At 34.0% G+C, this 288,358-nt stretch overlaps 1 protein-coding gene and 1 pseudogene across 1 annotated transcript in view; both read left to right on the forward strand.

The window, feature by feature from the left end:
* Positions 1-43,510: 43,510 nt before the first annotated feature.
* On the forward strand, positions 43,511-177,834 carry LOC149559171 (protein CNGC15b-like; annotated as a pseudogene).
* A 39,535-nt stretch (positions 177,835-217,369) lies between these two features.
* LOC149559172 (protein CNGC15b-like) overlaps positions 217,370-288,358 on the forward strand; it is a 201,371-nt gene continuing 130,382 nt past the window's right edge. The window contains exons 1-2 of the mRNA XM_089831278.1: positions 217,370-217,480; positions 277,605-277,876. Coding sequence (XP_089687404.1) covers positions 217,370-217,480; positions 277,605-277,876 — 383 coding nt within the window. The remainder of the gene's footprint in view (positions 217,481-277,604; positions 277,877-288,358) is intronic.

Raw genomic sequence — 288,358 nt, forward strand, 5'->3', positions numbered from 1 at the left:
AGAAGAAAGTGAAGTATTCTGTTAGTAAAAGACTTGATTTCAAATTTCATTCTGCTATGACATGTTGTGTTGCCATCAATGCCAAAGAGGGAGATTGTTGGATACAATTGTTCAACTGTGTGTTGTCTTTGATGTCACACAAATGTCATATCAGTCATCAGATAGAGTCTACTGAGCTCAAAAGGTTAGCAAGGCAAATGATAGTTTTTATCGAGCTTAGAAGGTCAGCAAGGCAAAGGACAATGTCTACCGAGCTCAGAAGGTCAGCAAGGCAAAGGACAAAGTCTACCGAGCTCATATGGTTAGTGAGGCAAAAAGGATAGAATCTACCAAGCCCAGGATGATATAACTCAGTCATCAAAGGAAATGTGGCAGAAGCAGTTCTTACTGAACTCTCATGAAGGAATTCAATTCTTACCAAGTAAACTCGGTAGCCAAAGGATTTTATGGATATTGCAATGTTAACCGAGTCAAGAAGGTTAATTTAGAAAAATTTTGGAAGCAGTATTTACCGAGTAGGGTCAGCTAGTAAAGGATTTCATTATTTTATGAAATAACATTTATTTTTTAAGAATAATATTTGTAGTTGATTGATGTATGGTTTATTGGTAAATGTAACATGTAAATGGGCTGAATTGACAATCTAAATGGTATAATTAAGAGGTCAAGTTGCGAATTCTAAGTGTGAAGTGGAAGTGTGTGTGGAATTAATGTGATATGAAGATTGATTATTGTGGACGCAAATTTGAAGGATGATTAGAGATCATTGAGGAGCAGCAAAGCTATACTTGATCAAGGAGGATCTAATGATGCTGAACAAAGACCTATTGTCAGCAAATTTAGTTGCATCTTGTTCAGGTCAATTCATTGTTGCTTTCTAACCATTGTAGCAGTGATTTCAAATCTCTTAACAGAGTTGGTTTAATAGCCATTTTGTAAATTCTCTAACAAGGTGACAGTTTAGTTGAATTGTTCTAAAGACCTCTAACAAGGCCACTCCTAATAGGGTGATTAAATCCTTTAATAGGGTCACACCTAACAATGTGTATTGTAACCTTTAATAGGGTTGGCTCCTAACATGGCTCACTTCAGAAGAGTGAAAAATTGGTGACTAGTTACTTGGTGATTTTTCCCATATTGGGTTTCCATGTTAAATCTGGTGTCTATTGTGTTTATTTTGTTTTCAATTGCATGAATGTTTTCTTGAAGATAAGTAACAGTTTAATTTACTGAGTTACAACATTTTTTGTTATGTTTAATGAGTATCACCAGTAACTAGATCTTTAAGACATCTAAGGGATCTATGGATTAATTTTTGTAAGTGACTGATTCCCCCCCACCCCCCCTCTCAGTTACTCAACCTTTAATTCCATCAATAACTTAGAACTTATCTTACACATTACAAATCTTTTTTAGTGCTCAAATCTTGGTCTTCATACTTTGTAGCTCTAATAGCATGTTCACCCTTCAAGTATTCATCTCCTTAAGCCTTCTTTCTTAACATGCCATTGCAAATTCTTCTCTTAGGTCACTTGATGAAGAAAAACCCTTGACTCCTTGTCTCCCTTAGGTTCTCACACATGAAAAATTTACTTCATGGTCAAACATTCCTATAAATAGGAAATTAAGATACTATTTTTCTCATTTTTCATTGTCCAATTTTAGGGTTCACATGGATTCGGTAGGATACAATGTATATACGCCATATCTCATATCTCTTCTAGAAACTTCTCCTAGAATCCACTTTGAATTCACCTTAAAATGGTTTACTTCAAATCTTGTACCACCGACTCATCAACCTTATCTTCCACTTGGTTCACAAAATTGAAGAAAATAAACTTGTTGGCTTAGATTCATCAAATCTTCGATTTTTTAAATAATGCAACAACACAACATTATCAACCTTGTAATGCTCAACACATACCATGTTTCTTGGCATCCACTGTGAAATTACTCGGCACCTACTAAATTTTACTGGTTCTTGACATCATTTATTTTTCTTGGTATACACTAGAATGAACTTTTACTCAGCTCCAACTAATTTTCTACTTGGCTTGCACTGACTTTGCTTAACACCTATTATCCACTCGATCAAGCTTGACAGACAAACTTTGTGTAACTTGTTTTTCTAAACTTTCTAAGTGTAACTAGCCTTTGTAACCTTAAGTACATTATCAATACATCATATCATCATTGTCTTAACTAATCCTTGTACTTCATTACATAATCATAACTCAACCTTTCCTCTAGTTGCTATTGTTACATCTTTTGATCAAATTATCTTCATCAATCAACTAAGTGATAGTACTTGAATCTTATAAGCAGTTATCTTACCAACAAATAGAAGGTTTAATATCAATGACAAAATAATGATTGAAACACATAATCTTCTTTGACAATCTCCCTCTTTCAATAATCTCTCTCAACAATGATCTTTTCAATCAGATCTTAGTAGAAATTATGGCATTTTCTTCTCTAATTTATTTTTTAGGATTTTCTTCTTTTATAGACACAAATCCTAATTCATCATCACTTTCACTTTGAACTCTTCCCTTATATTCATCATCTGTATTTGCATTTAAACAATCTCTAGGTCTTCTAGACTTGAAATTGTTGAAAATAGATTGATATAAGTATGAGAATGTGTTTCAATCAATGTTTTTTCACTGATGTCAAAATTTCTATTTGTTGGTAAGGAAATTTCTTAGTTAATTTGAGTGCTATCATTTGTTTAATTGATAAAGAGGTTTTGATCAAATGAGATAACAATAGAGCCTAGAGGAAATGATGAGTTATGATATAGAAAAAGAGTACATGTACCATTTAAGACAATGATTATATAGTGCATTGACTATCTACTTAAGGTTACAAAGGATGAATATATTGATTAAGTTTAGAAGAATAAGTTAAAAAAAATAACTCTGCCAAGCTTAACATTCTGCACATGAGGTGTCAAGAAAAGTTAGTTCAAGCCAAGAAAAAAACTAGTTGGAGCCAAGCAAAGTCAAAGCTTAGTGTATGCTGATTAATACAATGTAAGCCAAGTAAAGCTTAGTTGATGAGAAGTAACAGTAAAATTTAGTTCATACTAAGTGATTTGATAATGGATTCCAAGCAATGTAGTTTGCATTGAGCATCAGAAGCAAGTTAATATTGAGTGATAATATTATGAGAAAGATCATGATTTCATTGAATCTAAGTTGACAAGTTTGATTTCTTGGATTGTGTGAACTGTGTGGAAGATAACTATGATGAGTTGGTGGCATAGAATTCATCATAAACCATTTTGAGGTGAATTCAAAAAGGATTGAAGGAGAACTTTATAGAAGGGAATAAAATGAAAAGATGGGTAATTTCATTTAGTCCTTCCTAATCCTACCTAACCCTAAAATAGATTATAGAGGTTGAACAAAAAAAATCCTAATTTTCTATTTATAGATATGGATGGTCAGAAGAAAAGGTTTTCATGTGTGATAACCTAAAGAAGACAAGGAGTCTAAGGTATTTCTTCATTTAGTGACGAATGAGAATAGATTGGTATTGGCAAGAAAACAAAGAAATATTAGAGCTGAAGTGTGTGGAAGCCAAGCATAATGGAGGACTAAACAAAGATCTATAATTTGCAAGTGTGTTGTACGTATCAAGACTTACTATTACTTTCTAATCATTATAGTAGTCTAGGGTAAATCCTTTGGATTAAAGTTGACCTAACAATCATTTTTAAATCTTTTAAGTGGTTGAAATTCCAAGTGAATGATCTAAAGTCCTCTAACAAGGCCCACTCCTAATAGGATGATTGAAATCCTCTAACCAGGTCACATTTAATAGTGTGCACTATAACCTTTAACAGGGTTGGCCTTTCATAGGGCATCACTTTAGAAGAGTGAGAATGAGTAGCATATTATTAGTTTTTTTTTCCAAATTAGGTTTCTACATAAAATCATTGTGTCAAATGTGTTATTAAATTTTTTATGTTTCATGCTTACATTTTCACAAAGTTGATTTGATAGTAACCTACATGTATGACTTTAGACCTTGCACACTCATTGAGATCACCATCAAAATTTTGATTATGACTATCTAACTACATGTATCATGATTCTATCTCTATGAGGAGATATAATCCAACCATCAAAAATTGCTTCTCAAGTACCCTATTTGTAAATTATCCTATATAAATCAAGTATATCTTCTACATGACTTTGAATCTCTATATGCACACTTAACCACTTCATCAAGATACAGTATAGGATACATCCTAAACTATTCTTGACTTGATCATCAATACATATTCCATACCACCTTGTTCTCTATTTGCTACTCTACTAGTCTTCACAAAAACAATGATATGTTGACATCAATGACAAACATAGTCATGAATGCAACATGTCAATCATAAAAAATCTCTCCAAGTGTTTTAGAAATTCTTAGGATACTCCCCCAAAGAAATACCATTAGCATTCATGCTAATAATAAAGTAGGTTAAAATTAACCTCTGAGTTTGATTAGGCTCCACATCACAATAATCTCCCACTTGGAGACTAATCATAACACTACTAAACCACATAAACTCTATCATTCTTTTTTTTAAAGTCTAGAAAACCAACCAAAGATGAAGAGAAGTTAAATTTATCCCTTATCACTTTCTTTATAAATATATATGTTGGATCATCATCTATATGCATTCTTTCCATCTTTAAGTCTCCATCATCCAAAACTGACTATATGAAATGTTACCACAACTATATGTGTTTTGTCTTTGAATCTAGAGAATTGTTTTTTGCAAGATGAATAACACTTGGGATATTTATAAACAAATAATTTTCCATCTTAGGCTGCCCAAAATTTTCCATGAATAATTCAATCTATATCATTTCTTTGGCTTCCTTTGTAGAAATAACATACTCTTCCTTTGTAGTGGATAAATCATTAACCTTCTCCAAGCAAGATGTCCAACTTGCTATTATCCTACCAATAGTAAATACATATCTTGTAGTACTCTACCTAGTATGTCAACCCCCTACCAAATCTAAGTCAACATAGCCTTATAAATTAGTAGTAGAGCCATAAAAATGTAAACATTTATTATATTTTCCTCTCAAATATCTGAGAATTCATTTGAGAAAATTCTAGTGCTCAATCCCAAAATGATGCATATACCTTCTAGGAACTCCCACTACATGTGCAATATATACCCTAATTCATATCATAGCATACAATAAACTACCTATAGTTGAAGCATAAGATACCTTGGATATTTTTTTAGCCTCCTCTTCTTATGTCTTTAGACATATCTCATTCATTAATTTTAAATTACTAGGAAAAAGTGTGCTGTCAACTTTGGCATTCTCCATTGAGAAATGTTGTAAGACCTTCTCAATATAATCAACTTGAGATAATATCAATTTTCCATTCTTCCTATATTTGCAATTTTTTATAGCAAGGATTTTTTTTCTACCCCCAAATCCCTCTTAGAAAATGAATGTACTAACTGTTGTTTTAACTCCTTAATGTGATCCATGTTAGACCTAGCTGCAAGCATATCATCAATATATAAATATAAAATAATGTTGCTCATATCATCTAACCTCTTAAAATAAACAAAATGATCTAAATGAAACCTAGTGTATCCATGCTCATACATGAAACTATCAATTTTAAGATATCATTGTTGAGGTGATTGCTTCAAGCCATATTAACTTTTCTTCAATCTGCACATTAAATTATCCTTAACTTTGATCACAAATCCCTATATCATTTCCATATATATTTCTTCACCATTAATAATTTTTTTTAAAGATCAAGTTACTCCAAATGCAAATTTTCAATAGCTACAATACTTAAAACAATGCAAATAGAAGTCATTTTAACAATAGGAGAAAATATCTCATCAAAATCAATGCCCTTTTTAAGTGCAAATCCGTTTACAGCTAACATGGCTTTAAATTTTTTCTTCACTCCATTATCTTCCTTCAACCTATGAACCTATTTATTCTATAAAGACCTTTTACTTTCAAGAAACTTACATAAATCCCAAGTCTAGTTTTTTAGCAAGGAGTCCATTTCTTCTATCATTCCAGACTCCCACTGAATCTTTGTATCCACTTGCATAGCTTCATCATAACTTTTAGGTTCACCAGTATCTATTAATAAAATATAATACAAAGAGGGAGAAAATATTTTTGGAGGTCTACTTATTCTTATTGAATACCTAACTTTAACTAGGATGTGTGGTATGCTTTGTTACAGAGCCTAATGAACTACTGGAACATCATCTTTTTCAATTTCATCTAGTACTACATAATTATTTTCTTTCTTCTCATGCTTTTACAAGAGATCTTTGTACAACACTTTCTCATTGAATACAAAATCCCTACTTCTTGTAATTTTATGATTTTTTAAATTCCAAAGCCTATAACCAAATTCATCAAATGTCATATCATTAATTTATCTTCCATCTTGGTTCTATTTATAGAACCTATATGTGAAAATGGTTCACAAGAAAAGGTTATGAGAAATGAATAAGCTATCTTCTTACTATTCCATACTTCCTTTAGAATACCACAACAAAAAGGAGTAGAGGGACCTCTATTGATCAAACATCTAGCCGTATTGAGACCTTCCACCCACATATTTAAGAGCCGGCCAACATGCAACCTTATGCTCCTTGCACACTTCATTATCGTATTTTTCATGTGTTCAACCACTCCATTTTACTATGTGGAGTCCTTAAAACATTTTTATACCTTTGAATACCATTGGTGGAACAATAATTTTCAAACTCATTTTTGCAATACTCACCATCATTATTAGATATAAGACATTTTAATCTTTTTCCAATCTCATTTTCAACCAAGCATTTCCATTTCTTAAAAGTTACAAATCCATGAAATTTTTGTCTAAGGAAATGAACCCATAATTTTCTAGTTTCATCATTAATAAACATAACATAATAATGAGAGCCACCAAGGGAAGATATCTGAGCCAGTCCCCTTACATATGTATACACAAGCTCTAATTTATCATTTTCTTTTCCTTCTCACTTTTCACAATAGTAACTCTCTTTTGTCTTCCATACACACAACTTTTATTAAAATCCATATTGACACATTTTAGACCTAGTTCCTACCTTTATCACTTAGTTCCTAAGTATCTTATTTCAGAGCGTTGTTCCAAAATCTATAGAAAATATTTTTCCTTCCTACTCAACTGCAACAATTATTCCTAAACATTCATTTTTCTCTAAAATAATTAAAGTAGAACGAACAATACATGACCTATACAAATATATAAGGTGCCTATTTTCAAACCATTTTCTACTACAAGGGAACCTTTTTAAAGCTTCTAAATTTTATTATTAAATTGCAACCCTCATCACCCAGTTGCCCTATAAAAACAAAATTCCTACTCAATCTTGAAACATGTCTTACCTCTTGTAATAGCCAATGATTCTAATTTTGCAACTTAATCTTAATTTTTCACTTTCCAAAAATATTATAGGGTTCATTATCCCACAAATAAATAAATCTCCTTAGACATAATCACGAAAATTAGCTCTATAGGGAGTAGCATGAAATTAAGCCCCTGAATATAAAACCCATGAATCATCAACACTTTTTAAAGAATGAAGAAAAGCATCCTATTTATATTTTTTACTTCCCACATTTGCTTCCTTGATCCCATCTTTTTTTTCTCCTTCTTTCTTCTTTCAATTCTAGCAATATTTATTTTTATGCCCTAGTTTCCCATAGTACTAGAAATCTCTTGGTCCTCTTTATTGAGACCTCTTCCCCTTTGATTTCCCACAATTTATAGAATTGTTTACTCCCTCATTCATTCTTCCACTTCTTTGTGCATTCAAAACACTTCCTAATGTAGATACACTTGAGATTTTCCTATGAATTTCATCACTTAGAATAACACCAATTACATCATGAAATTATAGGGTATTATATCCAAAAATAGAATTACTCACAACCATTACCAAGACATTCTGACTTTTAGGAAAAAATAAATAAATAAAGAGAGTGCTAATTTATTCATCATACTTAACATTTTTAGAAAAAAATTGATTGATAACTATATTAAACTCATTTAAATGATCTGCAAAATATCCACTTTCTTCCTTCTTCATATTAAATAAATGCTTCCTGAGAAATACCTTATTTGAAGTAGATGGTTTTTCTTAAAGCTTTACTAGGTTTTGCATCACCTCTTCAGTTGTCTTAACTTTTGTAATATTAAATACCATAGGTTATTCCAAACATAAATGAATACTTCCAAGTGCTTTGATATCTAAAATATCCTATTCCTTGTCTATCATAGTGGCCAATTTTTTGGATTTTCCTTGGAATGGCTTCCATAAATATTTTTGATAAAGATAGTCCTCCATTTGCATTTTCTATAAAATTTTAGAAGTTCTACCCATTAAATTTCTCAACCTCTAGCTTACTTGCATCTTCCATCACTCCCGCTCAACTGTGAGACCTTCTTGTAGAGGATAACTAAATAAAACCAAATATAATAGAGAAATATAGAGAAATAAAAAAATTCATGAAAATATAACCAAAATCAAAAAATAATAAATTGCACAGAAGATAACACTAGAGAAAAAGATTTAGTATGGTTCACCAAATCCCTAGGCTACATCCACCAAACAAAAAGTCCAATATTTTTGTTATCCAATGATTACAAGTTGATTACAATTTGTAAACCCCTTGCATCTCAATACCACCACAAGAAGCTAAAATCTCACCATATACTACGAAATCCCTAACCCAAAGCCATTTTATAAAAAAATAGGGCTAGAATATGTCTTCCAATAGAAAAATAGTTGTTGAAGCCTTTTACAATAATAAATTCAGTTGAGCTTTCAGGAGCACTGCCCTAGAAACCCTCACAAGGGTATTTCCCCTCAAGCCCACCATGTACTATGATAGGGAACACTTCTAAGGCTCTATCTTAGGACCCCAGAAGGGATACTACCCCTTGACCCCATCTTGGTGGTACTACCTTTAAACCCCATATTAAAATCTAGGGGAAACCACACTGAATAAAGTGGGGAAAAATTAACCTATGAGTCTAATCAAGCTCTAGATCACAATAGGGGATAGATTACTAGATGATTAAAAGGCTCAAAAGACTATAGTGGAGTAAAAATATCTTTCTACTTGCACTGCTAAAGAGAAGGAGTTTTTCATGTACAACATGTATGCTAGAGAATTATTGACCTTTGCACTTCTAGAATTAGATTTTTTTGAGGTAAAAGGTCCACATCTTGATTATAATATTTGGAAAAAGTTAGAAGCACTTTATGAAGAATATAAATATGCAAATAAGTCTAGGCTAAAAAATTAGTAAAGTATGTTTGAGAAAGTAAGAATGCATGAAGATGAATCATTTAGATCATATTCTTAAAGAGTCACTGAGATCGTTGTAGGCATGAAAACATTGTGGCAGAACTATATGAGAATATGAGGTAAGTTACAAAATACTACAATCACTTACTCTTTCTTATGAAACTAAGGAGTTAGCTATAGAAAATGTCATGCCAGTTATGCCATATATTAATAGAGAAACTCTGATTAGAAAGTTAAAAGATTTTGAATCTAGATTAAAGGATAATGTACCTAGATACGAGTCTTCTTTTAGTGCCAGTGTACATAAGGATAAAATAAAACTAACCAAAAGTGTGAGTAGTAGTGGTGATTGTGTGTGTCTCTATTCCAAAGATTTTATATAGAGCCTTTTGTCCTTCTAAAATTTTTCCTAAAATAAGTTTAACAATGGACACATTTTTCTTTATTTTAGAGATAGTATGAAGAACCTTGTGTCCATTAAAATTTTGATCGAAAATTGCATTTAAGATATTCATGCATGATCATCCAACAATTACAAAAAAATAGGTTACCATATGTTTGACAATATAAAATTAAATAAGATACCTTACTAAAATATTAAAATTTGTTTGAGTTGGGCTATTCCTTGACCTTGTTTTGAGGGTGTTTCCCCCAATCCCCCATTCAATATTTGGAGGGAAATTACAATAATAAAAGTTGGAAAAATTGAATTATCAAGTTTGATAATTAATTAGTCTCGAAAATGAAATAGTCATCAATTTTTTATAGAACTTTCATATAATTGAAAAAAATTGTGAGTACAAATAACATTTTTTCCTTTAAAATTTAAAAAAAATTCTAGTACAAATTTATTATTTTTGCCCCAAATAATTAGGATTCATTAGAATTTTACACATTTTCTAGGAAAGGGATTTCTTAAAGGTTTTCCTGATGTCATTCAAATAATAAAATATTTGGGTCCTCCATTACTAAACCATAAAACTAATAAAGGATTAAAATATGTTTCTCCTAAGGTAACACTTCATTCTAGTTAGTGATAGGAAATGGATATATTGAATAATAAGGTAGTTTCTAGGAAACCATTCTTACTTGGTAATCTATATGAGATAGAAGTTTCTCTATAAGTGGGTAAGGAAAAGAATCTTCATAGGATGATGAGCTAGTTTGAGGGGGGGAAATGTTTGTGAAAGGATTTATCTTAGCTTCATCAAGTAATTTAGGGGGTTGGTTTTTCAAGTTTGGTTCATTAAGAAGGAATTTTCCAAAAGAATCATTTTTTCTTCCCCTACACATACAATTTTTTTAAATCAAATTCCAATATGCTTATCCAAAGACCTAAAACTATTATTGGAACATATGATTCTAAAAGGCTTATAGTGGATTAAAAACATAAGATAAATACAATTAGTCAATCTCAATGACTTTAATAAGTTCTTAGTTTGACACCACCCCAAAAATGATGCCAAAATGTTAGAGTTATCTAATGGTTTAATAACCATGTTTATGAAACCATAACATAGGGACTAGAAATCCACCTTAAGTAGCCAATTATCCATCTATATAGTGTTTCAATCCTTGTTAGAAGCCTCAACCCTATTAGAATTTTCTATATACAAATTTAAAAAGTATGAAAGATGAACCCACTGCCCAAACATGTAATGTACAATAAAGTTCTTATATACAAATGATAAATACAAAAAACCTTTGCACTAATGTTGATATCTTCAATATCTAATATTTCTTTTCTGCTCTTTACAAAATTTTATCATAGATAACATTCCTCTTATCATATGTCAAAATTTAAATCATACACAATGTCATTCAATCACAAAAACATTACCTTTAACTTTGCATTTGAAATCTTTCCTTTACACTTTGTTATTTCATATATATCTACTCTATTAGCCTTCATACCTTTATTAAAATTATCAAAATAAAAAAATACACTCTAGCTAACTTAGGTTTAACATATAGGATGTAGTCTCTGTTGGAATCATGAATGCTTATGATACTTCTATGGGGGGGTATTGTAGAAACATGATTAGATCATTATCATGATGATATGTTACACTCATGAATATGTTTGTCATTGATATCAACATAGTAGTTTTCTGTGGTAACTGATAGAAGAATAGCAGTAAAGATCAAGTTGGTATGGACATATTGTTGAGAATTTTCACTAAGAGAGGTTAAAGGGAGATAATATTAAGTGTCTAGTATATGTAGCTAACCTCAGAAGCACATGAATTTAAGTTTGGAAGAAGTTATGCAAGTTTTGTTGATGATTGTTCTAAGATAAAGTTTACAAAAACATGTTCTAGTAAACTTGTTATATCTCTTAGCAGAGTTGTTATTTTGAGAAGAAAGGTTAAAGATCTATAGAAGAAATGCTAGAGATGATGTGGATAATCTTTCTTTTCATAATATTACATGTACAAAAATTTATTCAAGTTACTAGGTGACTAATTAATGTTATCAATAAGTGTAACATGTTCTTAATGAGGTCCTATAATAATTATTTGAGAAGGTGTAATAGGAAACTTAGGGAACTATTTTATCAATTTGGTATAAAGGAAAGAAATTTTAATTTTTTTATGTATGGATGAAGAAATGATTTCAAAAAGCATGAAGAGTGGATGCAAAGATAAGCATAGCAGAGTGAAGTTGGAGAAAAGTTCTTTGCCAAGGTTTTATTCTGAGATCCTAGGTTCTTTATTTGGACATCATAAAAGTTTTTGTGCACATCATTCCAACCACGGTTTTCCCTCTGATCAAGGGTTTCCCTAGTTAACAAATTTTGTGTAATTGTGAATGTGCATCTTGTTATGGTTGTTGTTTACTTTGATTGAATAGTTAAGATTAATTAAAGTTTATAATTTTTTTAATTGGATAAGTGATTCATGCTCCCGCCACCCCCCCCCTCCTAGTTATCTTGGTGGACTATTATTTCTAACAATTGCTATCAGAGCATCAAGTCCTTGAAGATAAAGTTTAACAAATTTGGGAGATCCATGGCAAACATATTCAGAAAGGATAGTCCAAAGTTCAATGGAAAAAATTATTATAGCTAGAAGGAAAAGATGAAGACACATCTATTGTGTACGGGTCCAGGATATTGGATCTTGACAAAATCAACTAGACAATTATTGTTGAAAGTGCTTTGAAAACTTGTACCAAGGATGAGAGAGAACTCTTCATTTGTGACATAAGAGCTAGAGAAGCACTTTTGTCTACACTTCCTAAAATTGAGTACAACCAGGCAAAATCACTTAATACTTATTATAAGATTTGGAAAGATTTGGAAAATAGTTTTGAAGGTGATGAACATTCTAAGAAATTGAGGCTACAAAGATAGATTTGTGTAGTTCAAGATTCTAAAATGATGGAAGATGAATCTATAAGAACATATGTAGGAAGAATATCAGAAATTACTAAAGGTATCAAATCTCAAGGAGGAACCAAGGAAGATGATGAGGTGATCTAGAAGATATTGAAGTGCTTAACACCACCATTTAAGCAAGCAATTCAAATGATACAATTATTGATCTCGTGTACCAAATATTTCACAAAATAAACATTACTTGGGAGATTAGAAGTAGTTGAGAATGTGCTTAGACAGTCCAAAGAATTTTCTAGAAAAAAAATAACTTTTAGTGCTCTAAACATTCAACCTAGTTTATCAAGGAGCACAAGTGTTAGAGGAGATTTTGCTAGTGATAGTAGATCTAATGAGGATAGAAAGATAAAAGGAGTAGCCCTTATAGTAAGAAGAGAAAAAGATGGTAAGAAAGTCTTTAAATGTTGGATTGTAATGAGTTTGGTCATTATGCATCTAAGTGTCCTAAAAGAGAGAAAAAGTATAAAGGAAAGTTCAAACCTAAAAGAGATAGAGATTTTTTGTATGAAAATGAAGAAGATGATTTTGATGAGCAATTAGTAAGTGCTAGTGATGATGAAATATGATTTGTAGATATTAAAGAAGAAATTCTAGAGAATTTGGCTTTCTTATTATAGGTTGAAAAGAAATCTAATTGGATAATTGACAATGGTTATTCAAATCATATGATTGGTGATATGAACAAGTTTGTTGACTTCAAAAGTTATGATGGAGGTGTTGTTAGAGTTGGAAATAATGCAACTTACCATGTGAAAGGTATTAGATCTATAACTTTTGATGGTAAGAATAACACTAAGGATGTATATTTTGTTGATGGTTTGAAACACAATCTTTTGAGTGTTGGACAACTAGTGGATAAAGATTATCAGTTACAAGTCATATAGAAGACATGCATGATCAGAGACAAAGATGGGAAGGTAATTATAATAGGAACTAGACCTAGGGGTAATGTATTTTAGCTAAATCTCACTAAAATGACATGTTTGGTTGCAATGGTAGATGATAGTTGGTTATGGAATAAGAGATTTTGTCATATAAACTTTGACAACATTGTGAAAACTAGTAGTATGTTTGTAGTTAGAGATTTTTCTATGATTGTAAAGCCTACTAACACAATTTGCAAGGAGTATGTATTGCTAAAGCATAATACAACTTCTTTTCACAATAATAGGTTCACTACTACAACAAAGTTGGAGATTGTACACATAGATCTTAGTAGTCTTATGAAGACTAAATGATTCTATGGTGAAAGGTATTTCATGATTATTGTTGATGAATTTTCTAGAATGATGTGGGTTGCATTTCTTAAACTAAAAATCTGAGGCATTTGATAAGTTCAAGATATTCAAGAATAGAGTTGAGAATGAATTAGGTATCAAGATTAAATGTTTAAGATCAGATAGAGGAGGATATTTTACTTCAAATTATTTTAATATCCTTTGTGAAGCTAATGGAATCAAAAGATAGTTATTAGCTATGAGACCCTTGGAGAAAATGGCATTGCAAAGAGAAGAAACAAGTTAGTAATAGAATTAACAAGAGCTATGTTAGCTAAGAATGATGTATCCAAGATGTTTTGGAGAGAAGCTATGAATACAATAGTCTACAATATGAACAAAGTGCAAGTTAGGAAAGACATAAACAAGACCCCTTATGAACTTTGGTTTGGTCACTCACCTATAGTTAAGTATTTTAGGATTTTTGGTAGTACATGTTATATCAAAAGAGATGATGATATTGGTAAATTTGATGCTAGATGTGATGAAGGTATGTTTCTTGGTTATTCGTTAAAAATCAAAGCTTATAGATGTTATAATCTAAGAATTAAGAATATCAATGAAAGTGTAAATGTTAGAGTTGACGAGAAACTCAAGATACAAGAAAGAATAGTTGACTATAATTTTGATGATGAGAATGTTGTTACTAAACGAAGGAATGATGTAGTATTCTTTGAGACTAACAATGATTTGTAGAATGAATGAGAGCTAAGGTGGGAACAAAGTTTGGAACCTAGAATATAGTTAAGAGTTGAGATCATAACTCCTACTTTCAGTAAGAATATGACAAAGAATCATCCACCAAAGCAATCATTGGTAGTAAAGACAAAAGTGTGATGACAAGAAGAAGAATAAATGAAGAATTATGTCTAGTATCTCAAGTAGAACCAAATAATGTAAATGAGGCATGTAAAGATGAATATTGGAAGAAAGCTATGAAAGAAGAATTGGATCAGATAGTGAAGAATGAGACATGGGAATTGGCCCCCAAACTAGTAGACAAGAATGTGATAGGAACAAAATGGGTATTCAGGAACAAGATGAATGAACAAGGTGCATTTGTAAGGAATAAAGCAACATTGGTATGTAAAGGTTACTCATAGCAAGGAGAAATAGACTTTGATGAAACCTATGCTCCCGTGGCAAGAATAGAAGTAATAAGGTTATTCTTAGCCTATGCAGCAGATACAAAATTTAAAGTGTATCAAGTGGATGTCAAGTCGACAATTTTGAATAGATAACTTGAAGAAGAGGTATACATAGAATATCCTGAAGGTTTTCCCTTAACAGATGACAAGGACATGATATGCAAATTGAAGGAAGTATTGTATAGCTTAAAACAAGCACCTAGAACTTGGTATGCAAGGTTGAATAAGAATTTGAAAAAGATTAGATTTAGCAACAAAATACTTCCTAAGATTATAGATTATGCAGGATAAAGAAGGAATCTTTATTTCTTAGACTAAGTATTTGAAAGATCTATTGAAAAGTTTTGGTTTAGAAACATGTAAACTATTTGGAACACCTATGGTAACTAGACACAAGTTATCTTCAAAAGATGATACACCTATTGTTGAGTAGAAAAAGTACAAATCTATGATTGGAGGATTGTAATATCTGACTCACACAAGGCCGAATATAGAAAATGTAGTTGGAATTTTTGCAATATTTCAAGTTAATCCTAGACAAGTGTATTATGTAGCAATTAAAAGGATATTTACATATCTAAAGGGAACACAAAAATTTAGATTGTGGTATGACAGATCTAAGGATTTCACTTTGTATGCTTATATTGATGTCAATTAGGTAGGCAATATGGATGATAGAAAGAGCGCCAATGCTAGAGCTTTCTTTCTTTGAGGAATATTGGTTTCTTCTTTAAGAAAGAAGTAGGATTGTACCTCACAAAGTACAGCAAAGGCTGAAAATACTCAATAACCATAGACTTGCTTGGCTCCTATAGAGCTCAATATATACATGTTTTTATATATGTCTATCTCATGACTTAGCCTATATAGAGTAGCTTGGTTGTAGTGATGACCATCTAACTCTGCCTAGTGTATGACTAATTGTTTGACACTAATACACAAAAATAGTTAGGGATATCAACAATCTGCCCCTATGATATTAGTGGAAAAAACACTTTTTCATTATTACATCATCATAATGCTAATATGAGTACACCCCCTAAGACTATGACTTAGTTCTAATAGAAATATAATACTTTGAATCATGTCAAATATACAATAAATAATATATCAATACATATATACACATGACTCTAAGTAGTCTGATTGTTTCAATGTCATACCCTATTCTCCATCTGAATTCTAATTTCTCATTCAGGCTCTTCTGATCATCATTTCATTCCCTTCTTTCTTCTATCATTATATCCATTCAAAATATGTAATCAATCATTACAATTCCCCCTTGTTTTTGTCAGTTATGTCTACTGCTAGGGTTGAATAGGTGGAATCAAAACATATTTTTCAATAAGAGGTTTGTGAACTTGGTTGATCATAGAATGTTCATGATCCCAAGTGGTTCTTTTTTATTCCAAAATGTGATTTTGCAATTGTAACCTAGCTACCAAATCATTTGAACTATTAGCCATCAAAAGATTGTGATCTTTATTGATAAGATCATGTGTTGATTTGATTTATTTTTTCATAAGGTCTGCAAATGAGGTATCCACATTGATTTCATGGAGATCAACTTCAATCTCATGTTGCTATCAATTGGCAAAAGCTCAACCAAATTGCCTCGAGAATTCAATAATTTATTACAGTGTTGGGAGCTAAATTTGACTGACAGTAAAATAATGGTTTTTTTTTTTCTTCATGTCGAGTAGTTTGAGCATATTGAAGTTGAGTTACATAGAAGGTATCAAGCATAGTAAAGATTGAGAATTAGCAACATATATAGTGAATGCCAACTATCAGAGATAGTTAGAACTGAGAAATGCATAATTTATGTTCAATTTGGGAATGATACAAAATTTGAGGTAAACAATTTTAGGACATGGATAAGATATTTAATACTTGTAGATGTTCTTACAGAGAGTTTTATGTGATTTATAATGTGGATCACAGAACCCTATGATTCTATGATGAACTAATTAGATGAAGAGGTGAAACAAGGAAGCTTCTAGAAAACTATTTATCAAATCTTTAAATAGAGAAGATCTAGACCTATGTCAAGATATAGATATATGGTGAAGTGTATGGTGATGAGAAGGAGAAAAAAAGCTATTTATGCAATTCAAGTGTGAATGTGTGAATATTGCAAAAGAGGCAAAGAGTTCTATTTTTTGAAAACACAACAAGCGACCTAGTCAAAGTAGTGAAGGAAAATAAAGCTAAATCATATTAGAGATTAAACTAGATAAAAAAGAGGGGACCCAAAAACAACTTATTAAGAGAAGGCTGAGGATTAGGTACTAAACAAATTTTAATAGATTGAGTCAAGGTAAATCTCTTAATGGAATGGTCTAAATAGATCTTTGTAAATCTCCTAATAGAGTCCTTACATTTTTGTAAGTGTAAAATCCTCTAACAGGGTGACATTTAACAATCTCAAAACCTTTTAATAGGGAAGATCCCTCATGGTGTAGATGATTGGATATGGTCAAGCATTTTAACCCTAAAAGGTTAACTTTATTATTGCAATAGTGAAGATTTATTGGTGTCATCTCCACCCCAAATTTACCTTCACTTTGTAGGGTTTCCTGGTAACTAAAATCTTTGTGTCATGTGATTACTTTTCATGCTTGTGATTGATAGATTATATCTATGTGTTACTACATTTTGATTATGTAAGTTATGCATGCATAAGAAATTGGATATGAGATGTTGAATGTGTTAAACGCACTATAGTCTTGTGAAAAGGTGAAAAGTGTTATAGATCATGTTTCACCCCCCTCACAATATCTTGGGTTCCAATTAAGACTTCCAAAAACAATATCAAGAAGTTATAACACTTTAGAGGAATAGTTGAGTATTATTTGTAGAAGGAAATCCAAAATAGATTTAACCACTTGGTTGATTCCACTCCCAATAAACTTAGAGGATTGACTTTATTTGAAGCATGAAAAAAGGAAGGAGGTTGTGCATGGGTTTAGAATAATTGGGGAGGGGGGCGGCGGGGGGGGGTTGGGGTGAATTAGTTATCCAAGGTCTAGATGTACCATTAATACTTTTCATATATTAGTGAATCCATATCCATCAAACATTTTCATCATGTACATGCACCCGTTAGATTATGCAATCACTTAAACTTGCAGGTTACTGTCAAATCAACTTTGTAGAAATGTAAACATTAAACATAACATATTCAATAACACATTTGACACAATGATTTAATGTAGAAACCCAATTTGGGAAAAACTACTAGTAACATGGTACTCATTCTCTGGTTAAAGGATTTCAATCACTCTATTAGGAGTGAGCCTTATTAGAGGACTTTAGATTATTCACTTGAAATGTCACTTGGTTAAAGGATTTACAAATGACTATTAGGTCAACCTTAATCCAAAGGATTTATCCTAGACTAGAACAATGATTAGAAAGTAATAGTAAGTCTAGATTTGATAACAACTTACAACTCCATTTGTAGATGGAAGATCTCTATTTTGGTCATCCATTCTTCTTAGCTTTCACATTTAAGCTCTAATAGCTTGTTCACCCTAAAAGCATTCATACCCTTAAGCCTTCTTGCTTTATTTTCCAATGCAGTCTCTTTTCTTAGGTCATTGAATGAAGCAATACACTAGACTCCTTATCTTCCATAGGTTCTCACACATGAAAACCTTTGCTTCTGACTAGCCATCTCTATAAATAGAGAATTAAGATCTTTTGTCATTCATCCTCCATCATCCATTTTAGGGTTAGGTTAGATTAGGTAGGATTCAATGAATCTACCTATTATTTCATTTCATTCCCTTCTAGAAATTTCTCCTTCAATTCTCTTTGATATCACCTCAAAATAGTTCACCGTGAATTTTGTGCCACCAGCTCATCAAACTTATCTTCTAGATGGTTCACACAGTATGAAAAATTAAACTTGTTAGCTTAGATTCATTGAATTCTCAGTCTTTCTCATAATGCTGACACTTGGCATTAACTAGCTTCTGGTGCTCGACACATACTATGTTTCTCAACATCCATTAAACACTTGGCATGACCTAAAGTTTACTAGTGCTCAACATCAACTAAAATTTACTTGGCATAGACTATAATTTACTCGGCATAGACTATAATTTACTCAACTTACACTGAATTCGACATTTCTTGGCTCTAACTAATTTTTAGCTCAGCTTACACTAACTTTTCTTAGCACCTACTATGGAAAATGTTAAGCTTGGCAAACAAACTTCATTTAACTTGTTCTTCTAGAATCAATCAGTGTAACCATCCTTTGCAACCTTAAGTAGACTATCAGTTCACTATTATACCATTGTATTAATGAATCCTTGTACTCCTTTTCTATAACATAACTCAACCTTTCATCTAGGTGCTATTATTATCTCAGTTGATCAAATCCTCTTCATCAATTAAAAAAATGATAGTACTCAAATCATATAAGTAGTTGTCTTATCATCAACTAGCAAGTTTGACATCAGTGAAAAAAATTGATTGAAACACATTATCATACTTGTATCAATCTATTTTTAACAACATCCCTCTTTGGAATTGATCGAAAACCAAAATGACCAAACTTAATTAGTACAACCAACAAAATACCAAAAAGAAAATAATTCTTTGTATTGAAATCTCTCCCTCTACCAACAACTTTCATCTTCTGAATACATTACAAAAATTCTATTGTGATCAATAGACAATTAATCAACCACTTCTTATGACTCCCTCTGGAGCACTTCTGATATCTCCTTTGACATTAACTCCCTCTTACTAGGTATTCCATGTTTCTTCTATTTTTTCTTTCATCTCCCTCGGCAGTCAGGATTTCTTCCTTAGATTTCTCCAGATTTCTTTGTCTTTCTCCCTTTGTAGGATCAAAATTTCTCCCTTAGTTTTTCTTTCTCCCTCTTTGACAATAATTCCAAAGACTTGTCATCTTTATATGTAGATATGAATATTTTTAGTTTCTCCCTTGGTCACCTAGTGTGTGATTGATTTACAACCCTAACTCTTTGATTACTTTAGGTAGCCCCTAAAGTAAGATTCACTACATCAATGTATAGCATATGTCAACCAACTTGTTTGATGCAAGAGACTCCTCATACTTCTTAAATAGCCTTTGATAGGGGTATCACCCCTAGTTTACCTCTTAGATACTCATGAGCATCCTTAGATAATGTTTTTGTGAAGATATAAGCTATTTCCTCTTTTGTATTAACATATTCCATCTTCACTTCTATATCTTGAACTATCTCTTTCAAGTAATGATACTTGATTGCAATGTTCTTAGTCTTTGTATGCATCATAGTATTATTTGATATATTTATAACACTTGTGTTATCACAATAAAGTATCACGGGTTCAATGATTTCTTCCTTCATACCTTTGTGTGGTTATTTAATCCATACAATGTTTGTACAATTTACTATAGTAGCAAGATATTCAGCTTCAGTAGTAGATTGAGAGATGTAGTTTTACCAAGTTTCTTCTTAGTCCATGTAACTAGCCTTTTACCTAAGAAAAATGATTCTCCACTAGTGCTCTTTCTATCATCAGTGTTTCTAGCCCAATAAGCATCAATGTAGACTCTCAATTCAAATTTCTCATTTTTTCTTGTAGTGTAGTCCATAGTCCTCTTTTCATTTTAGATATCTCATTATTCTCTTAACTTCCATCAAATGATTCTCCCTAGGATTAGTAAAGAATCTTGCAACTATCCCTATAGACAATGTAATATCAGGTCTACTATGTACTACATATTATAATTTTTCAATGATAAACCTATATAATGTTTGATTCACCTTAGCTAAATCATCATTCCTTGACAATTTATGTCCTTTTATCATAGGTGTTCTTACTAGCTTGGAATCTTCTAATCCAAAAGTTTTTAGTATGTCCTTTACATACTTTGACTAAGTGATGTATATACCATATTTCATCTAATGTACTTGCAAAACCACAAAGAACTTGATCTCTCCAAACATAAACATCTCAAATTCTTTCTTCATTTCATTTGCAAAATCCTTACATAAAATATCTTGACCTCCAAATATGATATCATCAACAAAAAATTTTAGATAATAAAATACTTTTACCTTTCTCTATCTTCAAGTACAAATTGTTGCTATCATCAGTCCTCTCAAATCTAATCTTCACAAGATAATTATGAGCCTTTCATACCATGCTCTTGGTGCTTTCTTCAAAACATATAAATCTTTGTATAGTCTACATACCATGTCTTTTTTGTTAGCATCAAAAAATCCTTATGGTTGTTCTATATAAACCTCGTCCTCTAATATACCATTTATAAATGTAGACTTAACATCTATTTGATAAACTTTGAAACCTTTGTATGTAGAGTAAGCAAGTAGAGTTCTTACTCCTTTCGACCTTGCAATAGGGGTGAATGTTTCTCCATAGTCTATCCCTTCTTCTTGTGGACATCCTTTACAAATAAATCTTTCCTTGCTCCTTGCAACTTCACCATTTTCATCTAACTTGTTTTTGTATACCCACTTGGTGCCAATCACATTTTTATCTTCTGGTCTTAGAGTCCATGTTTTATTCTTCTCAATTTGTTCAATCTCTTCTTCCATGGCTTTACTCTAGTCCACATTCTCTAAGGCATCTTTCACTATTTTAGGTTCTTTCATGCTCAAAAAACATGTATCATTTCTCAACTAGTTTCTTTTCATTGGTCTAGCATCTTTATCTCCAATGATTTGTGTAGCAAGGTGATGTCTCTTGACATACTTAGACAATCTTGGTTTTGCCCTATTTTCTTCATTTGGTCTCTCAATTTCTAAATCACTATGTATATCTCTATTAGGTAGTTCAACATCTCTATCATGTACACTAATCTCAAAATCAGAATGTGCCTCAAGTTCATTCTATAACTTGGCACTTGAATGTAACTCAGTTCCTGAATGCCACTCGACATTCATAGTATGTGACATGATAGTCACTAAAACTTGTTGTTGGTCTACAACTTTATTTAAAACATCTTCACCAGTTGGCATACCTTCATAAAAGTATACAAATGATTTGTATTTTTCTGGTTCCTTCATAGGTTTAGCTTCATATACTTCTATATATTCATCAAATTTCACAATTGCACTTTCCACAACTTTGTTAGTGTTAATATTTAAACACTTATAAGGTTTACTTCTTGTGGAATAACCAAGGAATATACGTTCTTCACTTTTTGCATCTAATTTACTATTCCTAAAATCTTTGAGAATATAACACTTGCTTCCAAATACCTTAAAATATTTTACATTGGGTGAGTATCAATATCATAGTTTAAAAGGTGTTGAATGAGTACATTTCTTGACTTGCACATAGTTCAAGGTATAGATAGTTGTACTTATTATTGGATAGTGTTGTCCTTGATGTCACACAAAATGTCATATCAGTCTTTAATCTCAGTTAACTGAGTTCAAACAATGATAACCGAGCTCACTCGATCATCGAAGGAAAGATGGAGAAGTCAATTTTCACTGAGCTCACTCGGTCATAAAAGGAAAGATGGAGAAGTCAGTTCTCACCGAGCTCACTTGGTCATCAAAGGAAAGATGGAGAAGTCAGTTTTCACTGAGCTCACTCAGTCATCAAAGAAAAGATGGAGAAGTCAGTTTTCACTGAGCTCACTTGGTCATCAAAGTGGAGTCAGTTTCACCGAGCTCACTCGGTCATCACAGGGAACTCAATGCTTACCGAGTTCACTCAGCGACTGAAGGATTTCACGAAATTCTTTGTATTAACTAGGCTCAGTCGGTTAACACAGGAATTATTTTTTAACAGAGTTTACCATGCTGGGTTGGCTAGTAAAGGGATTTGTTAAATCTTGCAATTCAACCGACTGTTGGAATAATTGTTTTCCAAGTTATTTAAGCCGACTTGATAATCTGAAATATATATATATATATATATATATATATATAGAGTTATTCAAGTTGTAAAAGTGTGTGAGAAAAAAAGGTGTAAAAAAAAGTGAAGAACAAGAGAAGCAAGGATGCGAAAGCAAATACTTGGATAAGAGGAAACTGAGCGAATCTTGATGAAGGATTAAAGGAGCTGTAAAGTTGTATTTGATCAGTAAGGATCCAATCAAGCCGAACAGAGATATGTAATCAGCAAAAGATAAGTTGCATATTATTCAGGTCACTTCATTGTTGCTTTATAACCTTTGCAGCAGTGAATCCAAATCTCTTAACAGAGTTAGTTTAACAGCCATTTTGTAAATCCTCTAATAAGGTGACAATTCAGTTGAATTGTTCTAAAGACCTCTAGCAAGGCCACTTCTAACAGAGTGTTTAAATCCTTTAACGGGGTCACACCTAACAGTGTGTTTTTGTAACCTTTAACAGGGTTGGCTCCTAACAGGGCTCACTTCAGAAGAGTGAAAAATAGTAACTAGTTACATTGGTAGTTTTTCCCATATTGGGTTTCCACGTTAAATCTGGTGTCTCTAGTGTTTGAGTTTGCTGAATTGTTTTGATATCAGTTCTTAATGATTGTTATTATTTGCTGCAATATCAAGTTTTAGTAATCTATAAAATAGATCAAACTTTTAGACATCTAAGGGACTATGAAATGTTTTTGTAGTAACTGATTCACTTAGTTACTTCATTCTCATTTCCAACAATTGGTATAAGAGCATTTGGTACTTTTAGGAGAAGATTTCAAGGATCTAAGCAAAAGATCAGGATGTCTTACAAAAGAGAAATTCCAAAACTTAATAGAGATAACTTCTCAGCATGGCAAGAACTGATGAAACTTCATCTGGCTACTGTTGGTGATACTAGACTGAAATACATTGAAGAAAAATATGAAGAACCTTCTGGCACACTATCAGTCAATGATATTGCTGAAAAGAAAACTCACAACAACATGATGATAGACATAGCATCTGCTCTCAACTATGAAGAATTTGATGACATTAAGGACTGCAAAATTGCCTTTGATATGTGGAACAAGCTATAAGAAATCTATGGAGGGGATGACAATGTGAGAAGAGAAAAAGCAGAAAGTCTAAGAGGACAATTTGATCAAATGAGGATGAGAGAGGACGAAAACATTGCAAAGTATGTTGAAAGAGTTAAATCATGTGTAAGTGCAATCAGGGTAGCTGGTGGTGACATCAAAGGAGAAACAGTTGTAAGCAAAGTTCTCAGAACCTTGCTTCCCATTTATGCAATCAGATTGTTTGCAATTCAGGAAAGAAGATGTGAAGCAAATCATCAGATAAATCTTGAGGCCATAGTTGGGAGATTAACTGCATTTGAACTAGATAACTTTGACAACTATGTTCCATCTTCCAAGAACATGGAATCAGCATTTGAGGCAAAACTTTCACTCAAGGAGAAAAGCAAAAAGAAACTTCAGTTAGAAAGTGAAGATGAATCAGATCTAAGCTCAAACAGTGATCTTGAAGTAATTGAAGCTCTTCTAGCAAGAAAATACTCCAGAGGCAGAGGAAAATATAAAGGTAAAGTTCCTCTAATATGTTTTTCATGTGAAGAAATTGGTCATATTGTAGCTAGGTGCCCGAACAAGCAGACCAATGATGAAAAGAAGGATCATAAATGGAATGGCAAAAAAGATTTCAAATCATTCAAGAACAAAGGTAAAAAATCATGTTTCATGGCTGAAAATTCTAAAGATTCTGATAATAGTGAGGATGAAATTGTTTATATTGCTGTTAAAGATGATTCTAACAATGATGAGGAAGATAAAATTTCTCTTATCTCTCATATAAGTAAGAATGATACATGTATTATAGACATTGGTTGCTCACATCATATGACTGATGATAAAACTAAGTTTGATCAATTTGAAGATTATGATGGTGGCAGTGTAAGGTTTGGTAATAATGAACCTTGTTTCATAAAAGGAAGAGGAAGAATCTGTCTAACCAAAGAACTTGTTTGTAATAATGCCTATTGGGTTGAAGGTCTCAAACATAATTTGATAAGTGTGGCACAGTTACTCAATACTGGATTCAAGGTGGAATTCATGCATGGAAAGGCAAGATTGTTGAATGAGCAAGGAAAGCTGATAGGATCTGGCACCCAAACTAAAGGTAACTTATTCTATCTAGAACTTGGTGAATGCTCATGTTTTATTGCTCAAATTGAAGAGAGTTGGTTATGGCATAAAAGGTTGTGTCATGTCAATTTTGATAATTTGATAAAAATAAGAAAATTCAAGAAAGTAAGAGGCATTTCTAACATTAAGAAACTTGAGGTTGGTCTATGCAAGAATTGTCAGATTGGTAAAATGGGAAGGACTAGTTTTAAAGGTAAAAACTATCAATCTGAAGATATATTAGAAATTGTGCATACTGATTTATGTGGACCTATTGGAATAGAAAGCTATACTGGAGAGAAATTTTTCATTCTCTTTGTTGATGATTACTCAAGAATGATGACTTTCATGTATCTAAGAAATAAATCATAAGCATTTGAGAAATTCAAATGGTATTTGGCAAGAGTAGAAAAAGAAACAGGGAAAAGACTGAAATGTTTAAGGTCACACAGAGGTGGTGAATTCATTTCACATGAATTCAATAACTTCTGCATTGAAAGAGGTATTAAAAGATAGGTTTCAGCACCAGGAACTCCAGAACAAAATGGAATAGCTGAAAGAAGAAATAGATCCATTATGGATTGTGCAAGAACCCTGATGATAGAAAAGAACATTGCTATCAAATACTGGAACGAAGCCATCAACACTGTAGTTCATACATTAAACCGAGTACAGCTGAAAAAGGACTCATTCAAGACTCCCTATGAATTATGGTATGGCCACAAACCCAATGTAAGTTATCTGAAAGTATTTGGAAGCAAATGTTATATTTTGAAAGAATCTAGAAAAGGAAAATTTGATGTAAAAGGTGATGAAGGAATATTTTTGGGATATTCTTGCAAAAGCAAAGCATATAGATGTTTAAATCTATCCACTCAAAAGGTCATAGAAAGTGCACATGTGAAAATTGATGAGTTTGCAGACAAATCAGAAGAAGAAAGCAAAAAGGTACTTGAAGACTACAAGAGATTTGTTTACATTGAACCAGATACTATACCAAGTATACCGTTCACTCAAGAATCCTCAACTCCTGAGTCTTCAGTAACTGAGTTGCAAATAGTTCAAACCGAGCCTCAATAACTTTCAGACACTACCGAGCAAGTGTCTACCGAGTCTGAATCAACCGAGCCAATATCTACCGAGCCAGAATAGCAAGAATCTGAAGTACAGAAGGATAACAATGAAATTCATTCAAGAGGCAAGGAATTTGTATTAGCAAAATATGTCAGAAGACATCATGCACCAGATCAGATCATTGGAGACAAATCTGAAGGAACCCTGACAAGAAGTAAGTTGAAAAATACTTGATTACTTGCTGATTTTGAACCTAGAAGTATTAAGGATGCACTGGCAAATGATAGTTGGATCGAGGCAATGAATGAGGAAATAGAACAGATAGAGAAAAACAAGACATGGACTCTTGTACCCAGGCCTAAAGACAAGAATATAATTGGAACCAAGTGGGTATTCAGAAACAAGTTGACTGAAGATGGTAAGGTATCCAGAAACAAAGCTAGATTGGTATGCAAAGGATACTCACAAGAAGAAGGTATAGATTATGGAGAAACTTTTGCTCCTGTTGCAAGATTGGAAGGAGTCAGAACCTTACTTGCATATGCTACTCACAAAGGATTCAAAGTTTATCAGATGGATGTCAAGTCAGCATTCCTCAATGGAATACTAGATGAAGAAGTTTACATTGAACAACCTGAAGGTTTTGTTGATCCAGATAAAAGGAACATGGTCTGCAAATTACACAAGGCACTGTATGGTCTGAAACAAGCTCCTAGAGCATGGTATGAAAGATTGCATAATTATCTTATTCAGATTGGTTTTCAAAGAGCTAATGATAATAGTAGCTTGTATATAAAGGAAGGTCCAGATAATAAGATTGTCTTGGCAGAAATATTTGTAGATGATATTGTTTTCACAGGGCATGATGATCTTTGCAAAGAATTTTTAGAACAAATGAACAAGGAGTTTGAAATGTCTATGTTTGGTGAGATAAAATTCTTTGTTGGTCTTCAAATCCAACAAAATAAGAATGGCATCTTCATCACTCAGTCAAAATACATCAAGGAGATATTGAAAAAGTTTGGTATGGAGGACTGTAAACCTGTTGGAACTCCTATGTGTACTAGATTGAAACTTACAAAAGATGATGAATCCAAAGAGATAGATCAAACATTGTATAGATCTATGATTGGAAAATTGTAGTATGTAGTTCATACCAGGCCAGATATTGCTCTCGCAGTTGGTATTGTTGCAAGATTTTCAGCAAAACCAAGAGAAACTCACCTGATGGCAATCAAGAGAATAATGAGATATTTGAAAGAAACTGAAGATTATGGGCTATGGTACAAATTTGGAGGTAATTTGGATTTGAAAGTTTTTACTGATGCTGATTGGGTAGGGAACCTTGATGACAGAAAAAGCACAAGTGGAGGAGCATTCTTTCTTGGAAAGAGATTGGTTTCTTGGACAAGCAAAAAGAAAAATTGTACATCCCAATCTACAGCAGAGGTAGAGTATGTTGCTGCAGCAGTAAATTGTTCTAATATTGTTTGGTTTAAGAAACTATTGCAAGGAATGAAGATGGAAATCAAAGAACCAGATGTTATGTTCTGTGATAATACAAGTGCAATCAATATATCCAAGAATCCAGTGATGCATTCCAAGACCAAGCATATTGCAATCAAATATCATTTTGTTAGAGAATTGGTGCAAGACAAGGAGATCAGATTGGAATATGTCCACACAAAGGAAAAAATTGCTGATATATTCACAAAGCCCTTGTCTAAGGATGCATTTTTATATCTTAGAGGTAAGTTAGGGGTCATTCCCCTATCTGAAGTTCACTAAAGGAAGCTTTAGTGATGCATCAACGCATACCAGATTGAAGATCTATCTGTTGATGCAGTTTAATCAGAAATCATTGCATATGAATCAGTACTATAGGTACATTGCAATTCACTTTACTTCTATTGTCTTTGGCATGTGTTGTCAAAGAGGGAGAGATTTACTGTCATATCCTTCTAAAATTTATGAGACTTAAAAAATTTGCTATGAAGCTCCTTAAAAGAAGGAGACTAGTGAAAGAGGGAGAAGTCTGTTATCTTGTTTTCAAAATTTCATTCTATTATGACATGTTGTGTTGCCATCAATGCCAAAGAGGGAGATTGTTGGATAGTGTTGTCCTTGATGTCACACAAAATGTCATATTAGTCTTTAATCTTAGTTAACCGAGTTCAGACAATGATAACCGAGCTCACTTCATCATCGAAGGAAAGATGGAGAAGTCAGTTTTCACCGAGCTCACTCGGTCATAATAGGAAAGATGGAGAAGCCAGTTTTCACCGAGCTCACTCGGTCATTGAAGGAAAGATGGAGAAGTCAGTTTTCACCGAGCTCACTCGATCATCGAAGAAAAGATGGAGAAGTCAGTTTTCACCGAGCTCACTAGGTCATCAAAGTGGAGTCGATTTCATCGAGCTCACTTGGTCATCACAGGGAACTCAGTGCTTACCGAGTTCACTCGGTGACTGAAGGATTTCACAAAATTCTCTGTATTAACCAGGCTCAGTCAGTTAACACAAGAATTATTTTTGAACAGAGTTTACCGTGCTGGGTCGCCCAGTAAAGGGATTTGTTAAATCTTGCAATTCAGCTGACTGTTGGAATAATTGTTTTCCAAGTTATTTAAGCCAACTTGATAATCTAAAATATATATATATATATATATAGAGTTATTCAAGTTGTAAAAGTGTGTGAGAAAAAAAGGTGTAAAAACAAGTGAAGAACAAGAGAAGCAAGGATGTGAAAGCAAATACTTGGATAAGAGGAGACTGAGCAAATCCTGATGAAGGATTAAAGGAGCTGTAAAGTTGTATTTGATTAGTAAGGATCCAATCAAGCCGAACAGAGATCTGTAATCAGCAAAAGATAAGTTGCATATTATTCAGGTCACTTCATTGTTGCTTTATAACCTTTGCAGCAGTGAATCCAAATCTCTTAATAGAGTTGGTTTAACAACCATTTTGTAAATCCTCTAACAAGTTGACAATTCAGTTGAATTGTTCTAAAGACCTCTAGCAAGGCCACTTCTAACAGAGTGTTTAAATCCTCTAACAGGGTCACACCTAACAGTGTGTTTTTGTAACCTTTAACAGGGTTGGCTCCTAACAGGGCTCACTTCAGAAGAGTGAAAAATAGTAACTAGTTACATTGGTGGTTTTTCCCATATTGGATTTCCATGTTAAATCTGGTGTCTCTAGCGTTTGAGTTTCCTGAATTGTTTTGATATCAGTTCTTAATGATTGTTATTATTTGCTGCAATATCAAGTTTCAATAATCTGTAAAATAGATCAAACTTTTAGACATCTAAGGGACTGTGAAATGTTTTTTGTAGTAACTGATTCACCCTCTCCCCCTCTCAGTTACTTCATTCTCATTTCCAGCAATTATAGCTTCTCTCTAGTATTTTAACGTAATATTATTCTTGATCATAAGTGTCCTAACATAATCCATTGTAGACCCCTTCCTTCTTTCAACAATTCCATTTTGTGGAGGGGTCCTAGGAGCAGATGTTTGTCTTTTGATTCCTCTGTCATTACAAAACATCTCAAATTCATTTGATGTAAATTTTCTTCCTCTATCAAATCTTAGACATTTTAGATTTTTACTTTTTTTCCTTCTAAACTCTTGCTTATTACCACTAAAACATTTGTAAAGCATCATATTTCTATTTTAGAAACATAATCATCATCAGTCTAGAATAATCATCAACAAGTAGTATAATGTACTTATCTCCTTTGTAGCTTTTCATTTAAATTGGTCCACACAAGTTAGTATGAACAGCCTCTAATATTCCTTTAGAGGTATGAGTGTTACTCTTAAAACTTGACTTTGTCATTTTTCCTAGCTGACATTGTTTGCAAATTATATTATCAGGTTTCTTCAACTTAGGAAAACCTCTAACTCTTTTCATGTTACTGATACTAACCAGGTTATCAAAATTAACATGACATAACCTCTTGTGTCATAGCCACACATCATCAAATTCTATAGTTAAACAAGTAGCATCCTTTATATCAAGGTAGTAGAATATATTACATCTAGTTTGACCACCATTTCCAATTAGTTTTCCATCAATATCATATATCTTAGTAATCTTGTTCTCAAACTCAACCTTACAACCCAAATTATTCAATTGTGAAACACTCAACAAATTACAGTTAAGTCCTTCAACATAATAAGCACTGTTACATAAAATCTTTTCTATGAGCTTGATAGAACTTTATCTTTTTATCAGACATGTGCATTATTACCAAACCTTACACTATTTCCATCATAATTATTCAAGGTAATGAACTTACTTTTATCTCCAGTCATGCGATTTAAACACCCACTCTCAATCATCCATCTATCATTCTTGTTCATACAATATACTAGTGTAGTTTCCTCATCCTCATCAGATTCATCCTTCATTGCAATATGCACCACTTCATCATCATGATAATTAGATCCATCTTTTGTTTCCTCTTTAGCAATGTAACAAGACTGCTTTCCTTTGTCTTTGTAATCTTTGTTATCTTCATCTCTTCTACCTCTATAATTCTTCTTCTTTGGACATCTAGAAGCAATATGACCAACCTCATTACAATTGAAACACATGATAGGTAACTTACCTTTGAACTTGTCTTTACCTCTATGAAATTTCCTTGCTAGTAGTGCTTCAAGTTGATCTACATATTCCTCATCTATATCATTGTCATTGGACACATATTTTTCCTCCTTCTTCTTCTTATTAGGTTCCTTCAATGAAAGCTTAGCTTTGAAAGTAGATTCAACATTGTTAAGTTTGTAGTTATCAAAATTAGATAGCTGAAAAGAAGTGAGCCTACCTAACAAACCTTCAAGAGTCAAATCATTCCCTAGCATACATCTCAGTTCTTGTATTATAGAAACTCTAATAGCATATATGGGTAGCAGTGTTCTCAAAAAATTTCTTAGAACAATATCATCATCTATTTTTCTAGTAACTCATCTTATTGCATTAATAACATCTTTTATCCTAGAGAAATATTGAGCAATGTTCTCACCTTCTTGCATTCTCATGTCATTGAACTTACCTCTAAGATTTTCAGCTTTGGCTCTTAAAAAAAATTTGTCACCTCCATAGATGGTGTGTAGAGCATCCCACATTTTCTTTGCACTATCACAACCCTTGATATCATCAAGCTTAGCATAACTTAGAAAAAAGGCAATTTCCAACATTACTTGGTTTTGTCATTTCTTCCTTTTTAGATCTTCAATAGGTAGGGCTCTAGCAAGATCAAAATGCTCATTTGCAATGGTAGATTGTGCATGATCTTTGAGACCTCCTAGGTGTAGCTTCATCAAACTTTTCCATGCAAGAAATTTATCTTGATTAAGCTTGGGTACCTCTCTTTTTGACATCTTGATCTTTTTGCTTCTAGTACCTTTGAACTAGTCCTCTTACGCAGATGGTTGTGATAACAATTATTGGAAATCTTTAGAATAACTAAGAAGAGAGATGAATCAGTTACCCAAGGTCTAGATGTACAATTAAAATTTTTAATAGTTTAGTGAACCCATATCCATAAAACATTTTCATTGTGCATGTATCCATTAGATTATGTAATCAATTAAACTTGTAGGTTACTGTCAAATCAACTTTACAAAAATGCAAACATGAAACATGACAAATTCAGTAACACATTTGACAAAATGATTTAACATGGAAACCTAATTGGGAAAAACTACCAGTAACATGCTACTCATTCTCAATCTTCTGAAGTGATTACCTATGAAAGACCAACCCTATTGAAGGTTACAATGCATAGAATTAAATGTGACCTGGTTAAAGGATTTCAATAACCCTATTAGGAGTGAGCCTTGTTAGAGGATTTTAGATCATTCACTTGGAATGTCACCCAATTAAAGGATTTACAAATGATTGTTAGGTCAACCTGAATCTAAAGGATTTACCCTAGACTAGTACAATGATTAGAAAGTAACAATAAGGTTTGATTTAATAACTACTTACAACTCCATTAGAAAATTATAGATCTCTATTTTATTCCTCCATTATGCTTGGCTTTCACATTTTAGCTTTGATATCTTGTTCACCCTTCAAGAATCTATACCCTTAAGCCTTCTTGCTTTGTTTTCCAATGTAGTCTCTTTTCTTAGGTCACTGAATGAAGCAATACCCTAGACTTCTTGTCTTCCTTAAGTTCTCGCACATGACAACCTTTGCTTCTAACCAACCATCTCTATAAATAGAGAATTAAGATTTTTCTAATTCATCATCCATCGTCCATTTTAGGGTTAGGTTAGATTAGGTAAGATTCAATGAATCTACCCATTATTTCATTTCATTCCCTTCTAGAAACTTCTCATTCAATTCTCTTTGAATTTGCCTCAAAAAAATTCACCACGAATTTTGTGCCACTAGCTCATCAAGCTATCTTCCACATGGTTCACACAATCCAAGAAATTAAACTTGTCATCTTAGATTCATTGAATTCTTGATCTTTGTCATAGTGTTGACACTTGGCATTAACTAGCCTATCATTCTTGATGCATACTACATTGCTCGGTATCCACAATCAAAACACTCAACATGAACTAAAGTTTACTGGTGCTTGGTATCAGCTAAACTTTACTAAGGTTACTTTATAATTGACTTGGCTTATACTGAATTCAACTTTTCTTGTCTCCAACTAATTTTCTACTTGGTTTACACTAACTTTTCTTGGCACCTACTATGCAAAATGTTAAGCTTGATAGAGAAATTTCATTTAATTTCTTCTCCTAAACTTAATCAGCGTAGCCATCCTTTTCAACCTTAAGTAGACTATCAATGCACTATAATACAACTATCTTAACTAATCCTTGCACTCCTTTTCCATAACATAACTCATACTTCTCTCTAGGTGCTATTGTTATCTCACTTGATCAAATCCTCTTCATCAATGAAACAAATGATACTACTTAAATCATATAAGTAATTATCGTACTAGAAAGTAGTAGGTTTGACATCAATGAGAAAACACTGATTGAAACACATTATCATACTTGTATCAATCTGTTTTCAAAAAAGTCTATCTCACCTTGGAAAAATTATATCACAATAGACCCCCTATACTTATTCAACTTTTAGTCATGAATGTTGAATAAAGAGTTATTACTTCCACAAGAAATAAAAGTATATAATTCTTTGACTCCTTCAATACATTGTCCTATTCGACATCATTAATAATTGAGCATCATGCTAAAGATTCTTCCATTTTATAAGACTTTGTCTTAACTACATAAATATGATAGTGTGCAAAAAATAATTTTCACATTTATAACTAATTCAAAATAATAGTCATTCAACTGCATGAAATATTTAACATAGATATATCACATGGCATATTAATATTATTAAAAAGGGTTTATTAAAGTAAAAAGGACAATTCATGTCCTAACCTTAACAAGTGAATGAAATAAGAAAAAAGGGATGATAAACACATGTTCCAAGCTATTATTGCAACAAAAAAATGTATAAAAAAGTCTTAAGGAAAAGAATCCATTATTTGAGCTCATAAACATCCAAATCTAGAATTCATAGATAATTGTTATTACTTGCATATGGGTTTTAAATGTTTGATTTTTCATAAAAGGTTAATAATTGAAAGATAGAATGTTGATTCACTAAAATACAATAGATTGATTCTTAATTTTTTTAATGACATTGAGAGGTGGGAGGGAAGTATGAACTAGGGTTTCAATGAATGAGTTGTCTAAGCCAAAGGATGAAGATGAGATAGATGGTAAAAAGGATGGTAGAGTATTATCTCTTCCCTTAGCTATTTATGTCTTTGTCCCATTTATGCAAGGTATCGAGTCCCTATTTGCAAACTTGCCAGTCCCTAGACATCATTTTGTTTTCAGATTTTTCTAGTGTAAATGCAACCTCTATGTATGGATAGGGATATTTTGCATGTGTATTATGAGGGCTTTTCAAGTTTGTGTGCATTGGATCTTTTTCTAGGTCTTTGATAGGGTTTGAAGCCCCTTTTGTTGAAACCCTCTTTACTTGAGGATTTGATATTTTGGCACAAGGAATTCACTTAGTGAACCTAAATCATAGCTTGTGTGTTTATGGAAAACTAAAGAATCCCTCTATTTTCAAAGAATATTTCCCCAAACTCCCTTTTTATTACCTCCCAATACCCACCTAGTACCCCTTTTCTTATATAAAATTCCACCCTCCCCCTATTTAAGTAATATATTACCCCTTTTTTCCATTTTAAACCCCCTAATATGAATGCATGTAGTATTGTATTGCCTTTTTAGAGAAGACAATGTGTCTTTTAGAAATAATTTGTACTCCCTCTTTGGTTCTTTTTTGTGTTTGCATACTTCTACTACAAGTGTCTCTATTTATTTTGTAGGTGTCATGAATCTATTGTGCATGAATTCTATTCTCCTTAGTTGGTGGAATAAAATCCTAGTGTTTGTGTTCTTGTTTCCTCACATAATCCTCTAGTTTCTTTGGGGGGATTCTTTCTTTCTTTTTGGGATTTTCTCTAACTATTTTGACTTATTGAACTATTTTTTTCTATAGACCTAATAGTTGTATCGGAGGTTGGTATTGATGTTATCTTTGTAGGATTATTGGATGTTGGGGGTTATATGAATTCCCAAAGTCTTTCTAGGAGTAATTATCATGGGGTCTATATTTTTTTCCTTTCTATAAAATTTTTATTGAGCTTCTATGTTCATATTTTGTATTCTTATAATATTTTTTATAGTTGTAAGTACTTTATCTCTTTCCCCTTTAATGTGGTTAGAAACTCTTTGGTTCCTATGTGTTGAAGCTCTTGGCATTGAAATTTTGGTTAGGGTATTTTGATGCCCCATTCTTTATATTTTTATGACTTCTAGATATTTTAGGCTAGCAAAATTTATTTTATTTTGGTAAACAAACACATGCTAGGATATGGTGGTGGAATGCTTTACATAGGACTTTCTTAGCCTAGTTGGGGGCTATTAGTGCATACTTTTATGGGGATAGATGTTTGGTGGGCTATTATATGGTCTATGAAAATGTGATGCTCCATCTCTTAGAGGGGCTTGGAGAATATCTTATTCATCTTCACCACTTCTTCTTATCACAAGATTGAAGAAGGTACTCATCCCATTATCCAGTATGTTGTCCTTTCACTTTGTAGGATGTGTTTTTGGCTTACTTTATTGATTCATAGTGGAATTTTTATTTTTGAATGATGACATATTTCAAATTGGTCTATCCTACATGGAATCTATAGAAGAGGAGTTCACCCCTATAAAGGTGATGTTGTATAATTAGTATGTCTTGGTTATGGGCTCAACACAAGGTTCTCTTATTGCCATTGTTCTTGTTCCTTATCAAGGTGAAAACATCTCCTGTAGAGATGGTTTTTTTCTTGTGTATGGAGGATGATTGTTGTTGTATGTAGTATTATTTTGGTTGTGGTTTCTCAGATGTTGGGTTATTGTTAATTGAATTCATGAATGGAACTGTTATTCTTTGGCTTCTTTCTTCTAAGAGACAAGGATGTAGGACCCTATGGGCAAGCTTAGAACCTACTAAGGTAGGAAAATACTTTCTTCCTCTTTAGCTATCTTTTTGTGGATGGCTCCTATTTTGATCTCTAGTATTAGGTTTTTCCTTCTTTGGTCTAGTCTGTGATAATTATTACAAACTCTACTAGTTTTTTTTTCCCTTTTTGTTAGACTATCTATTTTTGTTTGCAAACTTAGTATTGGTTCTCAAAATTGTTAGTTGAATTCCTACAAGCCTTTCCCACTTGATGCTAGGAATCTCAACCCATTCTTCACCAATGAAGAAGACTAAAATAGTTGTTCAATATCCACACTTTAGGCTCTACAAAACCTATGTGGTTGTACCTATATCTATGTTTCTTAAGATAAGTTTAAAGATCAATAATACAAACTTTATATCTGATAATCTTGAGTTGGAATGTATCTTCTAAAGGAGAAATCAAATGTGTGAATTCTTTGAATGTAAATAAAAATGTTGGAAATGAACTCATGCAATATTTTTGGATAGAACTTCATTGATCTACAACTATATATATCAACTTACATGAAGTATGCAAAGATCAATCCTTAATCCAATTGGGTAGTATAGAGTCAACCCCAATATAATCTTATCATCAAACCTCAAGAGATGGTATGCACCCCATCAACCATTGGACATAAAAGATATAAATGCAATCCCTAGTCAAAATGCATTTAACCCCAATCAAAGGAGACCAATTAGACAGATACCATAACTTAGTATAAATATTTGATAATCAAGTTCATGCATTACTCTAATCCATCATAAAAATAGCATAATCCAAAGGGACAATGAAAAACATTAGCAGTTAGAAAACTATACACCATAATAGATGTAAATAAAGAATCATTGTATTAACTTCATTCATAAGGAAATACATCATACTAGTTTAACTTTGCACATCTAAACAAGTAATTGCATTGAAATTTAAATTATTTCATAAAGTCTTTTCTATAAGGAAAAATCTTGTGTTGTATTAAAAAATGTATCTTATCATATCATGTCATGTCTTAAAACTTTTGATTGTTAAATAGGGATCTTGGTACCCTTTCTCATAAAAATGAAAAGGTCCAACATGACTTTATACCCCTTCATAAATACAACTAACTAATAACTAAAAGGATAACAAAAAAATGACTAAAAATATGAATGTTATTTCAAACTTCTTCTTTACCAATGGCCACAACCTCTTTAGGAGCACCTTTGGGGACTTTCAGATAAACCTCGATCCACTTGGAAGTTTGAGCATGTGTAGGCCATACACATTTTGAAACTATTGGAGAAAAGGCTTACAAATCAACCCACTTCTTCCCTCAAAATTTTTTAAAATATGTAAAAAACTTTGCAAATTTTGTTTCTATAATAATTATTGTATTTAATAGCCTATGGAATAAATTCATTTGGAAATTTTGTTCCTCCTCAAACCTTGTTATCAATACATGGGGTAACACTGCAAATTCATGCCTCTAGTCCTCCAACTATTTGATTTTACCCTCTTCATTTCTAATGGAAGGAAAACATGGATGATTAGTAGAGGTAATCACTTTTAATTTTTCTTCCAACTTTTGATGCTCTGGAAAATAAATAAAATTATTTGTAGCAGCATCAATAAAATAAATGGTTGCCTTTATATATGAAGGGGTATATGGATATCTTATTGTCACCTCAAATCATTTATTTAATTCGTATCTAGAGGGGGTCCATTTCCTCTCTATCTCAGAAAGTATATTTTTCCCTTTAGCAAAGAAATATAACATATTGAAAACATTATTAAACCCTTCACATGCCTCATCACATTTGGCCCAAAAAAGATTTATCCTGCAGATAAGAATTTCCTCTAATGTCTTAAAAATAAAGTATTTATGATCAAAATCTAGGGTCATTTCCTTATTTTGCAATTCTTCAATATCAACAACTAGAGTTTTATGAACCACTATGAACTAAATATTTTCAACAAGTTTTAACTCATTTAACTCCTCCAATCTTCTTATATTTACATACATTTTATTTATTATTGAATTCATTTTAATTTCTCTTCTTTGTAATTCTTTGATCAGTGCATGTATATGTTTAATCTAAGGTTGATTAAACATGGCTTCATGTGCCAGTCATGTTGTAACAAGTATAGGGTCTCTTCTATCTATAATTTTTACCAAGGCCATCCCATCTTCTCCCTTACATATATCAATAATCCTAGGCTTATTTTCTTTGAATATAAACTAAATAGCAAGGGTTTCTATCTTGGGATCATATCCTATACCTTCAACTTTGTTCAGTGATTCAAACTCTAATACAAAGGTTGAGTCCTCTTTCTTCCTAACTTGATCTAATAGAAATAACTCCTTCAATGTTAAAGTCTACAAAGTATCAAGATGTCACTCTTCCTTACCATTTCCCTTGCCTCTTCCTTAATACATTAAATATCATCCAAATGTAGTTTGTCCATCATTTGTTGATCAATTGAGGTAGGTTGAGACTCATCAAAAACTTCAAGTCTTTTGTTTTGTCTCTCCTCAAAATCCCTCATCTTATATATTATCCAAAAGTCCTTAAACTCTTGTGTTTGAGAAAATATCTCTTGTTTAATGAACCTAGGAGAAATGGCCTCTCTCTCATCCTCTATATCAATTGGATCATCATTCACCATAGTTTGAGCACAACAACCATGTTTTCATTAGAAAACTAGGGAGGTGGCTCTAATGATTCAAATTTTTTGTATTTCTTCATGCTTTTTAGAATAATAACAATTTTTGTTGACCCTTCATCATATGAATCTTCATAGGATGCTAAAGTTGTATTAGTCCCTTCTTCCTACTAATGTATGGGAGTAAAATGGCTAGAACTTGAACTTGCTAAGCTTATCTTTCTCTTTTTGGCTTGAGGGGTCAAAGACGTTGTCTATTCAACCTTCTTACCCTTTACTTTCTCAACATATTCTTGATACAAATTTTCAAAATATTTGATACATTTTTCAATCCTAAGAGTTTCAATGTCTTCCTTAGAATGGAATTGAGGAAAACCCTTAATCTCTGACCTTCTATTCTTGCCAAGACATTCTAATTTTTTAACCTTTGGTATGCCTCTTGTAAATCATCATAGTTTCTAATAATGTAATCTTCAATGTTTAGCTAATGTTCATACCTTTCCTTTATGGTCTTGATGTGCCCTTCTTGATCATAATCCTTGCCTTTATCACTAGCTATCCAAAACTTATTCATGATATCTAGAAGTTCTTGAATCATAATATACCCAACTACACAACAATAAAATTTTATAAAATGAGGCATTATATTTCCTTTTATTCTCGATTGAATAATTTCTTTCTTAACCCATAGTAACTTCCATATGAATTCCAAGAAACGTAATCTCTTAGGAACAAACAAAGGGATACTATGAGGTGGGTTTTTGCACCCATAGAACCTTATTAATGAGCACTTTGGTTTGAAAATCCAATCACCAATGTTAAACTCATAACCCTCATCAACTAAACACTATTTTGGTCTTAATATGTCCTTGATTGATTGTGGTAGTCTTTTGATAGTCCCCCCAAGAATCCTTACTATCCACTATAAAAATACATATCTAAATACAATGAAATCACCTTCCCTTGCACGTGTATCCCCAAGTAGACACTAGAGTTTAATGGGTTGCTTGTTACCTTCCTCATCAATTATAAACAACTTTAGAAAATTCCTAAATTGGTTGATGTTCTGATGGAGAATTAAGTAGTAGAGTAAAGAATAATTCTTGAACGGCTTAATAGCCATTCATCTAACCCATTGATTTTGAAGTGTTTTCTAAATTTCACTGGCAAAGTCAAATTCTAAATAGGTATGAGGGTAATGAATCTTCATACACATGTACAGTTAATCCAAAATGATCTTTAATACAAGATTTTGTGATGATTAATAGTGGCATACCATTCATTTTCCTCATAGGAAAATGCTAGTTCACAATGATTGGCTACAATGTCTATAAGCTCTATGTCTACAAACAAATTTGGGACCACAATTTTGCCTAGGTCTAGTCTGCATGGGTTGTTCCTAGGTTTGTTTCTATCTATGCTTTCATAAAAATACCAAAAAAAATATTTACCATGCAATGGAAGGTTAACACATCTACAATCTTTAAATTCATTAAAAAAGTAGCCTTTTAACCACTGGAATAAGAACTAGGAAATACTTTTAACAACATCTTCTAAATTAATTTCTTAATGTGTTCTTCCTTTAATTATTTAGTACCAGTGTCCTTCTTTCGAAGCATTTTGTCTTGCAAATTATAACCAGGGTAAGAGAACCTTGAACTTATTATTTTCTACAATTTTATTGAGGACACCTTCAAACTTTCATCACCACCCTCTATCTCAGCTCAGGAACTCAAATGCTTACTATCAAATGACTCATTTTCACTAAAGCAATTAATTCATTTTATCTCTCATTTATGATCTATAACTTTTTGCACATATATCCACCTCACTATTTGTCTATTTTTTCACATCTTCCAAGTACTCGACTTGAACTTTAAGTTATTAAATTAATGATTTGTTGCCTTAAAACTCTTAAAGAACCTTTTTTCCTTTTCACACATTTGGGTTGCAATCATCTTTGAAATTGTAAATTTTCAGAATCTCTGAAAGCTTCTTCAAATGGCTCTTTGAAATTGTGATTTCAGAGCTCACCTTTTTAGTTATTAGCGAAATAGTGATAAAGTGCTATCTTGCGGACCTCTGAAAAGCTACCACCCACAATAGAGAAGGCATTGCTTTTTCAATGACCCTACATTATATCTTTTCTGAAGTGTCAATATTATGCTACTTCATAGGTTCCTTATTTTCCTTTCTTTGAACTAATGAAAATGTATGAAATCACTATTTTTTGAGCAAATATTTTTGTAGGGTCTACAACTAAGCATGTTTCTTCTTCTAAATTAAACATTTTATGCTATCTTTCAAAGACATATTTTGGTCCTTTGTTATTTTTGGTTAAGGTTTTTAGTAGTTATTGATAATGGGTTTGCACTTGCTAATGTGTCAATCAACCATGCTCAACAATAGAGGTTGATGGCCATGTTAAGTACTTTTTTCCTTTCACCGGCTACCTAAACACAAGATGGATTATGCCTTAATTTTTAGGTCATTATTATGTTGATAGCCTCTTTTGGCATTGATGGTGCACGTGACCATTTGTGATCCCTTTTTCTCCTAGGGGACTTCTTAAGGAAGACCATTAAACTACTAAAAATATGCGGCTTGTGGCCTAGATCTGTAACATACAATAATCATAGTATTTTGTTGGTGATTACTTGATAACCCTTGGACTATGGGGTTGTAAGGCTTAGCTCCCTTGCTTAGATACTTCTTAATAAAAATAAAAATAAATAATAAAATTAAACCAAAATACCTACATTTACCATTCATAATTAATTATGATAAAATATATAACTTTTCAATCCTAATAATAACATTTAAGACATTCCATTTATAAATAAATTTATTGCTGATTTTCCTTTGAATATTCACCGTCAACAAATTAAATGCAACAAAAATTAAACTATAATACCTAAATTAACTATTCATAGATAATTATTATAAATATAATTTTTAAATCATGATACTTAATCAACACATTACATATTAATATAGAGAATTTAATTATTAATTTCCACTCAAATACTCATCATTAACAAATTGATTATTATAAAAATATTGAGTTAGAATACATAAATTAACTATCCATAAAAATTATTTACAAAAAAATAAAGATTTATTTTTAACCATAATATTAATAGTCAACACTTTCTTACTAATAGATAAACCTACACTATAATTTACACTTTACTAATATTTAATATATGAAGTGGGTAAGAAGAATTTGAAGATAGCATTTAATTATCCTTACATTATTATGAATCTTTCTTTCCTTGATTTAGATGCTTATGATTTTTAAATTCAAAGTAAATTTAGTTGAGTCTTGCTTTCTTGCTTAATTTTAATATTAATTAATAAAGACATCCATTTATATATATATATATATATATATATATATATATATATAATTTTATTTAATAATACCATTAGAATATAGTTTGAATATTTTATTAATTAATATTAATTAAAATTATTAATTATTTGATTAAATTTATTAATAATGTACATTCATTTAATAATCAATAATTTGTATTCTTTAATATTTTATGAAAGGTTACAAAATATAGGATGAAATGCTGAAGTTTAAAGTTAATAATACACTATTGAATTCAAAAGTAATTAAGAAATATAAATTTTTTTTATAATACTTATAAGAAACAAGATTTTATCATATCTTTAAGAATTTAGTAAAATAAATATCCCTCAATCATTAATTGGTAACTCAAAACATTTTATTCTAAAACTCGATCTTCTTGCATGTCAAATAATTAAAACAACCTACAATGAATTTGTACATTCTTAATTACAAAGATAACCAATATGATTAAAAGTTTATGTAGGTTTATCAAAGTCAGCTCAAGCGTCCCTGTCGAGCTAAAGTCGTGAAAATAGAATCTTACACAATTCCTTCGCATGACAAATCGTAACAGAACTGTCTTTATCATTTAAACCTACTACTTTAGAATAATTAAAATATTATATTTTACTAAAAATAATAGTAAAATAGAGACAAATACTAACATAGTTTAACAAGAAAACTAATATGAAGAAAAAGTGTCGCATTAAAAATGTTTTTTGTTTCAGGTATTATCCGAGAACGCATTGGAGGTCTCAGTTTTCAATTGAAATAAAATAAATAAACAGATAAAAGAAACCTCAAATTGGTGAAAGCCCTTTGCAAGTCCCACGGAATCAATGTTCCGTGTTGCATCACAATTTGCTGGAAAAGAGGTGAAATTAGAAGCTTCTTATGATGGTGAAGGTCAGAGAAAGATTGAGCTGCATTATTTATAGATCTTCTAGTTCAGATTTATGCTTGGCAGAAGTAAAAGTCAGAGTCAATGGAACTTAGATTTCGTTTTGCAGAGCTGCAACTTCTGAGGGCAGGGCAAGTCAGAAAAGAAATCGAGTAGAATTTGTGATTTCAGAGTCATTTGACAAGAAGAGTTGAAAGTAAGCGTTCGTAAGAATTCTTCAGGGTTTCCTTTCAAAGATTAAGGTGCATTATGCAGAAATTTCTCATTTCAGATTTTTGTTTGCAAATCAGAAAAAAAATGGAGCAGAATTTGTGATTTCAGAGTCATTTGACAAGAAGAGTTGAAAGCAGGCGTCCTCTGGAATTCTTCAGGGTTTGCTTTGAAAGTTTAAAGTGAAATTTGTGATTTCAGAGATTCGAAATCAAGTAAGCGTCCGTAGGAATCCTTCACGATATGTTTTGAAAGATTAAGTGCATTATCCAGAAATTTTTCAGTTCAGATTTTTGCTTACAAATCAGAAAGAAATAGGTAGAAATTGTAATTTCAGAGTCATTTGATCATAGGAAGAATTTTAAAATAAAGTAACCGTCCGTTATAATCCTTCAAGGTTTGGTTTTCTAGGTTTTTGGAGGACTAGCTCGCATCTGTCCGAATCTCGGCTAAGGAAGATTAGATACTTCTTGCATAAAGAATCGGCATATCAAGCAATGGAATCCAAGAAAAAGTCTGTGAGGTATGTGATCTTATTTCTATTTGTGTCACGAAAAATAGAGTTTTGAAATAACCTTAAGTGATCATTTTCTGTATTAATGGCTTTTCATCATCTACATTAAACTCTCCTGTAAATTTACACCATAAATTTATGTTTTCTTTTCAATCCATCCTCTAACTACATTTATTTTCCGCTTTCCTGCTAGTCACTGCGATTCCAGCATTATATTTATTTAGATCCTTAAAATTGTAGTTTTGACATTGACTCGCTAGTAGTATCAATTGATGGCACTTCCTGATGAATTAGTAAAGAATGAGGTAAAGAACTTCTGGTGCAGCATTCATTTCTTTTCATCCATTCATATTTCAAAGAATTCTGAATGTTTCCTTTTCTTTCCACCTGACTAAGATGATCCTTCCGGTAATTTCTTTACCTATAGTATTAGAAGTTCTTTGATGAATTATCTTGTACATCGTAAAATGTTTGATGTGCATAGATGTTGTAGCGAGTCTATAAGATGAAGCTCTAAAGAGCCTAGTTGGTAGAACTCCATTCTAAAGAAAATAGCAGACATGGAATAGTACGCGACTAAGTACACAAAATATACTGTTGACTAAAATTAAAAAACTCAAAAATACAAAATGGATTTTGCTGAAATTTGTCAGCATTTTTTCTGAATGATTTGCATAGGCTGTGGTGGAAAACAGTAAGAAAAAAAAAAGTTCTATTATTTTTAGTCTTTGGTACATTTTGTCACCAGTTTAGCAAAAGCTTATGGGTAATAACTTTTCAATAGAAAAGATGTATCATGTTACATAATTGAAGTTTTGACTTTTCAATATTTTTTATTCATAAAGACAGGTCTTATTCTTTTAAGATGAAAGTAGAATGAGAAAACTTCAATTAAGTAGCATACAGTCATGGATACGATGATACATCATGATCACTAGGAGTCTTTTATCAATTTAAAATTTATAATCATTTTGACGGGAAAAACCATTAAATATTGCTACCAATAATTTGTCATAGATATCATTACATTCTTGATAGGTAGAATACAATCTTTCCACAATGTAAAATATCCTTTAGAGATAGCTACAAAAAAAATTCCATGCAATCTCTTAGAATTGTAAGTTTAAATATTAACCTCTCTTCACCATGTTTTTTGTGCTGGTATGAAAATTTTAACATCTGTGTGTTTTATTCTTTGAAGGATATTGCAACTCTTATCATGTTTAGATTTTCAGGATCTTTATGTGTGATCTATATGAGGTAAAGAAAGAAGGGGGGAGAGAGAGCTTCTTTGAAGAATCATTAAAAAAATACTTAACAAAAAACACACAAATTATAGATCTATGATGCAGGAGCATCCGGATGTATAAGGGCAATCCTGTGTCACCCAAAAAAATGTACTTAGACTTAGTTTCTGTTTCATGTGTTTTCATTTTTGGACACCCATTTGGGTCAAATAAAGGTTCCAACTCTCACAGTTCCACTATCAGTCTACTAGAAAATCCCGAAAAAATAGGAGCATGTAATTGGGCCATCATTTTGGTAAACTAGAAGGTGTAAATTGGCTAGATGAATGTAATTGTAATTTAGAGCATTCCAGAAAAAGAATCAGGTCAAAAGGCCCCACGGTTTGAAAGTTATTGTAGTTTTTCGAGTTTTGGAGACCTCCTAAGAATGCTTCAAAGTCAAGTTAGGGGCATTAAATGACCTTGAAAAGGGCCAAAAAATGGGGGACAAGAAAAGCTTGTCCATAGGGCTATAGAGCGCTTCGAGAGCTTTTCGAAAATGTAAATGGTTCGTCAATCGGAGCTACGGTTCAAAAGTTATGCCTCCCGAAAGTTCGGTTACCATTTTTGGATTCTTCTAGATTTGCGCCGACTTCTAATGCAGCTTCTGGAACCTTCTATTTGGTTGGTGGATGCCTATTAGCACTTTCTAGAATGTACTCCTAGTCCTTAACCCTCTGGGGTCTATTTAAGGAGATTTCTAGCATTGTAAAAGGCAATTCGGAGTGGAGTTTGAGAAGAGGTACTGAAAGGAGAAATTATCTCCAGATTTATGCTATTGTAAGCCCTTAGGGCATGTTTTGAAGTTTATTTTCTCTATACTGAATGTACTAGCTTATTTTTCAGTTAATACAATTTTCCTTTTCTTTTGTGTCCATTCTATTCTTGGGTCGTGTCCCCATCAGTCTAACTCTTAACTATCATCATATTAAAGGATTTTACAAAATAATATATCTAACTACATATTTTGTGAAGCACACAAAAATAACTATGTTATATATATTTTATGCACAAGAGGTTTGATTCACTTAATATTATCCATTTCAATAAAAAATAGTAGTTTAAAAACTAGATAAGCTAACATTATATATTTAGCTCCATCTTAAAGATCTTTGAGCAAAAGACAAATTTAGTTGTCCTTTGTGATGAGGGGAAGATGACCATGTAGTCGTGAATAAAAGATGCAAGATGGATGGGAAAGTGAGGTTAATATAGGTTTTTTTATGTGTATAGGGAGACTAGGAACAAGAAAAGTAAATTTTGAAAAAGATCCATGGTGATAGCTAAGTACAATTGTCTTGTGATTTTAATTGGGGGCTGAAATTGAGGGATTGGGGTCCCTATACAACCCATTCTAAGGAATGAGGCACCCTATTAGACTTATTAATGATATTTTTTCCCCTTTAATAAATCATATAATACAACTCTTCATATGATCTCATTGTAACCTATTTTTGCATGTTTACAACTTCTGCTCTGTTAGGAACCTGTGTGTTCCTTCTGTTTATTTTGTTAGAGTAGTGTTGTTGGACGCATATGCTTTGTAAGTCGTCCCGTGAGTATATTTTATTATCCCACATGCATAGGTAGTATTACTTTTCTAGATCGTACCCAGTATATAAGAATAGGTTGAGGCCCTTGATGGGTACGGACGAATTTATTGTATTGAGCTTGCTCAAAGGAGGTTACCCCCTCGAAGTGGCCTGCGATCAGTAGATTCATTCTGAGTTCTGCTATCACTTTGTATTCTGTTATTTCGAGCATTCTCACGATATTGCTATAAGGAGGTTCTTCACATCTGGTATCAGAGCACTCTCTTGGGCTCGCTGGGTGGAAATTACATCAAATTTTTTTTTTATCGTGGCCTTCAGGTTCCTCTCACTTCTAATATCTCTTGTTATTGCAATAACTCTTTTCAGTTGTTCTGTCTGTGAGTAAAAATTTTTCTGTTTTTTAGTCGTAGCTTCCTTGTTTGCTTTCTGTTTCTGCTCATACTTCCGCAGAACGTCTGCAATATCATTTCGCATACTTCCTTCCTTGGCGACCCAACCCCAAATTTTACATATCAAAGCCCTAAATCCCTCATTTATCTAATTTTAGGGTTTGCCCTATCTTTTTCACCTCTCATCCAATCGCCACCAAACTGAGCCACAAGATTTGATTCCTCATTTTGCTCCCTTATCCCTCTTGGACTGTTCGCCTCATTTCGCCTCCCTACCCTTGAAACCCTCATTTTTCTTTTTCCCTTGTCCCCAGGTAGTCTCCCACCACCCGTCGAACACCCATTTCCTATATGAGTTTTACCCAAATCCAAGTTTGCCGTAACTAAAAAAGTTTTTGTTTCTCATCTTCTACCCATTCCAAAAAAAAAAAAAAAAAAAAAAAAAAAACCTTGTTTTATGGTTGTTACGCGTACAGGAGCAAAAATCATGGAAGAGGAAATTGCATCCCTCAAAACCAAACTTCAAGATCTGGATGACAAAATTCTGGGTCTTAACTTTCAGCAGTTAGCCATGAGCCGAAACCATTCAGGAGATACTGGGTCCTCTTCTGGCAATTTTCGTGGACCAAAGCTTGATTTTCCACGCTTCGATGGTTCTGATCCGACTGGATGGATCTATAGGGCAGAGCAGTATTTCAGCTTGCATAATACTTTGGATAACCACAAAGTCCCCCTTGCATCTTTTCATTTGGAACATGAAGCTCTTCAATGGTTCCGTTGGTACATCAAGGCTAATGTAGGCCCAACGTGGAGTGAATTGTGCACCCTCATTTTGGAGCGCTTTGGCCCTAGTTCCTTTGATGATTTCACAGGAGCACTCACTAAACTACGTCAAACAGGCACTGTAAGAGAATACCAGACAGAGTTTGAAAAATTAGCTAATCACACAGAGGGCTTGTCTGATGAATTCTTCCGTAGTTGTTTTGTCAGTGGTCTGAAGGATGCACTTCGCTCAGAAGTCAAAATGTTTCGACCTACTACAATGATGGAAGCCCTTGGGTTGGCTAAGTTAGCGGAAGACAAGATTAGTGCTCTACAACGCTCCAGATCTAATTTTGTTCCATTCAGAAATACAGGTTCTCACAACCCTCCAGTCATACCAGCTCCCAGAACTACTCCGATCAAGCACTTGTCTGAAACAGAGATGCGAGTCAGGCGAGACAAAGGGCTTTGTTATAATTGTGATGAGAAATGGTCTCAGGGCCATAGATGTGTTCAGCAAAAGCTCTATCTCTTGGATGTGGATTCTCCACCGGAACTGGACGAATATGTAGATGCTCAGGAAACAGTGGATGATGAGGTTGAGCCTCCCCAGCCTGAACCTCCTTCACCAGAAGCTCCACCAGAGATATCTATCCATGCTTTGGCAGGAGTCACTACTCCACAAACCATGCGGGTCCAGGGTTTCTTCAAGAAGATCCCTCTTACTATACTCATTGATTCTGGTAGCACTCATAACTTCATTGATCCACGAATAGCCAAACAGGCTGATTGCTTTATCCATCCCTGCTCTAGCTTTGAAGTCATGATTGCCAATGGGGGCACTTTACCTTGTAAAGGGAAATGTCGCAATGTGCGTCTCTCTATTGGAGATTATAACATGCGCTCTGACATGTTTGCCTTACCCTTAGGTGGCTGTGATGTGGTTTTGGGTGCCCAATGGTTACGCACTCTTGGCCCCATTCTCTGGGATTTTGCTGAACTTTGGATGCAGTTTTCAGCCGAGGGGCACCAACACACTTTGAAAGGCTTACAACCAGGGTCTCTCAGCATCATCAGTTCACACCGTATGGAAAAACTTCTTAAGAAGAATTCACATGGTGTCATCGCTCAGCTCCATTCCATTCAGATGCAGCCATTAGCAGTCTCTAGCACTCCTGCCGATCTCCAACACATTTTGGACAAGTATTCTGGTATATTTGCTGAACCTGTGGGATTACCTCCTTCTCGTCCAGAGGACCACCATATTCAGCTCCTTCCTGGCAGTGTTCCGCCCAACATCAGGCCCTACCGCTACCCATTTCATCAGAAGACCGAAATCGAGATACTTGTCCATGACTTACTGAAGCAAGGTATTATTCGCCCTAGTACCAGTTCCTTTTCTTCTCTAGTTCTGCTTGTTCGCAAAAAAGATGGGTCATGGCGACTCTGCATTGATTTTCGAGCACTTAATCATCTCACTATAAAGGACAAGTTTCCCATTCCAGTTGTTGATGAACTTCTTGATGAACTTCATGGGGCTCATTTTTTCTCCAAGTTAGATCTTCGTTCTGGGTATCATCAAATTCGGGTTCATGAGGAGGATATACCTAAAACTGCCTTCCGCACACATGATGGTCACTATGAATTTTTAGTCATGCCCTTTGGCCTCACGAATGCTCCTTCAACATTTCAGGCAGTGATGAATAACATATTTCGACCATACCTCCGGAAATTCATTCTAGTCTTCTTTGATGATATCCTCATATATAGCAAAACTTGGGCTGAGCATCTCCATCATCTGGAGCTTGTCTTGCAACTTCTCTCTGATCATCAACTCTGTGCAAAACTATCTAAATGTGTGTTTGGCCAGGAGGAAGTGGAGTATCTCGGGCATATTGTTGCACACCATGGAGTGCGGGTGGATCCTACAAAAATAGATGCCATGAAAACTTGGCCGCATCCTAAAACTCTCAAGAGCCTTCGGGGTTTTTTGGGGTTGACTGGCTACTACCGCAAGTTTGTCAAAGATTACGAGAAAATTGCAGCACCATTGACAGCTCTGTTAAAAAAGGATGCCTTCTCCTGGACCCCTGTTGCTGAGACTGCATTTGAACAACTGAAACAGGCTATGTGCAGTACACCTGTTCTCGCGATGCCAGATTTTTCCAAACCCTTCACTATTGAGAGTGATTCTTGCGGCAATGGATTGGGTGCTGTTCTCCTGCAAGATGACCATCCTATTGCGTTCACTAGCAAAGCCCTCTCTGGTAAGAATCTAGCCCTCTCTACTTATGAAAAAGAAATGATGGCTATTTTGCATGCTGTACAGAAGTGGCGGCCATACCTCTTAGGGAGTCATTTTTGCATCAGAACCGATCACCAAAGTCTGAAATACTTCCTGGAACAACGGGTATCCTCTCCTACACAACAGAAATGGGTCAGCAAACTCATGGGGTATGATTATGAGATCACCTACAAGAAGGGTAAGGAGAATATTGTGGCAGATGCTCTTTCTCGCACATTTGATAATCAAGCTTCCCTTTCCGCTATTTCTATGCCCATTCCCAATTGGTTAGCGTCTGTTCAGTAGGGCTATGACAGTGACTCTTCTTTATCTCAAATCATTCACCAGCTAGCCAATAATCCTTCTGCTATACCACATTACTCTTGGGATGGTGCTTCTCTTCGATACAAGGGTCGGCTAGTGCTTCCTTAGAACCCAGCTCTACATCAGGCTATTTTTTATGAACTCCATGCTTCTCCTTCAGCAGGGCACTCAGGCTTCCTCAAAACTTATGAGCGAGCAAGGAGAAACTTCTTTTGGAAAGGGATGAAACAGACGATTCAACAGATGGTGGCTGAATGTGATACTTGCCAACGCCACAAGGGTGAAACGACCCTCCTTCCTGGCTTGCTCGAACCATTGCCCATCCCTACACAGATTTGGACTGATATTTCTATGGATTTCATTGAAGGGCTTCCTAAATCCGGTGGCAAGACAGTGATCTTGGTTGTGGTTGATCGTCTCTTGAAATATAGTCATTTTTGTGCCCTCAGCCACCCCTATACTGCCTCCTCTGTTGCACAAATCTTCATGGACCAGATATTTCGTCTTCATGGACTCCCTTCTTCCATTGTCTCTGATCGTGATGCAACTTTTACCAGTCATTTTTGGACTGAACTGTTTCAGAAAACTGGCACCAAACTGAAGATGAGTTCGGGCTATCACCCACAAACTGATGGTCAAACTGAAATTGTCAATAAATGCTTGGAAACTTATCTTCATTGCTTCACTTCCGAGCAGCAACATCAGTGGGCCAAGTGGCTCCCTTTAGCTGAATGGTGGTACAATACCTCTTACCACACTGCCTCTAAAATGACTCCATATGAAGCAGTCTATGGTCAGGCACCTCCAGTGCTCCTTCCCTACACTCCCAACAGCTCACCAGTCCAGGCAGTTGACATAGTTCTCCGCAGCAGGGATCAGATTCTTCGTACCTTACAGGATAATCTTCACATGGCCCGTAATCGGATGAAACAGCAAGCAGATCAACACCGTTCTGAGCGCTCATTTCAAGTTGGGGATATGGTTTTTCTTCGTCTACAGCCATACAAACAATCCTCCCTAAAGCTGAAAGGGCGTCATAAGCTGGCCCCAAAATTTTATGGGCCTTATAAGGTTCTGCAGAAGATTGGTTCAGTTGCTTATAAACTGGAACTTCCTCCTTCTTCCCGCATTCATCCAGTCTTTCATGTTTCTTGTCTAAAGAAAGTTCTGGGTACCACTGTCAGAGCACAAACTACTCTCCCTGAAATGGATACGGAAGGATCCATTATCCTGGAGCCGGTGGCAATCATTGACTAGCGCACTCGCCAGCTTCGCTCTCGCTCCATCTCTGAGGTCTTGATTCAGTGGCATGGCATGCAACCAGAGGATGCTACCTGGGAACCCCTTCTTCAGATTCAACAACAATTTCCACACCTTAAGCTTTGAGGACAAAGCTTTTTTCTAAGGGAGAGGGGATGTTAGGAACCTGTGTGTTCCTTCTGTTTATTTTGTTAGAGTAGTGTTGTTGGACGCATATGCTTTTTAAGTCGTCCCGTGAGTATATTTTATTATCCCACATGCATAGGTAGTATTACTTTTCTAGATCGTACCCAGTATATAAGAATAGGTTGAGGCCCTTGATGGGTACGGACGAATTTATTGTATTGAGCTTGCTCAAAGGAGGTTACCCCCTCGAAGTGGCCTGCGATCAGTAGATTCATTCTGAGTTCTGCTATCACTTTGTATTCTGTTATTTCGAGCATTCTCACGATATTGCTATAAGGAGGTTCTTCACATGCTCACACAATAAGAGATGAAAAGGTTATTTATAAAGATTTTTGCCTAAGTCAAACATCATTTTAATCAACCTTGAAATTGAAATAAAATATGCTTGAAAGAAAAAACATGCTAATATATAGTACAAGCTATCCATGTCAGAAATATAATTTCTTATACCTTGATGATGCAATGTTGTTTGAAGGTGATCACAAATGTTGACACAATAACATTACTCCATAAGACCTAGAAGGAAAGTCACATATAAATCTTTCATGAAGGGTTTTTGAGGCCTTCCACACCATGTTAGTTCTAAATAAGAATGCACTAAATTATTGAAATAAAAATTGTTGTTGAGAGCTCTAATTGAACTCAAATAGCCTCAAAATGGGGGAGAGTATAGTTCTTTTATACCTCTCCCAACCACTTTAGATTGTAAAACTCAATGAAGGTTGATACAAGTTTAAAATCCCTAGCAAAACAATGTTACCATTGAGAGGTTGTAATTTGGACCTAATCATCAAGGAATTAGGCACCCTAGTTGACATGTTCCCAAGAAGTAGATATCTAAGACACCATATTCCCCAATGTAGCCTCAATTTTGAGACACTATTAATCTATAAAAGTTGAATCAAATGCAAAAGATCATACACATGGTAAAATAGGGCCTATGCAAGTTAGAAATTGCATAGGGATTTTATTTAATTCTATATTACGTGTTATGTTCCTAACTAGTAGGTTGTCAACTTCCAATATTTAACATATATTAATATGAAACAAATTAAATGAATGTAAAGATTATATGATAATTCATAATATATTTAGATGTCCATCCTTCAATAATGTGATTTAGAAATACAACTCATGAGCTTAGTCCAAAGATAATGATTGTCTCAAGCTACAGTTGAGATCGGGCCACAAAATGAATGTCAGACCTACATAGTAGAGTTCTTCACCTAGGATCTGTAGTATACTTACTATTCATTAGTAGATACCCTAAGGGACTTCTTGTAATGCCCTGCTCGAGAACCCAATAGAAATAAACCTAACATGTAACCAAGTTTACTGAACAATTTTTTTTAAAAAGTTTATACAACACAAGATAATAATGTGGAAGCAATATACACATTCACACCAAGTACACATAAGCAATTAAAATATAGTTTCCATTGCTCAAGAGTTCCTTTGCATTGAGTCACATCTAAGAAGTTATATTAATTAATTTAAGTTTCAAATATAATGTCATGATCACAAGAAATAACATATACATCATCTCATAATAAAATGTATAAATACAATTGAAACAATGAAAGTACATTTAATAATTAACATCCACTTCACATGTCGCAGGGTATGTGAGAATAGATACAATACATCAAGAAAACAAGATAACATATATACATCAATTGAATACAAGTCTTTGTGATAAGAATGAGAATGATAAAGGTACAACTGCATCATCGAACATCCAATAGCTAGCAATGTGAGGGGGACCCAAATGGTAAGAAGAAACTACCTCTTGACTACATGGTTACCTAGTTAGGCTTTCACTCCCACCACGCAGGGAAGATAATGAATGATCCACATATGGCTAATCAATCATGAGATATTCCTAGGCAAGGAATACCTACTAGCCAAAATTACCTCAAAGGTAACACATACTACTCAAGAAGATAAGATACTCCAAAAGGAAGAACACTCAATCCAATACCAACATCATACACATACCAAGGATAGATCAAATCACTAAAATCATAAGATATAGTCAACAAAAGATATCCACCTCAAGTCAAGAACCACACATCAAAAGTGCATCATCCATGAAGCACCAATCACCATCAATGAAAGTAAATAACCACATTAAATACATTAAAAACAATAATTACATTCATAAAAAATTAAATCCAACAATAAGTACACCACCAATAACAACACCACTAGAGGAAAATGCAAAAAAAAAACTATGGAGGAGACTTAAGAAACATACTAGAGAGTGACATCACATGGTCAAACTACTTGAGTTATCCTAGATCGGTATCTCATTAGACCCCAGACCCTCTAGCATTGAGTTACCCTAGAACGGTCACTCTAGACCTTGGACCCTCAATGTAACACATGCGGAACCAAAATACCCACTCATAAAGACAAGGAAAAACCATCCATACCTCTCACTAGGTATCATCCCATTCCCATCCTTAGCCTATTCAAGTACTTAAGATATGGGTGGGGCAATATCTCTAACTTATCTTTTTAGTGTGTTTCCCAAAATATTAATTGCTAGATTATCACTTATTACATAGCTTACAATAGGTTAGCCTAGCACTAACCAACTTAGGTCCTAGACCCCTACTGCAAGCAACTCCAAAAGACGTGCACCTAGAGAACCTCCCCTAAGAACATAAAACACAATTATGTCCCATACCACAACATGCATAAAGATTAAACTCGGGTCCTTAACAAGAAACCCGACAACAAGTTGGTTCTCCCAACCCAAGTAAACATAAATGCACCACAAGGTAGCTTTTATAAATGCAATTTGCAATTTAAATCAGAAGGCACATCATGATATCTACTCAAATAAACATAGTAAAATAAATCTCATAAAGCCTCTAGTGTATATCCTAACTTGGCCAACTAAATAGCTCACATAAAACCATCACAAAAGGAAAACATCACATTAACATTCCAAAATCACTCATATAAAACACATAAATTCTTCAACCCCACAATTTAATTTAGTTTTGCTTTGAATGTCTAGTTGACCATAAAGTTATATTCCTAAAAGAATCACTCACATAATATGATATACTAAGTATTCAATAATGATATTATTTCTCATAGATAACTATCATTACCATTTATAATATTAAAAAACAAATATTTAAAACCCAAAATAAAATCCATCACTAATTTTAAAAATTCATTCACAAAGAATAAAGGGCATATTTTAATTTACTCATTAAATCACATATTAACAAATAAATCATGACCTATTAATTATAATCTAGACCTAACTAAAATCCTAATTAAATAAAAAATAAACTTATTTGTAATTATATATATCACAACATAAAATTTAATTTAAACTCTTTAAATAAATATACAAACAAAATAAAGAAAAGTTAAAAACATACGTTATAGTCCCCCAAGAAAAAGTTTATTCAAACAAATATTAAACTAAAACTTAAGAAGAAAGTATACCCATAAAACATAATAATAAAATAATCTCATAAAACTTTTTACTATTGTAAAGGGATGGAAGAATGTGATATGTGAGTGTGTTCCTCAAAAATTTAAATTAAAGAATAGTAGTAAAAGAGGCTCAAAACTAAAGATTAGATATGGGACAGGCTAATCTCCATCCAAAATGCACTAAAGACAAAACAAAGTCAATTTTTTTTCCTAGATTCACAAAATTGTAGTGATTTTTTTCCAATTTTTTTGTTGCTTTTGACTACAAACTATGAAAATCATAAAGATCAAGTGCTGAAATTTTCAAAAAAACCGATGATGTTTTCGATTTTTTGAAAATTTGTCAACTGTACAGTTTGGATGAAGGATAGTTGTGTCCATTAGATATTGGACATGCAAAGTACAATGGACATTAAAAAAGCTATTGCATGCATCCAAAAAGGTCCATGGTTCCCATGATATGGTTCTATATGGAATCTAGGAAATATCCTTCATTTTAGAACTAACCAATGTATTTATATTATCATATATTGTGTTGTTTTCTAAATGCACAAAGCTTCTTATATATTTATGACTATTTATTTATTCTTTTAAACACTCTTTCTTTAAATATAATATATTTTAAAATAATATATTTTACTTTTTTATTTTCATTTTGTACATTACCAGTAACCAATTTTATCTATTTATCATTTTATCAGTATGTATATACTTAGATTTATACATGTAAGCAATATAGTTATATTTTCTTGAAAAAGAACATATATGAAAATTCATATTGTAATGCAAGATAAATTATCTTATATACAAACCCTTAATTTTATATACAAATCAAATCTTGATTTCTATTTTTTTAATTGTAAGAAAAATTATAAATAATTTGTAGATTAAATCCACATAATTCCAAATCAAACCCTAATATGTTTAATTCATTTTCTCTTCAAATTTCTTTTGTGTTATATTCAATCAAGGGTATGATAATCATAAATTTATTTTTTGATCAACATAGTAAAATAACAACCAAATTCCAACACCCCTCAAGCACAAAGCAGACAAATCCGTTCAATGAGATTACTACTATGAGTTTTTCAGACCATACCTTATTATGATGCTAACAATCTAGAAAATCTACTAAAAACCTTGCTATTCCATACCTTTCGAAGCTATCAAAAAATCCTTTTGCTCCAAATTCCAAAATTTGTTCCTCAAACCTATGTGTGCAATAATGTCCCAAAAAGGCTCTAATATAGAACACTAATTAGCTTTTAGGGTTTCTATTTCCATAGCTCTAAAATTATAATTGTTTTAGTTAATTATTCCTTTCATGCACACTTAATTAACTTTTTAATTGAAAATATTCTTTTATTATTATTTATTTATCAACTTTAATATTTAAAGTAATTTCATAAAGAGATTTTTTATTATTAATAAAGATAACTTAAGTGCGTGATTTAAATGTCACTAATTTTAAATCTTTATTAATTAAATAATAATAATTTGCTACACCATAATTAAAGTTTAATATTTAATATTTAATTTTCAAATCTTTTTAGCTTTCTTAAATTAGGACTTTTTAAAATCTTTTAATTTAACCAAAAATCCTATTTAATCGCAATAATGAAAAATTATCCTATTTTAACATTTCTCCATTTTTAAAAATTAAATCACATTTGATAAATCAATATCAATGATTGATCCAAGAATCATAAATAACTAGTTTAATAGGTAAATCACCAATTCAAAGGTCTCAAGAAATGCATAAGAAAAATCAACCAAAGCTAGAATTAAACCACATATGCACAAAAGACTCATGGGTTAAAAAATGGGTTGATAGTCAATTACAAGTCCTCCTAGCAAGACAAGTATTTAGGTTATGTTTTGGATTGGACCTGATCATTATCATCCCATTCCAACCATTTGAGTATTTGTAATAGGGCATGCTTATCCTAGCAATTAAGGAAGGCAATGCCTAGTACCTGCATCTTGCATAAAAGATGAGCATGTACATAGATATAAATATATTTAAACTAAATAGAAAATGGCAGGGAGTGATACATAATGTAGATCTCAACTAGAAGGTGACTACAATTCCCTCCCTTAACCACATAAAACAAATTAGACAGAAGCTAAAATAGATACATGCACCATACACATACAAGTATGGGTAAGTATCATAATAACCAAAAGTTAAACATTAAATGCTCAGATATAAAAATGCATGCATGTGTGTGTGTGTGTGTGTGTGTGTGTGTGTGTGTGTGTGTGTGTGTGTGTGTGTGTGACACACACACACACACACACCACCTACAGAGGTAACTGAAAGACACAAACACTAGACCTAGGGAAGACACAAGGAGAAAGAGATGAATATAAGAGATATCTCGAGGGAGGGTGAGAATGTAGATTGATGGAGGAAAACAAGGGATACCACAGGGAGATTAAAGTCCATCCTCCATATTGATTAAGATTGGTAGGAAGGTTAAAGATCTCAATGGCCTCTTTAAGCTTCATTTTAAATAAATTATCTTGTTTAGTAAGGATATGGGTGTTATCTAGATAGATGTAATACTTGGTGGAGGAGGAGTTCTCCTCTAAGAAAAACTTGAGCACACACTCATACTTGATGTCTACATCATTCTCTTTGATCCTAGTGGTGAAAGGGGGAGAGGAGGGAAAGGGCACCAAAAGGACAAAACTAGGAGAAATAACATAAATTAAGAACATTGAGAGAAACAAAGAAGAGAAGGGGACCATACCAAAAATGATAGAAAGGTAACTGAAGGACATAAAAATTAGACCTGGGGAAGAGCCAAAGATAAAGAGATGAAGATATGAAACATCACGAGGGAGGGTGACAATGTGGATTGATGAAGGTAAACAAGGGATGCCACAAGGACCTTAAATTCCATCCTCCATATTGATTAATATTGTGAGGAAGCTTAAATATCTCAATGGCCTCTTTAAGCTTCCTTTTAAATAAATTATCTTCTTTAGTAAGGATGTGGGTCCTATCCAAATAGATTTGGTGCTTGGTGGAAGAGTAGTGCTCCTCTAAGGAAAACTTGAGCTCACTATAATACTTGATGTTTGAATCATGCTCTTTGATCATAGTGGTGAAAGAGAAACCAATATCTCCAATGTAAGGAGATCCATATGAGCACAACACTTTATAGACCCCAAGATATGCAAGATTTTCCTTGGTGTCTTTGAGAGGATGGATATAGTTCTTGAGGGTGGAGAAGATTTTTAAGGAACATCAAAGACCTTTCTTAAGCAGGATTTTGTATATTTTATGAGAAATGCCTCAAACAAAAGGAATTGACACAAAGTATATGCACACACATACAAGAATGAAGTTTTGGCTTGGAGGAAGGCTCTAGATATTTTCCTATTGGAAAACTCATTAAAGAATGAAAGGGTTGACACTATTGAGATGAGGGTGGAACTCATCAGATGTGTCATGACCATGAGGCTAACTCACATTAGTGTCATCTTCTTAGTCCTTCCACCATTTTTGTGTAAGGAGAAAGGAATGCAAATAAACATCTTCAAAATGTTGTATAAATAGATTGGAAATAATAAGGGAGAGAGGTGATCCATTAGCTTGGTCATAGCTCACACCCTAAAAATAAAAGAAGATAGAACACAAGAATAACAAAAAGAAAGAGGGAATCTCATCATTCACTTTGCACTTAGTGATATCAGTCAAAGCAAGAATCAAGACCATGGTGAAGAAAAAAACAATGTCAAAACTAACCAAGATATTATTACTATCAAACTTGATATCCCTTGGGAATTGGGTAAAATGTTTGGAATATCTAATAAATGAGTCATTTCTCCCACTAAAAGGGAAATGAGGCTCACAAGGAAAGATGACAAATAATAAGTAGTGGATCCTATGGTATGAATGATGGGCCTTAAAGGAATAATGGCCTTATGAATTTTAGGAACCCCATAGATGAAAGAGGTCACTTCTTTTAAGGTAATAAGATTCTTCTTACTAGTGTTATCAAAAGAAGTGGCATCAATGGAAGACTTAATTTACTTCAAAATTATTTAGGATGGGATCTAAGGAAGAACTCTATAGCTATTAGTATCTAAAAGAAGTTCAAAAATTTTTACAACATAGACATGTGTATCCAAAATAATAATAATAATACCTTTTTTTTCATCATTGGAAATAATTAAGAGTTACTATTACCCAAAAAAATTCATACTCAATACAAGTAATATTACTCTTAGGTGGCTTAGCACTCCTAAGTGTGATTTCACAATGTTTCCTAATAACATCAACATCCTGATTAGGGAAGAGGAGATATCATACTCAATACTAGTAAGCAGGTCAATGTGAGGAATAGATTGAGATACAATTGCAAAATTCAAAACTTTCCTAAGGAATCTAAAAGTAAGGGGGTTTAAACTAGAATGATATAGTTTGATGACCATTTTGGACTCTGTATTATTAATAAACAAAGGAGGAAGAATGAAATAAGAGACTTGTGGGATTGAGGGAGGGTGATAGAGTAGGAGAATGGGAAGAGAAGGCTACAGACTAGGGAAGAAAGTCAGGAGACCACTTTGATGTCAAAGGAATACACAAGAGAGGATGGATTACAATAATTAGAGAGGTTGGGAGAGACTATAGACCTAATAGAAAAAAGTATGTGGTAGTCACTAGTGGCTGTAGAAGAGGAGAGATGATGAGATTAACAAAATGGTTTGGCTAAAGGAGATAATTGTTGAGAATAATAATTAATAGAGTGATTATACAAAGAATAGAAAGCCATGATGGGGAAGGAATTTTCCTTTCCTAACAAGATGCAAGGAGACCCATTGTAAGGAAGACGTTACAAAGCCACCAATGTTGACAAGATGTGATGGAGGTTTTCATCCTCAATCTAATTCAACTAGAAGAACTATAGGACAATGCCCTTGAACACTTTGTAAAGCACCAAGTGGTTTTGAAGAGTTTATTTGACTTTGACCCTAATTTAATGCTTTTTTGATATTAGACCTAGTCCTTCTTTGGGAGAAATCCAAGGAAAAGAAGGGAAGGTATTCCACATTTTAAAGGCTCTAGCTTGGAACATATCAGATGTATACCAAAAATAAGGTAGACCTCTATAAACCATTACACTTGAAAGAGCCCATGGAAGAGGGAGTTTCATGAAGTGGCTTATAGTTTCCTATCTATGACATGAAAGAGCTATGAGATGGTGGATCTCAAATGAAACTAACTAAACAAACCCTTGCAAGGTGGATCATAGAATGGAAGCTTCAAAGAGTAGAAGAAAATGCCAATATCCAAGAATTAATGGTGGATGTAATAAAAATCCAATCTATTCTAAATGAAATTAAAGAGATAAGAAATAGAGGTATAAGAAACCCATAGTTAAGCTATGTGATGCAAAAATGAGCATTCATGTCCCCTCGGGGTTGAACTCAAAATGAGGGAGAGGAGATGCATAAATAAGCTAGATATAATCAAATTGAGATAAGATGAATTCCATGATGATAAATAAAATATTAAAACCAAATAATGACCACCAAGAAATGAAGAGATGCCCTAGTTTGACTAAGTTTGACCACGAAAGATAAATCATAAGAATTAGGTCAAAACAAGAAGAACTCTAAAATGAAATGAAATGAGAATGAGAATGAATAGTAGAAGTGAGTAGAATGATGAAGATGTCAATAAATGAATATTACATCATCAATATTCTAAGATTAAGCCTCAAAAGGTAAACTGACTATGCAAAAGGGGCATAAACTTAAAATATAAGTTTGACCATCAAGATGGACCCAACTTTTGATTTTGGTCTTGAAAATGGATTGTGAATGCCAAAATTAGGTAAGGGCACCATTTATACACAAATCTAAGGCTTCAAAAAATCAAGTCAAAATGTTATTTAAGGGTTTGAAAATGATAGATAGATGTGATTAAAAGATTAACACTTTTGATGATAGGAAAAGAGGAAAATATCAAAGGAAGATGAAAATATGACTGAGAAGAATAAAGAGGATGAACACAATAGACTGACACATCCATGAAAGACAAAGAAGACTCTCTCAACATGAAAATACAAAACTAAGCTAAAATAAACCCTACAATGCAAGGTACTATGCATAGTGCAATTGCAAGGGTTATATAAGTAGGTCCTAGTTTTTATCATCAAACCTTATTAATGAGATCAAAAGATCATACAATCACCACTAGTGGTAACTATGAGGATATGAATATGATAGATAGATTAGATAGAAGTGCGGGGATCCAACCTATGCATCAAATAAATAATGGTCAAGATAAGGTTTAGTTAGATTCCCTAGGTTTAGTGTGGTAAGATTATGATCATGCCAAGATATAAAAATTTAGATGGCCATAAGTATGCATTGATAAAAGTAGGCAAGGATGTAATGTTGAAAATTGATAGTGTCAAGTGGGTTAAGAAAAATTCTCAAGACACCTAAGATCTACAAAGTACTCCTACAAAAAAAAATCAATTATTAACTTCAACAACATCTGCACAAGAAATTCCTTTTTCTTTCTTTTCTCTCACTCTTCCATTCACACACTAGTGTTCACCCTTGTGCTCCTCTATTCCACCTTCCTCTATGCATATTGACTTAAAGTTTGGCTCTATACCTCCTTAAATAGGTAATTCTTTCTTTACTATTTTCCATTATCATCATAGATATTTGGGTTTACGATTTGATTCATGAGATTCATTGTATCTATTCATCTTGCTTCTTTTCTAGAAACTTTTCGTCCATTGAATTTGATTATTGGTATTATACTTAATCCTCTCCTTGAATTTAATTATCCAACTCATCAATCTTATCTTCAACATAGTTTACATATCCCAAAAAATCAACTAAGTTAGCTAGAAATCATGATTTGACATATACATTCAAAATATTATCACTCAGCAATCACTAAGTTCTAACACTCCATCATCACTTAATCACCCAGTCACTGTAGAACTATTGGCTCAACATCAACTAACTTTCTTGGTCAACGTTGATGCTTAGACAATACTAGATTTGTTTGGCTTGCACTAGAGCTTGGTTAACACTAGCATCACTTGGTATTCCTTAATCTTTTATTCTTTTTCTCAGTTAAGCTTTACATCTATGATATAACCAATCACTTTGTCTTATCAAATTCTAACTAATCAAATGCCCATTGATGCTTTCTTTTCATAACCCAACCATTCCTCTTAGGTGTTATTCTTATGAGAAATCTCTCAAGTCCTCTTCATCAATCAAATAGATATGACATTTATATTAGATAGAAACATGTATCATTAGTAGATTTGACATCAATGAAAAAACAATAACTGTTCCAATTGTAAGTTTCCAACAAGTGATTCAAACTCTAACACAAAGGTTGAGTTCTCTTTCTTCCTAACTTGATCTAGTAGAAATAATTCCTTCAATATCAAACTAGGAAGTATCAATATGTCACTCTTCCTTACCATTTCCACTACCTCCTCCTTGGTACATGAAATATCATTGAAATGTAGTTCATCCATCATTTTTTGATCAATTGAGGCATGTTGAGACTCATCAACACCTTTAACCATTTTGTTTTGTCTCTCGTCAAAGTCCCCCATCATATATCTTATCCAAATGTCCTTGAACTCTTATGTTTGAGTGAAGTTATCTTGTTCAATGAACCTAAGATAAATGACCTCTCTCTCATCCTCAGTATCAATTGGATCATCATTCACCATAGTCTAATCATAATAGCCATGTTTTCCCTTAGAAAACTTTGGAGGTGGCTCTAATAATTTAAAATTTTTGTATTCTTTAATTCTTTTCAAAATATTGACAATTTATGTTAACCCTTCAACATATGAACCTTCATAAGACAATAAAGGGGCACTAGTCTCTTCTTCCTATTGAGGCATGGGAGAAAAGGGGCTAGAAATTGAACCTGCAAAGCTTAGCTTTCACTTTTTGGCTTGAGGCATTAGAGAAGGTGTCTATTCAAACTTCTTACATTTTTCTTGCTCAACATATTCCTAATACACATTTTCAAAATCTATGATACATTTTCCAATCCTAAGAGTCTCAATGTCTTCCTCAGCATAAAAATGAGGAAAACTAGGTTACTTAATCTCTAAACTTCTATTCTTGTTAAGACATTCCACTTTTTTAACCTTAGGTATGCCTCTTGTAAATCTTTACAATTTCTAATAATGTCATCTTCAATGTTCAACTAATGTATATACCTAGTCTTTATGGTCTTAATCATAGTGATTCTAGCATTACATTTATTTGGATCCTTAAAATTGTAGTTTTGACATTAACTCACTAGTAGTTCTATTGCAACATTCATTACTGTCCATCCCTGTATCTTTCAAAGCATTTTGAATGTTTCTTTTTCTTTCCACCTGACAAAAATGATCCTTTAGGCAATTTCGTTACAGGTGTAATATTAGAAGTTCTTTGATGAATTATCCTATACATTGCAAAATTTTTGATGTCCATTGATGCTATAGAAAGTCTATAAGATGAAGGAAAATCATAAATAAATGCTTTCACGAAGGTTTTTCAAGCTTTTCACACCATGCTAGATCTGAATAAGAATGCACTGAACTCTTGAAATGAAAAATTGTTGTTAAGAGCTCTAATTGAACTCAAATAGTCTTAAAATGGGGGAGAGTATCTTTCTTTTATACCTCTCCCAACCAATTTGAATTGTAAAACTTGATGGAGGTTGATACAAGTTTAAAATCCCTAGCATTGAGAGGGTGTAATTTGGGCCTAATCATCAAGGAATTAGGCACCCTAGTTGACATATTCCCAAGCAATAGATACTCGAGACACCATATCCTCCAGTGTAGCATCAATTTTAAGATACTATTGAGCTAGTAAAATTGAATCACATACAAAAAGATCATACACATGGTAAAATAGGGCCTATGCAAGTTATAAATTGCATAGGGGTTCTATTTAACTATATATTACATGTTATGTTTCCAAATAGTGGGTTGTCTAACTTCCAATATTTAACATGCATTAATATGAAACAAAATGAAATGAATAGAAATATTAGTCAATAATTCATAATATATTTAGATGGTCATCCTTCAATAATTTGATTTAGAAATTCAACTTTACAATTTCTAATAATGTCATCTTCAATGTTCAACTAATGTATATACCTAGTCTTTATGGTCTTAATCATAGTGATTCTAGCATTACATCTATTTGGATCCTTAAAATTGTAGTTTTGACATTAACTCACTAGTAGTTCTATTGCAACATTCATTACTGTCCATCCCTGTATCTTTCAAAGCATTTTGAATGTTTCCTTTTCTTTCCACCTGACAAAAATGATCCTTTAGGCAATTTCGTTACAGGTGTAATATTAGAAGTTCTTTGATGAATTATCCTATACATTGCAAAAATTTTGATGTCCATTGATGCTATAGAAAGTCTATAAGATGAAGGAAAATCATAAATAAATGCTTTCACGAAGGTTTTTCAAGCTTTTCACACCATGCTAGATCTGAATAAGAATGCACTGAACTCTTGAAATGAAAAATTGTTGTTAAGAGCTCTAATTGAACTCAAATAGTCTTAAAATGGGGGAGAGTATCTTTCTTTTATACCTCTCCCAACCAATTTGAATTGTAAAACTTGATGGAGGTTGATACAAGTTTAAAATCCCTAGCATTGAGAGGTTGTAATTTGGGCCTAATCATCAAGGAATTAGGCACCCTAGTTGACATATTCCCAAGCAATAGATACTCGAGACACCATATCCTCCAGTGTAGCATCAATTTTAAGATACTATTGAGCTAGTAAAATTGAATCACATACAAAAAGATCATACACATGGTAAAATAGGGCCTATGCAAGTTAGAAATTGCATAGGGGTTCTATTTAACTATATATTACATGTTATGTTTCCAAATAGTGGGTTGTCTAACTTCCAATATTTAACATGCATTAATATGAAACAAAATGAAATGAATAGAAATATTAGTCAATAATTCATAATATATTTAGATGGTCATCCTTCAATAATGTGATTTAGAAATTCAACTCACAAGGTTAGTATGGACACAAGTATTTAGTCCTCTTGAGATTTAACTTTTTTATCATCTTTTTTGAAACTATATTTTTAGTGTTTCCACCATCAATGATCATGTCAGAACACTTATCTTCACATTTACACCTTGTGCAAAAAAAACTCCTCCTTTGATTAGGTTCATTCTCACCACTTAGAAAACCCTATGGGTAACTAGGACTTCTCCTTTGTCAACATCTTTAGAATGTGATGATTTGGCATCTTCATGAACATGTGCAACTCTATCCTAACCTTTAATTCCTCTATTAGTCATTCCTTAGTGTTGGGAACATTCAAATGCTATATTCCCTTCTTCTTCACAGTGAAAACATTATCCACGAAAACCTCATCTTCCAAATCATTTCCCTTTTCCTCTTCCTTCTTGATATCTATTATTCAGATCTTGGAAATGATTGGAATTTTTTCTACTCTATTTATGACCATTATTTCTCGCCTCATCCTTTTTCTTTACTCATCATTGTAACATCCACAAGACCATCTACCAAATCTTTGACCAACACCTCTTCCTCTATTTGTGTTATTGAACTTCATACTCATATTTTCCTCAACTCTTAAGGAAAACTGGTATGCCTCTTCAATACTATTCATTTGAACTAGACTTAGCTCCTCATGATTGGTTGACCATAACCCATTAAGATAATGAATGAATTTCTCCTTATCAACTTCTGCATGGCCTATTGTGATGAGAACTTTATAGAACTCCTTGTTATACTCCTCAACATGTCTTCTCACTTGCTTCAACCCTTGCATTTTCTTTAGAAGATAAAGCTCATAATCCATAGGAATGAATTATTGCTTCAATTTAGCCATCATTTGTTCCAATCTCGTAATTTTCTCCTTACCTCTTCTATCTCTCTCCAATCGAATCTCCTATCACCATATCTTTGCATGTCCCTTCAATTTTACCTTCACAAACTAGACCCTATTAGGATCATCAATATCTTTATACTCAAAAGTATTCCTCCAAATCATTGATCCAATTGATCAACTCCTCTAGATTAATATTTATTGAAAAATGTGGTAACCTCAAACTTAGGTCTTTTTCTAATCTTGGATATGGCTTTAAAAAGTATATATTCTTCTAGGTTTAAAATGACATCTTCTTCAATATTTTCTTCTTCTTCTTCATCCTCACTTGCATCCCTTATGACAAGATTTATTCATGTCTTCACATTTGTTCTTCCAATGCTTGCATCTATACCTATAGGGATGTAAAACCTCAACTATAATACCTACAACTCTTTATGATGCTCTTTTTGTGAAGGCATTTTCGTGTTTATGCTAAAATCCTAGTGCAAACTACCTTACAATTGGTGTTCTCTCTACATGCTTAGCCCAAACCATGGTCCTAGTGTAATTGACTCATGGTTAGTGATCTATTTACACACTCAATAACTCTCACTCTAATACTACTTGACAAAGGTTTCTCCCCTTAATATCACAACAAATAATAAAAATAGAGAACAAAACAAACTAAGAGAACAAAAAATAGGATTTTTATAATTGTTGCAAATGAAAAATTATAGAATTACAATATGCAAGCCCACATGGGTGTGTTCCTTATAATAATATGCAAGAGAGAGTTGCAACTATCACCCAAAACTACTCTAAACAACCTATATTCCTTCCTTATATAGGCACTTTTATGTACCTAGGAAGGTCTTAGTTACTAAGCCCTAACCCTTGCTGCTGACCAACCTCATATTATATTATTACATTACAATTTATTACATATGATTGACTCAAGACAATTTGCAAATTATATTTTCACATGGATCCACTTATGAGGACCATAACTAGAAAAAATGTTGACCCAATTGGTGGTTATTACACATTCTAGAATCCTTGGTTAGAGATCTACAATAGCTAGTTTTACAAACATCCACATGTTGAGGTTTTACCTTATTTCAAAGATATTTAGGCTTTTATCGCTAGACTTAAAGTTTGGATAGCCAAAATTCATGCCAAAAATTTGTGATAACTATAAGAAAACTTGAAACAAAGAATATAACCATTTCCACATAACCCATAATGGATATGAAATACACATGTAATTAAAATCCACATGCAAGAGAACAAATAACATATATACAAAAATGTGGCACAAGACATACCCTATAAAACCCTTATTGAGGGAAAAAATACATCCTCTAAAAGCATCCATTACCATGTATTATTAAGCAAAACACCATTGCAATACAACCGTAGAAGCCTTCAAAGTCATAACCACAACTAATAAATCCATGTGAACCAGCATGAATCCACACATTCTATGACATGCTTCCAACCTTTACAAATGCTCCTTTCACTAACCTATCAAGCCTTGTGTTTCATGACCTTCCTTTTCCTTTTTCCTTTTATGTTGTCTATACAACTACCCTTGTGGCTTCTTGTATAGTAGTAAATCCCACAAAGCCACCAAGTGGTATTATATAAAATGTGTGCTAAAATCATGTCCTATCTAATTCATTGGCCCCACATCTAATATTTGGCATTTAATTATTTTCCCCAATATTAAATAATTACATCAAAGATTATCACAATGTTACAATACAACTCATCAAGTATATTCCATGGGAATCTCTACATGTTGCATGTCAATCTAGTTGCTCCTATTTGTAACATTACATAATAAATTAAAATAATAAAATATAACAATATTATGAATTGGTGCAACACCCATTATCTCAATAATCTCCCACTTGTTGTATAGAGTCAATCCATAGCCAATAAAATGAACAAGGAAAGAATCCCTTCTAGCATGCCCACCATCATGGATCAAAGTACACCAAGTGCTCCATTCTAGTATCCACAATAAAATCAAACTATTCATCATCTAAAACATGAATGATGCCACTTCCACTAGACATACATAGAAGCCAATCCAAAGAGAAAACCACCCAACTTGTCACAAAAGAATCATAAAATTTTATAACAACTAAAATTTCAACCATAGATACCTAATCCAAAGGTAATCATATGTATCTTTAGTTGTCAAATATCCATAAATGAAATAACACCTACAATCAAAAGCCTGAAGAGAAATACCCATCACATATAGACTAAGAAGCTCCCACTACAAATGATAATGTGAAATCTATAACCAATCTACTCACATCTCAAAGAATTAAATCCATGTAGTATCAAGGACATCCACAATATATAAACCAATAACCTACAAGAATGACTCACATAAAAAGTCTCTAAAAATCTCCCAAGTTCTTCAGAACCAACAAAGGAAATAGATAAAGAAATAACCATGTCATCTCTCACATCACATACATAAACACAAACTTGTGATCACAGTCTCCAACCAATCTCAAATCCAATATAACTTATAAATGAATATCCAAGAAGATGACTAGAACCATAGAGAAATCTTGCAAATAATAAACTACATCATGTCCTACTACACACATCTCTAGATGTAAAATATGCAAGTATGATATCCTCCATAAAATCCCAACCAAGAAAACACAAAAACACCCAAACCATACCATACAAATAATCATGGATGTAAGTCTCACAAGAAGATCAAACTCATAAACCATTCCTAATCCAAGGAATATGTCCAATATAAAACCATATCTAAAACTCAACCAACATAACAACAACATATGCACATGGGGATAACCAATGCTTAACCATCTTTGAAATGAACCCTATAGAACTAACTCATGTACCATACCTCAAAATCTATATCCATGAAAGACAAGCATAAATATAATGTACCTGAGAGAAAGATGGGCTATACATCTCAAGTAGTGAACTACTGAGTAGACCAAAAGTGGGGAATGAGAATGTTCATCAAGATATGCAAGTCTCCAACCAAGACTTGTCTAAGAAGAATCTCCTCTCAAGCCCATATCAAGTGAATTTCTTTTAGACTTTCTATTGAAACCATCAACCATACCAACAAATACTTCTCTAATCCAAGAGAAATCAGCATTACCATTGCCTCAAAGTATCCATGAGCACCAATAACCCAATGAATCCTCAAGATGAAACCATCTTCACACACCATGAAGATAATAAGTGCACCATACAAATGTTAAAGAAGCTTTTGTAGGAATAGGATCTAAGTCAAATCTCTAATATCTACAAACACTCAATAAATATATCAATGCTAGAAACTCCCACTCAAATACGGTACTAAGTCACCCATTGCATCATAAAATCCATCTCCTACATGAAGAGCCTCTAGGTCCATACACACAACCAAAGTGTCAGAACCAAGTGTAACCAAGACCTCCATACCAAACTAAGAACTAATGCCCATACTGTCACCTCATCACTCTCACAATCTTCCACTAAAATATGTATCCAAACTATCCATGACATCATGATGCAAAAACCTTTCTCTAACCATGAGAATCAACCAATGCATTAAACCATCAAAGAACTCAAAGTGCATATCATGAATTCCTCAAAAGAAACCAAATAACCATGATTCTCAAACAAAGAAGATATACTATCATAACCAAATGAAGAATCCAAATCAATGAAGATCAAAGATATACCTCTATATCCAATCATGTCATACCAAAAATCTATGGCACCATGATCATATCCATGAACTGAGCAACTAACTCTCAATGTGTCTAGCCTATAAATATAAAGTAGTGAACCACAATCCTCCACCATGACTATATTTGGTAACAACATCTCATCCCTTCTACATGATTTTAAAAAAAGAAAATAATATGACTAAGGGCATAGATAACCCAAATCCAAGCCACCAATTTGAATATGCATCAATAATTAAAGATCGATGGAAAAGACAACCTATATCCAAGCCATAAATGTAACCTATAGGTATAGACCTCTTACAACACTAAAAAACTTGTAGACCGAACAAGTCATCATACATATCCAAACCAAATACTGATATCCATATCATTATGAGACCAATCCACACCAAATCTGAACCAATTTGTAGAGCTCTCCAAGAGCTTCTTATTGACTATTCGAAGTCCAAAATATGACTTTGTATAACCAAATTATTCCCTAATATGTGCTCAAAATAAACAAGGCTAACAAAATATCAAAATCATAGAACTAAATCTGCACCAAGTTGTAGTTCTTTGAATTAGATTTCTAATAACTATAATAAGTTTGAAATTCGATATCCTGAGAGAAACTTATGGTCATTTTACCAAGACAATCCTTTTATCATTTTCATTGCAATTTTTTTTAAATGACGAAAATTCTGATGGGATTAAATTTGATGGCTATGACGGACTGAAACTAAGATCCTTTGTATTTTTCTATCAACATGATCAAACTATATCATATTATATATCGAAATTATGGAAACATTGACTTGGATCCAATGGTGAGGTCTATTTTTTCTAGGAGGTCCTTTCTATAAGCTCCCCCCTAAAACCTTAATTTAAATGAAACTTCCAAAAAATTAATTTGACCAACAATTTGACATGCCCAAAATATGCCAACATCCCATCATAACATCAAACCCAAAACCTTTAGATCTACAATTAAAAACTCATATATCTTTCCCTTTTTTATCCTCTCATGCATTCCCATGGATTCAATCTAGGGTTACAACAACAAAACCATAGGTCTATTACCACTTGTAAGGAAACTTGCAACAAATAATATATTAGTTTTCACATAACTCATAATAATCTTAAATAAATATGTAATTAAAATCCACATGCAAGAGAATAAAAAATATACCCACAAAAATGTGAGACGAGATATACCCTGAGAAACCCTCATTGAGGGAAAAAACCTAGCCTCGAAAAGCATACATTACCATGTATTATTCAGCAAAATGTGATATCAATAAAACCATATTGGAAGCCTTCAAATCCATAGCCATAACCAAGCATGAATCTTCACATCTCATGCCATGGTTCCAACCTTCACAAATGCTCCCTTGGCTAACCTATCAAACCTTGTCTTACTTGACTTTTCATTTTTCATTTTCCCTTTTGTCTTGTCTCTACAACTACCTTTGTGGCTGCTTATATAGTAGAAAGTCTAAAAAAATTACTAAGTGGTATTACATAAACCATGTGCTACCTAACCCATTTTCCCCACATTTAGTATTGGGCATTTAATTCGTTTCCCCAATATTAAATAATTACATCAAATATTATCACAATGTTACAATATAACTCATCAAATATATTCCATGGGAATCTCTACATGTTGCACATCAATCTAGGTGCTCCTAGTTACAATATTACATAAGAAAATAAAATAATACAATATAACAATATTATGCAATGTGTGCAACACCCATTATCTCAACAATAATTACACCAATACATATGATATAAAAATAAAACTCATCTAGTAGGTTGATATGTCAAACATGAACCTTCATCTATGAGAACAATCTGAACACATAATACCAACTTACTAAAATTAGAATTCCCTCTTAAGTAGAAATTTTGTACATGAATAACCCTTATTAGAAACACAATAAATGGAAAACTAGAAATATATATATTTTTGGGTGATGCAAGATTACCCTTGCACCCATAATTCTCCTAAAAATCACTAACTATTGTTTTGATTATATGTCCTAACAGAGATAGAATATGGGAAAGTGCAAATTTATAGAGGTAGCCACCATGATGGAGATGTACTGGTTAAGTGCACGTATCTTGATGTTGTACATGTGAAGGATTGTGAAGATTGTGAGCCTAAAATATTGTACAATTGTGAAAAGACACAAACTTTTAATGTAAAATGTATTCTATTATCTTAATATGATCCTATATTGTAATTGAAAATTAAGAAATCCTTAAGGTAGACTTAGTAATTAGTTTGAGGAATTGGTATAAAGGACATTTATTTTTCCTTGTGGTAATGAAACAATGCAGTGGGATTTAAGTGTATCATTGTGTAATGTGAATATATGAACCTAGATGTGAGATCCAATTAGCCTAATATTGAATATTTTGGGATCATAGAAGTGTTTCATGTGGATAAGGCACACAAATATGATAGAGAGACTATATTTGGAAAAGAATTTGTTGAGGATAGTTGTTTATCTATATTATTCTATGAAGGTTATTACTAAGACTACTTATATAGTGAGTTTGGTGGTCTTTCCCCCTAAGCTTTCTAGATAGTGAGTCCTTCTTCCTTCCACAAATCCTAACTGTTAGAAAGTAAAGACCACCAAGAGAACTAAGAGGAGGGATGGTGAATCAGTTATTTGATCAATATAACTTTTTTCAAACTTATTAAACCTTAAATATATGATCAATATAATCAGCAATCATAAGATGATACACGTACACAATAACACTAGATATGTTAACTAGGGAAACCCGTGATCAAATGGAAAACCCTAGTGGGGATGTTATCCACAAAATGATGTACTTTTATATAAGTTCCTTATAAGAGGATAGACTCTATTAGGATCCAATGAAATATATTCAATATTTATCAATCCCTATTAGGAGACTTTGAATCCTTAAGACAAGATTCCAACCCTATTAGGAGTTGTGCCAAACCAATTAGGAATTGTAGAAGGCATATGGACCCATCATCCAAATAGCTTTAGGGGAAATATCACTGAACTCACTATCCAAGTGACCTTTGTATTATTCCTCTCAAAATAATAGAAATACAACTAATATTTGTAACTCAAACTCCTTCTCTATCCTCTTATTGTGCCAATACCACACTAAATATTTGTCAAATCTCAATAATAGATCTTCAAATTTTCATCACACTGATCCCTTTGTTTACTTATCCACATTTACCAACTTTTCATATTACTTTCATAATTTGTGCTTACATGCATTGCACTACATATTTCATCACAAAGAAAATAATTTTCCTTTACATTATGTCCTCAAAATAACTCATTGCATCAGCCTTAAGGATCTCTGAATTAATTACAATATGACCCCACTGAGATAGTAAAATTCATTACATATTTTCATAATTACAAAATATTATCAGATCATAGTATTCAAAAATTTTCACACATGTGACCCCAATCCTTTTGCACTCATTGATTTCTACTATAATTTTCTAACTTCTTTCATCATGATTCTATCCATGTTAGGAGCTACAATCCAAACACCAAAAACCCCTTCTCAAGTACTCTATATGTACACTATCTTCTATAAATCACATATAACTTTCATATGTCTTCAACATACTCCATGCACACTTCTATACACCATCAAAAATATTATTAAACATATATTCAACTTCACTTGACCTCATCATCAATACATAGACCATAGGACCTCATTCTTTGTGTGCTACTCTCACAGTCTTTGCAAAAACAATACCATGTTGACATCAATCTAAAACATATACATGAATGTAACATATTAATCTCCTAATTTTTATAGAAATTCTTAAGATAATTCCCCAAATGCATATCATCAATATTCATGCAAACAATATCCCCCTTTGGGATTGATGGTAACATAGATGAAAAACCTCTATGTTCGAAGAATACGAAATCCAACTTTGTTGTTACTATTTCTACTCACACTTTTCAAATATTCTTCATTAATTAATTTGAAACTATTAGGAATAACTCTTCATAAATGCTTCCTCATGCTTATATGGATGGCATAAATTTTTCACACTTCACCCCATTGATATAACTCAATGTGCTTCTTTATTATTACACATCTCCACCATAATATCAAAAGATAGTTTTAATGAGCTCTGTCTCCCCCATTGACCTCAATGATAAAATGTATCATTATGTCAGTCAATAACTCAATTTCTTCAACTAGTACAAGTGTCTAAATGTAACATCATCTACCAAGAATCCTTAATGACTCTTCTCAACCATAGATACTCCCCCATATAGGAAGTATCAACATTCACTCTAGATAAATAATAATGCTATGTACCACTAGATTGATACAATATCTACAACATCTACTCTAAAGTAGGAAGGGGCATAACCCAAAGAATACCTTACAAATACTTAAATGTATCCTTAGGAAAAGGCTTCTTAAAAATTTCAACACTCTACTCCTTTATATTAACACACTCTAATCTGATCTATTTCTCTACAAATTTCACTCTCAAGACATGATAATCAATATATTCTTAGTCTTAGAATGTAACACAATATTATTAGAAATACTTACTCTAATTATATTATCACAATGTATGATAACATGTTCTAAAAAATCTACCCCATTATCCTCTAGTATTTATTTCATTCACATTATCAGATTGTAATTGTTTGTTTTTGCTATATGATTTTATTTTTTTGTACTCTATGAAATACCATCTTGTTTCTTACTCAAACAAAAAACCAATCTTCCTCCAAAGAAAAAATCTCCACCAATTATACTCTTTCTATTAGCCATACTGCCTGTCTATTCTGCTTTAGTATATGCACATAGGGTAAAATCATTTGATCTATCGTACCACAACCAAAATTAGGTGTACCCTTCAAATATATGAATATTATTTTTATTGCTTCATAGTGTGATTTATTAGGGTCTACTTGAAATCTTTCTACTATACCAATTGCATTTTCTATATCTAGTCTTGTGTGATTCAAATATTGCAAACCTCCAATCATAGATTTGTACTTCTTCTACTCAATTTTAGGTGTCTCATCTTTGCTAGATAACTTGTGACTAGTTATCATAGGTTTACCAACAAGCTTATAACTTTCCAAGAAATTTTTTTGAAAAACTATTTCAAATACTTAGTCTATGATAGGAAAATGCCATCATTGATATAAAGAATCTATAAACCAAACAAATATTTCATCTTTCCAATTATGCTAATCTCAAATTCAATCTTCATTTCATTAGAAAAATTGTCACTTTCTTGATCATTACCTCTAATTATTATTTTATTTACAAATATCAAAATAATCAACAATCCATTTGCAATTTCTTTAAAATTCAAGATACTATTACAAATATCAAAATAGTCAACAATCGATTCTCAATTTCTTTAAAATTCAAGATACTATCAGCACTACCTTTAGCAAATTCTAACTTTTCCAACCTTGCATACTAGGTTCTAGGTGCTTTCTTAAGTTCATATAACACTTTCTTTAACTTGCATACCATGTATTCTTCTATTGTCAAGGGAAATCCTTTTTGTTTCTCAATGTAGACTTCTTCTTCAAGTTCTTTATTTAGAAATGTTGACTTCACATCCATCTAATACACCTTAACTTCTTATTTTCTACATGAGCAGAGAATATCCTTGTTGGTTCAATTTTTTTAATAGCTACAAATGTAGCTTCATATTCTATACCTTATTCATGTGAATATCCTTTACATACAAATATTTCTATTTTTCTCACAACTTCACCTTATTCATTTTTGAAAATCCACTTAGTTCCTATAGCATTCTTATCTTTAGGTCTAAGGGTTCATTCCCATGTTTTATTTTCCACAATTTGATCTAGTTCTTCCTTCATTTCTTAAATCCAATTATCATTGTTACATGCTTCATCTGCACTCTTTGGTTCAACTTGAGAAATCAAACACAATTCTTCATGAACTCCATTTCTTGTCATACGTCTGCTATCTTTCCATTAAAGCATTTATAATATTTTCTTTTCAATGAATATTCAAGGAACATATCTTAATTCCTTCTTACATCAAAATTACCAAAGTCATAATCTCTCTTAATATAATATTTACTTCCAAAAATTTTGAAATACTTCACTGATGGTGTATGTCCAAACTATAGCTCATAAGGTGTCTTGTTCATACGTTTTCTAAGCTACACTCTATTCATTATATATGCTATTGTATTAATTACTTCTCTCAAAAATGTCTTTGATACATCACATCTCTTTTTGCTTCTATTACAAGCCTATTCCTTCTCTCATCAATTTTATTTTGCTCAAGAGTCTTTGGAGTTGATAGCTACCTCTTAGTGTCATTCAATTCAAAAAAGGTGTTAAACTCATTTGAGGTAAATTATCCACCTCTATCAGATCTTAAACATTTAATATTCAATCTAGACTCATTCTCAACTATATTCTTGAACAACTTAAACTTCTCAAATGCTTCATACTTTTATCTAAGGAACATTACCCACATCATCCTAGTAAAGTCATAAAAAATTATCATTAAGTAACTTTCACTATAGAATCCTCTTGTCTAGGTAGGCCCACTTAGAGATATATAAAAATATCTAATTTTTATGTTATAGTAAACTCCTTGCTACGAAAATAGTTTTTCTTCTAATTATCCATAACACATTCCTTGCACACAATATTATTAGGCTTCTCAACTTTTGATAAACCACTTGCCTTGACAATAATCTCAAAATTTATATGACAAAAACTTCTATGCCACAAACAATTATTACCAACTTTTGCAACCAAACATGTCATTTCTATAGGGTTTAGCTTAAAAAAATTGCCTTTGGATCTTGTACTAATGCCAATCACCTTACCATCTTTGACTTTAATATTGCATATCTTTTGTATGAACTACAACTGATATCCTTATCAACCAACTATCCAACACTCACTAGGTTATGCTTTAATCCATCAACAAAGTAAACATCAAGTGCATTAGTTTTCCCATCAAGAGTAATAGGTCATATTCCCTTGATATCACAAGTCGTATTGTTACCAACTTTGATAATTCCTCCATCATAACTTGTAAACTTAACAAATTTATTCATGCCACTAGTTAGGTGATGTGAAAAATTTCTATCTATGATCCAATTAGCTCACTTCTCATCCTATAACACTAGGTATTTCTCTTCTTTGACTTCTTTTTTGGTATTTTATTGTTTTATAGCTAAAAATCCTAATTCATCATCACTCCCACTCTGAACTCTCATCAAACTCATCATCTTCATTTGCATACAAAAATTCTCTCAGACTTCTAGAATTTAAATTCTTTTGGTACTTTTTCACACTTTTAGGACACTTAGAAGCATAATGACCAAATTCATCACAAGTCCAATATTTAAATATTTTCTTAATGCCTGGTTCTCTCCTTACAAACAAGGAAATTCCTTCTTCAATCCTTCTATCTTCCTCAAATCTTTATCTAATGCTACTAGCATAATATCCATTAGTGTTTCTACTTCTTGACAAGGAAGGGAAAACACTTAATTCTCTAAAAGTAATTTCTAATCTTCCAAGAAGAGTCTATCTAGTAAATTTCTTAGTACAAAATACCACTTTCTTAATCATTTGCATTGTCTACTTGAATGGTGGTGTCAAAGTTTTCAAGATCATCCATATGATCTCATCTTCATCTTAAATTCTATTATATCATTTTAGCCTCTTGAAATAAACATATCCAATATTGTAATCTAATTCTCTTAGCATACTTATCACCTTCTAAGGTAGATTCCAAATTCCATGAGATGTTTCTAAATATTGTACCTAACTATATTCTATTTTAGGAAATTCTGCAAAAGTACTTCTCTAGTGAGAATGTGACACGTGATATATCTCTTTTAGCTTTACTACATTCTCCAAGTTTTCTTTCTTCCAAAATTTTCTTTCCATTCTTTGTCATCAACCAATATCCTAGACCAATGCATAGCAAATGTATATTCCTATTATCTTTCCAACAATCATAGGTAACTCCAAAAAACTTAGATCTTTCTTATCTGAAATGATTGACTATAGATCTCATTAAGTTGTTAAGCTTTTTTTTCAAGGACCTAATGCTCTAATACTAATTGTTAGAAAGTGAAGTCTACCAAGATAACTGGGGGAGGTGAATTATTTATCATATTAATACAACTTTGTAAACATAATTAGTGATCATAAGAAGAAGAAGATAGATATACAAAATTACACTAGATATGTTAACTAGGGAAACCCTTGATTAGAGGGAAAACCTAGATGGGTATGGTACACAAAAAATGTTGTACATTGTAGTTTGTTAGGAGCCAATCAAATACAATCAATGCATAGTAGTCCCTATTAGGAGAGTTTGAATCCTTATGAGGATATTCCAACCTTATTAGGAGTTTTGGAAACCTTGTTAGGAGTTTTAGAAGGAAGATGAAGCTACTATACAAATAGCTTCAGGGGGAAGACCACTAAACTCACTTTCCAATTGGCCTTTGTATTATTTCTTTTAGAATAATAGAAATGCAACTAATCTTAGCAACTCAATCTCTTTTTCTAACTTCTTACTATGAAAATACTACATCAAATAGTTCTTAGATCTCTAGATTTTCAACTTTGCATCACACTAATCCCTTTCATCACTTACTTGCATTTACAAAATTTCCATATTACTTTTACAATTCACTCTTATACACATTACACTACACAATTCATCACAAGAAAAATAACTTTCCTTTATATCATGTCCTCAAAATAATTCATTAAGTTAGCTTGAGGCTTTACCAATAAATTACAATAGGATCTCATTAAGAAAAATACAATTCATTACATCTTTTCATAATTACAAAATAGTGTAAGCTCATAGTCTTCACAAATTTTCACACATGTGATCCTGGACCTCATACACTTGCTAACATCTTCATCAAGATGTCTAGTGTTAGTGTCTAACTTCTCTCATCATGATTTTATCCATGTTAGGTGATACAATCCAAAAACCATAAACCCCTTCTTAGGTACTCTATCTGCACACTATCTTTTATAAATCACAAATAACTTTCACATGTCTTTGACTTGATACACATGTACTATTCCATTTAATTAGGACTTATTGTTGAGCATATCCTTAGATGTGCTTGACCTCATCATCAATACATAATTTGTAAGAACCAACTCTCGTTCTGCTACTCTTACAATCTTTACAGAAATGATACTATGTTGACATCAATGAAAAATAGAGTTATGAAACCAACATTTCAATCACTCATATATATTCCATAAATTATTAGGATAATTTTTGAAAGGAATATCATCAGAATTTATGCTGACACTAACATGGCTGAAACAAATACTAATAGGGTTGGAGTCTCCTTATAGGGATTCAAAGTCTCCTAAAAGGGACTAATATTTATTAAATGTAATTTATTGACTCCTAATAGGGTCCATCCTCTAGTAATGAATTTATACATTAGTACATCATTTTTTTAGTACCATCCCCACCAAGGGTTTCCCTATAATCAAGGGTTTTCCTAGTTTAAAAATTTGGTGTTATTGTGTATGGTGATATTGCCATGGTTGTTACACTTATTAGTTACATGTTTCATATTTAATAGGGTTGATAAAATGAAATTAATTGGATAATTGATTTACCTCCCCCCCATCCCTCTCCTTTATGTATGTGTATGTCCAATTCATTTATGACAATATGGTATAGAGTATGGTGTAAATTTTTTGCATGTTTCTAGAATAAATATAGTTGGAATGTTTTTGGAATATGTAGCTTAGCAAGAAATTCAAAGTGTATTAGATGAATGTTAAATCAACAATTCTAAATGAAGAACTTAATGAAGAAGTTTGCATTGACATCCTAAAGGTTTTCCTTTAACAAAAGAAAGAGATATGGTTTTTAATTTGAATAAATCATTGTATGGATTGAAAAAAGCACCTAGAGAATGGTATGTGAAATTGGACAAGTCTTTAGCGAAATTGGGATTTTCTAAAGGTACAAAGGACAATAACTTGTATTTAAAGGAGATTCAAAATGATTTACTAAATTTTTTTGGGTTTGTGGATGATACAATCTTTGGAGGTGACTGTAAAGAAAGTGAAACATTTGTTGGTGAAATGAAGAATAGGTTTGATATGATAATGATTGGTGAGATAAATTATTTCTTGGGATTTCAGATTGAGCAGAATAATGATGGTATTTTCTTATCATTTACTAAGTATTTGAAAGATGCATTGAAAACATTTGGTTTGAAAAGGTGTAAACATGTTGGTACACCCATGGTAACTAGTCACAAGCTATCTAGCATTAAGTTGAGACACCTACTATTGAAAAAAAAAGATATAGATCTATGATTAGAGATTAAAAATATTTGAGTCATACAAAATTAGATATAGCTAATGTGATTAGAATTTCTACACAATTTCAAGCTGATCCTAGAGAATTACATTATGCAGTAGTAAAGAGGATTTTTAGATATTTTAAGGGTACACATGAATTTGGGTTATGGCATGACAAATGAAATGACTTTACCTTATGTGCATATACTAATGTAGATTAAGCTAGAAGTATGGATAATAGAAATAGTACAAGTTTGGAGAATCCTTCTTAGGAGGAAGATTGGGTTCTTGGATAAGTAAGAAATAGGATTGCATTTGAGAGAGCATTGCAAAACAAGTGTATGTTTCAACAACAAATAATTGCAATCAAGTCATGTGGATGAAGAAAATGTTGAAGGAAATTGGAGTTGAGTTTATAGAGCCTATTATCATGCTTTTGATAGCACAAATACAATGAGTATGTCTAATAATCTCATTTTACATTTAAAAAAATAGCACATATCTATTAAGTATCATGTTTTGAGAGAGAAAGTTATAGAGAAAGAGATCAGATTGTAGTATATCACTATAAAAGATCTAATAACATATATATTTATAAATCCTTTTTTGAAGCATACTTTTCATAATTTGAGATGTATACTTGGTATTATGCCTCTACCTACTTCAAAGTAGTCAATGAAAATTTTCATTAGTCTGATGGTGTATAGAACACTATTCTTTATTTGGGAAGGATGGTTGATGCTTCCTCTATGAAGTAGTATTTGTTATTGAGCCAAGTCATGAAGGATTCTTAGTAAATGGTATTTAATAGTGTCTATAGACACTTTATCTTATTAAGAGATTGAAGATTTTATATAGTAGAAATGACACAATGATACCTTTGTCATTGATGTCAATGGAGGAGAAGTGTAAACAAAAAAACCCTATGGTATATTTGAAGAGAGATTGGAACATGACATTGATGTCAATGGTAGAATAACACATTAATTCATATAATAGGGAGAGAAATCCTATGAGATTTATATTTTATTGATGAAGAGGATTTGAAAAGAATATGACTACAGTGAGAAGTTGCAACAGAGTATTTGGTATTCATGGAATTTAGATGCTTTTCATCTATGTTTCCATCAATGCCAAAGGGGAAGATTGTTAGCATGAATGTTGATAGCATTCCTATGGGGGTCAAAGGAGTTTGAGGTAGTACAATTTTGGATTAAAGATGAGGATATTCATAATTGAGAACATGTTCTATAGACTGTCCTAATGTTTGGTTAAGTTTGCAAGTGAAAATATGAAGACAAATGATATCTATTTGAGATTTACTAAAGACAAAATTTATATAGAGTTCTTGAGAAGAAATTATTATTATTTTTATTATGTCTCCTAATAAGGTTAGTATTTGGTTAAGAATAATAATACAAAGGTAGATGACATGATGAAGGTGTAGTGGTCAAGTAAACACATCCCAATGTTTTATATGTGAAGGATTGTGAAGATTGTGAGCCAACAATATTATGTAAACGTGAAAAGATATAAAGTGTAAGAAATCTAATGGGAAAGTGGGATGTTGAGAGGTGGAGTGAATCAAAATCTCCAAAAATTCTAACACTTCAATCATAAACCATACTAATCATAATTAATCATACACCTCAACCATGCAAAATCATGTAATATCAGATCTAGCATATACTAACATGATTAAAACATATAAACATGTAAAAAACTCATGAAATAAGATTTGGTAACATAGGAAGCCTCCAATGTGAAGGTAAAACTTTGGTGGATATGACACACACAAAATATTCGTTATTGTATTAACAAAGTTCATATTAGGGCCACAATTTGATCACTTCTAATGATCTACCCTATGAGGGTTATTCTTTGATAAAAGAATATAATATTATTATGTCTACCTTGATAAAAGGATTTAAACTTCAAAATTAAGTGAGTACTTGGTTAGGAGATTTACGATAGGTTTGTTAGGACCACTTTGTTAAGAGATTCACCTGATATATTAAATAGAATGTAGAAATACCATGATCCTTTAGTCCACACTAATTTGCTAAGAATGAATCTTCTTTTGTTAATATGTGATCACCTCACTATGACTAATCTATCATAACTCCTCACTACATTTCTTGGTCACCATTATTCCTTCACAAGTCACTGATTCTCCATCTTCACATACATAAATTCCTCCAACTTCCAACTTACATATTCTACCTAGAAACTCTACTTAAATAAAAATCTTAAGTGACTTCTAGATTAAAATTAATGATTCTCATTCATCCTTTTTTCCCCTTATCTTTCCTATTTTCTTATTGGTTCTTTACATTACATAGGGATTAATAATATAGAATTATGACATACTTACTATACACTAAGAAAGTACACTCATCTAGACCCATTTATCCAAGGTATTCCATAGATTGGAAAGCTTGAATGTCAACTTAGAGCTTCCTATACATGGAGTTCAAAGGTGTACAAATGAGCATGAAGAGGGCTCTTAGCTAAGCCTTAGAGATTCAAACTTTGATAGTAAACCATGAAATTGGAGATTCTTGAGACAATAGAAAGAGTTCTAGTGTTAAAAGAACTCTCAATATGCAATGCAAGCATGAACTATACTATAAAGAGATGCAAGAATGAAACTAATCTATGCATATGAAAGTGTTACAAGCATGCTAATTAAGCTAAGTTATCTATACTATTGCAAAGGGAAACTAAGATACTGAAAAATTAGTCTAACCTAGTATGGAAATGCAAGAATGATAACGAAGAATAGAAGCTCTCCATAAATGCTCTAAGGAAACTTGTAATTAAACTTGCAACATAACATTAACTCAAAAATGAGATCTTTGGAGAAGGAGAGCTCTCTCCCTTTTAAAGGTGTATAGATGGTTGAGATCAAGATCAAGAAATGAGGGATCAATGGTGGGGTTTAACTTTTAGCATGATCTATTTGCAAGATCATGTCAACCAATGAGAAAGAGTTGAATTTTCATGTGAAAAAAAGTCTTTTCCTTTAATTTGTAAATAGGAAAAAGACTTTATGTGTACACATTGAGTGGGTTAGAAGAATGGGGTCTTTTATTTTTTTTTAAAGGGACATGTTCTTTTAGTAAAATACATACTTAGGATATTATAGTCAAACTATAGGTTAAAATAAACTAAATTAATTTTTATAAATTTGGCCCAGGAAAATGATTAAATAAATTAGCCAAACTTTTTAGAAGGGGGATAATTGTCTAGATGACCGTTTTTAGGTGATTAAAATTACCTCCTTGATCTTCACCTTGATCATAGAAACATATTTAATGCTCAATATAATAGTTTTCATAAGATTTTAGACCATTCCAAACTCATATATAAAAACTGCATAACTCGACACATATGACCTTGATGAAGCGTGCTCCCCTTAAAACCATAAATTCGTAATAGAAACAAAGAAACAACAACAAATGCAAGAACAAAATATGGACTTCTTATTTGCACCACAAATGTGGAATTACAAAATTCACTAGTAAAAAATGCTAACCCACATGGGAACCTTCATTATAATAATCTACAAAGCTTAGCTATGAAGTACTACCCAAAGTTGTTCTAGACAATGTTTGGGCCTTTCTTAAATAGGAAATTTTATGACACCTATGACGGTTCTAGACATTGAAACTTAATAGTTAGGGCCAACAGACCCTAAAAATACATAAAGAGTTAGTTAAATACATCTTTGAAAATTATTTTAGATATTTTGGGTAGCCCAACTTTGGAAGACCGTAATTCTCGAACTGTTGCTTCAATTAGCTATTATAACCATTTTTCAAAAACACCAGCTCTTAATTGATAGGCTCAGAACTATGGAAGCATCCTTTTGTTGGGTTTGTAGACCTTATCTAGGCACTCTAATGCCTTCAACGGTGAGCCTAAAGATTTCTTAACAAATATTTCCACCAAAAATCTGAAATAACTTCTCCAATACTTAAGATTGAGCAATATAAATTTTATGGTAGGTTTACAACTCTAAATGAACCTTCCTATAGAAAATGAGAACATTCCAAGCTCAAATGATAAAATTTCTAAAAATAGCAAGTTCCCATAAATAGTAACCACCTTGTCTACTAGTCCTTATTAAAATAGAAAAGACTAAAAATAAAAGACTTTTGGGTGATGCAAGATTTCTCTTACACCTAGGATGCTCCTGCATCAGACACCTAAGGTAATTTGAGAAGTGACCTTGTAATATCTTAGGTGTTCAGAGGAAAACCAAGATAGTTAACCTGCTCCCTTGCCATCCATGATGAATCCTCTATTGGCCTCCCTTTCCATTTGACCAAGTATTCCTCATGAGTTTTGTTCCTTGTACTCTTTCCAATATGACTATTCAGTATCTCTTCAATCTCCTTTGTAATTGAACTAGCTACTGGAATACTGCACTACACTTTTGCAACTTCATCTCCATCACTTCCTTCATAATACTCTATCAAATCTAAAATATTAAATACTAGTGAAATATTCAAATCAGCAAGCAACTCCACTTCATAAGGATTTCCAGAATCGTGCATTTTCACTATCTTGCATGGTCCAAACTTCTTCATCTTCAACTTATTATATGTTCCCACTAAAAACTGCTCTTTTCTCAAATGCACCATGGTTTCATCTCCAATATGAAATTCCTTATACCTCCTTTTCACATCTTCCTTAGCCTTGTACTATGTATTGATATTTATAATGTGCTTCCTCACCTCCTCATGGATGTTCTTTAAATTTTCATCAAATTCTTCTGCTTCAGCACTACTTATCTCTCCGTTATCCAACTGCCTCAATTCAGAAGCATTTCTAGGACTACTCCCATATACAATCTAGAATGGTGGTTTACTAGTAAACCTATTCACATAATTATTATATGCAAATTTTACTTGTGCTAAAATCATATCTCATCCTTTTGGTTTGTTTCCAACCAAACATCTCAACAAGTTTCCCAAACTGCGATTCACAACTTCTATCTATCCATCAATCTGTGGATGATCTTATGATCTAAACTTCAAATATGTCTTCAACTTCTTCCATAATGTACATCATAAATACCCAAAAAATTTGGTATCGAATCTAAAACTATACTCTTTGGCAAACCATGTTGTCTATAATGTCCCATTCAGGGTATTTACTTATTCACCTTCTTATTTGTGTAAGTCTTGATAATAATTCATATGATATCCTTCTTAAAGTTTGATATTATATATATATATATATATATATATATATATATATATGGTATTTCATAGAGATATGTCCTTTCATTAATGTTAATTATATTTAATAAAGTAACTTTATTATATATTATTATATTAGTTATATATGATTATATATTATATATGAATCATTTTAATTATTTATAACAATATATAACAAAGATATAATTCTCATATACTATAGTACTTAAAATAGTATGTATATATTAATTATCTATAGCATGGTATTTAAATATCTAATTATATATATGTATAATATATATAGTTGATGTTTATAATTATATTATTATGATATAATTTATATTTGTATCTTAGTATAATTATAATATTTTTACACATTATTGATTATTTTAATATTATAAATTTTATGTATAATACTTATCTATTATTTAATTTATAAGTCAAAATGAGGATATCACATTCCTTCCCTCTCGAATTTGCTTGTCCTCAAGCAAACTCATTTCATAAACAAACTCCTTTATAGATACAAAACATATTTACATATAAAAGACTTAAAAGATTTATGAGATATACATCTTTAACCAATGGAAACAAAAACACAAGGTAGACACATGAATGCATTAAGACACAAAGTATACATGATACAGATAGATGAAGACATCAAGAAAATATGATACAAAAACATCATATATTATTTATTGATTTGTTTCTCACAATGAAGTAGAGTAAAGGGAATGATTTACAAACATACTTCCCTAGTATGTTTTATTGACCATGAATCCTGCAAGAACAAATAATCATTAGCATGCACAATTATATCCAAAGTAAAGATGAGTCATGATAAATTGGTTCTAAACCAATATCCTACCAAACCCAAGAGCAAAACTTTGGCCCCCTTGGCCCCAATGGAAGATACTAGTCATCTACATGAACTGGTCTACCTGGCAGATTCTTAGTTGAATTAACTTGACATGATGTCAATTTAACTTGACCAATCTAAGCCCAACAGTAAAACTTTGGCCCTCTTAGCCTCAATGAAAATATTCTACTATTCCAACAAGGTGGTATACGTAGATGTCCATCTTAACATTCTTTTCCCAACCTAAGCCCAAGAGTGAAACTTTAGCTCTCTTGGCCTTGATGGTAGCAATTTGGCATCCATCAAGGTGATCTACATAGATGGTAATATTTTCTTTTTAAATATCCAGCCTAAGCCCAAGAGAGAAACTTTGGCCCTCTTGGCCTTGATGGTGGCACTTGACATCCATCAAGGTAACTTGATTCACTAATTATTGTAATTTATTTATTATTTATTTTTATTTTTTACAAAATGCATAAATAAATTATATATATAAATTAATAAAAAGTTTACCCTTTTCTATTTGAATCACCACTAAAATTGTGGCTCATCTAGTTCTTGTTAGTCCTTTGCATCTTCATTACTCTCTTGGATGTGTTCAGGATTATGTTTAGATCTCTTGAAAACTTATACAATCCAAAGATAATGATGTTTCTAAAACATATATTTTGATCATTTTTATATATTTAATAGAATATTTTACTATCTGAAATTTGAAGATTATATATATATGTGAATTAATCCCATATATAACTAGTATTTGACATCTTCATATTCAAGTCCCACCTTTTATTCTAATTCTTGTATATTTCTCATCAGCTTCCTTGCACTTGAATGATGGGTCCTTGCACAATAGAATTATATATTCTTTGTATACTGGTTGGTGTTGAATTCTTTCTTTTTCTTTGCTACCTTTGAAAATATAATTATAGTTACTAATTTATAGTCACACGGCCTTTGTAATGTATTGTTTTAATCAGTGAACAATAATCTGACCAATCCCCTTTTTAGAACTCTAACTAAAACCCTCTCCTTTATAGTTATTTATTATGTCCTTAATCACTATCATAAGATGACTTTAATACAAACCAATGCATCTTATTCCTAGAATGTTATTATTGTCTATTCTGAAATGCAATCTCGGTGTATGGTTTAAATCACTAGTTGCATTTGCTCATACACTTGGAGGGTTTGACCACCAATTTCACTAAGATACAACCACATATTTTTGTTACTAAATTTTTTATCTAAATTCATGTGAAGATAACTTCAAAATGCAATGGGTGATGTTATTTATCAACATGTGTACTCATCGATGGATTGTCTTTTTACCTACATATGTGATTGCTAACTATATAAATTGTTGAATGTATTATGTTGGTTGTGCATATTCTCTTTTTAGCTCTTAATAATTGTCACCTTATAATTTTAGATAAGGAAATGGGAAATAGTTAATGAAAACTCTAATTTGTTTATTAATACTGACTATTTAGAATACCCATTCTAATATATCCATTCCTAAATAATATTATCGATTCTCTATAATATAACTCCTGGCTTCCTCATGTATACTCAGAAGGTTTCCAAGGTCATTTCCTTACCCATCTATATCATACATAACCCCAAACTTCTCCTTTTCTGAGATATATATTAGTACTAGTGTGTTTGGTTTTTTTCTATTGACGTTATTATGTCTATGTAATTTCTTTGTTGCTCTTTGTTGGCACTTCTTCTTCCATGTTTCTATCTAGAGATGACTTTATAGATGCTCCCTTATTGTTGAGTCTGAGAATATTTAACTATGGCATCTGAATTTGTAGAAATAGTTAAATCTGTCACTCTCCTCATATAGATAATCCTTGTGATATATTTTATGCTCCTTGCAGTTTCCCTACCATTTAAGGATCATTCCTTCCATTTTCTATCTCAATCACAAATTCTTGTAGACCAAAATTGTGAGACTTTATGCCCATAATATTAAGATCTCGTACATGTGAATATCATTCTCTTATTATTTTCCTAAATTATTCAGCCTCATATTATTCTTTTATTTGAAACTGATTGTTTATCCTTCTATTTATATGTTCATTATTAGTGATTCTCATCTGAAATACTCTCCAAAACCTAGCACTTTGGTTATCTTATATCCTTTGCTAAAGCTGATTAAGATTTATATTAGGTAAACCATATTTTATAAGGAGCAATGAATCCCTATTTGAATGCTTTAACTTATTTGTTGATCCAATATCTAAAATAATCCATATTTGAAGTATTTTTATCCTCTATCCTCTATGACCATTCAATGTGCTATATTTGTTCTAATTCCCTTGCAATTAAATGGTTTTCCACTTTCATCTATGTTTTTACTTATTCTCCTTCATCATATGTTTACATTGACTAATTTTCATAGGATGACAAGATCATGCTCCGATACCACTTGTAATGTCCCTTTTAAGGCATTTAATTATTCGCCTTCTTATTCACATAAGTCTTGATAATAACTCATATGTTAACTTTCTCAACATTTGATATTCTATATATATATGGTATTTCATATAGGTGTGTCCTTTCATTAATGTTAATTATATTTAACAAACTAACTATCTTATATATTATTATATTAGTTATATATGATTATATATTATATATGAATCATTTTAATTATTTATAACAATATATAACAAAGATATAATTCTCATATACTATAGTACTTAAAATAATATGTATATATTAATTATCTATAGCCTGTTATTTAAATTTCTAATTATATATATGGGTATAATTTATATAGTTGATATTTATAATTATATTATTATGATATAATTTATATTTGTATCTTAGTATAATTATAATATTTTTATACATTATCAATCATTTTAATATTATAAAATTTATGTATAATGCTTATCTATTATTTAATTTGTAAGTCAAAATGGGGATATCACATAGTCACACTAGTTATTTGAAAAATAATTCAGCCACATGGACAACATCACTAGTCTTCTTGCAAGGAATAAAATGTGCCATCTTTGAAAACCTGTTAACCACCACAAAAATATAATCATGCTTGCATTGTATACTGGGTAATCCAAGAACAAAATCCATGCTAACATCCTCCCACAACTTCTCTGGTACATGTAATGGCTACTACAACCCCATATTCTATTTCACTTCTTTTGCCATCTAACATACTGTACAACTTTGTACAAACTTCTTCACATTATACTACAACTGTTATTTAAATTTCTAATTATATATAGCCTATTATTTAAATTTCTTAATTATCTATAGCCTGCTATTTAAATTTCTAATTATTTATATGGTTATAATATATATATTGATATAATTATATATAGTTGATAATTATAATTATATTATTATGATATAATTTATATTTTTATCTTAGTATAATTATAATATTTTTATACATTATCGATCATTTTGATATTATAAAATTTATGTATAATACTTATCTATTATTTAATTTTGAAGTCAAAATGGGGATATCACATAGTCACACCACTTCTTTCAAAAACAATTCAGCCACATGGACAACATCACTAGTCTTCTTGCAAGGAATAAAATGTGCCATCTTTGAAAACCTATTAACCACCACAAAAATAGAATCATGCCTGTGTTGTATCCTGGGTAATCCAAGAACAAAATCCATGCTAACATCCTCCCACGGCTTCTCTAGTACATGTAATGGCTACTACAACCCCATATTCTATTTCACTCCTTTTTCCATCTAACATACTCTACAACTTTGTACAAACTTTTTCACATCTTACTGCAACTGTGGCTAGTAATAATTCTTAGCAACCAAAGCTATGGTTTTATCTCTACTAAAATGTTCAATCAATCCTCCACTATGTTTCTCCTTGACCAGGTTCTCTCTCATTGAACTTTTGGGAATGCACAACTGACTTCCTTTGAACAACATACTATCTTGGATCATGGAATTTAACCACTTTGTCCTATCAAATATAACAGGTTCTATACAAGCCTTCCATGATTTACCAAAATCAGGATCATCTGGATATAAAGTACTGAGCTCCATGAACCCAACCACCTCTATCTACAATTTTGTTAGCAAAATTTGTCTTCTATTAATAACATCTGCAACTCTATTAGACTTCCCACTCCTATGTTTCAAAATAAATGTATAATGCTACAACAAATCAACCCACTTCAAATGCCCTTGGTTCAATTTTCCTTGATTATTTAAATATTGAAAGCTTGATGATCAGTACACAAAACAAACTCTTTAGGAAGAAGATAGTGTCTCCACTTCTTCAATGCTTGAACTATACCATAAAATTCTTGATCTTAAACAAAACATTTTGTTTTTGCATCATTCAACTTCTCACTAAAATAAGCAATAGGTCTACCTTCTTGGCTCTAAACAACTCCTATTGTGGTACCACTAGCATCATAGTCTACTTGAAACACCTTGTTAAAATCAGGAAGTGCTAAAATAGGTTGCTCAGTAACTTTTTGTTTCACCAGATTAAAACTCTTATCTGCCCCTATAGTCTATTTAAACTCTTTCCTATCCCTTCTCATTATTTTAGTCAAGAGTCCACAAATACTACTAAAACCTCTTATGAAATTTCTATAAAAACTAGCAAGTCCATGAAAATATCTTACCTCTATTGCAATCCTTGGAGTAGGCCATTCGAGGTTAGCCTTCATTTTCTCTAGGTCCATTTTCAAGCCTTCTTTTGAGACTACAAATCCCAAGTACACCAACCTCTTCTTTACAAAATTACACTTTTTCAAGTTTATCAGCAACTTTTCTTCACTCAACTTATCAAAAACCTTGTGAATGTGGATCAAATGCACCTCCAATGCCTTACTAAAGATCAAAATATCATCTAGGTAAACAATGATATACTTACCCAAAAACTCCTTCAATACCTCATTTATGAGCCTCATGAAAGTTCTTGGTGCATTGGTTAGCCTGAAAGGCATGACTAACCACTCATACAGTCCTTTCCTTATCTTGAAAGTAATCTTCCACTCATCACCTTCTCTAATGTGAATCTGATGGTACCTATTCTTCAAATCTATCTTTGTGAAATGACGCAAGGAGGGGCAGAATCAACTAGGGCTAGAGGCACACCCAACACTCCAAACCAACCTTGCAAAGTTAACAATGGAAGAAAACACATAAAGAGAAAAACACTAGAGAGAGGGAGAAAAAAACACTTTATTGATTCCTAAAAATATTAGAGTTGGTGTAAATAAGTATTCACTTATTACACTTACTTAAGTTTACTTAGGTTAATGCATTATTTAATTATTTTGCATTATTTTATTATTTTTATTTGTGAGACACTTAGGAGTTTGCACACCTCTTTGAGTTTTCATGTACACAACACAGGAGTATGCAACTCTATTTAAGCACATGGTGTCTACAACACTATTTTGCATGTCACACCCTTGTAGGCTTATCCTCACATCACCACACTTACTTTTGTGCTTAATGGAGGATAATCCATATCTGGTGGACATGTGCTTGGTTGTATGACACATCATGATGCTAACTTCTATGCATTCTAGAAGCTCTCCTAAGGCCTTTATATTCAGGCACTCTTAGTGTACTCTCATGAACCAATTATTGAATACATCATTATTCTGATCATACTCTCTCTCTTTGGTCTACTGTGTGCTTGTGTTTGAGTTCTTAGTTCCTGCGTGATTTTTTCCCTTCGGCAAATTCTTACATGGTATCAGAGCAACTTGGAGATTTTCTCATCACAAGCCATTTGAGACCTCTTGTTTGTTTCATCACCTCAGCTGTAATTCAGAGTGCTGTAGAAATTGGGAGTGTCCAGCACCAGATCTGACCTCTCCATTACATCTGAAATGTTGAACCGGTGAAAATTGAATATAAGCATGTCTACCTTGGCTCAAAGTCGACCATGAGGCAATTTTTTTTTGCAAATTAGAATAGGGAGGCCCAATTTGCGATATGGGTATGATCTTATTTTCAGATCTGTAATTTCATTTTTTTGGATCTGCATTTTCTCTATTTTTTTTTTGTCATATTTTTGTCCAATTTTCGAAAACATTTAGAGAAAAAAATTTTTGGCTGACTCGGGCAGTGACACCCTGGATCTGCCAATTTGTAGAGATTTTTATTATTTGTCGTAGGGGAATATTTTTTTTGAGGGCATACTGCACATTCTAGTAGCCCATATTTTCCATCGACATTACAACCTCCCAGCAACTGAACCTCATCAATACACAGCTGGCTTTTATTCCAATGGCCCTCACTAGACTGACCACCTTTGTTTGAAAGTTTGCAGCCCTTTTCTTTTAAAGTCTACAGACTTCCCCACACATCGAATGTGGGATATATCCCTAAGATCTAGTGACAACTATGGATAGTTCTGGCGAGAAAAGATATTTGCCAACACTATGAATAAATTTGGCTGGTGGTAGTGCCCGCAGATCATTCGACATGCGACACCTTTTGGTTCAGCCAACCAATGCCTTCCACCTATTTCTTTCCTGTGAAAAATAACCCATGTGGCCCAATATGATGTCACCACATGGTGACCATTTATTTGCCCACCACCACATCAACCTCACACCGAAATTGCCACATCATCCTGTGGATAGGTAGGAGGTTCACATCAGTTCCAGATCTGCCATGTGCCACATGGAATCTAATTTCTTTTGCCATGTCATCTATATGGAATTATGCCACATCACTTGACATGTCATTAGGGGACTATATTTTTTGCTGACATCATCTTTTCATAGTGTTAAAATTGACAGCTATCTAACCGTCAAATCTAGACATTTTAAAATTGCATTGATGGTTGTTTGACTGTCAAATTTTGACTCACAATTTCTCCTTTAGACCCCTCTCCAAATTGCTTTTCAATTTGGCAGCTTGACTTTGCAAGCTCATAACTTGGACATCTGAACTTTGATTCAAGTACAATTTTTTTTGAAATCAAGTAGAATTTCTTGAATTTTCTAGTGGTGGTGTTTTTTTCTAGTTTGGGTGCATAGATTTTGCAAAAATTGTGGTTTTTGGTAACTATACCTGCATAATCCTGCATTTTGCAACTTCAGAAGCTCCGTACAGGCACATCTGGTCACTTTTTCAAGTTGCATTTTTTTTGAAAGTGTGTGCTTTTTTGTCTACTTTCTAGATCTGAAGTCAAATTCTAGGGTTGTGTGGAAAAATTTCTCACTTTCAAAATTAGGCCTTTTCTGGCATTGTAAAGTTTTGATTCTCTTTCAGAATTGTTGTAAAACTAAGCTACAGTGCTTAAGTGATAGATTTTAGCCTTATAAGGTAGTTGTAAAAGAAAAATCAAAAAGTCCACTTTGTTCATTTTGACAAGTGGCCTATTGTAAACGCACTACTTATAAAGTGCCAAAGTATCTTTTTTGGGGTGGTCTTTTGATTGAGTGAAAAGGGGGGGTGTGCACTATTTTTTTTATGTCTCTCTCTTGTGCTCTTTCATTTTTGTATCATGGGTTTTAAATGTCCCCCTTTAACTTCACACAACTATTCTACATGGAAAGATATTGCATGGAGTAGATTAATGGAAAAAGGATATAGTTTGTATGTTGATGGTACAATCACTAAACCTACTAATGCTAAAGAACTCATTGATTGGAAAAGACAAGACCAATAGGCTTTAGATGTAATTAGGAGTTGTGTACATGGGGATCTTCTTGGGATAAACTTGAACAGTTGTATGGTAAAGTGGATGAAGAAAAGGGATTTCAGATTGAAGATGATCTACTTCTCTTAGACCCTAAGAATTATGACACAATTCAGGATTACATCATTAAAGTCAATGAGTATAGGGTACTTCTTAAAGATTGTGGACATCCCATGAAGGATGATAGGCTGATTCATCACATCTTGAAGAAGCTACCTTCTGAGTACGACAACTTTGTTTCAAGTTTTAATACTCACAAGGTAACCATGGGATCTACTTACCAAAAGCCTTCCTTTGATGGATTTGTAGACATGTTTATTGTTGAAAAATCTCACTTGGTGGATTTTGGACTTCTCAAGTCATCTAAGACCAAAGCCTTAGTGGCTAGTGATGATCACAAATCTAGTCAAAAAGGAAAAAGAAACAAGAAGAAGAAGTAGTGGAAGCAAAAAACACAATCTGAGACACAACATGACTCCTCTCAACAAGGCGGTTCTTCTTCAAACAAGAAGGGAAGTAATGAAAAGAAGGAAAAACTCTTTTGTGCATACTGTAAAAAGCCAAATCATGATGAGCATCATTGCAAGACAAAAAGAATTGATGAGTTAGAAAATCTACTCAAGTGCTAGGTACTTCCAAGGATTTTACTCCTACCTTATCAAAAGGTAAAGGTCAAGCACTTATGGCAAACACAAATTATTCTTTGGAATGGATACTTGACTCAGGTGCCTCTTACCATATGGGTTCTTCAAAGCAAGACTTTTCTTCATTGAAGCAATCAAAGGTACCACACATCTTTGTGGGAGATGATGCTAAGATGGAAGTTGAAGGGAAAGGACATGTTGAAATGGAAGATGGTGAATTCAATGATGTTCTCTATGTTCCAAATATAAGCTTTAATCTCCTATCAGTTTACCAAATCACTCACTTTGGAGATGGTCATAAGGTTGAGTTCCTTCCAAATTTAGTGATGGTGCGAAGTCTAAAAGATGATTCATTGGTAGCAGTTGGGAAAGTCAATGATGACAAGAGGCTTTATTCCTTCTCCCACTTTGTGCCTAAGAGTCCTTCCCAAGCCTTGTTAACTCACTCTACTTCAAACATCAACTTATGACATGAGCGATTTGGTCACCTTGACTTTCGCTCTCTTCAGCAACTTTGCTCAAAACACATGGTCAAAGGTCTACGCAATATCAGCTTTTCTAAGGGAGAGTGTTCATCTTGTTTAGTAGATATGAATCTCAAGGATAAGTATGATAAAGGGAAGTCTTCTTGAGCTCCATTTGTTCTTCAGCTAGTTCACATGGTATTAGCAAGACCCTTTGCAGTGACTTCAGTTAGCCAAGGCCACTACATACTCACATTTGTTGATGACTTTTCAAGATTAACTTGGGTCTTCTTCCTTCATCATAAGAATGAAATGGTTTAGAATCTTCAAGACTTCAAGACTCGTGTTGAACACAAGTCAAGGAAAGCCATCAAGGTACTAAGGGTGGACAATGAGAATAGATACGTTGATAGAAGACTTAAGAACTTTTGCAGAATTGAGGGGATTGATCTTCAAAACTCACCAGCATTCAATCTGCACAAGACAAATGTTGCAACTATGAGGATTAGGACTCTCAAGACCATGGAAATTTGCATGATAAAGGCCAAGTCTCTTGATTCTACTCTTGAAGTTGAAGCCATTAGCAGTGCTACTCACATACTTAATAGATCTCCTCATCTAGCCTTAGATGGCAAGACTCCTTTTGAGGCATGGTGCGGCAGAAAATTAGTTGTGAGTCACCTTAGAGTCTTCGATTGTCTAGCATGGGCAAACCTTTCTTCCAAGAGTTGCAAGATACTGACACCTAGGCCTTGTACCTTTATCGTTTATGAAGAAAATGCAAAGGCTTATAGACTAATGGATCGAGAGACTCACAAGATTTTTGTGGAGAAGGATGTTCACTTTGAAGAAAGTTCTCCTAGCTTGTCCTCTACTCCTCTTCGCACATCATACACAGTGGACACTGATAGTGACACTAGTGATAGTGCTTCAATAGGTTTAGACACGTGGGGTTCTATCTATAGTTTTAGTGAAAGGTCACATCAGTCTAGTCCACATGCTTATATTGCCATAGTGAAAGGTCCATCACAGCATGGTACATCTCATCTTCTAGCTCCAACTTCACTTGACTTGGGAGATATACTTGAGGACTTACATCTTCTCATTGATGATGATACTTCTACAGTTGTTGCAAGGGCTCACTCTGACCCTCATGTACATTCTCTACATGATCAATCTAAATAGGTTGGCATGATTGTGGATCCTTATGAATAGCAATTAGTGGAGGTCTCTTTGTTAGTTGAGGAGACAGATGGTTCGGTGGAATAAGTTCAATAGACATCCTTGCCAGATCTGCATTCATTCTTTTTAGCATAGCTGGAAGGGGTGAACTTCAACATCAATATAGGGATACTTGAGCAAGTTTTAGGGCCACCATAAATCTTTAGAAGTGTACCTTTGGCATTGTTTCTTCCTAAGGGGAGGAACATCATTCCGTATTCTTGGACCAGCTTCTTCATCAAAGTAGCTTTCACTTCTTGGCATTATTTTCTTAGGGGGTGAGCCTAACCTGTCTCTCTTCCTTCTCTCATTTTCTTTTGTATATACTGGATGCATGTCGTAATGGGGGGATCTTGATTACTCCATCCATCGATGCATCCTTACTTATCTCTCTTTTTGGGGGAGGGTTTTTCCCATGAGGTTTTCCCTCTTTCCTCGCTTTATGAGAGATTTTCATTTCCATTATGTACATGGGTACCTTACATGGCCTAGTAGCTGGGACCCATTATTCATCTTCATCATAGTTCATAAGCTTAAGGGCATTCCCCTAAGTTGCACTTAAGGGGGGGTGTTGGTGTAAATAAGTATTCACTTATTACACTTATGTTTACTTAGGTTAATGCATTATTTAATTATTTTGCATTTTTTATTATTTTTATTTGTGAGACACTTAGGAGTTTTCACACCTCTTTGAGTTGTCATGTACACAACACAAGAGTACGCAACTCTATTTAAGCACATGGTGTCTACAACATGATTTTGCATGTCACACCCTTGTAGGCTTATCCTCACATCATTGCACTTACTTTCGTGCTTAATGGAGGATAATCCATATCTAGTGGACATGTGCTTGGTTGTATGACACATCATGATGCTAACTTCTATGCATTCTAGAAGCTCTCCTGAGGCCTTTATATTCAGGCACTCCTAGTGTACTCTCATGAACCAATTATTGAATACATCATTATTCTAATCATACTCTCTCTCTCTGGTCTACTATGTGCTTGTGTTTGAGTTCTTAGTTCCTGGGTGAATTTTTCCCTTAGGCAAATTCTTACAATTAGCATACATGCCTAGCTATATGGCCTTTTGGGTTATGGAAAAAATTAAAATTCAAACTTTGATCTTCAATGATGATCTCCACATTCTCTCTCTATTTCTACTCTTCCTTCTCTACCAATCCCCAAAAATCTTTTTTTTCCTAAAACTCAATCCTAGACCTCCTTAAATAATTATGCAGTTACAAGTTAGCCTATCACAAAACTAAAATCTTACATTAAATTCATGCACAACCACAAGTTGGCTTAGAAACAACATTAACTACATATATAAAAATTAAATATGAGCAAGGTTGGCCCAAACTAGAACCAAACATAGGCAACTCAGAAAATGAAGGCTTCACAAATACTGGCACTCAGCATCCACAAGAATCACTTGGCACCAACTATGAAATTGGCATCCTCCAACACTCGAAAAACCAAAGGAACTTGGTAACCAAAGAAATTACTTGGAAATCAAAATGACTCGACATCTAAAGGAACTCGACAACCAAAGAAATCACTCCACAACCAAAGGAGCTTGACAAACAAAGGAATAACTCCACAACTAAAGGAAAATTGAAAACATGTAGGATATCAGTACAACCCAAGAATGCTCTTGCATTAGACAACCAAGGTTGGAAGAAATGATTCTCCTAAATCATTGAGATCTCACAACTTGAGCTTAGTCCAACTCAATTTGAGAAATCTATGAAGTATCTTTAATAGGTTTGTTCTTCCACTTCACCAAATATTCATAGTAATATTTTCCTCTTGTGCTCTTACCAATTCTATGATCGATAATCTATTCAACTCCTTCAATCTATTTCTTAGGATAATCATCAGGTATAACAACTTCATCATCTAACTCATGATACTTATATAAATTAGTAATATTGAATATAGGAGATATATCCATGTCATCATGTAACTCAACTTCATAAGCATTACCACTATCAAACTTCTTCAAGATCTTACAAGGTCCAAACTTCTTCATCTTTAGCTTATTGCATGTTCCAATAGGAAATATTCCCTTCTTCAAATGAACCATCACCTCATCACCAACTTGAAAATCATGATGCCTTCTAAACTTATCAACATTCTCCTTATATTTTTGATTACTTTGTTCCAACCTCAACTTCACTTCCTTATGCAAAGATTCCATACAATTAGCAAATTCTTCTCCTGTAGCACGTCTCTTTTCTTCACCATCAACATCCCTTAAATCTTATACTCTTCTAGCCTTCATTCTAGTAATAATCTCAAAAGGTGTCTTCCCTATACTCTTATTCATAGAATTATTATATGCAAACTCAGCGTGTGCCAAAACCATCTCCCAATTAATTGGCTTATTCTCAACTAAACATTTCAACAAATTACCCAAGCTTCTATTCAAAATCTCTTTCTATTCATCTATCTATGGATGGAATGTAGAACTAAACTTTAACTCAGTACCCATCTTCTTCCACAAAGTCTTCCAAAAATAATCAAAAAACTTCATGTCTCTGTCAGAAATAATACTTCTTCATAATCCATGCAATCTCACAATCTCTTTGAAGAAAAATTTAGCAACATGCTCAGCATCTAATGTCTTGTTCCGTGGTATGAAATGAGCCATGTTAAGAAATTTTTCCACCACAACAAATATAGAATCATACCCCTTCAGTATCTTAGGAAATCCAAGAACAAAATCCATATTGACGTCACTCCAAAGTTTCTTAGGAACAATAATAGGTGTACACAAACCAATATTTTGACTCACTCCTTTTGCAACTTGAAAAAATCCAAAACACTTTACAAATTTCTAAACATTCTTATACATTTTTGGCCAATAGTACTTATCCTTTAGCAAGCTCAATGCCTTATCAATTCCAAAATGTCCAGCCAATCCACAACTATATTTTTCCTTAATCAGATTAACTCTCATAGAACTTCTAGGGATACACAACTAAATATCTTTGAACAACATACCTTCTTGAATGAAATACTCATCATACTTACATATTTGATCTATCAAATTTGGTGCTTTGTGCTCTCTCCACACCTTAGAAAAATCAAGATCAACATCATACAAATCTTTCATTTCATCCAAATCAAGAAATTCAACCTTCATCTCGATCAATAAAGAACATCTTTTTCTCAATGCATTAGCAACTATGTTAGTAACTCCACTCTTATGCTTAATCACAAATGTAAAACTCTGCATGTATTCAACCCACTTCATATGTCTTTGATTCAAATTATGTTGACTTCCCAAGTATTGTAAAGCTTTATGATGAGTATATAATACAAACTCCTTAGGAATCAAATAATGCCTCTACTTCTCCAAGGCTTGAACAATAGCATAAAATTCTTGATCATACATAGAATAATTCCTTTTAGTATCATTCAACTTCTCACTAAAGAAAAAAATAAGTTTACCTTCTTGACTCAGTAAAACTCCTATTGCACTACCACTTGCATCACATTCAACTTGAAACACCTTATTGAAATCACACAAAGCCAATATAGGCAACTTAACAACCTTTTATTTCAAAGTTTCAAAACTCTTATCATCTCCAGGTGTCCACTTGAATTCCTTTTTATCTTCTCTCATTGTCTCTATCATAGCATTACAAATAGAACTGAAATTTCTTATGAAGTTTCGGTAAAAACTAGCCCAGCTATGAAATGATCTTACCTCACCCACTTCTTAGGTGTATGCCATTCCATATTGCTTTAACCTTCTAAGGATGCATCTTCAATCCATCAGCTGAAATAAAAAATCCCAAATGCATAATATCCTCTTGCATAAAATAATACTTTTCTAGATTAATCAACATCTTTTCCTCTTTCAACCTCTAGAATACATGTCTAATATGCTCAAGATGTTCTTCCTTGGTCTTACTAAATATCAAAATGTCATCCAAATAAACAATCACAGACTTACCCAAGAATCTTTTTAGAACTTAATTCATCAACCTCATGAAAGCACTAGGTGCATTAGTCAAGCCAAAAGGCATAACCAACTATTCATACAAACCATTTTTTTCTTGAAAGCATTCTTCCATTCATCACCTTCTTTGATTTTGATCTGATGATAGCCACTCTTCAAATCAATCTTGGTAAAATGCTTTGCTCCACTCAAACAATCCATGATGTCATCCATACTTGGCATAGGAAACCTATATTTCATAGCGATTTTTTAATAGCTCTAGAATCAGTAAACATTCTTCATTCTTCATTCTTTTTAGGTGCTAAGACAATACGTACAACACATGGACTCAAACTCTCTTTGATTAATCCTTTTTGCAACAACTCATGCACTTGTATGTTAAGTTCCTCATTTTCTCTAGCTATCAATCTATATGATACTTTGTTTGGAAAACTAGCTCCAAGAATCAGATCCATACAATGACTTATGCTTCTTACTATGAGTAAACCATTAGGTATATCCTCTACAAAAATCTCTTTAAACTCATTCAACAATTCTATAATTTCTTCTAGTACTCAGCTACCACTATCTTCTATCACTCAGTCAATACCACCTTTTTTTTCTTGGCCATTACTACCATCACTCGGTCCTCTAGGAACTATAGCAAAACAAACTTGATTCTTCTTTACTTCTTTTTCAAATTTCTTTCCATTAACCATGCAAACTTTTATTGCAGTACAATTGACCTCATGTGGACTTTCAATCAAAGGCAGCAATATTTGTTTCTTCCCATTTAACCAAAGAGTATATTGATTCAATCTTCCATCATGTATAGCATATCTATCATATTGCCAAGATCTACCCAACAAAATATGACAACAATCCATAGGCATAATATCCCACAAAACTTCATCAAAGTAATGTCCAATTTTGAACTTCACAAGGAATTTCTCACTTACCAATATCTTATGCTCATCTTTGATCCATGAAATATGATAGGGTTTGGAATGCTTTAGCCTCTACAACTGCAACTTTCTAACCAACTCTTCCGATGCCAAATTTGTAGAACTTCCACTGTCAATGATCACCTTGCAGCATTTTCTAGCCATCTTACATTTGGTCTTGAAAAGACTTCTCCTTAAAATAGGTTCCTCATCACTTCCCTTATTACATAAGATTTTTCTCACCCTTATATTTTCTCTAGACTTAGGTCCACTTGGTGAACCCTCATCTTCTCCTTGAATCACATCATTTTTGTTACATTGCCCACTTTTAAGGGATCTACATTCAAAAGATCTATGTCCCTCTTTACCACATCTGAAACAATTACCATGAAAACCACCTTTGGAATAAGAATTACCTCTTCCTTGGTAAGAATTAGTACCTCCTCGATAAGAATTACCACCTTTTCATTCAATCTTGTTTTTGGCATCACTTTTCCATTCAGATTTTCGTTTATCTTGCATAGAATTGTCAAATTTTCCACCTTCACCATAAGATCTACCTCTGTCTCTCTAAAATCTACCACCTCTACCTCTTTTTCTTTTTTCATGCTTCTTTGACAAGATCTCCTCATCTTTCAAGGCATGTCGGTATGCTTCTTCCACACTTTCCAATTTCACAAAACTTATTTCATCTTGAATTCTAGATCTCAATCCAAATTTAAGTACCTTGCAATTTTCTCAACATCATCATCCACATGTCTAGATATGATATCCAATCTATGGGATTCCTCGGTATACTCTTTCACACTCATGTCTATTTTCCTCAAATTCTACATCTTTCTCAACAAGCTAAATTGGTAATTAGAAAGAAGGAATTTGTTCTTTACCTTGTTCACTATCTTCACCCAAGTTTTGATCTTTTCCTTTCCTATTCTTTGTCTATCATTTTGAAAATGTTCCCACCATAGTAATGCATGTTGTTTTCAACCTAGTAACTACAATTTTCACCTTCCTATTATCAGGAGTGTTTTCATACTCAAAGAACTCCATTTTAGAGGTCCAATGTAACAAAATATTTTTTGACAATTTTCCATCATCAAGAACAATTTCTATAGTAGGCTTAAAGTGTGCCCTAGACAATACTCTCAACAATCTTTGTTCATCATGGTCTTCTTCAAGTTCTATATTAGGGTTTGGTACTATTGCTTCATCATCACTCACATCATCAAGATGTGCTCCTCTCCTCTAGGTTTTCTCCATAGCATCTAATCTGGCTACAATTTGTGTTAATGTATCCAATATTGTATTATTAACATTTCCTCTTCCATGAACCATCTTTACAAATTAGGTTCCTAAAAGATCATAACCCTCTACAAGCTATAGGTGAAATTTGTAGATCTTCCACCCTAAAACCCATTTCACTCATGGTTCTACATGATCCAAAGTCCTAGTAAAAACTACATCACACTTCAGCAATCGACTTGCACACTCAAGAACAACTGCACTCTGATACCAACTAGTGCAAGGAGGGATGGAATCAACTAGGGCCAAAGGCACACTTAGCACTCCAAACCAACCTTGATGAGTTAAAAATGGAAGAAAATACATAAAGAGAACATCGCCAAAGAGAGGGAGAACAAAACACTTTATTGATTCTTGAAAATATTAGCATACATGCCTAGTTGTAAGGCCTTCTAGGTTACAACCAACATTATAATTCAAAGTTCAATCTTCAATGATGATCATTACATTCTTGCTCTACTTATACTCTTCCTTCTCTTCCAATCCCCCAAAATATTTTTTTCCTAAAACTCAATCTTAGACCTCCTCAAATACTTGTGTGACCATAGGTCAACCTATCACAAAACTAAAACCTTAAATTAAATTCATGCATAGCCACAAGTCGGCTGACAACCAATATTAACTACCTACACCAAAATTAAATATGAGCAAGGTTGGCCAAACTAGAACTTGACATAGGAAACTTGACAAATGAAGGCTTCACAAATACTAGCACTTGGCATCCATAGGAATCACTTGGCACCAACTATGAACTTAACATCCTCCAATGCTTGACAACCAAAGGAAATGACTCAAAATTCAAAGGAACTCAACAACCAAAGAAATCACTTGGCAACCAAATGAAATGACTTGGCATCCAAAGGTACTCGACAACCAAAGAAATCACTCAGCAACCAAAGGAAAAACTTTTCATATAAAGGAAAACTCAAAACATGTAGGATCTCAGGGCAAGCCAAGATGCTCCTACATCATCAAATACTCAACTCCACTCAAACAACCCATAATATCATCCATCCTTGGTAATGAAAATCTATATTTTATTGTGATCATGTTGATAGCACAAGAATCTATACACATCCTCCATTTGAAATTATTCTTTGGTGCTAATACATCTAGTGCAACACATGGACTTAGACTCTCTCAAATCAACCCCTTCTATAACAAAATTTAAATAAAGCTTTTACAAACTAAACAAAATTCATAAACTTCAAGATAGACTAAGATGAGCTCTCAATTGAGAATATGAGCCATTAATGGGCTCTCTCAATAAGAAGCTCTCTTGTTGAGTGGCTTTGTCTAAATAGATAGGATGTATGCTCAAGCTTATGCTTCAAATGGAGTTGGAATTTGGGTGTGAGTGTATGGTTTTGATGTAAAATAGCTTCTTAAAATGGCATTATGAATTTACTTCATGGATTGTGTTGTTTTGCAAAGAGGAAGGATCCAATTTATAGGCAAGAGGCTTGAGGGATTGAGGGCTAAGATGCAAGGATGGAGAAAAGCTCATGGAGGGCTTAGATTGCATGAGAGGAGAGCACATGGATTGTGCTTCCTTATAGCCAATCAGCGAGTGACACAAGTCACAAGGTGAGAGGATGGAGGAAAGGGGAAGGATGAGTCAAAAAAGGAGGCTCAAGGGATAAAATCTTCATAAAGACCCTCATAATGGCTTGTAAGAGAAATGAAAGGGCGTTGGAAGAGTCATTTATGGCCTAGTGGGCTTCATAAAGTTTTATGGTTGGGATATTTTGAGGGAGATGAGAGGAATTTTGACTTGGGCTTGATTAGGAAGTTTTTAGGCTTGCTTAGGATTGTGAAAATGATTAGAGGATGGATTAGGATAGTTTAGGATTAGCTTAGGGATAGGCAAGTGGATGGCATTTAATGAGGGTGGGTGAAGGAGGAGATATTTATTAACTTTGGCTTGGGTTAGTAAGTCTTAACCCATGTTTAGAGAATGTGACAAGGTTAGGAGAGGATTAGGATTAGGTTTAAAGACATCTTCTAGAAGAGTCTAGACTTTGGATGAGGATAAAGACTTTCTAGAATAGTCTAGAACTTCCTAGGATGAGGATGAAGAATTTCTAGAAGAGTCTACAACTTCTTAGGATGAGGATAAATTAGATTTTAGGAAATAAATAAAGTTTTATTTATTTCAAGGGTTTGGGTTGAGGAGATATTTATTAAATTTTTTTTAATAAACATGAGGATTAATATTTAATCTTAATTAAATATTTTGAGTTGGAATTAGGGGTAAGAAATCATGGGATTAGCCTTTAATCAAAATTAAAGAAGGATTAGAAGATTTTGGAAGAGGTTAGTGGTCTTAAGGAAATTGGCCAAGTTTTGGGCAAAAAATAAATATTTTATTTATTTTGGGTTTTTTGGTCAATTTCTTAATTAAATAATTAATAAATAAGGAAATAATGTTTAAATAAGATTTAAACATTTTTGGGAGGGATTCCTTAATTAAATATTTTTAATTAAGATAAAGGGATTTAATGGCATAAAAATAAATAAATTAATTAAATAATTAATTAATTAATAAATGATGATGTCATCGGGAATTTTTTCAGAAAATAAAAATACTTTATTTTCTAACGGATCTAGGTGTCTACATTTTTTCCCTCTTTGATGTCATGCCGAAAGTGGCATGGCATCAAAGATAAGAAAATAAGATGCCTAAGGCTAGAGCAGAAGAGGAGAGAATGGACTGCGAGATGCCCCCTCAAGAAGGCAACGGGGAGAGAAAGTGAGGCTCGACGACTTCTTGAAAAGTACAAGAATTTGAGATGAGAAAGGAGACTCAGATTGGCTTAAGAGAAGAGGTTTAGTTAGCTCAAAATATCACTACGGGAGAATGATAAAGGGAGAATCAAAGGCACAAGAGGAAGCAAGCCTAAGATCTCAGGGATTGCAGAGGATGAAGGAGTAGAGCGTTATAAAAAGGAATCCAAGATAGGGAGATGGATGATGGGATGATAAAGTTGATGCAACAGGATTTCAAAGAGTCAGATTGATAGAAGATGGGTTTTGAAGATCCCTAGGACTAGGATTGTGGAGCTCGAAAGATGAGGCTTGGTGGATTGATTGGATTGGTGGATCCCTAAGACTAGGATTGTGGATCCTAAAGCTAAATGGGAAGATTGATTCAAAGAGATACTGATGCATAATCTAGGGTAGGAGAGACAAATGTTGGATATGGATGGGGGATAATGGAGATGAAGGGAAACCATTGAAGCTATTTTTTTGAGCAGGGGGATACTTCAAAGAGAAGTACCACCATGTAGTTGAGCACTAGATTTGCTATAGAACTATTGGTTAATTACCAAGGTTACCAAGAACATCAAGGCCTTTTCACCAACTATCCAAAGGATTGATGAACTGACTCAAAACAAACACGCAAGGATTGCCCCAACATCACACATGAATCCCAGAGGAAGCAGCGTGGAACTGACACTGGGTAACCCACAAGCAGAAAAGAAAAACAAACAAAAGACCTGATCAAGACCTTATTCTTAGATTGCCCCATTTGGGGTGTACCATGATATGGAAGATCGTGGCAACCTTGAGGAGGGAACAAAAACATTGTTTGGAAAAGATACTTCAAGACCCAAAAGGGTAGATTCCAAATCAAAAGAAAGCAAAAATCCAAAAGAGAACCGTTTGCCAATGAGATGGGTGGGATGAGGTACTAACGGACCAAGATCAGACATGAGGAAAGCTATATCCTACAAAGATCTATCAGAGAGCACCTAAGCTGATGGATTTGAATGAGTGATGCGTCTGGCAAGCTGAACTAAGAAGGATAACACTTTAATGATAGGATATCTAGCTAAAGGATGCATTGGAATAGCTAACCAAGGGTTGTGCGATGTGTTTAAGATGTTGATCAAAGATGAACTGACACGAAAGCTGGATAGATACAATGGTACTAAGCTAAAGAGGATGTACAAGCTAACGGACCAAGATATGTTACAAATGTACAAGGTTTGTTCATGTTTTGGTTTTTGTGAAATGGAAATGTTCATGAAGGGTGGGATGTCTGCAATAGTTGATAGGTAGATAGGTAGATGGTTTGTGAAAAGCTTAAGGAAAATGGGATTCTTTGTGTGCATGTGATAGGATACAAGCTAGGATACAAGATTTGGCATATAATACAAGCTGGAATATGGTACAAGATTAGGACAAGATTTGGATATACAAGCTATGATACAAGGGATGATACAAGATTTACAAGCTGGGGTACAAGATTTACAAGCTGAGGTATAAGATTTACAAGCTGTACAGGAGGTATTTACAAGCTTCATTAGATTTTGGATATTTGGTTAGAACACCAAGGGAACAAGCAAGTGTGTTATGGGATGGTGGGTGAATGGATGAGGGATAGGATAGTGATAGATAATGGATTAGCCTTAGTACACAAGGTGACTAAATTACCAAGTTTTCACCAAAGTACCTATCCAAGGTGCTTGAATTGCCAAGTTTTCACCATTGGACGCTTATTTCTCTTTACTATTTTTTTGTATTTTTCAAAAGCTGGGTATACCAAGGATCTTCAAGCATAGAAATTCTTAAGAAAAATGATGTTAGTAGGATCATTCAAGATTTCTCCTTCTAGTGTGGATAGATGATAAGCTCTGGAGCCAAAGGATGCAGTGACAACATAAGGACCAAGCCATGTAGGTTCAAAGTTGCCTTTCTTTTCTCGATCAGCTTGGACTTTCATATTTTCTTTGAGGACCATGTCACCTGGCTGAAAGTGTTGTGGGAGCACCTTCTTGTTGAAATTCCTTTTGAGACAAGTTTGATAGACTGTAAGATGATCACAGGCTTTTTGTCACTTCTTGTCTAAGAGATCTAGCTGGGTGAGCCGAGCTACTCTGTATTCTTCATCTGATATTTGCCCCTGCAAAGATATGTGCAAGGAGGGAAATTCAACCTCTATGGGTAGTAGCACTTCGACATTGTAGACTAGGGAGTATGGAGTTGTTCCTGTGGATGTATGAAAGGAGGTTTGATAGGCCCATAGGGATGGATTTATTTGTAGGTGCCAATCACGGCCAGAATTATTGACAACTTTATTTAGGATTTTGAGGAGGGTTTTGTTAGTTGCCTCTGCCTAGCCATTATCCTATGGGAAATATGGGCTAGAAAAGCGATGACGGATGTGGAGGGAAGTGCATAATTCTTCCATGTTGAGATTTTCAAAGTTACCTCTATGGTCGGTGAAGATGGTGGATGGGAGGCCGAAGCAGCAAACAATGTGGTACAAGATGAACTTGGAGACCTGAACTCCTATAGCTGAGACTAGGGGGACTGCTTCCACCCACTTAGTGAAATAGTCTGTAGCTGTTATTATCCATTTATGTCCATCAAATGAGAGAGGTGTGATAGTTCCAACTAAATCAAGGCCCCGAAAAGAAAAAGGCCAAGGTGGTGCAATAGGCTGTAGATCCTGTGCTGGAGCATGCACTAGATTTGTGTGCTGCTCACATGGGAGACACTTTCTGAAAAATTCACAGGAGTCTTCTTCAATGGTAGGCCAATAGTAGCCTGCTCTAAGGATTTTTCATGCTAGGACAATACCACTCATGTGGGCATCACAAAGTCTGGAATGTACTTCTTTTAATGCCATCACAGCCTCATTTTCATCTAAACATCAAGAGAGAGTATCATGATAACCCCGACGATATAGGGTATTGGCTATGATAGCATAGCTGGATGATTTTTGGATGAGGTTCTAGCGTTGGGTATGTGTGAGATGAGGGGATATGATACCATCGTTAAGGTAAGCATGAATCTCATGGTACCAAGGGGATTGGGGACCAACCAAGATACAAACACAGTTTGAATCTTCATTCGCATAGGCGGGTGTGAGGAGCTGCTCGACTAAAAACTCATACTATGTAGCTACTTGGGAAATTTCCAAGAGTGAGCCTATAGTAGCGATAGCATCTACTACTTTGTTCTATATTCGAGGCACATGTGTAAGCTGAAGCCTTGTAAAATGCTAGGTTAGCTAATCAACTAGCTCTTTATAGGGTAATAGCTTTTCATCTTTGGTTTGATAGTCATTTAGGGCTTGCTTGATGATGAGCTCAGAATCACCAAAGATTTGTAACTCAATAATGTTCCATTCTGCAGCTATCTTTAATCCTGCTGTGAGAGCCTCATATTCAACTATATTGTTGGTGCTAGGGAATTGTAGCTTGAAGGCTTTTGGAATGTAATCTCCTTGAGGTGTGACCAACAATATTCCTGCCCCTGATCCATGAGATGTGTGTGAGCCATCAAAATAAAGTTTCCATGGGGGTTGTTCTTCAATTAGATAGACATGTTCATCTGGAAATTCTATGATCAAAGGATATGTATCTACTAGAGGCACATCAGCTAGGTGATCTGCTATAGCTTGCCCTTTGATTGCCTTTCTGTCCACATACTGTATTTCAGATTCGCTAAGGAGCATAACCCATTTGGCCAAACGGCCTGTACGTGTTGTTCTAGAGAGCATATACTTGAGAGGGTCGATCTTGGAGACTAGTTGGATGGTATGACTTAGCATGTAGTGGCAAAGCTTTTGAGTTGAGAAAACAACTACCAAACAAGCTTTTTCCATAGGAGTATAATTGATTTCATAACCAACTAGGGTTCTACTGATGTAGTAGATGGCTCTTTCTTTTCCATAGTCATCGAGCTATGCTAGAAGTGCCCCTAAAGTAGTAGGCATTGCTGATATGTACAAAATTAGGGGATGACCAAGAACTGGTGGAACCAAAATAGGGGGATTGGTGAGATACTGCTTGAGCTAATTGAAGCTGTGTTGACATAAAGGATCCCACTTGAAGATCTCATCCTTCTTCAGTAAATGTGGAGATGGTGTACACTTATCTACAAGCTAGGAGATGAAGCGCTAAACAAATTGAAGCTTTCCCTGAAGAGAGTGAAGCTGTCACAGTGTGTTGGGAGGAGGCATGTTTAAGATATCCTTGACCTTCTTGGGGTCGATCTCTATACCTCGTTTAGAAACTATAAAGCCTAGAAGCTTGCCAGATGTGACCCCAAAGACACACTTCTTGGGATTTAGCATGAGATGATATTTGGCTAACCTATCAAAGACTTTCTCCAGGTCAGCAAGATGATCCATGAAGGTATGAGATTTGACCAAGATATCATCCACATAATCCTCCAAAATGCTATGGATGAGATCATGAAAAATGGTTGTCATAGCTCTTTGATAGGTAGCCCCAGCATTCTTTAGGCCAAAAGGCATCATGTTGTAGCAAAAGGTTCCCCAAGGGGTAGTGAATGCTATCTTATGTTGATCCTCTTCTGCAATCTTGATTTGATTATACCCAAAAAATCCATCCATGAGGGACAAAATTTCATGTCCAGCTGTAAGGTCTACAATCATATCTATGTTGGGTAAGGGAAAATCATCTTTTGGACAAGCTGTATTAAGATCTCTAAAATCAGTGCAGATTCTAATGTCCCCAGAAGGCTTAGTGATGAGGACCATGTTGGATATCCACTCTGAGTAGTTGATAGGTCGGATAACCTTAGTAGCTAACATTCTTTCTAATTCAACTTTGACTAGTAATGCCACCTTAGGGTACATTTTTCTAAGCTTTTGTCTAATGGGCTTGATCTTTGGATTGACTACAAGATGATGAACTAAAAGCTTTGGATCCAACCCTAGCATGTCCTGATATGACCATGCAAATCGACCAATGTTCTCTCGTAAGACCTTAAAGAGGAGATTAGCTTGGTCTTGTGATAGGGATGCAACAATGTGAACAAGTCTGGGGATCTCTGAAGAACCAATGTTGACTTCTCTAGTATCGCCAATCAGAATAGAAGACACCTCTGGTTGATTATCTTGAGGAGGCAATGCTAAATCTTCATGTTCTATTTGTGACTCTAGATTTTCTTGCTGAGGGGCTCTCTTTGCTACCTTAGCTAGTCCCAAATTTACCCTAGTTCCAGTTTTGGGTGTTTTAGAACAAGGTTGGGGATTTTCTCCAAAATACCCCCTGGGATCTAGCATATAGATATATTTTGAGTCTAGCTTTGTTTTCTTGTGAGGAGTTTCAGCTCCCATGAATCTTAGAAATGCTTCCTCTGATGTGAACTCATCAATGTGTATGACACTTGGTTGGCCCAAATCTATGAGTTGTGGATGGGCGAGTGGTAGGTCAATGAAATGGATGGATAGTTCTTGGAGAACAGAGTCTCCCAAGGAGATTTGGTTTGGGATATCATCGTAGGCTCCTTTTTCAACTTCCTCAAGAATGTCTTCAATTTTGGCAAGGTTGCAGTGAATGTTTGAAAAAGTGTGACCATTCTCATTGGTGCCCCTAGTTGTGGGTATGCCAAAGCTAAGACCTAACTTCAATTCCCACTTGTGTGTGTCGATGGGGCACTTCATGCCTCTTTCTTTTGGTCCTAGACCACCACCTTGATAGTTCCATTTTTTAGTGATGAGCTTATGTTCTTGGGATACTTCTAGCAGAAGTGATCAAGGCGTGCTTGATTTCTTAGAGGTGCATCCTTATGTAACCAATTGTTGATATCTAGAGTGAGCTCCTCATGAAGAGGGATTTTTGAGGATACAAAGGTTGTTGGGCCAAACTATTTGTATTGAGGAGGTGGAATCTCCTTAGCTTTGTGATATGTCAGTCGCCCATGGGTGTGTGGATCAAGCGGGAGTGCCCCGACAACAAATGCATCTAACAAACTATACTCTCCATAGCCTTTGTTATTGATCTTTATGGTAGATAGGGTGGAGGCAAGGATGGTTTCTGGGTCATTACAAGTGTTGGATGAGCTGGCAATGGTTGTGCCGATATCAATTCCAGGGAAATGGTTTACATATGAAGCATCAATTGCATTGTAGTAAGCAAAGGGTTCTGGATCGGCATGGATGGTTACCTCAGTACCCTGATGTGGAAATTTGGCGCACTGATGGTAAGTGGATGGAAAAACTTTCATGGCATGAATCCATGGGCGATCGAGGAGGATGTTGAATGGTAGGTTTAGATCAATAACATGGCAGAGTGTTTCTTGGATCACTGGCCCAACCTTGATTGGGAGAAAAATAGTTCCTTCTATGGTTCTTTCCAAGTTGTCATAAGCTTTGATGGTGATAACCTCACTAATGATATCTACCTCAGTATACCTAGCTTGTTTTATGAATTTTAGGGTGCAAATATTCAAGGCTGATCCATTATCTATCATTACTCTTTTTACAGCAAAATTGGATACCATAATGGCTATGCGAAGCGAAAGGGTGTGATCTGGCTCGACCATAGGTATGTCAGTGGGTTTGAAAGATAAGGCACATGAGGAGGATAGGTGTCCAATGAGATTACAAAAATTAGTAGTGTTGATATCTGAAGGGACATGAGATTCTATGAGAGCACTATCAAGGATTTTTTGTACACAGGACTAGTGCAGAGAAGGTCTAAAATGGAGATTTGGGTTGGCATGTTCCCAAGGTGTTCCATGTTATTGTACTAGCTTTTTGATGGAGCTGATGGTGCTGGTGAAATGGGTGGGCTTGCGATGTTAAATTGTGCTCTTCGAGTGGTGACTGCACACTCATTGTTTGGTCCTTGGATATTGATAACATTGACAGAAGGCTCTTTCTCAAATATACAACCTTTGAGGCTACCATAGTCTATATAGGATGAAGTGTGGTCATTGTTCTTCCCATGCTGTTGGTTTGGTTGGCAGTTGTTGGTGTTGTTGTTGTTAGTTTGGATAGGTGCTTTTCCAAGATTTTGGTTGTTGTGAGGAGGAAAAGAATTTTGATAGATTTGTAAGCCTGCATTGGGAGAGGTTTGGGCACCAATGGTGATTTCTTTTTGATCAATGAGGTACTGCACATAATCTTTCAATTTCATGCATCTGAGGGTGGTGTGACCTTTTACCCTTTGAAATTTGCAGTACTCATTATCTTTGTACCATGTAGCTTTGGATTGGCTTGGGTTGATTTTTTGGGTAGAAGGAAATTTGATGAGCTTTTCCTTGACTAATTTCTCAAAAATGACATCCAAAGGCTCACCAAGGGGTGTATAATTTCTTGGTGTAGGTTGGAATCTAGGATTTTTCCCTGCAGCTATATTGATGGCATTAGCTTGATTGCTAGGCCCTTGAAAGTTGGGTCTTGGATTATGGTTTTGATAGCTTGTTGATTGTTTGGTTGATACAGTGGGTTGGGCTGACTTTGGGAAGGACCAACAATATTCACATGCCCGGTGTCAGTGATGCCATCTGTTGCAATGTGTTTTTTTTTGTTCCAATACCTAGACTTGTCATTGGAATGTGTTTGATTTTGGTTGGCTTCCTTGTAAATCTTGAGCATACCATCTTTAATGAGTCCTTTCTCAAGGATCATTCCTTTCTCTTTGATATCTTTTTAGGTCTACAAACAGTTCATGGTGATGTGGTGAGCCAAGCTGGGATGGGTATTATCAATAAACATTTTCACCAAATGGCACTCTGGCAAGGTGCAAGATATGTGGGTGGTAAGGGTTTGCCATCTTTGCAAATATTCAGGAAGGCTTTCTCCACCTTTTTTTTTAGTGTGGTCAAGATCCACTACTGATAGCTCTATTTCAACAAGATGGGGATATTGGGCTACAAATGCCTCAGACATTTCAACAAACTTATTAATTGTGCCATATGGTATTCTATAAAACCATTCAAGAGCTAGTATGGCCAAGCTTTTGGGAAAGAGATGCAAGAGGAAGATGTCATTGTATGCCGCTTCTTGGCAGTGCATGTAAAATTCTTTGATATGTGTGACAGGGTCTCATTTTCCTCTGAATTTGTCAAACTTGGATGTCTCAAAATGCTTGGGGAATGGAGTCATAGTAATGTCTTTGTCAAAAGGGTAAGGACACACATTCTCAAATTTGAAGGTTTTTGGATCATTTCCCTCTTGGATGTTCTTCAAAGCTATCTTCATGGCTTCCCATTCTGAATTAATGAGTGATGGCTAAGGTGCCCCCAATGTAGGAGTTCCCTGAGGTAGGTATGTGCTAGATGGGGCAATGGAATATGGATGGCTTTGAGGTATGGGCTGGTAGGGATTGTACATGGCTTGGGCAACTAAATGGTGGATGGTGGGTTGCTGAGGTGGAGGTGGCACATATTGCTGCATGTGTTGTGAGGCTTGCTGCTAATATTGGATTTGAGTTTGGGATTGAGAAACATAAGTTGGCTATGGGATAAATGGATTTCTTTGTGGAGGTAAGGTATAAGATGGTTGTGAAGCTTGGGGAAAGGATTGGGGAACTTGTGAAACTTGACTTTGGATTTGAGGAGTTTGGCCAATATATGTGGGTTGTGCCCCCGTTTGGGAAGGTATTTGCATGGCAAAGGAGGCCAAGTAATTAGTGGTTGGTGGTGGTGGATTTCCTCCTAGGAGTGTCATAGAAAAATAGTTAGTGATAGGAGGTAATGGATTAGTTGGTGGTGGAGGTGGTGGGAATTGAAAGCTTGGGAATGGAACTAATGGGGTTTGATAGCTTGGTGGCTAGATTTGAAAGCTTGGTAGAGGGGTGGCAGGAGCTTGGGTCACTTGAGAGCTTGGCAGAACATTGGTAGTAGCTTGTGGGGTTTGATAGCTTTGTGGAGTGAGGGTAGTAGCTTATGGATTTGTGGCTGATGGAACTGAGCTCCAAGGACCTAGTGGAAATGATGGAATTGTGTTATGAGCTGAGGTAAACAAGCTGAGGGTGATGAAGGGTTGATTACTTGGCCCCATGGGTGTCATCTTGGTTGTATATTGCTGAGGTTGGCCAAAGATGCTAGCACTAATTTGGGAGATGGGTGGATTTGGAAGGTTGGGTTGGAGAGTAGCAGCAACAATAGTGAAGAGAGTGAATGATGAGGTGTTTTGGGCGAAGGGGGTTTGGGATGGAGTGGTATGGACCAATGGTGGAGTGGTGGTGGCTAGATTGGTTTGCGGAAGGGAGATTTCAACTTGAGTGGAGGCTAGTATGTTTGGGTCTGTTGGATCATATGGGGTGGGTTGAGGCTCTTCTTTTGGCACATATTGAGGATAATTTGAATCATAAGAGCCTATGGGTGGTGGGAGTTGTCCAAACAATGGGTGAGATGGATCTGATAAGGGAGGAGGTCTTCCAAATTTGAAGGCTCCTATGTTGTCCCTTCAAAAGTTAGCCATGATTGTTTCTTTGTTTTTTTCTATAATGGCATTCACCAATACTGCATTTCCTGGCTGGTTCATGAAAGCTTCAATGTCAGTAGGTGATGGTATAGTGTTCTCTGGGCTGAAGGATGGTTGACTTCTCAAGGGGAGTGAAATTGTTTGATCCAAATGATAGGGCTCCATTGTTTCCTTCTTCTTCTTGCCTAAGCGAGTGATAGGTGGCATGAAAATGCAAAATGTTTCCTAGGGATGAGATGCAACAATGCTGATGGATGCAAAGGGGGAAGGCTTTTCTATGCAAATTATTTCTTAGGTTGAGGCAAATTTGTATGACAAAACCTAAGGACGATTAGGTTGGGGATTCTAATTTCAAAGATATGTTGCCAAATTATGAAAGGTCTGCTTTCCTATGTGCAAGCTTGGTGGTGATTGTGTCAACTTAAGGATAGACTGATGATCCTTTAGGAAGAACATGAGATTGACCACTTGTGGATCCCAACCTTTAGCTCAAGGTGATGAGGGATAACAAGTGACAAAGCTAGATTACCCTATACAAAGCTCTATCAAAGGGATAACCTAGGTGAGATTGGTGGATTTGGAAGATGTTAGGAATGACAAACTTTTGGCAAAGTGACAACAATTTTGAAGGCTTGGATGTGAAGTTTTTGGATTGCTGGCTAGATGGTTTGGTTCTAAATGAGATGGATGAGCTAAAATTCTTAAGGGGAGGAATAAAGATGGCTGGCTTACCGACAAGGATGACTCTAAATTGAAGCTTATGCAAGAAGATGTGGAGAAACAAGGGGGTCTAATCATAGAAATCTTGCCTAGTTGGTAATGCATAAGCAGGGTTAACTCCTAGATGTTGGTTAAGTTGGATAGTGTGATCTAACCAAGCGTCTTGAAGGGCTTTGTCAGCAACTTTTTTCTTTTCTTTGTGGAGTTTGGAAATTTGAGGGCTTGGTGTTATTTCTTTTCTCTTGGCTGAAAGTTCTTGGTATGCCTGAGATGGCTTGAGTTTGACTTTGTGAAACTTTTGTTTGGGTTTGGGTTGTTCTGACATAAATTCCTGAATGTGCTTGGTTTAGAGAGATTTTGGTTTTTTTCCTTCAACTCGTTCAACTTCTGGAATAGGTAGTGACTATGCTAAGTGTGCCCTAAGCTAGGATTGACCAAGTTTGGCAAAAATTCATTCAACAAGTAAAAAAATCAAGCAATAGATAGGAACAACCAAATAGAAGTTTGTGATTCTCAGAATGTGATACTTGCGCCATGAAGTGTGTATGTTCTACAAATGTTTTGATCAGTCACTTCAAACACATTAACATCTTAGATGGTTGTCTACAAGGATGACAGTTGGTTTAACTAGGGAGTCCTCGATATACCCAAAGTACATGAGGCCGAAATCCATAGATGAAACCAAAACAATGTCACATAGCCGAGAGGAGCAGTAACCCACTTCTCCTCTTTCACTTCTCAAGGGTATAAATTTCCTTGAGGCTTAGCTCGAGTGACAAAATCTTGATTCCAAGAGAGGTGTCTTTGGATTCACCTCCTGATCTTTATACTCCGTCGGAATGCTAGAGTTGAGGTTGTCCCAAGGGGCGATGAAATCCCCAAGTAGGCCTCCTAAAACTTAAACAAGATTTTGTATTCTAATCTTATGCACCCAAGATAGCCTCGAAAGATGACAAGGGGAGAGAAGACTTGGATGATCTTGGGCTAAAAGACAAAATTCTTTTCCAACTGACATTTAAGTTTTCTAATCTAGACCTTGCAAACACACATGTTTAGGATGCAAATGTTCAATTCCAACCTGAAGCATTAACAAAAGTAAAATCAATCAAAGAATGAATACACCAAGAAGATTTGGGGTCAACAAAAGTAAACTCACGTGCCCAGAGGCCCTCCACATCAAGTATCGATTAATTTTTCTTTAAGGAATTCAAGATTGAGTGTGAGTTTTTTTTAAGCCCAAAACAAAGTTGTGTGAAATTTGATTTCAAGCGTGTGCTCGGAGGCCCTCCATGTCAAGATTTGTTCAAATTTTTTTTATGTCCAAATGAACTGTTAGCAAGACTAATGTGCATTCAAGGAATTTTCTAACTTAGAAAAACCAATAAAAACTTAAGTGAGTGGAATTTGATTTTTGTGGAGCACTTAACACCTTCTTAGGTAGACCCATCCCCATATATGGCACCAATATTGCAACCAATGGTTAGAATGATGGGTGATTAAAGAGGGTGAGTCCAACAACAAATTCACTCAAAGTGTCTTTATTTGTTTTTATAACTTAGAAAGTTTATAAAATGTAGATTTTTTTTATGCCCCAAAAGATGAAGTGTGAGATATTGTAATGATTAATTGACCTTTTGAATTCAAGATTGGATTTGTTGTTTTAATCATGCATTCATAAAAAATAAAAAATAAACTTGATTTTAATCCATGACACTCAAGATTGATTTTAGCAACATGCATTCAAAGACAAGTGATTAAACATTCAAGTTTTTTTCCTTTGAGCATTCAAGATTGAGATTTTATGTGTTGTTTTAAGAAATTTGAAGTGATTTGTTTTAACCTTAGATCATTCAAGATTGTTTTGGACTCAAAAGTGAAAATGACTCTTTGGACTTTTATTTTCATTCAAGATTTTTGTGTTCTAGTTTTCATGTTTTAAGCCCAAAAATGATATTCTTAGATTGTTTTGATGCATGAAAAACCTAAGAAACATTCAAGATTTTGCAAAAAGACATTTGTTTGGAACAAATAACAAAGCTTTTAGGAAAATTTTAGCAACCATTTAGGACTCTTAATTTTCATGAGATTTTTAAAAGAACTTTAAAATATTTGCAAATGAGGTTCATTTTATCCTTGATTGATGCTTTGAGTTTGATTTAGATTTTAGTGTACACTTAGTGTTGATTTTGAACCTTTTGAAATAGAAACTTGAAGTTCTTTTTAAATTTTCAAAAATGAAGTGTTCCTAACTTTGCATGAATGCATCTAAAACCTTGATGTTGCAAGGATGCAAATGATTGGATTGGTTTAGTTTCACTTGTTAAGAGATTTTTATTTTTTTTTGCAAATTTTTAGTTTTTAATGGATTTAAGTATGATTTGGGGGTTCATTTTAAGCACTAAAAAGAAGTGTGTATGATTTTGCTTCCTTAAAAAAAAAGGCCAAGATCCCTCAAGAAGAAGAAGAAGAAGTAGATGGAATAGAAGAAGAATATAGACAAGAAGAGGAAGAAGAATTCCAAGTGCTCCGTCTACCTATAAGCTCGAAAAATCTGCAAACACTATGAGATAGACTATGAGTTCCTTTGTCTTCTTCATGCTCATGTGGACCTACAAAACCAATTTATACAATCCTACCAATCACAAAAATAAGCAAAATTAGCAAAAATTAGAAAATGACATACAAAACTTGACTAAAAAAGCTAATGAAGATGACCCATGCGGGGTCCCACCGGGCGTGCCAAAATGTATATGAACAATGTTAGTATGTTAATAGAAACCAAATTTAAATAAAGCTTCTACAAACTAAAAAAAATTCATAAACTTCAAGATAGACTAAGATGAGCTCTCAATTGAGAATATGAGCCATTAATGGGCTCTCTCAATTAGAAGCTCTCTTGTTGAGTGGCTTTGTCTAAATAGATAGGATGTATGCTCAAGCTTATGCTTCAAAAAGGTCTTTAAATGGAGTTGGAATTTGGGTGTGAGTGTATGGTTTTGATGTAAAATGGCTTCTTAAAATGGCATTATGACTTTACTTCATGGATTGTGTTTTTTTGCAAAGGGGAAAGATCCAATTTATAGGCAAGAGGCTTGAGGGATTGAGGGCTAAGATGCAAGGATGGGGAAAAGCTCATGGAGGGCTCAGATTGCATGAGAGGAGAGCACATGGATTGTGCTTCTTTACAACCAATCAAGGAGTGACACATGTCACAGGGTGAGAGGATGGAGGAAAGGGGAAGGATGAGTCAAAAAAAGAGGCTCAAGGGATAAAATCTTCATAAAGACCCTCATAATGGCTTGTAAGAGCAATGAAAGGGCTTTGGAAGAGTCATTTATGGCCTAGTGGGCTTCATAAAGTTTTATGGTTGGGATATTTTGAGGGAGATGAGAGGAATTTCGACTTGGGCTTGATTAAGAAGGTTTTAAGCTTGCTTAGGATTGTGCAAATGATTAGAAGATGGATTAGGATAGTTTAGGATTAGCTTAGGGATAGGAAAGTGGATGGCATTTAATGAGGGTGGGTGAAGGAGGAGATATTTGTTAACTTTGGCTTGGGTTAGTAAGTCTTAACCCATGTTTAGAGAATGTGACAAGGTTAGGAGGGGATTAGGATTAGGTTTAAAGACATCTTCTAGAAGAGTCTAGACTTTGGATGAGGATAAAGACTTTCTAGAATAGTCTAGAACTTCCTAAGATGAGGATGAAGACTTTCTAGAAGAGTCTACAACTTCTTAGGATGAGGATAAATTAGATTTTAGGAAATAAATAAAGTTTTATTTATTTCAAGGGTTTGGGTTGAGGAGATACTTATTAAAACTTTTTCAATAAACATGAGGATTAATATTTAATCTTAATTAAACATTTTGAGTTGGGATTAGGGGTAAGAAATGATGGGATTAGCCTTTAATCAAAATTAAAGAAGGATTAGAAGATTTTGGAAGAGGTTAGTGGTCTTAAGGAAATTGGCCAAGTTTTGGGCAAAAAATAAAATTTTTATTTATTTTGAGTTTTTTGGTCAATTTATTAATTAAATAATTAATAAATAAGGAAATAATGTTTAAATAAGATTTAAACATTTTTGGGAGGGATTCCTTAATTAAATATTTTTAATTAAGATAAAGGGATTTAATGGAATAAAAATAAATAAATTAATTAAATAATTAATTAATTAATTAATGATGATGTCATCAAGAATTTTTTCAAAAAATAAAAAAAATTATTTTCTAAACGATTTAGGTGTCTACACTCATGAACTTGTCTGCTCAACTCTTCACTTTCTATTGGTGTCATTCTGTGCACTACTTTGTTTAGAAAATTAGCTACTAGAACCAAATTCATCTGGTGACTGATCTTCCTCATTGGGAGCAATCCATCAAGTACATTATCTAATACAGTATTAGAAAAATCCCCCAATATATCTACAACTTCTATAAGTACCTCCTCTACTTCTTGTTTACTATCTTTTGGAATTATAGCAAAACATATATGCTCACACTTTATACCTTTGAGAAACTCTTTTCCATCAACAAAACATATTGTGGTAGCACTACATATCTTTTCTTCTTTATCCTTCAATGGTTTCAACTTATGTTTCATGTGATCCTTGGTCAAAGTGTAGATATTTGCTTGCCCATCATGTACAGTATGCCTGTCAAACTACCACAACCTACCCAACAACATGTGACATATTTCCATAGGTATGATATCATGTAGTACCTCATCCTACTAGCTTTCGATCTTAAACTTCACTCAAAATGACTCATTGACCATGACCTTGTGATGATCTTGCACCTAAGTAATATGGTATGAACACAGGTTTTTCTACCTCTTTAGCTTCAACTTGGTGACCATTTTTTCTAATACTAGATTTTTAGTACTTCCACCATCAATGATCACATCACAACACTTATCTTCACATCTACACCTTGTGTGAAACAAGCTCCTTCTTTGATTAGGTTCATTCTCACCATTCAGTAGGACTCTTCTATTAACTAGGAACTTCTCCTCTTTCAGCATCTTTGGAATGTGATCATATGGCATCTTCATCAACATGTGCAAATTTAGCCTAGCCTTCTATTCTTTAATTTATCCTTTCTTGGCATTGGGTATATTCAAATGCTCTATGCCCTTCTTCTCTATAGTGAAAACATTTCCCACAAAAACCTCCTCTTCCAAATCCTTGTCCTTTGCCTCTTCCTCTCTGATCTCTATTGTTCCAATCATGGGGATGATTATAATTGTTTCTCCCTTGGTTATGATTACTACTTCTAGCCTCATCCTTGTTCTTCTAATCATCAATATAATGTCCATAAGAAAATCTAATGGATCTTTCACTGTGACCTCTTCAACTATTCTTGTTATCAAACTTCTTGCTTAGTTTCTCCTCAACCCTTAGGGAAAACTAGTATGCCTCCTCAATACTAGTCACTTGAACAAGACTCATCTGATCCTAAATGCTTTGTTGTAACCCATTAAGATAACGACCGACTTTCTCCTTATCAATTTTTGCATGGCTAGTTCTAATGAGAACTCAGTAGAACTCTTTAGTATACTCTTGAACAATTTTTTCCACTTGCTTTAACCCTTGCATTTTCTTCAATAGATCAAGCTCATAATCCATAGGAATGAATTGTCACTTCATTTTAGCTACCATCCATTCCCATCTAGTGATTTTTTCCTTTCTATTTCACTCCAACTAAACCTCCTACCACCAGATCTTGGCACGTCCTTTCAGTTTATCATTCACAAACTTGACCCTATCAGGATCCTCAATATCTTAATACTCAAAGTACTCATGTAGTTCATTGATCTAATTGATCAACTCCTCTAGGTTAAGATTTTCTAAAAATGTGGGAACCTCCAACTTAGGTCTTTTTCTAATCTTAGAGATGGCCTCAAAAAGCCTCTCTTCCTCTGGGTTTAGAACTACCTCTTCTTTGACATTTTCTTCTACTTTATCCTCATCCTTGCTTTGATCTCTTATGGGAAGATTTATTCCTCTATACATTTGTTCTTCCAATAGTTGCATTTTTCTTTGGAGGGCTAGGAAAACCTCGGGTGTAATACCTACATCTCTTTTGTCATGCTCTCTTCATGGATGCATTTTTGTGCTTCCATTGAAACCCTACTGCAAACTGCCTCACAACTGGCAATTTGTCTACATGCTTATCCCAAACCACCATCCTGGTGAGAACTACCTCACAATCAGTGATCTATCCACAGACTCAAGAAACTTGGCTCTAATACCACTTGATGAAGGGTGCTCCCCTTAAAATCATGAATTTGTAACAAAAACAAAGAAACAAAAGAAAATGTGAGAAAAAAATATGGACTTCTTATTTGTAGCACAAATGTAGAATTATAGAACTCATAAGTACAAAATACTAACCCACATGGGTGCATTCATTATAGTAATCTAGAAGACTAAGCTAAGAACTACCACCTAGAGCTATTCTTGACAATGTTCGAGCCTTTCTTAAATATGCAATTTTATGCTGCTCGAGAAGGTTCTAGACATTAAAAATTAATACCTAGGGCTGACAGACCCTAGCAATATATAAAGAGTTGACCAAATACATCTTTGACAATTATTTTATATATTTAGGGTATCTCAACTTCAGAAGGTCATAACTCTCAAACCGTTGCTCGGATTGGCTATTATAATCATTTTTCAAAAATGCTAACTCCTGATCTACAAGCTTAAAACTATGCAAATGCCCTTCTATCAAATTTTCAAACCTCATCTAGGCACTCTAAGGCCTCCAACGGTGAGCCTAAAGATGTTTCTACAAATATTTCCACCAAAAATCTACAATAATTTCTCTGATACTTAAGCTTGAGAAATGTGATCTTTATGGTAGGCTTATAACTTTAAAGTGAACCTTCCTAAAGAAAATGAGAACACTCTAAGCTCATATGAAAAACTTACTAAAACTAGAAAATTCCCGTAAATAGTAACCACCCTGTCTACTAGTCCTTATTAAAATAGAAAAGACTGAAAATAAAATATTTTTTGGTGATGCAAGATTGCTCTTACACCCAGGATGCTCCTGCATCAGACCTCTGACTCTTAATCAAGATTGTTTCTTCCTACTTCTCCATAACATACACTACATTCATCTTAAACTATTTTCTCTCTAAATTACATGACTCATGTAGCACTCCACTTGTATCATATGTCTCCTTGTAGATAGCTTGGAAACTACTGTATGCTTAGTGACTATGATGTGCTCAACATATATTGAACTTGTGTACTTTGTACTTTGCAACTTTTCCTTCATTGTGACTTGGTTAGAGTGTTGACTAGCCAACTCTCCCTTGTAGATGACTAATTTTTCTACACTAATAGACAATACCTTGATTTTATTTATGGTAAAAAAAATTCCCCATTAGCATTAGTGGTAAAAATATTTATGATGAAAAAAATATGAGATAACAAAATCCTTAAAAATTTAGCTCCCCCTTAAGTTGAGATCCATACTTGTAAATTGATATTTTCCAAAATATTTTTGTTTAGTAATATATCATTAAAAATTTTCTCTTTATTACTCTAATACAAAATATTTATATTCACTCCCCCTTCTTTCTTTTTATGCATTGTAGTTTTACATTTTCATTTCACCCTCATACTTGATTATAAGTATTTTGAGTATTGACATTCAGTTGCAGACAGTGGATTATAAAAAATGCATAAAAAATGGTTGATTTAATCATAATATAATAGCCATTATTTTATCCCAATTATTCTTGAGTGTCTCGAGATCATGTCTCTCTATCTCTATTTTGGCTACTAAATCCACTATATTATAAGCTATAGATAATTGTGGACTTTGAATAAGGTCCTTAATGATTTGAAAATGCCTTTGGATCACATCTAAATGAGTGAATAACAATGCTTGAATAGACATGATGTCTGATCTAATGTTGTAGTCCTCAAGCAATAATTTTGATTGCTTCCCCTACAAAATCGAATATTGGCAAAATGTAAACTTGAAATTGGATCCATGTTCAAATATTTACTACTCTTATATAGATCTATATCAATCTTATCTATCTTCTCCCTAATTTATTTACTAAATCCTGGGATGTTATGCATTTTAGCAAAAAATGTGCTTGTTTTTTGCACTAATTGTTCCAAATCAATAACAAGAGTGGAGTGTTCAACCTTTTTAAGTGCAAGCTGTATTTCTACCTTCTCCAACCCTTTGTTCTCAAACTTCCTTTTTGACCACTACATGAATTTTTCTTGTGTGTCTATATTAGGTTCATTAAGTTTTTGAATAATCTTAATCAAATGTTCCATTATGGGGATCTTTTCATCTAAGTCATCTACATAAATAGTCTCAAGAAATATATCTTTAATTTCATATAGTACCTATTACTATTGACACTGTCTCTTTAACTCCTCTTTCTTGTCCTTTCTATCTAATAATTAGACATGTTCCAATCAGGTATCACAATCTCTTCATCAAGAGTAACCAGTTTACCCTTTAGTGGAGACTACTTCAATTTTCTTCCCTTAGAATTTGGAGTTCTACAACTCAACATAGTTTTTTGTGGTCCTTGTGTATGAACTTCCAAATTATTCCTATTTTTCTCCTCTTTTGTTTCCTTGGCCTTATAAGGGCCAAAAACTTTCTTTTTTTCCCCAGGTTTGTTCTTGTTAGATTCATCCTTCTTGTCATCATCAAATTTGAGTTTACTAGTGGAACTTTGTTCTCTAGAACCTTTTTCTCACTCGCTTAGAGGTCATGAGGTAATTGGTCTATCTCTAGTAAAAGACTAATATTTGTTGTCATCTTGGCTCTTTTAATTTTTCTCACCATCTGTATTATTATTTCCCTCTTTAGCTTCATCCTTTTGTTCTTGTCTATGGGTACTACCACCTTCATTAGCTAATTGACTCTATTTCTCACCTTTATTGATATTTACATTATCTTCCATAGGATATAGACTAACTGAAATAGAATGGATAATAGGTGTTGAATCAACTTGATGTTTCCTCACCTATGTATCAATTCTTGGATAGCTCTTGACTTGTTCTATCATAGGATTTAGATTCAATAAGATCTCATAAGTTGAGTTGGATGGTAGAGCTTTATTTTTTTTCTCTAGCTTGGTCATCATATCATTCTTTCTTTCAAGTTCATCCATGACATTTCTTCATGTGATACTTCCTTTTTTGGGCTTACCTTTTGTTCATCTTCAATCACATACGTATTAGTTTCTCATTTATCTTGTTGAAAATTGTCATCAATAATGTCTATTTTATTCTCTAGCTCTACATTTTTAGGTTCATCTTTCTCATCCTCATATTTCTTTTCATCATCTAGCATCAAGAATATAGATTTTCTTCCATATAAATTTTATTTCCTCCCCTAAGTTTTCTATTTTTCTTTTCAAAATCAAGAATGCTCTTCTTTTGGGAATAAATTTACTATTATACTGATTCATATCTTTAAAAATTTCTTTCTTTCTTAGTTCTAGCATAATATGGGCAAGTGTGCCTTGTATGATTTCTCTTGTAGTCTTTAATTCTTACTACCATCTTATATCAATCTTAGCAAAAAATTCATTAGGTATTAGGTTACTTGATTTGAATGGGGTGTACTTGAAATTTTCCATCATATTAGGAATTTCTTCTTCAACATTGGCCTTATATGCTTTTTCTAATCTATTATACTTTACATACTTAAATCCTATCATACCTACACTCCCCTTGATATTTTCACAAAATTCATCAATTTTCTAGGATGGCTTATGCACTACAATTCTAAAATGACTAGTATCATTTGACTTGGTCTTTTCATTATCATCATCATCCTTTAGTATCATAACCTTTCTCCTTTTCTTCTTTGTGGGTTTTCTTGGCTCATATTTTTCTATGATATTTTTCCTCCTTGTGAAGATCTTTCCTTTAGCAAACTTACTATTTTTAAATACTTTTTTTTAGGCTTGCTCACTACTATAGTAGATGTCCTTGTCCTCTTTCTTATAACTCTATGAGTTGTAGGGAATGACTCTATGATCTTCTCTAGTGACTCAACATAATAATTTCTTTACCTTTACCTTCAACCTTTTCTTCTTCATTGCCTTCTCCTTCATCACTAGACATGTCTTCTACTTTACCCTTAATCATCTACAGTGGTTGTTCTTTTTGTCCTCCTTCTTCCAATTCTCTTTTGAGACTTTTGATCATACTTTTCCTCTTCTTATTTATCTTGGGATAATTAATTTACACTGTGGTTTTCACCTTGGCAGTCTCATATCTAGTGAATGGCTTGATATCTTTATCAATGGGTTCATCCAATAAAGTTCTAATAGCTACATTAGCCTCATCAATGTTGATTTCATATGCTAATGGTCTTAACCATGCAATTATTGGAATAAATTCTTGTATGTATCTTTCATCTATGTCAACTAGGAAATAAATGTTATTATAGTACTTGTCTATTGATGTGGAAGACTGTTGCAAATTGTAGGAGCACTTACTCTTCAGTATGTGTATTTCAATAGCAACAATTTTACTCTTGACTATATTATGGAAAATACATCGAGAGACATAACTCCTTGTGAGATATGTCTATCCATTATAACCTAATAACTACAATAGAAAATGCTTATATAATATTTCATAGTTTCTCTCTCATTCACATACACACACACCCACATAGATACATACATATGTATGTGTGTGTGTGTGTGTATTATATATATATATATATATATATATATATATATATATATATATCTATATATATATATATATATATATATATATATATATATATAAACATATATATAAACATATATGTGTGTGTGCATATGTATATACGTATATATATACAATTTAGTCTCATAGTTTATTCACATGAAGCTACCAAATATCAACTTTCCCTCTTAGTTAGGGAGGATAAACACATGACAATGTATTACATCAATGTAGTATAAAGAAATTGGGAGTAATGGCCTCTATAATGTCAACTCATTTGACATTCACCAAGTACTATTTGAGAAATGACCTCCTAAATATTGAGTTGCAAGATATTCACCAAGTACTTATGAGTATTATCTCTTGAATGTCAACTCATTTTATATTCACCAAATACTCAAAAATTTTATAGGGTATGTGCATGTGCATTCTCATAATTCTTACCAAATGTACATCCACCATGTAAAGTATAATCTATCATGATCTACATAGACATCATAATATGTCCATCATAATAGAAGATTAAGTTATTGTTGTATGTGTTAAAAATGGTTAGAAACACACTTCAACATAGTCACTAAATGCATGATTTATTCACAAATGGATATAGATAAATTTACCATGAATAATCAAACAAGGTGACCTATTGCCTTCTATTTAACAAAACTATAGAGTGCTCTTAAAACAAAGAGTTTTAGTGACTATAATACACTACTAGAATGAAGGATTTAGGAGAATGAATGGATCTATATTTTTTTTATTTTCAATGCAAGTAAGTATGAACCAATCTAGAATGATATGCAAAGTAAACATTAATATAGATAAGTAAATAAAATTCTAGTTTAACATGAATTTAAACAACAACTAGAATGTGAAAAAAGTAATTAACAATCTAGTAAATCTAATGCATAATAATCTAGCATGAATTCAACAAATTTAATTATTGAAAATTCACAATAGAAATGAGAGGTCGAAAGCCTCCTTTTATAGAAACCCATAACAATTCAAAGGTCAAGATTGAATATGATGAATGGTAGAGATTAAATGGTAGTTGAGTTCAAACAAAAGTTTCTATTTGAGAGAGAAGCTTTTGAGAGGTTTTAGGAAATAAGATTCACTTGAGAGTTTGTTGATTTATTTATTTCCCTTTCTTTTTAAGTTAACTCAAAGTTTCCATTTTTCAAACTCAAGATGAGATCTTTGGAAGATATTTGAGGATATAATTAAATATTATCTAATATTTGATGATTTTCTCAAGTAATAAATTATTTAAACTCTATAATTAAGATGAAGAGATATTATTTAATTAAATGTATTTAATTACTTTGCCATGTAGTATTTAGCTAAAAATGTAGATTAAATTAAATTAAATGTACTAGGACTTTTAATTAAATTAAGATGGTTTATTTAGCTATATCAACTCAATTATTAGGAATAAAATAAGAGTACGTGATTATTGTAGACTAATAACTTTTTGCATTTGATACTTAGACTAAGTAAATATAATTAGAATTAGAAATGCTTGGTACAATAGGAATTTATTGATAAAGAGTTTGACATATTGGGATTAATGCACTGAAATTTATTTAGAATGGAAAGGTGCCAATTTTGGGGTATAATATTTTTTGTTCTTTGAGTTGATGTGTGAGTGGTATATTGATTCAAAGAATGGTCAAGAGTTTAACTTGAATTGAGTTTTATGATACAAAGAATGGTAGATAAGATAAGAGTTCTTTAGAACTTGGTTGAACAAAAGTTGATCCTCAAGACTTCAGTTATTATAGATTAGAAATTGAATACATGTCCATTGAGAGAAAATCATCCCTAGAATGAGACCTTATTATTAGGACTCTAGATCAAACACCACGATAGCTATCAATACAATATGTCAAAATATATTGTGAATCATAGGATCATCCCCTAAATGAGGCTTAACCATCAGGAGTCTAGGTTGGAATTCCTAGATACCCTTCCATTGAGACACGATATGAATTTTGAAAGAGAACAAGAACTGTCATGATTTATAGGATCATGCCAAGAATGAGGCTTAACCCTCAAGAGTCTATGTTAGAATTCATAGATACCTATCCATTGAAATGTGACAAGAACTTTGAAAGGGGACAAGAACTACCATGATTCATAAGATCATCCCTAAAACAAATCTTTACTCTTAGGAGTCTAGGTTAGAATTCTTAGATACCCATCCATTGAGAGATGACAAGATCTTTGAAATAGGAAAATAATTACCATGATTCATATAAACTTGTAGTAAAACCTCAGGTGGATCTACATCAAGAAGCTCTTTGAAAGAACAAAGCAAAGGTAGAATGAATGAGAGAGGAAGTAGTTTTGGAAATTGTGAGAAATAAAGAGGAAAGTTAAAGGGAAAGAGGTCTCAATCTAGAGGACCTAGAGATTGTTGGTACTATGGGAAACCAAGCCATAAGAAGAAATATTACTAGACTTGAATGAACAATTAGGAGATAAAATGAAAAGGGAATAAGGAGAAAAATGTGGTAAATAACAAGTTTGAAGAGGATGCTTTGCTTCTTTCTTTTGAAAGTGTTGACGATTCTTGGATTTTAGATTCTGGGGCTTTATTTCATGCTAATCCATAGAGGTTATTTAATTAATTATATCCAAAGAAATTTTGGGCTTGTTTATTTGGGGGATAATGAACCCTATTAGATTGTTTGAAAGGAAAAGTTAAGATTAAGTTGCAGAATGGGAATCATTAACTACTACATAAGGTAAGACATGTTCCAAGGCTGATTAAGAATTTAATTTTAGTAAGGAAACTCAGTGATGAGGTTTGTGTAGCTTCTTTTAATGATAAAAATTGGAAGGTTTCAAAAGGTTCCCTTGTAGTAGCTAAATGTATGAAAGTAGAAACCTTATATCTTTGTACATGTCATATTGTTCCTTCTACTTTAATTGTTCAGATAAAAATGAATGTTCAAGAACAATTTTTGTGGTTGAGTAGGGAGAACAAATAATTAGTGTAGATTCTAATAGCGCTATGGAACAATAGATTTGGACACCCGAGTGATAAAAGTATGAGATTAATTCATTCACAGAAATTTTTACTAGGTCTGAAATGTATAAATATGGATTTACATGAAAGTTGTGTGTATGGAAAACAAAAGAGAGAAAATTTTGTGAAGAGTGGGAAGGAAAAAAAAAAGATAAATTAGAGCTTGAGAATATAGATGTTTGAGGACTAGCTCAGGTATCTTCCCTTGGTGGCTCTCATTACTATGTTACATTTATTGATGATACACCTAGAAAAGTATGGGTTTATTTCCTTAGGCATAAATCTGATGTATTTCAAACTTTTAAGAAATGGAATTGCTTGGTTGAAAATGAGAATTGTAAGACATTAAAATGTCTCATATATGATAATGGTGGTGATTATTGTAGTCATGAATTTGATAATTATTGTTTCACTAATTGTATTCGAAGATAGAAAAATGTTCCAAGGACTCCTTTAAGAAATTGGAGTGGTTCAATGTATGAGCAATACAATAATGGAGAATGCAAGTAGCATGAGGTTACATGTTGGGTTGCCCTTAAATATGTGGGTAGAGGTTGTCAATACTATTGTATATTTGATCGATAGAGGCCCCTCTACTCCTTTGGGTTATGGTATTCCATAGGAAGCATGGACTATAAAGGAGGTGAGTTATTATTTTCTCAAAACCTTTGGTTGTAAATAATTTATACATGTAGATTATGAAAATAGAACCAAGTTTGAAGCTAAGTCAAAGAAATGTATATTTGTTGGATATAGCATTAATTAATTTGGTTATAGTCTTTAGGATTTTGAAAATTGTAAAATTGTAAGAAGTGGAGATTTCATATTCAATGAGAAAGTGTTGTATAAAGGGCTATTGTAACAATATGAGAAGAAAGAAAATGATTATGTAGTGTTGGCTAATACTCCAAAAGATGATGTTCCAACAATTCCTCATGATTTGTAACAACCACAACAACAAATACCACACACCCCTATGAATATTAGATGGTCAACTAGGCTAGGTAGAGCTCCAAAAATATTTTCTAGCCTAGTTGACCATCTAATATTCAGTGGGAGTTTGTGATGGCAAAAGAAATGGAATCCTAGCCGAAAAATAAGAATTAGGATTTATGTAAGTTAATTGTAGGTAAAAGGGATTTATAGAATAAACAGGTTTATAGGTGGAAAGAAGAGGATGGAGGTGAGAAATGATTTCAAGATAGCTTAGTTGTAAAAGGATTTGCATAGTAAAAGGGAATTGATTTTAATAAGATATTCTCTCTTGTTGTTAAAATGACTTCTATTCATATTGTTTTAAGTGTTGTGATGACTCAAGATATTCATTTGGAATAGCTTGATGGTAAAACAACCTTTCTTCATTGTGATTTTGATGAAGAGATATATATGGCACAACCACAAGGATTTGAGGTCAAAGGTAAGGAGAATTTAGTGAGTAGATAGAAGAAAAGTTTATATGGTTTGAAGCAAGCACCTTAGAAATGGTATCTGAAATTTGACAGTCTTATGCATGAGCATGGTTATAATCAGTGTCATTATGACCATTGCATTTATTTTAATAGGTTAGATGATGAAAAATACATTATTTTACATTTATACGTTGATGATATACTTGTAGCTAGGTCTAACATGGATCATATTAAGCGGTTAAAACAACAATTAATGCATTCATTTTTAATGGAGGGTTTGGAGGTAGCAAAAAAAATCCTTGGTATGAAATTTTGTAAAGATGGGATGAAAAAAATTGACATTATCTCAAGCTGATTATATTGAGAAGGTGTTATAATGTTTCTCTATGGAGAATTCTAAAATTGTCGGCACACCTTTACTTAGTCATTTGAAGTTGACTAAGAAGATGTGTCCAAAGAAAAAAGAAGAGGAACGTATGTTGTGCCAATCAAAACTCTATTAAAGTTCACTAATAAAATTCATAAAACTTAAACAAATTTCTAAGTCCTTTTATTAAAATGTCATCCTCATAATCTTCTCACTTAATACTAAATGTATATTTCCATAATTGCCAATTCCATACTAAATTCCTAGCCAAATCACCAAAGATCCTACCTCAAGATTAATGCCATGAAAATAGGAGCTTTGAAGAGGCTCTATTAGGTTTTATCCCAATCCCACCTAGGGGAAAGGACAAAACATGGAAGAAGAGATGAAAGAGAGAAATAGATTGATGATCTCACATTAAATAGGTGTTAAACCTTCCTTCAATTTGAGTGTTTCCAATTTAAGATAGCATATAAAAACCTAGGATAATTTTAGAAAGATCTTATGGTAACTACTTGAGAAGTGTTTTGAGATTCAATAAAAGGTATAATATCCAAGGAGAAGATATACATGACAAGATTAAAAAACCTAACACAAATACAATGAAACTAAGATTGTGTGGAAGATATTATTTCATGGAAATCATAGTTCATGAGATGAAGCAAAAAAAATCTATCTATATAAGGAAGATACAAAGATGAAAATGATGTTGGTCAAGTTAAGAAAAAAGTGGAAATGAAGGAGTTTAAACAAATCCTACCAAGCATATCAAAGTGAAACTTTGAGAAGAAATGAAGAGTTGAGTGTGTTGGAAATATTCAAGACTATGCTAAGTTACTAAGAGGGGAGGGGTGAATTAGTAACTTCTAAAAATTTAAAAATTTAATCCAATAATTCAATAAGCATATAATTCATCACATATGCATGAGAAACTGAAAACATGAAAACATCCATAACACTTTGACATAGAGATTCAGTGACACAGAAATCTTCCAAATAGAAAGTAAAACCGGGGTGGGGATGATACCCACAATATTTAGTACTGTAGCATAAATTTGGCTTGTTAAGGCCTAACATTTCATCACTTCTAATGATCTTCCTTGTTAGGATCAATTAGGACTGCTAGGTCCACCTTGTTAGAGGTTTTACAAACATACAATGAAGTATGCACTCGATAAAGAGATTTATGAAAAAACTATTAGGTCTACCTTGTTAGAGGATTTTGACTGGTCCACTTGTTAGTATGAAACAATAGATCTCTAATCTACAACTTAATTTGTTGAGTGATATTATTTTTTGTACTAATCACCTTTCTCTGATAGATATGACTCTGCTACACCTTATGTTGATATGGCCTTTACAATTCGCTCTTTTTTTGTTGTATTACTTGCACATTTTCTTTCATGTTCATACACTTCATTACTTGGATATGATACAATACATTACATATATATACCAACCCAAATTACATAATTACAAATTCAACCATCATACAAGTTAACACACATATTACAAAGTCGGCCCACATGAAGACACTCGGGTTCTGAAGACTGACTTGGTGAAGTTCTGATACATGGCATCTACTATTGTTGCTTTGCATCATCATGCACTCAGTAGACATAGAAGCTTGGTCCATACTAATCACCTTCAAGTAGTCTTGAACTTGGTCTACACTGGTGACTCGGTAGATACTTTTCAACTTGACATAAACTGAATCACTTGTTTACCATGACTGGACTCGGTAAACACTATCACCATAAGCTTGGTTAACACTAGCTTCACATTACATGAACTACGAACTTAGTAGACATTGTAATACTTGGTAACCACTGATAAACTTGGTGTATACTAAAATGTATAGTTTGAACTATTGGACATCACATTGACTAAATCTACTCGGTTACCACCTATATTTGTCCAAAGGACTCACCAACAACTATAGAATTCAATAGCAACTAAAATGCTTGGCAAACACTGTAAACTATATAATGAGCTCAGTAGCCATACAAAATATGAATGTGTGTGTCACTAATAAAAAACTTGACTGATATGTTAACAATATTCCCCTTTAGCATTAGTGACAAAAACACTTATTAGCCAAAATTGAATGCATTATATCTATCACCGAATGATACTGGCTCAGTAGATTATACCATTTTTGAGATTTTTTAAAACTAATTTTGTAAGGTATACTATACAACTTCTACTATATACATCATATCTAAAAATTCTCTTTTACTATATGCATTCTCCCCCATAGCATGTTTCTCCCCCATATTATGTGTTTCTCTCAAAACAATATACATACAATATATAATGTACTATGTATCTTTCCCCCTTTTCTACAATAATTCCAAAGATTTATTTTGACTTATAGACACCAAAATGAGATAAAAATTCAAAATGTACCTTGAGAATGATTGCCAAGGTTTTATCCCAATTCTCTTGTAGTATCTTGCATGTATTGAGTGCAATTTGTACCTTTACAGATAGCTCTATCATGTGATCCACAATAGAGAAGTTATTGTCATGGATTAAGGTTTTTGAATATACAATATGTTTTTGCATTGTATCCATTTTTGGAAAGATCATATTCTATGTATCAATCAATGTTGATTGGATCCTTGCTTCTTCTCTTAACAATTTAGCCTACATATCTGACAAAATTATGATTTTCTTGTAATGTGCATAGCTTGAACTAGGGTCAAGTTGCAACTACTAAGCACTGGCTTTTAGATCTATAAAAATTTTGGAAAATTTTTCCTTTATTTCCTTTTCAAACTTAGAGACATCACATAGCTTTCCAAAAAGTGAAGACACATTTGAACAGGATGTCTCAAGATTGACCAAAATTATAGAAAGCTCTACTTGATGAATTTCCATTTGCTGAGCAATGTGCTCCAACACTTTATTATCAAATTTCTTTTCAACCTTCTCAATTATCTTGTCTTGTTCATCTATGTCCTCATTGGATTTTTGGACTATTTCTACTAATTGAAACAAAATAGGTTGAGAAGAATCACTTTCAATTCCTATTGCCTCTGCCAAAATGTTCTTGGCATCCTCAATAATCTTATACTCTTTATCTCTCTCCTCTCTATGTCTTTGATGTTTAGCCTTTTTTTGAAGGAGTTCATCAAATATCTACATTTGGTCTGGGGTAAGCTATTAGATATCCCAATTGCGGAATACTATCTCCTCATCTAGATCAATGTCATCCTCTATCTCCTTTCCTTTCCACAAAAAAATTGTACTCCTTTGAGCCTTAGGCTCAACTATCCTTGTACTTATTACTTTTGTATTTAGAATGGAAACAATAGTTGACATGGCTTGGTCTTGCAATAAAAATTGATACTATACTGATAGAGGGAATACTTATAGAAGTACTTGAGGAATCCAAAATTGATGAAGTTAAAATTGTAGAACCCAAATCTGAAGTAGACAAAACTAGAGTACTTACTGCTAATGTATTCAAAACTAAAGTAGCCATTGTATCCATAACTGATGGTGGTAACTTGGTTGAAGAAGGAGTCTACAACTTGGTAGATGAGGTAGAAGTTACTTCTATCACTAATTTTCTGAGATGAGTAGGGACAAAGAGTGATTGGGCATTTGATGTATCGCTACTAGTCACAATCAAACTTGTTGAAGCTGTCTCCATGCTTGATGTAGTCAATGGTTTTCTCATAGGGTGAGGAAGTGAGGCAATGACTATCATAACTATCTTGATTGGGTCAATTTCCTCATCATCTTGCTTATCTTCCTCAGCAGCTTCTTGCTCCTTGAACTCCACATAATCAACTATGACTAACTAAGTTGATCCTTCATCATCCTCTTCATCCTTGTCTTCATCAGCATCATCATCATCTTTTACTTCAATTGGATATTCACTTGGTTTATGAAGATGATAGATATTTTTCCAAGTCTTTGTGGCATTCTTCATAACATATTCAATATCTTTCATCAAAATCAAATAGGTATTGAATTTTAGAGTCATTTTATCTTCATTTTCCTTTAATAACTTATTCACCTTAGCATCTATCATGCTCGATAGTAGGTGCCTCAAGGTTTGAGCATATATGTCTTTGACAATTTGCTTGGCATGTTCCCATCTTGGCCTAATTTTTTCCATTAATGCACTAGGAATCCAAGAGGCTAGCTGGTCAGGTGAACACTTCCATTGACCCATCTTATTCATGACCAAATCTTCAATATATTTCTACTCAACCTCAATCCTAGTCTCATATTTCAAAGCTTTGAAGTTGGTTATACCAACTCCTACTTTTAATTGCTTCAATCTATCCTAGAAGGTGGGTGGAGGTCAACTGAATATGATATCACCTCCTCTTTGTTAGCCTTGTTTCATGACCTTCTTTTGAAGACTACAGTGGATGGCTTGGTTGTCTTCGTATAATCGCATTCCTATCTTCTTCAAAGGTTCTTCTTCTTTCTTAGATTATTCCTAATCCTTTACTTCTTCCACATCCTTATCTTTTCCCTTTCTTAACAAAAGAGCTGTACTTGATTTTAGTTTTGTTATTCTCCTCTTCCCTTTGTTTACTTCTTGTGGGAGCTTTATATCTAGTTTAATCCTAGCCTTAGCTTCATCATATGTGCCAAAGTAAGCTACATTAGGATCAACAAGCTCATTGATAAGGGCTTCAATGATATCCTTGGTCTCATCTATGTTCACCTCATAGCCAAGAGGTTTCACCCACACAATTCTAGGCCTTACTACTAGAATGTATACCTTGTCACTATCAACCATGAAACATACATCATCTTTGTAGTCCTCAACTAATTTCTTATGAATTTTGAACCTATTGTTCATTTTCTCTTTGAATGCATTAAAGTATATATCAATGATGTTGTTATAATTCTCACCCATCTCAGTAATATACTCATTTATTTGGTAGAGAACAGGCGCATCTTTTCTCTATAAAACAATGCCTTTAGAAAGGAAAAACTTTTGAATATAAAAGAATAGGTTAACAGTGAACCAAAATTGCACAGGTTATTCTTGGATGTTCTAATGTTTTCCATATTCTTGTTGAATTGTTTCAACAACAACTTAGCAAGTTCAAATGATCAATTATTCTTCACTACATTATATGCCAAGTCCATGGCTTTCAATTACACAGTGTTCAACCTACTTGAACTGTATATTTTGTGTGCAATTATGTGAATGTTGAACTTCAACTCTGCATTAATAACACTATTGATTTTCATTATCCATCCATCCTATTCAGCTTTGGTTTTCTTCTCCAACTTTTCCCAACCTAGGGCTTTTGTTGTTTTGTCTTTGGCTAGAATAGGGAGGCCAGTGATTCGATAAATCATCATCTTGGTTATCAAAATTGGTTGTTCAAGTCATAGTTTCCCATTATACACTCGACTAAGGATAAACCTAATCCATTTAATTTGAAACTCTCAGGGCATATGAGGGATATGTGTTAATCCTTTGGTTTCCAAATGTTTATGCTCAGGAAACCTAGGGCATCATCCATCTCTAGTGTACCAAATTCTTAAATAACACATTTGAAATGAGCACAAATGTCATTAGTAAGAAGTACCTTTGGTGGAATCTGGGATTGCACGCTACTTGGGTCTAGAGTTTTAGCAACTGTGAGAGTGATCTTGAAATCTAGTGCTTTCCATTCAACTCCATGAACCAACATGTCAGACTCTTTCTTCACCTTGCTACTACTTGATGCCATCTTCACTTAGTAGATTGAGAGAACTTTGAAAAAAATTTAGAGGAAACTTTCTCAAATCACTTGATCACACTGAAAATCTCTTCTTCACAATAGCACTAAAAAATTCACACTAAGAAATGAATTTGATTCCATGCCTTTTGATAAAATTTCATCATTAATGTTTGATATGAAGGTAGATGAGTTGACATCATGCTTGATAGACTATCATCCACTATTTTTCTTTGATCACTCAATAACCATAGGTGTCTTTTTTATTCCTGACCTTGCTTAGTAAAGTCTATGACCCAACCTTACTTGGTAGAGAAGGTAACTCGGTGATAATTGATATCAATCTTTCTTAGTGATCTCTTTTTATCTTGAATACAAATTTGGATCTTTCTCACCTTTCAACTAGAACTTATTTGGATATTATCTTGATAACCTAGTTCTAGTTCTCCCTTGAGAACTTAATTTGAAGTGGTGGAGTCACCATGTTGGTATTTGAAAATGTTACTAGTTTCCAATTACCCTAATGAGAACAAAACACATCTAAGGGAAGCTAACTCCCATTTTCAACATACCCATTCAGACACCAAGCCAACAATAAGGCTAGACCCTTCTTCTTCTTCAGGCTCTACAAAACCTAGGCAAGTGGACCTATAGATTCTTTATATGGTACTAATTATCAAAGCATACACTGAATCTAATATAAAGTGGATAAAACCCTTATTTGTCCTATTAACTCATGTAATAACATAGATCTAAATTAGCAAATTGCAACTCTATGATATTCACAAGCTGAGTAATGGCATCACATTTAGGTTCTTCAACATGAAAGGGAGATACAATTGATTATTGATGTTGATTTTCAACAAATCCTCAAACATGCAGCAATAAGAACGAATTGATCCTACAAATGATCAGTGCCTAATCCATTGGGCAATTCCATGAATTGAATACACACATCTATGATATCTAGGACATATTTCATACACCAAGATATTAGATCCATCCTATCACTTTGTGATTCATACATCGGTGTTCATTAGAACCTCATTCTTATGAAATATCCTTCTCAAAATAACCAACAACCTTGTCAAACACATCAAGCATTTACTTGGCCCTTTGTTCCACTAGCAAAACATATGTGACATACAACTTTAAAGGGATGCAAATGGGTCTTAGCTCTTTGTTCCTAGACCACATAAGACTGCAAATTACTAAGATAGGAGATGAAAATTAGAATGAAACTAAAGAAATTTTGGATCATTTGTATTCATTTCCTTGAAATTATACATTCAAATGCATGAAATTCAAAAACACAAACACCTTATAGGTTTGAAACTAGCTGAATTAACTTCACTAGTACTATTCATACAAAAGAGAAATTGATGAATGAATGGTGTCTCAGTATTGGGAATACATCAAAATTGGAACTAGAATATGGTCTCACAGTAATGTGCAAATTTTCTCCAAAGAATTGGAACCTGTACAATGAGAAAGAAAGAGATAGATATAGAGGAAGGAATTCCTAGATTGAATCTGCAATTGACATCTATCCACATAAAATTCCCTCTTTTTTTCCATGAAAAGTCTCTCTCTAATATCTCTCCTTTACTAGTGAATCAAATCCTTTTAGTTTGGATCTTAGAGGCATAAAATATCTCAAAACACAATGATGAAAGGATGCAACTAATTTCTAATGTTAAAATAAATTCACAAGGTAAAAGTAACAAATCAGTTGAAAAGTAACTTCCAAAATGCAAGAAAACTATTTAAAGATGATTTTCTTCGCATTCAGATCCCAACAAGCCTTTAGAACTATCCTCTAACCAATTCTGATGCTCCATGATCAAATCTGCATGTTCTACCGCCAATGCCCCAGATTTTACAAATTGGCCTATAGCACAAACTAGTGAGCACCTATGCATAATCTGACCTCATATTCAGAAAGTTTGTTTCCTCTTGGTTCTAGTGGTATATTGGAGCGCCCATTTTCAATAAAAACTGCCTCAGTTATGCTCCTTTGAAATTCAGGTCTCCATTCAAATGTTTTCACATTATTTTGCAAAAATTTAAACTTTTAGTAAATTTTAAACTATATTAAAATTTTTAGACTTTATTTAAATGTTTCACCTACACGTAGAACTTGAGAAGGAATAAAATAAAACTTTATCTAAAACCTTTGAAATTCTTCCTCCCCTTCCAATCTGGGTCAAACTTAGTTTGACCACCCTAGACACATGTCAAGACATGATTGGCTCAGGCTTGTACAACTCATGCCACATGGCATGACTTCATTCATCCTTTTCCTTGACACATCATCTATGCCACCTGAATGCCATGTGGCACTCCATTATTGGTCAAAACTCACATCTGCCTTGTCAGTGCTATCGAGACCCACTACCACGTGTCGTCACCACATTATCGCATGAGCAATTTCTCCTTGGCGAGATAGCGAGGACCATCGAATGTGCCACATCGCATGATCTCCTTCCTATTTCAGCGATCTCTCCACTTCATCACCTACTCGCACATACTACCATTTGTCACATGTTGGTTTGCTACTATGTACCAAGGTGGGACCCACGGTGCTTATTTGGCTCTCATCAAATATTTTAGTCTTTTCGACAACTTGCTACCTCGCTAGCCAAAAAACCTTGCATTTTTTGGTTGGCAAAGTAGCAAGGTGCCAAATTTTTGAGTTTTTTGGTTGCCTTCTATATGCTAACATCATCCCTAGTTTGGCGTGGTCTGTTAAAATTAACTACGAGTCTTTTCTCCAACTGGCCGACTGGGACCCATGGGGAAGCCCTGGCTCATGTCTTAAAAAGTGCCAACCTTTTAGACACTCTCAATGAGGGTGTTGTTGTATTTAAACACTTCAAAATATCACCGCATGAGAAATGTGGGATATTCGGTTTAGAACCTTGCTCACAGCGGCTTCCCTTTTTGTCTTTCCCTTTTTTAAACACAGGTTTGACTGAGTTCTTTGTCATTGGCATGGTTTTGACTGTAGTTCTCCCCTTCTTTTAACACTTAATGGGTAGATTCTCTATTTCTTAATGCATGGGCTTGGTGCCTCTGCCCTTATTTTGACTGTGGGGAGCTCTATTTTTTGATTTGTTGCTTGATGTTGCCTTTACTTTCTCCAGTGCGTGGGTTGCTTTACTGATGGTGTGGATTTTTCTTTTTACATTGGCATGAGTGTTTAATGGCTTTCAAGCCCCTGCCATTGATTCTTCTATGTGCTTGCAGGTTTCTTGTTTATTGGCTACCTCTTTTATAGCACAGGCTCCCTTCAATATGTGAGCTCTTCTTTGTTAGTGTGAAGCTTCTCTTGCTTAAGTCTACTCCTTTCTTTGTGTGTGGAATTTTCTATGTCATTTTTTATAACTATGTGGGATTTATCATTTATGAGCCGCAGCCTTATGTTCATGGCACTAGGTCTTCTTTATAAGTTGTGTGGGCTTTTTAGTCTTTGACGCCTCTTTTAAGCTATAGCTTGTTCTTTGCATAGATGCTTTGCTGCTAGCATCCATTTCTTTTAACACCTGCCTCCTTCCTTCTATCATGCTACTGGATGCTCTCTTTCAACCATGCATTAAATTCCTTTTTCTCATGCCGACTATTTGGACTTTTTCTCATGCAAATTGTTCTTTCCAAAAGTGGGAGTCTCCTTATGTCTATGTGGCCTCTTATTACTATAAACTCCTCTAACATTGTGGGGAAAATTTTCAATGCGTGGGTGCCATGGCTTTGATTTGGTTTGTCTTTTAGTTGATGTGGCTTCCTTTTTAATGGGAATCTCCTTTTATATATGCCGCCCCCTGCTCTTTTTACTTGTATTGCTTATGGTTGTCGGCTCTCTTCTATGCCGCATCATCTTGAGACAAACCACTTGCTCCCAATCATAGGAAATGACACATTAAAATCAATGTCTCCACTACTTCAACTCTTCTCTTATAAACCAAAAAATTCCTTGAGAAGGCTCAGGAAACTAACATATGAACGATCTATATGCACTCCAAACCCTCAGAAATAAATCTACAATCTAGATTTGTCTGGTTATGTGGCCCACCTTAATGAACAAACCAAAACCAAATAATCCCTTATTAGAGATGTCTCAATGGGAATTGATTTGAGCTCATGTAGTCCAATCCTTCTATGAATTTCTTTAATTGCCACAGGTTCCCTCTTTGTAGTTGCTTGGCTTTTTAAAACTCACCTTCATTTTCCTCATATGTACTCACTTGTACCATAAAAAATATACTTGCATTTAGCCACAACTGAGAGATCTTCCACAAGAGCCTTCAAAATTTTTGAGTGGGAAGCTGACTTAGTAAATCAATTAAAAACTCAATAAAAAATTGTCACAGTAATCATGCTTCATCCACTAGTCATTTCATAACTTCTATGGCCATTGTTGATTTGATGGAATCAGTCGGACCCTAAAAGGGTCCGGCTAAAAAAAAATTCATTTTCGGACAACTAACAATTGTAACTGATCCATTCATTACCTGATACTGATTGAAATCAAACTCGACCAATGAATCAACATTTGAAACTCACTTTATCCTTTTTTGCAACTTGTCACTTTTGCACCAAGAGGTCCATTGACTGGCCTTAAAAACTAACAAGAACACTTGATTGGGCTCTGTAAACTGGCACATTGACTCTTTGTTCTGCATTCTTGCACCTTGTCGAATCTCATCTCATGACGAATTTGGGGTCAAAAGATATTGACTGTCAAAGTTGACCTCTCAGAATTGCCTGCAAGAAAACATGTCAGAAAACACTAAATTGGGTTCAAAATTGGCTTCAAAAATTGGGCAAATGGGCACTTGGGAAAATAAAAAATGGGACATTGGTTTACTGTCACAAGGAGAATATGGATCTGTATTTTGGACTCATGACGAATAACAGGGCACAAATGGCAATCAGTCAAAGTGGGCTACTCAGATTTTGCAAACTCGAAACATTGACAAAAAACGTTTTTTGCAAAATGGAATGGACCTGGAAAAGTGTGCAAATGGATTCGTTATGACCTACAAACTAGCACACTTAAAGTATTTTGAGAGAAAAACATAGTGGTACAATCCATTCAATCTCACCAATCACATATTAGGAGTTATGATGTCACGAACAGGGGTCATGAAAAATCTGCAAATGCTAACACTAGTAAAAAGTTAGAAATTGCATTTGGAATCGCATTTGAAAATTGATCAAACAGATTCATCATGAGCTGAAACTTGAAACATAACAAGTCTCTGATGTCTATAATGCAAGGAAAAAGGAAATTTAGCATTTTTGTCAACTGGGTCAAAATTATAACTTGTCAAACAGGGCTTCCCAAAATTCTAAACATTTCATATCAGCATGACATTGATAATTGAACAACTTTGAGGGATTCAAAACCTAGTCAAACGGACTTGAAACAACTTGAAATATGAAACATAGGCTCTTAGGTATGGACACTAGACACTCCTAAAGTGGCAGGTCATGACACATTTCTGGGTGTGAGATATTCAATCACAAACAAAGCCTCCTATCATTGTTTGACACTTAGGTGAAAATGCAGATTTGAAATTTGCTCAAAACGAGACTTCACAGAAATGACTCAGAATGATAATTTATCATCATAAAACAAGTGGATGAATTGAATGAAAAGTGCTAGAAGCATTGAACACCTTTGGGGCTCGAAAGTACAGTCAAGTACAAAGGCATTTATGAGTGCTTATGAGGCTTGATTTGATTCAAAATTTGAAATAGATGCTCTAAATTAGAATGCAATTTTTAGCACCAACACACCAATTCTTGAGTGACTTGACCATCATTTCTTGGACTAGTATCCTCAGTAGACTTAGGAATCCATTCTTGTCTCATCTGCTTTCAGATGTTGTCAACTTTTGCCTTATTTTCATCTTCAATTGTACCTATATTCATATAGTTCTTAGCAAGATGATCAAGTTCTATATAAATGAAACATCTTTTAGTGGTGTCTCTTTTCCTCATATGATGTTTAACACAATTCATGCCAATGTGACCAAATTCTCCATAGTAATGACATCTACACCAGGTATTGTAGTCCCAACCAAATATTGCTTTCACAATTTGCTCTGCTAGATTGAATGTCTTGGTTTCGCATTCTAATGTCTTGTGTCCTTGTTTCTTATATTTGTGACATTTGCCTTCAAATCTTGGTTTCTCTTTACATTAATTAGCCTTATAACCATGCTGACTACAATTGTAGCATTTTCCATTGAATTTTTCCTTTCCATTACTCCAACTTTTTTTTCATGTATGACCTATCTTACCATAGTAATTGCAAGTAGGTCTTTGGTTCTTTTGAGCACCTTGTTTGGAGGATTCACCTTCTTCTTTGTATCCAATTCCTGCTTTTCCCTTTTGTCTATAGAGATTTTGACCATTCAATTGATTCAGGTTTAGTTGGGATTTCATTATCCTTTCATTGAGTTGCTTTTCAAAATTTTGATCATTCTGCAATCTTTCATTTTCTGATTTCAGGTTCATGATTTATTCATTTGCATTGGTAAGCTGATTGATGAAGTTAGTCTATTGGAGGGATAGATGTTGAATCTCATTATCTTTTCCTTCCACTTTTGCTTTTGTTTTATTTTGCTCTTCCATTATTTCACATAGCCTTACTGACTAGATTTCTTTCTCTCTTCTTAGTTTCCTTACTTCTTCTTGCAGTGAACCATTCTTCTCTAGGAGTTCTTTGATTGCATTATTTGCTTCATTTGAGCTACTTGACAAGAAAAATTCTTCAATTCCTTCTTCAATGTAGAGATGATCATTCATATATTTTTTCCTTCTTTTCAAGGATTATGAAAGTTGCTCTTTTGCTTTCTTGAGTTGGGCAATGGCCATTTCTACATCCAACTTTTCATTGTCAATGACTTTTTCAAGTCTGAATATCTCCATAATCCTTGATCTTTTCTCAAGATATTAAACTTTCTCCTTGAGAACCACAAAGCTTTGATACCAATTGTTAGAAATATTCAAGACCATGCTAAGTTACTAAGAGGGGAGGGGTGAATCAGTAACTCCTAAAACTTTAACAATTTAATCCAATAATTCAATAAGCATCTAGTTCATCACATATGCATGAGAAACTAAAAACATGAAACATCCATAACAATTTGACGCAGAGATTTGGAGACCCAAAAACCTTCCAAATAGAAAGTCAAACTAGGGTGAGGATGATACCCACAAACTTTAGTACTATAGCATAAAGTTGGCCTATTTAGGCTTACATTTGATCACTTCTGATGACTTGCCCTGTTAGGAGCAATTAGGGTTGCTAGGTCCACCTTGTTAGAGGTTTTACAAACATACAATAAAGTATGCACTTGGTAAAGAGATTTATGAAAAGATTATTAGGTCTACCTTGTTAGAGGAATTTGACTAGTCCACCTGTTAGGATGAAATAGTAGATCTCTGATTTACAACTTAATTTGCTAAGTGAGATTCATTTGTGTACTGATCACCTTTCTATGATAGATAAGACTCTGTTGCACATTATGCTAATATGACCTTTACAATTTGCTATTCTTTTTCTATATTACATGCACATTCACTTTCACATTCATACACTTCATTACTTGGATATGATACAATACATTACATATATATAGCAACCCAAATTATATAATTACAAAGTTGAACCACATGAAGACACTCAAGTTTTGAAGACTAACTTGGTGAAGTTTTGATACACAACATCTACTATCATTGCTCAACATCATCATGCACTTGGTAGATATAGAAGCTCGGTCCATACTAATCACCTTCAATTAGTCTTGAACTTGGTCTACACTAGTGACATGATAGATAATGTGCAACTCAGCATAAACTAAATCACTTGTTTACCATGACTAGACTTAGTAAACACTATTACCATAAGCTCGATTAACACTAGCTTCACATTACATGAATTGTAAACTTAGTAGACATTGTAATACTTAGTAACCATTGATAAACTTGGTGTATACTAAAATGCATGGTTTGAACTCTTGGACTTCACATTGATTGAATCGGCTTAGTGACCACTAATATTTGTCCAAAGGACTTGGTAGCAACTGTAGAACTTGGTAGCAACTCAAATGTCTAGGAAACACTGTAAACTCTATAATGAGCTTGGTAGCCATACAAAATTTGAATAAGTGTGTGTCACTAATAAAAACATAACTGATATGTCAATAGAGTGTGATGTCTAGTCTATAAATAGAGATATTGAGTAGAATGGAGATCTAAATGAGAAAAGTGAGTTCCAATTTTATTAGATAATTTGTCTATTATTCTCTAACCATTGTAGTAGAAAATTTCCTAACCAAGTGTAATTCATAGTCTTTTTATTTATAAAACCTTATTGTAAGATGTCATTCCATTAAATGTCTATAAGTCCTTTAGACATGAAACTCATTGAAGGTTGATAAGGTCTAGATGATCTTTTGTAAAAATACCTTAATAAGTTCACACCTAGTAGTGTGTTTGTAGCCTTTAATAGGGTTGGCGTTTAACCAAGATCACTTATAAAGAGAAATTATTTTGGGTGACTAGTCCCTAGTAGATTTTACCATAATAGTGTCAACATGTGTATGTATGTTTTTCACACCATTTTCTTTTATATGGTGAAACTACTACTATTTTTGTAAGTCAGTTAATGTTTTTAATATTACTATCATTATTGAGTTAGTTATTTAATTTATAAGTGAGGTGAATTGTTTGAAAAGGACTAAGGATAAATTCATGAAGAATTTTCATGGGGAGGTGAAGAGAAACTTGGAGAAAAATAATCAGGAATTTAAGGCAAATAAAGACAAGAAGAGAAGACATATAGCTTTCAAGGTTAGAGATGAACTAAGTACACCTAAATAAGAAAAAAATTCTAGTCGGAACATAGAGAAGCTAAAGATGAGGAATTTTGAGCATTATAATATCTTTAGGAAATTTGAAGGTGGAAATGCTTTTGAAGTTAAGTTACTTGAGGACATTGACATTCAACCTATATTCAACATTGCAAATGTTTATGAGTACTTTGAATCTAATGAAGAGTCAACTAGAAATCCCAATTATCTCAATAGAAAATAAAAGGGATTGAATGAATCTTGGATACCAAATAAGTAAGAGAACCAGAGGAAAATAATACAATGAATGTCTAATTCATTGGTAGAATAATCTAGTTGAAGAAAGATCATGGATATCTCAAGCTAAGTTGGATCTTTAGGATTCTAATTTGAACATAAAAACTTCATGATGTGGACATCAGTCTTTGTTTACACCACATGTCTAATCCTAAAGAACTTTGGGTTCTTGAGATATATTGCATCAAAAAATATTTTTCCCTTTATTATGGTCAAGTCTGTTATTTGTGGGACAACCTTTTCTATTTGTGGATGTTTCTTCTATGAATTTGGTTTCTTAATGTGGACCTATCATGGATACTTTCCTTGTATTCATAGAATTTGATGGTACTTTATGTGGAAGTTATATTTCATCTTTGATCAGCATTTGTTCTTTGTTGACATGTCGAGTAATGCCTATAAGTTGGCTTTGGAAATGTTCATATGATTAAGAAATTTCTTGTGGCTTGGTGAATATCTTATTGGATCATGTGTGGACCTATCTTTATTCTTGTCAGTGTTGGTATTCTGATTTATGAGGTTACTAATTTCCCTTTGGGGTAGGTCCTATATTTTTTTAATTATAACTAATTAGTTGACTTTTTTGTCCTGATAGCTATACATTTGAGATCTAGGATTTAAGTAGGGAGATGTTGATTAAGATAGTGAGAGACAATTGAATTGACAAACATGAGCTTCTAAGACCGCTCATTGTAATTTTTTTTTATGGGTGTGATAAAGAATTCCTTACACTTGGCACATTGTAAGGATATTGTCTCAATAGATATATATTGGAATGTATTCCCTTGATTATTATTTCACATTTGTATTTTTCTTCTACATATAACTCTAGTAGGGTATTTAGAGAGTGATTTGTTGAACCATTCTCCATCCAACCTTGTGTCATTCTTGATCAACTCTATATCAAATATTCCTTTTTATTTTCCTGTCATGTGTGTCTAAACCTAATTAAGATTTGATGAAGCTTCCTCATGAATTTTCCATTATCTATTTTGACCTTAGGTGTCATCCTTAAATTTTATTCTATCATTTTAGAAAAAACTAACTTTATTTCCATTTTCCAAGCCTTCCTTGAATTCAATACTTAAATTAATTCATCTATTTCTATAAATTATTTTCTCCTATTCTCTAACTCATGTCCTTCACATCATTTATTGACGAGATTCAATTGAATATTTCTCATTGATGCTCGCACCTCTAATTTTATAAAATGGTTCCTCCATTTACCTATTTATCTAGTTCTATGTCCATTAATAGTACTCTTTTTTTTCCCGATTAGGCACTTCTTTCTAACCTTTATACCAATAATGTTCTAGTCTTCTAATAATATTCTATTTATTTATTTCTCAAATAGTGTCTTCTATATTTTGATATGACTTATCTATTTCCTTGGTTTATCCACTTTCTTATCTATTAACTCAATATCTCAAATAGTGATCTTTTACTCTTTAATGATTTTCTAGTAGTGAAAATCACACTCAAAATATTTTTTCAATAATCTATAGAGGATGTTGTCAAGTAACATCTTGTATTGGCTGACTTAATGGATATTTTATACACATACACACACATGCATGCATGCGTACACAGAGATACATACATAAATATATACATATATCATTAGCTCAAATTGAAAATATGTGGAATATCTGTGAGATGTAAAATATGCAATATTGATAGACTAACACTATGTTGTAGAAGTTGTGGATCCAAACTAATAATAATTTCTTAACACATCGTGTCAAAATAATACATTATAAGGAAAATTTTGGAAGTGATGTGATAATTTATTTTCAATTATAATTAATTTTATGTGTCCACTGCTAAGAGATTGAGTCTCCTCTATAGGTATTTTTGTGTATCTTGCTAAGAGATTTTTGAGCCTTTGCAAAAAACATTTGTATGTTTTCCTAAGATAGTGTATCCTAGCTAAAAGTTTAGTCGTGATCCTCTTATAATAATTTTCTTATATTTTTAGATATTCTTGCTATGGATTTTCCTCATTGGATTTTCTATGTAAAATTTGGCATTCTCTTGTGTATTAGTGTGGGTTGTTATATCTTTCATTATTTATGATCAAAGTTACACATGTTGGAGTTAAAGTAAAATGTTTGATATATTAAAGAATAATTTACCCATCCACCTCCTCTCCCCTTGGTCTTCAAGTGTTCCCAATATGTATGTTGTAACTTAATATAAACTGAATTATCATTTCTTATTTAAGTAAGATTAAGTGATTCTCATTTTGGAGAACCCAAAGTTCATAAAATTAGTGTCTTAGTTACAATTATTTGGTATACTTTAGTAACCAAAATTATAATAAGTGAGGTTGCAAAGAGATATATGGAGGTAATATTTGACTCATTTGATCTTTGTCCAATTAATCCACATAAATTAGGGTAAAATAGTAGCACCATTTCTAGTGATTTAGAAAATAGTTAATATTTCATTTTTTGTAAATAAAACCATATTAGTTTAATTTTATTTTTCCAAAAAATTTGAAAAACAAAACCTCCCTCCCAGCATTAGGAAGGAACTTTGTAATAATGTGACCTTGTTAAATTTTTATAAAGGAATAGATGCAATACAAATCTTGTTTACAAATTGATTCAATTGACTATTAAGTAGTTGGTAATTCTATATTTCAAATATAGAAATGTGAAGTGATTTTTCTCATTTCATTCAATCAAACTCAATATGTTATTTTTATTTTAATGAATGAATGCAACGACATTCTATTAATACAACATACATTTTCAAAAAGAATATGAGTAGATACATGCACAAATCCCAAGAATTATAGCTTGAAAGCTAATAAATAGTTGGAGGGTTCAGCATCCTTACTTTTCTCTTAACATACACTCTCTTTTTTCCATCTTGCACTATATTTAATTTTTATTTTATTAAATTTACTTAGATAATCATCTCAAATTTATGCCATTTAAGGTATAAAGTAGAAAATGATGTTAGAATTTTCTCCTTATATTTATGATCTTTTTTCAATACAACTTTGTGCAATTTTTTGATATATCTTCTCAAACTATATATTTGTATTGTTCTTGATTAAAGTACACTATCTTTTATATTTTTATTTTAAATTTTTATTGCTTTATCTAGATTGTGAATTGTTATAATGTCTAATCTTTTAAGACATTTTTTTTACTATTAAAAATAGTGCTAAATAGTTTATCTATTTTGTTGAAAATTATTTATTTGACTATTGAAATTATAACTATTAAAAATAGTAGAATTTAACACCTTTTTTTAATACTTTTCCAGATTTAACTACAATTTAGACAGAGAAAACTATCCATTAGAGGAAAGGTCTGAAGGAATTGAAAACTTGGATCCATTACATTATGTAAAATCAAAAGTATTTGATGAGAATTCTAAACAATCGAGGAAGTTGATCTTGGACCCAAGAAATAAACTACTTCAACTATGGAATAGAATATTTCTTGTAGTTTCTTTGTGTGCTCTATTTCTAGATCCACTTCACTTATTTTTGCCTACATTTGATAACTTTGATGGTTGTATGCAAAGTGACACGAGGCTTAAGATTATTGTCACCATTGTGCGCTCAATCATAGATTTATTCTACATTTCAAATATGATAATAAAGTTTCAAACTGCATATGTTGCTCCAACCTCACGAGTTCTTGGAAGTGGTGAACTTGTTGTTGATCCTACACAAATTGCAAAGAGATATTTGAAGAAAGATTTCTTATTAGAGCTTCTTGCATCATTACTGATTCCCCAGGTATGATTTAAACCTTTTTATCATATTTATATATCTTGTTAGATTATTTTAAGCACCATAAAAAATGTAAATTTTAACCTAGATATATTTTTGATGGATATATCTAAAGGAGCATATAATCAGTATAAATTTGAAATCTCAAACAATAGATATAATGATTTCATTCACAATATAAGAATGTATTTCATATGATTTTTTGTGTGATGGAAAAAGAATTGAATTTTCATTTAAAGAACTAAAAATATTGTAAAAGTATTTGTCATATTTATGATCATGCATAGAAATCATAAAAATTCTTTGAGGATATTTACTAGAAATACATTAATTTTTAATTAATAATTTAAATAGCTTTCACATTAGATTATTTGAATATCGCATTTAAAAAGTATGAAAAAAAAAGTGAAAAGTGAATGTGCTTTCTTAGATGATTATAGCATCAATATCATTAATAAATAATTTAAAGGTTGACTATATTCTTAGAAATATTACCCTTCTATAAATAAATTTATTTAGGTTCTATGATTGATTATGTGCCTTATTTAGATTGAGTCAAGTCAATAATTATGAATTAATGCACTAGGTTTAGATTTAACTCTAAATAATGAGTTAAAAAGCAATTAACAAATTAATGGAATATTAGGCATGTTCATATGATGCTAATAAAAACTTGTGATTTAAGTTATGTCTATCAATTTATGTTTTTTATAACCCTCTTTTCATAATATTGTTAATAAATATATCTCTTTTCTCTTTAGGGATTATATACGCCTTTTTTCTTATTGCATTAGTATTTTGACCAATCAATCAAGAGGAATTCCTACAATTACATTTGACTTGAAAATATTTTAATTATCCTCTCATGCATTGATTTATACATTAAAAATATAGATGAGTTATGAACAAAATATTATCTTATGAGAATCTTAGATTTAATACAATGTATACAACTCAACCCCCAAAATATTTACATCCTAGATAAGAAAATATCTCTACATTATATTATATCAATATAAATTATAAGAAAGTGGCTTCAAAGATACATAGATCATCTTATGTAATAAATAGCTTTATAAATTATAGAAAATTTATGTATTTATAGTACATTACCTTGGTTGTGCTCATCTCATCAATATTTGAGGAGATTTTATTGTATTAGTGGTGCCAATTTTGTGTGCTATAAAGACTTGAAGTTTATATCTTCTCTAATTGACCCTCTTATTTTCCATTTTTTGGTTGATATTGATTCTTGGATGAAATTAAGTGTTCTTTTAGAGCTAGAGGTACACCAATTTGATAGGGTGGAGAAGTTCATATAGTGCTGAATTTTTTTAAGGGGACTTCAATCTTTATGATGTTGTTGACTTCCCTATTTTCCAAAAGTTCCCTCTTCCTTTAGAAGCGATGTCTTATTTTACTATGGTTTGTTATTCAAGAAATATAACTCTGGGTGGTCTATGAGATTCATGGTTGGAGTGGTTGAGTCTATGGTGTGTGTTGGGTACTTTAAGAAAAACGGCTTTGATGACCGTATCCTCTCTTTGCAAATTCTTTTCTCTAGGGATGATCTCTTTAAATTGACTATTTCTCACCATGTTAATGATTGGAGTAGTAGCCAAGTTGGTCCCTCTCTAGATTGTGTAAAATTCATCATTGTGGAGATGTGGATTCCTACATGTATTCTATTTTTATTTTATTAGGGTTCCTTAATGATTCCATATCTTTTGATTCTACCTATTTCCTTATGGCTATCCTCCATCAGGAGGTGTCTCCTCTTCCTATTTATTCCCAATGTGTTATTTAAGGCTTATTTTTAGGTGAAGTTGGGATTCTTTATGTTAATGGAGATAAATTGATTACAACTCTTCAAACATCTTTTGTCACTTTAGAGTCTCTCTTCATGTGTAAATAAGTTCTTATGTTTGGATCAACTCTTTGAGTGGATTTCCCATATAGTCAATTGATGTCCCTGTGATTAAAGTAGATTTTGTTGTTTGGTATGGAAATTATTTTGTTAGAGGGGCTCGATGATCTCTTCCATGATGGTCTCCTTTTTTTATAGTCCCTTTATTTTCTTGTTTTTATACCTCAAGGGGTTAGTGCCCATTCTTGGGGTGTATTATTTTTATGTGTTTTTAGATCCCAGTTAGTAGTGATTAGAGGGCTTCAAGTTTTTAATTTTCTAGGGGAATAAGATAATTTCAATCTCTATGCTTGCCCTCCCCATTCATAGGGCCTTAATCTATTGTGTGTGAAGGAACAATTTTTGGTCTCTTTTTGACTAATCCTATTGAGGTGGTGCTATTTTATATTGAGGGGAAGGTTAGTGTTGGTTTCAAGGTTGGTGGCTTCTATTCTTGGGTTGGTTTCTTATTTGAACATGCATAGGAATTTGAGGGTCTTATATTTTCTTTCACCTATGAACATTGATGATTTAAGCTCCTCCTTTTTCTTCCCTCTTTTTTGGAACTTATTCCTTTGGTTGGTAAAGTCACAAAATCTCGATATCTCATTATTTATCACTATTGAGGTGCGTCTATTATCTATATATGGTAGTGAGTGTTGTTGATTGGTCTAATGTAAGCTATTCAAGAGTTAAGGACTTGATTACCAATATTTATAGTTTATATTTTGATGTTTTTATTTTTACTATAGTTTGGGAACCATGCCAAAACCCAAATATATGGTTTTGGGAAACTTCAACACTATTTGGATCTCTTTCTTGTTGAGATCAAATTTATGATGCAAGTGTAAGATAAATGAGAGGAGGGTCAATTAATTATCCATGAGTACTTGAAATTTTTTTCCATAAACTTGTCACTTTTTAATTTCAATTAACTACCTTGGTAAATAGATCAAATTTCACAAATATAACTAATTTAATCTCTCTAGTAATAGTGTTAACTTCGTATAATGAGTATTAGAGTAAACTTCATATTTATATACCAAGTTGCAGCATGAAAAAATAAATATGAAATAAAAATGCAACATAATCAACATCCACAAATTCTAACACAAGTATTTCAAGGTAGAAACCTTGTAAAGGGAAAAAAACCACCCAAGAACTGGCAACCCAAAAAAATCACTTTTTTGAAGTGAGCTCTATTAGGAGAAAAACGTGTTAAAGGTTACATACACATTATTAATGTGACCCTATTAGGGCACCAAAGATCATCTAAAACTTATCACTCCTCAATTTGAGTGGCCTTCCCTAAAGGAATTACAAACATTCAAATGAATGTCAACATGAAAATGGATTTCCAAATAAGACTATAAAGCTCACTTGGTTAAGAGATTTTTTGTGACAATGATTAGAGAGTAATAGTGAAAAAATCTAATCAAGAATCTAACTACCATGTTGTTTTACATCTCAATTTTTCACACTAATTTTCCTCTATTTTGAAATGTACCTTTTTCTGATTTTATATGATATTTCAAGCCTCTAATCATATTTTAAAAATCAAACAACCAATATTACAAAGATCCACCAATTTCTTAATAAACCCCAAATCGGGTATGTCCGAAATAGTGCCAAAAACTTCACAACTTCACATATTATTAATAAATCTGAAAATGGACATTTTTACAGAAATTTCAGCAGCATAATGGCCTAAAAAATGACATTTCCAGATCTGTATAGCATTTACACAATAGCTCACAAACGTAGGACAAAAACTATGTTCATCAGGCTCTCGAAATTAACACAAAAATGCTCGAAAACACCACAAAAATACTAATAATCTATCTCAAAAGTTTAACCATGTCCCAATATATATATTCAGATATATTTTAACATATTAAAGTTTGAAATACAGCAGCAACCCAAACTGATGTGTAATACTCAACCAAAACACCAAACTCTTACAAAAAACAAACCTGAAAACCCACAAATTTGCACTGCTCAGCACAAGGGAAAAATCTGCATGAGCTTTCACATGGAATGGCTTCAAACTCCTATCCTTAGCCTTCCTAGAAACCTACAAACTCCCATCCTTGGGTCTCCTTCTCCACAGGTTTGGCAGCCTCTGCAGAACAACAAAGCAATAAGCGAAAATCAAGTTCTGGAACCAAAATGCCTCCAAATCCCTTAAAAGAGGGCATAACCCTAACTCACGTCCAAGAGGGGTTAATAAAACATATTTTAATAATAATTTTTATTTATTAGTCCATTGGTTTCCAAAGATTAGCCCCTTTTGCCGAAACTTCACCTTTTTTGGGCCTGCCTGCGTTAGCAAAGATTATTATTTTTAAATATTTGAAAAGGGGACATCACATATTTATTCTCTTTCTTCCTTCTAGTTGATCAAATCACATACACATAAACTTCACACTTCACTTGCTAGATCTCATAATGATTCTCTTGCTCAGTTTCACCTTCTATCTTCTTCTTCACAAATAACTTGATCAGTAACAATGAACATCTTGTTCATAACTTAAATTGACAACTCAATTTATTGCTTCACTGAATTCTCCTATTTTTTTCTACTTAATCACAATCGTTTGATCATCATCCAACTAAGTTATATTGAATGTAGACAATTAGGTATCATATCATGAGAATTTCTGGAGTTTGATTGTGTCGTAATTTTTAAGCATCAACGTTTCGGATCACACACAGTGATCCATCATCAGGATGAGGAGTGCAAGAGAATAGAGAAAAAATTAGGTATCATGTTTTCTTCTTGAACTTTGAGCTTCACATTTTATCATTAAGTCTCCATCATATATTCTTTTAATTTATAAAACCATAGATCTCATAAAATAAAATCATCTTTATATTAGAAATATCTTAATCATTCCATATTTTCATCAAATCTTGGCCTTCAATTGAACCTCCTTGAAACTTTTCCTCTTTGCCTTGCTCGACTAACACTACACTCTCTTGGCCAATATTAAGCTTGTTTAACATTGTTCTTTCTCAGTTAATATTGTGCATTTTTCATTCATGTACCATGTGCTCGGTGACTACTGTAATAGCTTGGTGACTACTAGTCTTTCATTTATTGAGCTTACTGCCTAGCTTTGTTTAATTTATTCTTTATTTATCCTCTCACTTCATCACTACATAACTTGCTTATACATGATCTCAACACTTAATCACATCATCAAATCAACAATATACTATCAAACTCTTACTTATCAAGTTCCCATTGAAATCCACATACTTATCAATACTTTATTTCATTCTACTTTCTTCAAATCCTCTTCATCAATCAAATGATATGGCACTCCACTAAATTAGCATAATGTCTTACAACTAAGGCTTGAGATCAATAAAAATATAACAACTAATATGTCTCTTTCACATCCATTAAATCTCTAGGTTGTCTTCAACATTACCAATTGGGGCTAACATTTACGTACTTGCCTTTCGATTTTTTGGTACTTTGGATAGTGTTGGCTCTATCATTCCTTTTAGCTGCTATGTTGCAATATTCTATATTTTTTAGTGCTATGTCTAATTTAGGTTACATATTTCCCTAAAATCTATCTATAATGGGTTTCAGGATCTCATAAAGAAAAAAATCTTTATTTAATAAATAGCCATCTAGTGAATGGATTTCCTTCTAATTGATCTATAGAAAGTAATTTTTAGAGAATTTTGAAAGTGAGCTATAAAAAAGAACCTATTTTTTTATATATTTCCTAAACCCTAATACCTACTCATAACTTTTTAATTTAATTTCCCTTTCTCCTGAATACCGAAGTGATATTTTGTTTTTTGTTTATCTGAAAGCTCACTAGTCATGCATATGGTAGTGTACTAATTTAGAAGTGAACCTAATTAATTCAACGTCTAGTCTCACTCCTCTAATTGCCTAATTTATCTTTGTGTACTCTAATTTTTCATTTATTTGAAGATTGAGGGTATTATATAATACCTTTTGTAATGTAATTTATATTTCATTAGTGAATCTCAGACAAGCCTCACAATTGCTCACCAAAATCATCAAGACCCTCAGCTGTGATATGGACATCTCCAAATAGTATGCTTGAGTAATATATAGAGTGTTGTGAGGCTGGTGCTAAATGTTGTGAGCTACACACAGGTGTATCATCTATCACTAGTGTGGCAGCCTGTGTCTATGGAACTATGTCGAGGCTCTGATGCTATCTAACAACATCCATCATCGAGTGTACTAGAATCCTCTATGTATCATAAATATAGCTAATAAAGTGCAAGATATCCTCCAAAAAATGCAGTGCCATATCCATACATATGTTTCTACTATCCTAAAAGACCATGAATATCGCCTATCAATGGTAGCCCAATAGCTTTATATGCATCATCAAAGGAGGCACCTGAAGTGCTACTAGATGCCTATGAAGATGGTCGACCAAGTGGATGAGGACATCGACTATGAAGATAACAACCAATAGAATCTGATGTGATGCTAGCCATTATAGATGCAATGTGCCCAATAGTGTCAATTGCTTCCCTCTAGGAAGCAATGATGAATCTATCTACAATAGGCGCCTGTGTAGGAGTCACAGGAGGCATCCTTGATCCAACAAACTGTCTAAGATCTACAGGTGGTAGACGATCTACACTGCGGTACTGGTCATGATCTATGATTCGACCATGCCCCTATCCGCAATAATCAAGAATATCCAAGTAGTTGACATTGAGCCCTATACGGAACTCAACGTACAACTGCTGTGCAAAATAAAGGGGTATCTGGTCATTATTAGGATAACGATCATGTGTAGCTAAAAATCATGGATAGATCATGCTAGCAATAATAGGGTCTCTGCATCATGTGACTCTGTAGCCTCTCACCTTACCCTATGTTCTCTCATAAGCTAGAAAGAGCTATCTCTAGATGATGTCTTTGGGGGCTACCCTCTTGACATCATCAAATGATGTATTTCCTGAAACCCCGGCCCTAAGCTCCCTAGATATGGAAGCTAATATGGCAGGAGTAATTGAATGGTGAGCTCTAAACCTAGCTGTCAAATCTTGTAAACTCCTACATATCGTAGTACATGTGTCTCTATAAAGACCATCATCAGAGGTTAATATAGAGTGTTGCAGTCTAGCAACCTCCTGATCTGAAAATGCAAATAAAGCATCGATATCAATGCGTGGAGGTGGTGTAGCAGGACCTCCAGTAGGAGCTGCAGGTGTAGCCTAACCTGGAACAGGAGCCCCACCAAGAGCCACAACAAGACCTACACCACCAGGAGTCACACCAAGAGCCAGAACATGAGCTGCACGACGAGCCCTACGTCGAGGTACATGACGAGCCCCACCATGAGCTACACGAGGAACCAGATCAAGAACTGCATCAGGCACTGCAACAGGAATCGCATCAACCTGTGTTGGAGTAGGAGCCGCAACAAGAAGTACATCAGGTGCTGCACCGGGAGTCACATCAAGCTGATTGTGTGAAGCCATATCTATAGAAATGTATGAAGAGCTAAACTTCCCGCTATGCACACAATTTTTTATTTATAAAATTAAAAATTATACACATGTAATTGAACATACATCACACATCATGGACCTAGATAATATGTAACACATCCAAACCTAGATTAATTTTCATATAAGTATAAGATAACTTTAAAGTTGAGAGTTTGGTTATGGTTAGAGTTAATTTATTGTTCTAGGATTTTATTATACTTTGGGGGGTATTATTAGAGAATTCAATTAAAGGGTAATAAATTATTTATATTACTCTTAAATGATAATGCTTCGAGGTTTAGGTTTCAAGTTGGGTTACATATATATCATTTAAAACAAGGGTCATACTTCATGTATGTACATGTGTTTGAATGTATGTGCATGTATCTCAAATGTAATTTTTCACAATTTAGGATTAGGGTCAACTTGTTTTAATTTTATGTAAGTTAGGCTTCAATTAGGTTTTGAAATAGGGTTTTAGTGTAATTAGGCTCAATTTTAGGGTAAGATTTAAGACCTTATGACATTGTTAGGGTTTACATGAACTTACATAATTTCTAGCATTAAATTTAGGGGTTAATATTAAGGTCCATGGTTAAGAATTTAGGATAAGGGAACTTAGCATATGAAGTTTATGATTTGGTTCAAGATTATGATTTAGGGTATTTATTATCATTTATAATCTTGCGTTTAGAAATTAAATTTTAAGATCAAGGTTAGGGTTAGGGTTTAGATGTACATGTATGTTATATTCATACCTAGATATGCAAATTAATCTACATTCTTATATATGTATAATTTAGGATCTCCCCTCAAGACATGTCATTGAATTATATAGTTAATTATATACTTCTAATTATTGAGACATTAAAAATAATAACATATGTACATTTAAACATGAATATTGAAAACATATGTATGCACATCTATATCTAACACATGAACATATTTACATGTACATTTATGAAATAAAATATACATTTTAATCTACATTCTTATGTATAATTTAGGATCTCCCATTAAGACATGTGTTATTAAATATAGTTAATTACACTTAGTTATAAGATAAATTAAGATCAATAGTTAACATATACACAAATTATCCATATAAATATGTGAATTTATTAAAAACATGTACATACATCTACTTTTAACCATGAAAAAATATACATGTACATCTATGTTCAAAATAAAAAAATTATACATTCTAATCTATATTTTTACATGTACAATTTAGGATCTAGACCCTTAAGATATGTCATTTAATTAAACTTCTAAGATTAAGATATTAAAGCGAATTTGACATATATACATAAACATTAATATCAAAAACATACATGTCTACATTTAACATTAACATATATATATATATATATATATATATATTTTTTTTTTTTTTTTTTTTTTTTTTTAATTTTTTTTTTTTTTTTTTTAAAATTTATATTATTCTAAATTTTGTAATTTTTTCTAATTTTTTAAAAATATTTTTTCTAATGTTTTTCTAAATTTTTTTTCTAAAATTTATATTATTATAAATTTTCTAATATTTTTCTAATTTTTTTTTTTTTAATTTCTAAAATTTATATTATTATAAATTTTCTAACATTTTTCTAATGTCTTTTCTAAATTCTTTTTCTAAAATTTATATTAAATTATAAATTTTCTAATTTTTTATGTAATCTTTTTGCTAAATTTATTTTCTAAATTTTATATTAAATTCTAAATTTTCTAATGTTTTTGCAATTTTTTTTTTGATTGTTTTCTAAATTTTATATTAAATTATGAATTTTCTAATATTTTTTCTAATGTTTTTCTAAATTTATTTTTTTAATATTTTTTCTAAATTTTATACTAAATTATAAATTCTCTAAAATTTTTGTAATGTTTTTTCTAAATTTCTTTTCTAAATTTTCTAATGTTTTTGTAATATTTTTTTTCTAAATTTTCTAATTTTTTTAATGTTTTTTCTAAATTTTCTAATTTTTTCAAAAAAATTTAATAAATTTGTTTTCTAAATTTTATATTAAATTATAAATTTTCTAATATTTTTGTAATGTTTTTTCTAAATTTTCTAATATTTTTGTTATGTTTTTTCTAAATTTTCTAACATTTATTTAATGGTTTTTAACCTTTTTTTCTAAATTTGTTTTCTAAATTTTATATTAAATTATAAATTCTATAATGTTTTCGTAATGTTTTTTCTAAATTTGTTTTCTAATGATTTTCCTAAATTTTATATTATAAATTTTCTACTATTTTTCCTAATGTTTTCTAAAATTGTTTTCTAATGTTTTCTATATAATATTTTTCTATTTTCTAAATTAATATAAATAAACAATTAAAATATTAAATTAACATTTATATATGCTTTCAAAATCATTAAAAATGTAAATAACATTCAAATATGCTTTAAAAACATAAAAAAATGCATTGAAAACATTAAAATCTACTTTGATAACATAAAAAACTACTTTTAAAATGTTGAAAACATTAAATTAATAATATTTTGACATACCCGATGATGAGAATAAGAACGAAAGTGATAGGATGATGCTGACGGAGGTAGCACAAATCACATGTTCGCTCAAATGCTCAAAATGAACAGTACTCATTGTGAAAATGAATTGGGAAAAGTTGGAAAAGCATTTTTAACTACCGAAAAATTCATGCGCTACATGTTCACGTGAACATGCCACAATATGTTCGCATGAACATGCGTCTCTATTATGTTCGCATGAACATATTAGTGAGGTTCACGCGAATGGTCAGTGATTTGAATTCTAAAAATTTTGCAACTTTTCTAAGTTTGTTCATCCCACTAAAGTGGAACCCATTATTGTGGGTTCACCCACATGTATTTACTACATAATTTTTTTCATATCTAGATTCATTTCATAATATTGTATGAGTTATTTCTTTTAGTAGATGTAAATTGTATGCTCTATAATGTTTAGAGGAGATTAGATGTATGCTCTACTACATAATTAATCTAAAACCTAATGATATTACTCTTAATTTTTTTTATGGTACAAAGTATACATGTTCTTATAGGAAAACCAATATAACATAATATTTAAGGATTTATGAAAGTGGATATTATTTTCAAATATGGGTATCATAAGTGTGAATATGACACTTAATGTTTATTAAAATGTATGAATATGAAAATGAAGCTTGATAAATATGCATGGCTATTGAAATGTAGGGAAATAGTTTGTATGATATCATAGTTTAAGAGTGAAAAAAAAGACTAATATCTAAATTTCATTTCATTCAAGAAAGATCAATTAGGCCTCTTCACTCATCTAAGATAGCTAAGTATTTATTTTAATCAATGATAGTGATTACACATTACTAAGATACAAGAACTACATAAAACAAAAACAAGTAGACAACATTCAACATTGAAAAAATGTTCTTTTAGATATATAGTGTATGAGTACAAATATGGAGATAAGATACAAAAAGAACTTCTAACTAAAATGTGAACCTAAAACCATTGGACCGGTATGTCCAGTGCATTAGTATTGGAGCGTCTTTCATCAAATAAAAACTTTAGTTTCTAGATAATAATACTCTATTTATTACTCCATGTAACCATAAGTTTCATTTTGGTGAGATAATTATAATATTTCATGAGTATAAACACTTTTTAAAAAAATCTAGTCCCTAGTTTTATCTTTGTAATTTTACAATTTTTGGCTACATTCTTTGTAAGATACAAGGGAAATATGGTATTTAGTACACGGTCTCACCTAACTCAAAATATCTAGGCTGAAATTAGTGTCAACTATAGAAAAGAAATGTGTGAGTGAGATTACCCCTAGTAGGCTAGATGCTAGAAACCTTAAAATTAAATGATAAAGTGAAAAATGCTACATTTTTTGTAAACTTCATTCCTTAAAGCATTCACAAATCTTGATAGTTATTGATAGAAGTTGATGCATGCATTTATTCATATATAAACACATTAAATTTATCATGAATTTTGAATAGGTTATTAACTATAGACCTCTCTTCAAACACCTTGAGTATGCATGATTAAAATTCTTAGTTGGATTAATATGAGAATGATGGGGAGGGAGAAAAAATACATTTTTAAGTTTTAAATGTCAAAGAGGGTTCACATTAGTGATGGATTTCTTGCTCCATATTTCCTAAATTTATAGGGGCTATAATTTAGGATTAAAATGATAGGTCGGGTCACTAGGAACTATAGTAAAAAGAAGATTAGGGTTCTATGTGTCATAGTACTATATTTTAAGCCAAAACCAAGGCAAATGAACATGAAATTATACAAAATATTGAGAATTGGCCATGGAACATGCATAATTAGTTATGAACTAGGAATTAGGGATAAACATGACTATGAACCTAAAATAAATAATAACTTTTAGACGGGTGCAATTTATTGCACTATGTTGAACCCCAACCTTAATAAGAGTGTGGCCTTATGCTCATATTATTTGTAAAGTATATGATATCCTATAAATTATTTCACCAATAAATTAAAGAAATAAGATAAAATTGAGTCCCTATGAGCTAAGACCTTAGTTGTCTAAAACATGAAGATAACATGAGCAACATGATAATTATAAGTTAAAGATTCGCATGGAACATACAAGAACATATAAGGGTACACAAGATCTTGGGATTTATTTTTACCATGATAAGCTTCATGTTAGGAGAGTCAAACAAGTCTAGAAATATGCATTATTCTTTTTGAGTCTCAAAAAAGAAGATTAGAAAGAAAGATATATAATTTATATATTATAAGATAAACAAGAGGAACTAAAATTACAATAGAAAACAATCATATAATATGAATAAAAAGTATTTTATGGCTCAATATGAAAGATACCAAAAATATCTCAACACATTTTTATCACCTCCAAGTAGATAACTCAAAATTAGATTTATAACATAAAGATACAAATAGAGAAATATCAAAACAAAGTTGGTCTCTTTGTATCCTTGTGCCTATATAAAAACAATAATTCAGAAGAGATATTAACAATAAAAATAGATATTATGTATAATATCATGGGAGAACACAATACATGTAAGAGCATACACACAAGAATATACTAGCCCAATGAGTTATTCTAGAAAATTTTATGGCTCTAAAAAGTATCCAATTCCATGAATGAGATAATGAGAATAAAGTAAAAGGAGCTATACATAGTACAATATATTAAGCTATGCCTAGTGTCAAACATATACCATTATTTAATGATAAATTATAATGTATGTCACTCGGAACTAGAGTTTATATATTTGAAAATATGGAAGATTGATAATGATTAGCATTGCCAATATCCTCAACTATATCATCAAAATAATCATCTAAATTAATCACAATATGATTCTTGATAAATGAAGGAGAGGGATAACTGACTTGAATTTTAAACTTTAAGTTTGATAAGGTTTTTTAAGGTAAGGTTGCTCCCTAGGTGTGGAAGATAAAAAGTAAGTGTAGGAAGGCATGATCAAATCAGAATTCAACTACCTAAAGAAGAATCACTTTAATAATAAATCTCATGAGACTTGGAATAACATCTCCATCAATGTTCCCATGCACTATATATGAATTTATTAGTCATGAATTGAAGATTTTCTAAATGAGGGTTGGGATTAAGATTAAGTCCCTTTCCTCTTTTTCTCTATCAATGAACAAAGGAAGATGAAGAACCACTATACTTGGAGAGATACAATATGTTGGGTAATTTAATCTTCATCCATTATGAAATTTTATTGATAGAAAGTGAAAGACATATAGGAGGAATATATAGATTGGTTATGATTATTATGGGATTGGAAGAGATGCTTCTATTTTTATAAATCATGAAGGATTATTATGAGTATTTGTAAATTAAGAACTTGAAGGATATCATAGGGGTAGTTAAAATATTCTACTATCCTTGAAATATTGATATGAAATTTGTAACGCCCCTCCAAGGGATCCAAAAGAAATAACCTAAAGTTTTACCAACTTTAACAACATTTTTTTTTAAACAAGAAAGATAAACCATACACATCAAACACATAGTAGTAGAAGCAATAACATACAATCAACTATAAGCATGCATAACAGGTTACATTCCTTAAGGATCAAAAGATGTTGAATCAAAAGATGTTGAATAAATTTAATTAACACTAAGTCTAATAAATAATACATCCACATGAAAGAATAATTAAAAATTCCAATGTCCATTTAAATAGTATACATTTGTTCCAAATGCCACTTGGCAATAAAATTTGGAATGCTCAATTATCCACTGCACATGTCACAGGGTATGAAAGGCTAAAAGAATATACATATGTAGAAATAAAAATACATCATCCTCCTTAGATCCATGATACAAAGTATAATAAAATAAATGAAACCATATACCATACATGATATATCCATCCATCATAAAAGATATAAAAATCCATCATAAAATATAACCATCCATCATAATGATACATAGATAGAATGAAAGGAAATGTAGACAAGGAAACTCCAGCCATGGTGACTACAGATAGATCTCAATTGTAAGAGTAAAAAGAACTACCACCTGACTGCATGGAACCTAAATGGCCCACTCCCATCACATTGAGGAGATAGTCTGAAGTCCTAAATAGGATATCAAGCCAAAGATCAAAAGTACACTCTAAGTTCACGAAATCCTAAAAGTATTCTAACTCAAGGGTTCCAAGATAAATCAACATCTATACCTAGAGGCACACAAGACATGTAGGAAACCTACTATGTAAGCAGGCAAGTGTCATCGCATGAATCATGCTAGAGTTGCCCTATTAATCTCTTAGGACTTTGACCCCCTAGTGATCCCTATGCGGCCACTAGTATCCTCTCATATTGACAAGGCATACTATGGATGCAAGGTCACAACCAAGTGCTCTCTCTACTCCCATCCTCATCTATAATAGCACTTGAGGCATGGGTGGGGACATACAAAGACTCTTATTAGGTTCATTTTGCTCTCATTTAGTCTAGTGTTTTCACTTATTAATCAATTTACAATGGGTTACCCTAGAAACAACTTAGGGCCCCAACCCCCATTACAAGCCACTTCTCGACATTACATATAGATTACCTACCCTAAGCTCATGAAAGAAAAAAATCAATAATCATATAAAATCACCTCAGTTCTATACAAGTGACTGGAAAGCATTAAAAGGTAATTCACAATAACACATCAGTTCTCTACAAGTAACTAGAAAGCATTTCAAAATAACTGATTAAAGATTCAAAATGGTTAAGTCAAATACGTCATAACATGACATCACCAAGAACAAAGAAAACACCTCAGTTTCACAAGATAAAACTAGAAAGCAATAACAATCAATGCATCAAAACATCTCATAGAGCATACTAGACACATTACCATGGTTGAGTATAAAAGATAGAGATCAAGCATATCACAAATGCAAAACTCCCAAGCCTTTGGTAACATCCTAAGACTGGTCAAGATAAGTCAAACCTCAAAACCCCAAAGCATAGACAACACATAGAAGACAAAATAGTCTCATCATTTGGTTTGATTTGAAAACATGTAGTTGAGTTAAACAGTAAGGTTTTCAGTTTCTATTTAAATGTGAGTTTCGAGCTTAAAAGATTAGATCTTAATCCTTATAGTTTAACCCATTTCCTATTTTTGAATAAAAAGTACTATTACCCTAGTTCAATTCAAATCTATTATTCCAAAATAACTTAAAGATAATTGTTTATTTAAAATATTTAAAATAATCCACATTGATTTTAAATAAAATAATTAATAAATTTCATTAAAATTAGATTTATTAATAATAGTTCAATAAATCTAAGAACCCCCCATCTGAACATCTTATTATTTTAAAAATGTTAATAATTAATAACACTATTACTAAACTCATTTAATAATTAATTTAGTAATTAAAAACTTATTAATAATAAAATTATTAATTAATAATAAAAATAATATTAAAACTTATTAAAAAAATTATTAAATAAGATTTAAAAAAATTATTATTAAATAATAATAAAATTAAAAATTAAAAATTTTAATTTGAAACAACACACCCTCCAAATATATTAAGCTACCAGCTTTTACTGTCGTGCAATCGCAGACCTTGGATGTTGTTGCCAGCAGTAGTTATTACTATTGCTACGTGTAGCACAATGTCTGTGCATGCAGACAACCCAATGGCAAGGTCAAAGTGGGAGGTGGTCTAGAAATTTTCCACCCACTTCTCAATTAATATATATTTTTTAATATATTTTGTTTTATGAAATTTTTGTAAATATAAACTTTTAAAAGAAAAGCAGCAATACCTTTTAATATGAATATATATAAATATATATTTAATTTCACCTTATTTAATTTTTTATAAAATTAATTTTCAACCAATATCCTTCCAACAACTTTTAATTATATATATATATATATAACCTTTTTAAATCTTACTTTTATAGGAAAGAAACAACTAACCCATTGAGTTTCTAATTTAAAATTTTCTTTTCTTTCAAAACCCCTCCCAATTTATTTTCCAAATTTTAATTCTATGAAAGGAAGATTTTTAATGATATTTCAATCCTCCTATTTACACACGAAAACAACAAGCATACCAGAAAAATAAAAAATACAAGATTGAAAGATTTGTTGCAGCAAAAAAAATCCAGACAAACATTTTAGTCATGAAGAAGACAAGAAAGGAAATAGCATAATTAATTGTGTGCTTAAATCACAAGAATCTACCTGGACTCTAATGCTAATCGCTATGCTCAAAAAGATTGTGAGAGAAATTTCTCCTCCCAAAACCTTCCCTCTTCCGAAATTCTTTCGTCCTCTCAAAATTCGTGGTCCCTTGAAAATGAACCTCCAAATTATGATATGGAGTTCTGTCCTAAAATTAGGGCACTAATTGTGTGTTCACCCAAGAGAACTTTTTGCTCACCAAACTTCAACTCTTTATTAACTTTTTCTTTATCTTTCCTTTATCTTATACCTTCTTCTTTTTTCCATGCACATTTATTGAATTATTAAATTACTTTATTTAATTTTCAGTTGACTTCTCTTTTAATTAATTTATTAATTTTTAATCTCGTGCATACATCATGCAATCTTAAAACTTTTAATAAATTAATATCTTCTCACTTCTTAATTTATTTTCGAACATTTAATTAATAAATTATTTATTAACTTAAATAAAAATATAATTTAGCATTTATTTTTAAATGAACTCTAAATATATTATTATTAAATTAAATTAATATTATCATGTTCTCAATTTATTCTTATAACTTTTATCTTCAAATTTAATTCTTTTTATTTAATTAATTTCCTCATCAATTAAATATTAAAATATCAAAATAATTTTCCATTAAATTAAATCATTAATTTAATATTTTGATTAGACTTAATTAATAGAAAATTCACCAAAGACTCATAAAATAAAATACGAAAATTGATCATGGAAAAACACATACAAAATCAAACTAAAGGGTTATAATCACGAATTGGCATCATTTGATGCATTCAAAAGGTAATCGACTTAGATACTTGTCCTAATTTTCTAGGACAAATGGGTTCAAAGGTTAGGATTTGGGCTTAAGAATTTAACTCCCCTCTCTTACCATTGAGATAATGCGATAGGGTACACTCATCCTAGCAATTCAGGGAAGTCGATACCTAGTACCTACAACTTGCATAAAATCCACGCATGTACACATAGAATATTTTAAGCTAAATAGGCAATGGTAGGAAGTGGTGCATTGTGTAGATCCTGATTAGTAGGTGACTACAACCCCCTTCCTCAACCATATCAAAAATTCCATACATAAAGAAAATATACATGCACACCATACACATGCAATATGGGGTAAGTATACATAAGAAAACACATATAATAATTCATCTAACTAATCATCATCAATAACTGAGAAACACTGTAATAATCATCATGCATACATGAGGTATAGAGTACCAAGTAAGCTCATCATAAAATTAATTGAATATGAAACAATATCTGATAATCTCAAAACAATACTACTAGTCATCAAGCATAAAATTCACCAAAAAGAGTTCAGTAATGATAACAGAAATGGGCAGGCACTACATCAATCCCCCTAGACTTAGGCTTACTCCTACAAGCCTACAAGAATGGTAAAACTAAAGAACTCACTATGTCGATCCCATTGGACCCTTACCCGCTATGGGAGGATATGACTCCATTGAGTACACTCTCTAGGATATACCCATATCTCCAACCGTAGGTTCTAAAGCTATGGGTCTCTAGCCTAAGAATTGTAATTTCCCTTAAGGGCAGTGGGACGACTTGTGTCTGCGTTATTTGCATGAGAAACACTTTCCATTGAAACTCCTCTATACTCTAGGTACGCTAGACTACTAAACACTACCCCCACTAGGATAAGACTGAATACTCTGAGATGGTTGGTCAAACTGGTTGTGCTTATTATGCTATGCATTGCAATATTTACGATAGCTCCTATACCTAGGTCTATGCTCAGGTCCTGTTCGATGTGCTCCATCTTGATCATGAATAGGAGGTAGGCAATCAATGATGGTTTTCATCATTGGCCTCAAATCAACCTCCTCAGAGTTAGCCTACTACTCTCTATGGTTCTCTTCCTAATGCTCATTGACATGCTTTTCCCTATTCCCTTCCCAAAGAGGGCCTTTGTGGATAGACTTATGTACACTGATGGATCTACCTCATCCATGACCTCTACCATGACCTAGGCTACAACCTCTAATAGAAGAACTTGTCCCAAATATCATCTTATAATAATACCCAAGATAAAAGAGGCTATAACATCCATAAAGCATACTACTATAAAGCATAGATACAAGACACATGATTTGCAAACAAAATAAGTTTCAATTTTTAGTTTTGCCTATATTTAAGATTATATATATTTTAGTTTTGAGATCAAAGTGTTCAAGTTGAAAATATACAACTAAAAGTTTAAGTTTAAGTTTTAGTTCAACTAGTTCCAGTTTCCAGTTTGAAATAAGATATACAAAATAGTTTAAAGTTTTCATTCAACTAGTTAACAACTAGTGGCATTCCAATATACCCAGAGCTCCCAATGTAGAAACTCGGGCTCTAATACTAGATGTAATGCCTCGCCAAGAGATCCACAAGAAATAACCTAAAGTTTTACTAAGTTTACCAACATATTTTTTTTAACAAAAAAGATAAACCATACACATCAAACACATAGTAGAGGAAGCAATAACATACAATCAACTATAAGCATGCATAACGGGTTACATTCCTTAAGGATCCCAAGATGTTGAATCGCATTTAAATTTAATTAATACTAAGTCTAATAAATAACACATCCACATGAAAGAATAATTAAAAATTCCAATATCCATTTAAATAATATACATTTGTTTTGAATGCCACTTGGCAATAAAATTCAAAATGCTCAATCATCCACAGTACATGTCACAAGGTATAAAAGGCTAAAAGAATATACATATGAAGAAATAGAAATACATCATCCTCCTCAAATCCATGATACGAAGTATAATAAAATAAATGAAACCATCCATGATAAATGATATATCCATCCATCATAAAAGATATAAACATCCATCATAAAATATAACCATCCATCAAAATGATACATAGATAGAATGAAAGGAAATGTAGACAAGGAAACTCTAGCCATGGTAACTATAGACAGATCTCAATTGTATGAATAAAAAGAACTACCACCCGACTATGTGGAACCTAAATGGCCCACTCCCACCGCATGAAGGACATAGTCTCAAGTCCTAAACAGGATATCAAGCCAAATATCAAAAGTACTCTCTAATTCCAGGAAATCCTAAAACTATTCTAACTCAAGGGTTGCAAGATAAATCGACATCTATACCTAGAGGCACACAAGACACATAGGAAACCTACTATGTAAGCAGGCAAGTGTCATCACATGAATCATGCTAGGGTTACTTTGGCAATCTCTCAAGACTCCGGCTCCCTAGTGATCCCTATGTAGCCACTAGTATCCTCCTGTATTGACAAGGCATACTACGGATGCATGGTCGCAACTAAGCATTCTCTCTACTCCCATCCTTGTCTATACTATCACTCAAGACATAGGAGACAAAATACAAAGACTCTTATTAGGTTTATTTTACTCTCATTTAGTCTAGTGTTTTCACTTATTAAACAACTTACAATGGGTTACCTTGGAAACCACTTAGGGTCCCAACCCCCATTCCAAGCAACTTCTAGACATTACATATAGATTACCTACCCTAAGTACATGAAAAAACAAATCAATAATCATATAAAATCACCTCATTCCTATACAAGTGACTGGAAAGCATCAAAAGATAATTCACAATAACACATCAGTTCTCTACGAGTAATTGGAAAGCATCCCAAAATTACTAATTGAAGACTCAAAATGGTTAAGTCAAATATTTCATAACATGACATCACCAAGAATAAAGAAAACACCTTAGCTTCAGAAGAGAACACTGGAAAGGAATAATAATCAATGCATCAAAACATCTCATAGAGCATACTAGACACATTAACATGGTTGAGTATAAAAGATCACGATCAAGCATTATAATATCACAAATGCAAAACTCCCAAGCCTCTGGTAACATCCTAAGACTAGTCAAGCTAAGTCAAACCCTGAAACTCCAAAGCATATACAACACATAGAAGACAAAATAGTCTCATAGTTTGGTTTGATTTGAAAACACATAGATGAATTAAATAGTAAGGTTTTCAGTTTCCATTTTTAGTGTGAGTTTTGAGCTTAAAAGATTACATCTTAATCCTTATAGTTTAACCCATTTCCCATATTTGAATAAAAAATACTATTACCCTAGTTTGATTTAAGTCTATTATTCCATAATAACTTAAGGATAATTGTTTATTTAAAATATTAAAAATAATCCCCATTGATTTTAAACAAAATAATTAATCAATTTCATTAAATTAGATTTATTAATAATAATTAAATAAATCTAAGAACCCCTCGAACATCTTATTAATTATAAAATGTTAATAATTAATAACACTATTACTAAATTCATTTAATAATTAAAAACTTATTAATAATAAAATTATTAAATAATAATAAAATTAATATTAAAACTTATCAACAAAATATTATATATCAATATAAAAATAAACTTATTAATAGATTTTTATTAAATAATATAAAAAATTATTATTAAATAATAGTAAAATAATAATAAAATTTATAATTAAAAATTTTAATTTAAAACAACACACCCTCTAAATATATTAAGCTGGCAGTTTTTATTGGCATGCAGTTGTAGACCTTAGTTGTTGTCACATGCTCAAGATTTGCAGACGTAGACAACCCATTGGTAAGGTCAAAGCGGGGGGGTGTGGAAATTTCCCACCCCCTTCACAATTAATATATTATTTTTTCAATATATTTTATTTTATGAAATTTTTGTAAATATAATTTTTTTAATGAAAAACAACAATACCTTTTAATATGAATATATATAAATATATATTTAATTTTACTTTATTTAAATTTTTATAAAATTAATTTTTAACCAATATCCTTCCAACAACTTTTATATATATATATATATATATATGTGTGTGTGTGTGTGTGTGTGTGTGTGTATACACACACACACACACACACACACACACACATATATATATATCTCTTCTTAAAACCTTTTAAAATCTTAGTATGATAGTAAAGAAATGATTAATCAATTGAATTTCTAATTAAAAAATTTCTTTTCTTTCAAAACCCCTCCCAATTTATTTTTCAAATTTTAATTCTACAGAAGGAGGATTTGTAATGATATTTTAATTCTCTCATTTACAGACAAAAATAACAAGCATTCCAGCAAAATCCAAATTACAAGATTGAAAGATTCATCATAGTAAAAAAATCCTAGACAAACATTTTAGTCACAAAGAAGATAAGAAAGGAAATAGTGTAATTAATTGTGCTATTAAATCACAAGAATCTACCTAGACTCTGATGTTAATCGCTATGTTCAAAAAGATTGTGAGAGAAATTTCTCCTCCCAAAACCTTCTCTTTTCTGAAATTCTTTCGTCCTCCCCAAATTCATGGTTCCTCGAAAATGAACCCCCAAATTACGATATGGAGTTCTCTCCTAAAATTGAGGCACTAATTGTGTGTTCACCTAAGAGAACTCTCTACTCACCAAACTTCTACTCTTTGTTAACTTTTCATTTATCTTTCCTTTATCTTTTCTTTTTTTCTTTTCCATGCATGTTTATTGAATTATTAAATTACTTTATTTAATTTTCACTTGACTTCTCTTTTAATTAATTTATTAATTTTTAATCTCATGCATACATCATGCAATCTTAAAATTTTTAATAAATTAATATCTTCTCACTTCTTAATTTATTTTCGAACATTTAATTGATAAACTATTTATTAACTTAAATAAAAATATTATTTAACATTTATTTAAAAATGAACTCTAAATATATTATTATTAAATTAAATAAATATTATCACATTCTAAATTTATTCTTATAAGGTTTATCTTCAAATTTGATTCTTTTTATTTAATTAATTTTTTCATTAATTAAATATAATTAATTATTAAAATATCATAACAATTTTTTCATTAAATTAAATCATTAATTTAATCTTTTAATTAGACTCAATTAATAGAAAATTCATCAAAGACTCATAAAATAAAATACGAAAACTCATCATAGAAAAACACATACAAGATCAAACTAAAGCATTATAATCATGAATTAACATCATTCAATGCATTCAGAAGGTAATTGACTCATATACTTATCCTAATTTTCTATGACAAATGGGTTCAAAGGTTAGGATTTGGACTTAAGAATTTATCTCCCCTCTCTTACAATTGGGATAATGTGATAGGGTATGCTCATCCTGGCAATTCAGGGAAGTCGATATTCGGTACCTGCAACTTGCATAAAATCCATGCATGTACAAACATAATATTTTAAGCTAAACAAACAATGATAGGAAGTGGTGCATCATGTAGATCCTGACTAGCAGGTGACTATGACTCCCTTCCTTAACCACACTAGAAACACCATACATAAAGAAAATATACATGCACACCATACACATGCACTATGGAGTAAGTATCCATAAGAAAACACATATAATAATCCATGTAAGTAATCATCATCAATAACTGAAAAAAAACTGTTATAATCATCATGCATACATGAGGTATAGAGTGCCAAGTAATCTCATCATAAAATTAACTAAATATGAAACAATATTTGATAATCTCAAAACAATACTGCTAGTCATCAAACATAAAACTGGCCTAAAAGAGTTCGACAATGATAATAGAAATGGGCAGGCACTACAAAATTAATATGATATATAAACTAGGTTTGAGTGGTTGAGGATTTTGATGTCAAAATATATCAAGGGTAATGTTAGCATGTTAGGATTGTTAGGATGTGGAGGCAAATCAGACTAAGATGTTTATTTTGCGTAGTTTTTCCTTAGATTATTTCTATGAGGGTTTGGGGGTAGCACCCCCAAGATGGGGTCAAGAGGTAGTGCCCTAGGTGTGCCCCTTGTCGTAGTACATGGTGGGGTTGAAGGGGTAGGAGTTTTTAGGGGCACCATTGCCAAAGCAAAAAATCACTCACTATTGTAAAGGGCGTCAGCTATTATTTTTTATTGGACGAATTATTCTAGCCCTTATTTTGTAAATGAAAAAATCCTATATAAAATCTATTAGGTATAGGAATTTTCTTAATGGATGGTGATATTGTAGCTTCTTGAGGTGGTATTGGGCTGTAAGGGATTACAGATTGTAATCACTGGATAATAATAATATTAGACTTATTGTTGGTGGACATAGCCCAAAGATTAGGTGAATCATATTAAATCTTTGTGTCTTGTGTTCTCTTCTATACGATTTATTATTTTATGATATTGGTTATATTTGCATGTAATTATTATTTTTGTCTATGGTTAATCCTAACAACAGTTATATTATTAAGAATTTTCTTATTTAGTAACTCTATTTTATAAATAGACCCTTCCACTCAATTTGTAATGTCTCTTCATCACCATTGTTTTTTAGCTCTATTTTATAACCGAACCCTTTCACTCAATTTGTAAATATCTCTTTGTCACCACTCCTTTTTTAACAATATTATACTATTTTCTTTATATTAATACAAAATCAATATATACAACTATATTTGTAGTATTGTTAAAATTGATTCCTTAAATGTTCCATAATGTTGATTTTAAACCCACGACTTCATTTTTATGAAAAGAAATGACAGGTTCACCTTAACACTTTGTCAGGATCTTATCTTTCACCTTGAATCATCAAATAAGAAACACATGCTTGTAGTTAGTGTTTTTATATCCAAATGATTTCAACTTACTCATCATTGTAATGGTTTTCCTTGCATCATAATTAGCCTAATTAGTACAGTTTCAAAAAATTGTTCATTTATTGTTGAATAATTTTGGTTGGTGCTGACTCCTTCAAGGTTCTTTTTCCAGGTTGTCATCTAGTTCATAATACCAAGAAGATCAAATGCTGATCATATCCAAAATGACCTACTTTTGATTGCCCTTTTCCAATTTTTCCCAAGGATGTATTTAATCTTTCCTTTGACGTCCGAAATTGCTAAAGCAAGTGGAGCTATTATTGAGAGCCCATGGATTGGATCTCTATACAACTTAATTCTTTACTACATGGCAACTCATGTAAGCCTTTTCAAAATTTTCCTGCTTACTTTTATGAATAGATATCTAGTTTTTTATATTCTATTTGATTACTAATCGAGAAAAAATATAAGGTTATTTTTTCCCTTCTTTATTATATTTGATATATTTTATTTCACTGTAAAGTATTTTTTTAATATTTTGTAATATTGTTTTAATGAGTATTAAAGAATTTTTTTTAGTTTGATCTTTTTAAATATCTTTTATATAAATTTTATTTAAAATAGGGATATACTAAAAAGTATTGAATTTTTTAAAATTTAACTGTATTTAAGATTATATTCTGTAAAATAGTGATAAATTTATAACTGTGAGATTGTTCAATTGTATTATTCTTTATAATCATAAAATATGATTCTAAATGTTAATATAAACTTCTTCAGATTGAAATTATCAATCATCATTAGATTGTAGAATTTTTTCAAACAAAATAATGAACTAAAAAATATAAAAAATCAATAATTTTTGGAAAATATAGGAAATCTGAAGAGTCGCAATTCTATATTACAGATAATGGGTTCTACTTGGTATCTTTTGGCCATTGAACGTGGAAACACATGTTGGGAGTACGCATGTGCAGATGACAGTACATCAAATTGCACACTTGACTTTTTAGACTGTAAAAGTTTAACAAATGAGTTGAGCTCTGCTCGTGAACAATGGATGAACAGCACGCAAGTATTCAGCTATTGCAATGCAACAAATACCTCCAACATTTTTGCTTATGGCATTTATTCCTTCGCTTGGAACACTGGGATTACATCTTCAAGTTTTCTTAGCAAGTACACCTCCGCTGTTTGGTGGGGATTTATGAATCTCAGGTAAACTTTCTTGAACGCAGTTCTCAGACTCATAGTTGATGCGTCTATCTTGTAAGATTTTACAATCAATCTGAAAAATAAATGAAAAATCTTGTTGAAAAGATACGAATTACAGAGAACAAATGAAGAATATTGATCATTGATTGTTTAAATCAATATATCACAATTAACTCCATCGAATAAGAGTAATTCAGGGTGAAAAATTGGGGATATTGATCTGTTAATAACAATTAGATCTTCAGTTATACATGAAGAGAATCACTGCCAAAACTTATCAAAACTGCCATTATCAAAACTGCCATTATCAAAACTGCCAGTTATAATTAATCACTAACACATCCTTCTTACAAATTAAACCAATTGAACCATTGACTAGATTTCAAATAAAATCAAAACATAATGAACTTTAAAAAAAAAATTCAATTCATCATCTATATATTGTGATAAAAAATAACAAAAATTTAAAAAAAAATTCATGAATCTGAAAATGAATCATATTTGACCTTTTTTTTTATCTTTAGTGATTTTTTTGTTATTCATAGAAAATATATTATAGATTTTTGAGAGAGTGATTTTAAAGAAAATTATGGTAATTTATATAAAAATGCTACAAAGTGACTTAGTACTTATTTAATATTAGTTTAAATTTTAATAACAAATTTAATTGCAATTTTATTATATAATTATAATTATTATAGTTATTAGGGTTTCCTTGTCTCATATATTTTTATTAATTTAACTGAGTGTTTTGTACTTGCAGTTCCTTGGGGCAAAATCTGGCAACAAGCCCTTTCGGTGGGGAGAACATATTTGCAATCATTGATGGCACATTGGGTCTAATATTATTTGCATATGTTCTTGCAAATTTGCAGGTTAAGCCAGTTTCTCCATCCTTGATATGTTTTTGCATTGAACGTGTTAAATGAGGATACTTGAATGTGCTTTTTGGCTCTCTCCTGCAGACATTGTTGATGTCTCTAAAAGTTAGCGTTGAAGAATGGAGAGTTCATAGAAATGATGCAGAGGATTTTATGGAACATCGAAAACTACCTCAAGATCTTCGAGAGCGTATTCGGCGCTATGATCAGTACAAATGGGTTGCTACTAGAGGAGTTGATGAGGAGACCATTATGCGGAGCTTGCCCGTGGACCTTAGACGAGATATAAAGCGTCACCTCTGTCTCAATCTTATACTCCAGGTAAGATTTGAAAAATGGATTCATAAATAATAATCTCAAGTATTGAAAAGTAATTGAAACATAATTTGCTTAAGCGATTTATTTGAAACTAAGTTTGATTTCAGATGAATCCTTTAAGAAAGTGCAAGCTTACAGTGTTTTGTTTAATCTTGTTTGTAGTAGAGAGGGGTCAATAGTTGGGCGAGGTCAAATTGTTAGCATAGTATACTCACAGTTCATTGTGATGTCTAAGATTTTTCATATATATATATATATATATATATATATAATATTTTGGATCAAATTCTATGATTAGCTTTTAGGGCAGATAGTTAGGAAAGTCAATTGATGATGAATCTTAGATTTTGATTCTAAATGTTGTTAATAACTAATCCATCTATAATTGAATTCATAGAAATCCTCACAGTTTATAGTTTATATTGATGTCAAGATTTTACTTCTAGAATTGATTGTGCATGTTTCTTTGTTGTTGATACTTCAGATCAAAATCTATGATCCATACTTAGAGATAGATAGCTAAAAGAGTCAATTGATGATAGATCCTAAAATTTGATCGTAATTGTTGATATGAATGAAAAAACATACATAATCTAAGTTTTCTGAATTTGATTTTGTGAACAATTTTTATCAGCAACTTTTCCCATCACACCACATGATCCATAATCAGGATACAAATGTAAAAGAAGAGAAGGAGAAAGAAGTAAAAATGTGATCTATCTATCTCCTTTCTCCTTCTCCTTTTTTGCATTTGCATCCTGATGATGGATCACGTAGTTGATGACAAAAATTGTTCACACAAACAAATCTAGAAAACAAACTAATAATAATGATTGATTGTGGAAATCTGATAACTCTAACACATAATCTAATCCAGAGACAAAATTTTCTAGCCTATAAAATTAAAATGTAAAATTTTTGAATCACACCATGATTGCTTTTCTAATTGAGTGGTTCCAATCACTTATAATGGTTCATTGTGTATGTTTTTTCTTCTAGATTTGACTAGATGCTGATATTTTTGTCGCTAATATTTTGAATCAAACTCTTGATCAGTTGTCAGAGAGGATAATTTAAAAAGAGAACTGATAATGAATCAAAAATTTAGATAAAAGAGTCCATAATGAATCATAGAATTTGATCGGAAGCAGTGACAGCAAAGAAAATATTTATGGCAAAATTTAAAAGCAAAGCCAAACAGAGTCTATAGAATTAGAAACACTCCATTTACTTCTTTTTTTCTATCACTCATAATGATTCATGACTCATTCTGTTTTCTTTTTGTTTTAAGAATCTTCTTAGTTTGTTGTGTCTTCTTTCTTGACACTCTTCTTTCTGATACTAAATCACTTTGTATAATTTGAACTATAGATCACAAACCCATACACAATGAAACCTAAAGAAATGTACATTCTAGTTCTATGGACTCCTTTTCTGTTAACTTGTTATGTTCTAGTTGTAATTATTATTCATGTAGACTCTCTGATACATGCAGGTCCCTCTTTTCTCACAAATGGACGATCAGCTGATTGATGCCATTTTGGAAACCCTAACACCTGCCCTAAGCACCGAAGGAGCGTACATTGTACGTGAAGGAGACCCAGTGACTGAAATGTTCTTCATAATCCGTGGATACATAGACAGCACAACAACAGACGGAGGCAGAGCGGGCTTCTTCAACTCAATCACATTGGGCCCCGGTGACTTCTGTGGCGAGGAACTCCTCAGCTGGGCGCTGTTTGCACAACCCACTTCAACCCTCCCATCTTCAACAAGAACACTGAAAGCCCTGGTTGAAGTGGAGGCATTTGCACTGCGAGCGGAAGATCTCAGTTTTGTTGCAAACCAATTCAAGCGGCTGCACAGCAAGAAGCTGAAGCATGCATTTCGGTACCATTCGAACCAGTGGAGAAAGTGGGCTGCCTGTTTTATTCAAGCTGCCTGGCGGCGTTTCAAGAGAAGAAAGTTGGCAGAAGAGCTTTTTGAGAAAGAGAGCTCCTATTCTTCCCAAAACCAGCAAGATTTTGAATCATGTCATTCTTTTGCTGCATCAGCAGAATATGAATCATTTCGCTCTTGTGGTACCCAAATCAGCAATATGGCGGGAACTTCTCAGAATGACTCGCATACAATGGCGGGGATTCTTAAGACGTGGACAATGGCAACTCAGGATTCAAAAGATGAATTCCCCAACTTGCAGAAGCCCGAGGACCCAAATTTCTCTCTCCAACCTGAGGATGATGAGCTAATTCCAGAGTCAGTCTGAGTAACATTTATAGAGTTTATATCAGAAGTGAATCTAACATTTATACAGTTTAAGTAAGTTTGAGTAACAGATCATCTAATGTAAATATATGCCGATTTTCTTTGGAAGATTTGAACGTATCTAAGCATTGAAGTTATCTAATTTCTACTGGTGAAAAACATTTATACAGAGAAATGCTATTATTTAAAATAAATGAAAAGTAAATGAATCTCTTGAATCATTTACGTAAGAAATGCTATGCTAGTATTGTCTTAAGAAACGCTAGGATAATAGTTGTTACCAATCTGAATCACACTTGAATTGCGTGCTTGTTGGTAAACAGATTTGTCACTAGAATTTTCCCAACAGAGTGTGTGGCAAACCGTTCACAACAATTGGATAGGCCGTTGATATCCGACCTTCCTCTGCATTTAGAGGGGCAGCTCCCTCGTAAGATAATATTTTGGATTTTTCAATAAAGATAAACAGAACTTAGAAAATAGAAAGGAAAACCATTGACAGCGAATGCACCACACGCCTTCAACGTTTTCATAAAAATGATGTAAACTATTAATGAGAGCAATCAAGGACTACGCTTGAGAACTTTCACCAACACAATGCTAATTTAACCATTCATGAATACTCACACCATAGCATGAAAATACTCATAAATGAATCAACCCTCAACAATTCAGACCCTTGGAGAGAGAACGCCAAATGTACTTCCTTTTATTTCTTGCACCAAGAAAGAAAGAAATAACTGATTACACAAAAACAACAATTGTACACACTTTCCAAAAATTGCTTTGTTATCAGAGCATAAGTGTTCCCTTTGTCCAAGTCCCAAAAAGTTTCTTATTACATTGATTTTCAGGAATTTATAGCCAATCTAGAATAACCAACTTTTCGGGTTCGTAACTACCCAAAAATTTAGAGTTTGGACTACTTTAGACAAAAATATTTCTAACTTTTAATTCCTTGAACTCGTTCCTTGATCAATGATTTCCTAGTAAGGATGGCAGCAGAGGATGTACTTTTGAATATGAAGCAATATTAGATGACAACTTCTATAGTTCTAGATTTTGCCAATTGATAAGAGGGCAACTGTGTCAAACAAGATCTGTGCTTCGTCATGATTTCCAACCACTGGACTAATCTCCTCCATGTGGGTTATAAGACGTTCAAACAATGCATACACATTTCCTATCCATGTTTTACATGTCTGTTTGGAATCTAAGATCACCAAATCAGATCTCATAAACATAGATTGGGAAGTTCAAGCACCCAGTCACTAAATTATTGACTCCTCTTTTGGCCTGCCATTGCGTGCTTATGTTCATTCGCACTCTGTGTAGCTGGAGCTCATCCTTAATAAGATTGTGCCCATAGGAGAATCTAAAGCCTCTAAAAGCCATGAACATTACAACTGTGATTTAAAAGTATCATCCTCCACTTTAGCTACTGGCTTCAGTCCCATTGGCAGAACTATGTAATCTTTTCACTTGATCTGCAAATTATTGCCAAATTTTCATTTTTTAGAAACTTGATGTCGGAAATGACCTTATGATGATAACCTAGCTTGTTAGTATGAGTTGGCAAGCATATATAATCTACCATTTGAGAACTGATGGGCTCCACAATAGGCATCACTGATCTCACCACAACCCATACAGCAACAATTACAGTTGCAGGTAAGCTTCCTTATTTAAACTGTTTTAAATATTTACCTTTGGCTCTGTCTAGTATCAACCATAGAATAATAGTAAACCAAACGGCCATAATTACTGCAAGAAAGAATGGGAGCATCACTCCTAGAAAGATCTGTCGTTTGCGAGTTGACCAATTGTATCTCCAACCAGTCCTCAGTTTTTGCGCCACTATCATCGTCGCCTCCAATTCCCTTGTTACATTTACTGCAAGACCTGTCCATGCATCAGATTCATTCCGGTATTGCCAAGCATTGTACCATATAGTTAAAATGGAGGGTATTGTCCTCTGTATCTGCCCATTTGATTCCTCCTTGCACACCCATTCATTTCAATCACTTGATGTTGATTCATTTTCCTCCTCTTCTTCCTCTTCAAACTGTGAGAAATATTAAAATTTAAATTTAAACCTTTGAAATCTTTCACTCGGCACCCTAAAATTGCTCGGCACGTGAAGGTGCCGAGTGCCAGTTTTACTCGACACTTGATGGTGCCGAGTGACAGATTGCTTGGCACTTGCTCGGCAACAATAGATGCCGAGTAAGCTCGGCTCCAATAGAAAAAATAAAAAAAATTAATGCAATTTTAACGTGAATGCTTTCACCATTAAAACCAAAGATCCATAGCTTTAACCTTTCAAATAAATTATTCAAATGCAATGAATAGAAGAGGAAGAAGAATGGATTCGAGTATGCCTGATTTCTTGTATTCAACTGAGATTAAAAACATTACAAATCTGGGAGCATTCGGCTTCAACCAGAAAACTCTAAATTTACCCTAAAACTGGAACAACTTTAATAACTTTAAAACTTTAAACTTGCAGCTCTAATGGCTGCATACAATAATGCTTGGAGCAATCACTATATCAACAGGACGAATCCAATAACCACGAACTTACAGTATGAACAGAGGAAGAATCATGTGCAGCTGTAGGCACAAACTTCTTTCCTTCTTCTTCACTGCTCTTCTCTGCAACTTCTAATCTGATATGCTTGATCTGCTCTTAATAGAATGAATGTTAAAACATTCCTTTTATCATATTCTCCCTTTCCCTCTCAAAGTTCAAATTTCAAATTCTCACCTACCAAAATGAATGCCTATTGTCCAGGAATGCCTGTGGTGACCTGACAGGGTAGATGGGCGTGGGGCTCGAGGACAAGCCACAGATGTTGACGTTGATTTCCAACACTCTCCCTTTGTCCTGAGACCCACAAACAAGGGTCACTACTGATCCAAATCAACTACACCAAGACTATGTCTTAGGTGCACAAAAGTTCCAATGCCTAATGGCTTGGTAAAACTTTCTGCTAATTGCTACTCTGACTTGCAAAAATTCATTTTGATATCCCCATTCTCCACCAACTCTCTGATGAAGTGATATCTGATTTCAATGTGTTTGCTTCTCCCATGGAAGACTGGATTCTTGGATAATGCAATAGATGAGATGTTGTCACAATAAATTGTGGTTCCATCTCCTTGCCTTTCATTCAAATCTGTCAAGATCCTCCTTAGCCAAATTGCTTGACATGCTGCTACATTTGCTGCTATGTATTTAGCCTCTACTGTAGATTGAGCAACAATAGGTTGCTTCTTGGATGCTCATGAAATTACACCAGATCCCATATGAAACATGTATCCAGAACTGCTCTTCCTATCATTTATACTTTCAGCCCAATCACTATCAGTGTAACCAATCAACTTGAATTCATTTGATGCAGTATACAAAATTTCAAATCCCTTGGTACCTTTCACATACCTTAGGATCCTTTTTCCTACTTGCCAATGGGAATCCCTTGGGGTTTCCATAAATCTGGACATCAGACTTAGTGCATGCATTAGGTCTGGCCGAGTTGCTGTCAAATACATTAGACTTCCAACCATGCTCTTGTATAGTGTTGGATCCACTCTCTTGCTAGAGTCTTCCTTGCTCAACTTCAGACCTATTGCTATTGGTGTGGGGGCTGCCTTACTGTTCTACATTTTAAATCTCTCCAAGATCTGCCCTGCATACTTTTCTTGAGAGATGAAGATGCCATCATGTATTTGTTTTACTTCTATGCCTAGAAAGTATTTCAAGAGACCTAGGTCTGTCATTTCAAATTCACTTTTCATGGCGTCTTTGAACTCACCAATTAGAGCCTTGTCATTTCTAGCAAAAATTAAATCATCTACATACAAGAAAACAATCAATACATTACCATCTGCTGCCTTGATGTAAAGAGTGGGCTCACCATTGCTTTTGCTAAAGCCATTGCTCATCAAATATGAGTCAATCCCACTATGCCATGCTCTTGGAGTTTTCTTGAGCCCATAGAGAGCCCTCTTCAATCTATATACTTTATTTTCTTCACCTGCAACTTCATAACCAGGTGGCTGCTCCACATACACTTCTTCCTTCAATACACCATTTAGGAAGGCGGGCTTCACATCCATTTGAAATACCTTCCACTTATGCTGAGATGCAATTGCTATGAAAACACGCACGGTTTCCATTCGTGCAACTGGGGCATACGTCTCATCATAATCTCTTCCATATTGTTGTTTGTAGCCCTTGACTGCTAGCCTTGCCTTATGCCTATCAATCTTGCCTTCAGCATTACATTTGGTCTTATAGACCCATTTCACTCCAATCCCTTGCTTCTTGGGAGGCAAATCTATTAGCTCCCATGTCTCATTCCTTTCTATAGCATCTATTTCCTCATCCATGGCATTACACCATTTCTTCTCCTTGATAGCTTCCTCAAAATATACTGGATCACTATGAGAAAATAATGCAAAATTAACACTCTCATCATAATCTTCATACCTTTCATCTTGGTATATCTCCCTAAGACTCTTTGTCTTTCTTGTTAATAGGGAGGAGAGTGTGGGATTAGAATCTTCACTGCTGTTGTTTTGCCGACTAGCTCGGTCTTCACTGGTACTCGGCATTGACACTCGGTCATGTCTAGAGGAGCTCGGCAATGTCTGAACCTGCTTGCCTTTTCTTCTATTTGCTCCTTCTTCTTGCTGTTCATCAGCATCCTCTTCATTCATAAATGGCACTTTGCTTGAAGTGCTTGGTGACTCATCAATTTGTCCATACCAAGATTGATTTTCAAGAAATTCTACATCTCTTGAAAGCATCATCTTGTTGTTCAATGGGTCATACAATCTGTATGCCTTTGATTCTGGGCTGTACCCTGTGAAAATGCATTTCACACCTTTGTCATCAAATTTTTTCCTTTGCTCTTTAGGCACATGTGCATATGCAACACATCCAAACACCCTTAGGTGTTCAACTATCCATCTTATTCGTGACCAAGCTTCCATTGGAATTCTGTCACGGATTGCCTTTGTAGGACACCTATTAATTAGGTAAACTGTTGTTGCCATAGCCTCTCCCCAAAATTCAATTGGGAGACCTTTCTCTTTCATCATGCTCCTTTCCATTTCAACAATGGTCCTGTTCTTTCTTTCAGCCACTCCATTTTGCTATGGTATATAGCTGGTTGTGAGCTCTTTCTTAATGCCATGTTTCATGCAAAAGTTTACAAAAGAATTGGAGGTATACTCCCCTCCTCTATTTGATCTTAGGACCTTGATATAGTGTCCACATTCTCTTTCAGCTTGGGCTTTAAATTCTACAAATTTATCAAATGCTTTAGATTTATTCTTTAAGAAATACACCCATGTCCTACGACTGAAATCATCAATGAATGTCATGAAATAAGTACCCCCCCCAATGGAAGTAACTTGCATAGGACCGACTAGGTCAGTATGCACTAACTCTAATGGATATCTAGCCCTCCTAGAATTTCTAGAATTAAAGAGAAGCCTATGTTACTTACCCAAAATATAATCCTCACACTTGTCACAAGAATTTCCTACATGTGGCAAACCTTCTACCATTCTTTTATTTGATAATAAATTTAAACCAGCATAGCCAAGATGACCATACCTGAGGTGCCATAGCCATGAGGGGTCTTCAATCACACTCCTTAGAGCTGATTATGTGGGAGGTGCAGCACAAACTTGAGATGAGAAACATGTCTCTATCCTCAAGGGAAACATTCTATTCTTTGTCATTTGAACTGCTACAAGTAGATTTTTGCTCCCATCCTTTTCTTGAATGATACACATGTCATTCTCCATCAGCACTTTGTATCCATTTTGAATGAGCTGACCAATGCTCATCAAATTGTGCTTCATACTAGGGGCGAAATACACATTTTGTATTTCCCTTTTTTCACCTTTTTTGGTGTGGACCATAATAGATCCTTTGCCCACAATTGGTAGGGTTCCATTGTTACCCATCTTAATTTATGATTTGAAACTCTTGTCAATGAATGAAAACAAGGTTTCATTACCACTCATGTGGTTGCTACATCCACTGTTGAGGTACCAAACCTCAGGGCTTCCTTCTTCACCAACATTACACATGATGAAGGCAGTGTTTTCACTTCCCATATTCACATCAGCCACATTTTCTTGTCCTGACTGATCTTTCTGCTTCTTCCAACATTCATTTGCATAATGCCCATATTTATGATAGTAGTAGCATTCTACATTACTCTTATTTGAGTTGTAGTTTTTCTTACCTCCTCTTGAAGTATTTTGTGAGCTACTTGCTCCATCTACTCTATCTGAGCCTTCTGCTACAGCATTTCTTTGTCCTCCATTACCTCAACCTCTGCCTCTGGAGTTCCTGCCTAAGCCTTTTCTTCCTCTCCCCCTTCCTCTTGAATTTGACTGAGCCTTGAATGCTTGCTCTTGGGAAGATGAAGAAGTAGATTCATTGATCCTATGATCATGGGTTTGAAGTGTACCCATCAACTCATCCATTGTCAAAACAGTGAGGTCTTTTGCCTCTTCTATGGTCATGACCAAGTTGTCATATTTATGAGGTAAACTCCTCAATATCTTTTCTACTATCCTTTGCTCTTGATAGTCTTCTCCATTTGACTTCAACTGGTTAATCACATTGGAGGTCCTTGAACTGAAGTCTGCAATTGATTCATTTCCTTCATCTGAAGGTTCTCAAACTCCCTCCTTATATTCTGTAGCTTTACAGTTTGAACTTTATCAGTCCCCTTGAAGTTCGTCTCAAGGATATCCCATGCTTCTTTTGCATAATTTGCTGCTGCAATCTTTGGAAAAACTGTCTCTGTCATTGCTGCCTCAATCAAACTCAATGCCTTAGCATCCTTCCTCCTTGACTCTTTCAAATGAGTCTTCTGTGCATTTGTGAGGGCAGCATACTGAGTTGGATCAGTCACATCATTGAATCCATTAATCACAAACTCCCACAAATCATTTGCAACCATTATGGTCTTCATCTTCTTTGCAAATATATCATAATTCTATCCATTGAATAATGGTGGCTGCTGCCATATCTTTCCTACATCTCCTGCCATGTCAAATATCCCAAGAAAACAAAATGCCCTAACTCACTATGGATATGGGGCCTCAAAGCTCTGATACCATGTGAGAAATATTAAAATTTAAATTTAAACCTTTAAAATATTTCACTCGGCACCCTAAAATTTCTCAGCACGTGAAGGTGCCGAGTGCCAGTTTTACTCGGCACTTGATGGTGCCGAGTGATAGATTGCTCGGCACTTGCTCAACAACAATAGATGCCAAGTAAGCTCGGCTCCAACAGAAAAAATAAAAAAACTTAATGCAATTTTAACGTGAATGCTTTCACCATTAAAACCAAAGAGCCATAGCTTTAACCTTTCAAATAAATTATTCAAATGCAATGAATAGAAGAGGAAGAAGAATGTATTTGAGTATGCCTGATTTCTTGTATTCAACTGAGATTAAAAACCTTACAAATCTAGAAGCATTTGGCTTCAACCAAAAAACCCTAAATTTACCCTAAAACTGGAACAACTTTAATAACTTTAAAACTTTAAACTTGCAGCTCTAATGGCTGCATACAATAATGCCTGGAGCAATCACTGCATCAACAGAACGAATCCAATAACCATGAACTTACAGTATGAACAGAGGAAGAATCACGTGCAGCTACAGGCACAAACTTCTTTCCTTCTTCTTCACTACTCTTCTCTGCAACTTCTAATCTGATCTGCTTGATCTGCTCTTAATAGAATGAATGTTAAAACATTCCTTTTATCATATTCTTCCTTTCCCTCTCAACATTCAAATTTCAAATTCTCACCTACCAAAATGAATGCCTGCCATCCAGGAATGCCTGTGGTGACCTGACAGGGCAGATAGGCGTGGGGCTTGAGGACAAGCCACAGACGTTGACATTGATTTCCAACACGAACATATTTGTATAGTCCATAACGGCCAAACTCTTATACATTGCACGAAATTTTGGGTTATAACTACCAAAAAAGTCAGCCAATGGGATTTTCACCTCTGCATTCCATTTTTTCCCACTGTCCTTCATAGAAAACAAGCATATCACCAAACTTTTCAACTTTTGGAAAATGTCAAACTTGGATGCATGCTTCTTTGCATGGGAATTGGGCAAGGATGAAATGGACTCAGACTTGTTTGCATGGGAGTTATGCGAGACTAAAATGGATTCATCTTTTCTTTTGGATATTAATAAGTGCCTCATTGATCATCTAAAGCTTTCACCTTTTGTTGATAATTTGGATATTCTTACTCCATGAAAACCCTTTACTTGTAGGAAATGTGAGAATGCTAATTGAGCTGATGTCTTGAGGAGAACAAATTATATCTGCATCATGAGGCTGGACGTTCCCATCCCCCATTCCCCTGAGATGCCTACAGTAATGGGAGGTTTTACGTAAGGATTTAGAAACAATGCAGCCAGACCATTGGCAAACACACTTCTTCTGAGATTGTCCTGTAGAGTTGGTTCATCAATTCTTTGCTCAACACTCCTGGGTATTTGTTTGAGGACTCATATTTATATAAATGAAATCATCCATCATCATCCATCCCTGTATTTCTCCACCTCAAATGCATTTTAACTTAACTTGGTAGTTATTTTTCTTGTTGTTACCTTTAAACTCGTCTTGATTGACCTGCAAACTTAATTTCCAGCCAGTAGTTGTTTTAACAGGTAGGTTTTGGGTTGGGAAGTTTAGGTTAGGATTAGGTTAAAAAGGTTTGAGTACGTGGAGAGAGAGTATGGCTAGTATCTGGAGAGAGAAAGATTGGAAGAGAGAGAGTGAAAACTCAAACTCAAAACCAAAACCCGTACTTCTCTCTAAAAGTTTTAGCACGTGAAGAGAGAAAAGTACGGGGAGAGAGAGATTGATTTTTCTGAAAGATTAATCTCTCTCTTTCTAATTAATTAACATAATTAAACTCTCTGTAAAATGTTTGGGTAACAATGCTTTGACCTAGAACATTTAGTACAACTAACAATACCTATGTAATTTATAGATATTTTTGAAAAGAAAGTAGTGCATTTTGTAATATAATTTTAGAATTTTGTATGTATTGATATATTTTAGATAAATTTTTGAAAATATAGGTATATCAGTTGCTAATTAGAATCACATCTGAACAATTGAATGGTGTATTTCATCTTAAGAATATCTAATGCATATGTCAAAGTTTACCACATCTGAACGATTGAATGGTGTATTTCATCTTAAGAATATCTAATGCATATGTAAAAGTTTATCACATCTGAATGATTGAATGGTCTACTTCATCTTAAGAATAACTAATGCACATGTCAAAGTTTATGGATACAATTAGAAATAAACATCCAGAAAATTTATGAATCTATTGACAATAATATTTAATACAATTAGAAGTAAACATGTGAATTTAAATCTTGTAGAGATTTATCCAATGGGCTCGTTGCTAATTTGGTCGATGAGCTGGTAGCTTCATTTTTGTGACATCATCTGCAGCTGGTTCCACTCATGTACTACTGTATGAAGATGTATAACAGTTGTATGAGCAAAGATAGGATGTTTTCCCTCCTCAAGCTCCTAAACCAGTTTTATCTATTACTGAAATTTGTATGGTGGCCTGCCACTCTTATCTGGATTTTTTTTTTTTGAAAGAGAAATAGTACATTATGAATGTGAGTGTATACTTTTAAAATTCAATATCTATAGGCAATAGCTTTCATAGATTTTTACAAGTATACATATACTAGATAATGACGAGTAAAATAGTGCGCTTCATTCTAAGAGAAAGTAGTACATGTTAGTATGAGAAATTACAACTTTTGCATTCTCTTGAATAAACTAAGTGAAATATATAAAGTTAAAATTCTTATAGGATACAGATAAGTGTACTATTCTTAATAGAATTTATATAAAAAAAAGTTACATATAATATTTAGACAGAAAAATGGATAATATTATTTTGTTGGTGGAATTTTTTTTGAATTTTGAGATTGTTTTTTTTTCTTTTTTGTATTGATTGGAATTGTATAGTTGGTTATCTTGTCTAGTGGGTTCTTAGCTTTCTTGATTTATGATAGGTTAAATTTCAAATGCTATTAATATAAAAAAAATTAATTCAAAATATAATACTATATTTCATATGAAGTAACTTTTGTCAACTCAATCCTTTAAAATGATTAATCAAAAGGATTTTTTTTTTTTTTGTATGAATAGACCTTTCTTATTAATTAAATAATAAAGATATGTATTCACAAAAATAGGGGTTGGGGGATACAAGATCACCCCACAAGGTCGGCATAAAGTCAGATAAGACAATTATTCTTGAAAAAACATTAACAAAATAAATAAAGCCCTTAGGTTGTAAGAGCAATGCCAACTGAGGGAGGATCTTTATCATCAGAACCACAGAAGTCCTTGGGGTCGACAATTGGCTCAAGGGGAGCCCAACCATCAATAGGGGTAGCAACAACATCATCAGGTTCTTTTACTCCCTTTGGCTTGGGCAAATAGATAGCTAAGTCCAACCAAGGGAAACCTCACTTAGGGTCTCTATGAGCAGAAGACCAGTTTGCATCAAGGGTAGTAGGGGAGCCACAGGGACCAACCCAAACCCAACCTTTATGGAGGTGTGACTGAGTAGTAGTGACCATCAAAATTGTCGCTAGAATAGCAACGATGAGGCCATGACCTAAGAGTATGTGAGTGGTGTGCAAAATTGCTTCAGCCTCTCTAGCGACTAAAAGGAGTACAATCACCAAATAAGGCATCTGATGGCACCTAGGCAATCGTACAAGGGGCATTTCCTCGATGTGATAAAAGCTCCTATAGGTGAGCAACCTCCAGCATGAGCTTATCTATCTATACTTTAATCTAAATCATGACATTATTACAAATGCATGCTTTAGAGTACATAGCAAGATGTATATCAAGAAAGTTGTGAGAGAATAGAATAACTTTGCGGTCCTTCCTACTAGTAAATAAAATATTTATTCTGAAAGCATGTCATAACTGAGAGTATTTGAAAGGAGTAGCACAACCTTATGCTATGTGAAATCCTCTATGTGGAAAGGCTTAAAAAAATCATGGATCTAGAGCTAATAGTTTGGGGCTCGCCTGCAAAACCAAAAAATATGCAAGAAGCTTTTTGGCTAACCACAAAAAGGACATCTAAGGTCCAAGACTCCCAGGTGTCAAAGCTGAGGACCCAAAGATAGCCCCTATAAAAGGAGGCACAAGAAAAAGTGAGTTATTTTTGGCTCCGTGAGGGTGTCCCAAACTATGGCAAATCTAAGACTCCAAGTCTTGAGAGAGGATTGTAAATGTCAATGTTGATTGAGATTATCAACCATCGAAAGGTGTGGAACCAGCCACCAATAGCCCAACTTGGATTTGTAACTGGTCATAGAAGTGGCAAGATACCACTTTCAATCTTTGAATTCTAAGTTTGTGTAACAATTGGGGAGGCACTACAGAAACTAGAAAATCAATTGTCTGTCGATTTGGATGGATATGTTTGAATTGCACCCACAAATCCTCCCATGAGCAAAGGCTCATAGCAATCCTAGAAAAAATATCTTTGGATGTCTTGATTCCCCTTTGAAATAACAGTGGCATGCTAGCTCCTTGAACTTTAGCCATTGGAACACCTTGAACAACAAACAAGGGAAACAACCACAAGCTTTACTAGTTCATAGAGAGCCCATCTTTGAACCCATTGCCAGCCCAGTGAAGGCATGACTTGATGGTTTCCTAGGCTTTCCAAATGCTTTTAGCAATGAAAGTACCTTGAATTTGCACAAGTTCAATGGTCACAAGAAGGGTTTAAAAGACAATCCCCTTCTAGGTAGTTTAATTATTGAAAAGCTTGAAGATATGCAATGCCACAACAAGATTTTCTAGGCCTCATTGCTAGTAAGAGCATGAATGACCCACATGCCATAGAGTGAAATTCCCTTTTTGCAAGTGGAAAGTAGTCCAAGACGCCAAATTCTTTGGGAAATAAAAATCTCAAGCAACTCTATGAAGTCCATGACACACACTATTAGAGGCCCAAAGGAAATCCCTTAAGAGACACTCAAGATTGAGGTATGAAGCCTTGGAAGGCATGTAACATGATGAGTTGTAGACATGTGTAGCAACCAACACTTTAGAACAAATCTAAAATTTTCCTCTAAGGGAGATAGGCTTGGTGATCCAATAGTCTAATTTCTTCTCAATCTGTGCTAGGACAACATTCCATAGCTCCACAGAAGAATCTTGAAAAGAAAATGAAATGTCCAAAAACTTAAAGATTTCACCATGTTGAACCCATTTCCACTCATAGTAATGTAGCCATTGAAGGATTAGCAAAAATGATTTCCTATAATAAAGGGTCTTATGCCATTGAATAGAAGACCTAGAGGCAAGGAAAAATGTATCCAAGCATTGTAAGATGTTGAAAATATTATCTTCATCCTTCAAAAGGGTAAAAAAAGAGTCATTAGAGAAAAGGCCATTCACAAGCTGCATAGTGGAATCCTAAAGAGAAATGCCACATACCAAACCTTAAGAGATAGCATTGGCAAGAAGATAGCCAAATCCTTTAGTTGCCAACACATAAAGAGAAGGAGATAAAGGGAAGCCTTTGTGGATATATCTATAGAGTCCAAAGGCTTCAGATTGTCGACCACTTATGGTAATAGAAGTAGAGGCATCACATAAGACCATATGAACCAATTGCAAGAAGACTTGGCCAAACTCTAACACTTGAAGCATGGCCAAAATGAAAGCCCATTCAATCGGGTCATAAGCTTTGGCAAAATCAATCTTAGGAAATAAGGTTTTTTGTTTGGACTACTGAGCCCACTCCATACCTTCCCAACCAACAATAATATTGTCTAGAATTTATATGGATTTAATGAAACCAATTTGTTCAAGATGAACAATCCGAGGAACTAGATGTTAGATTTTAAGGGAGAGAGCCTTGGTAACAATCTTCTAAGAGGCATTCAACAAAGTGGATGACTGACTTAGGTACAAATTTGATATTACCCTTATAAATAATGTTTCCTAGGGAATGGAATTTGTAAGCTTCTTGATACACTCAATGCAAATTAGGGCCCATATCATCCCATAGGATTTTGTAAAATTCACATAGGAAACCATCACAACAAGGGGCTTTATCATCTGCCATGGAGATGATAGCTTTCTTGAGGTCAACAAGCGTGAGATTTTTCTCACAAAAGGCATATTTCATAGGATCAAGACTATTGGGACTAACAAGAAGATAGGCTTATAGTGCTTGGTCACAAGCTATAGAGGGTCCCTAAGTAGTGAAGACCTTCTTATAGTGATGCACAAAAGCTTAAAGGATGCTAGGTAGGTTAGAAAGAACCTGTTGGTCTTCCCTTATGTGTTTGATGCCCACTATAGAATGGAAAGACCACACAACATTGGAAAATTCTTTAGAATATTGATTGCTAACCTCCAACCAATAGAGATGGGATTTGATTTGAGCTCGCCTGGTTGCATAGTTGTATGCAAATTATTTTTGGTGTCAAAGATTGGTAAGCTGAACCTGAAGATCTATATCCAACAAATTCATGGTGAGGGATTCTAAGGCCATACACATATCTTTATTTGTGGCTTCATAAGATCTTCTATGGTATATGGCCAACTATCTACCATATATGCGAAGAAATATCACAGTACAAAGAATGACATTATTCCACCATTGAATTTGCCCAAGCTAGGTGTAGTGGAGGGCTAACATTCGAGACTCAAAGAATGTGGTAAATAGTTAGCAAATGGGACAACAAGGAGGTATTGAGATAAAAGTGGGTTTTGCAAGGACAAGGCTAAGCTATGTGCCAAGTGATAGAAAAGAGGATGGAGTAATGATTTGACAAGATCAAATATGGAAAATGGGTGATAGGTAAAACATTCTCATGTGAGAAGGAAAAAAAAGGACTCGGTTGAAAGCATAGCCCTATCAAGTCTCTTTAATACTATATCTAACCTAGCTCAAAAGTTAGACTAAGTATGCCAAACCCCATCAGACCAATGGTGGTTATCATTGGGATAAAAAAGCCCTAGCTTATTTTTGCAAGTAAAACCAAAACTCTCTCTCTCTCTCTCTCTCTCTCTCTCTCTCTCTCTCTACTCATCAAAAAGGAAGGATCCTATCCTTCTCAGTAACCATCTCAACCATACTGAAATTCCCACTAGAAAAAAAGGTCGTAGGTGGTAAGTGATTTTCCAACCAACACCATAGGTGTGAATGCTCAACAACATCATTGGGGGCATAAATGTTAACAATACCAAAAAAATGGTTATGAAAAGACAACAAAACTCAAACAATCCTTTGCATGGGGTTAGAGTCAGGTGAAATAACATAAGAAAGTAAACAAGGAGAGAGAAAAGTAACAATGCCACCTCATCCAAGCTCATGCTAGGAACTAAATAAGGCACTATCCTTCCAAATAACTCGACATGTTGAGGTTAGAAGAAACCCAACAATTTTAACTTCTTGAAGACAAAGAACATCAAGATGACCAAGTTGATGCATGGTATCCTAAATAGAACATTTCTAGGGAGGTTGGTTATCCCTTACATTCTATGAGAGACAATTCATGGTAACCCAACTTGCATTTTATCCTCCTCCTCAAGAGAGGAGAAGTTGTTGCACAAAAATGTGGGAGCATCAAATGAAGGATCTCTGATAGAGATGACCTTCTGCATCTTCTCCCCATTACCATGAATGTCATCGTAGCCTCTGGACTGCAAGAATGATGGAGGGTCTATGACAAAATCATCAAAACAACTTGAGGTGCTCAAACCCATAAAGGGATAGGGTCAAGGGTGTGAAAACCCATTTTCCCTTGAATACCAAAGTTTAAAATAAATGACAGTGGAAGCAAGGGGACTGAAGGCTCTAATAAAATGAGGCTTAAACTAGGTTGACCATTATCTGAGGGAAAAAATCCTACCTTATCCATAGTGGAGCCCTTGCCCTATTTCACAATAGTAGTCCATTCATCTTTTTTGGTGGCCAAAACTAGATTGGCTTTAGAGACCTGTGGATGATTGTGTGCCAATAGTGGAGAATCTCTAATCTTGTGGTTTGTGGACTGACACTAGGAGTAGGCATTCAAAATGTTTAGGTAAAGCACCTTTTGAGCGAAGGTGGTACCACCTATCTATATTTCCATTGATTCTTTGAGGTGCTTGGAGAGGTTGACCTCAACACATAACCCCATGCTGGGGTTGAGCATTAATAAACTTGTCTAACTCAAGGAAAATAACCTTGCCGATTATTTGTGCAATGGCTTGTAAAAAGGACCAGTATGATATAGGAAGCCTAGGGAACTCTACCCATATGAAAACCTTAAGCTCACCATCATTAGAAACAACAAAATTGCATGACCTACACTAAAAAACTAGAAGAGAGGACCAGGAAGTCTAGGGACCTCGAATAAAAACATGCTTAGCTTAGCCAAGTGTGCCAAAATGAAAAAGAAAAAAATACTTTGGTAAGGATTTGAATGCCTTTAAGGTGGACACCCTAAGGTGTCGAAACCTTGGAAACTCATTCCCACAACATGCTTTTAGAAGGAGTGTGACCCATAAAATACCCAATCGATGTTTTTTGTTCTAGCCAAGTGCATGCACTATCAAATTCCTTAGCATTCAAAACAATATAAGAAGAGGAGTTACCTCGTGAAACAAATTTGGTATGAACTAATGTAGGCATTTGTTCGATGGAGCCATTCTCCCCAGCAACAACATCTCGAACACTAGCATCAACTACTTAGCTAGAGAAGGCTAAGGCAATTATAAAAGAAACAAGTCTTGTAGTAAATGTGGTATGGTGGGTGACAAACTAATGAGGATTCAGAAGGAAGCTGTAAAAACCCTAGAAAAGCACATTTTTTCCACTACTTTATGTGTTCAAGAGATTGAAATAGATAAATACACAAACATGAGCATCAAACATATGAATGAGAATAAAAACTCATAATAAAAATCATTTTCTAAGTAGAAACCCTTTTGAAAATACAAAGCACTAAATGAGTTGTCGAAAATATATTTTTAACAATGTCTCACTAGTTTAAATGACTCACTTACAAATCATGCGCTTCATTGATAGTGCCATCTCATTGATTGATTTTTTTCATTTCCCTTGCTAGCTAATTCCTCTTTTCAAATTCTTCACAAATGATTTTCTCAATATCACATGTGTATTTCTTGACTAAGGAATACATACAAGATATCATTACATACAACTTTATTTTCTAAATACAATAATATAACCATTGTATTCTCTAAAAAATTCTACATATTTGAACTAGTACAATATATTTTAACCTCTTAAACATGTTTCTCTAAACCTCTCCCCTTTTGTATATATGTTCCTCTTAACTGTACATTCAATATGTTTCAAAATGAAGCTTATATATAGTTCCTTATTTAGGAAAAATAAAACTTCCACAATATTGAAAATTATATTCTAACTATGGAAGAGATTTTGTTTCCAAAAAGAACATATGTTTTAGTTGTCAAGATTTTGAGTAAAGATCATATGTAACCTTGATAGAACCAAAAATATAATTTTTTTAGATAAATGTAAGCAAATGCTCCTCAATAAAGAAGGTCATCACTGCCTTTTGTTTCCTCTTTAACAAATGCAAGTAAACTTTGTCAAGGATTCGAGAATAATTAATTGTCACAAGAGATTCTAGTGATATATACTAAAAATATTGTTTTAAAGGTTATAGACTAAGTACTAAACATACACTCAACTCCATGAAACACAAGAACAAGACTATCCATAAACACACTTGACAATAAATTGTTTGAAACCCTAAGAAAATACTTATCTCAGGTACACACTGTAGTGTTTACAAGAGAAATATGAATAATATATTCTAAGCTTCCTAGAAAGAATATGAAACAGAGACCTCAACTAACAAAGAATTTCTTTTGTTTAAACATTTAAAAATGACCATAGTGTTTTCAAATCATGATTTACAAGACAAAGTAGAGAAAAACCAAGGTAAGGTTTATGAGGTAGGAAAGAAAATATTATTGGCACACCATAGTATAAGCATTGTAAAAATACGTTTCTTAATAGATAAGACATTATTTTTTAGATAAAAGTAGTCAAGTATATTGGTCTCTCTTAACATAGACTAAGCAAGTTCAAATCACTCTAAACGAATAGATTAAGAGCTACATTAATTGACTTAAAGACATGACTTCTTAACTTATGTATTTAGCACTAACAAGGTGTAGAAACTTAAAACTCTCAAAAACTTAGACAATGAAAGAGAAAACCTATGAATATATAGTTTGATAAATTTTCTAAAATTCCTATTTATTGTCTAGTCTAAGTCCTCTCAATATTTATTCTTAATCTTCAAATTCACCATTTCTTAGTATAAGGATTTCAAACTATCATGATGATAATTTCATCTCCAAAAAGTGAAGCCAACCAATCTTAGACTTTTATTAAGGGTCCATTTGGTTGAAGCAATCGTTGAATGAGGAAATTAGCTATGTTGAAATAAACTCACTTTTAAATTTGTCTAGCTTTAATATAATATATGGAATATCACTTAGAACTATTTGGTTGACCTAAAAGATGAGTACGAATATGCATTTTTTAATGTTTGATTACAAGAATTTGAATTGGGATAAGTTTTTCTGAATTTTAAAATTATAATTTTTTTAAAAATCATTGATAATATTTTTAATAAAAAATATTTTTTTAATAGAATTCAATTATTTTTTGCAAATTTTTTTCTCCAACTCAAATAAATGATCTTAGATCTACCAAAACTCTTTCTATCACAACCAATTTTTTCATACCCTAATCAAAATAACAAATTCGTTGCCAAATAGAGTAACTTATTTAATTTTTATCCTTATTATTTCATTAACAAAATAATTAGTTAAGATATTGTTATTTCATCTTGATCCAAATAAGAAAAAAAGGGGAATTAGGTCAGTTATGTGGGAGAAGGAGCATTATATTATACAACTATTGCCTGGAAAGGGACATAAAAATTAGGAAGGTGGGAAATTTTTGTTGGCCAAATCACCCATTTAGCTAGGGGTTCATTTGATGTTGATATTGGGGGTTTGGGATTGAAAAGAAAGGAGTTATTTTTGGTGCCAGGGAGCTTCTTGTCCTTTAGCTAAAGGAGGACTTTGAGAGGAAATAACTTGGGGCAGCTAGATTAAAGGAAGGGTATTTTTGTTTCTAGTCGATAATAAATATCACAAATTTAGTTTCAATTCAACATTTTAGACAATACCTTATTTCTTGAATGACTTGTAGTTCTTTTCTTTCTTTCCTATATAGATGCACATTAGTAATATGTGTAATTGTGTTTATGCAATGGTTGAATAACATGGGAATTAGATCATTGCAATTGTGTTAGTTATTGAGGAAAATTTTATCTTCGGCCATGATCGAGCAATCCTTCCATCTCAATATGACACAACTTGGTATACCATGCTCAGATTTTTAAGTTGGTTTTATCGATTATTGAACTTTCAATATAATTTTATCATCCCTGGAGCCCTACACTCACCTACCTAGTAGAAGGAAGCATTTTAAATTGGTAGGTGATTTCAAATTTTTGGAATAAGAGGGAAACTTTTGGCTATAGACAAAAAGAATGAAATGTCTTGCAAATATAAAAGTGAGATAGAGTAGACAAAAGAGGCCAGAAGAAGAAAGTTGTAGAGTACCAACAATAAAGGAATATCAGAGTGTGCAGCAGAACATTGGATCTCTCTCTCTCTCTCTCTCTCTCTCTCTCTCTCTCTCTCTCTCTCTCTCTCTCTCTCTCTGTGTGTGTGTGTGTGTGTGTGTGTGTGTGTGTGTGTGTGTGTGTGTGTGTGTGTGTGTGTGTGTGTGTGTGTGTGCGCGCGCGCGCGCGCACGCGTGTTTTGTAAGTGAATAGTTGTCCATTTGAAGTAATGATTGCTCTAGGCTTATTGTATGCAACCCTTTATAGCTGCAAGCTTAGTTTCATCATTAGAAGTAGTAGTAAGTTGTTTAATTTTTCTAGGTTTGTAGTTTACATTACAGATTTTGTAATGTTTTAATTAGTTTAATAAAAAGAAGACAATAACCAAGTTTGTCCATCTTCTGTATTGCCTTTTTTTTTCTTCTTTCATATCTCTTCCGTGTGTATTTTTATAGTTGTGCAAAATAGAGTTACAAGTCTTTGTTCTTGCCTTCATGATTTAATGGTGAATAAACTAGATTTTTAGTTGGTTGTCATCTAGCTCGGTCCCTATGTAAATTGAGTAATTTAACCTAGCTTGGTCATGTTAGAGAAATTGGTTAATCTAATTTCATTAATTAAATTACATTTTCTCCCTTCTTAAGATTTCACTTTATGCAATTTTTGCTTTATCTATTTAATAATTATTTAGTAATTATTAAATAGCTTTCACCTTTAGGTTACCCTTTTCAAGTTTCTATCTCCTTTTATAAGGATTGATCTCTTTGTAATTTTATTCATTCACTTTTGATACTAGCAATCTCTCTTTTTGCTCATCAAGAATGTCTCATCTATGGATATGGAAATTCCTGCCTCCATAGCTTTTTGCTTCTCTTTTTGTGAGAGGTGTTTGCATGAAGGTAATTCTTGGGAGCTATGGGGTTGACCTTTCATCAACTTCAACATGGTATCAGAGCTCTAGATCTTCATGCCCCTATTTAGTTTATGAAATTTTTTACTTGGCTTTCAAATCTGTGCTCTTTTTATTTTAGAGGGTTTCATTTTTTAGATTTATTTTGTATTGGATTTGGGGAGGGTCATTTTTTTGGTGCATTTTGAGCCCAAACGAACCTCACCATTGGATTCGTGGCACCCAAAAGCCCCTATTCCCATATAAAATTTGTCCAATTTGGACACAGTTGAAATTTGAGGCAAAAAATTACTTCTAGATTTGGGCATGCTTCATGAGGTGATGATTTTATTTTTTATTAAAAAATAAATCAACACAAAAAGGAAAAAGAATAAAGCACTTTTTAAAGAAAAAAATGCATGTTTTTTTCCAAAAAAAAAAAAGAAGTTTCAAAAAGCACTTGCATGCTTTCTTTTATTTATTTATTTATTTTAAAATTTTTGTGATGCTTATGTCAACAAGGTACTAACACATGTCAGTCCAAGTACTAATAGTTGCAGGTGCTGACATCATCCTTTTTTGGGCTGAAATTTGATGACTTTCAAACCATCATTTCTATGATTTGTTTTGTCTTAAAAAGCTGTCTATGGTTTATTGGTCGTATCTTTGTCATACAAAGGTATTTTTTGACAAATCTTATATCATCAGAAAGCTCTTTTTGAGCCCACCGTGATGGTGCTGGTTATTTAGATTTTGATGCTATTTGGTCTCCTATTTATGTAGTTAAATCCAAAAGTTTTATTCTATACTCTAGGAGACATATCTTGAGCATCTGATCTTTGATTTGGGAATTCTTTATATCGTTGGAAAGGTCTTTCTTACCTCTTTTCATTGATGTTGGTTATTTTTCCAAATTCTTCTCCAAGCACATTCTATTATGCATTCTAAATTTTTGCATTCTAGTGGATAACTTGGTTGTTTTAGGTCTGAGGATCAATTTCTTTGCTTCAAATGATTCATCATGACTTGTACTATCTAGTGTATTATTTTTATGTCTCTTCTAGTCTATTTAGACATCATTTGTATGAATTCTTACAAATGCACTGAGATAAAGTGTCGTATTGCATCTGTATTTTTGTTTAAGATATTTCCCTTGTTTTTCCATCTGATTCAAGCAATGTTATCTAAAGACACTCGTATAGATTATTGTATTCCTGAGATTCACCATATCTTGTGCCTTATTGTATGTGCACTACTCTGATAAAGTGCCATGGGGAGGTTGATTTTTTACCTTGGCTTTCCATCTTCCTTTTTCTAGTGAGGGTCCCTTCCATGACATTAGCCTTATCGCGTGTTTGAGATTGATCACCTTAGTATGCACTTATGTACTCTTTCATGCAGTTTGATCATGGTTCCTTTACTTGCAGTTCTTTTTGGCCCACTTTCTCAATTTCCTGTCACCTCACTCTATTTGTATTAGGGGGGAATTCTACTATTGTTTCTCATTCTTCCTTGGCTCGATTGATCATCTCTTCATGCTTTGGTGTTTTATTCCATTTTTATTTTCAAGTTCAATTGTTTATCTCCTAATTTGATGTAGATTATAGTCTTCTCTACCTGGTTAGGTTCTAATTCAATAGAGGTTCTTCAGATTAGTAGTTATCTTTTAATAGAGGTTTGCAGCTTCTAAATGCTTCAGTTTTGTTCTGCATGATTACTCTTTGTTCCTATTTTCTAGGACATTCCTCTAGTTGGAGGCTTCTTCAGTCCTTCACTAGGTTTTTTGCTATCTCTTTTTGGAGTAAATTTTTTCCCACTGGGGTTTCTCTATTCCTCCATTTCATAGAGATTTTGTTGTGATTGGGTACCTCATCAAGCCTTGTTGTTGGGACCCAACTTTTCTTTTAGCATTGTAGTTTCCTTGCTCTTTCTGCATTGTTTATAACTACATTGTTGCTCATCTTAAGGGGGGTGTTAGAGAAAAAGGGTAATTTAATTTCGTTAATTAAATTACCTTTTCTCCCTTCTTAAAATTTCACTTTATGCATTTTTTACTTTCTCTATTTAATAATTATTTAGTAATTATTAAATAGCTTCCACCTTTAGGTTACCCTTTGTAACTTATTAGGTTACCCTTTTTAGGTTTCGATCTCCTTTTATTAGGATTGATCTCTTTTTAATTTTATTCATTTACTTTTGATAATAGCAATCTCTCTTTTTGTTCATCAAGAATGTCTCATCTATGGATCTAGCAATTGTTGCCTCCATAGCTTTTTTGCTTCTCTTTCTGTGAAAGGTGTTTGCATGTAGGTGATTCTTGGAAGCTATGGGTTTGATCTTTCATCAACTTCAATAGGTCATTGCCTTCTTCCTATTCTAACTAAGTATCTTCTACCAAGTTGTGTTGACCAAGTTCACTTGGTCACTATGTTGAACAAGCTATCTTGGTCCTTACTCTGACCAAGTTCTCTGAGATCACTCAGTTCTTTTGTTAACTAAATTAACCTAGTTTGTGTCAACCAAGTTGTTCTTAGTAATAATTGAGTGTCAGTCTTAGTGTTGACTAAGCATGCTCAATTGTTTCCATTACTGAGATTATTGCCCTTATTGTTTGGTCATCTCCCCGAGTTTGTGAAATTGGAAAGTTTTTTACATGGTATAAGAGCTATTGAGCCCCACATCCTTGTGAGTTTGGGAGTTTCTTCTAGGCATTTGACCTTGTAGGAGACATGGCTAGAGATGCAAAAAAGACATGACAACAACCATTGTCCTTTAATGGATAAAATTATGACAGTTGGGCAAAGAAGATGAGAACCATCATGGATGTGAATGACTTGTGGAAGTTTTTGGTAAATGGGTTCAATGATGTAACCAACCCAACACAATATACTACCCTCACCAACCATTAAAAGACTTAGCTAAAGGAGTCAAGAAGAAGGGATGCAAAAACTTTAAGCTTGATTAAGGCATCCATCATAGAAATATTTTTTCCTAAGATAGAAGTAGCTAGTTAGTCAAAGGAAGCATGAGATATGCTTGAGATAAATTTCAAGGGGACTAAGAAAGTCTATGTATTGAAGCTACAAATAAATATTAGAAGGAAGTTTGAGAACCCTTAGATGAAGGATAATGAGTCTATTGTAGAGTTTATCTCAAGGACCTCTAGTTTGATAAACCAATTGAAATCAAATGGAGAAGATTACGAGGAGCAAAGAATAGTGGAGAAGATATTGAGGAGTCTTTCTCCAAAGTATGATAATCTTGTTAGGATCATTGAAGAGGAAAAGAACCTCACTACCTTGATAATGGATGATTTTATGGGTACTCTTCAAACCCAAAAGGACTAGATTAACAGATCAACAAGATCTTCCATAGAGAAATCTTTCAAAGATTAGTTCAATACAAGACGTAGGGGAGAGGAAGAAATGGCTCTGATAGAGGCTATAAAGGAAAAGGTCATGGAAACTCCAGATAAAGAAATGTTGGAGGAGAAAGCTCACGGAAAGCAAGCAACTTTGAAAATAACTCTAGAGGAAATAAGAAGAACTACAACTCTAACAAGAGTAATGTAGAATGTTATTATTTCCATAAATTTGGGCATTATGGAAGTGAATGCTAGAAAAAATAAGGAGATCAGTCAAGATAGAATGCAAATGTGATTGATGTGAATGTGGGTGAAGTAAACAATCCCAAAACCTTCATCAAGTGCAACATTTGTGAAGAAGGAAACCCTAAGGTATGGTACTTGGATAGTGGTCAGAGCAACCACATGAGTGGTAATGAAAGTCTTTATTTATTTATTGATGAGAATTTCAAATCTAAAATCATAATGGGAAACAATGCAACCATTCCTATTGTGGACAAAGGATCTATAATGTTTTGCACCAAGCAAGGTGAGAATAGAGAAATCCAAAATGTATATTTTTCCCTGGGTATGAAGCACAACATAATGAGTGTTGGACAACTCATTCAAAATTGGTTACAAAGTATTGATGGAAAATGAAAAGTGTGTCATTCATGAGAAAGAAGGGAGTAAGAATTTAATATTAGTAGTCCAAATGACAAGGAACCAAATGTTCCCCTTGAGGATAGATACTTTTTTTCCTTCCCAATTTTTTTTTGCACCTCCCAAGCATGCATGTACATTAGTACACTAGAAATCAGCCTTAAAGAGTGTGATTGAAGATCCCTCCAAGCTTTTGCATCTCACATATGGACATCTTGGTTTTTTTGGTTTAAATTTGTTATCCATGAAAAGAATGGTAGATGGCTTTTCAAATATTGTAGATTCATGTGACAAGTGTGAATCTTGTATTTTTGGAAACCAACATAGGTTTCCCTTTAATTATGGTAATTATAGAAGGGAAAGGGCACCATTAGAGTTGGTGCATTTTGATTTAGTTGGCCCTATGCAAACCACTTCTATTGGGGGGGTGCTTATTTTATGACTTTCAGTCATAGGACATGGGAATATTTTTTTGAAAATAAAGTTTGAGGCATTTGATAAATTTGTTGAATTTAAAGATTAGGCTAAAAAAGAATGTGGACAATATGTAAAAGTCCTAGGTTCAAATAGAGGGAGGGATTATTGTTGAAATTTACAAGTGGGAAACATATACTTCTGAGGGGGGAGGGGGAATGGGTGAATCAGAAGTCCTAATCTTTAACCATTAAAATTTTAACATCAATCAATATATGAATTCACATAATGAAATAACACATAAAGTAAATGCATTTACACAAACACTTTGACACTAGATATGATCACCTAGAAACCCTCCAAATGAGAACGTAAAAATGGGGTGGGGATGACACCTACAACTTTTTATTAGTACAGCAATAAATGTAACTTATTAAGGTTACAAAGTTTGATCATGAAACATGATCTACCTTTTGAAAGGCTTGCCCTATTAAAGGCTTATAAGAGACTGTTAAGTCCCACCCTATTAAAGGATTTCCCAATGACTATTAAGTCAACCTTAGTCCAAAGGATTTCATCCTGCTGATATATTTGTTAGAAAGTACAGTAGAATGTTTGATCTAACAACTTACAATCTTGTATTGCTGATTTAAGATCTTGATTCAGTCCATCTTGATCCTTTTTGATCTGATATGAAAATGTTGTATAGTTGATCCTTTATTCTACTAACTGATTCTACAATTCTCTCCTTGTTCTAAGTCAACTTGAATGTCTTTTAGTCAATTCGCCCCTTTCTTCCTTCTATACTTCACTCACATCAATCTCAATATCTCACATGAATTATGGGGCTTCATCTTCCTTATAAATTTTTTGTGACTTAGGGTTAGTTATGAATCTACAACTAAGATTCATCCTTTTTTCCACTTAACCATTCCAATTTTCTGATTGGTTGCATGTTGATTGCATGGGAAAGCCAAATAGATTCGATCTTATCTTCTTATCTTAGAGATCTATCTATAAGTTGGCATAAAAATAGTTTAGATAGTTGTTTGTGCCATCACAAACAACTAGGTCCATTTTGTATTACTTGACACTTGATAATATTGATTCTTTGAACTTATTATATTTCTATCTGACTTGGCACTTGAACTTGCTAGGTATCTATTGTTCACTTGGCATGGCTCGACAGTGACTATTTGCTAGGCACTTGAGTGACTTGACACTCATTGGAAATTGACATCTATACATGTTATACTTGACATATATTACTAGCTTAACATGAACTTAGTAAATATCATAAGTGTGCTAACACTCAATTATCAAAACCAATCTAAGATCAACAATCTCCCCCTTTGACATGAATATCAAAAACACTTAACTGTACATAACAAATCTAGTCTTCTTGAGTATAATATATTTATAGTTTGGCATATATACAAAGCTTCAAAATGTTTCAAAATTCTATAATACATTGTATAGCTCAAATTTTTTTATCTCCCCCTGAGTTGATGTGCCTTTTGTATCCAAAATCTCTACTCTTGTGATTGGATTTGTCTCTTGCTGATACTCTTTTTCTTCAAAAATGTTGATACTCTTTGTCTATCTGATATACTCTATTTCTGCTCTTTTTGTTGTTTTCTCCCCCTTTGTCTGCTCTCTCCTTTTTGGGTTATCTCCCTATCTCATAGTTGTCTCCCCCTTTCATATTTTTCTCCTCCTTACATATCTCCCCCTTGCATATTTTCTCCCCCTTTTTGACACTTATGTCAAAGGGTCTATACATTGATTGTGTATTTGCCCAGAAAACTCTTGTTGACTTCCATTATAATATTCAAAGCAGCATCCTAGTTGTCTATTGCAACATCTAGGGATTTGATTTGGATAGTTGTCTCTGTTGCAAGGTGAACTAAGTCATCCAAAGTTGAAAGATTAGAATATTTCTTTAATACTATTTCAGCATAGGCTAGTTCTTTTTGGAGTATTTCCATCTGAGGGGTCAGGGAAGCTTGAATGTGGACAAAATTGGATCTTGTGTTAGTCTCTTCTATTGTTAACACAACTAGTTCCTTTTGTGTGTGAAGCACTATATGGAAATGCTTCTCACTCTAAGCTAGGTTTTGTGGCAATTGCATGCCTAATATCTTCATATTTCTTTCCAAACTTAGAATCCTCTGGCTCATTTCTTGTGTGAAGAGTGTGGGATCACACAATTTTGTGTATAGTGAGAATATATTCTCAAGTACCTTCTTCACTTTTTCAATTTTGGTAGCCAGTTCCACTTATGATGGTGCTATCTCACTTGATATCTTCTCATTAATGTTACCTTGAAATTTCTTTTTAGACAATTCTATGAGTTTTGCATTTGTATCTTGATCTTCATTTGTCACATATTCCACAATTTCTAACAATTGTTCTAGTATGGAATTGGATTCATTAGGTGTTTGCAAGCTAAAGGCATCTAAAAAGATGTCTTTAACCTCATAGAGTGCTTTCCTTTGTTTATACTCTTTCCTGAGTATTTCTTGTTTCTTTTTTCTTTCTAATGCCTCTTGCATTATGTTTATCTATTCTAAGGTCATGGTTGCATAGTCATACTTTGTTATCACTAACTCTTCATCTAAAGTTGGGTCTCCATAGTGAAGTACCTTTGAAACCTTTGATGATATCAAGCCTTGTGCTGAAATTTGAAGTGATATTGCATCAATTCTTGGCTTCTGAAGGACTTTGGTAGGAGTGCCAGTATTTGGTAGATTTACCAATTTCTGTGTGGATTCTTCCTCCTTCTCCTTTGGGATGTCCTTTTCTTCATCTGACCTACCTTGATCTATCACTATTATTTGTCCCACACCTTGAGTTTGTGTGTTAGGAATAGATACCTCTATATATCCTACTTGATCATTTGTAGGTTCTCTTACCTCAACAGTCTAAGTCTATTGTTCTACCATGAAAACTTTTATTGTAGTGTCAACCTTTGCAAATGTTTCAATTGATGTTTGCACTAGAGGTTGACCACTAGTAGCTATAGGGATGGCAGAAGATGGTTGTTGTGTATTCACCTTGTCCCTAGTTATGTTAGCTACTACTTTCTATAGCTCATCCACATTGACCAATACTCGATTATCACACAATTTAGCTTGAAGTGTGGATTAGTCAAGGATCTTCTTTAGATCCTTTGTAGTTAATGGATTGATGTTCTGAGCTGTGCTATTAGGAACAACTTTCACTATTACTATGTCTGTAGGTGTGTTTTTGTCATGTGGAGGGCTTAGTACTGGCAATTGTGTGTCTTACACACTCTATTCTATTTGCTACTCATCAGCTATTGTCATTTCATCCTTCTTCTGTTGTCCCTCCTCTAGTGTAGTTTCTTCCTTTTCTTTCCTAGTTTCATCTTCCTTGTCATCTTCCTCTTCTTCTTCATTATTTCTTTCCTCAAAAGGATCCTCCTATCTTGGTTTGATAGTTATTAATCCATATATCGACTTCCAGATTTGAGTGGACTTATTGACAACATCCTCAATGTTGTTTTGCGAAATGCTAAATGCTCAGTACTTGGGTGCAAATTTTCTACCATGTTTCTCATTTTTTTTTAGTAATTTTCCCCTTTTTTAGCTCTAGCATCACTCGAGCTAATGTTGTTTCTCTTTTTTTTTTTTCAACATTCAAGCAATGATACTATTTATTCTCAACTATTGCATATAATTCCTTAAGCACTGAATTGTCTAATTCAAGGGGAGTATTCTTGAATTTTTCCATCATGGCATACACTAATTATTCTAGCATTTTCTAGTCTTCTTTACCAAGTTTATCAAATTCCATATTTTTCAGTCCTGTTAAGTCTACATTATCCCTAACATTGTCACAAATATTTTCAAGATCAGACTTGGGAGCATGAATTACCACTCTGAATTGGCTGGTGTCCTCTGACTTAGTCCTCTCAGTCTCTGGTTGTGCAATATATTTTCTTCTTAGTTTCTTTTGCATAGGACCTTTTTGTTCAACAACCTTTTTCTTCTCCTTTTCTTTCTCCTTGGCTTTCTGAGTGGTGGCACTTGTACTAGCTATTGTTGCTGGAGTTGTAGGCTTTGTAGGACTTGTTTTTGTAGTTTTCTTTCCTTTAAGCTATGCTACAGGATGTCCCTTAGCCTTCCTCTTCTTAGGTCTAGGTTTGGCTAGTGCTGCCTCAGCTTGTTCTTCCTCGATACCTTCTTCTTCTCTATCTTCACACATGCCTTGGGTTAGGGCAAGAGGTTCTTGACCTTTTTCTTCTTCTTCTTCTTCATCATCTTCATCTCTAGCACCTTCTCTAAATTTAGCTTTTAGCTTCCTCACCATTTTGTCTTTATTTTTTAGAGTTGATGTTTTCTTCAACTCCATCTCAACTTTAGACTTCACAACATCATAATTTCCAAAAAATTTGGTTGTCTTATCAACTTCTTCTACAAGAAGTGCAGTGATAGCAGCTAATGCTCCATTAATGTTGATCTCATAACCTAAAGGCCTTAGCAATCTAACTCTAGGCATTTCATCTTGAATGTATGTGTAGTCAATGTCTACTAGAAAGAAAATGTCATTGTAATACTATTCCACTAATGAAATAGGAATTCTCAACCTCTGTTACATGCACTTCTTGAAGTCCTCAAAGCAACTAGTCATTAGTGACTCAAAATTGTCACCCATTTGTTCAATGTATTCATTAATTTGTACAGCAATGGACCTATTGGTCTTCCATCCTAACTTGCTAAAAGATGGGAACTCATTTTGAACATAGAAAAATATACATACCAAAATTGAACCAAACTTGCATAAAGCACTTTTAGACTTCCTTATTACTCCTAGGTTTTCCATTATTTGTTGCATCTAAAATTTGGCAAGATCATAGGTATGATCTTTCTTCACAATCTTGTAGCCTACATCTACTGCTATATATGGAACACTATTCAATCTACTTGACTGATAAAATTTATGGGAAATGACTCCAATAGAAAAGTCAAGAAGAGGGTCTAAGATGATGTAAATTGTCATTCCATGTTTGTTCCATTTTGCTCCAGTATTTTTCTCAATCACTTCTTTAGAATTGCTCCTTAGGGTCTTGGGCTATTCTAGGGTTGGGTAACTTGAAACCCTATGCATAATTTTCTTTGTAATTTTGATTGGTCCACCCTCTAACCATAGGAATCCATCATGTATTCTTCTAAGGACAATTTTTATCCACTCTATCTTGAAAATGGTGGGGAATTCTAGGGCAAGGGTTAACCCTTTTCTCTCCACAATCTTAAATTCTTCCTTTAATACCCATTTTCACACAATTTTCATAGGTTTGACATATTTCCATGTCTCCAATTCCTCTGACCTTGAAATCATAGCATTTTCTCATGTCTTGTACTATTATGACCTTGGGTAGAATCATTGACAATGCACTTGAAGGGTCCTGTTTATAGGAAATCTCTTGTATGGCCTTGAAATTTGGTTGTTTAACCTCATTTCTGACCAACTCAACCTCAAAGGTCTCTTTATCTTTCACATTTTTTGAACTAGAAGCCATTTTTGTGAACTATGGTTTTAACAAATTTAAAACTGTGCAACTTGGCACATGAAGAATAGCTCTTAGATTGATGAAATGATGCTTGATCTCTATTGTGATCCTTGAAAATTCTTTAAATAAGTTTGTATATTTCCTCTTCACTCTACTTTCTTTTATTCTAGATTTGAAATGTCAAAAAAAAAAGCCAAAATTGGCCTTATACCCTTCAAAACATCGTGTTTAATGCATATAGCGTATACAGCTATAAACTTAGCTCCTATGTGATTTTTTGTTTACTCGGCTTCTATAGGAATTTTACCCTTACTCGGTAGCTATTAACATTACCTTTACTTAGAAACCACTAGTTACTTGGCTTGAACTAGATTTTGTTGACAACTCAGCACTAACTAGCTTTTACTTAGCATTTGAAGAGGATTTATCACATTCGGCAATAATGTGAAAACTTGAAGTTTTAACCTTGGATTTTCCTCATTTTCTTACATCTTGATTCATTTTAATTTATCCTTTTTACCATTAACTTATCTTAGAACTAATGTATGATAAGGAGTTTAAATATCAATCCCACATACCTCTCTTTTCTTAGTTTGATGAGGTGTGACCACTTGACCTATTAGGTGAAGTGATCCCTCCATTTGATGTGCTACTTCCATCTCTTTTGTTCCATGTTTTATTCATCTCTCCTCTGATGTGTTCAACATCTACCTTGTCTTTTCCTTTGTTGAACTTAGAATTAGGTTCCTTTGACCTTGTTGGACAATGCTTGCTAATATGACCAATTTTCAAATAGCTAAAGCATGTAGTTTGACTCAACCATTTGTTGTTGTTACCATTGAAGTGTGTTCTTATGCATTTCTCAGGTGTGTGTGTCCATACTCTTAATAGTAGTGATAGCTCTATCTAGTATTGTAGTCCTAATTATAGAAGTGTCCATGACTTCTTTCCTTTGCTAGTTTGTTTGGTGATCGCACGGGCTTAGATCTACACTCGAAGGCTCTATGTCCATACTTTTGACAATTGTAGTAGTGGCCTTCAAATCTTGGTGCTTGCATGGTTCTTGTATTGCATTCATGTGCCTAATGACCTTGTTTATTGCACTTATGATAGTGACACATGTTTTTAGGTTTGTTATGCTGATTTGTGCTATTGCTCCTACACACATTAGTAGTATGTCCTTTCTTAGCACAAAAATGACAAGTGGGTTTGGAGTTATTACATTTGTATTTCCTTTATTCAGTAGTCTTGTGGGATGATTCTCCTTCTTTAGTGCTGGTATAGCCTAGACCTGATGTGTCATTGTTGGATCTTGGTGATTTCAGTAGTTGCTCAAAGTACTTGATGGCTTCATTTGGCTTGTTGAATCTTTCAAGTGTCTCTCTTTCTCTTCTTAGATCATTTTGCAGTTGTACATTCTACAAATTTAGTTTGGTGATCTCAATGTCTTTGAAATTCAACTCATGATGAGCATTCATCATTTGGCTTATGGTGTTTAACTACAAGTTAAAGATTCTGGTAAGCTCAGTTGACTTCTCTTCTAGCCTGTTGGCTAGGTTTCTCTTGTCATCTTCTATCACAACCTTGTCTTCAATGGCTCTCTTCTTTTGTTCGGTCACTTCACATAGCATCATGGCTTGTGATTATTTCTCAATATTGGGATTCCTGATCTCTTCTGCTTGAGCTCTATTCTTCTCCATTAGATCTGCTATTCCTACATCAAACTCATTTAAATCTCCATTGGCAAATAGCTTGGTGGTGTCAATCTTTTTGTACTACGTGTCATTTTATGTAATGGCAATTTCCTTTCTTGTCTTTAAGGATTTCCTCAGTTCTTCTCTCACTTCATCCATTGAATACAAAATGAGTTGGACCTCAATTCCCTAGTTCTCTATAATCTTTCCCAATTTGTAGACCTCCATCTCAAGATCTTTTCTTTGAACTCCAAGGTTTCTCTTGATGAGAACTCAGCTCTAATACCAATTCTTGGAATTTAGAAGTGGGAAATGTAAACTTCTAAGAGGGGGGCTGAATCATAAGTCCTAAAAGTTTAACATTAATCAATACATGCATTAGGGTATGTGTAAGATCATGGTCAACCAAACTATGACCATAAGTGGCAGTGAAAAAGTAGCAAATCAGGGTTATGTCAACTTGAAACATAATTTTAAAGTGGTTTTAGACTTTATATCAAAAAGTTGTAAGAAAATAATCTATAGGAAATTGAATGTAGTTTCTAAAATACTAGGCCTTATCTAGAGGGAAAAAAAATTGATTGGTCAAAAGTTTAGATTTTAATGCAGTATTACAAAAATATCAGGGTGAAAATAAAAAGTAGGTGTATGTCTGACCACCTTAATCAAAATCAAATGATCATATTTTTTAATATAATTACAAATATAAAAAGTAGACTCATGCCCAGATGTGATGCATATTTTTGGGTATTTTAATTCCAAATAAATAATTAAATATTAATTTTCTACTAAAACATTTTTGGAAAAAAAAACTCCTGTGTCTGACCACCTTAACTAATAGAAAACTTTACCAAATTTGTTTTTTTTTTTCTTATACTAGGTGGAGCATAGAATGTGGCACAAGTTTTGGATTTAAAAAATGTTATACCATTTGAAAGTTATAGCTATTTTTCAATTAGTATGTCAATCAAAACTTTACAATCATCTTCATTGAAAATTAACTAATAAATACTTATTAAACTTAGATTTTGACAACAATTATATCGATGGAATCTCGAGAGTGTTATCAAAAACCCTTTTTGTTTCATTCAATTTTAATGAAAATAACATTGTCAAATGGCTACCCAAAGTTTGAGTGTCAGTCAAACCCTTCTCAAACACATCTTTTGGGTTGACCAAATAGGATTGGTAAATACTGAGCCTAATCAGGTACTCGAAATTAGATCAGGTATTCGATTTGAAATCATGTATCCAATCAGGTATGTGATTTTTCAATTGCAATTTTGGAGGGAAATTTGAGAGGAAAGATTTTCCAATTGCAATTTTGTATGGAGGCAAATTTGAGAGGAAAGAAATTTTCTAATTGCAAATTTGGAGAGAAATTTGAGAGGGAAACTTTATAGTGTTTTACAGAGAAATTTATTTAGGGGAAGTGTGGACATTGATATTATTATTATATATGATTATAATTATTATTATATATAATAATATGTATCATTATTATTATTAAATATAATATAGTTATAAATATAATTATAATTATTATAACTAAATATAATATAGTAATTTATATGATAAATATTATTTTTATTAAATCTATAATCTAGTAACATATATGATTATTATTGTTATATAATATGATAATATATTATTATTATACTAAAATATATAGTATTATATTATTATTAAATATAATATTATCATAAAATGCATTGAAAGGGGTCATAGGTTAACCTATGACCCCTTTTGATGCATTTCATGACAACATATGTCCCGAGGGCCCCTAGTGATCCCTTTCGATGCATTCCCAATGGGTCCGTAGGGGTACTAGGGACATACATTATCATCAAGTGCATTGAGAGGGGTCATAGGTTAACCTATGACCCCTCTAGACACATTAGAACCAACCAAATGCATCACTAGGGGCCCTAGGACCCCTAGGGACATAGGTTGGCATGAAATGCATCTAGAGAGGTCATAGTTTAACCTATGACCCCTCCTGACACATTAGAACAAACCACATGTGTCCCTCGGGGTCATAGGGCCCCTAGGGACATAGGTTATCATAAAATACATCAAGAGTGTCATAGGCTAACCTATGACACCTTTTAAAGCATTAAAACCAATCACATGTGTCCCTAGGGTTCCTAGGGCCCCTAGGGACATACATTGTCATGAAATGCCTCGAGAGGGGTCATAGGTTAACCTATGACCCCTCTTGATGCATTGGAACCAACCACATGCATCGTTTGGGGTCCTAGGGCCTCCAAGGACATAGGTTGTCATGAATTGCATTGATAGGGGTCACAGGTTAACCTCTAACCACTCTTGATGCATTAGAACCAACCACATGCATCCCTAGGAGTACTAGGGCCCCTAGGGACATACGCTATCATGAAATGCATCTCAATGCATTGGAACAAACCACATGCATCCCTAGGGGTCCTAGGGCCCTTAGGGACATACGTTATCATGAAATGCATCAAAAGGGGTCATAGGTTAACCTATGATGCCTCTCAACACATTAGAACCAACCACATGTGTCCTTATGGGTCTTAGGGCCCCTAGGGACATACGTTGTCATGAAATGCCTCGAGAGGGGTCATAGGTTAACCTATGACCCCTCTAGACACATTGGAACCAACCACATGTGTCCCTAGGGAGCCTAGGGTCCCTAGGGACATAGGTTGTCAAAAAATGTATCGATAGGGATCATATGTTAACCTATGACCACTTTCAATGCATTGGAAACAACCAAATACATCCTTAGGGGCCCTAGGACCACTAGGGACTTATTTTGTCATGAAATGTGTTGATAGGGGTCATAGGTTAACCTATGAAACCTCTTGATGCATTAGAATCAACCACATTCATCCCTAGGGTTCTTAGGACCCCTAGGGACATACATTATCATGAAATTCATCGATGCATTATAACCAACCAAATGCATCCCTATAGGTCCTAGAGCCTCTAGGGACATATGTTATCATGAAATGCATTGAGAGGGATCATAGGTTAACCTATGATGCCTCTTGATGCATTAGAACCAACCACATGTGTCTTTAGAGGTCCTAGGGCCCCTAGGGACATAGGTTGTCACGAAATCCATTGAGAGGGGTCATATGTTAACCTATGACCCCTCTCAACCCATTGGAACAAACCACATGCATTCCTAGGGTCATAGGGCCCCTAGGGACATACATTATCATGAAATGTGTCGAGAGGGGTCATAGGTTAACCTATGACATATCTCAAAGCATTAGAACCAACTGTGTACACTAATATGTTAGCCAGAAACACTAATCTATTTAAAAACAAAAGTATTAACTAACAAAACTAGTATAAATTTTAGATGAGACAAAGTGAGGTTCTCAAATGAGAATATGAGCCATGGATAGGGTCTCTCAATGAGGATGATCACTTGATTAGTAGATGTGTCATTTGATATGGATTTGGGATGTATGCTCAAGCTTCAAAATGCTTCAATGGAGATGGATTTGATATTTTTGGTGTGGATATGTGAAAATGGTATGAACTTGGCTTCTCAAATTGACATGGTAACTTTAGCTTAAGGATTGTGATAAAATTGCTTGGGAGGGGATCCAATTTATAGGCTAAGGGCTTGAGGGATGGAGGGGTAAGATGCAAGGATGGAAAGATGGTGAGGGAGGGCTAGGATGCACTTAAAGGGGAGCACATGGATTGTGCTTGTTTAGCACCAATAGGGAGGTGACACTTGTCACAAGGAGGATGAGTGTGAGAGGATAGGAAATGAGTTGGTCAAAGGGTTGATGAGGGTGGTTGAGTATGTAAGAGTCATGAGTGAGGATGTAAGAGCCATTTATGGCTTTGTAAGAGCATTCATGTCTTGGTGGTTGGGATATTTTGAGGGGAGACTTTGGTTTGGTTTAGGAAAGTCTTAAGCTTGCTTAGGAATGTGCAAATGATTAAGGGATGGGTTAGGCTTGGGTTAGGATTAGATTAGGGATGTTAGAGATGTGCAAGTGGATGGCATTCATGAGGGTGGGTGAGTTAGTGGCTAAGCTTAGTTAGTATTGGTGGATGGGGTGGATTAGGCTAAATGGAGGATTGGATGGATGGTTTAGGGGCTATTAGATTTGAGGGCTTTATTTATCAAATAGATTTATTTAATAAATGAAGGTTTTGGAATTAGATAGGAGAATAGGATTAATTGACAAATAGTGGGTTATTTGATTTATCAATTAGGACTATAGATGATTAATTAAATTAATCAATTAGGGGATGGCAAAGGATTTAATTAAATAGGAATTTAATTAATGATGCCTTTAGAGATAGTTAAATAGGATTACCGAAGCAGTGTAATCAGATTTAGGTGTCTACATTTTGCCCCTCTTTGACATAGTGTTGAGACAACACTATTTCAAAGAAGTTCGAACGAAGACGACATGAGGAAGATGTTTTAGCAGCAAGGTTGCCCCAATCTTGGATAAGAAAGAGAGACTAGACTATGAGATGCCCCCTCAAGAAGGTGACAAGGAGAGAAAATGAGGCTTGACAGCTTCTTGAAAAATATAAGAATTTGGGATAAGCAAGGAGACACAGATTGGCAAAGAGAAGGGGCTGAATTAGCTGAAACTCTCATTACTGGAGAATGATAAAGGGAGGTTAGATTCATAAAAGGAAGCAAGCTTAAGACATTCCAGGATTGGGGAGAGGAGTGAAGGGGTGGAGCGCGATAAAAGGAGATGAGGAGGAAGGGATGGATGATGGGAAGATAAAGCGATTTAGATGGGGGATAATGGAGATGAAAGGAAGCACTACCACGTAGTTGAGCACAAGACTTAATATAGGAATGTTAGTTAATGGCCAAGGTTACTAAGAATAGCATGGCATTTTGACCAACTTTCCAGAGGATGTACGGACTCAAAACAAACATGCAAGGATTGCCTCAGCATCGCACATGAATCCCAGAGGAAGTAGCATGGAACCAATATAGGGTAACCCATAAGCAGAAAAGAAAAATAAACAAAAGGCTAGAGAAAGACCGTACACTCAGATTGCCCCATTCACAGCATACTAGGATAGGGAAGATCATGGCAATTGTGAGGAGGGAACAAGGAGAGTGTTTGGAAAAGATATGTGAAGACCCAAAAGGGAAGAAGCTAAATAAAGAAAAAATTTAAAAGAGAACTGTTTGCCAATGAGATGGGTAGGATGAGGTACTAATGGACCAAGATCAGATAGGAGGAAATCTATATCATACAAGGATCCATCGGAGAGTACCGAAGCTGAGGGATAACACTATGGGGATAGGAGATCGAGCTAAAGGATGTACCGAAATAGCTAATCAAGATTTTTTATAAGTGTACAAAGTTGTTTGGTGTTGGTTTTGTAGGATGAGAATGTGTTTGGGAAGGGTGGGATGACCAAGAGGGGTAGGCAGGGCACTGGGGTGGGCTATAAGGGGCGAAGAGGGGGCTAGAAGGGGTCATTTGTAGTTAGATTGGGAGGAGATATTGTTGATTAGGACCTCTGTAGTGGAGATTATGATGGCAGGTATTGGGTGACCAAAGCACTGAGCAAACATAGTGCGATGAGTATGAGTACGAGGGATGCCCGATCAAGCAGTAGGGTCTAAAACCTCTTCATGATTTTTTTTATGCATGTGTTATATCATTCTCGTGAAAGTGAAAAAGCGATCCCCAAGGCATGGGTCTAGTGGAAATGTGAGTTGGATCAGCGGGATCATGATCTCGCAAAAAATGGCATCGGGTGGGAGGATGTGGGGTTTGAAATAGTCATTTGTAGGAAAGTGATCTCGAGGTGATATTTTATGTAGGAATAGGATAGTGTCAGCGGCATCGCGTCCCCACGACGAGGAATGTGATTTAGGTAGGGGAAACCTGCCCCCACGGGTTAAGGTTGTTGTACAATGGGAAAGGGGTTAAAAGGGGATAGTGTAGGAATGCGATCCTAAGGGAGAAAGGGTCGGCGAGATCGCCAGCTATAGAGATCGCAAGAATGCGCTAGCGGGACCAAGGGAAAAGGTCAAGGGATTTAGAGTAGAGTCAACATCACGATCCCACTAGAATATAGTTTTGCAGAAACGCGAGAGGATAGGCTTCCTAGGAACATTGTTTCTATGAGAACGTGGTTTTTGGAAAAATAAAGTCAGTAAAAGTTAGGATTGAGGGAAGGGAGGGTTGGATTGGTTTTGTTGGTGTGAAGTGGTCACTGGATGCATTAGTGTCATGGGAGTGACAAGCAATAGTGTTGCATGTGGGAGAGATGCTGACGGCGGCTGATTGGGCATGGGTCGAGGCGATCGAGCTAGGCCACCTGGCGAGGTTGCCCAATACCCATACTTATATGATGATGGTTACAACGCTGTGTGAGAGATGGTATAGTGAGACAGCAATGTTTCACCTACTAACGGGGGAGATGATGGTGATGCTAGAGGATGTGTACTGGATATTCAGACTGCCAATGTGGGGATGCCAGTCATGACAACTAGAGAGATGATAGCAAAGGCGGCTATGTAGAGACTGATGGGGCTAGGAGTGGAGTATAGGATCTGGAGGGCTTAGTTTGCATTGGACGAGCATTTGGATCATGTGACAGCGGGGAGGCATATCTACTTCTATGTTTTGGGGCTAGTTTCGGGGTATATTGCCCCAGATATAGGTGGTATAGGTGTGACACTGGCATTGATTCTAGTGGTGATGTAGATAGTGGATGCAGGACACCCAGCTGCATGGGCTTCTTTGATGTTGGCCGAGTTATACCGAGACCTTCATCGGATTGTGTATCAGGGCGACGACCAATAGGGGATGAGTACTGGGTTCCTGACACTATTACAGATGTGGGCATGGGAGCATATTATAGTGCTTAGGCCATTGGGACGTAGGGATAGGCAGCTAGAGGAGCCAGTGGCATAGATCTGGGCTGAGCCTTTGACATATCATTATACGGAGTTAGTGGATTATTGGAGAGTGCGGATTGATGAGATAGTAGCAATGGTGTGGAGGCCATACATGGGCCTGGGACCATGGGCAGAGAAGGGAGAGCAACTCCCCTACACCATTTCTCCATGCTTCATGTTTGGGAGATGCAAGCACATTGTAGAGCAGTACAGGCTGGACAAGGCACTATGGTAGCAAGTTGCAGTGGGAGATCTGCACTGGTATCAGCGGGTGACCCATGAGCCAGTGTCAATGTATGGGCCATCCCTATGGAGGGATGTGCTATTGAGGGCATGGCAAGAGCTGGAGTCACAACAATGGGATTGGTTCGACAGGGCAATAGATGTGGGCTCCACACAAGAGTATCGAGATACTTTTGTGAGGCTGAGACCAGTGGGGAGAGCACAGGGCACGAGGGTAGTGGTGGTGGTAGGGGAGCTGGCCCGAGCAGCCCGACAGGGGCAATATGTGGCGAGGGGGTTGCGACAGTGTGTAGCAGTGGTTGTACAGGAGGAGGAGCCTGCCTGTCATAGGAGGAGGGTGGTGGGGGAGGAGAGGAGAGCTGAACTAGAGAGGAGAGCAGAGGAGAGGGGAGCCTAGCTAGAGAGAGGAGGAGAGGAGGCATAGGAGTGACAGAGGGTGACAGGGGGAGAGGCAGGAGGATCATTTGCTGAGGGAGGAGATAACGGGTTGGTAGGCCAGTACACCTCGCTAAAGCAGGCACACGCAGTGATGAGCAAGCTACTTTAGGATATGTAGTAAGAGAGAGATCAACTCTAGGTAGAGCAAGATCAGTTCAGACAGGAGCAAGATAAAGCCTAGGGGTAGGTAGACAGGGCAGGTGTGGAGGTGGGGAGGCTACAGATAGAGGTGGGCCAAATGGAGGGGAGGTCGGATGCTATGACTGTGGAGTAGTAGGGGGTGCATGCTAGACTAAACGCCCTCCAGTAGGAGCGAGATAGGTTGGTGGTGGAGGTGGCAACCTTACGGGCACAAGTGGCAGTGGGAGGGGGTTTGGAGGAGTTGTGAAGATTGCGGGCAAAGATGGAGGAGTTGAGGGAGAGGGATGGGTTCTACTAGGGGAGGTACCATGCTGCAGTGCCAGCATCAAAGATTGAGCATTACAGGTGGGCGACGCGGTTAGGTACAACAAGTACCCACATAGGGATGCAGGGAGGAGGGGAGAATGGATAGAGCACTAAGGGAGAGAGTGTAGATGGGTCCCGGCACATAGGGCATAGTTAGAGGGCAGGGTCGAGCTAGCGGCATGGGATGGGAGAGGAGGTAGAGAGCTCTAGGATAGGGGGAGGACTGGTGGGGCCACCACCTCCACCACCACCACCACTAGGGGCCAGGAGAGGGGCACAGGAGGAGACTGATGATGTAAGGATGATGGATTGACCATCGATGAGCAGGCATCTTTGTTTGGGATACTGAGTATCATGTATATATATAGGCTATTTTTGAGAGACATGGAGATTTTGTATGAGCTCAGACCCATTTTTACTATATGGACATTGTACAATGATGGACGTTTATTCTTTCATTCTTTCATTGATATATATATATATATATATATATATATGATGATTCTGGTGTTATATGTGTTATGGACTAGTGGAGTTTAGGTATAGTGGTTGATAGTGATGTTTTGATGGTATTGTTGACTATTGCATGATGCAACAGGTGCTATGATTTTATGATTGTGCTGACAGTTTGTGATGCAGGATGTGATTTTTGATGACATTGTATACACGTTATAATATGATTTTGATATGATTTAGCTATGATAGTCTAGATATGATGTCATGTGATTTTGATCTATGATATCACAGATGTGATGTGTTTTGATGTGATTCTTGATGACATGATTTTCCTTATGATCTTGTAGATGAGATTTTTTGTATGATAGATGTCATGTAGTACGATAGGTTTTTGATATGATCCTGATGATGTGATGTTGCTTTATGATAGATGTGAGGTGATCCTGGAGAATTGATTTCTTTGGAGAATTATTTGGTATGATGTTGTATAAGTACAAACTATAAAAACAAGTGACAAATGCAAAATGAATTACCAACTAAAGGATAAACAACAGATTTATGATATGGAAAAAATATAATGACACTTTTAACACAACTAAAGATGGATGAAAGATCTAAATGAATCACAAACTAAAATAAAATGGAGTATGACTTAATGATGAACTACAATGCTAAAATGAAACCTATCCTAATGATAAATGTCAACAAGGCTAAAATGAATCATAATCTAATGCTAAAATGAACTATAATCTAATGATGAATGACTTATTTTTAAGATGAACTAAAAGAGAGAACAATAAACTTATGATATGATACAAAGAACACAAACTAAAAGATACACCTGAGATTTTATGATAAGCAAGCGAGAATAACATAAAAGATTGAATACGATGATATTTTGTGATATGATCAAGGATACAAGCTATGATAATATAACATACAAGTTTTAGAAGATGCAAGACAAACAATGATGGTGGAATGAGATAACCAATGTTTGACTTATGATAGCATTCTATGATATGAAAAGTGATCATAGGAGATACTAACTCTAAGGAGAATAATATTGGAAAAAGAGTGACCAACAAACTCACAGTCAAGAGGATAGCAGAGATTTCTAGAGCTAGGATAGTAACTTATGATAGGGATCACATCATGATGAGAATAAGATAAGAATTTATGTTCGAGGCTTTGAATCAAATGATTCTAAGGGTGGAAAAAGTGATAGTTCAAGGGAGAGGGGTGATGACAAGGAGGAAGATATTAGAGGTTAATAAAAGTGAGGCGTAGGGGAAGCTTGAGTATGGGGTACTTTGTGAGGAAGTACCACTATGTAGTGTAAACACTTTATTTGATATCGGATTATTAGGGATCTACCAAGGTTACTAAGAATGTCAAGGCCTTTTCCCCAAAATTCCATAGGACTGACACAAATAGGCATGCAAGGATTGCCCCAGCATCACAGATGAGTCTCAAAGAGATCAATGTTGGAATGATGCTAGATGATCCACAAGAAAATGAGATTACCCTAGTGCATCATGTTTTATCGAAAGATGAAAACATGTTGGAAATATGCAAGGATAATATCAAATTGACTCACAAGTAGCAAAGACTATGATCGAAACCAACCTCCTTAGTTGCTCTAGTCAAAACACACCATGATATGAAATGATTATGGCGATCTTGAGGAGGAAACAACAAAAGATTCATGGAAACAATCAACCAAAAAAAAATGAAACAACCAAAAGATTCCACAAAGGTGAAAAAGGAAACTTTTGTCAAAGGGATCAACTAACGGGTTGTAACAAGACCTGGATAGTATGCATAAGTATGACTAGTTAAGGACATGGGAACTTGTGACTAGATATCAAAACATAGTAGTAGGTATATTCATGTTTGGGGAAAGCTTAGGATGAGGGGATAGCATTGTTATAATACATGGCTTTGTTGAGGTGGGTTTACGTAAAGCACGATTTATGTAAAAGGGTCTGGATATTGCTATATGCACATAGGTACGGTATATGGGAGACAAGGGTTAGTGCAGGGGGTATGAGACACACATTATATGGGCCATATATGCTATATATGGTAAGGATAAAAAGCATAGAATAGGGTAGATCTAGTAGAGTACAATGGTAGGATATATCAAGTATGGTACACAAGATGCTATAAATAAGATGGGATGTTACATAGTGCAAAGTGCTAGAGGATGATGTTGCGAAGTATGGAAAATAACGATAAGGAACACCTTGGAAAAGCGGGTGGGATGAGTGAGAAAATATGGAAGAGTGATAAAGGGGTGTGTATCGGTGATAGATAATGGAAGGGCTATAGTACACCTGGCGCCTATTTGCTAGGTTTTCACCAGGGACCTATCCAAGGCACTTGAATTGCCAAGTTTTCACCATTGGATGCTTTATTTTTGCTTTATGCCTTTTTTCTTTCCTTGATTTTGTAAACTCTGTCCTTTAGGCATAGAATTTCTTATGGTGGATAATGTTAGTAGGATCATTTAGGACTTCACCTTCAAGGGTAGATAGCTTATAGGCTCCTGAGCCAAAAGATGTTGTGACCACATAAGGACCAGCCAGGTGGCCTCGAACTTGCCTTTCTTTTCTCAGTCAGCTTGAACCTTCATATTCTCTTTAAGGACCATGTCACCTTCCTAAAAACTATGGGGATGGACTTTACTATTGAAATTGCACTTGAGGTGACTTTGATAGACCATGAGATGGTCATAGGCCTATTGTCTTCTCTCATCAAGTAGATCTAGTTGAGTAAGTTGAGCCACTCTGTATTCCTCATCAGATATCTATCCTCGAAGAGAAATGCAGAGTGATGGGAGATCAACCTTTATAGGCAAGGCCACTTCAGCACCATAGACCAAGGAGTATGGAGTTGTGCCAGTGGCTATTCAGAATGAAGTGCCGTATGCCCATAGGGCGGGATTAATTTGCAAATGCCAATCACAGCCGAAGTCATTGACAACTTTCTTGAGGATTTTGAGGAGGGTTTTATTAGTTGCCTTAGCATGACCATTACCTTGTGGGAAATACGAGCTTGAGAAGTGGTGGTGGGTGTGGAGGGAAGTGCACAATTCCTCCATATTTAGGTTTTCAAAACTACCTCTATGGTTTGTGAAAATGGTAGCTGGGATGCCAAAGCGACATATGATATGATGCAATATAAACTTGGACACCTAAACTCCTACGGCAGTAACAAGGGGAACTGCTTCGACCCACTTAGTGAAATAATCAGTGGCAATGATTATCCACTTGTGCCCTTCTAAATAAAGTGGTGCAATAAGACCAACAAGATCAAATCCTCAGCAGGCAAAAGGCCATGGTGGTGCAATGGGTTGCAAGTCCTATGCTGGAGCTTGGATTAAATTAGCATGTTGTTGACAAGGTAAACATCATTTCACAAGTTCACACGCATCCTATTCTAGAGTAGGCTATCATGTCCCCTTTTCAAATAATTAAAAAAATAATAATCTTTGCTAAGGCAAGCAAGCCCAAGAAAGTGAAGTTTCAGAAAAAGGGGGTTAATCTTTGGAAACCATTGGACTAATAAATGAAAATTATTATTAAAATATGTTTCATTAACCTCTCTTGGATGTGAGTTACATGTATGCCCTCTTTTAAGGGGTTTTGGAGGCATTTGGGCTCATTCCAAAACTTGATTTTTGCTCATTCTTTGTTATTCTTCAGAGGCTGCCAAACCTGTGGAGAAGGAGACCCAAGAACGGGAGTTTACAGGTTTCCAGGGAGACCCAAGAACGGGAGTTTGTAGGTTTCCAGGGATACCCAAGAATGGGAGTTTTTAGGTTTCCAGGAAGGCTAAGGATGGGAGTTTGAAGCCATTCCATTTGCATGCTCATACAGAGTTTGCCTTTGTGCTGAACAGTGCAGATTTGTGGGTTTTCGGGTGTGTTTTTTGTATGAGTTTAGTGTTTTTAGTTGAGTATTTCATAGCAGTTTGGGTTGTTGTTGTATTTCAAAATTTAAGGTTTTAAAATAGAGCTGAATATATGTATGGGGATGTGATTAAACTTCTGAGATTAGATCTTGCATGTCAGTTTTGACAACTACCCAGATCTTGCATGTTGCTTCTAATCAGCTGCATGAAAAAATTTATGGTTGCATGCTACTTCTAATCATTTTCATGTTATTTCTTGGTGAATTTGGTGGTTGCATGTTGCTTCTAATCAGTTGCATGTCAAAATCTATGGTTGCATGCTACTTCTAATCATTTGTATGTTAGTTCTTGGTGTTTGAAGAAGTTATATCCTATTGGGGTTACACTCTACTTTATCCAGAATGGACAGGTATAGTACAGAGTCTCAGAGGACATGATCTTGGACAATTGATATCCAGAGTCAAAATAGTAGAAAGGATGGTTATTTAGACATTCGAGATAAACTTATGAAAATAAGCCATGACATGTCTAAACAGTTGATTGAGCACCACCGTATAATGAATGACATGTTGTCTGACCCAGCTAAGGTGGATAAGTTGATTGGATTTCTATTTGGCAAATTTTCTCACAGGGCAGATGACACAATTACCAAGAACTTGCATGAAGAGTTTGAGAAACTAGCTGATAGCCAGGTAGAGGTCTTAGATTCTACTCTACCATAGGAGGTGGTGGGAAAGGATATTACACAGATTGATAGTAATGGTCAACTTGATACTCAAATTGAGACAATTGTTTACAGGTCGTTAAAGGGTGATGCCACAGGTATTCAGGATGGTATAGTTACAATACGTAGTGACTACAGTGTAGTGGGTTCAGATGATGATTATGAGGATGTTGTTGTGCAGGATGGTGAGATACTTGGTAGAGATGAGCAGACATTGAGCATTCATGATTTTGCTGAGAAAGAGTACCAAGCACAGTTAGATGCTTCACCACATGAGTTTGAGGTTGGTAGTACTTCACATGATTTGTCCAGCTAGCTGAAGGTGAACAAAGATAGTATTGTGACTTCATTATCTCATCATGACAGGTATGTGGAGTTAGTTGGTATTGGTCATATTACTCAGGTGAGGAGTTTGCTTGAGTTACCAGTTGATTCTAGTTTACTGATATGGACTCGAGATTGTTATATTGGCATTTGGGATTGAGTTGACTGGAGATCTTTAACACTTTTTGGTAGCAGTGTTTGTTTGGGTGCTATCATGGATTTGATTAGCAGATTACATGGTGTTGTCTTTTCTTGTGCCAGTATCTTGTCTGATGTTGGTATTATTTTTTATACACTGATGTTTGGCTTTGTTCATATATCCAGTTGACCATATTCATATTTGGCAGTGTGTACAGATGAGTCCCAGGATCATATTGGCATTGATGACATCCAAGAGGCTATAGTGGGCAGTTTTGAAAACTTAGTTTCCTTAGGTGCAGAGGAGTTGGATAGTAGTGCTAATGTTTTTGATACTTCGTATGTTGATATGAGCTTTAGATTTGATTCACAGGATATGGATTGTATTACTCTAGAGACTAGTGACTTTGATTATACTCCTTCAGACAGTGCATCAGAGGAGGTTTGTAGGAGACAGTCAAGCTAGTGCCATCATGTGTCTAATCAGTTGAGAGTTAGTGACCGAGACATTGCTATCACTTGCCAACATTTTGATGCTGCTCGTCAGTTGTTAGCAGTTTATGGATGGGGTTCTCCTACTAGTGATGAGCAAGAAGGAAGTTATCTTTCCTTGACAAAGATCCACTCTTTATGGGAGGCTATTCAAATTTTGAGACAGAATTATATGCAGTTGGTAGCCGACAGAGATTATCTTATGGAGTGGGGTAGTACAACATATGATGCATTGTTGGCCAAGGAAGATGAGGTGAGTGAGCTTACTGAGCAGATTGAGGTGACTTCTGAGATTCTTGAGAGTATGCAGTTGGCTTTCAAGGAGTCATAGTTTCATTTGGCTAAGGTGACCATGGAGTTAGAGCGACTACAGTCTTTACCTAATTCTATACAGTCACAAGCTATGGTGTTTGGTGATTCGAGGATGTCCATGGCTGAGATTGTCAGAGACAATAGAGATGGGGATGCATCCATCCTTGGTACTAACATTGGCATATCAGGTTCATTCCCACTAGAGTCAGGTTTAGTTGAGTTGGGTGTTGTAGCAGATTGTTGTATGCTTGATAGGGTGGTGGCCTCTAGTACTGAAGGCACGAAGACTAGAGATGTATCAAAGATCATGTGTGATGTTGGTGAGTCGGCAGTTGGCATGGTTCCTGCTAGTAATACTACTCCCTTGGTGATATCTTCAGAGGTAGTAGTTAGTTCCAATATGGTTAATGATCAATTGTAGTTAGTTTCATATGGATTACAGTCTAAGCCACTGACTGAGATTGGTGCATTCTATCGGCATTACACTATGAGGTACACTCATCAATTTACCTTTGATGACCATGTTGATGAGATGATGATACAAAGATGTACTTGGTTCCTAGTCCTTGTCATCAGTTATGGGATAGTTTGACACCTCAAGATTAGGGTTATGATGGGCATGACATGGTGATAGGTTCTACAGTTGACAGCTTAATAATACATGACTTAGAGCAGGAGTTTCAGAGTGATGCTTCAGTTGATGTTGTTATTGATTCTACTCCTTTGGCTATGACATCTCCTGACTTAGCTGGTGATCAGTCACAGTGGGTTGTATCACTTGTTCATGGTGAGTTTTTGTCTAAGGTTGGTTTTTTTTATCAACATTATATTGCAAGGTATGTACATCAGTTAGCATTTGATCCTTGTGTTGAGGAGTTGATGGCAGGAAAATTTGGTTTGGGTTCCAATTCTTGCTATTTATCTTGTGATGGCTTTTCACCATCAGGGGTGCATGGTAGTTATGGTTATGAGATAGTGGTCAATGATCTATAGAGTTGTGTTGACTGTAGGCATTGTATAGTGTGTCGATTCTCCATACTTGGTATAGTTTCATTCGAGAGCATTCACCATTGTTGCAGAGTTGGATTGTACATTCCATATAGGCCAGTGGAATGCATTGATGGTATTTACTATGTTGGTAGTCCACTTTACTTGGGTTTTGATGTTCTAAGAGTTTGTTTCTCATGGGTTTCTGACTATGGAATTTTTGATTTTGGAGTTTGGTGGAGCTATAAGTGTCCATTTGATTATGGATTCCTCTTTGTCATATTGCAGAGGATATTGCAGGAGCCTGTGTTAATTGGTAGTAGTATAGTTCATGACTACATTTGGGATCCAGGTGGATTGATTGGTTTATTTTTCAGCCATTTCTTGAGGACAAGCAATGTTTGGGAGGGGAGGACTTGTCATTTCCCCTTTTCAAATAATTAAAAAAGTAATAATCTTTGCTAAGGCAGGCAAGCCCAAGAAAGTGAAGTTTCAGAAAAAGGGGGTTAATCTTTGGAAATTGTTGGACTAATAAATGAAAATTATTATTAAAATATGTTTCATTAACCTCTCTTGGACATGAGTTACAGTTATGCCCTCTTTTAAGGGGTTTTGGAGGCATTTTGGGCTCATTCCAGAACTTGATTTTTGCTCATTCTTTGTTATTCTTCAGAGGCTACCAAACCTGTGGAGAAGGAGACCCAAGAACGGGAGTTTGCAGGTTTCCAGGGAGACCCAAGAATGAGAGTTTGTAGATTTCTAGGAAGGCTAAGGATGGTAGTTTGAAGCCATTCCATGTGCATGCTCATACAGAGTTTGCCTTTGTGCTGAACAGTGCAGATTTGTGGGTTTTCGGGTGTGTTTTTTGTAAGAGTTTGGTATTCTCAGTTGAGTATTTCATATCAGTTTGGGTTGCTGCTGTATTTCAGAATTTAAAGTTTTAAAATAGAGCTGAATATATTTATGGGGATGTGATTAAACTTCTGAGATGGATTATTAGTGTTTTTGTGGTGTTTCCGAGCATTTTTGTGTTAATTTCGGGAGCCCGATGAGCATAGTTTTTGTCCTACATTTGAGAACTGTTGTGTAAAGGCTATATGGATCTGGAAATTTCATTTTTTAGTCTGTTATGCTGCTGAAATTTCTATAAAAATGTCCACTTCCAGATTTATTAATAATAGGTGAAGCTGTGAAGCTTTTGGCACAATTTTTGGCATACCCGATTTGGGGTTTCTTGAGAAATTTGGTGGATCTTTGTGATATTAGTTGTTTGATCTTGAAAATCTGATTAAAGGTTGGAAATATCATACAAAATCAAAAAAGGGATATTTCATAGGCCAATAATATCAAGCCCGAAGGATCTGCTTTGCTAGCACCATCCCGCTCGTGTGAGCACCACAAAGTCCAATGTGTACCTCTTTGAGAGCCATCACAGCCTCATTTTGATCTAAACATCGATAGAGAGTATCATGATAACCATGATGATATAGGGTTTGGGTGATGATAATGTAATGGGAAGCTTTGCAAATAAGTTTTTGGCATTGGGTTCATGTGAGGTGAGGAGATATGATACCATTTAGTAGGTAAGCATGAATTTCGTGGTATCATGGAGATTGGGGACCAACCAAGATATAGACCTGTGTTGATTCATCATTCTCATATGTGGTTTCGTGCAGCTGCTCAACAAAGAATTCATACTGCATAGCTTCATCTGGTATTTCCAAGAGAGAACCAATAGTAGCCATAGCATCAGCTGCCTTAGTCTAGAGTCTAGGTATTTGTATGAACTAGATCTGAGTGAAATGCTCCTTTAGTTGATCCACTAGATCTTTCTAAGGTAGTAACTTGTCATCCTTGGTTTGATATTCATCCAAAGCTTGTTTGATGATAAGCTGAGAATCACCATAGACCTGAAGCTCTATGATATTCCATTCAATGGCAATTTTTAGTCCCGCAACAAGGGCCTCATACTCTACAATGTTATTGGTACACCAAAATTGTAGCTTGAAAGATTTAGGGATATAATTTCCTTGAGGTGTAACCAAGAGTATGCCCACACTAGAACCATGAGATGTATAGGAGCCATCAAAATATAGCTTCCAGAGTGATTATTTTTCTATCAAACAGAGGTATTCGTCTAGAAATTCCATAATGAGTGGGTGATCTGCAACTAAGGGGGCATCGGCCAAGTGATCTGCAATAGCCTGGCCTTTAACGGCCTTTTTGTCAACATATTGAATGTCAAAATCACTGAGGAGCATAACCCATTTTTCCAGGCATCCAGTGAGTACTGTACGAGAGAGCATATATTTTAATGGATCAATCTTTGATATCAATTGTACAGTATGGCTCAACATGTAGTGACATAGTTTCTGGGTGGAAAATACTACTGCTAAGCATGCCTTTTCCATTGGCATTTAGTTGAGTTCATAGCCCACTAATGTTCGGCTGATGTAATAAATGGCTTGTTCCTTTCCTGCATTGTCAAGTTGTGCTAGTAGAGCACCTAATGTTGTAGGAGTAGCTGTGATGTACAATATGAGTGGGTGCCCTACAACTGGAGGAACCAAAATAGGTGGATTAGCTAAGTATTGCTTGATGAGCTCAAAATTGTGCTAGCAAGCAGGGTCCCATTTGAAATTTTGATCTTTCTTAAGCAAGTGTGTGAAAGGTTGACACTTATCAGCAAGCTAAGAAATGAATCGCCAGACTGATTGGAGTTTTCCTTGCAAAGAATGAAGGTGCCTGAGTGTCTTAGGGGGAGCCATATCCATGATGGATTTGACCTTCTTAGGGTCAATCTCAATACCGTGTTGTGGCACAATGAAGCCTAGGAGCTTTCCTGAAGTAACACCAAAGACACACTTCTTTGGATTTAGCATGAGATGATATTCTACCAGTCGGTTAAACACTTCCTTGAGGTGAGATAAGTGGTCCAAAGCACTGAGAGATTTGACTAGAATATCATCCACGTAATCCTCAAGTATCTTATGGATTAGGTCATGGAATATGACCACCATCACATGCTGGTAGGTTGCCCTAGCATTCTTTAGCCCAAAGGGCATCATATTGTAGCAAAATGTGCCCCAAGGTGTAGTAAATGCTATCTTATGCTGATCTTCTTCTACTATACGAATCTGATTATATCTAGAGAAACCATCCATTAGTGACAAGAGTTCATGACTTGTGGTGAGATCCACAATCATGTCGATATTTGGAAATGGAAAGTCATCCTTTAGACAAGCTTTATTAAGATCTCAAAAATTGGTGCAAATTCTGATATCACCAGAGGGCTTGGTAATAGGTACCATATTAGAAATCCATTCAAAATAATCTATTGGTCAAATAATTTTGGCCTCCAACAACTTATGTAGCTCTGCTTTGACTAATAAAGCCACCTTGGGGTGCATTTTTTGAAGTTTCTGTTTGACAGGCTTGGCCCCTGGATCTACTGCGAGATGGTGTACAACTAGTTTGGGGTCCAACCTCGGTATTTCCTCATATGACCATGCAAAGTGACCTATATTTTCAGGAAAGACTTCAAGAAGAAGCTCTATTTGTTCAGGTGGTAAAGAGGCTACAATGTATGTGATATGTGGTATCTCTGTCAGACTGATATCTATAGGCCGAGTTTCTTCTGTCAAAACTAAAGATGTAGGAGGTCGATGCTCCTATGGGGGGAGGATGAAATCTCCATCCTTAGGTGCCTCTGAGAGGTTCTCATTGTTGGATGAGTCCTTTATTTTTGTTTCATTTTTTGAGTCACCCAATGGTGCTCCAGAGGATTTTTCACCATGGGATGTTTTTCTTTTATTTTTTTGCTTTTTTGTTTCTTTTTACGTTTCATTTTTGCGACTAGAGATTTCCTCCTCCTCGAAGTAACCTAGAGGATCTAGCTTGTTGACATACGCCAATGGTGGAGGTGGTTGTTTATGTGGCATTTCTGCCTCCATGAACCTAAGGAGCGCATGCTCGGTAGAGAACTCATCAACATGCACGACACTTGGTTGATCCCAATCTATGAGTTCGGGGTGAGCGAGGGGGAGATCTATGAGATTCAAGGATAACTGGCAGAGCACAGAGTCTTGGAGGATTATTTTTTCAAGGAAAATATCCTCATAAGCTTTCTTTTCAACTTCCTCAAGGATGTCTTCAACCTCAACAAGAGTTTTTTGGATGTTCATAAAGGCACGACCTTCTATTGTAGTGCCCCCAGTTGCCGAGAGTCCATAGCCGAAGCCTTTGGTTTTCTGCCCTTGGTGTGCTTCTATAGGCTATCTCATACCTGATTCTTGGTAGCATAAACCACCTCCTTGATAATACCATTGCTCCGTGGTCAAGCGATGTGACCAGGGATATTTTTGTTTAAAGTGACCAAGAAGTCCTTCACTCTTAGGAGGCTCCTTGTATAGCCATGTGTTAATGTCTGGTACATTTTCTGCTCCATCAAGGATACATTTGGTAACAAATGTGGTAGGGCCCAACTACTGAAGTCGAGAGGTGGTTTCTGGTATAGGCCCTTGATGTATTGAGCATCCTTGAGTATGTGGTTCAAGTGGTAGAGTGCCAATGGAAAAAGCATCCGTGAGACTATACTCGACACAACCTTGGTAGTTGATCTTAACTTTGGAGAGAGTGGAGGCTAAAATGGTGTCTGGATTGTGGCAGTTGCCAAAGGAGCTGGCCGTAGTGGTGCCAATTTTGATCCCAAGATAGTGATTGGTGTATGAAGCTTCAACCGCATTGCAATAAGAAAAGGGTTCAGGATCTGCGTGGATGGTTATCCCAGTGCCATTATGAAAAAAATTGATGCACTAATGATACGTGGATGGAATGGCCTTCATGGCATGAATCCATTGATGATCGAGGAGGATGTTATACAGAAGATTAAGATCAACTACATGACATAGTGTTTCTTGAGTGGCTGGACTAACTCTAATGGGGAGCAAGATGGTTCCTTCAGTAGTATGCTCAAAATTGTCATATGCCTTGATGGTGATCACCTCATTGATGATATCTACTTCAGTATATCCTTCCTGCTTGATGAACTTTAGAGTACATAGGTTTAGAGCCGATCCATTATCTATCATGACACGTTTAACTGCAAAGTCAGAAACCATAACAGGGATGTGAAGTGGGAGGATGTGATCAGGTTCAACCACTGGGATATTAGTATTTTTGAAGGATAAGGCACAAGAGGCTAAAAGATGGCCAACCAAGTTGTGAAACTCAGTGGCGTTAACGTCAGAGGGGATGCGTGACTCACGTAGAGTGTTGTCAAGGATCTCTTGATAAAGTGGGCTTTTCTGTAAGAGATCCAGGATGGAGATCTAGGTTGGCATGTTTCCAAGGTGTTCCAAGATGTTATACTATGGCCCTAGTGAAGATGATTCTGATGGAGATGCGTGAGATAGAGGTGGTCATGCTGATGGTGGTCTAATTTGTGTGGATATAGGTGGACCAGCTATATTGAGTCGTGTCCGATAGGTAGCAACTGCACACTGAGTGTCTAGGCCTTTGATATTGATGACATTGATAGATGGTTCAACTTGGGATATGCAACCAATTAAGCTACCATAGTCTAAGTATGCCGAGGTATAATTCTAGGATGTGTCTCATTTGTCTGCTTGTTTACCCTGAGCATTGTTAGGTTTGTTGATAGGAGGGTTTGCAGGTGCCTTTCCCAGGTTGGTGTTATGAGGAGGGAAAGCATTTTGATACATCATTAATCTTGCATTAGGTGAGGGTTGTGCCCCCACTGTGATCTCTTTCTGATCTATGAGGTCATGTACATAATCCTTAAGTTGCATGCATTTAAGGGTAGTGTGCCCTTTGACACAATGAAATTTTCAATATTCGTTATCTTTGTACCAGGATGCTCTAGACTAATTGGGTTCCAATGGTTGCATTTGTAGATATCGAACAAGGTTATCTTTAGCCAATTTTTTGAAGATTGTATCAAGAGGTTCCCCCAATGGGGTGTATGTGCATGGTTGCGTCTGAACACAGGGTTTACTACCTACTGCTAGTGTGGTAGCATTAGTTTGATTATGAGGAACATGTATTTGTTGATGAGTTTGCATGGGTGGCTGGTGATACGTAGGAGGTTGCTGTTGATAAGTTTGTTGTTGGCAAAATGTGGTGGGAACATTGGTAGCCGCCCCAACAATATGGACCTATCAAGTGTCAGTGGCACCATCTATCACTGTATTCTTGTTTTTGTTCCAATATCGAGTTTTGTCATTGCTTGACCCATGGTCCTGGGTGTTTTCTTTGTACAATTTGATGACACCATCCCTAATGAGGCCTTGCTCAAGGCCCATTCCTTTTTCTTTGATGTCCTTGTATGTTTGCAAATAGTTCATAACCATATGATGAGCAAGGCTAGGGTGTACATTGTTTATGAACATCTTGAGAAGATGGCGCTCAGGGATGGTGTAAGAGATCCTTGTTGTGAGGATCTACCAGCATTGTAAGTACTCTTTAAGAATTTATCCTCCCTTTTGTTTAGTGTGGACAAGGTCCACTATAGATAATTTAGTCACAACAAGATGGGTATATTGGGCAACAAAGACCTCAGAAAGTTTTGCAAAAGTTTTAATAGTACCTTGAGGGATATGACAAAACCATTCCAAGGCTGGTCCTGCTAGGCGTTTGGAAAAGAGCCGCATGAGGAACACATCTACCTCTTGACAAAGCATATAGAATTCCTTAACATGAGTGACTGGATCACTCTTCCCCCTAAATTTGTCAAACTTGGGGGTCTCCAAATGTTTAGGAAATGGAGTCAATGTGATAGTCTTGTCAAAAGGGTATGGGCAATCATTTTCAAATTTGAAAGTTTTGGTGTCTGTCCCATCCTTGAGGGCTTTGAGAGTGCTCTTCATCTCTTCCCATTCATACTTTATAGGTGGAGGAGTCGGTACCCCCAATCCAGGTGCCCTCGGTGTGGGATATGTGTCAGAATTTGAAGTGTGATATGGAGAACTCTGATGACCATATGGCATTTGTGGAAAAATAGTTTGCATAGCTGGTGGACTAGATGTTATGGTTTGTTGGGATGTGGTTTGTGCATACTTTTGCATCTACTAAGATAGGTGTGGTAGATAACTATGAGGTTGCTTCCCTATGAGGTGGTTCTATGTGGATGCTTCGGCATACTGCTGATGTGAATATTGCGGCTGGAATGATGGTAATGTAGATGATGCCTGTGCTATTCTCTGGGAATATATACCATGCCCAATATATGTGGGTTGTGTGCCTACTTGAAAGTAGGACTGATTTGGAGTAGGTGCAAGGTAGTTAATTTACAGCAAAGTGTTTACTGTAGAGAACTGTAGTGACGGTGGATTTGGGCTATTGCCTAGAGGTGGCATGGAGAAATAGTTGGTGAGGGGTGGGAGTGAATAGCTATATGAAGCAATGGATGACAGTGTCAAAGGTGTGAACATGACTATAGTGCTAGGGGGAAGACTAATGATAGGTGCTTGTGTCGCAGCAAAATTCCAAGGTCCCAAAGGAAAAGCGGCTGGAGAGCTTTGGCTAGTTACAAAGGGGTTAATAGTGATGTTTGGTGGGATGGAGGATGAGGTATTGGACCCTAATGGTGGTATTTGAGTAGCAAATGGACTAGATGCAATATGGGGTGGAAACAAAAAGGTAGTGTTGCTAGATGCAAATGGAGGATTTGGTGGAGTAGAAAAATGGGTGGCAGAAGCAGATGCAAATGGTATACTTGAGGTTGGTTGAGATGTAGTATGCACTAATGGTTGAGTGAGAGTGGGATGAGTGTTCTGTGGAATGGGAACTAGCACCTAGGTCGAGGGGATATTTGGGTCCACTAGTTCTACCTGAGGTGGTTTCCATCCAAAAAATGGGTGAGTAGGATTTGTTATGTTGATAGGTGGTGGACATCCAAACTCGAAGACACCATCATTGTCTCATAAGAAATTTTCCATGATGGTTTCCTTGTTGCGATCTATGATGGCATTTATGATAGTAGCATGACTAGGTTGGTTCATGAAGGCCTCAATATCTATGGATGATCTTGGTTCTTCTGGGATTTGTGGTGGTGGGTCTAATGGTGTCATGGATACAATAGAGTATGGCTGAGCTCAAGATGTGTTACCACTATGACTAGGATCCATGTCTTTTTTACGTGTGTGCCTACCAAAATGTGTGGTGGGTGGCATGAAAGGATGCTTCTCCTAAATGTAGTGAGGGATGATACTAAGGGTGCTAAAAGGATATGATGCCAAGTGCAAGAAGCCTGTGTGTTCCTAAAATATGAATGTGGGAAATGTGATGGTGATGCAAAAGGTGTGACCCCAACCTTTGGCGCAAGGTGATGTGGGACACCAAAAGTAACCTATTCCTAGAAAAGTGTTTTGTTTCAAGGATACTCAAGATGATGAGAGATGTGATGCGAAGATTTTTCTAAGTGAGTGAGGAAATAACACTGAGATTTTAACAATGCAGATGGAGGATTCTTCATCAAAAACCTAAGATGAGAGGAGATGGTCTAACTTCAAATGCTTGAATGGGATAGTGCAATTACTAGATGAGAGACTAAACCTATAAGTGTGTAAGTGTGCAAAAAAAGGAAGGACCTAATCAGAATGAGTAATAGTAGAGTTGTCAATAAGGCTCATATTAACACCATGTCGAAGGGTTAGGTTTTGGACTTTGTAGTCCCATTCAGTTTGCAATGCTACTTCAGCTCTATCTTTCTCAATTTGATCCAATTTAGCTATCCTAGGGTTGGGGCTATGCTTCTTATGTTCTACTTCGATTTCTTTATAGGCTAGTATTTGAGGAAGCTTAGCCTTCTTAAACTTAGTCTTAGGATGACTTGACATGAGATATTTCCAACGATTAAGATCACAACCATGGGGTTCTTTGGAGGCAGTGACTATGCTAAGTATGCCCTATGCAAGGATTGACCAAGTTTGGCAAACATTCATTCAACAAGTAAAAGATCAAGCAATAGATAAGAACAACCAGATAGAAGTTTTGATTCCCAGAATGTGATACTTGTGCCAAGGAGTGTGTATGTTTTTACAAATGTTTCGAGCAATTACTTCAAGCACATGAACATCCTAGATGGTTGGCTATAAAGCTGATAGTTGGTTTATCTAGGAAGTCCTTGATATATGCAAGGTACATGAGGCCCAAATCTGTAGATGAAACCAAAAAGATGTCACACAGCTGAGAGGAGCGGTAACCCACTTCTCCTCTTTCACTTCTCAAGGGTATAAAGTTTCTCGAGGCTTAGCCTGAATGACAAAATCTTGATCCCAAGAGAGGTGTCTTTGGATTCACCTCCCAATCTTTATACTCTACCAGAACACTGGAGTTGAGGTCGTCCCAAGGGGTGATGAAATCCCCAAGTAGGCCTCCTAAAAATTAAACAAGATTTTGGATCCTAATCTTATGCACCCAAGATGGCCTCGAAAGATGACAAGGGGAGAGAAGACTTGGATGATCTTGGGCTAAAAGACAAAGTTCTTTCCCAACTAACGCTTAAGTTTTCTGATCTAGACTTTTGAAAACACGCATGACTTAAGATGCAAAGGTTCAATTCCAACTTCAAATGTGCCAACAAAAGAGAAGTGATCAAAGAATGAATACACCAAGAAGATTTAGGGTCAACAAAAAGTAAACTCGCATGCTCAGAGGCCCTCGATGTCAAGTATCGATTGATTTTTCTTTAAGGCATTCAAGATTGAGTGTGATTTTGTTTTAAGCCCAAAATAAAGATGTGGGTAAAGTTTGATTTCAAGTGTGTGCCCGGAGGCCCTCCATGTCAATTGATTCTTGTTCAGTTTTAAAGCCCAAACTTGAAGTGTGATCGATTTAATCTAGATTTTTGGACATTCAAGAAATCTTATAAGTTAAGACAAACCCTCAACAACTAATTAAGTAGAATTCAATCTGGAACACTTAACACTCTCTTAGGTAGACCCATCCACATATATGGCATTGATATTGCAACCAATGGTTAGAATGATGGGTGATTAAAGAGGGTGAGTCCAATGAAAAACTACTCAATTTGACTCTTGTTGATTTTTTTTTAACTTAACCAATTTAGTAAGTGTTCAAAAATAAAACTTGCCTAAGTTGCATGCAAAAGAGAGATTTGTTTGTTCTTTTTAATGCACCAAAAAGAAGTGTTTGGTTTGTGGGGTTTTTAGACATACAAGTTCATTTTTCCAATTTTGCAAAGAAAAATGACAATGAATTTGACAAGACCAAAAAAAAAAAAAGGAGCATTCCCATAGAGAAAATGCGAGAAACAACATTCCCGCGATGGTACCCACATTCTTGCAAGCAGGTTTACGATCCTACTGGAGTTTCTATTCGTGGGAATGACAATCTTGCCACGAATTTGGATCGCTGGAATGATAGGAAAGATTGTTAAAAAGAATTAAAGCCATGAGCCAAAAACCCAAGAGCTTTTTCTGACAGAGCGATCCCACAGGTTTATGCCCTTACAATGTTCCCGCAAGTGAGAATGATGATCCTACTAACAAAAATTTATTACAGTCCCGAGAAGTTTAAGATAGGAAGTGGTAAGGTAGGAATGATGATCTTGTTGTTTTTGAGGCGCGTTCCCACTGGAGGATTTGTTAGCAAGGATGAAGAGGCTTGTTTGATGATACGTGGTAGATGTTGTGTGTTGATGAAGTGCAAACTCGCAGTCGCGGGTTCACTTTCCCACAAAGAATAGCAGCATTCTCGCATCACGAGATCATATTTCTATGGTCATGGGGATGAAAAAAGTTTTGTGTTTTTGACCGTTTGCTGGGTGAAAACTGAGGACAGGGTTGGGAGCACGTTCTTGAGGCGTTCAAAGTGGTCCTGCAAGAAAAATCAAAAGGTAACACAAAAAAAAGATATTGCCATTAATGTTACCTTTGCATGGTTAATCAAAACATTAAAATGAGAAATAAGCATGTAAAACTAGCATAAATGAAGATTAAAATGACCCCTATGGGGTCCCACCGAGCATGCCAAAATGTGTACACTAATATGTTAGCAAGAAACACTAATATATTTAAAAACAAAAGCATTAACTAACAAAAATAGTATAAACTTTAGATGAGACAAAGTGAGGTCCTCAAATGAGAATATGAGCCATGGATAGGCTCTCTCAATGAGAATGATCACTTCATTAGTGGATGTGTCCTTTGATATGGATTTGGGATGTATGCTCAAGCTTCAAAATGCTTCAATGGAGATGGATTTGAGATTTTTGGTGTGGATATGTGAAAATGGTATGAACTTGGCTTCTCAAACTAACATGGTAACTTTAGCTTAAGGATTGTGATAAAATGGCTTAGGAGGGGATCCAATTTATACGCTAAGGGCTTGAGGGATGGAGGGGTAAGATGAAAGGATGGGAAGATGATGAGGGAGGGCTAGGATGCACTCAAAGGGGAGCACATGGATTGTTCTTGTTTGGCACCAATAGGGAGGTGACACTTGTCACAAGGAGGATGAGTGTCAGAGGACAGGAAATGGGTTGGTCAAAGGCTTGATGAGGGTGTTTGAGTATGTACGAATCATGAGTGAGGATGTAAGAGCCATTTATGGCTTTGTAAGAGCATTCATGGCTTGGTGGTTGGGATATTCTGAGGGGAGACTTTGGTTTGGTTTAGGAAAGTCTTAAGCTTGCTTAGAAATGTGCAAATGATTAAGGGATGGGTTAGGCTTGGGTTAGGATTAGATTAGGGATGTTAGAGATGTGCAAGTGGATGGAATTCATGAGGGTGGGTGAGTTAGTGGCTAAGCTTAGTTAGTATGGGTGGATGAGGTGGATTAGGCTAAATGGAGAATTGGATGGAGGGTTTAGGGGCTATTAGATTTGAGGGCTTTATTTATCAAATAGATTTATTTAATAAATGAGGGTTTTGGAATTAGATAGGAGAATATGATTAATAGACAAATAGTGGGTTATTTGATTTATCAATGAGGACTATAGATGATTAATTAAATTAATCAACTAGGGGATGGAAAAGGATTTAATTAAATTGTAATTTAATTAATGATGCCTTTAGAGATAGCTAAATAGGATTACTGAAGCGGTGTAATCAGATTTAGGTGTCTACACCAACCACATGCATCCCTAGGGGTCCTAGAGAACCTAGGGACATACATGTCATGAAATGCCTTGACAGGGGTCATAGGTTAACCTATTACCTCTCTTGATCCATTGGAACTAGCCACATGCATCCCTAGGGGTCGTAGGGCCCCTAGGGACATAGGTTGTCATGAAATACGTTGATAGGGGTCATAGGTTAACCTATGACCACTCTTGATGCATTGGAACAAACCAAATGCATCCTTAGGGAGAGGGGTCATAGGTTAACCTATTATGCCTCTCAATGCATTAGAAGAAACTACATGCATCCCTAGTGGTCCTAGGGCCCCTAGGGACATATTTTGTCATGAAATGCATCGAGAGGACCTATGACCCCTCTCAATGCATTATAACCAACCAAATGCATCTCTAGGGGTCCTAGGGCCCCTAGGGATATACATTATCATGAAAGGTGTCAAGAGGAGTCATACGTTAACCTATGATGCCTCTTGATGCATTAGAACCAACTACATTCATCCCTAGGGGTCCTAAGCTCCCTAAGGACATATGTTGTCATGAAGTACATTGAGAGGGGTCATAGGTTGACTTATGACCCCTCTCAATGCATTATAACTGACCAAATGGATTCCTAGAGGTCCTAGGGGCCCTAGGGACATATGTTATCATGAAATGCATTAAGAGGGGTCATAGGTTATCCTATGACACCTCTCAATGAATTAGAACCAATCACATGCATCCCTAGGGGTCCTAGGGCCCCTAGGGACATACGTTGTCATGAAATGCCTCGAGAGGGGTCATAGGTTAACCTATGAGCCCTCTCAACAAATTAGAACTAACCACATGCATCCCTAGGTGTCCTAGGGCCCCTAGGGACATAAGTTGTAATTAAATGTAATGATAGGGCTCATAGGTTAACCTATGACCACTCTCGATGCATTGGAACCAACCAAATGCATCCTTAGAGGCCCTGGGACCCCTAAGGACATTGGTTGTCATGAAATTCATTGAGAGGGGTCATAGGTTAATCTATGACACCTCTCAATGCATTAGAACCAACCACATGCACCCCTAGGGGTCCTAGGGCATTCATTCTAGAGCTCTGATTCTAGTTCATGGACCATTTGGACACGACAACTAGCTTGCTTTTGTCCTAGTTGTTTTTGGTGTGATTTGGATCACTGTGAGTTGAGTTAGTGGGTGGACACATGGGATACACATAATCTTACTCCATTTCCTATCATACTCTCTATCAAAAATGATAACATAGAAAGTTCACTTGAGCATAACCATCTATCAGATCTTCTTCAACCAAGAGATGTCTTTGCATTGGTTGCACCATAGGGGAATGATGTGAAATTTTATTATTGGTTAGCACATTGTGTAAGAGGTAAACAAAACCTTGCACAACCGATCACAGATGATGATGGATTCACATATCCTACTAGTTCAGTGGTTGTCGCTGGAACATGGCTATGAACATACATGCTTAGATGGAATGGGGTTCTTACATTCAAAGACTACTAGAAGCACAAAATAATTCTCATATATTCGCATCTTATTATAGAAAAAAATGTAAAGTTGTTGAAGCATCAAGGAAGACCAAAAGTAAAAGAACTTTTTACTATTACTAATGCTGATCATATTACTAATGTTGATCATGAAGCCCTGTTGGAGACCTTAAAATAGAGAGAGGACCCTACTAGAACACTCAACTAGGTATATTTACTTCTTATGTTATTTTCTTCATAATGATTCAATGAACTGATGATTATCTTGTTCAATGCAATAAGTTACTAATATTTTTTATGATATTTGAATGTAGGTACATCATGAAGAGTGGGGGTGAGGGGAGGTGTGGGGTGTTGGGGAGAATTCCTAAGATTTATGATGTATTATGATGTAAAATGTGAAGTTTTTTTATATATGGTTTTTGTAATAATGAAAAAGATAGATTAAATTAATTACATATCCAAATTTTTATGTTGGTAGGTTCTTTGTAAGGAATTATAAGAGGAAGATATTGAACAAGTTCTTGCAAATCATATTTGCATGTGATACAAGGCTATAAGGAAAATTTTACGGGAATTTAGAGCTATATGAGTATTGAAGCAAGGAGACAATGAAAGATAATTTCTTGTGGATATCTTAATACAAGTTTGGCTTTTTTCTTATTTGACATAGAGCTGACATCATGATTATTAAAACCAGTTTTATCAAACTAATCAAATAAGACAAATCTAGAAAATACAGATGAACAATTAGAATTAAGATAGAAGACCACAAACATAGGTGTGAAAGGTGAGGGTTTGGGCATGCAAGTCCAAAAATATAGATAACTATTGAGGGAGAAAATTTGAGCTGAGAATATGTATACTTGATTCCTTAAAATTCAATTTGGGGAAGGTGTCAATAAGTTTGAATACTCATTCACAGTGAGGCATTGAAACAAGAAGTAATTTTATGATGGTAATATTGTGTAAGCCATTTACTACAAGTCTTATCAATGCATTTCGTTTCTTTTTATGGTGTGAGGTTTCCATCTCTAGGTTATTATAAAGAAATACTTGTGGTGCAAGAAGAGCAATGGGTGGAAGAAATAGTTGATTTGGATAATATTTTTCTATATCTTGGGAATGCTAAGGTGGTTCTATTACACTTTATTAAAGTTTTTTGTTATAGTTCAAGTCAAATTTCGGGTTCAATATATTATATAGGCTCTAATTGTGTGACAACAATCACATAAACTTATTGAAACACTTGTGTGCTTTGCTACATTTATCTAATCTATTTATATAAACTCAAAGTATTGTTGTCCATATATATCCTAGTTTATCTATTAATTTTTTTATAAAAAAAAAAAAAAAAACAAATTTTAACATTTAAATCAAAGCCATTATATTGAACTAATATTATATTAAAATAAGAAAAACTAAATAAAATAAATAAATTTCATTTATTATTTTCTTATTTTGTTGTTTTCATTTTCAACATTTGACACACCTCATTTTTTTTTCATATAGAGATAAAGGAATGAAACTTTTATAATCTAGAATAATTTTATTAAATTTGAACTTGTGGCCTCTTATTCAAAAACCAAATTCTCCACCTTTTGAAAAACTTAACATATGAAACTTTCAATAGATTGGAGTTATTTCATCATTCATTATTTCCTTATGAAACTCTCAAAGTCTATTAGAAGTCAATTTGTAAATTCACAATGATGCTTCATATCTAAGAATGCAATTTCTTGACACCCTTGTTCTGGCCATGGAGACCATCTATCATCTGCAGCCACCTCGTACTGAGTAGTCTCCAAGGTGCTCTAAGTGCATTTTGAGGTCAATCTTTTGAGGGTCGTAACTCAGAGCTCGTGAGAGCTATTGATGAAATGGCCCATTCTATAGGATAGTAATACCAAGGCCTAAAATAACCTATCTCATTTTCAACAAATCACATTTCGTTCGGTTTTGGCACAACAATCTTTCTTGATGCCAAAACTCATAGTGTGCCTTAGTTCATAGGTGCACCAGAGCATAACTTTGAAACTACTAATTTTGGCATCAAATTGCCAATGCCATTAGCTCTAGATGGGAGGGTGAACCCTAGTGACACCCTTTTTCTAGTCACAGAGACCATCCATCATCCATGGTCAACCCATACTGAGTAGTCTCCAAGGTGCTCTTAAGTTGATCTTCTGAGGGTTGTAACTCAGAGCTCATGATCAATGAAATTTCAAATTGTACAAGATGATGATGTCATGGCCTAAAATAGCCTATCTCATTTTTGAGAGATCCCATTTCATTTGGATTGAGCACAACAATCTTGCTTGATGTCAAAAGTCACAATGTGCCTCAGTTCATAGGTACACCACAACATAACTTTGAAGCTGCTGATCTTGGCATCAAATTGTTAGTGTCATTAGCTCCAGATGGGTGGGTGAACCCTAGTGACACCCTTGATCCAGCCATGGAGACCATCCATTGTTCGCAACCACCCTGTACTAAGTAGTCCCCAAGGTGCTCTAAGTGCATTTCGAGGTTAATCTTTCGAGGGTCATAACTTGGAGCTCGTGAGGGCTATTGATGAAATGTAAAATTTTACAAGATGGTGATGTTGAGGCCTAAAATAATCTATCTTATTTTTGAGAGATCACATTTTTTTTGGATTCGGCACAGCGATCTCACACGATGCCAAAACTCACAGTGTGCCTCAATACAAAGGTGCACCAAAACATAACTTTGAAACTGTTGATCTTGGCATTGAATCTTTAGTTCCATTAGCTCTATATGGGTGAGTGAACCCTAGTGACACCCTTTTTCTGGCCATAGAGATCATCCATCATTTGCGGACACCCCATACTGAGTAGTCTCCAAGGTGCTCTAAGTGCAATTCAAGGCCGATCTTCCAAGGGTCGTAACTTGGAGCTCATGAGGGCTATCAATGAAATGTCAAATTTTATAGGATGGTGATTTTGAGGCCTAAAATAACCTATCTCATTTTTGTGAGACCACATTCTGTTTGGATTCAGTACAATGATCTCGCTCGATGCCAAAACTCATAGTGTACCTCAGTTCATAGGTGCACCACAACGTAACTTTGAAACCGCTGATCTTGGAATTGAATCATCAACATCATTAGCTTTGGATGGGTAGGTGAACCCTAGTGACACCCTTATTCCAGCCATGAGGTCCATCCACTATCTGCAGTCACCCTATACCAAGTAGTCTCCAATGTGCTCTAAGTGCATTTCAAGGTCGATCTTCCAAGGATCGTAACTCAGAGGTCATGAGGGGTATCGATGCAACATAAAATTCTATAGGATAGTGATGTCGAGGACTAAAATAACCTATCTCATTTTTGATAGATCACATTTTATTTGAATTCGGCACAATGATCTCGCACGATGTCAAAACTTGAGGTGTGCTGCAATTTATAGGTGTACCATAGCATAACTTTGAAACTGTTGATCTTAGCATTGAATCATCAACACCATTAGCTCCATATGGCTGGGTAAACCCTAGGGAAACCCTTTTTTTTGCCACAAAGATCATCCATCATCCGTGGCCACCCCGTACTGAGTAGTTTCTAAGGTGCTCTAAGTGCATTTTGAGGTCGATCTTTCGAGGGTCATAACTCTGAGCTCGTGAGGGCTATCAATGAAATGTCAAATTCTATAGGATGGTGATTTTGAGGCCTAAAATATTCTATCTCATTTTTGAGAGATCAAATATCATTTGGATTTGGCACAAAGATCTCGCTCGATGCCAAAACTCATAGTGTGCCTCAGTTCATAGGTGTACCGCAGTGTAACTTTTGAAAGCATTGATCTTGTCATCGAATTGCCAATGCCATTAGCTCTAGATCAGTAGGTGAACCCTAGTGACATGCTTGTTCTAGCCATGGAGACCTCCATCATCCATAGCCACCTTGTACTAAGTAGTCTCCAAGGTGTTGTAAGTGTATTTTGAGGTTGATCTTCTAAGGGTCGTAACTCAGAGCTCGTGAGGGCTATTGATGAAATGTCAAACTCTATAGGATGGTGATGATGAGGGCTAAAATAACCTATATAATTTTTTAATAGATCATATTCTATTTGTATTTGACATAGTGATCTCGCTCGATGCCAAAACTCATAGTGTGCCTCAATTCATAAGTGCACCATATTGTAACTTTGAAATTGTTGATCTTGGCAATGAATAATTAGTGCCATTAGCTCCAAATTGATGGGTGAACCCTAGTGAAACCCTTGTTCCAGCCATGGAGACCATCAATCATCCATGACCACCTTGTACTGAGTAGTCTCCAAGGTGCTATAAGTGCATTTTTAGGTCCATCTTCTGAGGGTTGTAACTCAGAGCTCGTGAGGGCTATTGATGAAATGTCATTCTACATGACAGTGATGTCAAGGCCTAAAATAACCTATCTAATTTTTTAGAGATCACATTCTTTTTGGATTTGACACAGTGATCTTGCTTGATGCCAAAACTCATAGTGTGCCTCAATTCATAGGTACACCATAATGTAACTTTGAAACTATTGATCTTGGCATCAAATCATTAACACCATTAGCTCTAGATGGATAGATGAACCCTAGTGACACCCTTGTTCTAGCCACAAAGACCATCCATCATTTGTGGCCACCCATACCGATTAGTCTCCAAGGTGCTTTAAGTGCATTTCAAGGTCAATCTTCCAAGGGTCATAACTCAGAGCTCATGAGGGCTATCGATGAAACATCAAATTCTATAGGATAGTTATGCCGAGGCCTAAGATAAGCTATCTCATTTTTGAGAGATCACATTTTATTTGTATTCAGCACAACAATCTCGTTCTATGCTAAAACTTGCAGTGTACCTCAATTCATAGGTGCACCATAGTGTAAATTTAAAACTGCTAATCTTGGCATTGAATCATCAATGCCATTAGCTCTAGATGGTGGGTGAACCCTAGTGACACCCTTGTTCTGGCCGTAGACACCATCCATCATATGCAGCCACCTTGTACCGAGGAGTCTCCAAGGTGCTCTAAGTGCATTTCGAGGTTGATCTTTTGAGGATCGTAACTCAGAGCTTTTGAGGGCTATTAATAACCCCATACCAAGTTTGGTGAACTTGTATAGTTAAGAATTTAAAGTTATAACAAAAATGGTTCAAAATTGCAAAAGTTACAGAAGTTGCAAAATTGCAATTTTGCAACTTTTGCAACTTTTTCTTGTGAAGTGAAAATGAGTGCAAAGAGTTAGTTAGGGGTTTGAGCACGACCATATAAGGTTGGAAAAACCTATATGAGGTGTGAAATGATAGCATGTATTAATGAAGCCATTTTTGTTAAGTGGATCAGTATGGGTTATTTGAACCATGTGTAGGAGGTTAACAAGTGTGTTTATGTCATTATAGCACTTCAAATTAAACATTGCATCCAAATTTGATAATAAATTTTGTCAAAATTTTATTGACAAATTATTGCATTTGAATTGAATATAACGATCATGATGAAAATTAATGATATTCCATAAACATGAACAATACACATGATCCATGATAAATTGAACAATACTAGATACTAAATTAATATGTATATCATTGTGCATATAAATGAAAAAATATATATATCAAAATACATGTATCCATAAAAAAATTACACAAATATATATCAAAGATCATGTATCCATAGACAAAGTACACAAAATATATATCAAAATACATAGATCCATATACAAAATGTGGCTGATCATGCCATCGAAATGTGTATAATATCAATGTTTCTATAAAAAATGTGGCATATGACATCTCAAAATATCTCATGAAGGATCCTATGACAACTATACTATCCTAGGGTGTTGGTGGATGATCAAAATGCAGCCTCTTCATTACACTAGGTGGATTGAATGCCTCCTACATAAACAAAAAAGGAAAACCTAAAGTTAGACTACTAAATTTATATGATTCTTTGTATCTAACATTGAATTACTCAAATGCATAATGATCCTTTTTTAATAAATATTTATACTATTAAAATTTCATAATAAATACATCTCTCATCGACCTCTTGCACTGGTGAGTCCTCTTGTATGCCCTTGACAATGCTTGTACCTTGCTGATTGTGGCCTGTGTATGTTCAAATATGTTTGTCAGATGAATCTACAACTTAAACTATAACATTATAATTCATAGCATGCTAAATTTATAACATATTTAATCAAGAATTCAAACTACAACTTACTAGTGTAGGCTCCTCCTTAGGATATAGTGTATTGGTGTTTGAAAACGTTACCCGTTTCCAATTACCCTAATGAGAAAAAAAAATATCTAGGAGTAGCTAACTCCCATTCTCCACATGCCCATTCAGATACCAGGCCAACTATAAGGCTTGACCCTTCTTCTTCTTCAGGCTCTACAAAACCTAAGCGGGTAGACCTATAGATTCTTTATATGGTACCAATTGTCAAAGCATACACTGAATCTATTATGAAGCAGATAAAACCCTTATTTCTCTTGATGGCTTATGAAACAACACAGATTCTACAATAGCTAGGTGCAAACCTATATTATTCATAAACTAAGTGAGGGTTTAAACTTTTATGTCCACTTCAACATGAAGGGAAAAAGATTGATTTATATTGAGAAAAGACAACATGTCCAATATGCAACAAAAACTTATTGATCCTACAAATGACTAGTGCCTTATCCATTAGGGAAATCTTATACTTCAAAATTATGCATCCTTGAACATTAGTCAACATATGGCATATGTTGAGACATTCATGTTTAGTCTGTTCACTTTATGAATTAGACAACAATAGCTAATATAATTTCATATTTTTACACATCCTTCTTAATGAATCTGTAACCTTGTTTGAAACCACAAGCAATTATATGACTCCTTGAGTCAAAGGAAAGCAAACCTCAAACATACAACTGAACAATTACAAATAGGTTCAAGCTCTTTGTTCTTGAACATATGAAATTACAAATTCAACAAGAAAGGAGACAAAATTATATTGAAATTCAAAACCTTCTACACATTGTATTTATCTCCTTAAAATAAGTACATTAGGAATGCATAAAACAAGATACAAGATCATACTACTGTATCAAAACTATCTATAAAATCTATATGCTATTCATACAAGATATGTTGGGTGTGTGGCTTTCACAACCTGAGCAGAGCTCCAAGAACTAGAAATTGAAAACCAACCAACCAAACCTTCTCTAGCCTTGGGATCTCACTTAAATATTGTGAGATGCAACAAGCTTTAGGCATAGAGAACTGACAAGTGTCCCTTACAAAAGATATCACCAGTTTATAATAGAAAAAGAAGAAGAATGATTAACAGGAAATCATGTAGATCAAATATTCTCCTGTAGGCTCCTTTCTGTTACAACCTTTTGCTAACTCAGTTCTACCACTGATTTGTTGTGTGTTCAATTGTTAAGACCACCCCATCAATGACAAAATCAACTCTGAAAAATATGCACCAACCTAGGCCCATGGGTTTTGTCAAGATAACTACTGAATGAGAATCATCTTTACTTCCCACTCTTTACTGATCATGCCAGGCTTCAGAAATAATAGAATCATTACTTAACATGCAGTACAGAAGCCAAAAAATAATGTGGCTATTAAAAATAACAAAATAGGGATCCTCTGATCCCCAGCCATGTTTGCTTCCTTAACCAATTTCTTGCCAAAATTTGCCATCCACTGACATAGAAAGGGGGGATGCGCACAAAAAATGAAAAAGACTATACCCAAGGGTATAAAATCTTCTTCATCCTCTTCCAAAACTATGCACATGGTCTCAAATATTTCTGCTATCTTGGCATCAAACTAAGACACTTTGAAAATTTGTTTAAAAGATGATGTTACTACTGAAAACGTTGTTAGCTAACCAAGTTTGTTCCTTGTTCTTCTTACCACCTTGGTGACTTGACCATGACACCTGATTACTAGCTTTCCTCTATCAAAAAACCATACACAGGCATATGAAGCTAACCATTTTCTTTTTGCAAACCATCCTTTGAAAATAAATAAATCATTTTTCAAACTATCAATGTTCCAGAACTAATTACTCTTAAAAAGCAATCCTTCTGCTATCCACACCCTCAGACTTAGTGAAATCTTTAGAATCATCTTTTGAATAAATCACCAAGACAAAAAAATGTAGAGACTATGGTATACAAACTTACCTGAAGCCTTTTCTTTTTATCTCTGTAATGCTGCACTTTATCCTTGAGCCAACTACTTGACACTCATGCCAAATTTATCTCAATCCTAGTAGTAATTGTTTCTGTTCAGAGGTGACTCATGAATTTCTACTCGCACAAGTTAAAATTGAGAAAATCTTACCTATTACACTCTGTTCTTCACTTTCACATGCAAAGGTTTTCAAATCTCATTAATATGCAAAATGACACCACCTTCAATAGTAAAATATGTGCCATCAATCTTGAAGATCTTACAAGTCGAAGCTGTGAACATGATGACTTCAAAATCCACTAGACGAGTTGGTCCAAAATGACCCAATCATAATTAGCCATGTGTGCATTTCCTCTTTTAGTTGGCGCTTGTTGCTTCTAAGAAATTCAAAAGTATAAGAACCATAGATCTGAATTGAATCAATGACCTGAGTCCATCCCATGTGCCAGGCTTGTGCCTTCCCACATTTCTTATCTTCTAAGCATCTTCATAAAGCGAAAATGCACCGGCTGTTAATTTGACTAAGATCAATGGTCAAGAAAGATCTGTATAAGCTCATAAGGTAGGACTTGATATCATCGGGACACGTGTCTTTACGACGCATTCCCACTTTCCTTAATCTCCCTGCATGTTGATAAAGTGGGCTAGTGCCCTTCATCGATCTAAAGAAGATCAATGGTTGATGGAAAACTCTTCAATAATGATTGTCCTATTCCTTTATCACAAAACACGTGGCATTTCAAAATGGCATGACTTGGTCAATCGCGATACGTATCCACAACCTGTTTACTCGCATTATTAAAAACATATTGAGATTAAATAATGTGGGAAAATGCTACCCCTTGATGCTAGCTTAAATCGATGGTGATTCAAGATTTCAATATTTGGCGGCCCACTAAAATGATCTTGACCAATGAGAAATCACCTTTTAATGCACGTGCTCTGACAAACCTGATTGCGACATTAAAAAATTCTACACCCATGACATCATCACTTCCATGCTTGGTCCCACTGTGCCATGCGTCGCAAAGTGGCATTCCCACAATGTTTATCTATTGTGCATCTTGAAAATGTGGGTATGCTTCATCCGTCGATCTCTCATAGATCGACGATGTTCATAACTTGTCCTCTTCACTTGTGTGAATACCCCTTGTGTCTTCACAAGGAATAGATGTCACTTATGCACTTTCCCACTTTGTTTAAAACATGCTCATCTTCATCTTGTAGGCAAGTGGCATCCGTTGATCTATCCAAGATCAACAGTGAATCACCCTTTGAATTATTTTGGACCCACATAATCAAACTATGCTACATGCCCTCTTCACACTTTCCTGCATTTTGTAATGACCTCGCATCTTAAAAATGTGGGAATGCAGGGTCCGTCGATCTGAAAAAGATCAACGATCTTTGAGACTTGCAAGGTAAGTTTGAAATGAAACTCTTTTAGATTTAAAACCATGTAAACCATGATTACCTTAAACTTAAGACAGATTTAATCAAAACATTATTTCATACTTGCCTAAGGTTTAAAAGGCATGCCCTGAGCAAGAATTTGAGAAGGGGCTAAAGGATTTCAAAAGATGTGGAAAATTTGCATAAAGTAATAGGTTCTTGACTGGATTCTGCATATTAATTGGGGTAGAAAACAAATTTAGGATTGGTTCAAAATAAGACTTTGTTAGATAACTCAGAATGACAAATTATCATCATGGAACGTTTAGGCAAACTAAAAGAAAGGTATCAGAAACATTGAACACCTTAAGGGCTTTAAAGGTACAGCCGATTACACAAGCATTTATGGGGCTTGATTTATCAAATTTTTTGAAATGGGACTAAAAATGAAGCATATAATTTTTTGTCCCAACATAGTGGTTGCATCATCAAAGATACAAAACTCTCTCGTCAAACCTTGTGTGCACTAACAGTTTCCTATGAGATACTAAATAGTAGTTGTTAATATCATAGAAATTAGTTATGAATTTATTTATGAAGATAAGGAAAATAAAAAATAAATGATACTTATACATACAATGGGGTTCTTGATGCAAATGGAAATGCTTGAGCGTCTACGACATGAAATTTGTATGGGCTCATTGTTAGTAGCCACGCCCTATATACAATAAAGAATGTGATTAAATTTCATTACCACAAAAATTTTACAAGAATGCATCGATATTTAATCAAATAGAAAGCACCTAATTACCTTTCCTTTGTCAATGGGTGTTGGCTCATCCCCTGCACTTTGTCCCCCAGGGATAGGTGGTACCTGCTAGAGAATAGAAAGCTTAGAAACCATATATGCTACAATATCAAATAGAAAAAATAACGAGAACACAACATAACATACTGTAGATGTCTCAAGGCCAAATGAAATGGCTGAGATCATGGCATCATCAACTTGTTTTAGCTCCTCCTCGGTCATTAACTAAACATGAATCAAGATCACATACGTGTATAAGTTAGTATGGTTTAACAATTAAAATTACTCTATTATAAAAATAAACTTTAAATCACATATGTCATAACAAAAAAATGTACGCATGTACCGACACAGAAGGAGTCCATTGTGAGGCCTCACCCTGACCCATCATAACATACTTGATACATTATTATTTTGATATTCATGACTCAATATGTCGAGATGCTACCGAATACACTGAACATTATTATGTTACCTTATGTTGTGTGATGTTTTACTTTTAGATGTTTGATTACATTATTTGATGTTTTATGAACATGTATACTAATGAAGTAGTATAGAAAGTGAATGCAGAATTAACACTTTGAGTATGCAATTTTAATGATTAAAAATATGAGTAGAATGAGATAAACAACTCGTTATTTGAAAGATGGATGTTTAATTTATGTGATTTCCCTGATACATTATATACATATATGCATGTGATTTTTTTCAGCTACTAATGTGTGCAATGAGTGTCTAGGATATTTTAGTTGAGAAATCTAATAGAGAAACTAAACTAAACCCCATGTACCAATTGTGAAAATCAGAGTCGAGTCTAACAAAAGGCACAAACCCTGTTGTTCATATTTTATTTGTATTGTAGATTGAATGAATGTATCATTTTGTAATCTTTAAATGTTAATGTTTGGTAACAGTGATTTTATAGTGTTGCTCAATGCTTATGAATTGTATATGCATTCCAGCATGATAGTTAGGGTTAACCAAGTAACCTAAAGATCTAATTTGGATTAGGTTAGTTACCTTTTTCCTAATTAGTTAGTATTTGTGATTAATTACCCTAATCAGGATTAGTGAGTAATCTGCATTTTTGAAGGTTCTTAGAAAGTCCTAAAATTTTCCAAGCTTTTGATAGGTCCCTAATTAGTCCTACAAGCTAGAAATCATGAAATATAAGTATCTAAGGGGTATGGGTATGGGTTGGGGGCATTTTCCACCACCCTAGCCCCTTTTGTTGACTTTTATGGTCACTCAAAAATCCCATTTTTGCTTTATTGCGAAAATTGAGTGTTTCATCATGAGTTGGATAACTTTAACTCCACCTTGAGGTTAGCCTTATGACTAGTTGAGTTAGAAGACTCTAGAACTTTTAGGCAAGTGGGGGAGTTATCACTTTTTAGAGGTGGTTGAGTTTATGATCTTATTTAGAGACATTTTTAAGAGGGTTTGAGAGTTCACCCAACCTCTAGTTTTAGAGTGGAATTCAAGATTGAAGGAGAAGGAGAAGGAAGAGAATGCACATCTCAAATTGTTCAATTTCCATAACCCAAATTTGAAGGTAGGAATCCCTCAGCTTATGTTGTTCATGTTTTTTTGCATGCTTAAGTTATTATGTTTGCATATGTATGTTCGTGAGTGTGTTGAATATGTTTGGTGAGGGATTGAAATAGGTTTTCTTAAATGGTTTTCCTTTGTATTTTCCTTTGTTTTTGAAAAGACTATATGGTTTGTATTGGCATTACTCAACCTCAGATAGGGAAAAAGTGGCCATGTATGGGAGGAGGTTTTTAGTTGGACTCTAACAGTGCAGAGTCTCTTCTTAAGACGAGAAGAGGGAAAGAGAGTAGGGTGTTATGGGCCCCTTCTCATCAGCAAAAACCACGTTTAGAGTTTTGGAATGTAAAAATTTGAAGAATAAAAGTTCTTGACTTTATAGGCCCGAAAGGGCACTTGTTATGGTGTTGTGTCTGACATCTCCTCTTGGAAAAATCCACCTTCTCCCTAGTCTGGTTCAATGTCAAATGGGTTGTGCAAACCGAGATGAGATTGAATGTTTGATTTTGTCTTCATGCTATGATTGGTTGTCTCCTAGTCTATTTTCATTCTTTCCAAGATTGCCATGATGTATTGCAGAATTCATAATGGATTCCCTATTAAGGGCCAAAAAGGAAAATTAGAATTGTTGTTGGATTTCAATTATGTTGGGAGATTTTCCCTCGAGATAATATCCTGTGTAAAAATGTTATATTTAAACTATTGTTGAAGTGGCTATAAAGTTGGGTTTTCTTCTTGGTTCTTTCTAGGTGGAACCTTTGAATTAGGTAGTTCAATTTAAAAAAAGAGTAATATTCCTTCATATGAGTTTCTTCTTGTAATTCATTTTATGCATGTGTCTATTCAAAAATAGATAAAATGGTGATATACAATTATGTAATTTTAAGTTCAAATATGTTAAAGTAAAAATTATATGGTTGGAACTTAAATTCAATTTCATGCTTATTAGGAGATAAAATAAATCTTACATTGTTGTTAAAATGAATTATTCAACCCCTTTGTTTAACTAAGAATTTCATAATTCCAATTAGAAAAGAAAAATATAAATCTCCTTGTTATAAAAATAAATTGCTTGGAAAATCTATACTTAGAAGAAAAAAAATAGGCTTGAGAAAAAAATATACCTCCTAGAGCAAAAAAGCCCTCTGGAGTTTGTACGGGGAAAATTAAATCATACCCTTTTTTGCAATAGAGAATCTAAAGATTCCTCCAATATCCTTTCTTGAATTTATCCCCATGCCCACATGAGATATCTTTGGGAGAGGGAAAGGGGGTTTAGGAAGTTAGTGGGGTAGGGTTTGGGGGGTAGTTTTAGGGGTTAGTTTAGATAGATCAATTTATATGTTAGATATTGGTTTTTTTTTTTTGTTATTATTGTTTTTTTTTGTTAGTTTTGTTAAGTTTTAATTCAGTTAGTAATTAATATGTGTGTTTTTAATATTAGTAAAGTTAGTACTAGAATTTGTTTAATTTTGTTAGTTTTGTTTTAGTGTAAAGTGATTAGTATGCTTATTAATCATTAGTACATTTTAATGTTAGAATTTATTTTAGTATTAGATAAAGGTAGTTAGTATTGTGTTAACTTAGATGTTAGTATAATTGAGTTAAATATTGTTAAATGTTATTAGAATTAGTTGTATTACTTATTATTTATTTTAACTTAAGTTTTACATTATTATTATTTTATATTTTTTTAATTATTTACGTGGTAAGTTTAAACACAATGAATTATTAATGCGAAATTGATGTGTAGGGATTATAATGGTTATTTAATATTATTTTTGATTTAAAAAGATATTTATTTATGTTAAACTTAATAAAGTTTAGTTAATTTTATGCTAGGTGTCATATTAGTTAGTTGGTGATTTTAATAATTCAAAATAAATTAAATCTGTAATTATTTAAATTGTTATTCAAATAATTTAAATATATTGTTCATTAATATTTTAACTTGAAATGAAACAATAATGTGTTAGATCCTTTAATCAATTGAAATTGGAATGTTTAATTGAATTAATTGATTTAATAATGAAAGTTAAATTTAATGACCTATTCCTACGCATTAATTATGATCCTAAATCGAATGTCAAGTTATTGATAGGAGAACCCATATCTGTCCTTCTTTATACCTATACTTTAACTTGTAAAAATAATCAAATCAAGCTTAGTGGTGATATTAACTAGTCCTTTTTAAAAGAAATTATTACATTTTCTTTTGCCCTCGTATTTTGGGCATGACATTTTGGTATCACAGCCCGTGTTTCAACACTAGGAACCTAAAACCATTATTCTTTTGAAACTTAATCTAAACTTTAAATCGTGTAAGATGCCTCCCATCATATGAATCAACTAACAAGGTAGAGGTCATAGGGCGAGAGGTGGTAGAGCGGAACAGGAGTATGTACCACCACCACCACTGCCACAAAACCCAAACTAGGACATTTTGGATGCACTTTAGACATTGATTGGTGTAGTCCAGTAGAGGCTACCACCTGTAGTACAACTACGACAATAGATTCCCAAAGTGGAAGTAGAAGGGCCTAGAGGAGGTTGGGCGGGTGGCATAGAGAGGAGTAGGAGTCCCCCACCAAGGTAGGTAGAGTGATAGAGAAAGCATGAGGGTGAGTCAATACATTAGAAAGGACCACCACTTGATAGACCTCCTAGACATGTAAGAAATGATATCAAGGAGTTGATACAGCTCCAGCCACCATTTTATACTAGTTCCACTAAATAAATAGTATCAGAGGCCTAGCTACGGAGTCTACAATAGTTCTTTGGATTACATCCTTATGGGAGTAATTTTAAGGCACGTCTAGTAGTCTATCAGCTAAGGGGAGATGCCTCTAATTGGTGGCATCAGGAGGAGACTATAGGAGGAGTGAGGATAGATACCCTCACATGGAAATTATTCTTGGAGAGATTTTGGGAGAGGTACCTATCTGAGCACCTCAAATAGAAGTAGATTGAGGAATTTCATTCTTTGTATCAGAGGGGTCTCACAGTAGCTTAGTATGAGAGCAGGTTTCTTGAGCTCCTTCCATATGTTGAATACATGAAGGATGAGAAACTATGAGTACATTATTTCACCATGGGACTAAATTTATCACTCCAAAGCCCAATCCATTTGGCCTTCCCTACCACCTTTAGATAGGTAGTTGAAATAACATTAGTTTTTGAGGATGCTCTAGGTAGATAGGAGTTATGGGATTGGTCTCAGAACCAAAACTCTACCCAATAGAAACCCCCTTGGAAAAGGAATTAGAACTATACAGTAGGGTCCTCTAAGGGCCAATAGTCTCAATAGTAGAAACCATAGCAATAGCAGCAAAAACCCTCACAAAGTTATGAGGGCTCCAAGCCCAAATAGTGGTAGTCATAGGTTGCCAAGTAGGATAAGAATGTATAGGCCCCACATTCATAGTCATTGTAGACTCAACAGTCTTCCAGGGGTGGATACAATGGATCTAGCAGGTCAAAAGGCCCATAGCAATCTGGATCATAGGGTGTATGGTCTTATACCTGAGAATCATGCCACACTTGTGGTGGAATGGGTCATATAGCTAGAGAGTGTCCATAGGAATAGTCATCTGGTGGTTAGAGAGGGGATTTTTCAAAGTTGACAATTGGTGATATAGGTAGATCCCATAGAGTTTTTGCAGTGGTTGACAACTGCCAAGCTGAGCATCAGGCCATAATTATCAAGGCTACAACTATAATACAGGGTAGTATAGTTGTTGTTTTATTTGATTCCAGAGCTACTGACTCTTTTATATATTCATATATAGTGGACCATTGTGAGCTAGTGGTAGTTAGACATGATGTTAGTTGGGAAGTAGAGTTAGCCTCAGGGGCCAGTGTTAGTTAGTTCCATGGTACATAATTGCCTGATTTAGATTGGAGACATATCCATGATGTCTAATCTATGGATTACCCATCTAGGTTCTTATGATGTTGTCCTTGACATGGATTAGCTTTATTCCCACATCACCAAGATGGATTATCAACATAAGAGAATGGAATGTGTGGATGAATATGGGATCTCTAGAGTGATCTTTGGAGTAAAGAGACATCAGAAGAGAGTGGAATGTGTGGATGAATATGGGATCTCTAGAGTGATCTTCAGAGTAAAGAGACATGTATCCCTTCATATGATTTCTACTATGAAGCTTAGACGGTGCATGTGAAAGGGATGTTAGTTGTTTTCTATCACCATTAGTGACAAAGAGGAAGATTTAGAGGGGGAGCAATCCCTCGATGATTTTCCAATATTGTAGGAGTTTGCAGATGTGTTTCCTTTAGAGCTCCCTAGTATGCCTCCACCTAGAGTAGTGGATTTTTATATAGATCTTGTTTTAGGAGCCAAGCCAGTATCGAGAGAACCATATCTAGGATGACTATTCATGAGCTCAATGAACTAAAGGCTCAGTTGGAGGAACTCTTAGAAAAGGGGCATATTCGACCTAGTGTGTCCCCTTGGGGTACACTAGTGATCTTCATAAAGAAGGATGGATCACTTAGGTTGTGTATTCATTATCGGTAGTTGAACAAAGTAATCATCAAGAACCTATATACTCTTCCTAGAATCAATGATCTCTTCGATCAATTATAGGGTGCTTAAGTATTTTCAAAGATTGATCTGAAGTTAGGTTATCTGCAGTTGAGGATTATGGATAGTGATATCCCTAAAACTACATTTCATATGAGGTATGGTCACTATGAGTTCACTATGGTACCATTTGGCCTCATGAATGCTCTAGTTGTATTCATGAGCCTCATAAATGGAGTATTCTATAAATTTTTGGATAAATTTATGGTTGTATTCCTTGATGACATTCTAATTTATTCTTATGATAAGGAGCATGAAGAGAACCTGAGACAAGTATTACAAAAGTTGAGAGAGAATCAACTGTATGGCAGCTTGTCAAAGTGTGCATTCTATAGACCTAAGATACATTATCTGGGTCATGTCATATCTGGCAATGATGTCTCCATAGACCCATCAAAGATTAGGATCATCATGGATTGGCTAGCACCCACCAATGTCACTGAAGTGAGGAGCTTTATGGGACTAGTAGAATATTACCAACACTTCATTACGGGATTCTCTAGATTTGCTCACCAATCACATATCTTCAAAAGAAAGGGAAGAAGTATGAGTGGATAAAGAAGTGTGATAGAGATTTTCAAGAGCTCAAGAGTACCCTCATGAGTGCACCAATTCTTGAAGTACCAGATCCTTCTGTAGATTTTGTGGTGTGCACCAATGCATCTTTGCATGGTATAGGGGTAGTCCTTATGCAGGATGGATGACCTATTTCCTTCGAGTCTAGGAAGTTGAAAACTCATGAAATCAATTACCCTACTCATGACCTAGAGCTTGTAGTAGTTGTTCATGCCTTGGTAAGGTGGCAACACTTCCTTCTAGGTCATAGATTTGAACTTCATTCTGATCACCAGAGCTTGCAGTATATATTCACATAGCCAAACCTTAATGCTAGGAAAAGAAGGTGGATGGAGTTCCTTTGTGAGTACAATTTTGATTTTCATTGCATCAAGGGGAAGGAGAATGTGGTTGTAGATGCCTTAAGTAGAAGGCACCATGAGCTTTTATTTGTGACTACTTGCACTAACTTGAGAGAGTGGATCTTACAACACTTGCCAGCAGATGAGCTTTATGCAGAAGTTAGTTAGATAGTGCATTCTCAGAGACCCTTGGAAGGGAAGTATTTAGAGTATTCCTTGGAGTCTAATGGACTTTTGTGTCATAGAGAACATATGTATGTACCTTCCATTGGGGGTTTGCATGAGCTCATTGTACTTGAGGCTCATAGAGAACCTTATGCAGTGCACCCTAGTGTTAAGAAGTTACATTTAGATCTAAGATAGTTTTATCACTTGCCAGGCATGGGAGTGCAGATTGCTAATATTGTTGTGAGATGCCTCAAGTGTCAGAGGGTGAAGGCATAGCAATGTCATCTCAGTGGGATTCTTCAACCTCATGAGATTTTAGAGTGGAAGTGGGATGCTATATCTATGGATTTTATTGTTGGTCTCCCCATGTTATCTTGTTGCCATGATGCCATTTTTGTGACAGCTGACACATTGAACAAGGTTGCCCATTTCTCACTCATGCATGCTACATACATAGTACAAGACATAGCCCAGGTGTTTTTGTGAGACATTTTCAGACTTCATGACATTCCCCATAAGATCATCTATGATAGAGACTCATTGTTCACTTCATCTTTTTGGAGAGAGATGCAAGTAGCTATGCGCACTAGGCTCAATTTTAGTACATCATACCATCCTCAGTTTGATGGTTAGATTGAGTGAGTGAATTAGGTTTTGGAGGACTTGTTATGTATATAGGTGATGGATCATCAGGTCAAATGGGAGGAATAATTACATCTTGTCAAGCTTTCCTATAACAATGGGCACCATTTCTCCATAGGTATGCCACCTTATGAGGCCTTGTATGGAAGACTATTTAAAACACCCTCGATTTAGGATAGGATCAAGGATTGAGTCTCTATTGGTCCTCAATTAGTAAAGGAGATGGAATAACAAGTGACTCTGATTAGATAGCACTTGAGAGAGGCATGAGATAGGCAGAAGAAGTATGCTAATGCAAAGAGGATAGATCGAGAGTATCAGGTTGCAGATAGAGTCTTCTTGAGGGTGCAATCATACAAGAGTCTGATTTGATTCAGAAAGGGCTCTAAGTTGGCACCTCAGTTCATTGGACCATTTGAGATCGTAGAGAGGATAGGACCAATTGCATACTGTCTAGCTTTGCCACCTATCCTATCATGCATCCACGATGTGTTTCACATTTCAATACTTAGAGGATACATTTATGACAAGTCTCATATTATAGATTGGGATGCTTTGCAAGTGGAGTTGGATAGGCAACTAGCACTGGAGCTTATCTATATTATTGCCTGACAAACCTTAGCTCTTTGAGGCCAAGAGTTGGACTAGGTTAGGTTTCAGTGGGATTGTTATGATGAGCTCATGGCTTCATAGAAGCATGTAGCACAAATGCAATCTCAGTACCCTTATCTTTTTTATGAACTCCAGGAGGAAGTTCATGCCTAGTGGGGGAGGATGTGAGGCGTCACCCCAACCCATCATACCATAGTTGATACCTTATTATTTTGATACTCATGACTTGATATGTCAAGACACTACCAGATACACTAAACATTAATATGTTATCTTATGTTGTGTAATGTTTTACTTTCAGATGTTTGATTATGTTATTTGATGTTTTATGAACATGTATACTAATGTAGTGTAGAAAGTGAATACAGAATTAACACTTTGAGTATACAATTTTAATGATTAAGAATATGAGTAGAATGAGATAAACAACTAGTTATTTGAAAGATGGATGTCTAATTTATGTGATTTCCCTGATAAATTATATACATATATCAATGTGATTTTCTTGAGCTACTGATGTGTGCAATGAGTATGTAGGATATTTTAGCTCAAAAATCTAATGGAGAAATGAAACTGAACCCCATGTACCAATTGTGGAAAGCAAGGTTGAGTCTGAAAAAAGGTGCAAATCTTGTTGTTCATATTTTCTTTGTATCATGGACTGAATCAATGTATCATTTTGTAATCTTTAAATGTTAATGTTTCGTAATAGTGATTTTATAGTGTCACTTGACACTCGTGAATTGTATATGCATTCCAACATGATATTTAGGGTTAACCAAGTAACCTAAAGATCTAAGTTGGATTAGGTTAGTTACCCTTTTGCTAATTATGTGGTATTCAAGGTTAATTACCCTAATCAAGGTTAGTGAGTAATCTACATTTTTAAAGGTTATTAGAAAGTCCTAAAAATTTTCAAGCTTTTGATAGGTCCCTAATTAGTCCTAGAAGCCAAAAATCATGAAATCTAAGTACTTAAGGGGTATGGGTATGGGTTGGGGTTATTTTTCACCTCCCAAGCCCCTTTTTGTTGACTTTTATGGTCACTCAAAAACCCCATTTTTGCTTTATTGTGAAAATTGAGTGTTTCATCATGAGTTGGATAACTTTAACTCCACCTTGAGGGCAACCTTATGTCTAGTGTAGTTAGAAGACTAGAAATTTTAGGCAAGTGGGGGAGTTATTTCTTTTTAGAGGTGGTTGATTTTATGATCTTATTTAGAGGCATTTTTGAGAGGGTTTGAGTGTTTACCCAACCTCTAGTTTTAGAGTGGAATTCAAGATTGAAGGAGAAGGAGAAGGAAGGGAATGCTCATCTCAAATTGTTCAATTGTCATAATCCAATTTTGAAAGAAGGAATTCCTTAGCTCATGGTGTTCATGTTTTGTTGCATGCTTAAGTTATTCTATTTGCATATGTATGTTCGTGAGTGTTTTGAATATTTTTGGGGAGGAATTGAAATAGGTTTTCTTAAATGGTTTTCCTTTGTATTTTACTTTGTTTTTGAAGGGATTGTATGGATTATATTGGCATTACTCACCCTCGGATAGGGCAGAAATGACCATGTATGAGAGGAGGTCTTTAGTTGGACTCCAATAGTATAGAGTCTCTTCTTAGGATGAGAAGAGGGAAAGAGAGTAGGGTGTTATGGGCCCCTACTTGTCAGCGTAAACCATGTTTAGAGTTTTGGAATGTAAGAATTGGAAGAATGAAAGTTCTTGAGTTTATAGCTCTAAAAGGGCACTTGTTATGGTGTTGTGTTTGATGTCTCCCATTGGAAAAATCCACCTTCTCCCTAGTTTTCTTCAATGTCGAACATGTGCAAATGGGGATGGGAGTGAATGTTTGATTTTGTCTTCATGGTATGATTGGTTGTTTCCAGGTCAGTTTTCATTCTTTTCATAATCACCATGATGTATTACAGAATTCATAATGGATCCCTTGTTAAGGGCCAAGAAGGAATCTCAGAAGTGTTGTTGGATTTCAATTATGTTGGGAGATTTTTCCTCGAGATAATATCGTGTGTAAAAATGTTATATTTAAACTATTGTTGAAGTGGCTATGAAGTCGGGTTTTCTTCCTAGTTCTTTCCAGGTGGAGCCTTTGAATCAGGTAGTTCAATTAAAAAAAAAGAGTAATATTCTTTCATATGAGTTTCTTCTTGTAATTCAGTTTATGCATGTGTGTATTGAAAAATAGATAAAATGGTGATATACAATTATGTAATTTTAAGTTCAAATATGTTAAGGAAAAATTTATATGGTTGGAACTTCAATTCAAATTTGTGCTTATTAAGAGATAAAATAAATCTTACATTGTTGTTAAAATGAATTATTCAACCACTTTGTTTAACTAAGCATTTAGTAATTCCAATTAGAAAAGAAAAATATAAACCTCATTATAAAAATAAATTGCTTGGAAAATCTATGCTTAGAAAAAAAATAGGCTTGAGAAAAAAAAATATACCTTGTAGAGAAAAAAAAGCCCTCTGAAGTTTGTATAGGGAAAATTAAATCATCCTTTTTTTGCAATAGAGAATCTAAAGATTCCTCCAATATCCATTTTTGAACTTATTTAGATATTATTTACTTTAAATAAAAAGAAATAAAACAAATAAAAATTATATTGCTAAATATCTATTCCTAAATATCCTAGGTCCCAACAATAAAACTTTTTGACAATAGCTACTCTAAAATCCTATCTAAACCACCCCACTCTCATGCCTTTACCTAGGCATATCAATGAGAAAAGATCCATCAATGATGTTGATGACATCACCATGCATAGGAAATAAGGTCAATGGGATTAGTGGATGAATTAATGGGGGGGGGGGGTGTAGGTTAGTTTAAAAAAAAAGGTATACTCGTTCCTTTTTACTCCCTTGCCTCTACTTTCCATTGGCCACTCAAACCACTTAGCCACACTTTTTATGTGGTCTTGTTCAATCTGACTTGTCCTTGGGGAGAGGGAAAAGAGGTTTAGGAAGTTAGTGGGGTAGGGTTAGGGGGGGTAGTTAGGCGTTACTTTAGATAGGTCAGTTTATATGTTAGATATTAGTTTTTTTTTGTTATTATTGTTTTTTTTTTGTTAGTTTTGTTAAGTTTTAATTTAGTTAGTAATTAATATATGTGTTTTTAATATTAGTAAAGTTAGTAGTAGAATTTGTTTAATTTTGTTAGCTTTTTTTTAGTTTAAAGTGATTAGTATGCTTATTAATCATTAGTAAATTTTAATGTTAGAATTTATTTTAGTATTAGATAAAGGTAGTTATTATTTTGTTAAATTAGATGTTAGTATAATTGAATTAAATATTGTTAAATGTTATTTGAATTAGTTGTATTACTTATTATTTAATTTAACTTAAGTTTTATATTATTATTATTTTATATATATTTTTAATTATTTATGTGGTAAGTTTAAAGATAATGAATTGGTTTAAAATTAATGTGGAATTGATGTGTAGGGATTATAATGGTTGTTTAATATTATTTTTTATTTAAAAAGATGTTTGTTTATGTTAAACTTAATAAAGTTTAGTTAATTTTATGTTAAGTGTCATATTAGTTAGTTAGTTGGTGATTTTAATAATTCAAAATAAATTAAATCTGTAATTATTTAAATTTTTATTTGAATAATTTAAATATATTGTTCATTAATATTTTAACATGAAATGAAACAATAATGTGTTAGATCCTTTAATTAATTGAAATTGGAATGTTTAATTTAATTAATCGATTTAACAATGAAAGTTAAATTTAATGACCTATTCCTATGCATTAATTATGATCCTAAATGGAATTTCAAGTTATTGATAGGAGAACCCATATCTGTCCTTCTTTATGCCAATAATTTAACTTGTGAAAATAATCATATCAAACTTAGTGGTGATATTAATCCTTTAAAAAAAATTATTACGTGTCTTTTTGCCCTCGTATTTTGGGCATGACATCCATGCCTTTACATTCCCCTCCTCTCTCATGTCAGGGTCTATAGCCTCTACACATGCATCTGGTGTACATCCTCATCTAATACAAAATGATACTCAAAAAGATCACCTATGGGGCCTAGGCAAATATTCTTGCACATAATGCAAGTGTGAGGCACACAAATGTGTGATGAGCTAGCCGATGATGAAATGGCACCAACATCATCAACACAGGGAGGCAAGACTAACCTAGTCTAAGATATCAACAAGCTACTCAGTCTATGAATGGCTCTAATGGTCTAAGAGCTAGCCTCTATGATAATATCAAGATGTTGCACTTGAAGAGGGGGGAGACATTAGTAGGGGGGAAAAAAGTGCCAACTTTCTTCCGTTGGGAAGAGGGTCTATCCTAAGGAGCTCCTAGTCCTACACCCATGTCGGGCTTAATGCTCCAATAGTTCACTTTGAGTTTCAACACAAATTTTGCATACAATTTTTTAAGGAAATTAAATGGCACCTCTAAATTGCTATGTGGAGGGATATCAAAAATCATCCACCTATGATCCCAAAATTTTGCACGTATGACATCATTTGTGCATCATTTAATTGATAGTTTGGGTTTTTTACAGTCGATTGGTAAACTAGTTTTTGGGTTCACAAGAAGGCCAGCCAAATCATCTTTATTTATATTGAGGGCTACAACCTCATCATAGTCCAAGCCATCATCAAACATCTCATGCATTTTGTCAAATCAACGAAGAGTGACATTTTGTTCATTGGCAAGGGTTTCAATGTTATCCCCTATGGTGTTTAATGTGGATAACATAGGAGCCAATGTAGGTACATTATTATATGTTGTTCGCAAAGCTGTCAATTCAGTGAGATTTTCAATTATCAAATCCTCAATTTGAGGAGGGTTTTGAGGGGGTAAAGGATCATTTGGTGGACAATTTTGCAGGGGCACTGGATCGTTTGGTGGGGGTTATGAGGAACAGTATTCCTTGCCTCATGGTCATTATTTTGATCAGCCATTCTTATTAATTTGCAAAACATAATTTATATTAAAAAACCTAAATTTTAACAAATTCTATCAAAAAACCCTAAATTCTAAAAAATTCAACTAAAACTCTACTTTCCAAGTTTAGTATTAGGATGGGTGAAAAAAAGTCAGAGTGGATTTTTAAATGCTTTTAGATGTTTTCAAACTCTATTTTTTTCAAATCGCCACTTTTTGGCACACCATGATCCTACATATACCCATTAACATAATGAAATAACATGAAATGTAAATGAATTCACACAAAAACTTGACACCAGATATGATCACACAAAACCCCTCCAAATGAGAAGGTAAAATTGGGGTAGGGATGACACCCACAACCTTTTACTATTGTAGCAATAAATGTAACTTGTTAAGGCTACAAAGTTTGACCATGAACTAGTGTCTACCCTATGAAAAGCCTACCCTATTAAAGGCTTACAAAGGACTATTAGATCCCACCATCTTAAAGGATTTCACACCCTACTAGAAGTGTACTTGTTTAAAGGATTTTTGAACATCCACTTGGAATGTCACTCTATTGAAGGATTTCACAATGACTATTAAGTCAACCTTAGTCCAGAGGATTTCATCTTGCTAATATAATTGTTAGAAAATATAGTAGAATGTTTGATCTGAAAATGTACAATCTTATATTGCTGATTTCAGATCTTAATTTAGTCCACCTTGATCCTTTCTAATTTGATATGAAAATGTTGTATCACTGATCCTCTGTTCTGCTAACTAATTTTGTATTTCTTTCCTTCTTCTAAGTCACCTTCTAGTCAATTCACCCCTTTCTTCCTTCTATACTTTGCTCTCATAAATCTTAGTGCTTTCTCTGAATTATGGGGCTTCATCTTCCTCATAAAGACTCTTGTGACTTAGGGTTAGGGATGAATCTACTATTGAGATTCATCCTTTTTGCTGCTTAACCATTCCAATTTTTTATTGGTTGCATGTAGAAAATCAAATATATTCAATCTTATCTTGTTATCTTCGAGATCTAACCATAAGTTGGCATAAAAATGGTTTAAATAGTTGTTTGTGCCACCACAAACAACTAGGTCCATTCTGTGTTACTTGGCACTTGATAATATTGATGCTTGGCACTTACTATAGGGTATGTGCAAGATCATGGTCAATCAAACTATGCTCTTAAGTAGCAATAAAAAATTAGAAAATCAGGGTTATGTCAACTTGACATGGAATTTTCTACTTGTTATTAGCTTTATATAAAAAAGTTGAGAGAAAAGAATCTCTAGAAAATTGAATCTAGTTTCTAAACTACTAGGACTTATCTCAAAAAAATAAAAATTGTTTGGTCAAAATTTTGAAATTTAATCCAATATTACAAAAATTTCAGAACAAAAATAAGAAATAGACATATGCCTAACCAGCTTAATCAAAATCAAATGATAATTTTTTTAAATAATATTCTAGATATAAGTAGTAGACTCATGCCTTGATGTGACACATATTTTTGGGTATTTTTACTCTAAGTAAATAATAATTAATTAATTTTTGACTCTCGTTTCTGACCACCTTAACTAATTCAAAACTCTACAAAATTCAATTTTTCATTTTTTTCCCTTATAGTAGAAGAAACATAGAATGTGATGCATCTTTTGGATTTTAAAAATGTTGTGCCATTTGAAAGTTATAGTTGTTTTTCAAGTAGTGCGTCAGTTAGCACTTTATACGTAACTCCATTAGAAAATAAGTAATAATTACTTACTAAAATCATAATTTGACAAACCTTACACTTATGGAAAGATAAGAACATTCTTAAGAAACCCTTTTCATTTCATCAAATTTTGGTGGAAAAAAAGTAGTCAACTACATGTTTGAAATAAAAATCACATAAAAATAGGTGAAAAGCACATTTAAAGGATGTTTTTAAAGTTGACCATATAGGTTTGGTATCAAAAGATATAGTAGACCTTATAAAGATATTAATTTTTTTAATTTAGTATCAAGGTGGGTGGGAAAGAAGTTGGAATAGATTTTGAAATGGTTTGAGATATTTTAGAACTATAAATTTTTCAGATTGCCACTTTTTGGCACACCATGATCCTGCACATACCCTATATTTCTATCTAACTCAACACTTGAACTTGCTCAGCATTATCTATTTTCTTGGTACTTGAGTGGCTCGGCACTCATTGCAACTTGACATCTATACATATTATACTCAAGGTATATTACTAGCTCAACATGAACTTAGGAAGTATCTTAAGTGTGTTTACTCAATTGTCAAAACCAATCTAAGATCAACAAAGACCTATGCTCAAGTGGCTAGAATAGTAGTAGAAAGATTATTCTTAGCATATGCAGAACTTCTAAATGGAGAACTTGAAGCAGAAGTATACATTGAGTAGCCTGAAGGATGTCCTTTGAAAGATGACAAGGACATAGTATATAAACTAAGGAAAGCATTGTATAGATTGATGCAAGCACCTAGAACCTAGTATGCAAGGTTGGACAAAAATTTGACAAAATGTGGATATAGCAAAGGTATGGTAGACTGTAATCGGTATTGGAAAAAAAATGATGATGGTTTGATAATCATATTTGGAAGAAATGATGAAGAAAGTGAGAAGTTTGTTGAGGAGATGAAGAAAGAATTTGAAATGAGTATGATTGGAGAGATGAAATATTTCCTAGGATTGCAGATTGTACAGAATAAAGAAGGATTTTTTATTTCTCAGACTAAGTATTTGATAGATTTACTGAAAGGGTTTGGTTTAGAAATGTGCAAACCCATTAGAACAACTATGGTAACTAGACACAAGTTATCTACAAAGGATGAGACACCTACTATTGAGTAGAAGAAGTATAGATCTATGATCCAAGGATTGAAATATCTAACTCACACAAGGCCAGATATAAAAAATGTAGTTGGAATTATTACAAGATTCCAAGTTGATCCTACAGAATCACATTATGTAGTAGTCAAAAGGATATTTAGATATCTAGAAGGAACATTTGATTTTGGATTGTGGGGTAAAAGCACAAACTTGTGTCAGCCTTTTACAAAGGGAAAGACTAACAAAAGTATAATTGTTCACCTTCAATGACATAAAACTAGTGTTATTATTTAGAATTTGAAAATGAAATAAACTAATGAAATATGTAGAAATGGATAAAACTTAGGATTATAATTTTTAATAATTATTTCAAATAAGAAATGATATATTTTCCTATTTTTTAATGAAAACTTTTTAGTTGCTAAACAATGCTAGAAATTAGGAGTCTAGTTCCCACAACAAAACTACATGGAAATAAATGTATTTCCCATTGATCTCATATTATGATATAGATAACATTTGTAGCTAGAACAATCAAAAATAAAAATTGGCTTTAGATCTATACTTTCTTTTTTATAAAAATTCAAACTTCAACTTATTCAAAATGATAGTTTTCATCTCCCACTACATTTTCCAAAATAAATCTATTCCAACTAAAAGAAAACTTGTAGATTCTAAAAGAGGACTCTCTCCTCTAGAATTTAATATCATTTTTAATTTTTATTGATTTGATTTAATTTTTTTTCTCAAAATTGACATTTTCTTGTGTTAAAATACGTACTTGTAGAATTTTTTAATTACAAAATGCTATATCTAATTAAAACACCATGAACCCTATATGTGAATTTTCTTGACTTTGAGCTCTATAAAATGGTGTTTATATGTTATTAAAAAAGTATTATAAAAAATAGTAAGAGTTATTGAAACATTAGTTTTTTGAAATAATTGTATTCCTTTAGTAATTGGATACTAACTAGTATAAAACATGCATTTAATAGACATTTCCAATTGAAAAAGTGTGAGACCATATATAACTTAGCTAGAATAAATTTATCAAGATCATATGTTTGGACAAAATTGAGTTTTAGATGGAAATACTCAAATTTAGTTGTTTTGATAAGTCAGCCTGAAAGGTGACATAACTTTGTACTTTTACCTTGTGGTATGAAAGATCTAATGATTTCACTCTAAGTGCTTATATTGATGTAGATTGGGAAGTTAGTATGTATGATAGAAAAAGACCAGTGGAGGAGCCTTCTTTCTTGGAGGAAGATTGGTTTCTTGGTTAAGCAAGAAGATTCATAGTGGAAGCAGAGTATGTTACAATAGTAATTAATTACAAACAAGTCATTTGGATGTAGTAGATGCTAAAGGATATAAGGATAGAAATCAATGAACCTATTGTCATACATTATGACAACACAAGCATGGTAAATATGTCTAAGAATCTAGTGTTACATTTTAAGTCCAAGTATGTACATTTCTATTACGTATCATATGTTGAGAGAGAAAGTTGTAGAAAAGGAAATTATATTGGAGTATGTGAGTACTAAAGAGAATATTGTAGATATATTCACTAAGCCTCTTCCCAAAGAGACTTTTGAGTATTTGCAAGGTATGCTTGGGGTTATGCCCCTTCCTACATCAGAGTAGAAGATGTAAGAGTGCATTAGTTAAGTGTAATAGAGTACTATTATTATCTGGACTAAATATTGATGCTTCCTGTATGGGGGAGTATCTATGATGGACAGAGTCATCTAGGACTCTTGTTGGATGTTGCTTTGGATAGTGTCTTTTGAAACTCGAGCCTAGTAAGAATCAATTGTTGCAAAGTTTGATGTAGTAAAGTTGGTTGCTGAAACCTTTGACATTAATGTCAATGGAGGAGATGTTTGGCATGGAAAACAACATGTCAAAGTAGTATGCATCACAGTTGGGGAAGTTTGGCATGAGTATAGTATGTTCAACAGAAGCCTATCATGGAATGACAATTTTTCAGAAAGCACATTGAGGTATGTCAATGGCAGAGAATGTTTGATGAAGAGGATTTGAAGTTGAACAGTATTTTGTTGGTATTCTTGGAACTAGATGTTTTCCATCTATGTTGCCATCAATGCCAAAGGGGGAGATTTTTGAAAGCATGAGTGCTAATGATATTCCTATGGGGAACTATTATAGATATGCTACTATGATGATATGTTACATTTATGACTGAGTTTGTAATTGATATTGACATAGCAATTTTTTGTGGTATCTGATGGAAGAATAGTGAAAAGATCAAGTTAGTATAGATGACTAGTTGAGTATTCTACCTATCCAAATTTTTGGGAGATACTTTTGAGTATCTAGTATATGTAGTTAACATCAGAAGAAGAAAGGATAAGTCTAGAAGAAGTTATGTAAGTTTTGGTGATGTCTATTCTGAGATAGAGTTTATAAAGGCATGTTCTGGTAAACTTGTTATATCTCTTAGTAGAATTAATAGTCTGAAAACCAAGGTTGAGGACATGAAGAAGACATGTTGATGATGACATGGCTAATTTATCTCATCATAATATTGCATGCATGGAAAGTTATTCAAGTTGCAAGGAAAAATAGTTATGTTATCACTAAGTGTAATGTGTTCTTAATGTGGTCCTATAATAATTATCTGAGAAGGTCTAATAGATGACTTAGGGAATTATTTTGAGGACTCGGTATAAAGGAAGAACATTTTCCTTTATCAAGAATGACATGAATTATATTGATGTGAAGATATTGTAAGCAGAGAGAGAAGAATGTGAAGTTGAGAAAAGTAGTACAAAAGTGAAGGAAACTTCATTCCCAATGTTTTGATAAGTGATCCAAGGTTTGATATTTGGATCTGAGTTTTGTGACCTAGTCTACAAGGTCTAACAATGATTGGTTTAGTTGACAAAACAAAAGAAAGAAGACAATAACAATAAACTACATGTTTGAGTAGTGAGCTCTTCTTGTAGTTGAAATTGCATGTTTGGGAAGTGGGCTCATCTTGCATACATTGTACTACAACTCCTAATAGGGTTGGAATCTCCTAACATGGATTAAAAGTCTCTTAATAGGGACTCTATGTACTAAATATTGTAATAGACTCTTAAAAGGGGCCATCCTCTAACAAGGAATATTTATATTACTACATCATTTTATGGGAATCATTCCCACTGGGGTTTTCCCTATGATCAAGGATTTCCCTAGTCAACATATCTGGTGTAATTGTCTATGTGCATTTTATTATGGTTTCCTTTTACTTTGGTTCAATGTTTAAGTTTTTTTAAAGAAGATAACTTTTTTAATTATCAGATAACTGATTCACCCTCCTCCCACCCCCCTAGTTATCTTGAATTTTTTTAATTATTAGTTAATTGATTCACCCACTCCCCTCCCCCCTGGTTATCTTGGTGGACTACTATTTATAACATGATGGACATGTGATTCCACCTTTTGTGGGTGATAGCTTATCTTATCCTTATCATTATCTCTTATCGCCTCTCCTATATAAGGAGGCCTACTATGTACGTTTTAAATCAATCCATTGGATGTCAATCAGGTCCATTATCAATAATAGAATTCTTGCATCTTTATGCAATTGTCTTTTCAACCTCTTATAGAAGTTATCTTGGTCTTTTATTTGATCCTAGGGTTGTTGTAGAGTCACCAAAAAATTTAACAATATTTTGCATGTGTGTTTTGATGGTTTCAAGTTTGTGGGAGCCCCTTTTATTGAAACCCTCTTTACTTGAGGATTTCATATTTTGATACAAGGAATTCACTTAGTAAACCTAAATCATAGCTTGTGTGTTTGTGGAAAAGCAAAGAATCCTTCTATTTTCAAAGAATATTTCCCCAAAATCCCTTTTTGTTACCCCCCAATACCCACCGAGTACCCCTTTCTTATATAAACTCCCACCCTCCCCCTATTTAGGTAATATATTACCTATCTTTTTTCTAGTTTAAACCCCCTTAATATGAATGCATGTGGTATTGCATTTCCTCTTTAGAGAAGACAACATGGCTTTGAGAAATAATTGCTACTCCCTCTTTGGTTCTTTTTTGTGTTTGTCTGCTTATACTACAATGTCTCAATTTATTTTGTAAGTGTTCTAAATCTATTTTTCATGAATTCTATTCTCCTTGGTGGAAAAAATCCTATTGTTTTTGTTCTTGTTTCCTCACGGAATCCTCTAGTTTCTTTGAGGGGATTCTTTCTTTCTTTTTGGGATTTTCTCTAACTCTTTTGACATATGAAACTATTTTTTTCTATAGAACTAATAGTTGTATTAGAGGTTGGTAATGCTTGTGACTAGTTTAGATGTTATCTTTGTAGGATTATTGGATGTTGAGGGTTATATGGATTCTCAAAGTCTTTCTATGAGTAATTATCATAGGATCTATATTTTTTCCCTTTCTATAAAAACAAATCTTGAGCTTCTATGTTCATATTTTGTATTCTCATAATATATTTTTTATAGTAGTAAGTACTCTATCTCTTTCCCCTTTAATGTGGTTAGAAACTCTTTGGTTCCTATGTGTTGAAGCTCTTGGCTTGCGAATTTTGGTTAGGGTATTTTGATGCCACATTCTCTATATTTTTATCACTTCTAGATATTTTAAGCTAGAAAAATTTATGTTATTTTGGTCAACAAATGCATGATAGGATATGATGGTGGAATGCTTTAAACATGGGACCTACTTGGTCTAGCTAGGGACTATTAGTGCATACTTTTATGGTGACTAGATGTTTGGTGGGCTACTATATGACCTATGAAAATGTGATGCTCCAGCTCTTAGAGGAGCTTGGGGAATGTTTTATTGATCTTCATTGCTTTTTCTTCTCATAAGCCTAAAGAAGGTACTCATCCCAATTTCCAGTATGTTGTCCTTTCCCTTTGCAGGATGTGTTTTTAGCTTACTTTATTTATTCAGAGTGGAAATTTTATTTTTTAATGGATGACATATTTTGAATTGGTCTATCCTAAATGGATTCTATAGAAGAGGAGTTCATTCCTATAAAGGTGATCTCATATATTTAGTATGTATTGGGTATGAGATCAACACAACATTCTCTTATTATCATTGTTCTTGTTCCTTATCAAGGTGAAAACATCTACTATAGAGATTCTTTTTTTATTGTGTATGGAGGATGATTTTTGTTGTATGCAGTATTATTTTGGTTGTGAATTCTTAGATGTTGGGTTAGTGTTGATTCAATTCATGAATTGAAATATTATTCTTTGGCTACTTTCTTCTAAGAGACAAGGATGTAGGACCCTATGGACAAGATTAGAACATACTAAGATAGGAAAGTAATTTCTTTCTCCTTTTCTATCTTTTTATGGGTGGCTGCTATGTTGATCTCTAGAGTGTTAGGTTTTTCCTTCTTTGGTCTAGTTTGTGGTAATTATTGGAAACTCTACTAGTTACTTTATCCTTTTGGTTAGACTGTCTATTTTTGTCTACAAACTTAGTATTGGTTCTCAAAATTGTTGGTTGAATTCCTACCAGACTTTCCTACTTGATGCTAGGAATATCAACACATTCTTCACCAATGAAGAATACTAAATCATAATTGTTCAATATCCACACTTTAGGCTCTACAAAACCTAAGCGGTTGTACTTATATCTATGTTTCTTATGATAAGTTTAAAGGTCAATAATACAAACTTTATAACTGATACTCTTGAGTCAAAAAAGTATCTTATAAAAGAGAAATCAAATGTATGAAGTCTTTGAATGTGAATAAAATATTGAAAATGAACTTATGCAATACTTTTGGATAAAACTTCATTGACCTACAACTGTATATATCAACCTATAAGAAGTATGCAAAGATCAATCCTTAATACAGTTGGGTAGTTTAGAGGCAACCCCAATATAATCTTATCATCAAACCTCTAGAGATAGTGTGCACCATCAACCATTAGACATAGAAGATATAAATGAAATCTCTAGCCAAAATACATTTAACCCCAATCATAGGAGACAAATTAGACAGATACCATAACTTAGTATAAAAATATTTTATAATCCAGTTCATGCATTAATCCAATCCATCATAAAAATAGCATAATCCAAAGGGACAATGAAGAACATGAGCACTTAGAAAACTATACACCATAATAGATGTAAATGAAGCATCATTGTATTAACTTCATTTATAAGGAAATACATCATACTAGTTTAGTTGCACATCCAAAAAAGTAATTGCATTGAAATTGAAATCATTTCATAAGTCTTTTCTATAAGGACAAATCTTGTGTTGCATTCAAAAATATATCTTATCATATCATGTCATGTCTTAAAACTTTTGATTCTTAAATATGGGTCTTGTTACCTTTTCTCATAAAAATGAAAAGTTACAACATAGCTTTAGACCCCTTCATAAATACAACTAACTAATAACTAAAAGCATAATAGAAAAATGACTAAAAATTATGAAAGTTATTTCAAACTTCTTCATTACCAATGTCTATGACCTCTTCAGGAGCACCTTTGGGGACTTTTGGATAAACCTCGATCCACTTGGAAATTTGACAATGTGTAGACCATAGAAACTTTGAAACTATTGGAGAAAATGCTTGCAAATTAACCCACTTCTTCCCTCAAGTAATTTTAAAATACGTTAAAAACCTTGCAATTTTTTTCTATAATAATCACTTTATTTAATAGCCTATAGAATGAATTCATTTGGAAATTTTTTTCCTCCTTGAACCTAGTTATCAATGCCTAGGGTAACACTACAAATTCATGCCTCTAGTTCTCCAATTGTTTGATTCTACCCTCGTCATTTCTAATGGAAAGAAAATATGGATGATTACTAGAGGCAATCACTTTTAATGTTTCTTCCATCTTTTGATGCTTTTAACATAAATAAATCAAATTATTTGTAGAAGTATCAATAAAATAAAGAGTGGCCTTTATATATGTAGGGGCATTTGGATCTCTTATTGTTGCCTGAAATAGTTTATTTACTTTGTACCTAGAGAGGGCCCATTTCCTCTCTATTTCAGAAAGTATGTCTTTCGCTTTAGCGAAGAAATCTAACATATTGCAAACATTATTAAACCCTTCACACATTGCATCACATTTGGCCAGAATAAGATTTATCTTGTAGAAAATAATCTCCTCTAATGTATTAAAAAAAATTTCTTTATGATCAAAATCTAGGGTCATTTCCTTGTTCTGGATTTCTTCAATATCAACAACTAGAACTTTATGAACTATAGTGAATTGAATATTTTCAACAAGTTTTAACTCATTTACTCCTCCAATCTTCTTGTACTTACATATATTCTATTTATTATTGAATTCATTTTAATTTCTCTTCTTTGCAATTCTTTGATTAGTTCATGCATATGTTTAATCTGAGCTTAATTAAACATGGCTTCATGTGCCAACTGTGTTGTAACAAGTATAGGGTCTGTTTTATCTAAAATTTGTATCATGACCATCCCATCTTCTCCCTCATATATATCAATCATCCTAGGCTTATTTTCATTGAATGTAAACCAAGTAGCAAGGATTTCTGTCTTGGGATCATATCCTATACCTTCAATTTTTTTTAGTGATTCAAACTCTCACACAAAGGTTGAGTCATCTTTCTTCCTAACTTGATCTAATAGAAATAATTCCTTCAATGTTGAAATATAATGTATCAAGATGTCACTTTTCCTTACCATTTCCCTTTCCTCTTCCTTATTATATAAAATATCATCCAAATGTAGTTTATCCATCATTTGTTGATCAATTGAGGCATGCTAAGACTCGTCAACACCTTAAAATATATTTTTTTTTGTCTCTCCTCAAAGTCCCTCATCTTATATCTTATCCAAAAGTCCATAGACTCTTGTGTTTGAGAAAATCTCTCTTGTTTAATGAACCTAAGAGAAATGGTATCTCTCTCATCCTCTATATCAATTGGATCATCGTTCACCATAGTTGAAGCATAACAACCATGTTTTTCATTAGAAAAATTGGGAGGTGGCTCTAATGATTCAACATTTTTGTATTCCTTCATGCTTTTTAGAATACTAATATTTATGTTGACCCTTCATCATATGAATCTTCATAGGATGTTAAAAGGGTATAAGTCCCTTCTTCCTACTAAGGTATGTGAGTACATGGGCTAGAACTTGAACATGCTAAGCTTATCTTTCTCTTTTTGGATTGAGAGGTTGGAGAATGTGTTTATTCAACCTTCTTACCTTTCTCTTGCTCAACATATTCTTGATACAAAATCTCAAAGTATTTGATACATTTTTCAATCCTAAGAGTTTCAATGTCTCTCTTAGAATAAAAATGAGGCAAACCCTTACTTAATCTCTAACCTTCTATTCTTGTCAAGACATTCTACTATTTAAACCTTGGGTATGCCTCTTGGAAATCATCACAATTTCTAATAATGTAATCTGCAATGTTTAGCTAATGTTCATACCTGGCCTTTATAGTCTTGATGTCTCATTCTTGATCATAATCATTTCCTTTATCACTAGCCAACCAAAACTTATTCATGATGTAATTCATAAGTTCTTGAACCATACTATACCAAACTATATAACCATCAAATTTTATAAAATGAGGAATTATATTTCCTTTTCTTCTTAATTGAATAATTTCTTTCTTCACCCACACTAACTTCCATATGAATTCCAATAAAGCTAATCTCTTAGGGATAAACAAAGGGATCCTATGAGGTGGGTGCTTGAACCCATAAAGCCTTATTAATGAATATTTTCATTTGAAAATCCAATCACCCAAGTTAAACTCATAACCTACATCAACTTTAAACACTATTTCAGTCTTAGTATGTCCTTGATTGACTGTGGTAGTCTTGTGATAGTCCCCCCAAACATTCTTACTATCCATTGTAAAAATACATCTCTAAATACAATGAAATCACCATCCCTTCCATGCGTATCCCAAAGTAGACACTAGAGTTGAAAGGATTTCTTGTTACCTTGCTCATCAATTATAGCCAACTTCAAAGAATTCCTAAACTGGTTGACATTCTAATGGAGAATTAAGTAGCAGAGCAAAGAATAATTCTTGAAAGACTTAATAGTCTTCCATGTGACCAATTTATTATGAAGGGTTTTCTCAATTTTACTGGCAAAGTCAATTTCTAAATAGGTATGAGGGTAATGAATCTTCATACACATGTATGTGTAATCCAAAATACTCTTTATTACAAGGCTTTGTGATGACTAGTAGCGACATACCATTCATTTTTCTCATAGGAAGTGGCCAGTTCATAATGATTGGCTAAAATGTCTATAAGCTTTGTGTCTACAAACAAATTTGGGACCATAATTTTTCCTAGGTCTAGTCTCCATGGGTTTTTCCTAGGTTCCTTTCTATCTATGTTTTCATAAAAATACCCCAAAAAAGATCTACCATGCAATGGAAGGTTAACACCTCCACAATCTTTAAATTCATCAAAAAAATAGCCATTTGAACACCATAAGAGGAACCAGGAAATATTTATAACAAAATCTTCTAAATTAATTCCTCATTATGTTCTCTTTTAATTCTTTAGCACTAGTGTCCTTCATTATAGACATTTTGTCTTGCAAATTATAACTAGGGTAAGAGAACCTTGAACTTACTATTTTCTACAATTTTACTGAGGACACCTTCAAACTTTTATCACCAACTTCTATCTCATCTCTGGAACTCGAATTCTTACCATGAAATTACTCATTTTCACTAAATAAATTAATTCATTTTTATTTCTCATTTATGATCTTTAACTTTTTGGACATATATCTGCCTCACAATTTGTCTGATTTGTCACATCTTCTAAGCACACAACTTGAACTTTAAGTTATTAAATTAATTATTTGTCCCTTTAAAACTCTAAAACAACTTTTTTCCCTTTTCACACATCTAAGTTTCAATCATCTTTGAAATTGCAAATTTTCAAAATCTCTAAAGGCTTCTTCAAATGATTCTCTGAAATTGCAATTTTAAAGCTCACTTTTTTAGTTGTTAGCGAAATAGTGATAAATTGCTATCTTGCAGACCTCTAAAAAGTTACCACCCACAATAGCGAAGTCATTGGTTTTTTGATGGCCCTATATTCTATTTTCTCTAAACTTTCAATATTTCACTACTTCATAGGTTTGTTAGTTCTCTTTCTCTAAAATGACAACAATGTATCAAATCACTATTTTTTAAGCAAAGATTTTTGTAGGATCTACCACTCAGCATGTTTCTTCTTGTAAATTAGACATTTTATGCTAGCTTTCAAAGACATATTTTGGTCCTTTTTTATTTTTTGTTAAGGTTGTTGGTAGTTATTGATAATGGGTTTGCACTTGCTAATGTGTCAATCAATCATGCTCAACAATGGAGTTTGATGGCCATGTTACGTAGTCTTTTCCTTTTGGTGGCTACCAGACTATAAGATGGATTATGCCTTACTTTTTAGGTTGTTGTGATGTTGATAGCTTCTTTTGGCATCTATGGTGCCAATGATCATTTCTGGCCCCTTTTTCTGCCAAGGGACTTCTTAAGGAAGACCATTATACTACTAACACTGTAATGTGTGTGGCCTAGATCTATAACATACAAAAAATGTATTATTGTGTTGGCTATTACTTGATAACCCCTAGACTAGGTTGTTGTAAGGCTTAGCCCCCTTATGTGGATAGTTATTAATATAAATAATAAATAAAATCAAAACACCTACATTTACCATTCATAATTAATTATGATAAAATCTATAACTTTTTAATCTAAATAATAACATTTATGACATTCCATTTATAAATAAATTTATTGTTGATTTTCCTTCAAATATTCATTATCAACAAATTAATTGCAAGAAAAATTAAACTAAAATACCTAAATTAACTATTCATAGATAATTTTTATAAATACAATTTTTAAATCATGATACTTAATCAACACATTACATATAAATATAGAGAAGTTAATTATTATTTTCCACTCAAATACTCATCATTAACAAATTGATTATTATAAATATCAAGTTAGAATGCATAAATTAACTCTTCATGAGAAATTATTTACAAAGAATATAGATTTATTTTTAATCATAATACTAATAGTCAACACTTTCTTACTAATAGATAAACCTACACTATAATACACTTCACTAATATTTTATTGATGAAGTGGGTAAGAAAAATTGGAAGATAGCATTTAATTATCCTTACATTCTTATGAATCTTTCTTTTGTTGATTTAGATGCTTATGATTTTTAAATTCAAAGTAAATTTGTTTGAGTCTTGCTTACTTTGTAATATTAATTAATAAAGACATTCATTTTTTTAAAATATAGAATTTTATTTAATAATACGATTAGAATATAGTTTGAATATTTTATTAATTAAATTTATTAATTGAACTTTTAATTATTTGATTAAATTTATTAATAGTCTTATATTCTTTTAATAATCAATAATTTGAATTTTTTGAAAGATTACATTTAATATTGATGTTAAAAGTTAATACACTATAGAATTCAAAAGTAATTAAGAAATACAAATTATTTGAGAATACATTTAAGAAACAAGATTTGATCATATGTAAAATAAATATCCCTCAATTAATTGATAACTCAAAAAAAAATTTAAAAAAATCGTACATCTCAAATTATTAAAACAAGGGCAGGGGCCCTAGCTCGGTTGGCTAAATCTTCTCTGTTGCAGGGGGTTGGTCACGGGTTTTAGTCTCCCCTCCTGTCCTCGTGGTACCGGTGGGCGTGTCGCGCCAGTGCTACCGGTCACGTTAAAAAGTTTACCAGGTGCACTGCAGTTTATAGGGGGGCCGTGTTGCATCGATTCCTCCAGTCTTAAAAAAAAAAAAAAAAATTATTATTAAAACAAACTACAATGAACTTGTACATTCTTAATCGGAAAGATAGCCAATGTGATTAAATTAGATATAGGTTTATCAAAGTCAGCTCAAGTGTCCCTGTCGAGCTAAAGTCGTGAAAATAGAATCTGCCTAAGACAATTCCTTCGCATGACAAATCGTAAGAGAACTGTCTTTATCATTTAAACCTACGACTTTAAACTAATTTAAAAATTATAATAATAAAAACAATTGTAAAAGAGAGACAAATAATAACATAGTTTAGCATTAAAAATGTTCCTTGTTTCAGGTATTATCCAAGAACGCATTGGAGGTCTCAGCTTTCAATTAAAATAAAATAAAATAAAGAAACAGACAAAATAAACGCCTGGAGGTTACAAGTTCGATTCCCTGCAAGAAACCTCAAATTGGTGAAAGCCCTTTGCAAGTCAGAGAAAGACTAAGCCTCATTATTTTAAATCTGTCTAGTTCAGATAGAAGTAAAAGTCAGAGTCAATGGAGCTTAGATTTGGTTTTGCAGAGCTACAATTTCTGAGGGCAGAGCAAATAAAAAACGAAATGGAATAGAATTTGTGATTTCAGAGTCATTTGACAAGAAGAGTTGAAAGTAAGCGTTCGTAGGAATTCTTCAGCGTTTCCTTTGAAAGATTACAGTGCATTATCCAGAAAAATCTCAGTTCTGATTTTTGCTAGCAAATCAGAAAAGAAATGGAGTAAAATTTGTGATTTCAGAGTCATTTGACAAGAAGAGTTGAAAGTAAGCGTCCTTTGGAATTCTCCAGGGTTTGCTTTGAAAGATTAAAGTGCACTATCGAGAAACTTTTCAGTTCAGATTTTTGCTTGCAAATCAGAAAAGAGATGGAGTAGAATTTGTGATTTCAGAGATTTGAAATTAAGTAAGCGTCCTGTTGAAATCCTTCATGATTTGCTTTGAAAGATTAAAGTGCATTATCCAGAAACTTTTCAGTTCAGATTTTTACTTGCAAATCAGAAAAGAAATGGAGTAGAATTTGTGATTCCAGAGTCATTTGATCGAAGGGAGAATTTTAAAATAAAGCAAGCGTCTGTTATAATTCTTCAGGGTTTGCTTTTCCAGGTTTTGGGAGGACTAGCTCGCATATGTCCGAATCTGAGCAAAGGAAGATTAGATACTGCCTGCATAAAGAAATCGACATCTCAAACAATGGAATCCAAGAAAAAGTCTGTGAGGTATGTGATCTTATTTCCATTTTCGTCGCTTAATTTGTGTCACGAAAAACAAAGTTTTGAAATAACCATAAGTGATCATTTTCTGTATCAATGGCTTTTCATCATCTATATTAATCTCTCCTGTAATTTTACGCCATAAATTTATGATTTTTTTTCAATCCATCCACAAACTAAATTTATTTTCCGCTTTCCTGCTAATTACGGCGATTCCAGCATTACATTTATTTGGATCCTTAAAATTGTAGTTTTGACATTAACTCGCTAGTAGTATCAATTGACCGCACTTCCTGATGAATAAGTAAAGAATGAGGTAAAGAACTTCTGTTGCAGCATTCATTGCTTTCCATCCCTGTATCTTTCAAAGCCTTCTGAATGTTTCCTTTTCTTTCCACCTGACTAAACTGATCCTTCATGCAATTTCGTTACAGGTGTAGTATTAGAAGTTCTTTGATGAATTATCCTGTACGTTGCAAAATGTTTGATGTCCATTGATGCTGTAGCAAGTCTATAAGATGAAGCTCTAAAGAGCCTAGTGGAAAGAACTGCATTTTAAAGAAAATAGCAGATATGGGAAAGTACCTGGCTAAATACACTAAAATTTAAAAACTCAACTAAAATATAAAAATTCAAAAATACAATGGATTTTACTGTAATTTGTCAGCATTTGATCTTAATGATTTGCATATTTTGTGGTGGAAAACAGTAAGAAAAGAAAAAGTTTGATTTTTTTTTTTTGTCTTCAGTACATTTTGTCTCAAGCTTAGCAAGCCCTCACGGGAAATAGCTTTCCAATAAGAAATATTATGTTGCATAATTGAAGTTTTGACTTTTCAATATTCTTATTGATAAAGACCACCTTATTCATTTATGATAGTACAATGAGAAAACTTCAATTAAGTAGTCATGGATACCATGATACATCATGATAGGTATGTAGTCTTTCTTCAATTTAAAATTTATAATCATTTTGATGAAAATAACTATTAAAGATTCCTATCTATAATTTGTCACAGATATCATGATGCATCTTGATAGGTAGAATACAATCTCTCCACGATATGAAATATTCTTTAGAGATTGCTATGAATGATTTTCCTTGAAATCTCTCAGAATTGTAAGTTTAAAGATTAACCTCTCTTCACCATGTTTTATGTGCTGGTATGAAAATTTTAAAATCTGAGTTTTATTTTGTTGGAACTCAAAATTGAAGCCCTGATTTTGAGTACATTGAGAAATTAAGCCCTATAAATGTTTTTTGATGCATATGTACCCAGCTATGCATTTGAGGCCCATGAGGTGTTTAATGTTTCTAACACCATGTATTCAGTGCGTCTATGTGTTCCATGAAGATAAATTGTCGTTCCAAGCTATTTTGTGAAGTCTCGTTTTGAGCAATCTCCAATTCTACATTTTTGCTAGTGTCAAATAGCGCCAGGAGGCCATGTTTGCAATTGAATATCTCGCACCTAGTTATGTTTCATGACTTGCCACTTTGGGAGTGTTTAGTATCCATATCAGAGAGCCTATGTTTCAGATTTTGAGTCATTTTGAGTTCATTTGACTAGGTTTTGAATCCCTCAAATTTGGTTATTAATTGATGTCATGCTGATGTGAATTTGTTCAAAATTTTGGGAAGCCCTGTCTGAATTGTTATAACTTTGACCCAGATGAGTGAATTGAGAAAATTCCTTTTGCATTACATTTTAGAGATCAGAGACTTATTAGGTTTCAATTTTGAGCTTATGACGAATCCATTCGATCAACTTTTGAATGTGATTCCAAATGCAACTTGTAACTTTTTATTGGTGTTAAGAAGTGCAGATTTGTTGGAACCCCTGTTTGTGATGTTATATCTCAAGATCTGTGATAGGTGAGATCGAATAGATTGTACCTCTATATTATACTCTGAAAATACTTTAAGTGTGTTAATTTTTAAATCTTGATGAATCCGTTTGCACACTTTCCTAGGTGGATTCATTTGCAAAAAATGCTTTTCTGACATTGTTTCTAGTCAGTAAATTTTAAGTAGCCACTTTTACCGCTTGCCATTTGCACCTAGTTATTCATCATGAGCCCTAATTACATATTTATACTCTCCTCGTCACAGTGGACCAATGCCTTAGTTTTTGTGCCCCCCAAGTGTCAGTTTACCCAGTTTTCAAAGCCAAATCCAAACACGATTTACTATTTTCTGACATGTTTTCTTCCAGGTGGTTCTGAGAGGGCAACTTTGATAGTCGATATCTTTTGACCCTAATGTTGTCATGAGACGAGATTTGACGAGGTAAAAGTGTGCAGGATAGAGATTTAGTGTTGTTGATTTTAGAGCCCAGTTATCTGTTTGGGTAAGTTTTTAAAGGCAGTTGATGGGCCCTATTAGCTAAAAATCACAAGTTTGCAGATTAATGATAAAATGAGTTTTTAATGACAAAGCATTGATCGAATTTGATTTCAGTCAATGTTAGATGTTCAGTAGGTCAGTTTGAGAATTCAGTTGTTTGGAAATCAATTTTTTTAAAGTCGAAACTGCTTTGGGGTTCGACTAATTTCATCTGATTGCATAGATATGGACATGGGGTTAGAGGAGTTTTTAAAAGGGTAGTGTTACAATGTTTTAAGTCATCATGCAATGTGCAATATACATATAGCATTTTAACTCCATTTGAAAGTAAGGGACTACGCATACATTGGAATACAAAAAGGAAGAATATAATCAAATGTGTGTAGTGCATGCACTCTAAGAGCTTCCTGTGAGTAGGCTTATGTAATGCCACGTAGATAGGACACTGGACACATAGTAGATGTGATGTAGGTTTTAATGACTTGTGCATACCATCCTCTAATCGGTTCTTCTAAACACAAGATACAAATGAGAAAAAATGTGAAAGCATCTGCTCGTAAATTATTAAAGCAAGTAGTTGAATTATCTGCAAGTCCACTTGATCCAGATCTCCCCAAGCCTACCTTTGTGGGGCCCACATCCAAATTGAAAAAATCTCAACCTTTTCCTCAAAAAAAGTTGGGATGAGATGATATTGCAAAGTTGAGAGGAGATTGGCAATGCCCAAGGTGTGATTTCATGAACTTTGCCAAAAATAGTTAATGCCTACTATGTGATGAGATTTGACCTAAACCAAAGCTACATCAAGAGGAATGGGAATGCCCAGGGTGTGGTTATATAAATTATAAAAGGAATTTAGCTTGCCACAGGTGTGAATGCAACAACCCTCAGATTGGTTATACAAATTCTTCCAGATGGAGTACTCAACAGTTCCCATTTTTCGAATGGAAGTGGAAGAAGCCAGTTGACTGATTGAACTCTTCAATGCCCTTAAATGATTTAATTGATACTGATTTAATGGAATAGAGCACATGCAAGGAAAACATAAGCAATAGGGTAAAATTTTATTAAAGGGAGTGAGGAAATGTTTGCAAGGAAACTAGAAGCATACAATTCATGAAGAGAGCTCCTGCCTTTCTTGCAAAAAAGACATGAGCAGAAGTCATTTAAGGTAGAGCCCATGTGAGAAAAAAAGAGAGAGCATTGCAAACATTGGAGTAGACCACACAAAAAGGAGCCTACATAACATTGCAAAGATCACCATATCAGTTGCAAAGACTCACACATGAAGGGGAGGTGTCCATGATGTGGAGAGGTCATTGAAGGAAGATTTTGAAACATATGAGCAAGAAAGCCATGGCATGTGAAGAAAAAAGCTGTCATTTTGAAATGAAAGTGGCGTGGAGCGTTGAGGTTCCTTGCAAGGGAACAAGTCGTAGGCAACACAAAGGAAATTCCACATGAGAGAAGGCATTGAATAACAAAGGATCGCACCAAGTTAAGAAGAAACTACAGGCCAAAATGATCATAATGATGAAGAAGGAGATATAGCTGCACCGAGCAAGAGATTGAAGATCAAGTCCTTAGCAAATTCAGATCGCATGCACCCATAGTGAGTTACCCTTTAGAGTAGCCTCTCTGCATGATGGAGCTTACTAAGGAGCAAGAGAAGGACAAGAAGATAAATGACCCTAATAGACTAGAGGAGCCTACTCTACCATATATTTTGTGTTGTCAAAAATAGAGGAATCAGATGAAATTGGAGAATGAAAATATCTCATTTAAAGACATAGGAAGTGGCATGCACTGAAAAGAGACCAATGTAGTCAAAGCCGTAGGAGTATTTAGAGAAATCAACCACATGAGAAAAAGAAAGAACAAGAGTCACCAACGACAATATTGGAAGAAAAAAGGTAGAGATAGTAAAAAGTGGCATGATGGAGATGGAGAAAATAGGTGGCTAGCGGAGGAATAGTTAAAGACATTATCCCACATTGCTTGCATGAAAGGATTTTCCTTTATTTAAATATTAAAACACACTCCATACATTGTGTCTTAAAAGGACACACCTTTTGAAAAGGTAGTAGCTCCGTGGTGGGCCTGACCCAATCACTAATAGCTGGAGGTCATCAGTGATAGCTTTTGAATGAGCATGCTGACATCATTGCCAAAACAGTTGAAAAATCTAGCAAGGTGCTATGTCACCACCAAAAAATGGCAAGGTTTTCTAGTAGCGACATAGTGAACTAAGAAAAAAACATGGAAATCTAGCAAGAATGACGTGGTAGTTGATGTGGCAATCTGGCCAATAAAGATGTGACATGTGGCATGTAGGATGTTGCATCTGAGTTAATAGGATTTTGACGTGTGGCGCATCTGATGGTTGTCACTATGTCATTAAGGAAAAGATACACAACCGTTAACATAGTAACATGGCGACCCAATAAAAATTTGACACATGGCAGTGAGTTAGTAGTGAGGTGGATGAGTCAAGAACTGACACATGGTAGAGCTTTTAGACGTGGCAGTAGGTGACACATGTCGCAAGGTTGCTATGTCCCTGATGATGTGGAAAATGCTGACTAGGATAGTGACATAGCGACCAATGATGTGGCATGGTGACATGGCATAATGATGTGGAAAAATAGAGGATGAATGAAATGATGACACATGGCACCCAATTGGAGGGGTCAGATGAAAAAGAAAAATAAATGAGCCAATCAGAGGTTGACACGTGGCACCTTGGTCAAACAGGGTTGACTCAAAATGGAAGCTAAGGCCAAAAAAATATGATTATTAAATGTCATTTAAAAATTTCTTCTCCAAAAGGTCTTGTGGAGATTTTTAATTGAACAGAGGCATTTTTCTAAAGTTTGAACTTTAGAATTATTTTTAATTTTGGAATTTTAAAGTTCAGACTAGAGACCATGTGCATCAAGGGTATGTTTTTCAAAATGAGATTCACGGGGTTTCTGATATGCTAATATAGTGAAATTATATATCGCCAGAATTAGGAGAAGACAAACTTTTCGATTATGGAGTTTGTTTTTGCATAGGTGCTCACTAGTTTGAGTTATAGGCAAAAATGCAAATTTTGGGCCTTCTCGGTGAAACTGATGAAATTTAAAAATGCAGTTACAGGAATGGTAAAAACACATGGGAAAAAGGTCTATTGTGTTAATTCTGAGAATATTATGCCTTTTTGGTATAATTTGGCTTCAATTTTTGGTTATGATGGAAGATTTGATTCACCAGTTGCAGAGAGAGATTAGAGAGATTCTTTTCACTTCTTAAGGAGGTTTCTCAAAATGGACACATGTCAGATGTAGAACAGATCTGGGAATTTCATCCTCTATATAATTCTCTTTCTTTCTCATTGTAGAGGTTCCAATTTTAGGGAAGAAAAAAAGACTTAGTACTATGATACAATTAGGGGTTCCAATCAAGAGTTTTCTCAGATCTGTGAGACCAATGGTTCCAGTTTTGATATGTTCTCATTACTGTGACACCATATTCTTCAACATATTCTCTCTTGAATGAACAATAGTAGTGAAGAGAATAGTTAAAGTTCAGACCTATTAGGCTTTTCTATGTTTTGATTTCATGCATATGAATGTATAATTTCAAGGAAATGAATATAGTTGAGCAGAAATCTCTTTAGTTTCATTCTGATTCTTGTCTCCTTCCTATGTTATCTGCAATGTTTGTGTTTAAGAACAAAGAGCTTAAACTCATTTGCAATCTCTTAAGGTTGTATGTTTGGATAAGTTTGCTATTGGAACAAAGAGCCAAGTAAATGCTTATTTACCTTGACAGGGTTGTAGGTTTCATGAGGAGGATATTCAGTAAGTAGTGAGATCTTTATGAGCATAGATGCCTATTTACAAGGTGAATGGATAGATCAGATATTTGAATATATGAATATGTCTTAGGTTTCCATATGTATGTAATTGATTCAAAGAATTTCCCAATGGATTAGGCACTGATCAGTTATAGGATCAATTAGTTCTTACTATTGCTTTTTTTGGGCTTTACTGAGATCAACATCATTAATCAATTACTTTTCCCTTTCATGTTGAAGAGCTAGAATAGAATGCCCTTACTCAACTTATCAATTTCATTATCTTGCAATTAGCTATCGTAGATCTATGTCATTGTATGAGTTAATAGGAGAAATATGGGTTAAATCTACTTAATAGATTCAAAAATATTTTTTTGCACTCGTACCATATTAATTGAATTTGAGGTCCACTTGCCTAGGTTTTCCAAAGCCTGAAGTAGAAGAGGGGTCAAGCCTTATAGTTGGCCTAGTGTCTGAAAGGATATGTTAAGGATGGGAGTTAGTTTCCCCTAGACCTGTCTTGTTCTCATCGGAGTAATTTGAAACCTATAGTGTTGTAAAACTCCAACATATTCTTTGAAGGATTTCTTAACTCTTATCATGTTTAGATTTTCAAGGCCTTATGTGTGATCTATATGAGGTAAAGAAAGGAGGAGTGAGAGAGAGAGAGATGATATAGAACTCAAGGAGGATAATTAGTGCTCAAAATAGATATAGAGATGATGATGTGTGTGAGTATGTGTGAGAGAGAGAGAGAGAAAGAGACCAAGAGTCACACATGTATATAGACATATATACATATATATACATGCGTAGATACATATTATATAAATAAATCTATGTGTATCTATAGTTTATACTTAGTTTAGAAGCATATTTTTTTTAATGTCTACATAGCCTGTTCAATTTATGAAGAATTTCAAAATGTACCTTTTCTTTTTAGAACTTGAGTGGGTTATACATAATTTAAAAATGTACTTTTATTTTTCAAAACCCAAGTAGGTTATTTTGTATGTAAAACCCATATAGGTTTTGGCTTGGTAAGAGGATTGGAAAATGACAACTCTAAGGATTGCAAGCTCATTTTCCCTCTATTTTTGTCCCTTTACACATTTTCTCATGTTCCACCATGATTTCTCAATTTCATTGTCATCAAGTTTACAAGTGATCAAGTGGGTATCTCTAAAATTACCACCATAATCTCACACATTCTCATATTTCTGACAATATAAATTTTACTATTTATGGACAACATTAACATTATTAACTTTGATTTTATTTATCATTCTCTTGACATTCCTCACATACGTGTGTCTTCAATTTTTTAGTAACATTTGATATCATTGACCAAATTCAAAACAAATCAGTTATTATTATTCTGCAATAGATTCTATACACTTAAACAAAAAAGTTTTTATTTTTTATTATTTTGATACATGTTATACCCAACACACAAACATGTATCATATTTTGAGGATGCAATTTCTTCGAAGAATCATTAAAAAAATACTTAACAAAAAAAACATGAATTATGGATTTCACTCTTAACTATCATTGTATTAAGGGATTTTGCAAATTAATATATCTAACTATATATTTTCTGAAGCAAAGAAGTTTTAGTCACTTAATATTATCCATTTAAAATATATATATATATATATATATATATATATATATATATATATATATATATATATATATATATATATATATATATATATAGTATTTTAGAAACTAAAATTCAAAGTACTACAATTTTACTATGTAAACAACTCCTAGTTTTGAGTGGATGATCCTCAAATATATCTTTGAAGGTTAGACTTATCTAATTTAAAAAACAAAGTGGTCACTTATTCACCGCTTTTTGCATAGCATCTTGGTGCACTTGTCTATTCCAAAACTAACACTAAGCTACATCATGATAGATCCATTTCAAATCTACATTGGAAGGAGAATGATCAATGTGGTTAAGGATCTTTGAGCACATGGTATATTTAGTTGTCCTTTGTGATGAGGGGAAGATGAGTGTGTAATTGTACATAGAAGATGCAAGATAGAAGGGAAAGTGAGGTTAATTAAGTTTTTATTTTATTTTATGTGTATAGGGAGACTAAGAATAAAAAAGTAAATTTCAAAAAAAATCCATGGTGATAGCTCAACACAATTGACTTTTTATTGGAATTTGGGGCTGAAATTGAGGGATTGAGTCCCTAGACAACCCATTCTAAGGAATATAAGGTACCCTATTGGACTTATTATTGAAATTTTTTCTCTTTAATAAATCATATAATACAACTCTTCCTATGATCTCTTTGTAACATATTTTTGCATGTTTACAACTTGTGCTCACATAAAAGGAAATGAAAAGGTTATTTATAAAGATTTTTGCCTAAGTCAAACATCATTTTATCAATCAACCTTGAAATTGAAATAAAATATACTTGAAAGAAAAATATGATAATTAATAGTACAAGCTATCCATATGAGAAATACAATTTCTTATACCTTGATGATGCAATGTTGTTTGAAGGTGTTCACAAATGTTGATGCAATAATATGATTCCATAAGACCAAGAAGGAAAATCATAAATAAATGCTTTCATGAAGGTTGTTGAAGCTTTCCGCACCATGCTAGATTTGAATAAGAATGCACTAAATTATTGAAATGAAAAAATATTGTTGAGAGCTCTAATTGAGCTCAAATAGTCTCAAAATGGGGGAGACTATCATTCTTTTATACCTCTCCCAACCACTTTGGATGGTAAAACTTGATGAAGGTTTACACAAGTTTAAAATCCCTACCAAAAAAATAATGTTACCATTGAGAGGGTTAAATTTTGGCCTAATCATCAAGAAATTAGGTGCCCTATTTGACATGTTTGGAATGAACAAATACCTAGGGCACCATATTCCCAATTGTAGCCTCAATTTTGTGACACTATTGAACTAGGATAGTTGAATCAAATGCAAAAGATCATACACATGCTAAAATAGGGCCTATGCAAGTTAGAAATTTCATAGGGTTCTATTTAACTATGTATTATGTGTTATGTTCCCAACTAGATTAGTCCAAAGACAATGATTATGTCAAGCTATAGCTGAGATTGGGCCACAAAATAAATGCCAAACCTATGTAGTGGAATCCTTCATCTAGGATCTCTAGTAAACTTACTATCCAATAGTAGATTGTTAGAAATAATAGTCCACCAAGATAATTGGGGCGGGGGAGGGGGGGTGGGGTTGAATCAATTATCCAATTAAAAAAATTATCAACCTTAATTAATCTTAACCATTCAATCAAAGTAAACAACAACCATAACAAGATACACATACACAATTACACATGATTTGTTAACTAGGGAAAGCCTTGATCAGAGGGAAAACCCCTGTGGGAATGATATTGACAAAGATATACTGATATATATATATATATATATATATATATATTCCTTGTTAGAGGATGGACCCTATTAGGAGTCTGTAAACACATTTAGTACATAAGAGTCTTTGTTAGGACATTTTAAATCCTTGTTAGGAGATTCCAACCTTATTAGGGGTTGTGCCTGTATATGAGCAATGTTAGTATGCTAATAGAAACCAAATTTAAATAAAGCTTCTATAAACTAAACAAAATTCATAAACTTCAAGATAGACTAAGATGAGCTCTCAATTGAGAATATGAGCCATTAATGGGCTCTCTCAATAAGAAGCTCTCTTGTTGAGTGGCTTTGTCTAAATAGATAGGATGTATGCTCAAGCTTATGCTTCAAAAAGGGCTTCAAATGGAGTTGAAATTTGGGTGTGAGTGTATGGTTTTGATGTAAAATGGCTTCTTAAAATGGCATTATGACTTTACTTCATGGATTGTATTATTTTGCAAAGGGGAAGGATCCAATTTATAGGCAAGAGGCTTGAGGGATTGAGGGCTAAGATGCAAGGATGGGAAAAAGCTCATGGAGGGCTCAAATTGCATGAGAAGAGAGCACATGGATTGTGCTTCTTTACAACCAATCAGGGAGTGACACATGTCACAGGTGAGAGGATGGAGGAAAGGGGAAGAATGAGTCAACAAAGGAGGCTCAAGGGATAAAATATTCATAAAGAACCTCATAATGACTTGTAAGAGCAATAAAAGGGCTTGGAAGAGTCATTTATGGCCTAGTGGGCTTCATAAAGTTTTATGGTTGAGATATTTTGAGGGAGATGAGAGCAATTTTGACTTGGGCTTGATTAGGAGGGTTTTAAGCTTGCTTAGGATTGTGCAAATGATTAGAGGATGGATTAGGATGGTTTAGGATTA

The sequence above is a fragment of the Cupressus sempervirens genome, chromosome 5 (genome assembly GCF_028749045.1).
Source record: "Cupressus sempervirens isolate cs-2001-9-10 chromosome 5, ASM2874904v1, whole genome shotgun sequence".
NCBI classification, from domain to species: Eukaryota; Viridiplantae; Streptophyta; class Pinopsida; order Cupressales; family Cupressaceae; genus Cupressus; species Cupressus sempervirens.